The 276,962-nt window shown below is 34.6% G+C and overlaps 9 protein-coding genes and 1 long non-coding RNA gene across 20 annotated transcripts; 5 read left to right on the top strand and 5 right to left on the bottom strand.

The window, feature by feature from the left end:
- Nucleotides 1-344: 344 nt before the first annotated feature.
- On the bottom strand, nucleotides 345-109,746 carry LOC147079855 (intermembrane lipid transfer protein VPS13B-like). 2 transcript variants are annotated; one of them, XM_085945106.1, is made up of 18 exons: nucleotides 109,532-109,746; nucleotides 108,198-108,408; nucleotides 106,503-106,686; nucleotides 105,900-105,968; nucleotides 85,528-85,724; nucleotides 24,726-24,898; nucleotides 20,417-20,523; nucleotides 19,194-19,282; nucleotides 17,598-17,722; nucleotides 17,244-17,368; nucleotides 14,893-15,012; nucleotides 14,661-14,757; nucleotides 8,672-8,845; nucleotides 5,878-6,033; nucleotides 4,979-5,080; nucleotides 3,908-4,005; nucleotides 1,811-1,997; nucleotides 345-939 (listed from the first exon to the last, which is right to left on the bottom strand). In XM_085945106.1, the coding sequence occupies exons 5-18, from the start codon at nucleotides 85,577-85,579 to the stop codon at nucleotides 805-807; spliced, it is 1,740 nt and encodes a 579-aa protein (XP_085801232.1). In that variant the 5' UTR covers nucleotides 85,580-85,724; nucleotides 105,900-105,968; nucleotides 106,503-106,686; nucleotides 108,198-108,408; nucleotides 109,532-109,746; the 3' UTR covers nucleotides 345-804. The 2 variants fall into 2 exon arrangements, with proteins under 2 accessions (XP_085801232.1, XP_085801240.1); XM_085945114.1 differs by lacking the exons at nucleotides 24,726-24,898; nucleotides 85,528-85,724; nucleotides 105,900-105,968; ... (1 more) ...; nucleotides 108,198-108,408; nucleotides 109,532-109,746 and adding an exon at nucleotides 20,738-20,782.
- Nucleotides 102,874-107,236, top strand: LOC147079856 (uncharacterized). Its single transcript, XM_085945701.1, has 2 exons — nucleotides 102,874-104,484; nucleotides 107,141-107,236. The coding sequence occupies exons 1-2, from the start codon at nucleotides 102,874-102,876 to the stop codon at nucleotides 107,234-107,236; spliced, it is 1,707 nt and encodes a 568-aa protein (XP_085801827.1).
- Nucleotides 109,747-111,207: 1,461 nt separating the features above from the next.
- Nucleotides 111,208-111,927, bottom strand: LOC147079854 (uncharacterized). The gene has a single exon (XM_085945695.1). It carries the CDS (start codon nucleotides 111,925-111,927, stop codon nucleotides 111,208-111,210), a length of 720 nt encoding a protein of 239 aa, XP_085801821.1.
- A 7,329-nt stretch (nucleotides 111,928-119,256) lies between these two features.
- On the top strand, nucleotides 119,257-150,632 carry LOC147079853 (uncharacterized). Of its 4 annotated transcripts, XM_085945025.1 has the most exons (15): nucleotides 119,257-119,347; nucleotides 120,724-120,778; nucleotides 124,501-124,704; nucleotides 126,217-126,469; nucleotides 130,218-130,260; nucleotides 131,636-131,690; nucleotides 135,326-135,529; nucleotides 135,736-135,952; nucleotides 138,100-138,154; nucleotides 138,451-138,594; nucleotides 141,811-142,014; nucleotides 144,198-144,580; nucleotides 146,045-146,205; nucleotides 147,662-147,738; nucleotides 150,462-150,601. In XM_085945025.1, exons 2-10 carry the CDS (start codon nucleotides 120,776-120,778, stop codon nucleotides 138,455-138,457), a joined length of 1,041 nt encoding a protein of 346 aa, XP_085801151.1. In that variant the 5' UTR covers nucleotides 119,257-119,347; nucleotides 120,724-120,775; the 3' UTR covers nucleotides 138,458-138,594; nucleotides 141,811-142,014; nucleotides 144,198-144,580; nucleotides 146,045-146,205; nucleotides 147,662-147,738; nucleotides 150,462-150,601. The 4 variants fall into 4 exon arrangements, with proteins under 4 accessions (XP_085801151.1, XP_085801153.1, XP_085801152.1 ...); XM_085945027.1 differs by lacking the exon at nucleotides 130,218-130,260; XM_085945026.1 differs by lacking the exon at nucleotides 147,662-147,738 and having other exon boundaries at nucleotides 150,462-150,595.
- LOC147079852 (uncharacterized) lies at nucleotides 147,788-169,234 on the bottom strand. 2 transcript variants are annotated; one of them, XR_015070429.1, is made up of 7 exons: nucleotides 169,020-169,234; nucleotides 167,686-167,896; nucleotides 165,960-166,143; nucleotides 165,357-165,425; nucleotides 154,055-154,155; nucleotides 150,990-151,186; nucleotides 147,788-148,137 (listed from the first exon to the last, which is right to left on the bottom strand). XR_015070429.1 is itself a non-coding variant. In XM_085945053.1 (6 exons), the coding sequence occupies exons 1-6, from the start codon at nucleotides 169,048-169,050 to the stop codon at nucleotides 148,086-148,088; spliced, it is 744 nt and encodes a 247-aa protein (XP_085801179.1). In that variant the 5' UTR covers nucleotides 169,051-169,234; the 3' UTR covers nucleotides 147,788-148,085. The 2 variants fall into 2 exon arrangements, 1 of the variants encoding a protein (XP_085801179.1); XM_085945053.1 differs by lacking the exon at nucleotides 154,055-154,155.
- Nucleotides 169,235-169,755: 521 nt separating this feature from the next.
- LOC147079851 (uncharacterized) lies at nucleotides 169,756-202,877 on the top strand. The gene is made up of 19 exons (XM_085945688.1): nucleotides 169,756-169,769; nucleotides 169,958-170,085; nucleotides 172,387-172,441; nucleotides 173,817-173,907; nucleotides 176,941-177,027; nucleotides 177,234-177,450; nucleotides 178,686-178,728; nucleotides 180,105-180,159; nucleotides 183,881-183,967; nucleotides 184,174-184,438; nucleotides 185,780-185,822; nucleotides 187,199-187,253; nucleotides 190,971-191,174; nucleotides 192,687-192,939; nucleotides 196,688-196,730; nucleotides 198,106-198,160; nucleotides 201,793-201,996; nucleotides 202,203-202,419; nucleotides 202,864-202,877. The coding sequence occupies exons 1-19, from the start codon at nucleotides 169,756-169,758 to the stop codon at nucleotides 202,875-202,877; spliced, it is 2,130 nt and encodes a 709-aa protein (XP_085801814.1).
- On the top strand, nucleotides 198,106-212,770 carry LOC147079850 (uncharacterized). The gene is made up of 8 exons (XM_085945679.1): nucleotides 198,106-198,160; nucleotides 201,793-201,996; nucleotides 202,203-202,419; nucleotides 204,567-204,621; nucleotides 204,918-205,061; nucleotides 208,278-208,481; nucleotides 210,662-211,044; nucleotides 212,509-212,770. The coding sequence occupies exons 4-8, from the start codon at nucleotides 204,592-204,594 to the stop codon at nucleotides 212,768-212,770; spliced, it is 1,023 nt and encodes a 340-aa protein (XP_085801805.1). The 5' UTR covers nucleotides 198,106-198,160; nucleotides 201,793-201,996; nucleotides 202,203-202,419; nucleotides 204,567-204,591.
- Nucleotides 212,771-214,251: 1,481 nt separating this feature from the next.
- Nucleotides 214,252-237,796, bottom strand: LOC147079849 (uncharacterized). 2 transcript variants are annotated; one of them, XR_015070420.1, is made up of 7 exons: nucleotides 237,582-237,796; nucleotides 236,247-236,457; nucleotides 234,521-234,704; nucleotides 233,918-233,986; nucleotides 220,782-220,882; nucleotides 217,454-217,650; nucleotides 214,252-214,601 (listed from the first exon to the last, which is right to left on the bottom strand). XR_015070420.1 is itself a non-coding variant. In XM_085945022.1 (6 exons), the coding sequence occupies exons 1-6, from the start codon at nucleotides 237,610-237,612 to the stop codon at nucleotides 214,550-214,552; spliced, it is 744 nt and encodes a 247-aa protein (XP_085801148.1). In that variant the 5' UTR covers nucleotides 237,613-237,796; the 3' UTR covers nucleotides 214,252-214,549. The 2 variants fall into 2 exon arrangements, 1 of the variants encoding a protein (XP_085801148.1); XM_085945022.1 differs by lacking the exon at nucleotides 220,782-220,882.
- LOC147079848 (uncharacterized) lies at nucleotides 236,240-273,189 on the top strand. Of its 5 annotated transcripts, none has more exons than XM_085944985.1 (20): nucleotides 236,240-236,437; nucleotides 238,511-238,638; nucleotides 242,507-242,561; nucleotides 243,927-243,993; nucleotides 247,017-247,103; nucleotides 247,310-247,526; nucleotides 248,867-248,909; nucleotides 250,285-250,339; nucleotides 254,022-254,108; nucleotides 254,315-254,579; nucleotides 255,920-255,962; nucleotides 257,338-257,392; nucleotides 261,069-261,155; nucleotides 261,362-261,578; nucleotides 263,675-263,729; nucleotides 264,026-264,169; nucleotides 267,369-267,572; nucleotides 268,946-269,619; nucleotides 271,085-271,245; nucleotides 272,317-273,189. In XM_085944985.1, the coding sequence occupies exons 2-16, from the start codon at nucleotides 238,521-238,523 to the stop codon at nucleotides 264,030-264,032; spliced, it is 1,458 nt and encodes a 485-aa protein (XP_085801111.1). In that variant the 5' UTR covers nucleotides 236,240-236,437; nucleotides 238,511-238,520; the 3' UTR covers nucleotides 264,033-264,169; nucleotides 267,369-267,572; nucleotides 268,946-269,619; nucleotides 271,085-271,245; nucleotides 272,317-273,189. The 5 variants fall into 5 exon arrangements, with proteins under 5 accessions (XP_085801111.1, XP_085801118.1, XP_085801134.1 ...); XM_085944992.1 differs by lacking the exon at nucleotides 236,240-236,437 and adding an exon at nucleotides 237,257-237,479; XM_085944977.1 differs by lacking the exon at nucleotides 236,240-236,437 and adding an exon at nucleotides 238,242-238,419.
- Nucleotides 273,190-274,449: 1,260 nt separating this feature from the next.
- LOC147079847 (uncharacterized) lies at nucleotides 274,450-276,515 on the bottom strand. Its single transcript, XR_015070624.1, has 2 exons — nucleotides 276,401-276,515; nucleotides 274,450-274,799 (listed from the first exon to the last, which is right to left on the bottom strand). It is a non-coding gene; the product is annotated as an uncharacterized LOC147079847 (long non-coding RNA).
- Between the last annotated feature and the right edge of the window lie 447 nt (nucleotides 276,516-276,962).

The following is a 276,962-nucleotide window of genomic DNA, read 5'->3' as shown; positions in this document are numbered from 1 at the left end:
TAGACGGCAACATCATAAGAATGGCAGACAAGATGCATTTGAGATAGGTATATATATAGTCACAAATAAGGCCATCGTTGACATGCTAAATATTCAATAGACCATTAGAATGCTGTACCTAGCCAGGACTCTCCATATAGGCTGTAAGCAAGCTGCTTAATTATTCCTGTTGAATGTATTGTAATACTAGTCATATTCTTCGAAAAGCAAGCATGGAATTAGATTTCTAAATGAGGCCACATAATAATATAGGTTTGCTAACATAGCTCAAATACTTACCATTTGTTGTATCGCTTAAGCTAAGGTTTATAGGCATAAAAACAAACAAAAAAACAAATATTTTTACAAGATATTTATTCATACAAAAAACATTAATTTATTATACCGGCTTTTGTACATTTTTGCTTAATATACGATAAACTGGTTGAGTATGAACAGTAGTTGCTGGCATTATTTTGTCACTTTGTCCCATAAAGGCAAATTCATGCATCAGCTTCTCGGCCAGCAATCTTTGTCCCTGTGACATCGATCGTAGTTTCATGGCCATCATTTTGCCAAAAACATCAAATTCATCTTCAGTCTTGCTTAGTTTGTCGGTGATTAATTCTAACACTTTGTTGGCGCTATCATTCGATTTTTTTCGTTTGAACGATGGGGGTTCTGGTGCTCTATTGAGATTCGACCTTGGAGTAGTCGACAACGTGGATGTTGAAGGCGAATATTCTATCTGTAAATAAAATGTTGATTATTTTTTGTTGCAGTTCCCTGATACGCACGAAGAAATGGAGACGATTGCAGAAGAATTTAATAGTAAATGGCAATTTCCAAATTGCCTGGGCGCAGTTGATGGGAAACACATTGCAATCGTGCCACCTGTTCATTGTGTAGAGTGATGAAGATTTGGCCACGAGACTCCTGACATGTCACTACAATAGGAATCTGAAAACAAAGAAAATAAATTGTGTTCAGATGACAATAATAGCCTGTTAAATTCAATTCAAGAAAGCCCAGTGTTTGTTCGCAAAACGTGTACAAAATAAATCAAAAATGTGTCATTAATTGAGTCAGCATTCATGGTAATATTCTATTGAACAAATTGATTATATATAATTCTAAAAATTGGTTTATTGGTTAATAGCAATTTCAGTTGTCACACCATTATCAAGACTGCATCGATAAACGTTTTATCTCTGCTTTAGTACGTTACTATAGAAAGAAAGAGGATATCGAGGGAACACAGAATTAATAGAAACTGAAATATGTAACAGGTGTGGAGTAACAGGCAACCGATCTCGAGTGTGGAAGAATAAGAGATAAACTTAAACTTGTGTCAAGAATACATCATTTTACACTTGTTCTTTATTCTGACAACTGCTCTCGGTTTATGCACTAACGCTCACTCTAAATTGGTAAGGTTGTATCTAAGGTTGCAACACACACTATTGCACGTTTATAATGTGTGTTTCATTTTCGTAAGACCCTGCTTCAAAATGTAGTTTATTGGGGTATAGCTTATCTATATCTATTTATTAATCTGTTCTGTGAGGATATCCCTTCTTGTTCACTCGAGTAATTATTTCAGAAATAGTACCTTAATAATAGGTAAGTATTTTTGTAAACTGTTTTGACATAATTAATTTAACTTTAAAGGTTATTAAATTTGAATATGCGAGTAACTTAACCCTTTCCCTTCCCAAGTAGTTTCTGGTATTTATTTTAGCCCTCATGAAAAGAAAGGTTGCTCATCACTAGTGTAAAGGATAAAAAGATAATTTTAAAATCGTCAATGTTACAGAAAATAATTGCTTACAGTTGTTGATCCACACTTAATCGCCCGGGAAATCCTTGGCAGGATATTGTCGACTCTCAGCGGACAGCAGAATGTACGATCTTCAGTAGTTAAGGCTAATTGAATAAAAAGTGCCCAAGTTCCATCTCTGTCCATATCGGTAGCTCCCAAACTTTTGTAGAATGATGTAATTGGTCTTCCCAAGTTACTGTAAAAATTATCAATGATCACAAACTGATTCGCATTAAAAATGAAAACAATATGCCAAATAGGTATAAAACAGGTAGGCTAGTCTTGATAATGGTGTTATGTACAGTACGAGCAGATTTCGAGAAGGCATTTGATAGTCCACATTGTGATTTAAGGTGCCCTCTGACCTCTTCGGAATCACGTCAGGGTCAAGCAAGGCCATGTACTTTAGTCCTTTCTTTTTATATCTTGATGGACTTCATAATGCATAAGACGATTCACCCCGAAAGTGGGATGACTACATCTATCTCGGACAACAAACTGTCAATTGATGGCGGTAAGTATGACAAGATTGCTTACAGAACCAAACTGGCATAGAGTGCATTTGGGCACCTGAATAGTATCTTCAAAAGTGCCTTCAAAGTGTGTCTTAAGGGTAAAATGTTCAACCAATGTGTGCTATCAATACTCACGTATGCATGTAAAACATGGACTCTTAATATAAAAGAAATCCAAAAATCACAAGTGACGCAACATGCCATGGAAAAGTGCATGTTGGGCATAACACAGAAAGATCAGAAAATAAACAACAAATGGATGAGAAAGCAGACATTAGTAAAGGGGCCCGTAAACGAGCCACTTTTTACGGCAATTGTGTCGCCGTTAATAGTTCCCCAAAACATGACAAGAGTAGTCTACGTTCCCGAAACTTTACATCTATTGCCCATGCTCTCTGGCAATATGGTTGGTCGATATATGTAATATCGAATGTAATCGAAAATATGGCAATAATTGCTAGATAAATCTATTTCATTCTCGCTCTGCTCCATATGGGTCTCTGTTTGACCACACCCCGAGCAAAAATAAAAACATTAGTGACAACTGATACAACAATACATTGTTATAATTTTTCGCCGTGTCGTTATTAATATTATTATGGTGTTATTTTATTACTAATCGTCAATTCACACTACGTACAATGAATAAATGAACAAACCACAGGGTATTGAAGCTTATTAACGAGATTTATTTACGTCTTGAACTATGGAACGTGGAAGCCAAACTATATAATAATCAAAATATGAAAAGGCCAATTATCAAAGCTGCACAAACGTCTGGATCTGGAACAATATGAGCAATCGAAGAGTTGAACACCCTGAATAAATACATTTAACTCTGTGTATGAATCTCCAGTTGGCAAAAATCGAAGAGTGACTGGCAGTATAATAGTAACCAGTGTTGCTTTCTTCATAACTGTATCTACTTTCTTTTTCTTCGCACTAATTGTATTTAACAAATACCTCCTAAAAGTCAATTTTTGTCATTCTTGTAAAGATTTTAAATAAATAATTATCAATAACTAAATTCTGGTTTATATTACTTATTGTTTCACGTTTGTTTAAGTAGGACCCGATCCAAATCCTTATTTTATTTTTGATTTGTTAATGTGATTATTTAGGCGAGATATGGTGCAGAAACTTCATTGCTGGCCATTGTTGTCACGTGTACGCACAAAATACATCAGCCTCACTTGTCCGACACTGATGGTGGGTCATACATTGCCCAGCAACTGGGCAATAGTTACACCATTTTTTTGGCAATTGTACTGGCAATATAGAATTTTTGATGCTCGTTTACGGGCCCTTTTAGCGATGCAATGTAGGATGCGAGTGGATAACTGCTGGACAAAAATGTCATCATACAATGGTACCCAAGGTGCACTGAAAGTCCACAGGTACGCCCTAAAACCCGACTGAGTGAACAACCTCATAAAGTTCATTGGATGTACAGGCAGCGAAGAACTAAGAACCGAGAAGATTGGAGGGAGCTAGAGGAGGCCTTCATCTAACAGTAGATCAATCCTGGCTGATAATAAGAATGATGATGATGATTACTGTAGTAAAATTCAGTTATTAAAAAAAGTTATACCCTTTGTCTTTGTTTGAAATTTCGATCCTTTGTTTTAGTCCATCTTCAGACATCCTAAAAACTTCGGTAGAATTCAATGGTATGGCAAGAGGTAAAACCTGAAATTCAAAATAACAAGGTTTGCGTAATGTATTTTAATAATATTTTTAATATAGATACCTACTCTCTCTACCTCTGTAGTGGTGGAGAAAGGGCGTCTGGCGCCCTGCCCTCTCTTGCTTGGTGTGGTGTAATGAAATGGATGATGGCGTTTGATGGTGTATGGATACTTAGGGGATAAAGAAGAACATCGTATTGTTATATGCAGAATGACGTGATATTTATTGCAAGATAATAATATATTTTACATTATGAATGTACGTTATATGATTACGAAGATTTACGGCCGAGTTCCAAGCAGCCGCGAAAAACTGTTATTGGTTTGGAATACGGGCGAATTCCAGACAAGCGTTGGTGATTTTTAAGGTTCTGTTGGTCTTCTGTAAGTGGCACAAATCTAAAATTAGACACTGAGCGTCTCGCTGCATCAGCGGCAAAAAATGCATTTGTGGCGTGAGACAAAATTTTAATATTTCTTAACATAGAAAAATACACTTATAATTAACTATTTTTATTATTCAATGGAATAATTCACAAGATTTAAGAATGTACCATTCTAATTATTGAACGTACATAATTTTGAAAACACTTTTGAGAAATTATATTATAATCAATATATCCAGCACCTACATGTCTCGAGTTTCGCGCCCTATACAAAATACAAAAGCCAATCGCCAATAGTAACTTAATTTGGATAGCGTTTCAGAGAGTATTAAGAGCCGTTTGTTAAAATTTGCCGCAATGAATTATGACGCCTATAGCATAATAGTCTATGTGCATGGGAGCGAAACCCGAGAGATGCAGGTTTGATGAATAGATGAATTATGTATGTTCAATATATTTATAGATTGAAAATTGCTATGTATCGCAATCAACGATGGTCATATTTCTATGAGTCGACCCGATAATGGTCAATACTGTCAGTACATATTGAATTTCCTTGAAGTTCTAAATAGATAATATAATTCTCACCAGTAAATCCAAGTCTGTTTGATTGATGCAAATGTATTTGCTCGAGAGGCGTAGAATATTGATATTTTCTTTCATATTGTAGGAAATGCTTAACATGGAAACCTGTGGACATAAAAAATACAGTGAATTTACAACAATATGATCTGGTTAACACTCATCAAATCATAATGATACTCAGCTGGACGTATCATGCATAAATGGATTGATCAACATATTATACAAAAACAAAGTCTTTCATGCGAAATAAATAACGAAATTTAAACACCCAAAATATACATTTTCTTTTATAAAACTGTAGAATCAATTACTAATAGGTCGATTTCACATATATAATGGCAGGTTGGAAAATTTTTATCTCTGAAAAAACAATTTATAGTCCATCCCAATTTATTATTGCCGTCAATAATTAATTCTCTGTTCACCCAAATGAATTTTTCACCTGATACGTATCACATGATACGTATCATACGGTGTCCAATTTTATTAGATTCAATATGAACATTAATTCAATTTTCATAGCTGATTTTGGCAAAATTCATGAATTCAAGAATGAAAACCAAACGTAACCTAACGAATAATCCGGTATATCTGCCATTTTCAAAATTTGTTTGCTGTTGGCTTCCTGTAAAATGTAAACCGAAAAGAACCGTGTTTTGTTTAGACATAAATTTTATGTCAGTACTATACGACCCAAAGAGGTTGGACGGTCTTTAATATACGGCCATATATTTCCGATACAACATTTCACGGTGAAGTGTGATACAGCGAACTGCATACGTACAAGTTTCCGGACACACTATTCCCCACTACTATCATGCTTATTTTGTTCTTTAGAGATCATGGAATGTGACTTGATTATGGGTTGTATTATTTTCAAACAGAATACGTAAAATGCTTACACTGTTTCTACAATTGACTGGAATTGTTGTACATTTATTGATCTGAACGTGACCTTCGGGTATTGATTCGTAATGCCCTAGTTCGTCGCTGGTAATTGACAACGGACCAGACAAGAAATAATCTGTTCCCGAGTGGATTCCAAAAAAGAATGGTTCCTGAAGAAAAAAAATATTTAATATTATATACAGAGAACACAAAAATAATGGAAAGTGGGTTACATTTTGAGTGAGGTTTGTATTAACGGATTTTGTTTTTTTTTTTACGAGAAATGTATGTCAGCCACTAGCTCAACCTATTAGGTCCATACTATGACTCATACACAAATTGTAAAACAAAATGTGTACTTGCCAGACCCAGGATTCGAACCTGGGACCCACGACGCTATAGGCCGACGTTTAAGCCGGGCGGCCATCAACTTGAACACATGTTAAAGAATATTGACTGTAGAAAGGAAAAAGGATGAAACCCTCAGTTTTTTCAAAATAGGTTTAATTGTTTAATAATATTGTACACAACGTACTACTCGTTGTATCCAAAGGATGTAAGCTGCAAATGCTTATTTATTATCTAAATTTAGCTGGCAATTTCAAAGAAAGAAGAAGGAAGTGAAGTGGGAAAAACGACGTTTTTCTATTTTTTCCATTTTTATTCATTTCCATTAACCATTTTTCTTTAAGGGGCCGCTGAAGAGCTCGACATTCAAATATAATTCAGTATGAAAAGGACCTCGGCGTCGTAACTACGTTAATTTAAATCGATCTTTTCGCAAAAATCACTAATCATCGGAGATTTTATTTCAAGAAACATTATTATTATTACTGATATTGTCTGCCGCGCGGAGCATTATTATTAAGCCGATCAGAAAACAGGGCTGTCAAAATAATATTAAGCATTAATATTTTTAAAATGTTAATTTCATCATAGTTTTTAATCAAACCTGTGCAAGTACGTACTGATAACTTGGGTGGATTTTGTAGCAAACATACTATTGATATATATACGGGTATATTAGTATTATAACCCAATTCAAATTGAACATAGGTTGATACTCAAATACTATTATAGTATGTTTATGATTTCAAGAAAATAATACGATGGTATAATTAATCCATATCAATTATTTGAAAACATTACATTCGCACTTTGCAAAGATAACATCAAAATGTGTATATACTTATCTAAATGACGAATGACATGCATGAGTGAGCACGGCTGAAAGCTTGGAAATGTGTTTTTTTCTATTTCAAAATCTTTTAATTGTGTATTATTTTATAATAAATTCAATGCCAACTTCATATAACTAATAAAAAATACTGTTTGTTTCTACGAATAAAAAAAGACAGGAAGGAAGATGTGTACAAATCACGACAATGCGTGATACACAAACATAAAATACACAAAATTACAAACACATTCGAAGTTTGCCGCACACGTACAGACCACGTGATATTTGTTTACGCAAAATCGTCGCTTTTCAAAATGGCGAATTTGATTGCCAGATTTTACTGTGATGAATCAGTATGTTCCTTCTTGTCTTTTTTTATTCGTAGGTTTGTTTACTATGTACACCGAGAAATTTCCATTTATAAAATCGGAAACGAATTTTAAAGAAGAGTTTTGGAATAGGTATAATGCAACCAAAACTGGAAAAAATTCTATCATGGGTGTTGACTTCCTGAATTAGTTAACCCCAGGTCCATGCCACTACGTGAACCACAGTGGATATTAAGCCATTTCCACACTGGCAACAAGTTGCTGGCAACCTCATTAAATTTTACGATACTTTACGATAATCATCATAATTATCGTAAAATCTAACGAGGTTGCCAGCAACTTAACTTGTTGCCAGTGTGGACCCGGCATTAGATGCACAAAACTTAAATAATACATATTATAAATAAAAATTTAAAATTATAATTATTTATGATTTACGTCTTCGACAGCCCTGATGAAATAAATGTGAAATATGAGTCTGATCAGTCATAGAGCAAATTTATTGACACAAACAACTTTCACACGACCTTTTTATATTAACTAGTAGACCAGATATTATGGACCACATGTTAAAAAATCATATTTTCAATTCTCAAGGCCAATTCTGTAGAACGTCCTCTTAATTAACTCAATAATTAATATCAGATTGAGGATATAAAAACCAAATTATTAATTATGATGTACTTCACGGTTATGTCTATTTTATATTTTAACTTTGACAGAAAACCATAACAAAAATGTTTTTGTGCCTCCTGTATAATTTGATTTCTGTGAATTATGTCCTTTTCCATTTTTACAGTCGAATGTTATGTTCAATAGTTACGTTTGTGTCATAATATGCATTAAAGTTTTTTGACTATTATCTAGTATGGCTTGGATTAGGCAGGGTATAATTGAATTTTAAAAACTAATAACACTATCTACACATTGTTGTCTTAGTTCAATGAAAACAAATACGTATGAAAGTGTTTGTGAACCATGTACAATCCTAAGAAGATCATATTATATGGGCCTCCACAGAGTGGAGCCTGACAAAGTTTAGTGTGCACTATTTATGTCGGATCTTAACAGCCTACCTCCATTGATAAGTAGGTTGTTTGACCCATGAAAAACACAAAAATTGATAGTAATGACGTAGTGCCCACTTTAAGAATCGCTAGTTCAAATAATTAAACAAAAGTAGTTGATAACATCGCTTGTAAAGATTTGTAATGTACAGGTCTTAATAAACGTACAATTTTTCCTTAGCGTAATAAACGTGCTTGTTGAGTGAACACGGAAGTTTGTGTCCATATTTACCTTCTCCATTGTAGATGGCGGAGTCATGACAGTTTGATGCTGCAAGATACTCAGTCGTTGCCCACTCGGCCCGTGCAGACTGATAGGTGATCCTACACAATTACCCAGAATGGCCCAAGGAGCCATGTCAACTGTTATTGTGGCAACCGAGGTAACAGGGTGTAGGTACCGAATCTGAAAAGTAACGCAACAAATAATAATTACATTTAATCACACTACGTTCGGTACAACTGTGAGAAATATCAATCATGTAAAAAGGGTTACATGAAATTTGTACGTATGCAGTTCTTCGTGGGACACTTATTCGTGTGCCGCAGTACGTGAAACATGAGTTCGTGCAACATTTAATAAAATGACGAGTTCTTCGTTGAACATTTCACCGTGGAATACATTTCACCGTGGAATACGTATTCTACAACATGTGGCGCTAGTTTGCTCTTCCAATTAGATTCAATACGAATTTTATGAGATGTCTTTATTGGTTTCAAATAATTTAATGTTGAAACTACATAAATAATATACCTATACGATGTGATTGTATTTATAATCTACTTACCTACCTATTTTTTAATGTGTGTTCCTTGTATTACGATGGTTTTATTACGTATTTTTAAGTGTTTTATTTAGACATTAATATTGTAAGTTACCGAAATAGCAATATTTTGTTAAATATTATAAATAAATAATATTATATTTATAATTTCCTGTGTAATATTAGTATTAGCTAGTATTAGTATATTAGTAAGTAATATTGCACTTTAATGGTATAAATTATCAACAGCTATTGGTGGTAATTGGTAAAATATTATATTAGGAGATTATCTTTATTATTGGAATATTATGGTTTCAAATGTTTTATTCAGATTCTCTTATTGTATTAATATGTATATTTATATTTGTATATAAAACCAGATCAATTGTTTCTTATACCTACACACAAATTTTGCGTGTGGACAATGGACTAGTTGATTTTAAACCTTTAGTAAGTAGGCATTATTGAAAATACAAAGATGGCAATACCTACCAACTTTAACTTTTACTATAGATAAATGCTGTTATTTAATTCATTTAGGATATTAATGATTTTTATAGATAAGTACGTCGTAGCGTAAAGACCCAATGGGTTGGGCGAATGGCTAACAAGTGACAACATTCTTTGTAAAAAGTTTATTTATTAATATAATTTCCATTCAATGGAGCCCAATGTATTGCGCTTTGGAGCAAAAATGTTAATTATTTAGCTGGCTCCAGTACAAGCGATTGTTTAATACCGTTCAGACTTGTTAATTGATAATTTTACAATAATGATGCACTATAGATTTTTTTGTTGTTTTTAATACAAGTAAATAATTTGGACAAGACTAAAAAATAAAGCAATTTTTGAAAAATTTTAAGAACTTCTCAAAACTTAACTTAGCAATATTCGAAGACACTAAACGGGCTTAGTATTTCTTGCGTTGCTGGCTTCAAATTCTTGGTCGATGGTGACTGGCTTTCGCATATCTTATTACTCAGTTTTGTGGTATGACATATAGATATTTAAAATGCATTATTATGCAACTGTAAAAAAAATAACTTATAACGTAAGTGTATTAAACAATACATATTATTATTTATAAATCATGTATGTGTGAATACTTAGTAAACAGAATACAGTAAATTCCTAGCTAAATAATTAACATGTTTGTAGTTTTAATTTCGGTTAACCTACAATATTCATGTCAAAATATAACACTTAGAAGTACGTAATAAAACCATCGTAATACATACAAGGGACACACAGCAGACAATTAATTGGTAGGTAAGTATATTATAAATACAATTATATCATATAGGTACCTATATTATTTATATGTAGTTTTGTATTGTAGTATTCAAAATGAATTAAATAACACCATTTATCTATATAGGTAGGTATATTTATTTATAAACCCTAACTCCGGATATTAGGTATATTACAAAGGCCAAATGTTTCTTTGTGCACACAATAATAATAGAAGAAACCTACACAATAAACTGACATAATTTCTATACAAAATCATTACCATCTGGATACGTCTTTTGTATTTTTTATGAAATGCAGTCTCCAAAATACCACCACCAAAATACAACGGATTTGTAATTGATTTATTTCGAAACACTACATTTTAGTTATTGATTTTTTAATTATATTTAGGACATGTTGGTAGGTACTGCGTACTTTATATATAAAGATCAATATTATCCTAAATGAATTAAATAATAACTGCATTTATCTACACTTACCTATACCTCGGTAAAAACATTTATTTTTAAAATTAAAGTAGGTATTGCTATCTTTGTATTTTCAATAATACCTACTTACAATAAGTTTTAATTCAATTAGTCCACTGTCCGCACGCAAAATTATGTGTAGGAGAACATTTGATTTCTTTTTTTATACTTATACCTAGGAGAACATTTTTCATATAATATCTATATTTTTTATTCAAAAACATTTGAAACCATTGTGTGTTAATACAGCGGGTACCCAATGGGTTGGGCGAATGGCTAACAAGTGACAACCATTCTTCGCAAAAAGTTTATTTATTAATATAATTTCCATTCAGTGGAGCCCAATGTGTTTCGCTGTGGAGCAAAAATGTTAATTATTTAGCTAGGTACCTACAGTATTCTGTTTACTAAATATTCACACATACATAATTTATAAATAATAATATGTATTGCTTAATACACTTACGTTATAGGTTATTTTTTTTACAGTTGCATAATAGTGCATTTTAAATATCTATATGTCATACCACAGAACTGAGTAATAAGATATGCGAAAGCCAGTCACCATCGACCAAGAATTTGAAGCCAGCAACGCAAGAAATACTAAGCCCGTTTAGTGTCTTCGAATATTGCCAATATTGAATGCGCGTTTCGTTTATGTTAGAAACTTTAATGCATATTATGATACATAATGTAAATATTGAAAATAACATATTCTTTATCACATGGTTGTTGACTATACTACTACTACTACTATGACTTTTAGATATACCTACCTAATATAATGTTTTCCTAATTCCCACCAATAAATAGCTGGCACTACATAGTATTACTAATAAAAATCATCAATTATCTATACTTATTATATATTACACAAAGAATTATAAATCTGGATCTATGTTAAAGAAGTGCCTATGTCAAAATTGTCTAATATGTACTAAGTTAAGTGTTGAAAAGTTCTTAAAAATTTTCAAAAATTGCTTTATTTTTTAGTCTTGTCCAAATTATTTACTTGTATTAAAAACAACAAAAAAATCTATAGTGCATCATTATTGTAAAATTATCAATTAACAAGTCTGAACGGTATTAAACAATCGCTTGTACTGGAGCCAGCTAAATAATTAACATTTTTGCTCCAAAGCGCAATACATTGGGCTCCATTGAATGGAAATTATATTAATAAATAAACTTTTTACAAAGAATGTTGTCACTTGTTAGCCATTCGCCCAACCCATTGGGTCTTTACGCTACGACGTACTTATCTATAAAAATCATTAATATCCTAAATGAATTAAATAACAGCATTTATCTATAGTAAAAGTTAAAGTAGGTAGGTATTGCCATCTTTGTATTTTCAATAATGCCTACTTACTAAAGGTTTAAAATCAACTAGTCCATTGTCCACACGCAAAATTTGTGTGTAGGTATAAGAAACAATTGATCTGGTTTTATATACAAATATAAATATACATATTAATACAATAAGAGAATCTGAATAAAACATTTGAAACCATAATATTCCAATAATAAAGATAATCTCCTAATATAATATTTTACCAATTACCACCAATAGCTGTTGATAATTTATACCATTAAAGTGCAATATTACTTACTAATATACTAATACTAGCTAATACTAATATTACACAGGAAATTATAAATATAATATTATTTATTTATAATATTTAACAAAATATTGCTATTTCGGTAACTTACAATATTAATGTCTAAATAAAACACTTAAAAATATGTAATAAAACCATCGTAATACAAGGAACACACATTAAAAAATAGGTAGGTAAGTAGATTATAAATACAATCACATCGTATAGGTATATTATTTATGTAGTTTCAACATTAAATTATTTGTAACCAATAAAGACATCTCATAAAATTCGTATTGAATCTAATTGGAAGAGCAAACTAGCGCCACATGTTGTAGAATACGTATTCCACGGTGAAATGTATTCCACGGTGAAATGTTCAACGAAGAACTCGTCATTTGATTAAATGTTGCACGAACTCATGTTTCACGTACTGCGGCACACGAATAAGTGTTCTACGTTGAACTGTTTACGTACAAATTTCCGGATACGTGTAAAAAGACTGTACCAAAAAGTGAGAAGTAGAAAAACTCGAAGGGCATATATATCAATGTACAGTTCACTCTCAGTAATCCGTCGCTCTTTTATCCAAAAACTACCATAATCCGCTATTATTTTCACTAGTTGAAAGCACAAAATCAAGCTCTATAATTCGCCGGTATTCGTATATCAAATTCAGTAGTCCGCGATGTAATAGGTAGACGCCGCAGATGAGAGGGGCTTATTTTGGAAACTTCTCCCTCCTAAAACGTAAGTTCATCGCGAAGAAAGTAATGCACCAGGGAGGAAAGTGCTTAAGGACCAATTATGCCGTACTCCAATGCAACCGGGACACACAAGCTGAAGCTTTTGGTCATAGGGAAACCTAGGAATCTTAGACCATTCAAGAATATGTGTCTCATTGAACAACTGGTTGTGTCAAGTGATTTACTTAGTTAGTAGTTACAAAAAAAAACTTAGTTTATAAATATGTATAATTTAATACATACTTGATTTCGATGATAAATAAAACAGTAAGTTGCTAGTACAAATTTCTCAATAAAAATTATTTTTGCAAAATACCCGTTTTAATTTCTACCATATTTTGTATGTATGCACTATAATCCGCCGCTTTCACTAATTGGACACTGGTTTTTGTGATGGTGGATTACTGAGAGAGTACTGTATTCATTATTTTTAAATTTGTCTAAAGAATTTATTTAATTTAAATAATTACTTTAATACCGTGTAATCATCAATATGTTTTAACATAATTTACAATAATTGCTTTATTTATTTGTACATATAATAATAATAAATATCTCTATAAAACTGCAAGGTGTTCAGATGGATAAAATAAATAAGTTAATTTAATCATGTAATTAAGTAGGTATACAGTAGAACCTTGTTAATACGAATTCCACGGCAGCGAAAATTGAAAAAAAAATCGAATTAAGAAATTTGAAATGTATGGGGGGGAAACATTAAAATTTAAAAAAAAAATATTTTTTTTTTACTTTCATTAATTTTGTTTCGATCATAGATGTACCTACCAATTAGCTAGAATTATGGAAAAATATGTAATATTTTTTATTTTTCCAATTTGTCAGCATTGGTTCTCTAGTAAAACTATGTGAAAATCCAATAAACAATCAACAATTAAATACCTACGGCCCTGAAACATGTGAGTTATTGTTTATCTTTTGAGTGGAGTTTTGAGCAGTTGTGCTTCTGATGACATACCACTGTGTGTGAATGGGTCATAAAATGTCACGATTATTTTTATTACTTCATAAACTAAGTAATTTTTGATGTTTTAAGAAAAGGCTGTCACAATTTTCAATGACTGGCTCATGAAATGTACTTTATTACGATTTATTGAATATTTTTATATGCCAGGACTCTGAAATCATTTCGAATTACGAAATTCTAATTAGAGGTATGGTTTCATATGAAAATAATGTTCAAGGGACTTTTTTTTCGCGAAAATTTCGAATCAGTGTTCTTACTAACGAGGTTTTACTGTATTATGTCAATGATAAAAATATCGGACGGGTATTTTTGACATGTTAACGATATGGGGGTGGTCTCTATGAACATTGAAGGTAGAGCCGCAAGTGTATATCGCTTTAGGAAAGAAAGATACCACTCACCGTTGTTTCAGTGGCCAATTGGTGATGACTCGGGACCCACTGAATGTCGTCATCACTGGATATGTAAGGCCAATCATTTGCTCCACCAGTCAGTTTGCTACTTACAGAAGAAATAAAATTATAATATCATTTTATTTTAGTGCCCAGTAACAATTATTGTTACTATTTTCGATATTGTCAATTGACTCTTCTAATAACATAATTATTGTTAAAATAAATCTAATCAAAATACCTCATGGCCATGTCTTTTAAGATTGATTCGATACTGCAATTTTCTTTTTCAGGAGTTGCTGTTAGATTAACGAGGCCACAGTGCAGTGGCATTTCTTCCTCTTGGATCCTTTCAGCATTCCTGCAAACGGGGAGATAATATTTGTGCTTACAAATATGAACAGGGAAGTGCCACCACAAAGTATAATATATAAAGATGATGCTGTTTATATGTCAGCTGTGATCCTAAAACCTAGAGTCAGACTGAATATTTTCATTACTGTGGAAACTGAGAGGAGATATCATATCAATAAATCTAAATTTTTGCCATCCTAATAGCTATCACCCCTTGATTAATCGGTGGGTTGATTAATGCAGATACCTCCCGACCATGTCCGATCCTAATAGGATCATATGGGCCTCCACGGAGTGGATTTTTGTATTAACAGAATTACGAGAAATGGATGTCAGCCACTTGCTCTACCTATTAGGTCCATACTCTGACTCATACACAAATTGAAAACAAAATATGTGTATTTGTCAGACCCAGGATTCGAACCTGGGACCCATGACACTATAGGCCGACGCTTAAGTCGCGCGGCCATCATGGGCACAGATACTGTATATCCAATTTTTACAAAATTGAGTTACGAGGGGAGTTCCATAAGTTCACGGAATGGTGGTGAAAGCAACAAGTATTGGGGTTAAAATTTTATTGTTAGGTAATCCTTAGTAGGTATACTTGTTTAGGTATCAAGTTGATTGTTCTATTAAATCGCTTCCAATATTCAAAAGAACAAATGCAAGTCAATGATAATTTAAAAAATGTCAATTATAGAGCTCTGTCCAGTAATTAAATTCCTCACAAAACAAGAAAAAAGTGAGGAAACCATCAAAAATGAAATGAAATTGGTTTATGGCACTCTTTGTTGTGGTAAAACTATGATTTACAAATGGTCACGTATATTTAAAAAAGGTAGAGGGTTATTAAAAGATGATGACTGTTGTGAAAGGCCAAGTGACGTCACTACACGTAAAATGGTATTAAAAATCGAAGATACCCTTATGGAAAATGGTCAGCTAAAACTAATCAAAATTGCGGAAAGGTTCAATCTATCCAAAACAACAATTTTCGCAATTATCCACAAAAACCATGGGGTGTCAAAGATAAGCGCAAGATGGATGCCACGAATGGTTATGCCGCATCAAAAAAGTTACTATGTGAAATGTTCTACACAGTTTTTACACTTTATAACCCTGAGTTAAAACAGGATTCCATACAGTGGCATAAAAATGGTGGTTCAGCCCCGAAGAAGTTTTAGATCGTACCATCGGCTGGGAAGGTGATGGCAACAGTATTTTGGGATGCACAAGGAATCCTAAAAATAGATTATAAACAGAAAGGCACCAACATCACGGGACAGTACAACGCTATTATTCGAAGTCGCTTAATAGAATCTATTAAAGTAAAAAGGAGGGGTAAAAAAACAAAAGGCGTGACCTTACTTCATGACAACGCATCTATTCAAAAGGCTCAAATTGCAATGGCTGCTATGAAAAAATGTGACTTCCAGGAATTGCCTCATCCACCTTAAAGTCCTGATCTGGCACTTAGTAATTATTACTTTTTTCGAAATTTGAAGAAAGACTTACGTGGAAAACATTTTGATGATGATGAGTCCCTACAGGTAGCCGTAGACGAGCATTTTGAAGGCAAACTGGAAAATTATTTTTATGAAGGTTTAGAAAAATTAATCGATAGATTTAAGAAATGCATTCATGTCCGAAGAGATTATATTGAAAAATAAAAATATAAAACATACATATTATAATTTTTTCTTTCTGTCCCATTCAGCGAACTTATGTAACCCACCTCGTACTATACACAAAACACCCATCTAAATATTGAATGTTCAAATGGGATATTTGAGAAGATATTCCCTTATTCAAATATATAATATGCCTATTTTATCTTGATATGAATCTTCAAAGTTGATTCTTTAAAAACATATAAAAACTGAATATACAACATCTGTGCACTGAATTTTTATCTCAATGAGCCTTTGGCAAATAAATTTCAAAGCATATCATAGGTTAGCCTGCCACAAGTTAATCTGCAATGCAAAATGATCAACAACTAATTTAATCGTTAGTCATTCTTAGAAACCCCGTTTTCAGCTTCACTTTTGTACATAAAGCTCTGCATAGAAAAAGGTATTTCTTCGAATGAAAATCTTTCATTTTTCATGTGCGACTTTATGTAACAGAGAAACCATGTACCGTTTCTTTAAAACCATCACCAGTAATAGGACTCCAGTTGCATAACTTTGGCAAAATAGAATTTGCGGTAGATGTGACATAAGAATTACTTACGCATTGGCAAAGGTAAGTTTGTGATGACTCTTTGAAGTTCCAGGGCAGTCCAAGACTTGAGAAGATCCCTTTCCCGGCACAAAATACTGCGTGACACAATCAAACTCCGTAGTCTGAACTTCTATCTGAAATGTAATACACAACTCAGTCATGCATATAAAGATTAAAGCAAATAGAACTAATATTTATTTGTCAAAGTCCATTGGAAAAAAAAGTACCTGCCATTCTGTTTTTGGCTATAGACATGCTCCTGGTGAAAATAAGATTGGGAGCCCCTGTCAATGCTATAATAAGTAAATAACCAATACTTTGTCATAGTAAAAGATGGGAAAATATTAAAATGTTTTATCTTACTTGAGTATTAACTGGCAGGTGAGACCTGATATGGTATAATGGACTGATGATGATGAGGGTCCTTCCATATTTATTATCCAATACTACACGGCACCAAACAGAGACAAATTTTGTGTCGGTGGGAACTGTTGGAAGATATAAAATAAAGTTCTACACACTGAATAATATTTTGAACTTCCAAAATAAAGAAAGAAAAATATGACAGATGTATGATAGCATTATAAGAGACTGTATTTGTTATCTAATTTAAAGACCTGTCAACAACGTAAGCAGTCAAATTCAATCCAGCAGGTAGAAATCGATATTACGTATGTCAAGCTTCAGGTAGTAGAATTTATTGAATTGAAATATGTAGAAGTCAAATATTTCTTAAATTATTAATCACAGAAATAAGTATCATATCGACGGCTTAATCTGTAAACCAGCCAACTGCACTTTTAACCAAAATGAGATTTTGATTATTTTTGACATTTTGATATAAAGCATGTTTTCTATGCTCACACAAAATTTCAAACTCGTAAGCCTATAAATAGATGCGTTATCGTTCTTCACACAAAACAGCCCACTACATTTACCAAATTTCGAATATCGTAAATGAACTCCATTCTTTATATAATTTTTTTTTATATTTATAAAAGGGAAGCTAAAATAGTGTATTAATTTATAGTGCAGCTTATTTGTATTTTTGAAATTATTAAATTCTGCTCGATAGTTTTTTCTGCTTCCTGAACAATTTGCCCAAATGGAGTTAGCCGGTTTGTAGATTAAGCAGTCGATATGTATTCTTATTGCCCCAAAAATGAATGTACTTGAATGTGCCAGGAATAAGGAATAATTGTTGACTTTTCGCCTACATCATTGGATCCATGTATTGGATTAAACACAAACTGATAACACGAGAATTGCCAGACGCGGACTTCGAAACCACACCCACGTCTTCAGAAACAGACACTTTGACGTTATTTCACTGCATAATATAACAATCACACCAATGATATCGCCAAGTAACATTACCGTATTTCACACGTCAACATTTTAATTAAATTTCAATTAAGTTAACTATAATGAATAAATTTTTGTAACAGAAAGAAATAAAATGGAGTCATAGCAGAAAATGGGTGCTACTTTGTACAAAATTAGTTAAGTCTTGCATCTTCTTCCGTCATACAAAAATTCAGATGTACAAGACGATGATCCGATAACTACTGACCTACAGTCAATATTTTTGGTGTTGGCGCTCGATATATTCGAGAGGAAGATGCTATGCAGGATATACGGGGCCTATAGTAGGAGAAGAATAGTGTGTTAGGCATAACCTGAAGATCCACAACCTCTTCCAAGAAGAATCTCCACATTCGTAAAACTTAGCGGGCAATGTAGCAAGAATGGACAGTGCTCAATTGCCGACAGGAATTCTGAGGGTCAATTGGCAGGGCTAGACTCCGATGGTTTCAAGAAAGATACTAGACACCTGGGGGATACTGGCCCAGATTAGGGAAGATGGAGGAAGTTCTTGGGGGAGGCTAGGGGTCGCCCTGGGTTATTGGGCCAGTTATGATGATGATAGAATAAAGAAAAATATTTTTTGTTTATTACCTTTAACCATCCATGCCAACTGAGCTGATTTACATTCCTTTATCGGGATACGACCAGACCATCCAGTGTTCGATTTGTTTATGCAAATTCTGAACATATAAAAAATATGAATTAAATATTGAATGTATGTACACGCATTATATTTGCACTGGGGGTTGCAATCCCACTCGATTTCTAGATCGCAATTTCAGAATTAGTTTATATAAAGAAAAAAATTTTCTAAACAAAATTAATATAACAGAAATTGCGTAGAAAAAGATTAAAGTTATAATTCAATATGTCCATATTTCAAAATATGTTCTACTAGCCGCAGATTTTTAATGACATACATTGACTGTAGAGATAACTTCTTACTAAAATCGCTGTAATATCGATAATCTGTGGTTTAGTATTTCATAATTATTCAAACAGATATAATTGTGTGTTTAATTTTTTAGATTATGCAAATCAATCGACAGTGTTTTTTTTGAGTTGAATTTGAGTTTAAAGTTGGCCGAGATAACTCGCGAAATTTGTATGTGCGACTTGTCAATGACGGCCTCATAGAGTGAGAAAACTCGCTGAAGGCATAGAACCGGTTCAGCTACGAACTCTCAGCTGAGACTTATTTAGCTGTACATTTATATAATATTAATGATCATAAAAACAGCAAAAAAATACATATTATGTATTCATAATAGGTAGGTACATAATAATATTGGATACACAGAAACGCTTTGATATTTGGTTGAGCTATAAATATCTCAAGAATAAGTGGTAATATTGTCAAGTTAGCTATAGGTACTTTAAGAGACAGTTCCAATTAATCTCTTTTTAAAACTTTATATCAATGGTTCCCATTGGGTTATGAGTTATCTGGTGATTGCATTATGTAGAGAAGGAATAATTGATGTGTCAGATACAGTATTATTCTCAAAAAACAGTTACTTAGCTGTAGTATTGAGGAGACAAACTATAATCATAAGAGAAGTATTTTTTAAATGAACACAACTTCAAAATTAATATAATAATAGGCATGGGGTGAGCCATAATCTGGTCAAGCAGAGATCACCATTACTCTGACCATGCAGGCTATCTCTGACAATGATTATTGTTTTATGGGGCAGAATTGTTAGCTACCTACCCAACCTAACTTCTATGTCAGAATTTAGAGTCGGTGTCAGTGTCGGATGAAATGTTTGCTAACTGGTAACAGGGATATTTAAGTAATTAAAGGAATTTACCTGAACATCATATCTGGTAGTACATCAACAAACAGTGAAGGTGATCTCATATCTTTTTCAATGTGATATCTTTTCCCAAAATCGTTGGAATCCCTGTTTTCCAAAATCTGTCAATGGACATTAAAAATAACATTTAAAAATAAATACAATGCGGCCATACACAGTTTGGTACATAATTCCAGTATAGCCTATATCTAAGAGTAATACTTTGCATATTGACATTTGGTCATGTAAATATGACATGTTACCGCCAAATTATTATTGTATGATTTCCGCAAACAATAATAATAATAAATATCTCTATGAATGAAGGTTACCTACCAAATTTTACAACACAGTGAGTGACAGCGTTACCAACTGTACTATAATAATAGTATTTGTACTATAATTTTGGTCCGCGTACTATGTACGATATAAAACAGATATAGTACGCCCAAAATACTATAATTTTGAATATCGGAAAAAATATGTAAAAAGTACTAAAATTTCGATATTTCCGTTCGACAAATTGGTGCAAAGTACTATAATTTCGCAATATAAGAAGATTTGAAGAACTTGGAAAAAAAATTCATGAAAAACGTAAAAAAATCCCTTGACTTAGTTTAAAATGAAATTTATTGAATTCTTCGGGAAGCATTTTTGGTCGGAAGAGGTACCTAAATAAAAAGGGGTCTCGAAGTTTCTCAAATTCTCCGTTATTTTTTTTCTGAGAAACAAAAAACATAGTAAGTATACATTTTCAACAGATGACAACGTGTACTATATTTTTTCCCCAAATACTATAATTTTGGAGGCTCTGTACTATAATTCCACTTTGAAAAGATGGCAACACTGGTGAGTGACAAAGTAGCAACACATTGATTAAAGCTGGAGTTGAGAAACGCAAGTGACAGCTGTCAGAATAGTTTGGTGTATTATGTACAGATTTTGGGATAGTTTTATTAAAAATTGTTTGAATTTCGATTGATATTCAGGGTAATTTTATCTCATACACGAATGAATAAAATACGAGGGGAGTTCCATAAGTTCGCGGAATGGTGGTGAAAATAGCAAGTTTTTAGGTTAAAATTATTTTTATATTAGGTAATCCTTTTTAGGTATACTCAAGTAAAAAAAGGCAATTTCTAGTTGATTGTTCTATTTAATCGCTTCCAATTTTCAAAAGAACAAACCGAGGGCATACTGACAGAAAGCATTAACTCATTAAAACAAGTTCTGAGATAATGGCAAAAGCGAATTCGAAGCGTTCTCCCACGTAGACTTTTTTATGATTTAAAAACATTTTTTCTACATTGTAAAGATTAACCTTTATGGCAAACACAATATACAACATGTTACAAGTCCTGTATTTTGTATACGCAGAACGCATTAGGTCATTATCATGCTTTCTATCAGAATAAAAAAATAACAATATGATTTAATAATGTTTCTATTTTCTCACCATTATATCCTATGCCTTTGTGCGTTTTACCAGGAGATAGAGTTGTAAAATTGTATATATATTTTCGCATTTAAAACAGAAAAACAGCAAAAACTGAAATAATGCGTTCTGTCAGTATATCCTCGAAATGCAAGTCTATTATAATTTAAAAAATGTCAAATATTGAGCTCCGTGTAGTTATTAAATTCCTCACAAAACAGGGAAAAAGTGTGGAAATCATCCAAAATGAAATAAAATTGGTTTATGGCACTCTTTGTTGTGGTAAAACAATGATTTACAAATGGTCACGTTTATTTAAACAAAGTAGAGAGTCATTAGTAGATTCTGACCGTTGTGGAAGGCCAAAAGACGTCACTACACGCAAAATGATAAGATACCCTTATGGAAAATGGTCTGCTAAAACTAATCGAAATCGCAAAAAGGTTCAATTTATCCAAAACAAAAATTTCCAAAATTATACACGAAAATCTTGGGATGTCAAAGGTAAGCGCAAGATGGGTGCCGCGAATGCTTATCTACATCAAAAAAGTTACTAAAGTTTTTAAAGCTGTTTGGCGTCAATCAAGAAGAACTAATCAACAGATTTGTTACGGGACATGAAACGTGAGTTCATCATTATGACCCTGAGTTAAAAGGAGTCCATGCAGTGGCATAAAAAGGGTGGTTCAGCCTCCAAGAAGTTCAAGGTCGTACCATCGGCTGGGAAGGTGATGGCAACAGTGTTTCGGGATTCACAAGGAATCCTAATAATAGATTATAATCAAAAATGCACGAACATCAAAGGACAGTACTACTTTATTGTTTTAAGTCGCTTAAAAGAATCTATTAATGTAAAAAGGAGGGGTAAAAACGTGTTCTTAATTCATTACAACGCACCTGTTCACAAGGCTCAAATCTAGCACCTAGTGATTATTACCTGTTTTCTAATTTGAACAAAGACTTACGTGGAAAACATTTTGATGGCGATGTAGTCCCTACAGGTAGCCGTAAACGAGCATTTTTAAGGTAAATCGGAAAATTATTTTTATGAAGGTTTAGAAAAATTAATCGATAGATTTAAGAAGTGGATTCATGTCCGAGGAGACTATATTAAAAAAGAAAAATATAAAACATATATACATTCTTTCCTTTCTGTCCCATTCCGCAAACTTATTGAACTCCCCTCATACATACATAATTAAAAACACTAATTGGAAAAAATCATTGCAAAAAATCCGACATGCAGTGGGACTCAAATTCGCCATCCACTGGATTCGTGCTAATGTGCTATACCAATTATTGAGCATGTGCATCCGATTTAAATATTACTAAATTAACCAGTAGTTTTTATATCTTAGAGAGAATCAAATTAAAATGATATTTATTTGTACGCAGTTAAATTATTTTTACACAATTAAACAAAATAATACGATAATGTCACAAAATCTTAACTTTAATAAAACCTACTTACCTACCTATCAATATTATCATATAGTTATTAGTAATAAAGAATCATTTTAAAATGAGACCTCATTATGCATAGATACACCTACCTAATGTTAAAAACAAGTACCTAGGTATGCAGAGTTTACAAGAAATTGCGTAGGTCCTTTGATGTCGATTTACTCAACTTGGCCAGTGATAGTTCCACACTATCTTACAGGATCTGAATTGCCATAGGTACTTACTGGTTATATACCTACATACATACATACCAAGATATTAACCGATTAAGACTTGTAGGTATTCAACAAAAAAGTAAAGTAAATCTATAAATTACATAGATACTTACCTATAAATAAGTAACAATTTAAATAAGCATAGGTACCTTCCTAAATGCGTAGGTATTGATTGGTGTTACTTTGGGAGAGTGTCAAATTATGCGCAATTACATAATAAGTGGGTACCTAGGTATATCTACGTAATGTTGCATGCTATACCTAGGTATATTCAGAAATCATAAAACTTATAAATATCTACTTATGCCAATAATAAATTATCACAGGTTTGGGCAATCGCTGTATGATATATTGTTCTATATTCTATAAGCACATGGCTGTTCAATTATGTATTAACCATTTAGGTAGATTGGTACATAAATACATAAGTAAGTAATATTTACTAATTCATTTAGTAGCTGATTTTACTAAATAATCATAATAATAAACTGTGTTGCATCGGTGCGCACAACTTCCGTCCCACGCCAAACGCGTTACATCGGCGCGCGCAACGTTGTGACATGCCAAAAATACTCTGATCTGTTTTCCCAAACGCACCAAAAGAAGTATAACTTCAAAAAAATAGTTTATAAATGAAAATGAAAATCTGTGTTTTGACAGATGCTACATAAATTTTGTGTTTCTCAAGTCTGCCACTAATTGAAGGTGTCCCTATTAAAAGGATCAATATAATTTATATTGGTATCAAAAGTGATTTGATTGTATTTAAAGGGCCTATATAACAGTATACACAGCGTGGGAATTTAATTTTCATAATATCACCACACTTCTATCAAAATTCGTTCGAAAAGATTGGCTAACATGGAAGAGGGGTCTAAATGTAATGTACAATTTGATACTTTTACTTTTCTTTATTTTTTATTGTCTGGTCTATTACGTGTTATCTTAAAATATCATTTTTAAAATAAGAAAATTCTTATCTTAATATACACATAAAAAAATGTTGTATTTATTTCGCTAAGTGATTTTAATCTCTCCTGAACATTTTTGTTTTGGCATATAGACCCTTTTTATAGGGACGGGATGCCTTCAATTAAAGATAATGCTAGATGTTAGTGAGGTTAATATAATGGTGACATCTTTGCATCTGGTCCTTAGCAACAAAAATTAACATTTATATGCACATACATGTCTTATTTCATGCACATACCTTCAAATCCAGTGCCTGTGACAGTGAATTCATGATGATCAATCTCCCCATTAATGTAACACTTAATTGAACTGGACTAATAGTCTCCACTAAAACTACCAACGTCACTTTATTATCACTCTCATTACTTCTCAGTTCAATTGTGTTGAGACCAACTTCATCCATCTTGAAATCTAAAAAAGATATATGTATTTATATTATATTAAAGCCTATTTACATAATGTAAAGCAGCATTTATTTTCAGTAAAATTCTATTGATGTAAACGCTTTTTGTCGAGCGAGCGAGCATTCTTTTGGATTCTACAGAGATTCGCTGCATTTAGCTAGCATGCACTAAGAATGCTCGTTAGTTTGATCTAAACGCATGCTAGAGCGAGAGTACAGTTGTGTTGAGCATTATTTCGTGTTCCGTCGCACTCCCTGGTGGACCGATTTCATCAAAGTGTTCTTCGCTCGCTGCCAAACATACATATACGATTACTAAATATTACATCACTTTTGCGTATTGCTACATGTTGCATGGAAATAAAAATTGACCAGCCAAAAACGCGACTAAGTCGTGCACTCGCGAACAAACAAATGTGATAGTTTAAACCAAACGAACAAAATCACAGAAAGAGAGCCAGAGCATTTACTCTATTCTAGCTCTTTTTATTTAAACTTGTTTTGTGGATTTTGTTTACTAGGCGTTTACATCAGGCGAGCAGGAACAAAATGCTCTAGCTCCCGCTCTATGTTCTTGTTCGTTTGGTCTAAATAAACCTTAAGAGAATTAAGCAAGAACCTAATCTATGCAGAGAAGAGAAAGACTCAGAAATCTTTACACAAAAAACTATTTGAGACAAGCCGACCATAGACCGTTTATTACAAAATTTTGGGTTAATCCAAATACATGAATTTGTTATCCATTACTGTACATATTTATGGTTGCAAAATTATTAACTTCCTTCCAATAAACACTATTTATCAATGGGTAACGTAATGATGTGATGTAATAATGTAAGCCGGAAAAGTTCTTCACATACCTAATGATCAGCATTGACATAATTGAAGATGTTCTCATTTGGTCAGTTATGGATTTGCATCGCCAGATGACAACTACCATTACCAACTCAACAAGTAAAAATAAAAAATTCGATGGAAAGTGGGTAACTTCAACCGAATTTGACATTCATTAGGTACTTTCAGTCCAGAAGTCATGTCTGTAATATGTAATTAGCTTCATTTATAATATTAATGTTTCACGGCATGTTTCGAGCAGTTCTAATACATCGAAATATGTCATTCAAAAGTGTGCATAATCAAGAATATACTCAATTCAATCAGTTTTATTCGACATAACAACTCACACAAGTAACACCCAACATACTATTGCTTTTAGATCACATTCAGAAGAACAAAATTCAAACTGCTATAACTAGAATTGTTGCCACAATTAAAGAGATAAATCTCGAAATATCGACATCACTAATCAGCGGATATTCCGTCACTAGAAGGTATAGTAACTTCCATGATGCGTGCCAATTTTAGTGCTCTCCAAGAATAAAGATGTGTTTCTCTGGAACCAATGTTAATATTTTCAGACGTCGTCGATGCGAAGAGTGGAGGAAGGCTGTTAAGTTCCGATATAAATATTGCACACTGGACATTTTCAGTTATACGTATATGTTTTCATTGAACTAAGACTACAGATTGCAGATTGTGCTGGTTAGTTTTTATAAATCAATTAAACCCTGACTAAACTAAACCATAATAGTTTAAGTATGCTATGGGCGATCTGACAAAAATGGTGCACACTTTTTCATTCAACTTATTTGTTTTAGTCGAAAAATACATATTACAAATGATGTTGGTTAGTTTTTTTTAATTCACAAAGCCCTGCCTAAACTAAACCATAATCGATAAAAAATATTCATCTATCTATAAAATATCTAAAAAAAAAATACACATTATTATACAATTACATATTTTTTGACTTTTATCTTTTATGACTTGGTTTCCGCATACGTGGGCCGAAATGTGGATTTTATGGTATTTTCAGAGCATAATCCTGGACGCTGTTTAAACGTTGCAGATAATCTATTTATATAATTTTGAAGCTTTATTATCCTTAATTTTTATATTAAACATTTGATGACTGCATACAGTATTTTTATTAAGTACATTAAATAGTATTCTTTTATAGTTTAAATCTCTCGATCTAATGTTTTAGAATACAGTCATATTTCAGTACATCCATGTGCAGTGGTGTTAAGATTTTTTAGGTTTATTAATTTTTAAACGCATTTATAAAACCATTAGGAAAATTAATGTTAACGTTATATAGTGAAATATTTACGATAAACAATATATTTTATAGTCTCTGTGATCCAAAATTTGACAAGAATTAGGCATTTTATTCTTCAAAAATCGGCACGATTAACAAATTTAAAGATGATTCTAAAGATACTGATTACAAGCAATGACTTTGACCATTCAAATGTGATAAACATCCTACGAATAATGATTGTTTTATAATAATTATTGAAAAAAATGTTTTTTTCGGTTAGGTACATGTTCAAACACGCGCGTTAACATGATCTTACTCCCTACTTAATTTATCGCTTGTCAATTTATGGCTACGGCCGTATGTTGTAGCTTAACCACTGGGAAATGTCGATAGAAATGGCTTATTTAAAAAAAATACTACGTATTCTTAAGTCAATAATTATTATATTAAAATATGTGAATCCTAGCTCTTTATACTGAGACTGAGGCGCAGTAGGCTCTTTGTGCATTAGGAGAATAGCTTAGCTTGATGACGAGTGCCCGACAGATAAATGGAGTATTTCTTAGTGGCCGTGAAAGCCAAGTTATTTAATTTGTAATACTTTTGTGTCAGTCAAATATAATATGTTTGTTAAAGTTGAAGAATGGCAATAGTAGAGTGTGATAGATCACTGTCAGTTTTGATACTGGATAGTATATCACAGCCTACTTGAAGTTGAACATGCCAGATACAGTGTATAGTGTATTCCTTTCTGTGCCTCAAACATTACTCATTGATAAGACCATAAAGATCATATAAAATAGATAAAATGTTACAATTGTTATTGATTCAATTAATCAGATAACGAAGTGTATGCTTGTTTTTAAAAATAATCTTTATTTATTCAGTTTATTTAAACAAAAATGCGAATATGTGCAAGCACCTACGTTTAAATTTATAATTGCCAACCGTAATTTATCAAAATATGCCAGGAGGGGGAAAAGAAAATATGCTAAATGACAGAAAAATACTAGATTTTCTCAAAATTAACAAAATGTCTAGAACTTACTAGTTCAAAAAAACACATAGAATAATAAACAACTACATAATTTAAAAATACTTCTGAGAAATATTATAACCAATAGAAATAGAGTATTGTAAGAACCATAAGTTAAAATTCGTCGCAATTAGATAAGACACCTATAGAACAGTGGTCAGTGCACGTAGGCGCGATTCCCGAGAGTGCTGGGTGTCGTATTTTTTTCAAAAAGGTTATATATTTCTCAGATGTATTTTCAAATTATGAATGTTTAATGAAAAGAATGTTACATTCTTTTAAACCTTGTGAATTATTCGTTGAATAAAAAAAATAGTTTAAAAAATATAAAAAACAATTTTTCACGAGAATATTTTTTTAATTAAAAACTGATTAACGAAATAAAAGTTCCGAAATTTGGTCATGATTTACGATAATATATTGTATCAAATCTATTTTATCGGTAAAAATAGACAGTGCAAAATGCTTCCATGTTTATTTTCAAGCAAACCTATTGTGTGCGGAGTCGAAAACGTTAATTTTAACGCCATACGATAGGTGTGAATCTTGCGAGCTAGATGGCTGTTCAATAAAGTCTATATCTGGCAAGAAAAACGCTAATTTGGCATCGCTGATTGATCCTGACGCAGTCAAAAAAAGTCACAATAGACGCTCGGCAAAACTGACGGAATGTGATAACTGATATATATTTATATATATATAAGTATATATACTTATATTATCACTGATATGAATGTTGTTGGTAATTTTCGGCTTATTAGTAAGTGGAGATTGTTTAGTTGGTAATGCACATTGATCGGAATCTGATGGATGCAGGTTCGAGTCTTTTAATGGCATACATTTGGAATTAAGTAAGATGTGTAAACTGTGTTACTCAATGACATTTGACAGCAGTCATGGGCGGTCGGGCTAAAAAAAATATCACGTCTGACAGTAAAGTTAACTTCCCGGGATAATTAAGTGACTGAATACGACATATCATATGTATCACTTTTTTATTGCTTTAAGAGTTAAGTAAGTTAGAATACGCTACAGGTTTTTTTCCCCTGTTATTGCATTGCTTTGGATAGCACCAGAGCTCGACATGGAATGAAGAATTTGATTTGACGGAACCGAACTCTATGCGATTTATCTACTGGAACCGAACCTTTAAAATACCTTTTAATTGGGTAGTAACAATGATAATTATTATATAAACAGCGATATGCATGTATAGAATATCAAAAACTGTAAATAAATACAAAAAATAGCTTGTGTGGCAATACGTTTAAATTAAATAAATAATGCTAGTATCCAAACAGCCAAATGTATAGATCCACCACACTCCCTCGAGAAACTTTTGAATTAACAATTCAGAGACAATCTTTTTACAAGTCTGGCCATTCAGTTTGGCGCTATAACTTGGTGGTTGGTGGTTCTATTTTGTAAAATGTCAATATCAAAATGCATATATATATTTGATTCAAAATAAATAATTTAATAAGATTTTTGTATTTTATAATATATAATTTGGCGTTAAAGTGAATGACCGAGTTTGTACCACGATTGGCTCTGGTAAATCATATATAGATTAAGAAGTAAATAATACGTAGGTACCTATACAATAAATTTATATTAGATTCGCAAAAGTATAGCATAATCTATTATTGAAATGCAGTCAAATTTAGATCTGTGATTTTATTTTCTAATGTCTTTTTCTTTATAAACCAAATATTACCATCGCCATATGATTATAATAGTCAAAAACATCTAACTATAACCGGATCTAGTATAACGGGTAAAAGTAATACAAACTATCCATTAGTCGCGAAATGATCCGTAATTCCCCGGACTATATGCAAACTGTATTTAAGTGTTTAAAGGACAAAAATAGTTTATTAAGATTTTTTTCTTTTTGTGTGCAAGCATAGAATTTTTAAATGATGTTTTCGTAATTTTGTTAAATACCATAAATGAGTTTAAAAGCAAAAACGCCACTGTCCATAAAAATACGAAGATGACATACTTAGATACATGTACAAAGTAATCATAAAATATTCTTGTCTACATGTAGGTACCTACAACCGACAGATTAAATACAACATCCCGAGATAATATTCAAAAATGAATTTACAAAATTGGGTTTACATGCAAAGTCACCACTGTGCATAGTAATTATGTAATGACATGAAAATTTGATTTTCCATGAAATAACAAGGACAGTGGTATTTTACAACGTTTTTATTAGCTCGTATTCTTGTTTGTCCGGTGGTTGTTTGTCCAGTACAAATCTTGCAATGGATTTTTGACTAACTTCCCGACTAGAGCTCGACATTTGAAACTTTTAGAATATATCAGAACACGATGCCAATGCATTCTTTTAATACTTTTAACCATCTTTAATAACGCTTTCGCTGCTGAATAGATAATGAGATTTTAATTGCACCCTTTAAAATGCACGTTAATTACATCGATCGGCCGCCTGGTCATTACGCATCGTGGGCGTCTTCCGCGTCCAAAGTATTAAGCATAATTGAATTCATTTTAAGTTAATTCTGTTTTGTATGGAAAGTAAAAGACTATTATTGGTTGCAAAGGGGGTGGTCCTAGCAACTAAATTATTAATACATACGTGCGTTACTATTGAAATCAAAATGACATTTCAGTATTCTATATTTGTTTGTTTTTTATTTACTTCATATCAAGTACAAGTTTGAGCATATTGAGCATAATAATTCAACAGAAAATTTTAAAACGTTGTATATAAACAGTTCTTTTTATCTTGTAATTATTTGCTTTTATAAAACTCAATTATAATTAACATCGCGAACATATTGTATAGTACAGGATTAACGTCCTGCCTCTGTGCTGGATGTAATGCCGGGGCCACACCGGCAACAAGTCGCGCGACAACTCGTTAAATTTTACGATAATTATCATAATTGCTTAAGAAATTTTACAATAATTATCATGCTTATCGTAAAATTTAACGAGTTGTCGCGCGACTTGTTTTCGGTGTGGCCGCACTTTAATACGTCTGACGGAAGAATTTTCGCGGAGGAATACTTTTAGCGTTAGTAGTCCCGGCATATCGTACTAATTTATGTAATAGCTATCGAATTTATAAGCGAATAAAAAAAATAATATTTATAAACATATGATATAGTACGTGGCCGACCCTCCCTTACAATGCAGCTGTGATACAAAAGCGATATACGCGCTGTAAATCTGGCATGGCGGAAGGCGCAAGAGTTGGCGATGGACCGAGGGAAAAAGGCGGGAACTTATGATTTCCTTATGCCTCAACGCTGGGGGTTCACAGGGTGAAAGAAGAAGAAATATGTAGGTATTAACAAACGATTAACGTCGTTATTTCTTCAATATCTATGTTGAAATGGCATACAAAAAAACATACGGCATGTAAATAGATGAAAATTCTAAAAACATATTTACTTAACTGTTCACGAAAATATCTAATAACATTAAAAAGATTTTTATTTTTGTTTTCAATGGACGTTTGTTGTGTTAAAACTGTGCGATTACTTGAGTATTGATATTTCAAAAGGGCTTATTTACATTTTTAACCTTGAAGCAGATTTTGATTTCAAAACCTTTATAATGTTGAAAAGCATATTTTTTTCTGCGTCACAAAAAGGTCTTAAACAAAACGACATTAAGTCCAACACTCATTTGTGAAAACGTCACGAATTCGCAACAAAATGCGTTATTATTTACGTAGTGGTATAATGACATCATATTTTTAATTTGTTCAAAAATGTAGTGCTGTGGCATATACTTGCAAATATTTATAGTTATTTTTTATAGTTTTGACCAAACGGACATATTTTTCAGATGTCTTTTAAATATAAAAATAAATCCAACGCCATTAATTTAGAAATAAGATTTTTTTAGAGATTATTAAAAATGTTATATAAACATTTCGGAAATCTACTGATTTGCGTTTTACAAAAATCTTTTTTCCCCCTTATATGAAGCTCTCAGTCGCTAAATGTTGTGAAATTGAATATAATCTCTGTGTTGCATTTATTATTAACAAATACATTTCAATTTGTACGCCAAGTTTATGAGTAAAACATGTATATTTTACTATTATACTACTTTTATAACTACTTTACTATTATATAGTTTACTACTATTAGAATTCACCGCATCACAGTTCATCGTAAGCTATCTTATCGGAAAAAGATGACAGTATAGCACTGAGATAAAAAATAGCGCGTAAATAATACTGATTTGTATCAAATTTCTGTAATAATAACGTTGCCTTGATATACGAGCACCTACCTACCAGAATTTTGTATAAATATTCAAAAATTTCTTATAACTTACAAACTCCTTTTTATGTATTTTCCTCGTATTCCGGTGTTTTTTTGTTACATATTTTTGATCTCAATTCTATACGGTCAAATATTTCCGATACAGTAGATCTCGATTGATTTGTTGTTACGGCCAACTGCATATGTACAAATTTCCGGACACGGACTTTATGACTGGCTGATTTCGTTCTGACCAAAAGGGTAAGATCTTGTTTGCGCATTGAGTTTCTCGGTTTATATTTAGCAAAAAATGCTCGTCGTATCCGGTATTATTTATACACCGGCGTATTTCCAAACACAATTCTAATTGGGCGGAAATTATGATTTGCAATCTCGGGAATTCATTTCTCACGCATCACTTCTGAAAACGACATCAGCCTAGAAGTTAGAAGAAGAACTGTACTGGTAAACAAATCTTATTACGTTTTACAGATACACTTCATATCAAGACTTCTCTCAACTACAACTAATATTAAGTGCACACCAAAGATGTTGTAAAAACCTTCTACACAGATGGAGCCTAAATGTATGAAATTGAAGATATGACAGCAGTGACAATCTTTGAAACAGCGGCGATTTTCTTTGATGCTATCGATTCATCATAAGATTTAAAAATGAGCCTCTAAACAGTTCAAGCCAGTCACACAATTATTAAATCACAAATTGAGTATAAAATTTTACTCAAATATATAAATATATCGTGTAACAAAATCCCTGCAAGAAACGGTGTCCGGAAACTTGTACGTATGCAATTCGCCGTATCACACTTCACCGCGAAATGTTGTATCGGAAATATAATCTGGTCGTAGATTAAAGACCGTCGTATAGTACTGAGATAAAATGCATGTCTAAATAAAACACAGTTCTGTCGGTTTACACTTTACAGGAAGCCAGCAAGCAGCAAACAAATTTTGAAAACAGCCGATATGATTTTTTTCTAGGTTAGGTTTTCACTCTCGAATTAATGAATTTTGCCAAGTTAGCTATAAAAATTGAATTAATGTTCCCATTGAATCTAATAAAATTGGAGACCGGGAGTATAAATAGTACGGTCATCTCTTTCCGATAAGAAAGCTCACGGCGAACTGTGCCACGGTGAAATGTTTTACGCACAATTTACATGTAACCGCAACTAACATCAAAAGGACCTATGTACAGCACAAACAGATACGTACTTGTAGGGGAAGGGTGTACAAAATGGCATGGGGTTTTGTTTATTGAGAAAAAGAATATCAAAACATGTAATTTGACTGTAAAGCAGTGCTCCGCAACCTTTTCCTACCCACGGCACACCAAAGGTCTTCCCACCACACGTAAAACAGTTAATACACCAAAACATGGACCCCACATCCTGATATTTTTGGCGAGACCCCCTACCTATCGCTTAGGTTAAAGACAGCGTGATACTCTAAAATAGCGTTTTTCAAATAGTGTTCGAGGTATAATTAATGGTATTGATTTTATGTTTACCGATTTTTCGTATGGTTATATTATATTAATATAATTATAGTTACTTGTCGGGTTAGGAATAATTATTTGTCGAGTATTTGACACAATAATAATAATTGTATCCTACAATCAGGTGTTTTAAAATATCAACATTAACGTAGTAAAATAGCGCCGCAGGCGACTTTTTTTGACTCTACAATGGTAACTTAACTGCGATAGCCTTGTCTGAAATCCGAGGATATTTTTTATTAACCGAAATCCAGAAAACAGCCAATGGAATATCGGCGAAGTTCAGTTTCAGCGTCCCGTCATTTATCAATTCAACAAATTCTTCTCGAATTTATAGGAAATAGAATAGAATTTTCGGCATTGGTTGCAAAAGGGTTTCGTCTCCAGTCGCATTGATTGTATGAAAGTACTGATGAAATTTATTTTCCAGCAAAGTTAAATGTTTTAGAGACGGATCCAAAATTGATTGCTTGTTTGCAATGGTGGTCTGGTAGTTCCTATGGACCATTTGTAGAGATCCTTGTCTTAACTTCTTCTGCCGAAGTTCGAGTTTATTTTTTAATTCTTTTAATTTATCAGAGAACGTCAAGATATTTTCATTCTGACCTTGCATTGTTTTATTAAGTTCATGCAGGTGCTCAAATATATTACTAGCCATGTACGCAAATTTGGCTATTGCATCGCGGCACACCTAGCATCGTCTCACGGAACACTAGTGTGCCACGGCACACCGGTTGCGGAGCACTGCTGTAAAGTAACACGATTTTTTAAAAATATATATAGGCATATTTATATTAACAAAATGTTACATAAGTGATAGCAAAAAAAAAGAAATAAAAATAAATAGCTAAAAACCATATTACCCCTCAGGAGGGGTAACACCAGGGTCTACAAAATGGCATACAACATAAATATTTATCAAAAATAGAAAATCATAATTTCAAATAAAAATGACATGTTTTACGAAGAACAAACTTCGCCGAAAAATATTTTTACTTTTATATCTAAACCAGCACAATCAGCATGAGCCCATTTTCCACATTTCATGCATCTTAGCCAAGTACAGGCACAATTATCATCTATTCTGACAGTAGAATGTCTTTAGTATTCGAATCGATCACCAATCTTTTTGTGACACTTTGCGGCACTGCTTTGAAAGAAAGATATTGAGAAAGGGTTATGGAACGTACTCAACCATTCAAAAGCCTTATATTCAATTTACCAGACGGGATAAGGAAGGTCGGGAGAAATAGTTTGCAGTGGTTGGACTGTGTAGAAAGAGACACACGATCCCTGAGGCTAAGGCGTTTAAGGGAACTTGCTGCAGACGGAGGGAGTGGAGACGTTTGCTGGAGGTGGGTTAGACCCGCATTGGGTTGTAATGGCAATGGTGAATGAATTCCGTCCAATTTCATTGTAAGAAATATTCGGGATTCAAAATATTAGAATCGTGGGATTTTGACTTTTGTTTTTTGTATGAAAATATAATGGTTAATTGAATGTATATTATTAAACCCCAATATTATAATGTCAAGAGCACCAATGGGTCTATTCTATATACAAGGCAGCTATCGACAGATAAATTGATAAATATTATCAATATATCATATTTATGTATTGATGTAATATAATTGTTACAATAAGTAAACCGTCAAAACTGTGTATCTCGCTCAAAAAGTCGCACAACCAGTAGAGGGGCTGTTAAAACATAGCACTTTTTGACAGTTAAATATAATAAACTGCCATCGATAGTCGCCTCGTGTATAGAATAGCTACGCAGAAACAAATACTGGGTCTGAAAAATACACATTATTTTTCAATGTGTGTTAGAAGTCATAATTCATAATAATATGGACTTAATAAGTTGAGCAAGTGGGTAATATCCGTTTCTCATAAAAAAATCTGTTAATACAACCTTCACAACCTGAAAATATTCTGAAATATCATACCTACGTACTACGATAATAATGATTATCCTTCCAAATTTAAAGGTATTACAGGATCGTAAAAAATATGCATAGTTATGAATTAAAATCATCAATCAAGAAAGAATTACTAAATTTAATGTGAAATTTCTAGAATATTTCTTGTTAGTAAGTATGTTTATCATTAATATTATATGTCGGTGGCAGACCACAACTTTTTGTTGATGTTTCGTAAGGTAATTTAGGCTCGTCTAATCCGGAGATGGAAAAAAATACTAATTCCGTAATCCCCGAAATCGATGCAATGCCTAGTGGGGATATACATAATAATATGTCGTTTTCGCTTCAACAAAAAATTGCCTTTTCTTGAGCATATCTTTGGCTGGCGAAAAGATCCCTAAACGTCCGCCGACGCAAATGTACGATTTGTGCCCTCCGGTAAACTAAGCAACTAAGCTTCTTGCATATTATGGTATGTCACATACAGATGTTTGGTGGATTAAATTCAAAATAGATTTAATTTCTTATTACCATTTCCGCGATGGTAATCATATTGATGTGAATGATTTATTTTTTAGTGCTAACAGTATTTTACTTAAGTATTATTATATTCAAGTCATTTATAATATGAGTGAGATTATAGCTTTTATAATCTATGCAATCATATTCGATTGTGAAGAACAGACTATCGCTGGAGATATTAACATACATAATAGGCAACCGAGAGCTCACTTGAAAGATGAAATAATTAAGATTAGCTGAAGTATTTGACAAAAAAGTCTGAGGACCCGATAATAGTGGAGACAATTGGGTGAGGTCTTTGTCCAGCAGTGGATCCGGAGTAAGGTTACCAGATGAAATTAAAAATAATAGTTGATACGTAAAAAACCTATCAGTAGATCGCCATAATGTATGAAATGAATATTAACCAAAATTGGAAAAATAGCTTTTAAATCATACAATTTGTTATAATCTTTTATAGGAAGATTTTTTAGGAAACCATGTAAAAAGTGACTATTTCTCAAATATAAAATATCAGTAGTCATGGCTAGACAAAAAACCCTATATAATATAATGTCGGTCAATTAAAAAAAATAAAAAGATTTATATACATAAATATTGAGAAGACAAAAATATATAAGATTTCTTTGTAACATTCATATTATTATTATACCATGAATTTTATTTCGCAAGAATATTGCATAACATAGCGAAAAAAACTTCAGAATATACACAATTTCATTTTGCTATAAAAGAAAGTCTGCAATATACCGTGATTACTTATTTAGTAAAATGTTTTGGCAAAAAAACAACTTTGAAAATAATATGCAATGATAATATGAACCAATCGAAAGGAACGCTGGGGGAGAAATAATAAAGGAAAAAATACGACGGAACAAGAAAATAACCAGAGGAAAATAGAAAAACACAAAGGAAAGAACGTTACACAGACCAATAAAGAGACAGAATCTATGAGACGTCATCAATCATTGGTGTAAAATATTTGACAAAAGAATTTTATTAATGACCGTGTCACACCGGTTATTAATGAAACCAGAAAGTCTAATAATGATAATTTACTTACACGTTACCGCGTTTAGATTTTTGTAACAATACTAATTAAACAACCTTTTCTTTCTTTCTAAGTTTCGGGCTTTCTCATCTCTTGGGAATGAGATCAAAACGTCGAGTAACGAAAGATAAGGAAGAATGCATGGCAACAGACAACTACAAAAGTCTCAAGCCTTTATAGACAAACATACATCTATACATTATAGTTTACAAACAAATACCCGTTTTTTTTTAAATTCCGCTGACGATAGAACATAATATATGTGAATGCACTGACAAACAAAAGCGATCATCTTTGCGTGATTTTTTCTACTCTTCCGTCGGACGTTGCATAGATTTCCTGTAATGCTATTTTGATTAATGCGCGTAAAACTGCACAAATACAATTTAATTGAGGTGTGCAAACGCATTGAGTTTCGCACAACATATGTTTGTACACACATTTGTATGCGTGAAGGTGCGTATCAATCTGTAGGCTTTAATTAACCTAATACTAATTTATGTGACAATGTAAACCATATAAACCGTTTTGAAGAGTTTAGCTTATCAAAACCAATGGTACACCTGGCATTCTCGATAATGTGGTTAACACACAAACTTTAAGTAAAATAGAAAGGTAACGAATGAAGGTAATTCAATTAATTTATTTTAAGATATTGGGCTCGCTAAACCAAAATGGTCTAAATGAAAATTTGTAACTTTACAGGAGAGCAAATTGAAAAAGCACCATTTTGTTTAACTTCACTATATTTTTTTCACTACTTTCCCCTACCAAAAATAGTTGTAACTTCATCACGAATATGTCTCGCTGACGAAATATTGGGAAACTTTATAAGACACTTTAAATAAGATCCCCACAAATCATCAATTTTTGTCAAAATGTACTTTACCCCCTAACTCGATTTTAAGTCATTTGGACGTATGTCATCTGGAATTTTTTAAATACGTAGCATTAACATATTATTATAAAACAGTGAGCAGTTTACAGTAATCTATTTTAGAAAATTATAAAAAACGTCCGATTAGATTCATCTCACCTAAGTGGAAAATGTATATATTTAAGGAAATTTGGCTGAACACTATTGTCCTTACAATTGGCAGGTTACTTGTTGTACACCTTGGGATAGCAGACAATATATTATGGAGTACACTTGATGTCGCCACATGAGCATGGAAAACGTGATGATGAAGAGATAAGTAAGTATTCATACATTCTTACAATATCAGACAGAAATTAGAGGAACACTATTTGGTTTTGAAGCTATAAGTCATTGTGTCATTTTGGCGAAAATAAGGTATTGTTCAGAATCTCATATTTCGTGCGTCAGCAAGGGTTATTCAGTGACGAAGACGACAGTTATATTTGGTAGATTAGTAGCTAGTGAAAATTATATCATGAAACCAATAAAATACAATCACAAATTGCTGTCCTGTAAAGATGCAGATTGTGACTTACGTCCTTTTAGATTATAATACTCGATTTTACACTGTTCGGTTACCATGGTTACGAGGAAGATCGCGTCAACGAATAATAAGTTGATGAGATGAGAGGTCCCAAGGATAATGAAGGGAGGTCGAACCTTTTGATCTGGTTCTTGATCCAGTCGACGCAGCCGTAGGCGTGGCCGGTCGGGGCCTGCGCGAGCGCCCTGGGTGGCGGTATGTGAATGATCGTGTACATGACGATGCATTGGTAATCCATAATTCGGACATGTCGCGGCGGCTCAGCGGGTCGGAGTGCGGCGGCCCGCCACCAAAGGTCGACTGACAGGCGGCCCGTCCATGCACGGTGGTCTTCTTGCTGCGTCGGCTCTTGGCAGCCGACTGGCGAGCGGCTTCTTCCGCGGCGCTCGAATCGAATTTGAAAAACGCGCCGATATTAAATTCTCTCCACGCGGACGTCCGCTCTTTCGCGCGTCCGACGGAATTTTGGCACACAAATAATATTCGACTAACTATCTTCGTGCTACGGCCTTCCCGCTGGCTGGTGTTTACACCGATTAATCAAAACGCGAACGCGCGCGGGAAGGGCTTCATGCGGTTTCTTTTAGACAAAAAATCTCCTACGGACGGACGGTCTTTTTTATATAGTTTTTAAATTAACACACTCATCGTCAGATGGACGCGGTGTTTATGGGGCACGTCGATATCATTCAGCTTTATCAACACTGATGTTTTTATTTTATTTTAAGAGCAAGCGATGCCTCTCTCTCAAAACATTTGTGAATAAAATAAAATCACAGTTCCAGAGGCAGTCAGTCGGTGAACTAATTCAGATTTTTAATTTTACTAGAATATTCTTACAATACTTTGTTAAAAAAATAACGTCAAACGGAATAGTTTAAGGGTTCTAGTTAAAATATACAAGCTCTAGGTTTTAAAGTCAGTACAAGTATTAGGCTTTTATTGTCTGGCATCGAATTTTGCGCCGTAAACGCGTGCATTTAAATACAAGTACAGGTCGGTTTGTGCGTGTTTATCAGTTTATCACTATTGTCCGTCTGATTGCGGGAGACGACGACGATCCCTCATTAAAATTACTATATTAATCTAAAATCACAAAGTTACTTTGTATATTAAAAAAAGAAAGAAGGGTATTCTCGATTGATGATTACATGGCGAATAAACAATTATTATTCTGTATGACGGGATTAGATAACGTCAACAACATCGCGTTTGTGCGTATATCGATCTCGTAAAAAAGCGTTGCAAAGAGATTGGGCCGGTGAGAGAATGCATTTTTGATTTGCTTGCGTTTGGGGCTCCGATTCAAACGGTATGACAAGCGGTGTGATTTAGGTAGATGGACGCGAATAGTTTAGTCCGGCTGGGGATAAGAGAGTGCGACAGGAGAGGCGCTACGCTAGGCTACTGACTGGCGGAGGGTGCGGCGCAGAGCTGCCACGCTCCGCCCGCCACCCCGCTCCGGTAGGATGCTGCGCGCGCCCCGCGCTGTGGACCACCGCGTATTGCTGTTTGCTCGATCTTCACCTTACATAATGATCAGCGGCGCATCTAGGTTATTGCCTACAGCCTGGCCTGGGGCGGCGAGTGTATTCTGCTCCAACAGCTGATTTTAATGAAAATATTATGAACCGCCACACAAAGGACCGAAAAGGCACGTTCGCGGTAGACAAGCTTTTTAATTTCGCGACTATCATAATATAAACTTTGAAAACATTACACTTATGACGTGTTAAATTATACTGTAAAAATAAAGATATGAATTTTAATATATAAAATGCGAAATCTCTTTCACCACAAGTGATAATCCATTTTTTAAATTATCACGAATTACTTTGTGTAGAGTTATAATTATTATTGCTAATACTCTATGGTAGAGGTAAAAATGAATTATATGTGGTGAATACCAAGACGTGATAATCCATTTTTAAAATTATCACGAATTACCACCAAGTTAAACACTGGATCTTTTGAAAAGATGAATTTTTATAGCGCAATTCGATATTATAAATAAAAGCTTAGTAATAAACAGAAACAAATAAGAAATCAACCCTTTTGAGGTATTACAATAATTATATTTACTGATTGATTTGATTGGTTTACAGTTTGGGCATGAATTTTTATGGTGCTGAATACTAATTCGAAATGCCTCGTAATATTTTGTAATTAGAAGCCCACTATATAGCAAGTTGGCGGCCAAAACAACATATTTTCTTTTCAGATTAGAATAGATAATATATTTAAAAATGTTTAAGGTGACGCATCAGTGAAACGCCAAATAATTTTCAACTGTACGCGCGACGAACTTTTGTACTCGCTTCGCATTCATTGAGAGAACGTCTAGTCGGACACACGTCACTTTGCTGCGTGATGGCGTCGGGCCAATTAATTCTAAAATCGTGTAAAGATGACTAAAAACGTTACCCATTTACTTTAAAAAGAAAACATGTCAATGAATATATTATTATTGTTACTAATAGAATAATAAACAGAACATAAAATGGACGTATGTTGGATTTATATGAGAAATAATATTTCGTTTGACAGGCGTCATTTTCACCCGCGACCCGCAATCCGCACATCGCCTAGCAACGATCTTTTTAGACCGTGCCTCAACTAATGCATGGCCTTAATACAAGACGTACATAATAAATAAATAATATATATATATGTATGCTGTGTCTATGTATGATAGCATAATAATTAACTCTTACATTTATCGATAAATTACCGATAAACCGGTATTTAGGTACTTCGAATTTTTATCGATTTACTGGTATCTTTTCATGTTCTAGTCTAAACGTATGTATTTGAATTCTAATTCCATCAAGTAGGTACCCTCGATCGATAGTGTTAATAATTATTATTAATCGTATGTTTTTGAGATACGCGGGTTCGTATCTCATGTCGGCCAAATCGACATGTTGTTTTTTCAATATACTGTGTGGATGCAGAGCATGTACCTAATTGGCTGAGATGATATGTTATTCCGATCTTCCGGCCATTTTTTTAAAGAAAGACTAAGACAATGTGAACTGTGAAATTTAAAAAATTTCCTTCAGAATCAGAAATCGAGGGCATTTTTAAGGCGATACTTCAGTGAAACGGCAAATAATTTTCAACTATAGGCGCGACGAAATTTTGGACTCGCTGGCACTCGGAGACCGAACGTCGAGGTGTGGATACGTAAATTTGTTTCGTGATGGCGACGGTGGTATTAATTCTAAATCGTGTAAAGATGACTAAAAACGTTACCCATTTACTTTAAAAAGAAAACATGTCAATGAATATATTATTGTTACTAATAGAACAATAAACAGAACATTAAATGGACGCATGTTGGATTTATATGACAAATTATATTTCTTTCGGTATGCGTCATTTGCACCCGCGACCCGAAATCCACGCATCGCCTAGCCACTATCTTTTTAGACCATGCCTCAACTGAGGTATAGCCTTAACCGAGAAATCAAAAAATCCCTTTGTTAGCTTAGCCTAGCGATTTCTTAAAAATCTCATTGATGATTTCTCGAGAAATGAGAATTCTCGATCACAACCTCTACTCTCTAGTCACAATATTCATGGACTATAATATCATTACATTACTGTCCGCAGAAAAAACAGCAATAATAAATACAACATAATGTTCAATGAGTGATCCTACCTTATCGTATTGCAAGTGGCTTTGTATGTGTCATTTATATTAGGCACAATAATTCGTCGCTGCACGCGAAATACCTCCAATGTGGCAAAGCCATGTTTAGGAGATAGAGACAAAAAACAGTGTTGAAAAATCTAGAACATTATTAATTAAATAAATAAAAATGCAGTTTAGTGGAGTAATATTATTTACACTATTTTGGATAATAAATATATAGAATTTGTACATAAGTTTCGCAGAAAATGCTACGTGGGTATTTTAAAATTTTAGGTTTATTTTGCAGTCTGCATAATATTATATATTTTGCCACAATTAAACACCGCAAGCGCGTGCACAATTTGTCCGATGTGCACAATCGAGTTGTTTAGTTATGTTTATCATAAAGTTTAGCAGGAATACATTACATTAGAGATTTATAACTTTCAACCAAAATGACAGCACATTGGATGTTTTTTGTCAACGATAATGAAAAAATCAAGGAATTCGTTGACACCAAAAACTCATTTTCGCAAAATTGGAAAATTGGAGATATTTCGCGTGCAGCGACGATATATCGGATGCTTAGGATGATGGTTAAAATATGTAAATTGTACGTGAAACATTTCACCGTGGCACAGTTCGCCGTGAGCGATCTTATCGGAGAGAGATGACCGTATACACGGTCTCCGATTTTATTAAATTCAATATGAACATGATGTTGGCAAAATTCATGAATTCAAGAATGAAAACCTAACCTAACCTAACAAATAATCCAGTATATCGGCTATTTTCAAATGTTTGCTGCTGGCTTCCTGTAAAATGTAAACCAACAAGAAGCGTGTTTTATATAGACATGAATTTTATGTCTGTACTATACGACCCAAAGAGGTTGGACGGTCTTTAATATACGGCCATACATTTCACTGTGAAGTGTGATACAGCGAACTGAATACGTACAAGTTTCCGGACACGTAGGATGATAGGGTGTTTTAGTCAAACAGTTTGGACTGGCTAGAAAGAGGTAGGTGAATTAGAAGATCCTATGAACTGTTTTAGGCATTCCAATCTCGGGATCCCGAGCTATTTTCGATACCTATGAATCCCGGGATTGATAAACACAATCCCGAAACTTTCGATATTGATTTTTTTTATCAATTTTTATGGAAAATAAAAACGAAAATATAACAGAAAAAACACTTTTAATAACAAATATCTGCATTAGAAATAAACTGAGTTTGAATGAAGTTTGATTTATAATCATGTGTAAGTTGCCGATTGATTTTATTTTTTCACATAATTAATAAAAATGAGAAAGATTGGAAAAAACAATGCTTAGCACTATTAACAAAAGTAATTCCACCATGATCTCATACGTTTTATGGCAGTTTCATATTTGGCTGACTAATTAGATCTATGAAGCGGAAAGGCCATAAGTAGGTACACCATGATATCTACTATTTTAAATCTCGCTAACCCATTCATAAGTTTTTATTATCAGAAACAGCAATCTCATATTAAATTCGCATTATTATTTATATTACAATATTATTTACTCCATTAAACTTATGTATTTCCAAGATTGAACGTATACAATATTAACAATAAATATCTTAAACAGTATAAATTATACTAGATTTATTTTTGACCGATTTTATCAATGTTATTTGTAAATATATTTTTTTTATATTAACAATGGAAAAAAATGCCAAACCCGGGATCAGAATTTTGGCTCGGGATTGGATTCCCTAAACTGTTTGTATCAAAAGCACTTAGTGATTCGTTGACAATTTTAGTATCGTTGAATTAGTAGTAAACAATAAATAGATCCAAAAAAAATTGAAGCTGATGATGTGGTCGAATGAGCGAAACTTGGATCACACACCATGTTGCACGGAACACCAGCTCACAAAAGATGGAGAGTTCTTAACGTTATTTATATTATCTATGCTTTTATTATGTATAACAAATCGTCAAAGCCTAATAATAGATCATTATTCTTTAGGAACAATAAAAATACTACACTCAAGAGGTGTAAATCGTCAATTCTTAGAAAAATGGTCATATATTGAAAATAATTAATGGAGTTAACTAATGTGATATTAGTCTAAAGTGGGTACCTACCATGTAAGGATATTATTAAAGATATTACGATTTATTATAATTATTAATTATGCTATAGAGTGTATTGTTATTGTTATTAATAAGATGGGGCTTTTACTAATTAGGTTTTTTATTGACACATGAACTATTCATAATTTGTTTGTTGTATTTTTTGTGACCGTTGACTTGATAGGTAGGTAATGGAATTTTTACTACTTTATTGTATTGATTTATTATATAAGCTAGAGTTAAGAGCGTTCGTTGTCAGTATGTGTTTACCTTTGGTGGGTGTACATGGCGCCTGAAGATGCCGAAAGGCGAAACCCGGGTCGTAAAAAACGACTTAAATGTAATACTTAATACATAACTTAAATCCATTGGAATTAAAATTCAAATTCCATCAAGTACCTTCAGTCGATAGTATTAATATTTGTAATTTACTCTAAATAATGATAGCTATTCAGATTCATCACATAGGTATATCGAGGGTAACAGTGTAAAGTTTGCTATAAATAATTTGCAATACGAAATGACTTGCATCTAATTTAATAATCAGTCTTAGTAACAGATTTACACAATCACTTGGATGATAATATGTTTTTGTTTGGTTTTAATATACTAAATATCTTAAAAATATGAGCATATATTTTTCATTCTCTAGTCTAGTCTATTAGAAAATTAATTAGATTTTAAAGTTCGATTTACTCAAAAGACTCAAAACGACAAAACTATGACTGAGTACTTTCTTAGCTTATATAAGACCACTACATTGGGATAGGTACTTAGTTGTAACTGATGGTCCATTAGGCGGCGGTGTCAAACCTTTTTTTGTTTTTACTTACCACCTTTGAATACCAATAATACCTAATTAGTGGGATGGGTGAGCCTGTGCTCAACACGTTTCTTAAACCTTGGCCAAACTTGACAGTTTCTGCATTTGCCGTCCTATGTTGACTTTCAGCGTTATTTTGTTTTTATTATTGCTATTGGAAGATGCTAGCGCAACCAGAATGCACTGACCAATAACATCAAGATTATTCATCTTACAAATAATATCCAACGAGTTCCATTCGACGTAACGTATATCGTGTCCGGAAATTTGTACGTATGTTGTTCGCCGTATCACACTTCACCGTGAAATATTGTATCGGAAATAATATATGGTCGTATATTAAAGACCGTCCAACCTCGGGTAGTACAGTACTGGCATAATTCATGTCTAAATCAAACACGGTTCTAGTCGCTTACAGGTAGTCAGCAACAAACAATTTTTGAATATAGCCTATATACTAGATTATTTTTTGTTAGGTTAAGTTTGGCTAGGTAAGGTTCATTCTTGAAGGAACATTATTGTCTGCAATGCTCCACGAACAACGCGTAAATAAAGAAAGCTCACGGCGAACTGTGCTACGGTGGATGTACCTAATACGTATAATTTACATTAGAGGAAGATCGTATGCTGCATTTAAATGTTGCTATTATCCAAAACATAAAAGCATATTATCATTATAATATATTATGATCATAGCCGTGCATCAGTGCATTGAATTTATATGGAAAGGTATTAATACAATTTTCGAATATCTTGGGGCACCCGTGGGAATTATCCGTGGTTGACACACTTCGCATCAAAACCTCTCTAGGGGTATCGTGGGGGACGTTATATTGAGAATTATTTGAATAATTTGAAACATGCGACCAATTTTAAATTTGAATTGAATGGAGTCTTAATAATATATATTGTTGAATAACTACTAACCTACCGAGAAAATATACTTACTTAAGCCGTAACTTTATAAATAAACAAGTTTTAAGGTGACATTTTGAAGAATCTAACATTCTAACCATAACCCCTTAAATAACATAGGCTTATGGACAATACTCACTGGTGCACCAGTAAAAATATAATATACATATACCTAAACACTTATTGCCGTGAAAAGCGTTGTTAGAAAATTTCAATAGCATGTGTTGATGACCCGAAACTCATTTTCGCCATAACATTCCTTAGGTCCTTTTAGCGTAGTAATCTTGATAATTATTATCTCATTTTCCGATTATAATGTCGTACAATTATTAATTATCCACCACTAAGCAATATTGATGACAAGCGACCGTTGAATTGGGGGTGCGGCATTGACTACAGACGATAATAATATATCAGTGGCGGGACAAAGCGAGCATTAGTTTCTCATGTCACGATCATTGAAGCGTACCATGACATGACGTGACGCTCAGCCGAAACTTTCGACGACAAACACCGACGCCTTCAGCAGAATTCTCAGTGATGTAATTACCGAGCATTGATAATAGCTGACATATTGTTCAGGAGCCAAGAGTGTATTTTCCGTCAGTTTCCGCGTACATGCCAACGGAATTATGCCGCAGTGTCAAGCACTAATAGATGAAGCGATCTTTTGTTGAGCTTGAACCCCCATTCACTTACTAATACTTATTAACGACTGCCTTACATATAAACTATTATGACGGGATTTTGTAGACATGAACGCGAGTTTGCAATATAGGTGAAGTTAATTTTTCAACCACATCAATATAATAAAAAAAAAATCTGTGACATCGTCAGATTTACCAATACACATGGCTCCCACACGGGGGGGGGGGGGGGGGGGGGGGCTGACAGGGTTCTAGCTTTGGGGTCCGACGTGTTGGGTCGACCAGATGAGTGAGATAAACACACATCACAAATTTGCTCGAATACGAAAAAAAATCGCGTGCGGCTTTGCGGGATTTCGGTTAAAGGATATTAATATTTTTAAATATATGATTAAGCGAAACAATTTTTGATTGTTTTGTGTTGATACTTGACAATTTCATAATTCATGTAGATATTATATTAAAATACCGCTAAAAAACACTCTGAATACCCTTAATGTTACCTCGAACACTATTTGGAAAACGCTACTGTTGAGCGTCACTGCATTTAACCTTAGCGGTAGGTAGGGGGGCAAAGATCCTGGCCTGGGGGCCCGCATCCGTATGTGAGGGCCATGCCAATACCCTAGGGGTGGCAGGTTATATTATGAAAGTATGGTGAAGCAGGCTGGTATGGTGAGGCGGGCTGTTAATCAAGTTGCGGCAAAATTTCCACGTTTGTTGGCTTGCTTCATTCAGTTGTATGAGAAAGCCGATTTCTTGCCCCTATTTTTATTTAATACCTTTATGCCATTACCATACGCTTGCGATTTGTGTGGATCAGAATGAAAACGAAGTCCGGAAACAACACTACTGCGGCTTGGTGGCGTACAGAAAAAGCTGAAAGCGCTGGACGTCATCAATTGGAAAAGAAGGGCATAATTGAAGGAGTTGAGGTCCACCTCGAAGAGTAGTGTAATTTAATTATACGAACAGACTCTACGACTAATGACGCTTGTCGTGAATTGTCAGTCATAAATGGCAACTATCCGAAATAATTTAACTACCGATGCGATTGTCCCGACAATTATTTTTATTGGTTCATAGCACAGGTTGTGGTAAAATATAATATAAGTAAAATAAAAAAAATCTATTGGCTAGCTCGGTGACTACACTGAAAACCATTGGAGATTGTATTAGGACAAAATAATAAGTTGCTGATTTTTGTTTTGTTAAATAACGAGTAAAGTCAGGCGACTATTATTATAAACGCAAACGCTAAACGCGTCCAGAAACTGAACCTTATAGCGCCTGTACACGTGCATGGATTTATTGGCAGCAATAGTGTGTATTTTAAACTATCGTGACAATAACTGTTTACACGTAAAATACGTGCTGACTGTCTCTCCAATCTCATTCTTCAAAAGTAAGCGAGACGCGATGTTGTTATTTTAAGGTACTATTTGACAGGCCGTAAAAATTGGTTAACCTCAAAATTGAGTCTCTCCGCAGTGTAGTTCGTTTTTTTCCGGCAGGTTCGCCACTTTCTATCCACTGCGCAGGACAATTCAGATGCTTCTGAACTTTTTTGATTCAAGCATGCAATCTTGCAACAGCAGGATAATACACGTACATTTTCTTGTTATGGCTGCGATAATACGTACTGTCAGCAGTAAATCAATGCACGTGTAAACGGGGTATTTACGCCTTTGTGCCGATCTGTTACCCAATCGCCTAGTCGGTTGAGGCAAAATAGAAACATTTTCTATTTCGATTACGGAAAATTTCAAAATGGCATTTTCCGATCGGGTCAGAGGGTCGGTGTGCTCGTGTAATTGAAGAATTGGAAAAAAATTACTGTTTTGCGGATCGAATAGGTTCAAAAATTCGGCGAACGATGTGCAAGCATGAGATTTGGTGGCGGATCAAATCCGGCGACGAAAACACCGCTGATGCCGCGTATAAAAATAATGAATTGTTGAGGTATTCAGTGACGTAACACACGCGGCTACCTAGACCTCGAAATCGAGACACAGAAAAATCACAATAGTATACTTGCTAACACAATGGCTGGCGAGTCGCCAAGTTCCCGCAGGGTATATTATTCTACGGGCCACAATAGAAATAATAATTATCAACAGCTAAATGAATTTTGTAGTGGAGGAGGAGTTGCATAAAAGCGCCTGTACATGTGCATGGAATTACTGTCCGCAATAGTGCTTATTTTAAACTATCATGACAATAACTGTTCACACGTAAAAGTGCTGACTGTCTCTCCAATCTCATTTTTCAAGAGTAAGCGATGCGCGATGTTGTCATTTTATACTACTATCTGACAGGTCGTATTGAAAATCGGTTAAGCTCAAATTGATTAGTTTGTTTTTTTACCGGCATGTTCGCCCTTATCGCTCTACTGCGCTGGCGCAGATAGAAAATAATCTCACTTGCGCGTTGAATTCGGAACCTTCCAAACTTGTTTGATTTATGCACGCAATCTTAAAATTAAATAAAGAATCTCAAGCCTCTTAACCAGTATCTTGAGATTTTTAGCTATGATGTCCTTCCAGCGCAACGCTTACCGCGAATCTTTACCCTTCTATAACAAATCTCAGGAATCATTACTGCTCGGGATGTGGCGAAAGCTAATTTCTAGTTTTAATTTTTATATTATTTCTTTCCCATTTTTCATTCTCGACATTAAAGTGGTTCCATGTAAATTGTACGTAAAACATTTCACCGTGGCACAGTTCGCCGTGAGCTTTCTATCGGAAAGAGATGACCGTATACTATACGGTCTCCAATTTTATTTGATTCAGGCACGCCGACAAAACCACCGGACATTGCCCCACAGACATTTACAGCCCGGACAAATCCGCCTAGACAAAAACGCCCGCAAAAATACAAAAATATATAAAACGAGTGCTTTTTGGTTTTTCAAATTGTGTATCGATAAAAATTTACGTACTTATGATAAACAGTGTAATTTGAGATGTAATCCTTAAATTAGAGTAGTAGAGTAATATGTAACTTAAAATGATCAGCTTTAACACTTAGTTAATGTCTTTGTATGACAGTATTTCTAATTTAGAATATTTGAGAAGGTTTGCACACAATATTGAAATTTAATTTTAAATAATTTATATTTTTATTCGTATTTTTTTTTATGTGTGTATTTAAAATATAATATGTACTTATTAAGTAAAAATAAAAATTGTCTCATTTCTAAATTATTTTGGCGGCAATGTTTGGGCGGTAATGTCCGGGAGGTTTTGTCGTGACCCCAGAGATTATCATTGTTCATTGATAAAGAAAGCGCTTGTACAGGGTTGGGGGATATAACCAGAAAAGTGCGAAGTCTACGATAGTCAGTCGCGCCGGCTATCCGACTACTTTCCGAACCCTGCAATGAGTTGTATCCGTGCATTGCACGCTACTGTGCGGACGTCCTATAGTCAGGGAATGCAATTCATTTGATGCGGTTACCTACGGTAGCTGTGGTTTGTACGCAACGTAAAATCTACGCGGTTTGCCAATTCGACTACTAAAATCCGACGTCGAGGGTCGGGTTTAATTGAATCAAATCCTCCGGTGTAATGTGGTCAACACGGGGTCCAAGAACAAAGGTGAGTAGAGAGAGAGAGAGAGAAGTTGATTAATTCCCCGACGATAAATTATTAATGGGAGTAGAGTTTCTGTGAGTCATGAATCTCGCGGAGCGTTTCGGCAAAGTAATTTTAATACAGATTCTCATACTATATCCACGGAAGTGCCAATATCTCCCAACTTCAGGGCAGACAAGGGCACTTGGCAAGAACAAAGTTGGCCGAGTGGAATTTAATTAATTTCCATTACGATCAATTAGATAAGTACCTATATTAATGGTAGTTTAATAAAGGTCTGTGAACTGATAACTATGTACCTATTTACGTGTATTTTTAGCGTATTTTAGATATACACTATAAATTGATTGTGAAACGCCAATGTTTACTTTATTTTATACATAACAAAAGACACATTGATTAATTTCTCAGTCAAATTTTAATAACAAATAACACATCGACTAGTATCCAATAATAATAATAGGCCGAGTAAATGAAACACCTGTGTTTTTTCAACTAGGTACCTACCTAAAATCTATGCTTCCACAGTATTTTTTAAACATTCATTATTTTATAAAACTAAAACAGAAACAATTATGTATGTTGGTACCTAGTCGTTTTTATATACTTAGTAGTATACACATATACCTACATACACGACACTGTCTATAACTCTATAATATAGATAGGTACTGAAATACATTATATCGTTATCTATTTTAGTATTGAAAACTGCCTGATGGATGGAGGTTAATAATAATTCAATCATAGCAAACGAACAGACAAAATGAATAGAATACACACGTTGATAGTGAATGATCAATGTGATACCTATAAAGGAGTTAATAAAACATATAACACCAAAAATCAATAAGAAAAATATATAAATACTTATGATAATAATATGTCGTATTCAGGCTAGTGGCGAAGGATGGAGATAGGCTTTTAGGATTCTAAATAATTAGTTTGCAAATATTAATATTTTATAGATAGACGAACATTTTTTGACCATTATCAATTTTAAGCTTGCTTACGCAGGGTTTAATTGAATTTTAAAAACCTAACCAACACTATCTACACACTGTAGTCTTAGAGCGGAATGCAGAAACATTTGTCATAACTAAAATTTCCTTAGCAGAAAACACTATGCAGAAACATTGTCCTTAGTTAAGATCATTTCTATTGAAAATAATACCATATTTAAAAATTCTCGTTAGGTAAAATAGGTAAATTATTTTATAATTGTTAAACGATGACAAAAATATGACAACTTTATTTTATAAATGCAATAACTATAAATACATATTAATATTTAATTATAATACTCTTATGTTTCCGTTATAAGTCATTATACGTGATTCCACACGCACCACAAAGATATTTTTTTAACATGGTAACACTAGCCACAAGTGTCATTCTTCACCTGGCATTTTGTATTTCTGCGGGTTGGCGTATAAAAGTAAAATAATATTCTGCAAGTACATGCCAAACGAATTAACACTATCAATATCCATATTGAGATACATTGTTAAATGAATTTGAATGTATGGACTGTGTTATAGACATGCGAATTTATTTTGACAGCAGCTGTCAGTGGTAAATGGTAATACAGAAGGGGGCGTGTTCATAACAAAAGTAGTCGATGGTTAAGGATTCCATAACTCTATACTCAGGATTGTCTATAGTTAAGTCAAGCTTTTCGGCGACTTATCCTTAGGAACGAAATCTTAGATTGTGCATACTGCTCTTAGTTCAATGAAAACAAATACGTTTGACTGACAAAGTTTAGAATGTACTATTTTTGTCGGATTGCCTACATAAACCTAAACTATTATGATTTGGGTTATGCGGGGTTTAATTGAATTAACTAACCTAACCTAACCTAACTAAACTAAACCAATTAACATTTCTTACGGATGGAATAAATAACCAATCCACGGTATTCATGCTAATAACTTTTGCTATATGTGTATTTCATTTAGAAAATTCTCGCATTTATATTAGTTTAATGACTCCCGGCAAAAGACAAATAATCACTTCTGCTTCCAAATCTCCGCTACTGATATACCTACAATGGCTCTAATATTATTTTATAAACAAATTACGTATACTATTATTAAACCTTCGAAATCTCTGGAAAACAAGTTAGCACCGAGAGAGTTCGGATATAGGTTAAGGGCGTGAGGTTTAGATCCACTTTACAGCGAGTAAGTGGTTAGTTATATGGGCACTTGCGCCATTCATTACGTATATTGAAGTTACGTCAATCAAGCGTAATTGCTAACTTACTTAACTAAATTGTATGGTGCCGATTATAAGGCGTTATCATCCCTGCGCATCGGGGGTTGCCAAAAAGCCGGAGTGAGATTTTCACTCCATGTAATATGGTAATTAGATTAATTTATGAATATTTATTCGGCGATGTCGTGAAAAAATACTGACATTTGGTTTTGGAAAGGTAATTTTCTAGTATCGAAGTGGACATCTGTCAGTTAAAGTTCCTCCTGTCAGCGATGCTGTCGAAGCTTATGTTGTTCTACAGGAAGTAGCATTTTAAGTAAAAATAGGTTTTCAAAATATTAACCTAAAAGTGGGGCCACACCGGCAACAAGTCGCGCGACAACTCGTTAAATTTTACGATAATTATCATGCTTATCGTAAAATTTAACGAGTTGTCGCGCGACTTGTTTTCGGTGTGGCCCCACTTTTATAACCAAACACAAAGGGACCAAGGCACGCAAATGTGTGGCTGTCATCGGATTACTGTAACATAGATCTCTATTGTAATATTACTAATATCATTTAATATTATTTCATAATAATTTCAACATATTATTTCATTGTGCGCCGGTCAATAGATAGCAGATCAGAATGGATTGGATATCTCACTCGATTATAAATTTCCGTTAAAGACACATCGCACCGAATTACCGTTATATTTATTATATTGCATCGATTGTACCCTTGTAGTTATTTGAAACAGTCACAGAACAGATAGTAAATAGAATACCGATAGACTATATTCAATACGCCGCATATTGATGCAGGGTTTTGAATGTGTGAGTGTCCTACGAAAATGAAGCACGCATTATGCACGTGCAATACTGAATACACCAACATTAATGAGCGTAAATGCATAAACCGAGAGCAGTTTTCAGTATTCGACGTAAAACGTAGTCTTCACACGTGTGGAAGTTTAACCCGGATTCTTTCTTACTAGAGTCGGTTACCTGCTATCGCCTTACCCGTTATGTATTTCAGTTCCCATTATATCTGAGTTCCCTGGAAACAGTAAATAAATTCTCGCCTCCTCTATCATCACGAACAAGTACTACCGTCTTTCATTTGCAATACCTCTATCTTTTGCCGAACTAGAATACTACATATTATGAAGATCTTGAAATAAAGTAATTGGAAGGGCAAATAACTTTGTAGGTACTTAATAAAAGTAATTATATTGCACAGGGTTTATTAATAGTATTCTTAAGGGGGGCATGCTCAGCGTAGGTCAAAATGGAGTATTGTCAAATTTGGGATCATAGAGATTATCAATATAATTTTTTATCGTACTTAAATATTTCACTATAATAATGTCGACATAAATTATACTAATGGTTTTATAAATGCGTTTAAAAATTAATAAATATAAAAAATCTTAATACCACTGCACGGTTATGTCCTGAAATATGACTATATTCTAAAACATTAGAGCGAGAGGTTTAAAAGAATACTATTTTATGTAATAAAAATACTTTATGCAGTCATCAAATGTTTAAGACAAATATAAAGGATAATAAGGCTTCAAAATTATATAAATAGATTATCTACAACGTTTAAGGAATGTCCAGGATCATGCTTTTAAAATACAATAAAAGCTCCATTTTGACCTACGCTAAGCATGTCCGCCGTTAAGTTTACGAATAAGTATTAATAATTATTATTTTTATTCAATGCCTATTGATTATGATACAAGAATCATTTAAAATTATCTACCTATAATAAGTAAAGTCTAAGATAGATTTTAAATGCAAATCAATCGTAAATACGTGTTCGTCACAGTTCCATTTCTTGCCGCATTGCAACAGCGTGGACACACAATAATATGTACAAGGTTGTGGGATTTTTATTTTATTCTGGTTTTATCAAAAATTCTCGACCACATAGGTATTACGTTAAGTAATGGGATTTTGGGATTTGCTTCCACATCTGAAATTATATTTTTTCGTGAACTACAGAATTTAAAGAAAACTCGCTATATAAAGTACACGAAAATTATGATTTGAATCCCGAAGTAGATATTTTTTTTAAATAATTATTAGTGAATGACATACCTAGGTATATTTTCACATCTATTTTCATATTCGGTTATTTTAATTAATTAGTTAAAGTATTGTAGAAATTACAATTAAGATTATCTAAAATAAATCTTAACATTGTATAGGTTTACCCAGCTAAATAATTCTAAAACATGTCACTAAATAATTATGAAGTTTTTGATCCTGCGGCCTCGGAGGATATTTTATGCTGTCACATCTATATGAAATGTAAGGTGAAGAATCCTAGATTTACTTTAAATCTCTTCTCTAAAAACTTACTAAATTCTGATAAATAGTCATAACATCGCATACTTTTCTTATAATTTTGTTCCATACATACGGGGGAAATATTTTATAGTTACAATGCGATCGAGATTTCTAGAGAAAAATGTTTCCCAAGCATCGAGAAATTAATGTTGAAAAATTTCGAAATTCTCATTTTTCGAGAATTTATCAATGAGAATCTCAAGAAATTACCATTTTGTTAACAAGAAAAGTTAATTCGGCGGGTATAAAATATTATTTTGGACACGAAAATATAATGAATATAAAATAGTATCTACCTAATAATAATTTGAATAATGACATTTCTTAAAAATTCTAATCTCGAGAAATAATAACCTTTTAACATAGATACCTCTACATTTAAAAATCGCGCTTACGCGATACTACCCAATAAGTATATTTTTATGTTTTAACATTTTAGTCGGTCAAAATTATATATTTATTATCTAGATGAATACCGAAAAAAGCAATTTCGAGAACGGGGTCGAGATTAGAAATACTAATCACGAAATTGCAATTCCCAGTGCCAATCAACTTTTCATTGTATAACTTCTCAAGTATATGTATGCCCAGTGCATTATTTATTACATCAGCTGTGAACGTATTTTGCGAATGGAAATCAAATTATTGTCAGTCAAAGCATATTATGATGCCGAAAGGTTGAGAAGTCTCTCGAAGTAGAGAATTGTTTTCTAATAAAATAGCTAGAAACGTAGAGAATGAACTGAAGACAAAAATGCAGAAACAATTTTAGTACAATTTCTAGTACGTACTTTATTTAGTTTGGTTTGTACTTGCGAAAATGTACATAAATAATGCGCATGATACATTGTATGTAATTGAATCCAGCCTGATTCTATTCTACTAAGATGCCAGTGAATCATAATCTAACTTCTAACGATATAATGTGATTTGGTTCCTCACTTTACGATGAGCATTTAAATCTGTTAAGAAAGATACGATACAATTTATTCTAACGATGTATTTTGATGAGACGTTGTGCAGAGTTGGTGTTTATAATTATTACATTGACACGATGAAAATTAAAAATTTACAGTTTTTTATGAATGAGGGTTTCGATAATCTATTTATACTCTTTTCGGGCTGAAGCTTCGTAAAGTAATTAATTAAAAACATCGACGCACTTGAAACTAAAAAAAACTCAACAAAACAGGCGCATCGGAGAATTGGGACTCACTCGACCACTATAGATTACTCTTCAATAGACCGACTGAGGAAAAGGATATAATATACTGCGGTTATTGACTATGTAGAATGAGACACACATCTTTTGTAGTTAGGTCAGCTAGGGGAATGAGAGGGAGCTTGCGGCGGTAAAATGAGTTTCTTGGAGGCGGCCAAGACCCTCGTTGATGTGATGTAATCTATTCGTCGATCCAGCGGTTTTTATCTCGCAGTATTTATGACTGGAAATTCTAATGACAAGTAACTATAATAAATCAAAATATAGGCCGATTCTTGAGATACGTTTTCACTATGAACTTTTTTATAGTGATTTTTGGATGGCAATCTATATAGGTACACGATCAATCAACTTCAACGTCAACTCTGATATATCATATTGGCATGAACCCCATAATGGGGAGGTTGGCTATAGCTTGGGGGGCCCGGCTTGTCAGGTACTGACACCGGCTAACTGTTATGAACAGACGACAAAAGCGACTTTATAAAATATAGACTTTGGTTTTGTCCATCGAATTATTTGTTTATTAGGCACATTGCATTATTCTCTCTTAATTACATAATATATAATATTATTTGGAAATCATTTTACGGACAGAAAACTTTTAAAATACTTTGTAGGTAGATGTGCACTATATATTATCATTATCACTGCAACAAAAAAAATCTTTGAATATGGATCGCGTGATTTCTATGGGGGTTGTCAGCCACTCTTAAATCATGATACAGATTGGATTATGCAGTTCGCCAGCCATATCACAGTTAACCAAGAGATGTTGCATTGAAAACCGATGGCCGTATAGCATTGAGATCAAATTGGAGTATAAATAAAACACTTAAAAATAGCTAGATAAATAAATTATAAATACAATCATATCGTATATATTTATATAAAATTCTAAATGATTCAAAAGTAGGTCAGTAAGTAGGTGCTCATAAGTATCAAGACGTATCTAAAAGTTCTTATTGAATCTAATAATAATAATAATAATCATCTTCCTTCTTTACTAAAATAGTGGACCTTTTTTGGATAATTTCCATTAGAAACTTCAATGGAAAGAAGTCGAGAACTTTTTGAGCTCTCTTCGCATTTGTTTCGTCTGATATGGTTTCCCCTTAATCCTCTATTGGCTTCCATCTTTGCATCGCGGATTACATTTTCATTAATTAGCTGTATAGAGATGTTTATTGAGAAAAACATTATTTTCTAGGATGATCCTTAAAATGTTGTAGTTCTGAATGTTCCGTTATTTAGATAAATAAATAAATATTGTTGATCATCATTGTCTCCAAAATATTTGCTAGAACCATTTATTGTAAAAAAAATGTTGACCCTGGACTTAACTTAGATATACCTATAATCCCGTTCTGATAATTAAAATAAATAACAAATTAATAAATTATCAATACACAAGTGATATAATAGTATCATGGCTGCGGACATCTTATCGGCGATCGGTGGAACTACAAGGTTTTCCCTAGAATTCTCAAAAAATAATCGGGAAATCATCAATGATGTTGGAAAGTGCTTCAGTGAGTATTAAAAGCAATTAGTTAAAATTGGTCGCAATTAAGTATGACTCCTTTAGCATAGTGGTCTATGTGCGTGGGCGCGATACCCGAGAGATGCAGGTTCGATTCCTTATTCTTATTTTAAAAAAAAAAGATTTTTTTCTATGGGTTATAATTAGTCTTATGATTCCTAGGTATTTAAATATTTGTTTTAGAGCGGCCCGGCCCCACAACAAAATATCAAAAATATCTGTTTCAGACAATTTTGAAACAATGAAGCCCTATCCGTTAGCGCCTATTTTTAAATATTTTTGGATAATTACTTACTTACATATTTTTAAATATTCTAGGCTTAAGCACATATTTTCACATAAACACAAAATTTCAATTTCAAAACCCGCCATCACGAATTTAAATTTTCAAACTAAAAGAACAATGCTTGTCACTACTAGGGATTCCAGTCCCGGGATCCCGAGCTATTTTCGATACCTATGAATCCCGGGATTGATAAACATAATCCCGAAACTTTCGGGATTGATTTTTTTATCATTTTTTATGGAAAATAAAATAAAAACGAAAATATAACAGAAAAAATACTTTTAATAACAAATAGCTACATTAGAAATAAACTGAGTTTGAATGAAGTTTGATTTATACCCATGTGTAAGTTGCAGATTCATTTTATTTTTTCACATAAATTAATAAAAATGAGAAAGATTGGAAAAAACAATACTTCGCACTATTAACAAAGTAATTCCACCATGGTCTCATACGTTTTACGGCAGTTTCGTATTTGGCTGACTAATTAGATTTATGAAGCGGAAAGGCCATAAGTACACCATGATTTGCTTTACTATTTTAAATCTCGCTAACCCATTCATTAAGTCTTCACTATCAGAAACAGCAATCTCATATTAAATTCACATTATTATTTATATAACAATATTATTTACACCATTAAACTTATGTATTTCCAAGATTGAACGTATACAATATTAACAATAAATGTCTTAAATAGTACAAATTATACTAGATTTATTTTTGACCGATTTTATCAATGTTATTTGTAAATTTAAAAATTTTATATGAACAATTGAAAAAAATGCCAATCCCGGGATTGTCAAATTGTAATCCCGAAATCCCGGGATCAGAATTTTGGCTCGGGATTGGATTCCCTAGTCACTACCCCCTCAACCCGTGATAACTAGATGGGGAACTTCTATTAGTGCAGTAAATTACTAAACCTACTGTGAATTTGGAAAAATTACAAGAAATTATAGAGATGCTTGATGAGGAAGATTCCAACTCTATTTCAATATCAGAAGAAATAATGGGAAACCGTTCATAAAAAATGAATTGGCATTCATCACTTCAAATTATGGTCATGTAGTAAACACAATTGAAGTGTTAGAATCATCTACAAAGTCACTAGTGGAGCAAATTAAACAATACTGATGCTCATAATAAGAAATGATCCTGGACTAGGGATTCCACTCCCGGGATCCAGAACTATTTTCGATACCTATGAATCCCGGGATTGGTAGGTAGGTAGGATTGATAGGTGCGACGAGATTTTGGACTCGCTGGCAATCGGAGAGCAAACATCGAGTTGTTAACACGTAAATTTGTTTCGTGATGGCGACGGGGGTATTAATTCTTAAATCGTGTAAAGATGACTAAAAAACGTTACCCATTTACTTGAAAAAGAAAACATGTCAATGAATATATTATTATTGTTGCTAATAGAACAATAAACAGAACATTAAATGGACGCATGTTGGATTTATGACAAATTATATTTCGTTCGGCACGCGTCATTTGCACAATTCGCGCATCGCCTAGCCACGATCTTTTTAGACCATGCCTCAACTGAGGTATAGCCTTAAGAGATTTTTTTGTACTGGAACCGAATCTTTAAAATTACAAGGTAAAAAGAACTTTTTATATACGTTTTTAAATTTTCTGTTGAATCATATAAACATGACTTCCTAGCTTAAACGATCAAAAATATTTGTACTTGATAGAAATAATACTGAAATGTCATTTAGATTTCCATAGTACCTAACGCACGTATATATTAATAATTTAGTTGCTAGTACCATCCGCTTAGCAACCAATAATGGTGTCGAAATAACTTTTCATACAAAACAGAATTAACTGAAAATGAATTCAATTCTACTTAAAGATGACTAAAAGTATTTAAAAATGCATTGGCATCGTGTTCTGATATATTCTAAAAAGGTTTAAATGTCTAGCTAGTCGGGAAGTTAGTTAAAAATTGATTGCAAGATTTGTACCGGACAAAGAACCACTGGACAAATAAGAATACAAGCTAAGAAAAACGTTGTAAAAACTATTTGGTTTTAATAGCCCTGGTTTGAATATACTAGATTGCTCTGGCAGGATAAATACAGTCATTCGTCCGAGAAATGTTTTTTTTTACGCACGAGAGTATACGTATAAGAGGCGACAAATTCGCCCGACGACGGCGAAAAATATTAGCCGCTTAATGCCCTAACCGCTGCCGTAATAACTCGGCCACACTCTATTCGTGGCGTCCCCCGGGGTATTAATAATTTTTTGTACGAAAATATCCCCAAAGTATGCCAATATAATGTATTATACTTACACACATTAATTTAGATTAGAGTTATATTATATCATTACGCTATTTTGTTGCGCGACGTATTAGATTAGTTACGCACCCTGCGGGAATCTAATTAATTAGTTTCATTTCAGATTAGCACCGACCCAACTATTCAATTCAGCGAAATAGGCCAAATTAGTAGAAACAAAAATTTGCTTTCAATTAGTAGGGGAGCGGAGTCCATTATCAGATAGCATTTGTAAATGACAGAAAATGTAACATGTTTCATGTTAATACTATCGACCGAGGGTACTTTTGGTTTCGCCTTTCGGCATCTTCATGCACCATGTGCATTCACCAAAAGGTAAATACACGCTGACAACCAATACAGTTAATTCTAATTTATAATAAATTAATACAATAAAGTTGGTAAAAACTTAATCACCCACCACCTATGAAGTCAAGGATCACAATCATGGCCCCCATAAGGGGTGGGCTGACAGGGCTCTAGCCTGGGGGCCCAGCCAAGTGAGATAAACACACATCACAAAATTGCACTTATAGCAAGAAAATGTCGCCTGCAGTGGTGTTTCTTTTCAAGCATATTAACATTTAATAACATTTGTTTCATTATTGTCGATATTCAACAACTAGTCCATAATTGTGCATAACAACATAAAAATGGTTGTGTTAAAAATGCAAAAAATCGTTAAAAATACCCTTAATTTTACCTCGAACACTATTTGGAATATGCAACTGTAGATCGTCACACTGCCTTTAACTTTAGCGATAGGTATGGGGGCCCGCTTCGGGATGTGGGGGCCATGATTACAATACAAATATAACCAACAAAGTATGAATAAAAAAACTCCTATCACTAATAATACAATCAATGGGCGTATACATCGTCAAACCCTAATAATCAATAAATACTACATTCAAGAGGTGTAAAATCGTCAATACTGGGAATTTAATGGAGTTTACTAATGAGATAATATATCAATAATACATACCTTTCAGTCTTTTAAAACTTACATTAGTTAAACAAATATTCTTGGCACTATATATAGATATATATAGTGAGTGATAGAGGTGACTGCACATAGTGCCTGAAGATATCGAAAGGCAAAACCCGCGTCGCAAAATAACGACTTAAATGGAATAGTAAAAAACTTAAATCCATTAAAATTTAAATTCAAATTCCATTAAGTACCCTCGGTCGATAGTATTAATACTTTGTTTTGACCATTTACTTTACATGATACGCACAAAGTAATGTTTTGTTTATTTTATTCCGTTATAACTCAAAAAACTACTGTTCTCTTAGACTATAGATACATTACTGTTCTAATAATGATGTAACTAGTACCTACAGCTTATACGAGGGAATATGTTTATTTTGTATAACTGTTTTATTCCTAAAGTAATATTGTAAACGTTTAAAGTAAATCAAATAACGCGTCTGGAAAAGTAAAGTGTTGTTTTTTTCCACGTAGGTTTCAAGCCAGAGAATGGATCCAATACATAATGTCGAGGAAGTGACTAAATAAAGATATAACATAGTACCTATGTACAAGTTGGATCTTTCTGAAGGTTTCCTATCAAAAATGCTGAAGGAAAATTCAGTTTGTCAGAAATGCAAAGTTGCCAAGCAAATCAATAGTTCTGACGTTTCAGTTTTGTCTGAAAAATAATGATAGGGCCGAACTCACATTTTCATATGCCGATTTATTAGCACTTTTTAAAATGGAAGATAATCAAACGATATTCGAGTTACACGTATGTACCTTTTTGTTATTTGCTTTTGTTTATAAGATCGCCCACGATGGCCGAGCGACTAACGTCGAATTATGGGTCTGGCAAATACACATATTCTTTTTCAATTTGTGTTTGAGTCAGAGTATGGACCTAATAGGTTGAGCAAGTGGCTAACATCCATTTGTCGTAAAAAAAATCTGTTAATACAAACCTCCACTCTGTGGAGGCCCATATGATCTAATTAGGATCGGACATGGTTTACAAACAATTTTATTTTTAAACATAATAATATGTAGGAATATTGAGTTGAACGTCATGTTTTATTTGAAAAGAAAACACATTATGTGTAGTTAAGTAATTCACACGCTTCTTTGCACAATTTAATGATTAATGAAAGTACGTAGACACAAAAAAAAAATACGTGATATTTACAAATAATGAATAATTTTTTTCATAACACAAAATGAACTTTATTACCTACAGCGGAATGCAGAAACATTTGTCATAACTAAAATTTCCTTATCACAAAACACCATGCAGAAACATGTCCTTAGTTAAGATCAAGTTGTCTATCGTTCACCTCGTCTTAAAAGCTTCGTTCGTTTTTCTATTGAAAATAATACCATATTTAAAAATTCTCTTTCCTACAGTTTAGGTAAATTATTTTGTAATTGTTAAATGATGACAAAAATATGACAACTGCACTTTATAAATGCAATAACTATAAATGCATAATTTAAATTTAATTATAATACTCTTATGTGTCCGTTATCAGAAGGTTATCAGTCATTATACGTGATTTCACAGGCACCGGAAGATATTTTTTTTAACATGGTAACACTAGCGTCAAGTGTTATTCTGTCTGGCATCTTGTATTTCTGCGGATTGGGGTATAAAAAGTAAAATATTATTCTGCATGTACATGCCAAACAAATTAACACTATCAATATCCATATTGAGATAAATTGTTAAATGAATTTGAGTGCATGGACTGTTTTATAAACACGCGAATTTATTTTGACAGACGCTGTCAGTGGTAAATGGTAATACAGAAGGGGGCGTGTTCATAACAAAAGTAGTATATGGTTAAGGATTCCTTAACTCTATAGTCATTATAGTATATAGTTAAGTCATCCTTTTCGGCAACTTATCCTTAAGATCGAAATATTGGATTCTGCATTCCGCTCTAAGTATATATTTTTCCGATGTTTAATTCTATGAGGATATTACTATGAGCATCCACATGGTGGACGTTGTATTAGTAGATTTTTGTTTATACGAGAAATTGATGTAAGCCACTTGCTCAACCCATTAGGTCGTTACTCTGGGTACAAATAGACATTGAAAAACAATATGTAATTATGTACCCATTAAGTATATTATAGGAATCCGGGACCCACGACATTATAGGTGACGTTACCGGTCAGCCATCGTGGGTTTTAAAAGGATATTATTTAAAATGTTTCGATTGGACTTGTATAACTTTGAGAAGTCATGGGCGCTTTCTGTCAGAGTTCTGCCCTGTTTGAAAATTCGCGAGATTTACATGTAGCTAACATACTCATAAATTTAGTAGTATTCGTTCCGTTCCCTTTATTTTAATATATTTATGCACCATCTCTATAGAAGAAGGCTTTCTTCGACATTTTTAATAACGGTTGTGTGAGCGTTAGAAGTTATACTTCTTTGGCGTAACAAAATAAAAACAAAGCTTGTGATAACCGACTAACTCTTAATTATCTTGTTAAATTACACACTCAAGAAAGAGGGCCGCTTATTGGAGGGGCCGTTGGTTTATTTCTATACACTTTAATTTATATTACTAAATTAGATATATATTTATTTCACGTTGTTTTTATTTTTAAAATAACAACTGTCACTCTGACGTTTAATCGTTTGTTAACGTAAGGAATTGCAAATGTCCGACAATAATAAATTCGTTGCCTAGGCAACGGAACAATTCTACTATCAAACTTGCGTTTGTATACAGCTGACTGATTCGCAGCTAACTTCATACTGTCGCGCACTTTCGTAACGGTGCGCACCTCTCAATTTCACTCTCTACCAAATGCCCCAAAAGAAGTATAACTTCAAAAAATCCTATTATTATTAACGTGATTGATGTAACCACAAATCGTTTTAATGGGATCGCGCCAACAAGTACATTTGTATGGTTTTAGTCCGAGATTTGATGGGCGAGTCAAGTTGCTGATTTTTATGATGTTGCCAACTCTAGTATGTACAAACTTCAAGGTATCATTTTATATAACCAAGTATTATGATTAACAATTTTAAAGAATAAATTTAATTAAATTGGATAATTATTGATTATCATTTATAATGCAAAACTAGAGGTTGCAAAATGTACACAAGAATTATGCCAACCAATATAAGTTACATAAATAGAAACATTAATGTAGGTTGGCGTTTGTTTTTATTTTTTGTTGTATTTCTGGATAGAGAACATTACGTCTGCCATTGGCGTAGGCCGACTATTGATAAATAATCTGTAAGTAGAAATTTCTAAATCATATTGGCCTTGGAATGATTTACAAAAATATCTTTCCAAATACCGGCATTTATTCGAGTTGGCAACACTAAGGTGTATTGTAATTTGGATTAATAACAAAAAGAATTAGATGTACCTACGTGGAAACGATATGGCGCGTCCCGACCAAAATTGAAACATACACATTCATAAAATTTATGATTTATCGATTTTTATTCAAGTGAAACTTTTATCGCGCGGCAGAATGAATCCCGCTGATGTGTAACGCAAACACTGCCCCCCGAATAACGTAGGATATTATTTCCGCGAAATACGCAAGAGTAATGCAATATACCTACTTTCTGTACTGTACGTGTATGACGCGTTCGTACGCCAGAAAAGCTACATATTTTAATAGTGTTGACTTGACCAGGGAACTCAGAGAAATAGTGGGAATGCGTGTGGAGAAGCAAGCAACCGATCTCGAGTGCGGAAGAAACGGGATAAACTTAAACACGTGTCAGGAATACGTCATTATTATGTCGGATACTGACAACTGTTCTCGGTTCCTGCAATGACGTTTATTTAATATTGGTGTATTGAAGGTTGCAACACACACTATTGCACGTCTGTAATGCTTGGTTCATTTTCGTAAGACACTCACACATTCAAAACCACGAGTAAAAAAGTATTGTATTGGGATACCTATAGCCTATCAGAATTCTATTCATTGATCTGTTCTGTAGTGTTGACTATTGAGTTTTGCATTGACTCGATTATAGCGAAAACAGCCGCACATCGATCTAAAGAGTATCGCGAAAGAAGACTTCTAAAAGAGAACAACAGCGTGTCTGACAATGGAGAGCAAACATGTTTCCTTTCTGTCTTGGGTGATCACTACAAAGACTCATTGTTTAGGTTACTTGTAAATTGTACGTAAAACATTTCACCGTAGCACAGTTCGCCGTGAGCTTTCTGTCGGAAAGAGATCGCCATATTATACTATTTTTTTTTTTTTTTTTTTTCGACCATGTCCGATCCTGATAGGATCATATGGGCCTCCACAGAGTGGAGGTTTGTATTGACAGAATTTGTTTTTTACGAGAAATGGATGTCAGCCACTTGCTCAACCTATTAGGTCCATACCCTGACACACACAAATTGAAAAACAATATGTGTACTTGCCAGACCCAGGATTCGAACCTGGGACCCACGGCTTTATAGTCCGACGCTTATGCCGCGCGGCCACCGTGGGCGTTATACTATACGGTCTCCAATTTTATTAGATTCAATATGAACATTAATTCAATTTTCATATCTGATTATGGCAAAATTCACGAATTCAAGAAAGAAAACCTAACCGAACAAATAATCCAATATATCAGCTATTTAAAAAAAGTTTACTGCTGGCTTCCTGTAAAGTGTAATTATTATTTTGTTTACAAATAAATAATTAAAGTACCGACGCATTTTATGTATTATTAGAAGTCCGATGTCCTAATTTATTTTAAGTAATATGATAATACTCGTATTATGTATGGTACGATTAAGGACGATGATAAAAAAATATAAAGAATGAATGTGTATAAGTGACTCACCAGACAATTTCAATTTCTGAAAATAGCTGGATAGGAGACCACTGGTGTAAGCTGACAAGAGCCGTATTTTATTTAGACATGAATTTGATGTCAGTACCATACGACCCAAAGAGGTTGGACTGTCTTTAATATATTACGACCATATATTTCCGATATAACATTTCACGGTGAAGACGTGTAATACGGCGCACTGCATACGTAGCTACAAGTTTCCGGACACGCATTGTTTGTGGGATCCTATATCCTGCGCGATCGACAGTTTGCCAACCACTGGTATAGATAAACTGCATTACGTAATACAAGCTGATTAATCTACCACTGCAGATGTTTTCTAGGTTTTATTTGGGATACGCCACGCGAGAAATATTTTGCGATTATTCCGGAAAGCAAAGAGAATTAACCCAAAGTAAACAGTCGTAAATTTCAATTAACGGGCTGAGAAAACCAGCACCTTTTGAATAATAATTGAGATCTACTTCGGATCCAGACGATGCGTTGATTATATCCGAAGAGACGAACATTGAGTGAGATTTATCGGATATTGGCACAAGTAGGGATTGCAATACCGAATGAAAATGTCAATACCGGTATTTCTTAAACATTAAAAACACAGAAATAGGTGTTTATTAATAAATATAGCTATTGAAATCTTTTAAAATATTATTTTATAGCAAAAACCTACATACCTACATTTATTATGTTGACATTAAAAATATGTATTGATCATAATTATTGTAAAACTAGGGATTTTTTTTACAAATAATTTGAATATATTGATAATTTTAACTAAAGCCCTCAAAAGTTCATCAAGTACAAAATGTAACTCCGGCTGCAGGAAAAGCTTCTTAAATTCAACGCTTGTACCGTCAGTCATCAATAATTATTGTAGAATAATTGAATATTTTTGTCACGATATTTTATATTTCGAAATAATATTATGATAATTCATCGCGACAATTACTTATATAAATATATTTGATGAAATTTGTTTTATTATTTGTTCACCTCTGTTGGATTTACTCAATATATTATTTGCATTTTACCAGCACATAACTTATAATTCACTTTGAAAAACATAAACGAGTGTGCTATCTTAATACCGAAAATTCCGGTATTATGGATTTTTAAAACCGGTATTTCGGTATTGATAAATATTGGAATACCGGTTTTGAAATACCGGTATTGCAATCCCTAGACACAAGGGTCTAACAAAGTCAACGAACGGGTCGTTTTATTAGTGCAACAGATATCACTATCGAAACTTCAAATTCTGGCCTTGCGTGTTAAAACTCGAGAATCCGGTGGCAATTGTATTTTGCAGTACAGACGATTGCTAATTAGGGATTCCAATTCAGGGCATAGTCTTTAGCAGCGGCGAAGGGTGGGGGTGGGCTGTTAAGATCCGACATAAATAGGGCACGCTAAACTTTGTCAGTCATACTTATTTATTGTCAATGAACTTAATAATACAATTTTCAGATGTTGCTAGTTAGTTTTTAAAAATCAATTAAGCCCCGCCTAATCAAACCATAACAGTTTAATTATGCTAGAGGCGATCCAACAAAAATAGTGCACACTTTTTTTAAATTCATTAAGTCCTGCCTATGCCAAACCATAATCAATAAAAATATTCTTATAACTATAAAATAACTAAAATTATGTATGGTTTAATGGCATAATACTCGTATATAGATATTTTATAGATATATGAATATTTTTTTAAACAATTATCTACTATGGCTTGGAATAGACAGTTTAATTGAATTTTAAAAACTGACACTATCTACACATCGTAGTCTTAGTTCAATAAAACCAAATACGTTTGACTGACAAAGTTTAATGTGCACTATTTATGTCGGGTCTTAACAGCCTTCCTCCACCCTTCGCCACTGGGCATACACAAACTCGTCTAGAATGCAACGCGACGAATTTGTCGATGTGATTTTGTTGTCATTCACAAAACGCATTAACTTCCGTAAATAAAGACGGCGACATTTTTTGTATAAAAAACATCTGCTTCGTGCATGTAACAATTTCTCTTGATATACAGGTAGAATAGCAAAATGTTGCATCGCCGCAAGTGCAGAAGCTATTTTTTCATTCGTTGAAACTAGCAGCATGACATGGAGAGAGTTTCAACATTGCCTGCGATTTTAATTACTGACCTATATGACTATAAGACGATTTTATATGTGCGACCGGGCTTATAGCTTGCGCCCACTACCGGCCAGCCGCTGCAACACGGATGAGTGGGCTAATCACCAAACGCTTTCGACGAACAATTATTAAACCTTACGCCCGTGCGACCCACATCTTAATACTTTCGCACTGATACCCACATCATCCGCTTTCTCTCTCTTTATACCCAAACAACACAAACATGAACCCCAAACCAACGACCCTGCATCGCTTTGATCTTACTATGTGGACTATAAAATAGACGCCTCAATAATTAACATTGGTTATTATTATTATTATTATTAATATTGGAAGGTATGGTTGATCTTTTATGTTAAAAGAAAATGAATACTCGACAAATTGATTTTTTTTGATGATTTTTGCAAGTATTATTTTATGGGTTATTTACTCGTATTATAAATTCCAACGTCGATAAAGATATAATACAGAGCTCACACGGGATTTGAGTGTGTTTAATTTGTTAATGATATGATAAATATAGATTATAATATTATGCTAACAATTTATTATGTTTAAAGAAATATATGATGCTGTGAAAATAGGCAGCTGAATAAACATGTATGTATCATTAAGATACATACTATCACCGGCCTTCCGCGTGTGAAGCAGAGATAGCAGGCCGTGATAACGTCAAGTTCAAAGCGGGGGTGGGGGACAGAAACGCACGGGGTATTTTGACAAGGCTGGTTTATTGGTCGTTACATGTTATTGTCATGGCGGTCGGTTGGTAATTGGCGGGCTGCAACGTGGTGTCGCGGCTGGGCTGCTGATTGATGCTTGGCATCCGAGGCGAGTCAGTGCTTGCGGCGTGGCGATCTGCCGATGTCAGATGTGGTCTTTTTGGCGGGCTGTCCGGAATGCTGGCTTGGCTTCGCGTCCGAGGCGAGCGAAGGCGAGAAGAGATTTTGCGGTCGATGCTGTTGGTTCGGCGGTTGATGTAAGAGAGAGGCGAGTCAGTGCTTGCGGCGTGGCGATCTGCCGATGTCAGATGTGGTCTTTTTGGCGGGCTGTCCGGAATGCTGGCTTGGCTTCGCGTCCGAGGCGAGCGAAGGCGAGAAGAGATTTTGCGGTCGATGCTGTTGGTTCAGCGGTTGATGTAAGAGACTCTCAGGCAAGAGAGAGCTTTCGCGCCCATCCAGATCCAACTGCCAGATTCGCGGCGTCCTGTTTTATCCGTCGGTCGGGAAGCTCCCTGTTTTACCGACGGATTGACTAGTGGCGGCGCGAGCGGCCGTTTTTGATAGACCGCGTCTGTTTTGGCGGGATTTTGACGAATTTGAATTTCAAGGAGACGGGTTCCGCTCGGCCGAGGGTTGCGATCACCGCGAAGAGTGGACGTAGGCTGTGGTATTTTGGGAAATATGATGGTTCGGTCCGCCCTTTGAGGTAGTCTCCTGTGGGAGATTTCCATCTGGTATCAAACGACCTCTCCGGGAAACGACCGAACCGTCGTCTTTTCCATCAGCCTACCGTCGCTTGTCCTTGGGGGCCGGTTCACCTCTGTGCGGCTTTGACGCGTCCGATGGTCTTGGCGTGCTTGAGGCTCTTTCGTGTCAAAACTGCTGAGGTTTCCACTTCCACATGGTGGTTCCCTCGAATCGACCAGCTCATCGCATCCTTGGGCCGTCGAAGAGTGAGGTGGGACCTGTTGCGCCTGCTAGTCGCCGCCATTGTGTGACTAGAGACCAGGGCACCAATCTCAGCTTCCTCGTGAGGTTTTCGCGGAGGTGTCAGACATGTCAGTCAGGGACACTCCGTGATAGCGCCGGTTCCAAGAATAGACGTCTGGTGATGGGGTCTGGTGTTGGAAGTGGGACTTTTGAGTTCTTGAGCGTCGTCTTCTCGCACGTCCAAGGCGTCGAAGCGGTTTGGCCATAGGTGTCGTAGTTTTAAGGCGGGCGTGACATCCTCGCTGGCGTCGGATGTTTGTCGATTAATGCTGGGGGTCTTGCTGTGTCCCTGGAATCTTGGCTTCCGCTTCAGTCTTCTTGGTCCCTCAGGTTGCAGATCCGATGTAGCCTTGGGCCGTCGGCGATTGAGGCGGTGTCTGATGTATCTGCTGGTCACCGCAGGTTGGGCAACCAGAGACCAGGCGACCAACCTCGGTCTGCCGTAAGGTATATCACGAAGGTGCCGGGCGTCGCGCCGGGGCACTCCGTGATAACGCCGGTGCCAAATGGTAAGCGGCTGGTTATGGGGTTTGGTACTGAAGCTTGACCTTGGGTCTTTGCGAGGAGTGTCGTCTTCCAGTGCGTTAAGACTCGCTAGGCTTGATAAGGCTAGTGGTTATGCTAGGCGAGACATCCGCGCTGGTGGCAGATGTTTCGCCTGGGTTTGAGGTACGAGCGCCGTTGGCTGGCACCTCGCTGTGCTGGGTGACGTCGGTCACGAAGAGCGTCGGCGTCGGTAGCCGGGGCATCTCCGTGTAGCGTCGCGACGCCGTTGGCCATGACATCTTACGTATTCCTCCGTGGGCCAGGGTCGACGGATGATACCGCTGGTCGGAGGAACATAACGATGCTGATGTCACGTCTTGCGATGGAGCCGATGTCCATGCTGATTTGCTATCCAGGCTGTTGCTTCTGTCAGGCGCCACTGGTGTGCTGAATTCCAGGTTTCGGGAGCACGCGGTTTTTTGCGCGGCCCCCCAGCAGTGTCTGGCTAGGCTTTCTACATCGAATGAACTCGCGGGAGTACGTTCCGCGCGATCTCGTGCGTCATTTCCGCTGCGAGAAACGCATCGCCGCGTGTCTCGATGTCGCGATTGCACGCGCGAAACAAGGTCAATTTGACATTGTGACTACCGGCCGTGTGTTTCTCCCCCGGTAGAGTGAGTACTCGCAAATGTCACTGTTTGAGGAAGTTCACAGTTGTACTCACTCTGCTGGCGTATCTCAGGGTCGATGCTGGCTCCGGTGGACACAATCCTGCCCACAAGCCCCACGCTATGGGCGTCAACTTATCACCGGCCTTCCGCGTGTGAAGCAGAGATAGCAGGCCGTGATAACGTCAAGTTCAAAGCGGGGGTGGGGGACAGAAACGCACGGGGTATTTTGACAAGGCTGGTTTATTGGTCGTTACATGTTATTGTCATGGCGGTCGGTTGGTAATTGGCGGGCTGCAACGTGGTGTCGCGGCTGGGCTGCTGATTGATGCTTGGCATCCGAGGCGAGTCAGTGCTTGCGGCGTGGCGATCTGCCGATGTCAGATGTGGTCTTTTTGGCGGGCTGTCCGGAATGCTGGCTTGGCTTCGCGTCCGAGGCGAGCGAAGGCGAGAAGAGATTTTGCGGTCGATGCTGTTGGTTCGGCGGTTGATGTAAGAGAGAGGCGAGTCAGTGCTTGCGGCGTGGCGATCTGCCGATGTCAGATGTGGTCTTTTTGGCGGGCTGTCCGGAATGCTGGCTTGGCTTCGCGTCCGAGGCGAGCGAAGGCGAGAAGAGATTTTGCGGTCGATGCTGTTGGTTCAGCGGTTGATGTAAGAGACTCTCAGGCAAGAGAGAGCTTTCGCGCCCATCCAGATCCAACTGCCAGATTCGCGGCGTCCTGTTTTATCCGTCGGTCGGGAAGCTCCCTGTTTTACCGACGGATTGACTAGTGGCGGCGCGAGCGGCCGTTTTTGATAGACCGCGTCTGTTTTGGCGGGATTTTGACGAATTTGAATTTCAAGGAGACGGGTTCCGCTCGGCCGAGGGTTGCGATCACCGCGAAGAGTGGACGTAGGCTGTGGTATTTTGGGAAATATGATGGTTCGGTCCGCCCTTTGAGGTAGTCTCCTGTGGGAGATTTCCATCTGGTATCAATACTATACCGCAATGTTATCCTTATCACGTACGCTCGTAAATGCAATGTTTTTTTTTACCGTGTCCGGAAACACCTTGTAGGTACGTATGCAGTTCGCCATATCACACTTCACCGTGAAATGTTGTATCAGAAATATATAGCCGTATTATAGTATATATGTTACGCCGAATGTGCGAAATTGACTATTACATGAAATGGGCAAAATTATGCCTAATTCATGTAATAGTCAAGTCCGTTGCCTTATTCATGAATTAAATAAATTATCTGACGAGTGCGTGAATTCGCCAGGGTATGGAATTCTTAAAACTGTCAACATGACAGTAGAAAAAGTAAATTTAATACGGATGGTTTTATTAGTTATAATTGGACATAATATAATATTATTATTATTAGGTTAGGTTTTGTAATTCTGAATTCAACTGAATGTCCATTTTGAGGTTAGCTAACAAGTGTCAACAAACTATCACAAACAAACAATCGACCATTGCACGACTGATACCCAAGCACGAATCAAATCGCGAAAATACCGTTTAATAAAATTCTTCCGTTATCATATTATAGTTCTAGATTTTTTTTGGGCATAGTAAATGGATATGAACGTCATTGTAGTTATTGACTGGTATATTTTTATATAATCAATGACATTTGACACATTTGGTTAGTTTGATTAGTTGCAAAAAACACCACCGGAGCGCGACCATCTATTTTGACCAGTGCATGAGCATTTGACACATTTGGTTTAGTTGAAAAAAAACACCACCGTACCGCTATCTAATTTGCCCAATGCATGAACTAGGCAGAAAAATTACTGCTGAATTCACGCACTCGGCAGATATATTGCCTAATTCATGAATAAGGCAAAAGGCTTGCATTTTTCATGATTTAGGCAAAATTTTGCCCATTTCATGTAATAGTCGATTTCACACATTCGGCGTAACATATTATATAGTATTGCTGGATTATTTTGTTAAGTTAGGTTTTCTTTCTTGAATTCATGAATTTTGCCAAAATCAAATTGATGTTCATATTGAAACTAATAAAATTGGAGACCGTATAGTATACGGTCATCTCTTTCCGATAAGAAAGCTCACGGCGAAATGTGCCAGGGTGAAATGTTTTTTAAGATATTTGAAACGTTAATTATAATCTATGAATATACCTACGGCACATTGTTTATTTTCGATGCCCCGGTCATAATAATATTATACAAGTTACGTATAAAAATAAACACATAAAGAACGATGTTTATTTTTGCGCAAATGGAAAGATTTCTATAAACAAACAGCAAAGAAATAAAACGAATAGAATTTTCTTTAATAAGAAAACATTGACATGGTAAAAAAAAAACTAACAATTCCGCCATGGACGTAACTAATCCACTGTACGAAATTGTATAATGTAATATAGTAAGAAACTATTACTACTATACTATACTACCCGAAGTAGTTTGTGTAGACGTAGACTGTCGTAGAGTGTAGACAGTAGAATGTACTGTTTAGCAATAGCAATGTTCCCTCTGATTTAATGTTGCACATTATATGCGAAAAATTCAGAATGCGCAGTGTCAGAAAATCTTTTGCGACATAATTATTAAATACTTATGTACATTTGAAAAATGCCAGAAATGCGATGGCATAGACAGTTACTAGATACACGAAAACTTCCCAGAAGCTGTTATTCATATCTACAAATAGGGCTTTCTACTGTATTATAGATACACTACACGAATATTATTTTCTTGTAAGTATACATATTTTATTTTATTTTCAAAAACTCACGTACTTAGGATTTTATCAATCTAATTTTTCATTCTAAGGAAAATGGGGTATATTTGCTAGATTTTTTGAACATCCTGGCATTTGGCTTTATAATTATGATTCTTGACAAAAATACATGTTTTTGTCAACTTAAAAACTATAATTTAAAAATAAAGCTTATTTTGTAATCTTAATATGTATATAAAAATAACGAAATCTAGGAAAACAAGTACAAGTCTAGTCGGACGGGCATCCACTAGACAAAAACAACACAAAACTTTACCACAAATCGCAGGCTAGGTGTTTGTTTATGTATTTTGTAATGTAAATGGAAAATAGACGATGGACTTACAAGGAATGAAATACGCTTCTCGAGTCGCCTCCATTACCTATATCTTCACGGAGGCTGCGATATACTATCGACGCGTTGGACCAAGATCCGCTATTAGTCAGGCCGTGATAAGAAAGTGTAAACTTCGATGGTAGTGCTAATTATTGCTCATAGCTCGAATGAAATACGGTAAACTGTTTGTAGAAAATGATGATTGTTACATATTTAAATAAATGGTAGATAGTAATTTGAATGAAATATGAAATGGAAAATATCAATTTATTGCAAACAGGTTATCGTATTGCAATTCGCGGTTCAGTGTCACGGTCAATATAATCGACCTTGGCATTGGATATGCCTGACCTATATTAATTATGTCCTAACGAATATATATATATAAATATATAATATTTTTAAGACCGGTATGAGAAATCGGTGCCATGCGATATTAATAACCAACACAGTCTAGGACTAAAGGTTTATTCTTAAAATATTCAATTTTATTAGGGAGTCTTTAGAAAGAAAATACTAGGTATATATTAAGAAGTGTAGAGTTAATTTGACAAATAATGATAAATTTATCAAAGGAATTGTAGGAAAAAAATGAGATTGGGAATCCAGTTAAAGCTTGTTCGGTTAGTGGTGGGCGAATTATATGTTATAGATCACTTAATAATATACCCAACTAACAATTAGTTAGCTGGTATTAATTATCGTCTTTGATCTTTAAATACAAGGCACGTCGTTGACAACATTTTCGAAATGCGGCAACACCAGAATGTTGGCACGAACTGTGTATATTTCGTAGCGGCACCGATGACGTCTTTTAAAATTGCCTACATTTGAACTGCCCTCGTAATGATATAATTCTCCGAACGACAGCCTCGAAATATATTGTATATTATTTTTCAAATAAAATATACGATTTTATTCCATTGTAAATGTCAGCGGACTTCAAATGCCATCGATAAGTGATAGCCAATTTATGGGCAAGACCGGACAATATACACACGCCAAGGGCCTCTTGCCAAACCCTACTCAGAAAGCAAAGCAATTTTCGCGCTTTCATCGATGTGGATTTCGGCACTCGGGATTTTGGGCATTCGGTATTGCATCAATTCAAGGTTTCGACCCAATACCGGATTAAGGCTCTACCGGTACACTTCTAGTGACTTTAACCCTTAACTGTGGGTTTGTTTGAATGTCTAATTAATACCATAGAAATAGGTAAAGCCAGTCTTCAGAGATCAAGGCTTTGCAGCCAGCTTTGACTTATTACATGCTGACGGTCAGGCCTTAAAATGCAATACATATTATAAAACCTATGTTATCAAATATTACTAATATGGAATGTGTTTCATTTACCTAACAAAGCAACAACCTTTATATTATGAAATGCTTATTATAGTACAACGTATAGGTACATACAAATTATAATAAGTATGTATATCTGAAGAAAAAACACTATAGTTCATGGAATATTTTTCGTATTGCATTCTTCAAAATTATAATATTTTTGGGATATTTGGCGTAAAATTATATTATAAAGTATAGCTTACTATTTATTACACATTCGTCGTGAAATGAAAATTATAATATTGAACCATAATAATAACACATGTTTATGGTTATCCCATATTTCTCCGCACTCGAAAATTATACCTTCTTACAGCCACACGCAAAAGATAACCCACGTTCCTTATTTTTATGTTCCCTTTTTACCACGTGATTTGTCGGCAAAATTGTATCTACGGAAACCAAACATTGTTGTATAATGTTTGAGGCTTTCACGGTTGTTTTTTATCGTAGTAGATTTTTGGGTTTCCACCATATCATCTCTTGATAATGGCGTCTGCAACGAGCCCGAAACGTCAAGTAAAGAAGGAAGAAGGACACACGGTGGAAACCCAAAAATCTACTATGATACAAACATTGTTGCATGATCTTTCTTTCTGCAAAAATCTTATTAAAGAGCCCCCAACCGTGGCTTGGTGACAACTGGAGCAGAGTTCTTATAGATAGACTATTTGGAACATTGCCAAGTTTGGAGAATTATGAGGTTTTACTTTTAATGCGGCACAAGTTACTCAAGTATTTCTTAAACATATGGAAAAGAATATATAATTACCGGGTAATAAACTCATATTAACTGTCCAACTATGCGACTGTTGCGAGAATTGGATGTGAAAAGGATGGTGTAATACAGTATTTAAGTTCTAATTGGAGATGACAATTACTGACAGATCCTTCCAATATCCGTATCTAATATTCATAATCCTACGAAATACCACAAGTATTTTATTAACAGCAAACTAATTAAACGTGTGATCAAATATAAATATTTAGGAACATTGGTCAGAACATGAGAAATGAGACCAGTCTCAGTAAATAAAGACAGTAAAAAAAAATAAGATAGCGAGGAGTGCCTTTCACAAAATGAGATGTCTCCTTAGCAATCGAGACCTTAACCTAGGTCTGAGACTGCATATGGTTCATCGTAATGTTCTCTCAATCCTGTTCTATGGTATGTAGGTATGAACACTAAACCAAGGATGTCACGTTCAGTTAACGCTTTCGAGGTGTGGCTGTGTAGATGCATCCTACGTTGACCAATTTTGACATTATTAATCGAATGGGAAACAACTGAGAAGTTCTGCGAGGTATCAAAATCAGAAAATTACAGTTGGTACGAGTTCAGCTCCACGGAATTGGTCTAAGTAGCAGAAGATAAAGAAAAGATCGTCCTGATTCCTGAAGAGTATTCATAAAAGTGAAAAATATACTAACTTGCAGAAATCATTTAATTACGTGGATATATTAACTAAGCCGGCTCTCACATCAAAATTCGTACGTGTCGAATACGTTGATGTGACGTCATCGTTATTCAAAAAACACACGTTGTCAAATGGAGCTCCACAGATTGGTCGAATACGACTGTTTAGTTTGAAAAAAACATCTGCTGTTGCAATCGACAAGTTGCATGTTTCTCGAGCTCCGAGTCGAAAACGCCAGGTCACATACAAACACCTACGAATTGGTCATTTCTATACCGGCTCGCCGATCGCCGCATTCAAATATTTCGAAGGCTACACGCTGGGTAGATGTACGCGGTCTTCACAAGCATCACAGGATTGCCGTTCTCGGAAGGTTTGATTTATGGCTGTACGCACACTAGGCGAGTTTAGATGTTACGCAATTAGTGCAACAAATAATGCAAACGAGTTAAAAGTGACATCTATACAATTTCAATAGATTCTATGAATTGATACAAACATATGGCAGAAAAATAAAAATAATATCCACAATTCCTTAGTAAAATATTACAATTGCCACAGCAATCGAATGCAAAGAGTGTTGCTAGAAAGACAAAGAAAGACAAATAGGTTATAATTTCGTGTGTACCTATGCCCCATGGTCTTAGCGATACGAATAGTTCACCTTTTCCATACTATTAAGTACTAATTCTGTGTGCGAAAGGAAGAGGGCGATGAGTCTGAAATTTGGTAAAATGAGTTGAGAATGCAAAACTAACCTTAATGCATATATGCGTAAAGCAGAAAAGGGACCAGTCGAATTAACGCCGCTATGTAAGTAAATTTTGTATATTAACAATATGCGATGATTTATTTTTCGTAATATTTCGAAAGCATAAATGCGTTGAATGTAATCATCTCGCAGGGAAACTTTAGTTTTTGTCACACGCCGAAAGGAAGACAGCGTTGAGTCGCGACAACGCCGTATTGCTTTCGACCATTGGCTCTGTTCACATCAGTTCGAGTTAAACGTCATCGAGTCATCGCTATTTGCTGTTCCCGCCTTTAGGCTGACAAACGTTAAAGTTGGTTATTGTTCTATCTACAGTTCATTTTTGATAGTAATAATATACTTATTACTATGTCTCGTGAAAGAATCGAATTAATCATGAGGCGTGCGAAGGAAATGTCTCAAAATAATACAGGTAAGTAAACGTCATAACATAACCTCGATATTATTGCAATCATTAAAGTGATGATAATTCTTTAAACCAACAATTTCAACGAATATTTCAATTTACTCAACAGTGCTGCACATATTATCATTAGCATTATTTTATAGTTTCAAATTACATTATCATCTTCCATTAGTACAGTCATAATGAATTGATTTTTAAAGTGATAGTATTACAAGGAAGGTTATTTTAGGTACCTATATTTATCTTTGTTTACTATTGATTATGTTTGTGTTATTGCAGTTACTAAATTGGCTACTAATTATGATATACTGAATGCTTCTCGGACCAGTAGTCTTACTGAAGAACAGTTGAAAGTAGCCCAAGAAATAGAAGCTACGATGCTATTTTCTGATATTGTTTTAAATTACAATATTATATTCCATTAGTAGTAAATGACATGCAATGGGTGAAAGGAATTGATTTTTTAAGTACCTGTGTAATAGTATTTCGAGGAAGAATGCTCTATACCTATATCTTTATTTACATTGATTGTAAATTGCAGGTACAGAATTGGGTACTAATTATGATATTATAATGAATGCTTCTCGGAGAGAAGATCAGTGGAAAATAGCCCAAGAAATAGAAGCCATGATGCCATTTTCTGATTCAAAAGATAATAATGAAGGTAAATTTAATGGTATTAAACAACTATGCTATTTTAGAGAAATATCAAGACTACTCGTTCAATTGTTTAAGTTGCGGAGATTTGTATTCACTATCAATAGATAAATGATTTCTTAGTACATCGACCAAAACACAAGCACTTCTACTTAATGAAAGTTCGAGAGACCGAGAGACTAGTACAATCTAGTTAAAAATTGTACGAAAAAATAAATTAATTTTGTAGTTAAAGTAATGTACAACGACATGTTTTTAGATTTTGCCTGTCTCTTGAAGGGTCCATCCAGCAGGTGAAGTGGTTTCAATTTTTTTTTAAAAGTGCCGAGGCTAATAACATCCTCTTTAAAAATAGCCTGGATGATTTGCAACAATTCCAATCAATATCTTTTAGTCGCCAAGGAAGGCATGTTATCCTTGAACCTCCTAAATGTTACAGTGGTCCAGTGCAAATTAATAAGGAGAAGAAAAAAGATCTCAGTATTCTACATATTAGACTCATGAGTTTTGCTTGTCAATCCCAGATAAATGTACCATATATAAATCCGGATAATTTTCATGAAAGCCTTGACAAGTAGTAGGTATTATGTCTAACTGTGTCAAATACGTAACTATAATTTACAATATAAAGTAAAAAATAATATAAAATCATATGTCCTATTTATTATTTCTAACTGCTGTCAAATATGTAATGCCGCAAAAGAGTGCGACACTTCGTACCCTTGTGGCACAGCCTCAAGAGTTCCGTCGTCGTGGCCGGTCCTCCCTCACCCTGCAGCGGTGCTAGAAAAGCGATCTAGCGCTGCAGGTCTGGAATGGCGGGAGGCGCAAGAGTTGGCGATGGATCGAGGGAAGTGGCGCGATCTTGTGCTTGCCTTATTCCCCAATGCTGGGTCGTGACAGGTTGAAAGAAGAAGAAGAAGATTTACTATGTAAATGTATTAAAATAAAATGATATGTCCTTTGGTTTTATTTTTAACTATCTATCAAATTTATACATATTGTTTCAAATATAAATGTATTAAAATAAAACTATTTTTTTATTAAATAATAACTTTAATCCAGCTACGTATATTCTATGAAAGTTCTAAACTATTACATCATACACCTGCAATAATAAATGCCAGATTATATTATTGACATTATAATAATCCATATGCTCCGTCTGGAGGGGAAAAATAATTTAAATTGTCACTAAATGATAAAAAAATAATAAAATCACACCTTTTGTACCTACATGTCAAAAGAGATAAGTTGTCAATTTATATTCTTTGTTAAAAAATACGAAAGGAAGAAAGGGATATGTCAAAAAAATATAGTAAAATCCATAACTATTGAAAATCTGATAAATTTATGCCATAGTATATCAATTTTAATAGACAAGTGCAAAAAAAAATTTCCAAAAAAAATTAATATTTTCGGTTTAATTACAATTTTAAGAATATTCTCAAAGACGCAAATTTTGTTTTGCCTCTCCTGAAAAGTACCGATTTTCGACTCATCGCCCTCTTCCTTTCGCACACAGAATTCTGTTAATGTATACATAGAAAATATATTAAAACAGTATATAAGTCTCCCAGTAAGTATCAGGATCAATGTTCCCTGTGAGGTGTGAGCATGTGCACGCGCTCACCTGCGAAAATGTGTCCGCACACATGTTTTCATCCTCCGCATAGTTTTACCAGATTTTAGTTCTTCTCGAACGCATGAAATCATCACAATATGCACAATTCTTCGACTCATTTCTCGGAAGGCGAAGGTCTTTATTTTTGTTATTTACTTAAAAATTCATCAATGTTAGTGTTATTATTATATAAAATCACTGAAATTATGAAATACCTTAAAAATAACAGTTTTAATGAAAAATTTCATGTATGTGTTTGTGGGGGGGAGGGGTGTAAATTTATCGCATTGGGTGACAGCCCGTCACTGACGGGTGATACCAACCCTAATACGCTACTGGTCGGATCTGTTGTTGACCCGCACACACAATAGAAAAATTAGAGGGAACGTTGGTCACGACACATGGTATAAATAAAGTAAAAAAAAGCAACGAATCTAGTAAAAATTTGAACGACGCAATGCAATAAGAATGTTAACTAGTGTAACAATAATTGGGCAAAAATTATTCACCAGTAGATTCATGGAACATATTATTGACCTGATGGATTCAACATGACGTGATGAATAAAAGATTCCTCATTTGCCTCTATCTAATTCTATTACGAACATTTATTCTTAAAATATTAATTAGAGTTGGTTAAAATGGAAAACAATCGGCTGCCAGGTAATTAGTAGCACTAGTAGGGGTAAACATCCGCACGCGCACCATCGACCAACCGAATGATTGTTTTGTTTTTACTGTACCTACCCTTTTGTAATTTATTAACAATGTGAAAAAAATCTTGAAAAACTTAAAAGAAAACTACATAATAATATTGTTGAGATAACCACGGCACATTGAGAATCTCTGGTCTATGATGGCAATGAAAGTCATAAAAATAAGATGGACACAGTAAAAATATAAATTTAGTAATAGGGCCAAGAAAATACGAAAATTCTTTAAGAAGTTTAGAGGTATATTATTATGTTAATCACTTTTATCAATGCCAGGCATAATATTCCCTATTACAACATTTATGAGTAAATACTAAATATAACAGAGTGGACTGGATACTGCACGTAATAATGATTAAATCTATATCGACACTATTATTATTATCATTGATTTTAAATTTATTATTATCATTGATTTAAAAAATTTTATACCCCACGATGGCTGCGCAGCTTAAGCACCGGCCTATATTGTCGTGGTCCTTAGGTTCGAATCCTGGGTCTGACAAGTACACATATTGTTTTTCAATTTATGTATGAGACAGAGTATGGACCTAATAGGTTGAGCAAGTGGTTGACATCGATGTCTCGTAAGAAACAAAATCTGTTAACACAAACCTCCACCCTGTGGAGGCCCATAATATGATATTAGGATAGAAAAAAAAAAATACATTAACGCAGCGTTTTCTAACTTGCTGGTCACGACTCCTTCAGAAGGAAGACATAGTCAAACATTAAAACTAGAAGCACTACTTTTTGATATACTTGTAAAAATTTCAAGATCGACAATAAGGATAAAAAAAATATTTATTAAATAATTTTGTCTTTCTATCCAGTGAAGCAATATAAAGTTTGGGATCATTCTATGGTTGTATACATAATTTACAATGATGATACTTGAAAGATAACAACTGCGCGGCATTCACCATCGTAGTGTTACGGATGTCTTACCCATTGGAGACAATCGGCGCCCATGTGTTGCCGATGCTGACTAAGTGATCGGCATTACTAACTCAGTGTTCTTCTTGTCATCTGGCGTATGGCGTTAAATCTAGTGTTTATTGACACCGCAGAAAGCTTCAAAATAATCATAAAAAAGCCAGAATATTATACAAAATTAGCTTGAAAATTAACATGCTGGCCCGTTTGTACCTTCTATCCTACCGATAAAATAAATGTTAGATACAACATCTAATTGATAACTAAACTTCGTACTTGTATTAATTTTCAGCCACATGACTTATTTATTAGTTGCGAAATAATAAATTCTTATCTGTATCCTCAAACGAGGAACGATCAATGGTATGAGACGCAAAGGAAGACACAATATAACTTGGTTTAAGAATCTTTGTGATTGGTACAAGTGCAACTCCACTGAACTGTTTCGGGTAGAAGGAGAATATCTCCCTGATGATGGCCAGCCTCCAATAGGAAATGTCATAAGAGAAGGACATAATTTATGTGATTTGAACCAGCAGCAGGTGGGATTCGATTGTGCGGCTCATAGTTGATTTCCCAAACAGACAATTCAGGTATGAAGGACAGTATGAGTCTTATGAAATAATATTTTATACAATTGACAGGTTGACAATAAAAATGGTGTACTAGCACTTATTGACAAATATTTCGCACATGTTTTTTGATATACAGTACACTCTCAATAATCCGCCGTTATTTTTACTAGTTGAAAGCGCAAAATCAAGCTCTATAATTCGCCGGTATTCGATTGTCAAATTCAATAGTCCGCCTCGTACAGGTATACAACGCAGATGAGACGGGTTTATTTTGGAAACTTCTCCTTCGTAAAAAGTATGTTCATCGCGAAGAAAGTAATGTACCAGGAAGGAAAGTGCCCAAGGACCGCATCACAATTATGCCGTGCTCCAATGCAACCGGGACACACAAAATGAAGCTTTTGGTCATATGGAAAGCCAGGAATCTAATTCAAGAATATCTACCTCACTGAACAACTGGTTGTGTCAAGTGATTAACTATATTTTGTTAATAAATAAACCTGTAATTTTAAGGCACAAATTTAATAAAAAAAACTATTTTCACGAAATACCCGTTTTAATTTTTACCATATTTTGTATGTATGCACTATAATCCGCTGCTTTCACTAATTGGACACTTGGCTGGTTTTTGAGGTGACGGATTACTGAGAGAGTACTGTATTGTCAGTTGAAAGTTTACAAACCAACACAATGAATCGTTTCGAATGCATAAAAATCGTATAATAATACTACGATAATAACAAATCTTTGATGGTTGGTTGTACTGCGAAAATTAAGGTCATCATTCGATAGAAATCATTGCCCAACTGAAGACTGTATTCAGAAGCTGATTAAAAATTTTGAAGAAACCGGTAGTGTTTCGGATCACCTGTTCATCGAGCCCATTCATGCGAAAGAGCTAGAAATGTCAATTCCAAGAAGATCAGTGACTTGGCCCCTCATACGGCCCTTTATGACGAATTTTGCAGAAAGACTTTCACCTACACACATGTAAGATCCAACTCACGCAATAACTAAAGCCAAAAAACCATGAGCAGCATCACAGATTCGCCGATTGAGTCTTGAAAGAGCAGGTTTTCAAGTAAATTCAGTGATGAAGCAAATTTTCATCTTAATAGGTATATTAATAAGCAAAACTGCCATATTTGGGTGCAAAAACACCCATAACAGCCGATTCAACTGAGGCTGTTACATTCTTCCAACAGTTACTGTTTTTGGTCTGAGACGTGGCGTTAATGACGTTCGCTACAGGCAAATGATTATTGACTTTTTGTGATCGAAATTAGAAGATTTCGATTTGGAAAACATGTGGTTTCAACAGAATAGGGCTACATCCAGCTCAGGAAATACTGGTTTTATTGCGAGAAAAGTTCGATGGCCGTTTAATTTCAAGACAGCAATTTCAATTGCCCATCAAGATCATGCGACTTGACACCGTTGGATTTCTTTTTGTGGGCTTATGCGAAAGGAAGTGTCTATACGAACAATCTACAAACTCTTGAAAGGCTTAACGATAGAGCCTGAAATGTGTGAAAGTCATGAAAAATTGCCGAAGGCGGATCGTGAGCTGCAAGGGCGCTATGTTGTAACTCGGGAGATTCAAAGTCAGTCGCAAATGATTTCGATTGTGACGTATTGATTTTTGCTTTGTTGTAACTATATCTTTACCGGAATGAGTCAAATTTGTGTCGACACTATTGACCGGGTGAACTAGTATCGTTAATATCCCATACAACAAATAAGTGTGTGGGTATGCGCATTGGGTCATAGACTAATTAATTGATTCATGATAGAGTGCCTCGCGTCGATCGTTTTGAACTGTCAATAGTGAAAAGCTACGAAAAGATATAATTATTGGACTCCCGAGAATAATTATTAATATATTATTTAATATTTTGCGAATGTATTGGTAATTTCCGGTTAAACAAAGAGCTTGTGAGATATCTTTCGCAAATTCTCACACGATATATTGTTATTTTGGCACACGACTTGTTTATTTTGATATTTAGATTTGTAAAATGTATGAATATTTTCCGACGGAAAATATAGTGATTGTTGAACCTTTAATTGTCAAATTTATAAGATACATACGCACATATCGTCGAGTTCTTGCCACCCTTCCTCCTTTTTAGATTCATCATGTTTTTGATAAGGTATCTATATTAAAGCTTATGTTTTCTTCTGTTCCAGAAATGTCAAAAGACATAAATCGCTGTATAACACGGAAATTGTGAGATAAACAGAATTAAAATACCTAACTATGTTATTCACAATGTTACTACATACTCTGTTATGTTGGGTTCAATTATATTAATGAATTATAATGGTTTGTAATGAATAAATACATTTAAAAGGATGTTATTGAAGAGCATTTTGTTTATTTTGCTTTATAGTGTAATAATATTTATGTGGTTTCGCATTTATGTGAGGTTATTTTGTACGTAACCATATCATCATATTATACTAAATCAATCGAATATATACGTATTATACATATACATAATTAACAAACATATTGATTTCGTTTGACGTTTCTATTTTTTTGTACCAAAGACATCGATTATCTCGGCTTCGTTTGTTTTATTTGGCAATTTTGGCAGTGTTGCCAACTCATGTTACACCTCGGGCCTCGATAGTTAGGAAATCGATCTGCAGGGAGGTAATTTGAATGATATTGTTTCATATTGCGTAATTGCAAATACCATATTCATACCAGATCTTGGGTAACATATTAAATGTAAAATAAATATGTACTTACCTATCGAATATTCTAGCTTCCTTGAGAACGTTTCCGAGATTGATATAGGCATCCAGAAAATTAGGGTCCAGTGCAACAGCTTTTTCAAAGTGATGTATCGCCAGCCATATTTCGATTTGTGAGTTAAAAACGCAACCCAAGTTACTCCAGGCTACGGCAAAATCCGGTCTTGTCTCTATTGCCTTTAGATAACATGCCTAAATAACAAAAGAAAAATATAAAGCATATGCCATAATGGTAATGAAAAATGTTGAAACATAAATACAGTATATAACTACGCATATTCTACATAAAAAAAATAATGCATATGTGAGTATAGGATAATACTTAATGGATGGAATTAATAATATGCCAGTTTTAAATAGATATTATGTAAATGGTGAAAAGAGTTCAGTACATAGTTTGATTTGACCATCTGCTAGCATTACATAATATAATGAAATTTTGTCATATCCAGCATGCCTCCATTTAATGTTATATTACTAATAATAATAATATATTCATTGACATGTTTTCTTTTTTAAGTACATACTTAAGTTTTTTAGTCATCTTTACATGATTTAAGAATGTTTTCGACTGTCCGCCTCGATTGGCGACTAGTGAGAAATTTCATCACACCTACTGTTGAAAATTATTTGCCGTTTCACTGAAGTATGCTCTTAATGAATTTGAAAGAGCATTTAATTATTTATATCACAAATTATTGGTTCCTAGTTATTTTGATTGTCACAGTATTTAAAAAACAAATATTTGAGATTGAATGTAATTGTAATTATGCTATTGTTTAGTGAACTACTCTCCGACAACAAGATCTCGTCGATTACAGGAAGTCGCTGTAGTCTCATATAGAAAACTTCTCCGACTCCTTTTCTTCTTCGCATTAAACCAAAAGTTTACTAATAATTCTAACATCTCTCCTGATCGTTTTAGAGATATTTTTGTTATAAAAAGCATCAATTTTGGGGCGTGCCTCATTTGAAAACAGAAAAGCAAACAATTGCACAGGATGGGCTTTGTTAGTTCACAGTTTTACCACATGGACAAAAAGTTCCTGTTTGAAAATACACTAATAAGTGATAACAGTATAATATATCTGTCAACATGTAGCTTTTATATTACAGTAAAAACAAAGGATTTAATATGATTATCGAATATGAAATAATAATTTAATATAATGTGTATTATTTAAAATAGATTTTTAATAAGATGACGAGATAAATAACATTAAAATAATTAGACTGAGCTTGCAGCATGAACTTTCCAATTAATTGAACTGGCTTTAGACCCACATTATAATGGTTAAGATTTTTTTGTTAATTTTACGATATGAGTTATTTATGTTGCAGTTGTTTCAGGCTTATAAACCCATCTTTGGGACACTTTTTTTAATTTTTTTAATATCTAAGAGTAGGGCTTCCAATTAACCAGAGGGAAAATACTACCCGGTTAGTGGTTATTCTGCGAATAACTAACCGGGTAACCGGTTATAACCGTCGTATTTACATATCTACTTGCTGAATCTACTAAATCCATGTCCATGCCCTGGATCGAAACACATGAAAAAGATCATGTGACACATTATCACTCGCTCATGCGGCTACATAATATAAATAATTATAATATAATATTTTGACATTTGTTTTTGATAGCATTTGGTGGCTAAAACTTATAAATGGGTGGAACCAGTGGCGATGTGCCCCTGAGAGCGCTGGAGCGGTGAACACCCACCCACTCAATTTATGCGAAAAAAATATTTTTTTTAAATAAGTATTTCATTTATATTTGATTTATTAAAAGTGTTCTGATCTATTACCGTGGTCATTAGTTCATATACAAAAACAAATTCTAATATGTGTTTCTAACCGGCTATTTTAAAGACTTGTTCATGGGAGCGATATACCATTTCGCTCGTCTGTCGGAAAGCGCCCAGAAATCTTATATGGATTAATGCTTTTGCAATGAGAAAGAGTTGCATGCAAAACCAATATGTACATATTTTTTCTTCCTGAAACGTGTCTTCGCGAGCGACGGTTTGAGTTGCTCACGCCCGAATACCTACTTCGAATAACGTCGGGGATCTTCGGTTTTAAAACCATACAGCCCGTATCACACAACAATTATTGTTTGACAATTTTTATTCAATATTAATATAAAAATAAATTCTTTTCACAGTACGTATATTAAATTTCCGCACATGTTGACAACATTTCTCAAATTTAAGCGAAATACAATTTAAAAATAAACTTCATGTTTTTTTCAGTTTGACAACTAAATTCACAATGTTTATCAATTATAATATCTCTCCAAACTAGCTCTGTGGGGATTTAACCTTTTCCACTCGAGATTTTTTTTATAGGTACATACCACCCACTCGAGACTTTTTTCCGTACAAAGCATAATTTCAATATAAAACATTTAATTGATGACAAAAATGTAAAAAAGAAAATTTTTTTTTTATTCTGTAAAATAGATTTATAATGAATATACTGTACTTATTTTTAGTTTATTTATAATTCTTCATTGTGTGGTATTTCACAAAGCAATCTCCAATATGTAATCCTGGCTTATCACAGAATCGTAATGAAATAGCGGTATGTAGAGAAGTGGCTATGTAAATCGTCCAAACATATAGTTATGAGTCATGACTGTAAATATGATACAAATGAATTGCCTTCAAATACACTTGTAATATAAGCGGCTGTCTCGTAAATTTCCTAAATTAGTTTCGGGCTCATAACAACTCAATCCCAGTGCGGTACACATTATCAAAAGATTTCTCAAAAAATAATAAATCGATACGTAATAATTTTCATTTGACTCATTAGAGTATTTCACATTATGTAGGTTCCGAATCGGCATAATATACTAGTAAGTATTGTCATCAAAAACAGTCTATTCAAATATAAAACTGTAAACTATACGAGACGCCCCTGCGCAAGCGAGAACCAATAAAAAATATAAACACACTTCAAAATCATGCGTGACAAACACTTCACTCTAGTCTGGGAACGTTCAATAAATAAAATTTATGTGACAAAAAACATTGCTTGCAAAGCGACGACCTACGAATAAAAAGAGAAGATTCCGATAAAAATACTATGTTGAAATTACGCACGCAGTATTCTTTTGCCGACTTCTTTCTCAGATAAATGTAATAACCTATTATTATTCATTCTAACTTGATTGAAATCGCATTATAAAAAATTCTGAAAATATTACAAAAAATGATTTTATAAGCGTGCCGCCGCTACGGCGGCACTCGAGTAATACGGGAAACTTGTAATGCCGCCGATATGGCGGCACTCGAGTGTTAAGGGTTAATATGCGTGGTAGGGTGGAAATCGTAAAATATCACGTTATCACAGTTATAAAAGTGGAACTGATTTGTAAAAGAATCGCTAACTGGGTAGTATTTTCACCATAGTTAATAGAATGGCTCTAGCCTCTGTGATCATTCTACATGATTAATTTTTTGGAGGTTTCTTATTCAATCACCATTATATTGATAATCATTGATCTATATATTATGTATTAAATTTAAATAAAATTAATAAAAATTCTCGAATGGTTATTGAAAAGTTTTCATATACTATATTATGTTAATCCAGTGAAAATGGGTTTATAATAAAATGAGTAGGTATAGCAAATACTTTGTATATTAAAATAATTAATAAATATAATAAAAAATCTGCATATTGATTGATTAAAATGTATTGAAAAATAAAACATATTATTTTGTTGAGCATATTATCAATATCACATCGACCAAGTAATATACTCTAATATCACAACATTTACGCTTTAAAATAATTTACGCCTTATAGCCTAGAGAAAATAAAATGCTTACAGGTTACGATCATTGGACACTAAAAAACAAACAGTACCTGTAAACTTCCAAAAAAGAAAAATTTGTAATGCCCCATCTGTAAGAATTACTAACACAGTCAAAACAATCAAAAAACATGTTGAAATACAAGATGACTGCAAAAATCCTTCCTGAAAATAAAAAAATAATATTGAAATCTACGCCAAAAGCAGAACAGACAATTAAGAGTAAACTTGGATATCGGGTGAAAGAATACACTCAAAATAAATTTGGGTACGAGCACTTGCTAGAACAAAGCCACGGAGTCCAGCGTACTCTTCATTGTTTGTATAAATGTAATTGTTAAAGCTTACGCATAAATTGATGGTAACTGACCGCATCCATAGAAAAAAATCTTGAACTAAAACAGTGTGAAAATCATTAAATCTTGTTGTCGTATATGAAAGCCCGGAGCCCATAGCGTTTTGTTGGGGGGACAGGGAAGCAGTCTACTATACCTTTCCAACAGCAGAATGCTCGATTGGGCCCGTCCGTTGTCCAAACGATTGTATCAAAACGCAGGTAATTCCAAGATGGAGACTCTCCAAACACCTAATCTCTGATATTATAAAAATACAATGAAATTAGAAATATTCGTTCAATTATGTGTGATATAATATGAGTAATTTATAAAACAATGTGTTTAAATTGATTGAAATTAATATGACTACCAATTGAAACGTGTTTAAAACACATATGATAGTGATTGTCAGCCGGGTCTGCGAAAATTCACACAACCTAACGACAAATGTACAACTTGAATGATAATAAACTAAAAAACGGTTCAACATAACCTATTTTTAAATGACACATTTTGAAAAGCCATTCTTGGAGCAACAAGGAATGAACGAATCCAGTTGTCAATAATGAACGTTGCTACCAACCATGCATTAAAGATTTTGTTTCTGTCAAACCGTTTAAAATGTGCACAGTATCGTTATAATTATAGCAGAGTATTGAGCTATTGCTGTACTATTTATTATTATGTACATTTATTGCTTTGCCAAAATGTTTTAGAAAAATAAGACGTATGTTACAACAACTCGTTTATCAAAATTATTAAGAAGAAAATTTACCGGTAGTGACACCTACAAAAGAAATTGGGTCTAACGAATAGTTTATAATATTATGCTTTCATCATAATGAGTTTCTGACAAGTTGCATTGCTACAATATGTAGAAATGAAAAAAAAAAATGATCATAAAGTTTAACATAATACAAGTCACAGTACAAATAAAGTTAATTATGTACGTGTATGAATCTATAGGTAGGTAGATAGGTGATGCAGATGAAAGACAGTCGTGGTTGTTCGTGATGATGGAGAAGCGAGAGTTTATTTACTGTTACATCAGTACAGGGGTAAAATCGGTACAATATAATAAATACAATGACAATAGGGTGCGATGTGTTTTTCCCGGGAAGAGAATATTTAGGAAATAACTATTACAGATACTGCAGAAATTATAAATACATTGAGCTATTTACTGAGTTTGCCACTACGGGAAATGAATATTAAGAAATTCGTAATTGCGGTCAGTTATTTAATATTGCCGATCAATATGCTGACACGGCACGAGTTGTTTATCCCCATATACATATATTATAATCAAACAAGCTATCCATCACAAGTTATAATATAGTCACTCTTAGGGCTTTACACTATGCTATTTATAAGTATGCCGAAATTTTTCATATATTACAGTATAATGAATGATATGGAACTCATAAACCTACCTATCGCTCAATGATATTAACCGTTCAAATGGTGACTACCCATAGTCATTTAACTCCAGATTTATAATTGATAAAATCTGTGTATAAAGAATAATTATTATTCTAGTGGAATGCTATAATTAAATGAACAACAGTAATGAAAGAGGCCAAATCTGCAAACCTTGAAGTGAGATGTGGTTCTAATTCTAATAATGTGGAAAATAGTGACAAGGTAATCTTCGGATTGATTTACAAAGCGATTTATGATCTTGTCATGAATAAATGCAATAGATTAATAATTATATCATATTTACTTTTGGAATGCTGATCTGTTTTTCATCCGAAGAATTTGTTTGAAGAATCACACAATGACAGTCATTAATTAAGTTTTACGTAATATGAAAACGTAAGAATAATCATAAGAATGATAAAAATCTATGTATGGTTTTTATTATGGAATGTCGAAGAAAAGGTGATTATAATTTATAATATAAACATATCCATGGTAATTTGTTTATAGAAATAAAGTATATTTTGAAAGAAATAGAAATGAATAGAATTAGTGTTGATTTATTTAAAAATAAAGGATATGAACACAATTAATAAAAGAGTGATGTACGAAAGTGGATTAAACGAAAATAATATGAAAACAATAATATAAATTAATATCAAAAAATTGTAACAAGAAAATATCTATCGAAAATTTCAGAAAGTAGATTGGCATTGTTTTCAAATAATCATGTAACTCTCGCAATGTTATTTCCAGTGACCGAGCAAGAGAATTTGGTTTCATTCCGTTTAATCAATGCTTGTAATATTAAAAAATTATGTAAATAAATGCCCTTTACTGGCAGTGAAACTAATTTGGGAAAATTACACAATGCCTAAGTACAACAATAAAGTTCAACTTAACAATAACACAGAAGCCATTTTTTTAAAACAAATCAAAATTTTTAGTCTTGTCTCTCCTGTTCATTAAAAAAAAAAAAAATGATGAGACGTTCCTTCTCCTCGCAGTGTCTTGTGGATTATGAGGCGTTGGGGTATTTAGTGGTGAGGAGGCATAAAAAAACAGGAAAGATTTTTTAAATTCGATACGGAAATGATAAAACTTATAAAACAAGAATCTCTAGAGTCAATCATCAAAACTTTCAGTTCATATCCTGTAACATGTTAAGGTAAAGGATGGCCGAGTGGCTTAACCGCCCTACCTCTTAGTTATTTTCCAAGAAATGGGTAAAAAAAAGTCACCTTTTTTTGCCTTTGTAATACGAAAACAATATTAGTCCTCATCCATATCTGACAATATTTTGTTGAAATAGATGCATTTACAATAGATTAGATTAGATTCATTTTATCAGGGGTTGCAAACTAGTGGTGTAGCAGTAAAAATATTTTGAAAATATTATTTTATTTGTGTAAAAATTATACATAAAAGGGATTACAGAAATATATCAAGCATATATTTTATTTTTCCTTAGTGTGTTACATCAGGGGTTGGAAACTTGTAGTGTAGTAATAAAAATATTTTGAAAATAATATATTACTTTTGTAAAAATTATACGTATAAGGGTTTATAGAAATATATATATAGAGAAAAGAACCTCACCTGGGTTAGGAAGCAGACAGGAGTACGCGATATCTAGATGTTTCCAAACAGTTGAAATGGAGATGGGCGGGGCACATTGCTCGCCGAAAGGACGGGCGCTGGACAAATGCCGTCATCCAGTGGTACCCAAAGGGCACGAAATGGCCATAGGATCGCCCTAAAAGCCGCTGGATTGACGAACTGATAAAATTCGGTGGAAATACGTGGCAGCGATTTTTTTTTTGGGTTTATTTCTTATTTTGGTGGGTGGTTCTTTGCTTTGGGTGGGATTTTATTTCAGTATTTCATGTTTGATTGATAACGACACAGGACCGAGAGAGTTGGAAGAAGCTTGGGGAGGCCTTCATGATGCAGTGGATTGACCCGGCTGATGATACAGTATAGAATATTTAAAAAAATTTTCTTAGTGTGATATATCTTGAAGCATGGGATACACAGGCCCACATTACAGTCGGGGCAATAATATCTCGTTTCTCTCCTCACTTTTTTCCCTTTATCATCCGTTTTGGAACAGCAAACAACACAGCGTTTCGTTGCATTTGCTTTACTTTGCGTTGGCGGGATTGTATCAATAAAATGTCTCTCAGTAAGACGTAATGGGTTTGGAGTTGTGGATGGTCTTCCTCCTTTCGCTGAAAATTCTGGCGAGTGATATTTTTCTAAGTATTGATGAATTACTTTCACCCTAAATTTCGAATTACTTCCCTTTCCCCCGTTCTTTTTATATAAAACAAATGCGTTCCACAAAGCTTGTTCGAGCAAATGGAAAAACATTTTTTTGTAATATTTCTTACCCTGTTTCCGCGTAACAGGGCAGATTGCCAAATGTTGATCAACGCGGTCAACGCCTCCCATAGTAAAATTGTAGTCATTTGCCACAGTAGGACGTTGTTTACCCTGGCCTACATCTATCATGGTGCAACTATGGATAGTGGAAAGGAAAAATACATCCTTTTTGTCCCTCCATCTCATCACCATCAACTTTCCTTTTCTGTAGGCTTTAGTATACCCTCTAGTTACCTTCTTTGGAAATGAAATATTTTTTGGTACACCTTTACGCCTAAATCTTAGAGTCCCGTATGTGTCAGTTTTATTTGAAGTGAGTATCTCGGCTAATTCCGGCGATGTATAAAAATTGTCCGTGGTAAGACAGTAGCCCTTGTTCAGCAATGGTTTCATTAGGCTCATAACTACTTGGGATGTAACAGGGAGGTTTCGATATTGTTGATCAAAGAGAGTATTTTTTCCAGTGTAGATTATTGTGGACCATATGTATCCAGACGACGATTCGCACAGCATATATGTTTTTATACCAAATCTGGATCTTTTGAGGGGTATGTATTGTATCCACCCTAGTTTCCCCTTGTACAGCATAAGGCTCTCGTCAATTGCTACATTTTTTTCTGGTATGTAACCTTCCTGGAATTTTGTTTGAAGATATTGATAGACAGGCCAAATTTTATTTAGTTTGGGATTGGGGTGTGAAGATTCATCATATTCGGAATTATTACTAAAGTGAAGAAACTTTTTTATCAGTATAAATCTCCTATATGACAGTGTTCGAGCAAAAAATGGCGTAAGAAATACAGGATTTTTAGACCAATACATTTTTTCTTCTGGTTTCTTTACTATGCTTTGGACTAAAATTATGACAAAAAAGATTCTCATTTCATTTTCTGTAGTCGGATGCCATAAACTTATGAGGCTGCTGGATGAATGTGGTGTTGTACTGATAAATTGCTCAGCAAATATGTTAGTTTGCTCCACGATCAACTTCAAAAGATTTTCATCAAAGAAGAAATTGAAGAATTCGAATTCCTCCTTATAGTTGTTCATAAATTCGGGAACGCCAGATTTTTCCGTAAATTGAAACGGCTGCTGCGAAATGTCGTTTTCCGGATTTATGTCAACCCACTCCTGAGAACTTGTAGGAATGTCTTCTTCGACATCGCTTACATCATCTTGCGAAGACGAAGAGTTGTCATCTATTGTGGTATCACTCCCGGAGGTGCTAATATTCTCATATTCACTCTCACTAGACATGTTTTACTGACTAAAAAAGTTCACTGGTAAAATAAATGGGTTCAAAGTCACCAATAAAAAATAAATATCAATATACACACACAAAAAGTAAGTCAGTATAGTATTCACATAAAAATAAATGTCATTATTCATACAAAAAACAAATAAAACTGTACAGGAAACAAAAAACGCGCTTCAAAATAATTACGCACTAAAACGCATGTACCGCGCCCCTGACTCGTAGTACTAAGTTGAATGAACCTTACGAAATGTCTCCAAACGACCGCGCGCGTCGACTAACCTTGAAGAATTAACTGAGTATGTGAATTGTATGTATGTATAAACCCATAAGCGTATCATGTTCGTTTTGTAGACATCGAGATGTATTTTTTTCTAAAGCGCGAACGTGATACGGATTAGCGCGCCAGGGCTACGTCACAGAGCGCGTATCGCGTACGTTCAAAGAGGTCGGGCGGTTAAGCATCGGCTTATAACATCGTGGGTCATACAAAACAGAATTAACTGAAAATGAATTGCGATGAAACTTTTGTCGGTTGTTGTGCGCACACCTCCAAAGGTTTCTAAATTAGTACAACCAACTTCTTCTTCTATTTGTATGCATTCCTATACCATTAATCCGATTGCAATGTAACTTTGGTGAGTCGTGCGCACGCCCTTAGAGGTATAAATATTTTAAAGAACATCAATTTTTATAAAAATATAAATGTGTAGATATAACTTGAAATCATTTTTATTTATATTTTTTAATGATATTTTTAAAATAAGTACCTATATATAAAAAATATTAAAACTATGAATTAGTCAGAAATCTTTTTATTTTATTATTATTAAAGAATATAATATTTGGATGTTTGTATGTACCGTCCTGGTGTCGGTTTTTCTTTAGACAAATTCACACATGTAGTCGGATTTCAACAAAATTTGGAGGGTGGACGGAGGCTGACGAGCCGGTGTGCGTTATCATTGTCTCGAATTTCAGATTTAACCCGTTGCACCCCGGGGACAGTTTTACGGTTTTTGCGGAAAAAGGCCGCCGCGTACAGGTCCTTGAAATGCGGCAGTTAATGCTGCAAACCCCATTTTCATAGAAAATGTCGCTAGAATGTGTATATTTAAAAAATATTGGCGTTTATTTCAGCTCGATCGGGGGTCAAATGGCAAAGTTAGATGCAAATAATTGTGTTATTAGAATCGCTAATCGGTAGGGAGACAATTGAGACAGCGCGGCGCGGGCAACGAATGCTGCCAAATTTTCTAATGAATCCAATTCAAAAAGACTCAGCGAGACTCACCCTATGTGCAATTTTCAGCTCTGACAGATTGTATATAGACAATCTGATGATTTGGCGTAAACATTTCTATCGCGATTCCGTATTTTTTAAATTCAATCCTTTGCAGTATACAAATTAAATTTAGAATTTTTAATTTTCAAATATTAAGCCATTCCACTCCTCCAGCCCGATTCAGTAACTAACGACTCGTGTGGGACATCATAGTTATTCGCCAACGTGACATATGTTATCGAAATATGGTATGTTGTAACTTTATCACTACCTGAATTAGTCATAATCCGCGTCGACATTATTGCCCATACCAAAGGGCACTCGTGACTAGAGTCGCCCATACGCCTTGAGTCGGTGGGCATGCGCGTTGATGCCTCGCGCCGATAACATAGTTATGTTTTGAGCTGTCAAAAATGAAAGGCTAGGCTGCGAAAAGATACTATTTTATTATTGGGCTCGCGAGAATAATTACATATTATTATTTTATATTTCGCCAAAGCATTGCTATATATTTGTATCATTCACCCAATTATTGTAAAAGATGTCAATCCCAGAAATAGTTACTTTTGCTGCACTTTTAGGATCACATAATCATCTGCGAAACAGATTTTTTAATTTCCGGTTAAACCAAGAGCTTGTGAGATATCTTTCACAAACTCTGACGCAATATAGGTATAGTATTGTATATTTTGTCGTAAGTTTAATGTTCCTACCTACAAGCGTGAAGAGTTTCCAATGCGAAAATATAAATATGGTTGTACAGCTTAAAATTAATCAAAGACGTAGAAGATGACAATTTGACCCATCATGACGTTTATAATATTATATCCATGGAGAATTAAAAAGTCGTAGGTAGGTATAATGTTGAGACGGATATAACCTTACCTGATTTCAATTAAGATCACTTAACTGAAACTTCTCCTTTCTTTTGCTCGACGAACGATGTAAATTCGTGTACCTATTTCCTGATTTACATGTGTATTTTGATATTTCGTTTCATATGTGACAGTGACCTTGAAAATCAAAACGTCAAAATGAATGAGTATCGCTCACGGAAAGAACACGGAAATTACGCTATACCAATTAACAATAAAGATGCCAAATTATATTATTCGCGATGTTACTAGTTATCTTGAGTTCAATTATGTTAATATTTTATAATGAATAAATACCTACATAAAAATATATGTTATTGAAGGCACTGTGTTTATTTTATATTTATACGATATTGTATGGTTTCGCATTTATGGGAGGTTATTTTCTACGTAAATAACTATATCATATTATACTAAATTAATTGAATATTTAGGTATTATACACAAACATACCCAACAAATATAATAATTTCGTTTGACATTTCATCTCGTACCATAGACATAAATTTTCTCGGTGTTGCCAACTGGTTACTCGCGAGTTAAAAGAGTCCTTAGCGAGTGGCTACCAGAATAGGTATTATGGTATACGACATGAAATGGGCGATAATAACTTGTCATGTCGCACAATTCTCGCACACACGAGTCGATAGTTACAAAATCGGGCTGCTGGGCAGCGGCGGGTGATACTGCTAGTTATTGTATAAATGCAACATGCGTAGCACAACTCTGCATAGCATCGCACTTTTTTTACCTGAGGAAGCATTTCTTAAAATCAATATGATATTGATTATATTTTAGCATAATGTCACGTTTAAGTGTTTCACTATGATTCCACAAACATGATAATCTACCCTCAATATCTGCCAATAGCAGTCTTGTGTATAGAATAGATGCGCAGGGCCAGTATATGTAATGTATGTCATTTTCTATGGCCGGTTTTGTAGGGCGCTTGTGGCATATATCCGGTCAAGAAGAAATGAAATCGGCAAACCAGTCCACAATATCAGCATAATTACCTATATAATAATAAAATGTCAATACTTAATGTAATAGTGTGTATGTAGATGTGTTATTTTTGTCAATTTGGTATACAAACTATCCCGGATTGGTAACAATATTGTGTTCTCATATTTCATTTTTAAAATCTGAAATTATGAATGAAAATTTATTGACTATGCAGTGTTTTTCTCTAATAATTGGTAGGAATAGTGAAAATTGTTTTTTAGGAATGGGAGATTAAAAAGACTGGTTTAACTGTACCATAATGAAAGTATGTACAGTTGTTTCCTATGCTCAAATTTAAGAATAGCACACAAGAATATTATTTTCTGAGATGGTCGGACACTCAGGTGGTAAAATTTCCGAAACGTGCATTCCTAAATTAATGTTTAGACAGGTGCAGGAAACAACTGTAAAAATATCAATGAATGGACAATAACAAATTATTACAAGACAGCAAAACCTGAAAATCAAACATAAAATTAATCAAAGATAAATCTATGACATTACGCATGAGCATTTTACATATCACATACTGATGACTATAGGGCCATATTTGTCAATTATTCATTTTTCGTTTTTTTACACAATAATATGAAATTTTTAAATGCCTTTTGATAGCCAAATAACCAAACCTCTATGGTTAAAAAAATAGTTGGGCCTATATCTAGAGAATATACAATTATAAGTATTGCAACATCTATTTACAGTTATAAGGTCGGGCCACATCTGCAACTAGCATGACTAGTTGAGATTGAACCAAATTTAAAGAAATGCCTGTATGATAAACGTTTTCAAAAAATTATAAAGATTTATTAAGTCACATTTTAACATCAAATGGCGGTTTCTACAAATTTGCAGTTGGGGCCCTATAGTTGTCAATATGCCATATGTATGTGTCTATTTTTACAGATTTCCTTTTTGTATTTGTGAAAAAAAGAGAAAAATATCATTTCCTTTCGAAACAGCACAGCACTGGGCATATTACACTTATTCAAAATCATGTAAAGTATAGAAATTAATTATGAAAAATGAGTTTTATTTAGAAATGCTGACGTCATTCTACAACAATAAACATAATATGTATGTGTATGACATAAATAATTATAAATGTCAGGATTGAATTGAATTCTCTTCTACTCCATACTGACTTAAACTATTTGGTGTATTTTCAATGTATTGTAACTTTTGGAAGTTAATATTATTAAGTTTCTATATGTACCTACTTGCTCTACATTCACTATAAAAAAATATATTATATTCACTAAAACGCCCATTCTCAACAGCTGTGTCGTTGAAGGTTGCTAGGTGTGTCATATGGAACGTGTTTGACCGTATTATTTTGCTCGAAATTTTTAGAATTGGTTTGATTTTGTATTTGGTTTTTTTACACTGAGTATACACTGTGACAAACCAAAAACAAAAATACAATATTGTTTGATACTCTAAGCCATGGGTGGCTAACCGCGGCCAATGGGCAGCATCCTGCCCGTTGGATGTCAACTTGTGGCCCGTGGAGCAGTGAGAAAATAAAAATAATATCAAATGCTGCCGCTAGATGTGCTAATTTCGCAAACTAAGATTCGATATTGGCTCACTCGAATTTGAATTCGCATGCAAACAGGCACATACTCCCAAATGGAATATTGTGAAATATGTTGCGATGAACAGTTAAAGGAGAAATTCCATCAGGTTGGTTTGGAAGAGTTTTACATACATGCTCTAATAATGACCTCGCTATTTGGAAACACTCTGAACTGCTTTTTAGTCGGATGAAGCATATCAAATCCCGAGTGAGAACATGAATCACTGATGTGCATTTGGATAACTGTTTGCGTGTAGGAACAACCTCATCCGATATCGATATTGATGCACTTAGTTCTGCCGCACAAAATCAAACTTCTCACTAACATTTATTATTTTTATATTATTTTGTTTATTTTTTATTATTTAAAAAAAAATCTAATAAATATGTTTGATTCTCATCTTTGTTTTATTTTATTTAATAAGTATATTTTATAATATAAATATTTATTTTTTGTTTTGTGTAATAAAAAAATCAGTTGTGCGGCCCGGTAGAAAATCTAATTTTTAGAATCTGGCCCGGCTGCTGAAAAGGTTGGCCACCCATGCTCTAAGCCATGGTTTCTTAACCGGTGGTCCGCGAAAATTTTTGGTGGGCTGCAAAAATTTTCTGCAGTTCAAAAATAGTTTCCTGGAAACCGAACATTTGAAGTGGGGTTGTAATATATTTCGACAATTGTTGTTTCAAAAATAGTGTAAATATAAATATTTATTATTTTATTCCAATGTTGATGGTCCGCAAAACATTTTTTGATTTTTTTGTGGTCCGCGGATGTAAAAAGGTTAAAAAACATTGCTCTAAGCCAGTGTTTCGCAACCGGTGTGCCGCGGAGCATTGTTAAAAAAAACACAAATAATTTTGTATATTATACAATACTTACTTAATAGCCAAATTTGCGTACATGGCTGGTAATACATCTGAGCACCTGCATGAACTTAATAAAACAATGCAAGGTCAGAATGAACAAATTGACGTGATCTGATAAATTAGAAGGAGCTAAGACAAGGATCTCTACCAGACCACCAATGAAAACAAGCAATTAATTTTGGATCCATCTCAAAAACATTTAAATTTGCTTCAAAAGAAATTTCATCATTACTTTCATACAATCAATATGACTGGATTCGAAACCATTTTGCAACCAATGCCGAAAATTCTATAAAAGCGCTTATGCTATTTTCTGGATATCGGTTAATGAAGAATATCCTCCTATTTCTGACAAACTAAGTAAGTAAGGCTAAAGACTTTTACGTTTATTGAAACAAGCTCAGGTATCATAATAATTAGTCATTTTATTGATATACAAATACATGGGAAAATGTACATTTGGTTCTTCGTCATGCGTTATGTATATATAATTTTTTATCAAATAAGTAGGTAGGAATGCAATTTTGGTACTCTGGGGGCTCTAGCCTGGAGGCCCAAGCTCAGGGGGGCGACGTGGCAGGTCAAGCAAATAAGTGAGATAAACACAAATTACAAATTTGCTCTAAGAGCAAAAAAAAGTTTGTTTTACTTTGCTGGCATTAATATTTTAATACATACGATTGTGGGATACAATTTATTATTTTTGTATCAATACTTGACAAATAATTAGGTGTTGTTAAGCCGACAACTAACCATTATTCACGCGGATGTATTAATAAATACAAAAAATCGCTAAACATAGAATCAATACGATTGATTTTACCTCGAACACCATTTGAAAAACGCTATTTTAAAGTATCACACTGTGTTTAACTTTAGCGATAGGTAGGAGTATAAATTGTTTAACCTGTGGTGTGCTGCGGAATTCTGGGAAGACCTTTAGTGTGCCGTGGATGAGAAAAGGTTGTGGAGCACTGCTCTAAGCGACTTAAGCTTAAGCAATTCTTAACCTTATGTCACCGGAATCGGTGACTTAGTAGAAGTGAGACAAACATGTAATGTGTACATTATTAGAATGCCTTAGTTAAGGTTAATTTAAAATCAATATCTCTGCATTTCACTCAAGTTATATTATGGTAACAAACTGATACTGCATTAATAATTATGTAGTGGGTAATCTCATGCAGAGTGGTACAAAGAGGTGGGGACAAGGATAGGATGGCACATCATTAGCCAATTAGAAGACACCATTGTCATTTTATAGGTTATTTTTGAAATCCAAGATGTTCTTGAAGATGAGCCGCAATGATGGGTGTCATTTTTTTATAGGTCACTATTGGAAAAGGGTTGAGAATCCCTGCCTTCCTGTATATCTTAGTTACTAAGATATACAGGAAGGCAGGTATACCTAAATGGTTTTTCAAAAGATTGCCTATGCAAACTACACTAACAATCTATGTTATCTGTCTAATAACTAAACTAAGGTTGAAATTGAACTGAAGTATAGAATGCTACCTGTAATTTATGGAAATTATTTTTGTATTATTTTAATTAAACGTTGGCAGTCAAAGTGTGTGGTTACATAAAGACAATTATTATTATCAATGTACGTACATACAAAAATAAAACTGCCTTACTAGGTTTCATATTAAAAAATGATTTACTATACTTAGTAAAAGAAATGATAATAGTTCTCTTCTCGCATTATAACATTCACATCTGATAATGAATCGTTTTAATTAATGTTTTGATCATAAAATGGATTCAATAGAAGAATAATACAAATGAATTACGATTTTAAAATGTGCGCCAATAGCAAATTACGCCAAAACACTATTAATATAATCAACAGAATCAAAAATCATGCTTCAATAACTCTGTGTATGACTATCCATTACATGAAATAGATTCAAAAAACTCAATTACATACCATATACACAAAAAATAAATGTTTCTATTTAATTTTTGTTCAAAATAAACAGTTACAGATTTCTTCACACTAAATTCAATGGAGCTCAAATTTTGATTCCGTTTACATACATAAAAGCGTACCAAACGAGTCACGAATTATTAAAATTATGAGTAATAAAAGTGTAATGAAGTTTTAAACATAATATTTTGAAGATCAAAATATTTCTTTTAATCTTCGTCACTAATTTGATAGCTGTAAACAAAGCCCAATGCTACCTCACTTTCTGAAATTACGACAGAAGAAAATTCTTTAAATATATACTTAAATAAAAATAGTAAGGGTAAAAGCATTGAAACATTTTATATAGTAATAAAAATAATAATTGGGGGGGTCTGTCGGGGGAGTCTGTAACCCCTAGAGAGCGCGTCTCCAGGTGGCGGATAGGAGAATGCCCTAATCAAGGGTAGGAGAAAAATAAAATATCTCCCGCGGACCAACAGACCTGGCCCTCCAGGTTGGGGGTTGGGCAGAGGGTTAACCACTCTCTCCCGTGAAATCACCAAAGGTTACTAATACTACACAATACCTCGGACATATGGCAACCGCTTATAGACGACCCGGACCGAAAAATGGACTACGGATAGGATTTTGGAACGTACTTAGTCTATACCGAGCTGGCGCAGCTCAAAACCTAGTGGAAGAACTGTCAAAATATAAGGTCCAAATTACCGCCATCCAGGAAACCCGTTGGCCGGATAGCGGAGAACTTATAGTCGGACAGCATGTTATCTACTATAGCGGAAACACAGAAGGGAAACATGTTTTCGGAACAGGTTTTGTGGTCGCCAGAGAAGTAGCAGATGCTATACTTTCTTTTGAACCCGTAAACGAGCGCATATGTGTGCTCAGAATCAAAGGAAGATGGTTTAATATATCACTTGTGAATGTACATGCCCCGACAGAGACTTCAGAAGAGGCCGAAAAGGATAATTTCTATGATCTCCTTGAAGCGACTTTTGACAGGCTACCGGGACATGATATCAAATGTGTGCTAGGAGACTTCAATGCGAAAATAGGGAAGGAAGCTGTATTCAGACCATTTATTGGAAAAGAGAGCCTACATGATCATTCTAACGAAAATGGTAAAAAAGTGGCTCTCTTCTGCAGCGCCAAAAACTTAATCGCCCGAAGTACCACTTTTCCTCGTAAAAATATACATAAAGTGACTTGGAATTCAAGGGACAGGAAGACTTTTAACCAGATTGACCATTTTCTAATTGATAGACGACACCATAAAGCTATTGAAAACATTCGAAGCTACAGAGGCGCTGACTGTGATACGGACCACAACTTATCGATAGCAACCTTTAGGGAAAAACTTAAAAAGACAGCGCACGCAAATGCGAAGACGAGAGTGAAGTACCATATAGAAAAGCTGACAACTCCAAACGGAAGAGATAGCTACAGAAAAGAGTTACAAAACCAAATCGGAATACTCACCGAAGGAGAAGCCTGGAGTATCGATGAGAGGTGGAAGAGACTAAAAGAAGGAATGGTAAAAGCTGCTGAAGTCTCGATAGGACTGGCACCCAAGAAAGTAAAGTGCCCTTGGTACGACGACACTTGCCGACAAATGGTGGAGGAGAGAAGAGCAGAAAGAGCGCTCTATCTGCAAAATACGCAGAGCGAAGAAGCACAAAAACGATATAGCGAGACGTGCAAAAATGTCCGAAAGCATCTGAGAAAGTGCAAACGAAGCTTCATCAAAAGTAATTTTGAGCAGATGGAAGAAGAAGCAAAACGAAATAAAACTCGATCATTCTTCTCGAAAGTGAGCTTTGAAAAAAGAGGCTTTCAACCTAGCACGCTACAAATCAAAGATCAACAGGGTCAGATAGTGGCAAACAAAGAGCAAGTGCTAAACATATGGAAGTCCCATTTTGAAAACTTACTTCAACGCTCTGTACCAGATGAACCTTTGGAATCGCCAGAAATCGCGACAGCAGAACCTCTTATACCGCCACCAAATAAGGCAGAGTTGATGGGAGCACTGAGTTATTTAAAGAATAACAAATCGGCAGGAAACGATAATATTCCATCGGAGCTTCTCAAGCATGGAGGAGAAACCTTTCTTAGTGCCATGCTTGAGCTACTGCAACAAATATGGGAGGAAGAAAAGATCCCTGAAGAATGGAAAGAATCACTGGTCTGTCCTATCTTCAAGAAAGGGGACAAACTCAACTGTGCAAACTACCGTGGCATCTCTCTTCTTCCTACTGCATACAAAGTTCTGTCGAACATTATTCTCGAAAGAATTCTACCATATGCCGAAAACATTCTTGGTGACTACCAATGCGGCTTTAGACGAAACCGCAGTACTACCGATCAAATCTTTACACTGCGCCAAATCTTTGAAAAGAAATGGGAATACGCCCAAGATGTACACTGTCTCTTTGTAGATTTTAAAACCGCATATGACTCTATTGATAGAGAAGCTCTCTGGAATATATTGAAAGAATTTGAAATACCGTCAAAACTTATAAATATAATAAAAGTATGCATGGACGGATCCAGAAGTAGAATTCATATGCAAGGTAGTATATCAGAATCTTTTGAGGTGACAGCAGGACTAAAACAAGGCGACTCCTTATCACCCATGCTGTTCAACTTAGCTTTAGAGAAAGCCGTTAGAGAAGCTCTGAAAGCAGAAGGTGGAGTTACCCTGAATGGGTCCCATAAAATATTGGGCTACGCAGATGATTTGGTGGTGCTCGGAGAATCTGAAGAAGAAGTCAGAGATATTTTCACTCCTCTGGAGGACACAGCGAAAAGGTTGAACCTACGAGTAAATGTGGGAAAGACCAGGTATTTGAAAATGACAAGAGGCATTGAACCCTCTGGAAACATTGGAATAAGAAACTCCTCGTTCGAGAGAACCTCTCTCTTCAAGTACTTGGGCTCCAACATTACCTCTAAAAATGAAATGTCCCTAGAGCTCTCTGACCGACTGAGAAGTGGAAATGCAGCGTACTTCGCGCTGAGTCGTCTGTTCAGGTCCAAAATGCTGTCCATCAAAACGAAATTCCGGGTGTATAACGTGGTCATCAAGCCAATCGTCATGTATGGATGTGAAACGTGGGGTTTAACAGAAAAACAAGAAAAGGCGCTCCAAGTGTTTGAAAACAGAATCCTCCGGAGAATACTTGGACCCGTCAATGAGAACCACCGGTGGCGCATCCGCACAAACGCTGAGCTCTTCGACCGATACCAACCTAGAATCACTAATATTCTGAGGTCAAGAAGGCTCAGATGGGCGGGCCACGTTGTACGATCTGAAAGATCTAGAACTCTCTATAGGATTTACAAAGGCACACCAGCTGGCACTCGACCTCTTGGCCGCCCTCGACGGAGATGGGCGGACAACATTCAAAGGGATGCGGAAAGGCTGGGGATAGTCAACTGGGAAGAGAGAGCGCTGGACAGAGATGCCTGGAGAAACGTTGTGCAGTCGGCCATGGACCTGAACGGCCCCTAGCGCCAGTTTAATAATAATATATAATTGGGGAATGAAACAAATCTGTTTCATACATAAAATAAATACAACATATTATTGACATGTACCTTGGCTTCATCTAGTCTTCCCAGAGCTTTCAGTAAGTTCCCTAGGTCGCTACGCACACAGTACAGTTCCTGAAAATAAAATAATATTATCAGTAACGTTTTTAACGTCACACTTAAAAATCAGATAATGTGAAGATAAGATATATATTTATCGTTGATTTTTTACCCATGCACGTTGAAGAAAACCTTGAGAAGCACCCCTGCGCATCTATTTTATACACAAGACTGCTTTCGGCCATTATCGAGGGTAGATTATCATATTATGTTGTATTGAGGTATTATAGTTGTTACAATAAGTTAGCCGTTAAACAGTCAAAACTGCTCGTTCACTCAAAAATTTAGCACAGCCAAGAGAGATGTTAAAACAGCACTTATTGTAAAAATTATAATACTTCAATACAAAATATGAAAAACTACCCTCGATAACGGCCGATAGCAGTCTTGTGTATAGATGCGCTGGTCGAATATACGAACAGTGAAAAGTTTGGAAGGCATTCATTATGTTGCATAGATAAATAGCACTTAGACGCCAAAATGCAACTTGGTTCAAGCATCAGCTGGATTCACTATTACGGATTTGTAAATACCAAATTGAACACTTACAGGGTTATATTGCAATGCGGTGATGTACGCTTGGACAGCTTGTTCCATGTCACCAGCGGCTACCAGGGCTGCAGCAAGGTTAATGTAGCCGTCGATAAAGTCAGGCTTTAACCGTACGGCATGTCGGTAGTTTTCCAAGGCTTCTTGTAACTGACCGCGTTCTTTGAAAACATTTCCTAGATTGCTGAAACCACAAACAAAAATTAAATCTTATAGGAGAGCATCTGCATTGGAAAGATAAATATAGTTGCTTAATCTCTAAAAGTTGTATGTCGAACTGGACTAGACATCGTCTTGCTTACGTGTACGTCCATGTCTAGTTGGACTTGACATATGAAAATGATGAATGTCTATCTATTACCTCTGGAACCTCTTCCAATGGTTAACTCCGTTTAGACATTTTTGTGGGTTACGCCACTTCTGCTCTGACCGCCTCAATTATACTTATTAATTATAGAAAACTTATCCCCTAAAAATGTCAAAAAGGAGTGGATGTGATATTTCAAATACGATCATTAAGAAATCCTGCGATAAATTTAAATTGGAATGGCTCTCTGAAATCATCGAAACAGAAATGCGATCTTCAATGCATTCGCAAAAAGTAAGAATTGGTGATATATTTGTTTATTCGGAAACAGATGATTGTGTCAAACACATCATACGCTCTGCAGCAAATATGCAAGGAGAATTCACGTTTGGAAAGAAGTGTATTGAATGGAGGTTGTATCTTTTAAAAAGGAATTTGAGTCAAAAAGCACACTGGGATCCTGTTAAGAAATTGAAAAATTTGAAGACTTGGACTTTTGAAAGTAATAACTGTAAACACGTAGTTAAAAACCCCATTCGTCAGGGTGAAAAGAAACACATTTTTTATAAATGTTTATTTTGCATAAGTGTTTATATTGAACAAAAACAACCCAACATACAAATATATAGAAAAAAACGTTCTGCAAGTTTAGTAGGTATTTAATATATTTTATTAACGAATGATTTTTTCTCTATTTCCTATTTTTTATGTATTTCAAAAATTATCGTTAGTGTTATTATTATATAAAATCACTGAAATTAATAATTACCTTAAAAATATGTTTTAATGAAAAATTTACCGCACCGGGTGACACCAACCCTGGTTATACCACTTGCTCAGATGCGTTGATGATCCACACACACAATATAAAAATTAGACGGAATGTTGTATACAACATATTAGTCCGAATATAACATGACTATATTTGAGATGACAGTTGAAAGGTGAATATTAACTTTGGAAATGTTTTCTGATGCTTGCAAATTGTTAATTTTTTTCAAGTTTATATCATAACTTCTTCAAATGGCTTTATTTATCGGAACTTTGTTTTATCCCTTTTTTCTACATGTTATTATTCAGTAGCAGAATATAAGACAAGGAAGTGTCAATATATAAGAAGAGAAAATTGGTTGACATTGGTAGAGGGTGGACAGAGGAACAGCAGCTGGAATCATTTCATTATCAATTAGTTCCAGAAAAGGTTCCCTTAGACTTAAAATAGCTGTCCTGAAATAATAAATAGTAATGGAGGCAATATTTTCTCAGCAGTTTTTTGATAAGAATTGGAAATATGGCAGTTATATTCTCACATTCAATATTTCTAGATATCTCACATAGAGTTATCAACCAGTGTTCTAAGCATAATTATTTTTAATTCTAGGCAATACCTATATGCTTCAGCAAGGAGAGGATTTTGTTTGATGGCAAGCGTCGAAAAGTGTGCAGATTTGTCTAGGCGGCGGCATTGGAAATGTATTGAGGACAGTAAAAGTAGCACTCCTGTATTTGCATTCTCCTGCCTCCAAAGCTGCATACAATGATGTTCAGCACTGTCATAATCACCGGATTGATATTCTCGGTGAGCCAACTCCAATAAGCCTGTAAAAAAGGATTATAACATTTCATGTTTATCAATCATAACTGTGACACATATGCATGAATGCATCAAGCATAAAACAAACCCAGTAACTAACCAGTTCTATAAACTGTTGTGTGCAAGATATTCTTATTTAATGAATATATCTACTACATGACCCCCACAAATGGGGGGGGGGGGGACTGAAAGGGCTCAAGCCTGGGGACCCGGCCATAGGCGGCTAGGTATGGCGGGTTGACCAGATATGTGAGATAAACACACATCACAAAATTGCACTTAATAGTAAAAAAATCGTAAAAATAACGAGCTAATCAAAGTACAAAAATAATATTAAAATAGATTAAACATAATACATATTTAGTTTTTCAGAAAATTTTCGGTTACAGTGCCACAGATGACCGCATGACCATTTATAATTATTTTTTGGAGGAAACAGTTTATCCCATGCAGACAATAATTATATTAAATATTATAACTTTTTCTGTCAGCGAAGATGCTTTTCGATCCAATAATTGTTAATTTAAAGCTTGACATTTTCATACATTTTGATGTATCATTATCACACACTAAGGTTAGATTATGTTTGATTAAGTTGGGTTAGATTAGGTTAGGTTGGGTTTGGTCTAAAAAGAAAGTTATAAAAAATGATGCGGTCATCTGCAGCACCATTACCAAATTTTCAATAAAGCAAGTAAACCTGAATAAATTCGCTGTACGTTACTCGTTGAAACTGTGCATGTATAAATACCTATACTTTAAATTGCATACATATTGTTATTTACTAATGATTTACCCTTTAGCATTCATTTAATATTTGAATTATAAAATTTAAGTCGATAGTGGCATGTGGTCAAAACTCACCGAATTTTGAGTTCTACTGACGAACATCAATTGATTTGAGGGATGGATGCATTTTGCAAGCATTCATTAACCCAAATTAATAATCCAGCAGGCAGCCGGATAGAATGGGACACCATCGACATCGTAAAATACACAAAACATTGCCTAATGTTTCAATAAACAGTAAGTTTCGCTATGATGAATACAGCTTTTACGAATGATGGGCACTGATAGTGATAACATGCTCTACAATACCTCGATTTAAAAATAATCGTATGTACTTACTCATACATGACAGCTGAGTTATTTCTGCCATATTTTGTATTCACATTAAAAATCAAGTCATTAAAGATATTTTCCCGTCATTTTCCAATACATAAAACAAAATAAAGTTATTACAACAAACGAGACTAAAAATAGTTTCTTTTATTGCATTTCTTGTATGGAAAAAGCTTTTTGATTTACACTTCAACAGTTTACACGACTCACGCGATGTCATTGAAAATACATGCCCATAGACGAATGCATAGACTAATATTAGACCAGTGTTGTAATATTTCCAAAGTGGAACTATAGTACCGAGCCTTCAAAATTATAGTATTTCGGAATAATATATAGAGCACGCGTTGAATGACCAATACTTTTCTACATTTTCAAATATATTTAACATCATTGAATAACATTATATTATTTTGAAAGCCCGATTAATATCTATTACACCGTAATTAATTCCTGTTTATGTATACCTTATGTTCACGTAACCACAAAACATAAACATATTAATCTTTCGAACAGCCAAATACAATTAAGTTGTAAGAATATCCGGCGGACATCGAACATTTTTACGAACATCGGACCTCTTCTTGTTGTTGTTTTTAAAATTGGTGGCGGGTGGATGCTTTGTGCAGGCAGTTATCGCGAAAATTAATGCAATCACTTACGTTCTTTTAAAATAGGAGTTATATTCATGAAACTAGCAAAAGCTCTCTTATTTTACGAACAAAATGTTCCACCACCACAGATGTCTGAAGAAAGGTGGGCCATTTTATTTATGTTGGGTTGCTAACTGGCCTAGTAACTTTGCAAGAGTGCCTTCCAGTCAAATTAAAAACGCGTCCCTTCCAGAAATATGGTGAGAAGAACTGAAATAAACGTATTTAATATCTGGAGAAAATGTTTGTTTGTGAAAATACACGAGTTTTAACGTATTTGACTTGTTTTAGTGACGATCTTATGGAAGTCATCAGCACGGAATCTGGGTTTATCTCCGAACGTTATTCACTTCGATTAAGCTCTCAACTATTATCGGGTCTACTAAGGTTATACAAAGTTCAACTCAATCTATTGGCGGGTAAGTGATTTATGACACAATTATTCAAATCTCATCGACGATTGAAACTTTTTGATTAAAATTAGCGCCCCTTATGATTAGCGCCATCTATTGGCATCACTAGAAGTTTTGACTATGTGAGCCCCGGAACCCGAAAACTATTAATAATTATAAAAACGAAATTGTGACAAAAATAAATAAAAGTCTATGCAATTAAGCGACATAAATAATTTATGTGGAAATCATAATGTAATAATAATATTACACCATGCTAATTATTTGTCAGCACTTCATATATTGTGTAGCTTGAAGATTACATTATAAATTTTCATCGCTTGCTGTTATTCTGCGCAGTCAAAAAACCCCAACGATCGACGGGATATTGATGTGGAATCTGAAACAATAATTTTAAAATGTAATGTTAATTAATTAAATCACAATGATGGTCGCCATTTACACTTTTGTAAGAATACATAAGTATAGACATTTTATATGTAATTTACTGAAGCGTTAACTTCTTTATATATTTATGTTTGCGTTGGTAGATTTTGCAAATTTTCAAGGGACTTTCAAGTGTATATCATCATCATCATCAGCCAGGGTCAATCCGCTGTCCAGTCGATGATCCCAGTTACGCACGATGTAAGCTCCTTCCTGACGCAACAATTGATTCTACAAGGTTCATATTGAACTTACGAAGATCTTCTCGTATGTTTTTACGTAGAGTTTTGCACAGCGTGGAGTATTCGAGATCATTTGCAACTTGTTGCTCGCTTTTCGTACTCCTACGCAGCTTCATAAGATCCAACGTTTCCTTTGAAAGTTTGCTTACTCGTTCAACCACAGCAGCAACTGTCTCTTCCGAAGATTCTATAATGATTTTTGTTATTGCCTCGGTGTTTTGTAGGGAGATGGGGTCATTTTCAGCCTGGAAAGCCGCTAGCCTGTTCTCCAGCTCTTGTTGGAATTCGACTCTGCTTCTCAAGCCTCTGCGGACTCTGGGCTTCTGCATCAGTTTAGATCTCTCACGTTTGATGTTAAATCGTACTTTACACCTTACCATTCGGTGGTCGCTGCCAGTATTAAATCTGTTAATGACTGTGCAGTCTAGAAAAATATCCTTCTTGTCGGTGAGGATGTAGTCGATTTTGCTGGTTCGTTTTGCTGGGCTTCGCCATGTCCATTTTCGAGAAGGGTTCTTTTTGAAGAATGAGTCCATGATGTAGAGATTGTGGTTTTCCGCAAACTCCACTAACATGTCTCCTCGGCCATCCCTGGTGCCATGTCCGAAGTGCCCGACCGCTACATCATCCTGGTGTTGAGATCCGATTCGTGCATTAAAGTCCCCCATGATGATAGTGAAGTGACATTTCTGTTCATTTTTCAACGTACTGATTTCTTCATATACCTCATCCACTTCTTCATCAGGTGAGTTTTGAGTGGGCGCATAAACTTGCAAAAGCAGAATCTGGTATCTTTTGCTGAGCTGAAGTGTTAAACTTGCTACTCTATCTGTGTATATGTACAAGTGTATATAAACATAATATAATAAAATTAGACTACCCATTAATTTATTTTATTATCAGCTGTACGAATTGTAAAACCTTTTTATCAGTACGGTTTAAAAATACCGAATATCAATATTATTCTGACACTATAAGATAATATTATACTATATTTTATTTTATTTACATCAATGTCAGTCCACTCGAATAATATTGCACGATTGTTTTTGTTTTGAAAATAACATGTAGAATTGACATGAAATTTGAAAATAATGACATGACATCAGTGACAAATAGTCTCGCAGCTCGAGTGTTGATTGGCTGGGCCATGAGTGAGCTCTGATTGGTCATTGAACTGGCCTTGTACTGTACTGTCATCGGTGTCATCTATTATCATGACTGAGTATTTCTGATGTATTAAGTGGTCACGATCGCTGTATGGAAGATACATCCCATAGCTTCCACTCTTACACTGCAGCATACAATACATTCACATTTTTGATTTTAATCATTGAAAAGAATCTGGGAAAAATGTGATGAAAGAAGAAACGGGAATTCACGCGTGTTGTTACATAATAATATTGTTGTACGACCGACACAAGGTTATGAGCTCTACTAACAAATGTGAAAATTCATTCTTCATTATTGATAACATGTTTTTGAATATCAAGTGAGCCGTAAAGTAACATTATATATTCTATACCCATTCTATACCTTTTATATGCCATAATACACACACACGCAGGCATGCATGCGATGCTTACGCATAACCATGCTAGTACTAATTGGATTACTAATGTATGATTTTTTTTTTCAGCTGACGTATCTGAGTTTGACTCGATGAAAGGGGTGAACGCAATCAAACAAAAAAAGTAATTATTTTCGTAGTCCTAAATAATATATAACTAATAACACAAAAATTTATAGAAATGAAAAGAATAACAATACACACATAGACAGTGATTTTAATATTTTTTTCTTTCATATTCGGCTAAGCTTCAGAATAAACTGAAGGATGTTTTCTTATTTCTCAAAGTGCGGAGCTAATCGCTCAGTTCACCATGACTGCACGTTGATTTGGTCAATGTAATTTGTTGACATTCACAAAACATGATATATGACTTAATGTTGAGATGCAACGCTGTTGTTTGGAAAAATCATTTGTTCTCAGCATGTGAGTCGCTATACTATCAAAAAGTTCAAAAAGTCACTGTGGCCACATACAGTATCCAGAGGGATTTAAATCATAATTAAAGGACATTTCAGGTTAAGAAACATCATTCCAATAATTAAAACACTGTCTAATTGAAAAATATACTCTATATTTCTAATATTATTATTAAGTGCCATTGTTTCGTTGAGTTTGACGTTTCGATACTGTGGATTAAGTCTCGTTTGTGTGCTTCGTTGACATTTCTGAGTTGGGACAATAGCGTCGAGTCGAATGTGAATGTGCATTGCACCGTATTGGACTGTAAATAAAAGGAGCCTGATACGTTATTTCTGTTTGACATTTGAAATTATTTAGTAAACGCTTGAATCACGCAGTTATAAACGGTCTTGCTTATCTATCTACACCACAGAACGGATAATATATAGAATAACGATGGGCAATATTCAAAACGCCACATGGTGAAGCAGGCTTTCGAATGTGTGAGTTTCCTACGAAAATTAAGCACGCATTATGCACGTGCAATAGTGTGTGTAATACACCAAAATTAAATGAGCATAAATGCATAAACCCAGAGCAGTTTTAGTATTTGACGTAAAACGTGTTTTTAACACGTGTGTAAGTTTAACCCGGATTCTTCCTTACTCGAGTCGGTTAACTGCTATCGCCTTACCCGTTGTGTATTTCAGTTCCCATTATTTCTGAGTTCCCTGATCTACACTTATCGTGACGGATTGTCTCTTTACAAACTCTGCAAATTGGCAAATAAATTTCACAGTACAAAGTGTGAAATTCTCCTCAAATGAGCTCGCAATGCAGTCACCTGCAGCTAATTAAGAGGTCCTTTTTTTGCTTCAACTTCATACATTTAAGCTTTATTAAGCGTTTTAGAAGGTTTTCAACATCAAACAGAGGGAATAATAAATCAATTCACACTAGCGTAATCTCATGTATGTTTTTTTTAAACACCTACCTAATTATTTAGTGCCTATGGAGTTTTCACCACTGGTAGTTATACCTTTATTGATATTGAAAAGAAACGTACCTAGACTACAACAATGTGTAAAATGTTTCAGGACCACTAAGAAACAACGTCTCGAAGTACCGTCCGTTGAAGCGGAAATACCGTCGTCTGTTGAAGATGACATTCTAACCGACGACCAGATGGTAAGAGTAAAAATTTAATATATTTTTTTAGCATAGGTATTCAATTTGCGTTGTCGAGTAGTGATCAATAAAATATCTAGAAATAAGTAGGCTATAATACATTTCATTGATTAACCCATGTATTTTTTTTAATATCAGAAAAATAAAGATTTCAAAGCCATATTTTTAGTTTGAGCATAAATTAGCCAATTTTGGATGATTTTTTCTCGCAAAATAATATATTATACTGCTCAATAAAAATAAGTTTTTATTATAATACAACATTCATTTAATACTATAAATAATAATACTCATTAATGAATTAGTGACGCTATATTACCAAAACACGTTGTACGTTTCATGTGTGTTATCCTATTTTCAGACGTTTAAGAAATATAATTATTTTGCAAAATTAACAAAAAAAGACAATCTGATGGATTGACCGATATAGTTGGTGAGCTCGTGTATTTTTTTTACAAAATTTCGTTTCTCTCGGAACATTATTTGACTCCCATAATATTTAGTACCTACATATTGTTCAATAAGCCACACAATACATAAGTCACAGGGTTGCCGCATATTTTATAAGTTGCTTTAAATCAAAAATAATATTATTAGATTTTTGTGCACGTTAATCTAAAAGATAATTCATACTAAACTGTATTCTTTGAGGGTGGCTTTGTATTATTCATGGGCAAATCATGAGCGGTACATTTTTTAAGATGACGGCTTTCGGATACATAAAATGGAATCACAGCTGACAAGATTTTATATGAATAATTGTGTATGGCCTGAACCCGTTGATCCTAGACGAACACGGTCGATGGATATAAGAAAGGCTCAATATAATATATCAAATGCTATCAATAGATAAGCAAATAAAATTATAAAAAAAAAACAATTTATAATAGTTATTCTATTACATTACATACCGTTAAGCCAATACACTAATTAAGGAATCAATTATTAATATTCTATACATTAATGTTCCAAAATCGACAAACTAAAACTGAAGTAGGGAGTAAGAACATGTTAACGCGCGTGTTTGAACATGTACCTAACCGTGTTTGGTATCACAGAGATTATCAATATAATTTTTTATCGTAAATATTTCACTATAATAATGTCGATATAAATAAATATAAATATATATAATATCGATATAAAAAAATTAATAAACGTAAAAAATTTTAACACCACTCACTGCACAGTTATGTACTGAAATATGAAATATTCTAAAACATTAGAGCGAGAGGTTTAAAAGAATACTATTTTATGTAATAAAAATACTTTATGCAGTCATCAAATATTTAAAATAAATATAAAGGATAATAAGGCTTCAAAATTATATAAATAGATTATCTACAACATTTAAGGAATGTCCAGGATCATGCTTTGAAAATAGAATAAAAGCTCAATTTTGACCCACGCTGAGCACGTCCGCCCTTAAGGGAGGGCTGAAGAGCTCGGTATTCAAATATAATTTAGTATAAGATGGACCTCGGCGTCGTATGCACGTTAATTTAAATCGATCTTTTGGCAAAAATCACTAATCATCGGAGATTTTATTTAAAAAAAACATTATTATTATTATTGTCGACCTACTACATTATAATTATTGTCGACAATCTTACATTATTATTTGATTAACACCTGCACGTGTCCGCTGATCAGAAAACAGGGCTGTCAAAATAATTGAATAATAAATAATTGAATTTCTTACTAAAAAAATAATTTAAAATTGAAGTTATATGTAAGTAAGTATACAATATATCAATAAAAATTGTTCACAAAAAATGTACTCGTGTTTCCCTAACAATTATGATTTTTTTGTTGCATAAAAACGGGATGGTTATATTGAAAATACACAGTTTGAACATGACACAAACAAAGTGGTAAGGTCACTGACATGGTATTTGTGAAAGAAATAATGCTGAATAATAAAGTCTTATTAAAATATTGAAATTACGTACTTAAATACATACATAACTGATTAATTAAACAATATAATTTGATGAAAATTTTTTATTAATTGAACTGGCATTTACGTGGTAGATATTAATTATAATGGTTTTAAAACAAAATTTTCTGTTAATCCTATGATAATTGAGTTATTTATATTGAAAGCTGTTACGGGCCAAGAACCCATATTCAGAAAGACACTAAGATCACTTTAGTTAGTAATCTCAGTGTCGTTCTGATAACAGGTTTATGGCCCAAAACAGCGGTCAACATAAATAACTCTATTATTGAAGAGAAAAAAATGTTTACAAACATTTTTAACTACATATGTGGAATTTTGAAAATTGAAAGTAGTACCTATTTATACATTACCAACATTTAATTATTTAGCATTAATAAAAATAAGCGTCTAATTATGGTATGTATACATTATTGATTGATTAGAAAGCAATGATCTATAATCCTACATTTTAACTATTTCAAAGATAAAAGTAGGTATGTATCTAGGTAGATTAACATTATCGATGAATTAAAAAACAAATATTGACTAATTAAGAACATAACATGTGCCAACCCTTGAAAAGCCAAGGTAGGCTAGCTGTTTAGCACATGCATGTGTCATTTTTTGTTTCTGACTGAATTTTTTATGCTGCTATTATTATCACTGTCCTGGCGGTTACGTCGTCGCAATTGAAATTGGGATATTAATCCAACAGCCTTAACGTAGCCTATTTTTAAATTTAAATTAAACATTGAGGAATCCACGAGCACTTTTCATTTTATTTTCATCGAAGCAATTTTGCATGATGACATTATAATAAAATTACTCACCAGTAATGATTTATTGTTAGGTGTATGTTTACTATCCTGCCCAATAGCAACCCAAAAAAATGTTTGCCTGCAGGGCTGATACATTTACATTTATAGACTAAAAATAGTAAGGGGTATGTCACTCATTGTCTACTGCTGCCAAGTAGGGGTTCCTCGAGATTCTAGAAAATGTTCCAAGGGTTCTGCCAAACAAAAAAAGTTGTCTTCATCATTTATGTTTGTCGTGTTGAATATTTAACTGATTTTTTTTTCTTATTTTCAGGCGACGTTGTTGATGAGTGACATGGAGACCGCCAGCAACATCACCCTGACGGACTCCCCACCCCCAATGCCTGTCATCATTACTAATGTAAGCTCTTCACAGCACTCTAAACACAATACTAACCATTAAATTTAATGGTACCTAATGAAATAACTGCCTGAACCTAATATTGTGACAGATGCAGAAGATGCGAATTTGCTATGAATAAATCCACAATGCAAATGCAAAGTTGTGGCTAATTTAAACATTAATCTTAGTAGTCGTTCACTATTCCATATATTCTTTTGCCGTAGTATGGATTCGGCGATGAGAACGACCCACCGTTTGCATTTAACGCTACAGTGGAGGAGATGCGAGGCGATCCCCGCTCCATGATGGAGGGCAGCACTTTCAACACCACGTTGCTTAATAGGCCCACCGACCACCTGCTGGAAATCATCACCGACCACCCCATCGATGACATGCTGGAAACCACCACCGAGAGGACTCGCAGTGCAATCGCAGGCGCAGGTATGCCCTCTGTCATGCTCAGTCTCTCGTATCCTAGCGTTCCATTGATCCTTTCCACTTTGCACACTGGATATGAATTATTGTAGGTCAGTAAGTGGACGTTAATTGTAAATATAGGCGATCATAATTGATTTTTGCATTTACGTGAAATGGATGTTAGCCACGTCGAAAAACAACATGCTGGGCTTCGCCATGTCCATTTTCGAGAAGGGTTCTTTTTGAAGAATGAGTTCATGATGTAGAGATTGTGGTTTTCCGCAAACTCCACTAACATGTCTCCTCGGCCATCCCTGATGCCATGTCCGAAGTGCCCGACCGCTACATCATCCTGGTGTTGAGATCCGATTCGTGCATTAAAGTCCCCCATGATGATAGTGAAGTGACATTTCCATTTATTTTTCAACGTACTGATTTCTTCATATACCTCATCCACTTCTTCATCAGGTGAGTTTTGAGTGTGCGCATAAACTTGCAAAAGCAGAATCTGGTATCTTTTGCTGAGCTGAAGTGTTAAACTAATTGCTACTCTATCTGTGTATATGTACAAGTGTATATAAACATAATATAATAAAAGTAGACTGCCCATTAATTTATTTTATTATCAGCTGTACGAATTGTAAAACCTTTTTATCAGTACGGTTTAAAAATACCGAATATCAATATTATTCTGACACTATAAGATAATATTATACTATATTTTATTTTATTTACATCAATGTCAGTCCACTCGAATAATATTGCACGATTGTTTTTGTTTTGAAAATAACATGTAGAATTGACATGAAATTTGAAAATAATGACATGACATCAGTGACAAATAGTCTCGCAGCTCGAGTGTTGATTGGCTGGGCCATGAGTGAGCTCTGATTGGTCATTGAACTGGCCTTGTACTGTACTGTCATCGGTGTCATCTATTATCATGACTGAGTATTTCTGATGTATTAAGTGGTCACGATCGCTGTATGGAAGATACATCCCCTAGCTTCCACCCTTACACTGCAGCATACAACACATTCACATTTTTGATTTTAATCGTTGAAAAGAATCTGGGAAAAATGTGATGAAAGAAGAAACGGGAATTCACGCGTGTTGTTACATAATAATATTGTTGTACGACCGACACAAGGTTATGAGCTCTACTAACAAATGTGAAAAGTCATTCTTCATTATTGATAACATGTTTTTGAATATCAAGTGAGCCGTAAAGTAACATTATATATTCTATACCCATTCTATACCTTTTATATGCCATAATACACACACACGCAGGCATGCATGCGATGCTTACGCATAACCATGCTAGTACTAATTGGATTACTAATGTATGATTTTTTTTTTCAGCTGACGTATCTCAGTTTGACTCAGTGACAATTAAGCCAAAAAAGTAATTATTTTCGTAGTCCTTTAATAATATATAACTAATAACACAAAAATTTATAGAAATGAAAAGAATAACAATACACACTTAGACAGTGATTTTAATATTTTTTTCTTTCATATTCGGCTTAACTTCAGAATAAACTGAAGGATGTTTTCTTATTTCTCAAAGTGCGGAGCTAATCGCTCAGTTCACCATGACTGCACGTTGATTTGGTCAATGTAATTTGTTGACATTCACAAAACATGATATATGACTTAATGTTGAGATGCAACGCTGTTGTTTGGAAAAATCATTTGTTCTCAGCATGTAAGTCGCTATACTATCAAAAAGTTCAAAAAGTCACTGTGGCCACATACAGTATCCATAGGGATTTAAATCATAATTAAATGACATTTCAGGTTAAGAAATATCCTTCCAATAATTAAAACACTGTCTAATTGAAAAATATACTCTATATTTCTAATATTATTATTAAGTGCCATTGTTTCGTTGAGTTTGACGTTTCGATACTGTGGATTAAGTCTCGTTTGTGTGCTTCGTTGACATTTCTGAGTTGGGACAATAGCGTCGAGTCGAATGTGAATGTGCATTGCACCGTATTGGACTGTAAATAAAAGGAGCCTGATACGTTATTTCTGTTTGACATTTGAAATTATTTAGTAAACGCTTGAATAACGCAGTTATAAACGGTCTTGCTTATCTATCTACACCACAGAACGGATAATAAATAGAATACCGATGGGCAATATTCAATACGCCGCATGGTGAAGCAGGCTTTCGAATGTGTGAGTATCCTACGAAAATTAAGCACACATTATGCACGTGCAATAGTGTGTGTAATACACCAACATTAAATGAGCGTAAATGCATAAACCGAGAGCAGTTTTTAGTATTCGACGTAAAACGTGTTCTTAACACGTGTGTAAGTTTAACCCGGATTCTTCCTTACTCGAGTCGGTTAACTGCTATCGCCTTACCCGTTGTGTATTTCAGTTCCCATTATTTCTGAGTTCCCTGATCTACACTTATCGTGACGGATTGTCTCTTTACAAGCTCTGCAAATTGGCAAATAAATTTCACAGTACAAGTGTGAAATTCTCTTCAAATGAGCTCGCAATGCAGTCACCTGCAGCTAATTAAGTGGTCCTTTTTTTGCTTCAACTTCATACATTTAAGCTTTATTAAGCGTTTTAGAAGGTTTTCAACATCAAACAGAGGGAATAATAAATCAATTCACACTAGCGTAATCTCATGTATGTTTTTTTTAAACACCTACCTAATTATTTAGTGCCTATGGAGTTTTCACCACTGGTAGTTATACCTTTATTGATATTGAAAAGAAACGTACCTAGACTACAACAATGTGTAAAATGTTTCAGGACCACTAAGAAACAACGTCTCGAAGTACCGTCCGTTGAAGCAGACGAACAGATGGTAAGACTAAAAATTTAATATATTTTTTTAGCATAGGTATTCAATTTGCGTTGTCGAATAGTGATCAATAAAATATCTAGATATAAGTAGGTTGATACCTACTTCAGGTCTCACAGTGGATTGTTCTTCATTTTAACTTTTGATATAATTTTGATGAAGAACACAAGACGGAAAGTATAGAGATATTCAAACAGAAGTTATCAACACACACACCCGGTAAACATCAAATCGCCGGCGATTCTATCAGCTCGATGGATGGCAGAGAGTCTCCTGCAGATTTGGATTTCTCTGCAGTTAGATATGCAACCTAGCTAGATTTAATCCCAACTTATGCATGCTATACACACAGTGGGTATGTTTGCAGCGTACGCAGTTGGGTTAGGTTTCTGGTAAACAAGTTGAATGAATCAACTTCAAAGTTAAATTCATGATTCTATAAATGAGACCTTGTTTTTATTAATGATTCATTATCCAATTTTACTCATTATTTAGTCTTTACAATGGTAATAAATAATAATTCGAAATGGTTTTAGTAAGACATTTTTTTTATTATATACATTGCTTGAAGAAACATTCATTTTAATGCGGATCCAACCGTACTACCTACATGGATTGTAAAGTTCATAGCAGATAAATGGTGCAGAAGCCTAAGTAAATTTTCGATTTCAGACAGGATGTTGGCGGTTACAATAGCCTTAGGTTAGTTTTGCTGTGAAGCCAATTTGATAATAGAGTAAAATAAGGTTTAGGGCCATTGGACCCGTTCTTTCCTGTCTTCTCGGAAATGTGGAAATACCAAGCATGGTTAAAACGAATTGATAGACAATTATTAACTCTTTATTTATTTGAAATCTGATAAGTAGTATTCTAATGCAACTATTAGTGTCGTTTAAATTTTACGAATCGCGTTTACTTTCAAAAATAAATGACAAATAGTCGGTCCTGTTTTTGAAATTGGCCAAAATGACTCTCACGCCACAATGGCTGTAGAACTTAATAATAGTTTTGGAGGTATAGATTGTATGGTAGAATAACATTTCATTGATTAACCCACGTATTTTTTTTAATATCAGAAAAATAAAGATTTTAAAGCCATATTTTTAGTTTGATTAGCCAATTTTGGATGATTTTTTCTCGCAAAATAATATATTATACTGCTCAATAAAAATAAGTTTTTATTATAATACAACATTCATTTAATACTATAAATAATAATACTCATTAATGAATTAGTGACGCTATATTACCAAAACACGTAGTACGTTTCATGTATGTTATCCTATTTTCAGACGTTTGAGAAATATAATTATTTTGCATAATTAACAAAAAAGACAATCTGATGGATTGACCGATATAGTTGGTGAGCTCGTGTATTTTTTTACAAAATTTCGTTTCTCTCGGAACATTATTTGACTCGCATAATATTATTTAGTAACTAGATATTGTTCAACAAGCCACACAATACATAAGTCACAGGGTTGCCGCATATTTTATAAGTTGCTTTAAATCAAAAATAATATTATTTGATTTTTGTGCACGTTAATCTAAAAGATAATTCATACTGAACTGTATTCTTTGAGGGTGGCTTTGTATTATTCATGGGCAAATCATGAGCGGTACATTTTTAAAGATGACGGCTTTGGGATACATAAAATGGAATCACAGCTGACAAGATTTTATATGAATAATTGTGTATGGCCTGAACCCGTTGATCCTAGACGAACACGGTGGATGGATATAAGAAATGCTCAATATAATATATCAGATGCTATCAATAGAAAAGCAAATAGAATTATAAAAAAAAACAATTTATACTTAATAGTTATTCCAATACATTACATACCGTTAGGCCAATACACTAATTAAGGAATCAATTATTAATATTCTATACATTAATGTTCCAAAATCGACAAACTAAAACTGAAGTAGGGAGTAAGAACATGTTAACGCGCGTGTTTGAACATGTACGTAACCGTGTTTGGTATCACAGAGATTATCAATATAATTTTGTATCGTAAATATTTCACTATAATAATGTCGATATAAATTATACTGATGGTTTTATAAATGCGTTTAAAAATTAATAAACGTAAAAAATTTTAACACCACTCACTGCACAGTTATGTACTGAAATATGAAATATTCTAAAACATTAGAGCGAGAGGTTTATAAGAATACTATTTTATGTAATAAAAATACTTTATGCAGTCATCAAATGTTTAAAATAAATATAAAGGATAATAAGGCTTCAAAATTATATAAATAGATTGTCTACAACATTTAAGGAATGTCCAGGATCATGCTTTGAAAATAGAATAAAAGCTCCATTTTGACCCACGCTGAGCACGTCCGCCCTTAAGCAAAAATCAATAAGTAATTGAATTTCTTACTAAAAAATAATTTAAAATTGAAGTTATTTGTAAGTAAGTATATAATATATCAATAAAAATTGTTCACAAAAAATGTACTCGTGTTTCCCTAACAATTATGATTTTTTTTGTTGCATAAAAACGGGATGGTTATATTGAAAATACACAGTTTGAACATGACACAAACAAAGTGGTAAGGTCACTGACATGGTATTTGTGAAAGAAATAATGCTGAATAATAAAGTCTTATTAAAATATTGAAATTACGTACTTAAATACATACATAACTGATTAATTAAACAATATTATTTGATGAAAATTTTTTATTAATTGAACTGGCATTTACGTGGTAGATTTTAATTATAATGGTTTTAAAACAAAATTTTCTGTTAATCCTATGATAATTGAGTTATTTATATTGAAAGCTGTTACGGGCCAAGAACCCATATTCAGAAAGACACTAAGATCACTTTAGTTAGTAATCTCAGTGTCGTTCTGATAACAGGTTTATGGCCCAAAACAGCGGTCAACATAAATAACTCTATTATTGAAGAGAAAAAAATGTTTACAAACATTTTTAACTACATATGTGGAATTTTGCAAATTGAAAGTAGTACCTATTTAAACATTACCAACATTTAATTATTTACCATTAAAAAATATAAGCGTCTAATTAAGGTATATATACATTACTGATTGATTAGAAAGCAATGATCTATAATCCTACATTTTAACTATTTCAAAGATAAAAGTAGGTATGTATCTAGGTAGATTAACATTATCGATGAATTAAAAAACAAATATTGATTAATTAAGAACATAACATGTGCCAACCCTTGAAAAGCCAAGGTAGGTTAGCTGTTTAGCACATGCATGTGTCATTTTTTGTTTCTGACTGAATTTTTTATGCTGCTATTATTATCACTGTCCTGGCGGTTACGTCGTCGTAATTGAAATTGGGATATGAATCCAACAGCCTTTACGTAGCCTTTTTTTAAATTTAAAGTTAACATTGAGGAATCCACGAGCACTTTTCATTTTATTTTCGTCGAAGCAATTTTGCATGATGACATTATAATAAAATTACTCACCAGTAATGATTTATTGTTAGGTGTATGTTTACTATCCTGCCCAATAGCATCCCAAAAAAATGTTTGCCTGCAGGGCTGATACATTTACATTTATAGACTAAAAATAGTAAGGGGTATGTCACTCATTGTCTACTGCTGCCAAGTAGGGGTTCCTCGAGATTCTAGAAAATGTTCCAAGGGTTCTGCCAAACAAAAAAAGTTGTCTTCATCATTTATGTTTGTTGTGTTGAATATTTAACTGATTTTTTTTTCTTATTTTCAGGCGACGTTGTTGATGAGTGACATGGAGACCGCCAGCAACATCACCCTGACGGACTCCCCACCCCCAATGCCTGTCATCATTACCCTGACGGACTCCCCACCCCCAATGCCTGTCATCATCACCCTGACGGACTCCCCACCCCCAATGCCTGTCATCATCACCCTGACGGACTCCCCACCCCCAATGCCTGAAATCATTACTGATGTAAGCTCTTCACAGCACTCTAAACACAATACTAACCATTAAATTTAATGGTACGAGGGTGGGTCAATAATTCCTTAGAAAAAAGCATTAAAACAGTTTTTATTTTTGTATTTTTTTTTATTTCTCAACATAATCTTCTTGGAGCTCAATACACTTGGTAAGACGTTTCTCAATTTTTTTTAAACCGTCAGAAAAATTTGTTTTCGGAAGGTCCTCAAAATAAGCATTTGTCCGATCGATGACTTCTTCATTTGAAAAAAAACGTTGTCCACTTAGCCATTTTTTTAAGTTTGGGAAAAGGAAAAAGTCACTGGGGGGGCTAAATCTGGCGAATACGGTGGGTGGTCGACCAATTCGAACTTCAATTCTTCAATTTTAGCTATTGATCGTAAACATGTGTGAACACGGGCATTGTCCTGATGAAAGAGGATTTTTTTCCTGTTTAAATGAGGCCGTTTTTCTTCAATTTTGTTTTTTAGCTGGTCCAATAAAGATGCATAATAATCCCCTGTTATTGTTTTTCCTTTTTCCAAATAGTCAACGAAAATAATTTCACGTGCATCCCAAAATACAGTAGCCATAACCTTACCAGCTGATTTTACGGTTTTCGCCTTCTTTGGTCATGGTTTGCCTTCGCAATCCACTGCTTTGACTGTTCTTTCGTCTCGGGAGTATAGTGGTGTATCCATGTTTCATCTACAGTCACAAAGCGACGAAAAAATTCATCCGGATTGCGTTGCATGAGCGACAACAGGGCTTTAGAGGCCACCACCCTATTGCGTTTATTGTCGACTGTGAGCAAACGCGGCACCCATCTTGCAGAAATATTTTTCATGCCCAATTTGTCATGTAAAATAGAAATGACGCTACCTTTTGAGATCCCTGTAACCTCAATTATCTCACTCAACTTTAATCTTCGGTCACTTAACACCATATCGTGGATTTTATTGATCATTTCTGGTGTAGTCACCTCTACAGGACGTCCTGAGCGTGGTTCATCCTTTGTTGATGTACGACCACGTTTAAATTCATTTAACCAGTTATAAATAGTTGCAAGTGAAGGAGCAGATATGCCGTGAACTAAATCCAACTAATTTTTTATTTCCTTTGCTGTTAACCCTTTTATATTAAAATGTTTAATAACAGCTCTAAACTCAATTTTCTCCATTTTCCATTTTTCCATTTTCCACAAGCAAATTTTTTTTTTAAATGTACGAGAAACACACAACAACCCGACCAATCTGATTGAAACTTCGCAGCATACTGAATCGGTAGTGCCGCTGCATGAAAACAAACCGCTTACAGTACTAGTCGCGCCACCTGTCGGCTTTTCTAAGGACTTATTGACCCACCCTCGTACCTAATGAAATAACTGCCTGAACCTAATATTGTGACAGATGCAGAAGATGCGAATTTGCTATGAATAAATCCACAATGCAAATGCAAAGTTGTGGCTAATTTAAACATTAATCTTAGTAGTCGTTCACTATTCCATATATTCTTTTGCTGTAGTATGGATTCGGCGATGAGAACGACCCACCGTTTGCATTGAACGCTACAGTGGAGGAGATGCGAGACGATCCCCGCTCCCTGATGGAGGGCAGCACTTTCAACATCACGTTGCTTGATAGCCCCACCGAACACCTCATCGATGACATGCTTAATAGGCCCACCGACCACCTGCTGGAAATCATCACCGACCACCCCATCGATGACATGCTGGAAACCACCACCGAGAGGACTCGCAGTGCAATCGCAGGCGCAGGTATGCCCTCTGTCATGCTCAGTCTCTCGTATCCTAGCGTTCCATTGATCCTTTCCACTTTGCACACTGGATATGAATTATTGTAGGTCAGTAAGTGGACGTTAATTGTAAATATAGGCGATCATAATTGATTTTTGCATTTACGTGAAATGGATGTTAGCCACGTCGAAAAACAACATGCTGGGCTTCGCCATGTCCATTTTCGAGAAGGGTTCTTTTTGAAGAATGAGTTCATGATGTAGAGATTGTGGTTTTCCGCAAACTCCACTAACATGTCTCCTCGGCCATCCCTGATGCCATGTCCGAAGTGCCCGACCGCTACATCATCCTGGTGTTGAGATCCGATTCGTGCATTAAAGTCGCCCATGATGATAGTGAAGTGACATTTCCATTTATTTTTCAACGTACTGATTTCTTCATATACCTCATCTACTTCTTCATCAGGTGAGTTTTGAGTGTGCGCATAAACTTGCAAAAGCAGAATCTGGTATCTTTTGCTGAGCTGAAGTGTTAAACTAATTGCTACTCTATCTGTGTATATGTACAAGTGTATATAAACATAATATAATAAAAGTAGACTGCCCATTAATTTATTTTATTATCAGCTGTACGAATTGTAAAACCTTTTTATCAGTACGGTTTAAAAATACCGAATATCAATATTATTCTGACACTATAAGATAATATTATACTATATTTTATTTTATTTACATCAATGTCAGTCCACTCGAATAATATTGCACGATTGTTTTTGTTTTGAAAATAACATGTAGAATTGACATGAAATTTGAAAATAATGACATGAAATCAGTGACAAATAGTCTCGCAGCTCGAGTGTTGATTGGCTGGGCCATGAGTGAGCTCTGATTGGTCATTGAACTGGCCTTGTACTGTACTGTCATCGGTGTCATCTATTATCATGACTGAGTATTTCTGATGTATTAAGTGGTCACGATCGCTGTATGGAAGATACATCCCCTAGCTTCCACTCTTACACTGCAGCATACAACACATTCACATTTTTGATTTTAATCGTTGAAAAGAATCTGGGAAAAATGTGATGAAAGAAGAAACGGGAATTCACACGTGTTGTTACATAATAATATTGTTGTACGACCGACACAAGGTTATGAGCTCTACTAACAAATGTGAAAAGTCATTCTTCATTATTGATAACATGTTTTTGAATAACAAGTGAGCCGTAAAGTAACATTATATCGACCCTTAATCGGCAGAACAACGTAAGCGACAATTCATAAATTTTACAGGAGAAGGTTTTTTTTAAATTATTTCCGTAATTAGTTCCAAAAATGAATTCTGTTAATGTGGTTAATAATAATTGGTTACTGCCTATACGGAAATTATAAAACAATTGCATTAGTGCTTTTAGTTTTCGAGATAGTGGCGGTAACGCTGTTTTGCTTATGTCTATGACACGATATTTTTTCCAGGCATGTCGCTTACGCTATTTGGCGTAGTCGTTTTTATTTATAAATTTCATGCTAATTATCATCACAGGGCATTACTAATTAAGTATTAAAATAAATAACATAATCACCCATTTATTTTACGAAAGGGGACGTTGTTAAATAAATTTAAAATATTTTGACTTTTTAAATTATTATTTTTGCTTGTAGATACTTATTCACATATAGGTAAAATAAAAATAAATGATTGGTATTTTTAAGGTTTCGCTTATATTATTAATATTATCAGGTATTGTTATTTTTCAAAATGAAATAGGTACGTATCTACTCGTACATAATTAAATATGGGGACCTACTAATTATGATAAAATAAAATTGTAATGAACTATTCAGTTTTACAAAAAAATTATTGTCCCACATTTTTTAAGCAGTAATCGCTGTATTATCCTCATTCACATCTTCCTGATCGGATTCCGGTAAAGTATCTTCCACTGATAATCCATGTGGCAGTTTCATAAACTCATCCGTCATCTCTGAGAGATATTACATTTAACACAGAGACTTTTATACTGTTACTCGTTATACTGGATTTCCGATATTGGTGATTTAGCACTATACAGCAAGGGTGGCTGCGCTTAAAGCATCACAGCACTTGATCGGGATCTGATGACATTTTCTAGGTCTAACAGTTTAGTCCTACTGTCACCAGAGTAGGTACAATATTTGGTAAGTTTTTTAAATTATGCCTTTCATAATTCACCAAATTTAATCTTGAACTTTGAAGGAATGCAAGTAGCAGCGAAAGATTTCCAGTCACGGAATTCTGCATATGACATGATGACCTAGCGTTGGAAATGATGGTGGGTCATTTTGATAGTGCCCAAACTACTATATAAATGACTCAATTGTCGCATGAATGGAATCGACCGGCATCGTAGTACGACCAGTGGGTCTATTCTATACTTATCGACCGCTAAAGTGATAGATATTATCAAACTTAGGGTAGGTTTATATAAAAGTGTTAGTACTTATTGCAACAATTATAATCAACGTATTGTAATTGTTACAATAAGTGCTAATTCTATAATACAAACCTACTCTAAGTTTGATAATATTTATCACTTTATCACTTTAGCGGTCGATAAATACAGAATAGACCCACTGGTAATAGAAAATGTATTTCTATCAATTCTATGAAAGTTGAATTTTTCATAAAATAAGATAGCATACCCAGTGTTGCCCGGTTCTTATTCTGACCAATCACAGTATAATAATTCCTTGATTTTTTCCCGCTTTGTCAGTCCTGTCCAAAGATTTGTGCATGATTACCGAGATCTCATTACTGCCACGTTTACCATCAGTTTCACTCCATAAAAAGCAGTATCCATTATTTGTTCCACTTTCGTAGATACTTTCATTATAGTATGCGTATTTCGACTAGGGAGTGTTTAGCACCTTCTCGAGGTCAAAACTTGCGCACAAAATGTCATTGTGATTTTTACTTTTGGCCAGATCATTAAAGAACATCTCCTTGCATTTATCCTTTACGGTAAGGGGACATTTGTAAGTATCCGTTTCAATTAGCCGAAGTCTCTCGTCACCAGACATATTTGTTACTTTCTCGCAAAAAGAACACTATTATCTTTTTTGGTAGATGAAAACCCAAGTTGAACTTACTGTCTATTAAATACGTTTCTGAAAACATTCCGAATCACGACATTAGTGGATTCATTCAAAGAATCCAAATTTTCAGTATACATTTTTAACATTTCAAAAATCTATAGGAAGATACTATTCTTCGTAGATTATTCCGACAGTAGTGAGATGTAACGGCGGGTAATTATTGTTTAATAAACTCTATTACCAGGTTTATTTTATCTCAGCCAGTTTTACTGGACGGCGCGAGCTTTGCTCCCAAATCGGTTTTCGCACAACTCACTACCAGACGGACCACCGAATAAACCGTACCGTAGCTTACACTATCAAATAACGTCGGTTACGTTGTTTTGCTCTACTTTATAATGCGATACAAGTTCAAACGCTAAAAGGCACAGACCCAAAAAAAATATCACGCGATTGAGATCGGGCTCTAATATTTTTGTCACTTATGCGCTAGGTGATATTGAACAGTTCTCCATTTAAAACGCAATTTACCAAAAAGTGTCGCTTACGTTGTTCTGCCGATTAAGGGTCGATATATTCTATACCCATTCTATACCTTTTATATGCCATAATACACACACACGCAGGCATGCATGCGATGCTTACGCATAACCATGCTAGTACTAATTGGATTACTAATGTATGATTTTTTTTTTCAGCTGACGTATCTCAGTTTGACTCAGTGACAATTAAGCCAAAAAAGTAATTATTTTCGTAGTCCTAAATAATATATAACTAATAACACAAAAATTTATAGAAATGAAAAGAATAACAATACACACTTAGACAGTGATTTTAATATTTTTTTCTTTCATATTCGGCTTAACTTCAGAATAAACTGAAGGATGTTTTCTTATTTCTCAAAGTGCGGAGCTAATCGCTCAGTTCACCATGACTGCACGTTGATTTGGTCAATGTATTTTGTTGACATTCACAAAACATGATATATGACTTAATGTTGAGATGCAACGCTGTTGTTTGGAAAAATCATTTGTTCTCAGCATGTAAGTCGCTATACTATCAAAAAGTTCAAAAAGTCACTGTGGCCACATACAGTATCCATAGGGATTTAAATCATAATTAAATGACATTTCAGGTTAAGAAATATCCTTCCAATAATTAAAACACTGTCTAATTGAAAAATATACTCTATATTTCTAATATTATTATTAAGTGCCATTGTTTCGTTGAGTTTGACGTTTCGATACTGTGGATTAAGTCTCGTTTGTGTGCTTCGTTGACATTTCTGAGTTGGGACAATAGCGTCGAGTCGAATGTGAATGTGCATTGCACCGTATTGGACTGTAAATAAAAGGAGCCTGATACGTTATTTCTGTTTGACATTTGAAATTATTTAGTAAACGCTTGAATAACGCAGTTATAAACGGTCTTGCTTATCTATCTACACCACAGAACGGATAATAAATAGAATACCGATGGGCAATATTCAATACGCCGCATGGTGAAGCAGGCTTTCGAATGTGTGAGTATCCTACGAAAATTAAGCACACATTATGCACGTGCAATAGTGTGTGTAATACACCAACATTAAATGAGCGTAAATGCATAAACCGAGAGCAGTTTTTAGTATTCGACGTAAAACGTGTTCTTAACACGTGTGTAAGTTTAACCCGGATTCTTCCTTACTCGAGTCGGTTAACTGCTATCGCCTTACCCGTTGTGTATTTCAGTTCCCATTATTTCTGAGTTCCCTGATCTACACTTATCGTGACGGATTGTCTCTTTACAAGCTCTGCAAATTGGCAAATAAATTTCACAGTACAAGTGTGAAATTCTCTTCAAATGAGCTCGCAATGCAGTCACCTGCAGCTAATTAAGTGGTCCTTTTTTTGCTTCAACTTCATACATTTAAGCTTTATTAAGCGTTTTAGAAGGTTTTCAACATCAAACAGAGGGAATAATAAATCAATTCACACTAGCGTAATCTCATGTATGTTTTTTTTAAACACCTACCTAATTATTTAGTGCCTATGGAGTTTTCACCACTGGTAGTTATACCTTTATTGATATTGAAAAGAAACGTACCTAGACTACAACAATGTGTAAAATGTTTCAGGACCACTAAGAAACAACGTCTCGAAGTACCGTCCGTTGAAGCAGACGAACAGATGGTAAGACTAAAAATTTAATATATTTTTTTAGCATAGGTATTCAATTTGCGTTGTCGAATAGTGATCAATAAAATATCTAGATATAAGTAGGTTGATACCTACTTCAGGTCTCACAGTGGATTGTTCTTCATTTTAACTTTTGATATAATTTTGATGAAGAACACAAGACGGAAAGTATAGAGATATTCAAACAGAAGTTATCAACACACACACCCGGTAAACATCAAATCGCCGGCGATTCTATCAGCTCGATGGATGGCAGAGAGTCTCCTGCAGATTTGGATTTCTCTGCAGTTAGATATGCAACCTAGCTAGATTTAATCCCAACTTATGCATGCTATACACACAGTGGGTATGTTTGCAGCGTACGCAGTTGGGTTAGGTTTCTGGTAAACAAGTTGAATGAATCAACTTCAAAGTTAAATTCATGATTCTATAAATGAGACCTTGTTTTTATTAATGATTCATTATCCAATTTTACTCATTATTTAGTCTTTACAATGGTAATAAATAATAATTCGAAATGGTTTTAGTAAGACATTTTTTTTATTATATACATTGCTTGAAGAAACATTCATTTTAATGCGGATCCAACCGTACTACCTACATGGATTGTAAAGTTCATAGCAGATAAATGGTGCAGAAGCCTAAGTAAATTTTCGATTTCAGACAGGATGTTGGCGGTTACAATAGCCTTAGGTTAGTTTTGCTGTGAAGCCAATTTGATAATAGAGTAAAATAAGGTTTAGGGCCATTGGACCCGTTCTTTCCTGTCTTCTCGGAAATGTGGAAATACCAAGCATGGTTAAAACGAATTGATAGACAATTATTAACTCTTTATTTATTTGAAATCTGATAAGTAGTATTCTAATGCAACTATTAGTGTCGTTTAAATTTTACGAATCGCGTTTACTTTCAAAAATAAATGACAAATAGTCGGTCCTGTTTTTGAAATTGGCCAAAATGACTCTCACCCCACAATGGCTGTAGAACTTAATAATAGTTTTGGAGGTATAGATTGTATGGTAGAATAACATTTCATTGATTAACCCACGTATTTTTTTTAATATCAGAAAAATAAAGATTTTAAAGCCATATTTTTAGTTTGATTAGCCAATTTTGGATGATTTTTTCTCGCAAAATAATATATTATACTGCTCAATAAAAATAAGTTTTTATTATAATACAACATTCATTTAATACTATAAATAATAATACTCATTAATGAATTAGTGACGCTATATTACCAAAACACGTAGTACGTTTCATGTATGTTATCCTATTTTCAGACGTATTTTTTTACAAAATTTCGTTTCTCTCGGAACATTATTTGACTCCCATAATATTTAGTACCTACATATTGTTCAATAAGCCACACAATACATAAGTCACAGGGTTGCCGCATATTTTATAAGTTGCTTTAAATCAAAAATAATATTATTAGATTTTTGTGCACGTTAATCTAAAAGATAATTCATACTGAACTGTATTCTTTGAGGGTGGCTTTGTATTATTCATGGGCAAATCATGAGCGGTACATTTTTAAAGATGACGGCTTTCGGATACATAAAATGGAATCACAGCTGACAAGATTTTATATGAATAATTGTGTATGGCCTGAACCCGTTGATCCTAGACGAACACGGTGGATGGATATAAGAAATGCTCAATATAATATATCAGATGCTATCAATAGAAAAGCAAATAGAATTATAAAAAAAAACAATTTATAATAGTTATTCTAATACATTACATACCGTTAGGCCAGTACACTAATTAAGGAATCAATTATTAATATTCTATACATTAATGTTCCAAAATCGACAAACTAAAACTGAAGTAGGGAGTAAGAACATGTTAACGCGCGTGTTTGAACATGTACGTAACCGTGTTTGGTATCACAGAGATTATCAATATAATTTTGTATCGTAAATATTTCACTATAATAATGTCGATATAAATTATACTGATGGTTTTATAAATGCGTTTAAAAATTAATAAACGTAAAAAATTTTAACACCACTCACTGCAAGTTATGTACTGAAATATGAAATATTCTAAAACATTAGAGCGAGAGGTTTATAAGAATACTATTTTATGTAATAAAAATACTTTATGCAGTCATCAAATGTTTAAAATAAATATAAAGGATAATAAGGCTTCAAAATTGTATAAATAGATTGTCTACAACATTTAAGGAATGTCCAGGATCATGCTTTGAAAATAGAATAAAAGCTCCATTTTGACCCACGCTGAGCACGTCCGCCCTTAAGCAAAAATCAATAAGTAATTGAATTTCTTACTAAAAAATAATTTAAAATTGAAGTTATTTGTAAGTAAGTATATAATATATCAATAAAAATTGTTCACAAAAAATGTACTCGTGTTTCCCTAACAATTATGATTTTTTTTGTTGCATAAAAACGGGATGGTTATATTGAAAATACACAGTTTGAACATGACACAAACAAAGTGGTAAGGTCACTGACATGGTATTTGTGAAAGAAATAATGCTGAATAATAAAGTCTTATTAAAATATTGAAATTACGTACTTAAATACATACATAACTGATTAATTAAACAATATTATTTGATGAAAATTTTTTATTAATTGAACTGGCATTTACGTGGTAGATTTTAATTATAATGGTTTTAAAACAAAATTTTCTGTTAATCCTATGATAATTGAGTTATTTATATTGAAAGCTGTTACGGGCCAAGAACCCATATTCAGAAAGACACTAAGATCACTTTAGTTAGTAATCTCAGTGTCGTTCTGATAACAGGTTTATGGCCCAAAACAGCGGTCAACATAAATAACTCTATTATTGAAGAGAAAAAAATGTTTACAAACATTTTTAACTACATATGTGGAATTTTGCAAATTGAAAGTAGTACCTATTTAAACATTACCAACATTTAATTATTTACCATTAAAAAATATAAGCGTCTAATTAAGGTATATATACATTACTGATTGATTAGAAAGCAATGATCTATAATCCTACATTTTAACTATTTCAAAGATAAAAGTAGGTATGTATCTAGGTAGATTAACATTATCGATGAATTAAAAAACAAGTATTGATTAATTAAGAACATAACATGTGCCAACCCTTGAAAAGCCAAGGTAGGCTAGCTGTTTAGCACATGCATGTGTCATTTTTTGTTTCTGACTGAATTTTTTATGCTGCTATTATTATCACTGTCCTGGCAGTTACGTCGTCGTAATTGAAATTGGGATATGAATCCAACAGCCTTTACGTAGCCTTTTTTTAAATTTAAAGTTAACATTGAGGAATCCACGAGCACTTTTCATTTTATTTTCGTCAAAGCAATTTTGCATGATGACGTTATAATAAAATTACTCACCAGTAATGATTTATTGTTAGGTGTATGTTTACTATCCGGCCCAATAGCATCCCAAAAAAATGTTTGCCTGCAGCGCTGATACATTTACATTTATAGACTAAAAATAGTAAGGGGTATGTCACTCATTGTCTACTGCTGCCAAGTAGGGGTTCCTCGAGATTCTAGAAAATGTTCCAAGGGTTCTGCCAAACAAAAAAAGTTGTCTTCATCATTTATGTTTGTCGTCTTGAATATTTAACTGATTTTTTTTTCTTATTTTCAGACGACGTTGATGATGAGTGACATGGAGACCGCCAGCATCATCACCCTGACGGACTCCCCACCCCCAATGCCTGTCATCATTACCCTGACGGACTCCCCACCCCCAATGACTGTCATCATGACCCTGACGGACTCCCCACCCCCAATGCCTGTCATCATCACCCTGACGGACTCCCCACCCCCAATGCCTGAAATCATTACTGATGTAAGCTCTTCACAGCACTCTAAACACAATACTAACCATTAAATTTAATGGTACCTAATGAAATAACTGCCTGAACCTAATATTGTGACAGATGCAGAAGATGCGAATTTGCTATGAATAAATCCACAATGCAAATGCAAAGTTGTGGCTAATTTAAACATTAATCTTAGTAGTCGTTCACTATTCCATATATTCTTTTGCCGTAGTATGGATTCGGCGATGAGAACGACCCACCGTTTGCATTGAACGCTACAGTGGAGGAGATGCGAGACGATCCCCGCTCCCTGATGGAGGGCAGCACTTTCAACACCACGTTGCTTAATAGGCCCACCGACCACCTGCTGGAAATCATCACCGACCACCCCATCGATGACATGCTGGAAACCACCACCGAGAGGACTCGCAGTGCAATCGCAGGCGCAGGTATGCCCTCTGTCATGCTCAGTCTCTCGTATCCTAGCGTTCCATTGATCCTTTCCACTTTGCACACTGGATATGAATTATTGTAGGTCAGTAAGTGGACGTTAATTGTAAATATAGGCGATCATAATTGATTTTTGCATTTACGTGAAATGGATGTTAGCCACGTCGAAAAACAACATGTAAATTTGCCAGAAGCCCGGTGTGTAACCGCTTTGCCATCATGGGGCCCTCACAAGGTTTTGAAACAAGATTTTTGTTAATTCTATAATACTTGAATTCTTTATGCTAAGCAAACTTTTTTGGGTTATAAACCATTCATATACCTATAATTAAAAATATAATAAAATCTTATCAGAAGGGTAGGGGGTATTTTTTTGATTTTATCACATACCAAGATACCTATTTTGTATCGATAAATAAAATAATTTTTCTTTTCATGTTCAGCATACTATCGTTAATTTTATTTATTACATAATATTGTGTTTTATTTTCATTCATCGCTCATTCATTCTCAGTAGGTATTCTGTAAAATTGTTTTTTGTGTTAAAAAATTGGTGCGTCTACTTATGTAGTAGTAGAGTAGTAGTAGTAGAGAGTAGACTTATGTGTTAGAAGTTATACTTCTTTGTTGTAACAAAACAAAAAAACGTAAGTAGAAAATACGATAAAAAATATTTAATAAAATGAATAAAGTTTTGATTAAAAAGCATACATATAGGTTTTTTTAATTTTTAAAGTAACAACTATCACTCTGACGCTTAATCCTCTGTTTACGTAAGGAATTGCAATTGTGCGTGCGCAGCTCTCAATTTCACTCTCTACCAGGCGTGCCAAAAGATATATAACTTCAAAAATGACATTGATTTGATAAATAATTGCATTGCCAGTGCCATATTAACCTGTGTATCTTTTGAATTTCCTTATTCTAGATGTGTCGATGATGAACCTTCCGGAAATCCAAAATATTCCTGATCTTCAAACGTTAGTCCAAGTATTCCTGCTCCTATTATTTTTTTTCCTATAACTTTGTTTTTTTCATGAAATACCTGTTTAAACCATTTCTAGTAAGTCCAAATTCAAGAGGTAGAAGCAATAATTCAAAAATCTATTACCTTACTACTGTACCTACTCTCCCGCATAAATCTCCAAACATTCAAATTTAACACTACACGCTAGTTGCGAAACGATCCGTAAAACACCGGTGACCGAAACATACAGTATAATAATATGGTTTCATAGATCTACTTATTATTTTTGTGATGGGACAAATTAGAATGCTTTTTTGTTGAGTGCAAGCATAAGTCATGTCGTTATAACTTTATTAGGTATCACAAACATGTGGCAAAAATTATGCAGCATCTTTCTTCGACATTTGATAACACTTGACATTACCTGATATATTATTTTGTTTGCCATTTCACAGAAATATTGTATCCATATATTATCTAAAACAGCGTTTAACACTGGTGTAAACAGGTACGGTAATCAGGGGTCAATCTAAATTCTGGCTCATCATATCTTGCGTATTGCGTATCTCCTTGTCAATGAAGTCTCAGCATTTTGCGCGAATTCTATCATGCGTACATTGTTCGCGATAACTGAAAACTGCGTATTGTGCATTGCGCTCTAATTAAATCCAACAAAGTAGAGTAACCTCTACGTACCGTTGCAATTGAACACAGTGACAAGATTTGTGTGTAATACGCACTCCGTATCATTGTATTAGTAAAAGTCAGTATTCAAAATAATTCAAAAAAATCTATTCCATATTGCGAGGTTACGTGAAGGGTATTCTATCAATTTACTGTTTTTCGGAAAATCACAAAAAATGCTAAATTTCTCTTCATTATGAAATTAATATCAACTATTTATTGTTAATTTAATAATTCGGACAGATAGATAGCTTTGCGTTAAATCTTTGGTATTTTATATTTAATTTGGCATAATTCAAATCCCATTTAAAATTTTTTGACTTCTCTCCCTTTTCCTTTCGCAGATAAAATTGATATCCTACCCTAAAAATAGCTATGTATGGCTTGTAGTTCATGAATCGTACCAACTTTAGCGCCAATTCTATTATAATATAGCTAAGAGCGATCAAGCTCACAGGTATTATAGAACAAAAAAAAATTATTCTTTGTCATTAGTTTCAGCAATGTTGAAATCACTCCAATGGCAACACGTCATGAGCCAGTTGGTCAGGTAACTATTATCATTTTCTTTATATTTTTAATGCTGCATGACCACTTAACCATTTTTCACAAAATTTGAAGATCGCCAACAAGCAACAGCAAATAGATATATTTTTTTGCTCAATATGCAGCGCAACTACATATTTCAAATGAATATATTATAATAAGAGATTGTTCTGCAGGCGATTTTATTACTGTACAAATTTAAGTCAAAAGTATAAGAGAATGTGATTTTATCAATTCAATTCAACAGAGGACGATTGTAAAGGTATATTTTTCAATTGAATTTTAATAATCTGTTTTCAGGACATGATTTTGGAACCTGTGGAAGTTGTCGTCCGCCGGGCCGTGAAGCGGAAACGGAGTGGTCTGATTTTGGACCGACAGACAAAACTATCTTCGGATGAAATGGAGAAGCGTCTTCGGACTAGTCACCACAGAACAAGATGCGTGAGTCACTATCGGCATGACTATCAATCCGGCGCTGGGCGAGGGCCTCTCCGGGCTGATTCCATTCTAGATGATCTTTTCGCCCTCATATTTTATTATGTACACCTCCTCATTGTAACCACTTTCTTCAACATCCCTCAAGAATCGCCAACATACACGTCATCGCGGTCGTTTCTGGAACCGTTGCAATACTGCCACCATGCAAAAAGTTCATGTAATCAGCGGCGGCTGGTCTAACACCATACAAGTGCACTGCACTGCTTGCATTGCTATGAAACATCGTAAATCATATTTTTTCTTCATAGGTTCCGATATGCCCATATTGCCAATAGGCGATAATACAGCCACTATGCACAGTATACATCATCCTCACTGAAATTATAAATTATAAAACAACTTCTTCTTCTTCTTTGGCCATATCCGCCCCTTAGCTGGAGCATACGGACACCACGCGGCGCCTCCAAGAATCCCTGTCGCTCGCCAGTCTTCTTGCTTCGTTCCAGGTCAAACCAGCATCCCGTAGCTCCGCTGTATACACTCTGTAGATTGTATTTTGTGGCCTTCCAGGTCGCCGAAATCCGGTCGGCTTGAAGAACAGGCAAGCCAGGTTAAAGTTCTCTTCTGGCATCCGCAGCACGTGGCCGAGCCAGGTCCAACATCGCCTCTTCACTTTCAGCGTGATGAGAGGCTGCTTGGTGCGTTATCTTATCTCCTCGTTGCTCCTAAAGTCATACCACAGTATTCGCCGCAAACATCTGTTTTCGAAGCTCAGTATACGGTTGCTCTGAGTCTTCGTAAGGTGCCATGATTCGCTACCGTAAAGCAGCACCGTCAGAATGCAAGCGTCGAATAGGCGGCATTTGGTTTTGACCGAGTACAATCGTGGGTCCCAGACATTTTGCATCGAGTTGAGTGTTGCTCCAGCCATTCCCATCCAGGTAGCGAGCTCTTCCTGCAAAATGCCATCTCCCGTGATGTGTACCTGGGGAGGTACTTGAAGCTGTCGACGCTCTCGATGTTTTGTCCATCGCTAATCAGAGGCAAATCTGCATCAGGACAGGTGCTATTGCACAAGACGTTGGTTTTCTTTGCGTTGATTTTCAAACCAACGCGAGAGGAGTTGTTATGCAACCTGTCGATTGTCTCTTGAATGCCCTCGATTGAGTTGTCCAATGGGACAGCATCATCGGCGTATTCCAGGTCGCATAGCTTCACCGTGGGGGTAACAGGTATGCCTCGGTCGGGTGGTATTGACTTCCGTAGTATGAAGTCAAAGAGAATGATAAAGAGAAACGGTGCAAGGACACAACCCTGTCTGACTCCGGTCGTGACCCCGAACCATTCCGTGACAGTATCTCCAATTCTGACACAGCATTCGCTATTCTCGTGGAGGCTTTTGATTACGGCTTGGGAGGGATCCCGTATGCTCCCAGTATCATCCAGAGAGAGGGGCGGTGCGGACTGTTGAAAACCTTCTCATAATCCACAAAGCAGCAAGCCATCAGACTGTTCAGCTCATGGCTCTGCTGGAGACGACATCGTAGGTTGTGGATTTGGTCTGCACAAGCTCGACCAGTTAGAAACCCGGCTTGGTTTTTCCTGAGGACGTGCATTATTGGGCCCCTTATTCTCATCAAAATGATGTTTGCCAAAATCTTTCCCGGAACACTGAGTAGCGTAATGCCTCGGCAATTGTCGCAGCTTAGATGGTCACCTTTTTTAAGAAGTGTGATGATTTTACCGTTCACCCAGTCCCTTGGGCAACGCTCTTCTTCCCACACCTTTGTCATCAGATGAAACATAGGGTGCAGGATTGCGCTCAAGCCATACTTGAGGAATTCAGGATGAATCCCGTCTCCCCCCGGTGCCTTTCCGTTCTTGAGCCTTTTCACAGCCGATTTTATCTCGGTGTGCGTGGGCGGGCAATCGGAAATGTCGGTCGCTCGGGGAATGTCCAAAAGTAAAGCTTCCGCAGATATGTCAATGGGGTTCCAAAGGGGGTGAGCGGTTCAGCACTCCGCAGAAATGATTCTTCCAAATCTTCTTGACGCATTCTGTGTCAGACTCTATTGCTCCACTGGAACCACGAATGGCTCTGGGAGTCGGTGGTCGCCGCAGACTTCACGGGTGATTCGGAAGAGTTTCCTGGTGTCATTTCTGCTTGCTGCCTCCTCTGCCCCTTCAATTTGCCGGTTCATAAAATTGCGCTTGTCCAACCGCACGGATCGTTTGACTACCCTGTAAAACGACTTAAGCCGTGCTAATTGTTTTCGCCATGCGTAAGTTCCAGAATATCATGCGCAGACCGGGTAAAATGACATCACATTGGTCTGAGTAGAGAGCAATTACAGATTTGAATTATGGTTTGTTATTATAGACGCTGCAGCTTACTGTTCACGGGCAAATTATGTTTAGTATCATATTTTGCAATCTTAAATGTAAAATGCCTGTAAAACTAAAAACAATAAAATTCATTATTTTCTAAATTTAAAATCGGTAAGAATTACAATGTCGGTAATATATTTTGAATTATATGAACCTAATTTAAATCAGTGAATATAAAAATAATTTTGCTACGTACCGCATTTCTGGAAAATTAATATTTCATTATTCTGTGTGTTGACTAAACGCGAACTGATGTCGGTTATTTATAATATAAAATTATTAATTCATGAATTCTAGTGATAAGCTTATAAATCTTAATACTATTTCACAAAGTACAGTTTCATAATAATCATTATTCATACAGTGTAAAAATTGCTAAAGATACCTAATGTACTTATATAGAATAAGATGGCTTCCGTTAAAAGTAAGAGGTATTTATCTACTATAAGAGATACAATCGTTTCATAAAACTAATCCAATAAAGATTTAAGTAACTCGCATCATGTGTCATTAAAAATAAAAAATATACAGATATTTTCCCAAACGTCAATAACGTTTTGTCAAATCAAAAACAACGCGGAATAGATTTAATTTTCCAATAAGGTAAGTTTCCAGTTCACCCTCAAAAATTACAATCCAAAAAATCACCGGCCACCACTGGGCGTAGTACTGTAATCGCATACAACGCCATGACATTGATGTCCACCGTATCTTACCATTTTTTAATTAAAACTACACCTCTTCTTATCAACTAGAGCTGATCAACTGAGGTATAACCGCATTATACTTTATTTCTATACTATGTGGTAACGTTGCAATTTTTCCCTCCAGTTGACTTCCCGTCAGGATCTCACCGTTCTGCCCATTCGTCTGACCAGTCAGCTGCTGCTCACCAGCCCGACGACGGCGACGAGAGTCATGAAGAAGAACGTCCATCCGATATACTCCCAACGCCAATCCACCTTGTTCAAGAAGAGCCTCGTCAAGCGGTCGGACACTGACACGACAAATGACATATTCCCAGTTGAAAGAGAGGTTTGACTTCTTTTATTTCAATTAGCCATGCGTGTACGACAAGCCTGGGCAAAGTTTTTCGATGAAGGGCCTCATTAGAAATGGAAAATGAAGGGCGGGCCGCAAGTAAAATAACATTTTTATTCATACATAGGAACGATAAAGGAGGTCACGGTAGGTTGGTTGACTCAAATGACAAATACAGAATGATGTTACGAGGAAAAAAAGTAAATACCCTGTCATTTTATCTTCCACTATAAATTAAGTACAGACAAGGTTATTATTTAAATGGCTACTACGAACAGCTGGTAGAGACAAATGCTTTCTCGTATTACTGATTTGAAATTTTGCTTGCAAAGGAATGTAATGTCGTACAAAAATGACAAATTAAATAATTGAATAATTAATGCGTTTCTCAGAAATTACAAATCAAATCGGACAGAGATGTTACGTTGATACCGCCTAAACCATGGCATCCTCAGAGGATCCAAGGCCATGAGGCCTGAATCATCATTGGGCTGATTCATGCAAACATGAACAGATCGACTGCGAGGCAAATTTCTAGCCCGTAAGCAAATAGTAATAATTATTAATATCATTTTTTTAATATTATTACCTACATTATTTCATCCAATTTTGACCAATATTGGAAGCAAAGTTCCCAGCCATACAATGTACCTAGCACCTAGAATATCTGATTTGAGATTACTTTAAAAAAATATGTATTTGTACCTAGTTCAAATATTTCAAAATATGTAGCTAACAAGCAAAGAAATGCAGAAGGTAGTAATAATTCCAAGAAATTCACAGCCCCTTTCCAAAGCATGTACCTAGAAAAGGTCTGAAATATGAGACCTGAGGTACCTACTTACAAGCCAGGTACATATGCCAGAGGCTGTTTTTGTCATTTTTCAGAGATAGAATAATAAAATTGTGAATTGTTTACTACTACTCTGCCCTACCAGCCCCTATTAGGGTCATTCGGGTTTTGGTCTCTGCGGACGTCGGCTGTGGCGCCGCGCTCCCGGCGTCACCGCCATTTTAAATTTAATTTTTTTTTTTAAATAATTTTTGTTAAATATTTTGTACGCTGTACTTTATTGTATTTATATTCCGAACAATAAACGCCCTGTTTTCGCCTGTACTTCCGCGTTGTCAATCAACATAAACATGTTCCCGAAAGAAGAAGCAGACGATATCATTCATCATCAGGGGGGTCCAGCGCAAATACCTACCCCCCCCCCCTTTCGGAGGTGACAACGTTAAGAATGATTTGTGTGCGATTGTCGCACTTGAGTTCATAATCTGATGTCAATCACTTCAAGTAAAGGCCTATGCAATTAATATGTTATCCGGAAAACGGGCTACTTGGCACACATTGTCGTTTCGACTATGTTGCAAAATGCTAATATTTAAAATGCAAATCTAATAATATTGTTATCGGTAAATTGCTTTAGGGTTTTGACCTCTTGCTCAATCAGTAGACTGCAATGCTTGATGCCTGTTTACAATATTATCGAAATGCTTAAACATACTTTGGTTTCTACAATGTATTGTACTTGAATAGATTAACAACTTTGACGATATCATGGTGAGCGCCCACACATACATTATTTGTTATCATGAAAAAGGAATTTCAACATTAAAAAATGAATGATTCTCTAATAGCCAACAAATTAATGAGAAAAACGAAACGTTTTTTTCAACAGTTTTTTGGCCGTAGTTTGTCCAGGCCTGGTATACGATGAGCATCCCCCCCCACTGGTTATAGTAGGATTATTTATCACAATTAAAACCACAAAACCTTCCTTCAAAACAATCCTAAATTTGGATGATGCCGGCAGTATAATTGCGTCATCTTAGAAGTGGAAACTAAGCAATATACGTATTATATTATCTTGAATCACAGTTTGTAAAAAATGTGTGGCAATGTCACGTGGCATGATTTTCTGCAGTAGTTTTAATGCATGCTGGCTGATATTCTGACATTAATAGGATTTTTTTTCAACTTTTCATTAAAAAAATTGTTTAGTTTTTCACTGGTCAACTTACTGATTTTTATGAACAACTGATATACATACTCGTAAGTTCTTCAAAAAGGAAAGTGGCTAATAGGTGTCTGTTCATGTTAATAATATTTGGAATATACACATTTTAGCAAAGACCTCTTAATGATAACATAATAATCAATCCTAATATTTCAGTCTGCTAGAGCACGAGGGACCCCGGCGTCCACAGTGAACCGGTCTGAACAGCCCACCCCTCCTCAGGTGGTGAAGAAAAAGACTGGCTCTTCTACGGCCAATCGCAGCGATAACAGGACCCCGGCGTCCACAGTGAACCCGTTTGAACAGCCCAACCTTCCTCTGGGGCTCGAGTGGTCCTACCAATGCCCCACGGACATTCCGTCACCCACCACTGTCGTGCAGATACACGAAAACACCCTACTGCGAGACGGTGGTGGCCTGCTGGTGAAGGAAGAGCGATTGACCCTAACTGGCTCATCAACGGCCAATGGCAGCATTGACAGGACTCCGGTGTCTCTCGGTGGCAACGTCGTGATAAACCAAAGAAAAATCACGTTGGAGTAAGTTCAATTTGTCATTATTACACTATACACTAGCAGATTGTTGTGTGTGAGGAACCCCAAAGAACAATTCGAGTGCTTAAAGTCAGACAACGTTATCTACAAAAAAGTGTTTTTTTTTTTTTTTTTGAGATAACGATATTTTACATTTACGGCTACATGATAGTCAAACAACGTTATGTCAATCTTTTCTAATTTCTTATTAAATCGTCAGTAAAGTTTAACGCTAATTACATAAGTTATCCTTGTTTTCATATTTTTTTAAAACTATCCCTATAAATTTTAACATCATCATAAGCAAGATAAATGTACAATACACAATGAATTATAAAATATTAACATTAGGTTTTAAATAAACATTTCCCTTGTTAAGTTACAAGAATCTAAAATAACGATTTTTGGCTCTCCTGTAAAGTTGCACTTTTGTAGATAGTGTTGTTTGACACTAAGCCCTCGAATTGAAGCTATTGGTTTCAAATATTCAGCTCCGTTCGTCAGATAAATTCGTTTATATTTATCGTCATTTTTTATATTCTACGACTGACTTTAAACATGGACGTCAAGGACATTTTATTTCACATTCAAAACTACATAGCTCGATCAGACAAGACAGTCCAGTGTACAGTTAGTTTTATTTTATAAGGAAACAAAACCTCAAACATACATAATTTTGAAAAACGCTTCTGAGAAAATATATTATAACCAATAGAAAAAAATCTTTTTTGAAAAAAGTAAGCTACCCCGGCAGGGAATCAAACTCTGCATCTCTTGGGTTTACGCCCCGTCCGCACATTACCCTCTATGCTACAAGGCGACGAACTAATTGCGACATATTTTAACTATTGGCCTTTTTTTTAAATACCTGCTCATCAGCATTCTTCTCTTAGGATTTTTTCTATTGGTTATAATATATTTTCTCAGAAGTGTTTTTCAAAATTATGTATGTTCAATAATTAGAATAGTACATTCTTAAATCTTGTGAATTACTCGTTGAATAAAAGAAATAGTTAATTAAAAACATCAAACGTTTGCATTGACACATTCGTCTGGTATTGTAATCACATTTAACTATTGGTAACAGTATATATTTATGTACAGTAGACTCCCGATTATCCGAGCTAATGGTGGGGAGAGGCGGCACGGATAAACAAAAATATGGGTAATCCCAACTAAGTATGGTATTACATAATACCTAATACATTTTTAATGCAGACAAATATTTTAACATGTTTAATACTCATTATGTATTAAGAAAATCTGCGATTTTGGTTTGTTTGCAGCGCATATTTTAATGATTTTCTAATGAGCTATTATATCGTTGTTCGTGCACGGATAATTGGGAGTGTACTAACATTTGATAAATCTTGTTTTATTTATTAGACGTTTGCTACTGTATAAATTGTCTGAAACCCTGCGATTTTACATATTATTTCACTAAAATGTCCTTAAATTTGTATCATTCAGAGAGTTGTGGAGTCCGGCCAAGATCTTGATGATGGTTATGAGAGCCAAGGAGGACGGCGTTCATCCGCTCAGATTGGAAGATATCGTCGAGAGAGAATTCAACCCGGCCTACGGTCTGTCCAAGAAACAAGTCGCCACCAGGCTCTTTTTCGTCATCCTGCGTAAGTATGATTTTATTGCAAGTCGGTTACCGAGATTCTTGACAGGAGCGTATGGATTATGGGTTTTTGCATATTTTAAGCAAAAACAGATATTATGCTGAACTCATATCCAAAAAAAGCATTTTGTCAGTTAGATACCGGTAATTTTTAGCTCCCTTCCAAATCAGTAAAAACAAATATACTTGTGACGTGTTTTTGACTTAAATTTTAGTATTTTTTTTCCAATTTTGGTGTCACTGAATTCAATGTGTGTCTTATAATCTATGACGTCAATTACTATCAACACAGAAATAAACAATCTATATTATGATGGTTTCGTTTAAGCAAGGTTTAATTTTATTGTAAAAACTGACCAATTTGCAGACGGTCAATTTGTATTCCTCAGGTCAATGAAAACAAATAAGTATGTTTGACAAAGTTTAGTGTGCACTATTTATGTCAGATCTTAACAGCCTACCTCCACCCTTTGCACCGGGTGGAGATTTGTTAAAGTGGGCGCAGCTTATATGAATAATCACCACAATTCTTTCTAACTTGTTGCACTGATTCCCCTGATTCATTGTAGATTTCATCTTTTGTCAATTCGAGGGCTTAGTGTCAAACAACACTATCTACAAAAGTGCAACTTTACAGGAGAGCCAAAAATCGTTATTTTAGATTCTTGTAACTCAACAAGGGATATGTTTATTTAAAACATAATGTTAATATTTTATAATTTATTGTGTATTGTACATTTATCTTGCTTATGATGATGTTAAAATTTATAGGGATAGTTTTAAAAAAATATGAAAGCAAGGGTAACTTATGTAGTTAGCGTTAAACTTTACTGACGATTTAATAAGAAATTAGAAAAGATTGACATAACGTTGTTTGACTATCATGTAGCCATAAATGTAAAATAACGTTATCTCAAAAAAAAAAAAAAAACTTTTTTGTAGATAACGTTGTCTGACTTTAAGCACTCGAATTCAACTCAATTAGGCAAAATCTAACAAGAAATACCTCCCTCCGTATTCTATGTGAAATATTTGAAAATCTAAAGATTTACAGAAACCAATTATTAAATTAAAAGTGATATAAACATAAAATATGTTGACACACCCAACTTATTGCATATATGGGTTAATTAGCTAGTAAACATACCTATGCATATTCGGCACATGTGTGATTTCCCACTAATATTGAATGGTGGACTTATCAGTTTTCGTTATTGGCGTTATTTAGTGTTAGCCCATGTCGATAACACCGCACATCCATTTGTAAAATTATAACCTCAACCATATAATTATCATATTATTTAATTATGTACTTATGTTGTATAGTTTAGCTTTAGGAATGGTGATAACACTGATAACCAATTCACTATTCAAATCGATCATCTGTATGTCTACAACAAACCGAGAACTTGAATTATATATTACGAGTGTTCTGATAAAAAATATTATTTCTTTTGCAGACCTGAAGAAGTTTAAATTTTTAAAAATATTGAAATATGGGCTAAAAATCGGACACATAGGCTACGGTGATGATTAGGTATGGACAAGATGATTACTAATAAAATTTTAATAATACCTATTAAAAATTGTATTTAATTTTATTTTATTTGTAAGTATATCTTTTATTTAACTTGTATTATCGCAAGCAATATGCTTATTATTAGCTTTACAAATATTGCTCGTAAATATTAACCACAGTACAAAAATAACAAGTTAGTTTAATAATGGAAAATAATGATAGACAGATACAGCCGTCTAGATGACTCTGTCGCACGGCTTGTCTCGCACGCTGTGTGAGACGGGCATCAGAGATGTGTACATATCAGACAGGCGGGCGGTTAGGAATGGTCGCTTTGGCCACTCATGTCTCATTTAGCTTCTTTATCAAATTTTCCACTTTAGAGTCGTCAGAATTTGATTATCAGAATTGTCATATCTGGAAAAAGAAGACACAAAAGTTGTATATTCATTAGCCTGAGGAGGTGAGGTACCTAACCTTTAGTCCATTTTTATATCATTATTTAGATGAACAATCACAAAAAAACGTGTATACAAAATAATATAATGTCTGGTCAAAGATGGCAGGTAGAAGCAAAAACTTTATAAAGTATTAAATAACATTTATTTGAAAATAAATTTTATTGAAATCGCAACAGAATAACCATATTATTGTTATTTTACGAATAAGTTTTAATTCCACTGTCAGTGAGTGAAGGTTACATAATATTATTATACGCGGCTTGAGCGTTGGACTATCACGCCGTGGGTCTCGGGTTCGAATCCTGGGTCTGGCAAGTACACATATTGTTTTTCAATTTGTGTGTGAGTCAGGGTATGGACCTAATAGGTTGAGCAAGTGGCTGACATCCATTTCTCGTAAAAAACAAAATTTGTCAATACAAACCTCTACTCTGTGGAGGCCCATATGATCCTATTAGGATCGGACATGGTCGGAAAAAAAAAAAAAAAAATTATTGTGGAATTAGGTGCGTATTTTTCTTGCTGGCAACGCCGTTCTGTCTAAATTTTAGTGTTGCACCACATTACGTGTCGTCGCTGCAGTTGATTTTTTATCAAAAATATTTTACCCCAAAATGAGTAAAAAACAATGAATGTATCAATTGAGCAGTGATTGTGAAGAAGACTGGGTACTATTGAAACTAAGGACAAATGTGTTTGCTTAATATACAACGGTGTTGTGACAGTGATGAAATGTATCTGAGAGAGTACTGTATTGTCAGTTGAAAGTTTACAAACCAACACAATGAATCGTTTCGAATGCATAAAAATCGTATAATAATACTACGATAATAACAAATCTTTGATGGTTGTACTGCGAAAATTAAGGTCATCATTCGATAGAAATCATTGCCCAACTGAAGACTGTATTCAGAAGCTGATTAAAAATTTTGAAGAAACCGGTAGTGTTTCGGATCACCTGTTCATCGAGCCCATTCATGCGAAAGAGCTAGAAATGTCAATTCCAAGAAGATCAGTGACTTGGCCCCTCATACGGCCCTTTATGACGAATTTTGCAGAAAGACTTTCACCTACACACATGTAAGATCCAACTCACGCAATAACTAAAGCCAAAAAACCATGAGCAGCATCACAGATTCGCCGATTGAGTCTTGAAAGAGCAGGTTTTCAAGTAAATTCAGTGATGAAGCAAATTTTCATCTTAATAGGTATATTAATAAGCAAAACTGCCATATTTGGGTGCAAAAACACCCATAACAGCCGATTCAACTGAGGCTGTTACATTCTTCCAACAGTTACTGTTTTTGGTCTGAGACGTGGCGTTAATGACGTTCGCTACAGGCAAATGATTATTGACTTTTTGTGATCGAAATTAGAAGATTTCGATTTGGAAAACATGTGGTTTCAACAGAATAGGGCTACATCCAGCTCAGGAAATACTGGTTTTATTGCGAGAAAAGTTCGATGGCCGTTTAATTTCAAGACAGCAATTTCAATTGCCCATCAAGATCATGCGACTTGACACCGTTGGATTTCTTTTTGTGGGCTTATGCGAAAGGAAGTGTCTATACGAACAATCTACAAACTCTTGAAAGGCTTAACGATAGAGCCTGAAATGTGTGAAAGTCATGAAAAATTGCCGAAGGCGGATCGTGAGCTGCAAGGGCGCTATGTTGTAACTCGGGAGATTCAAAGTCAGTCGCAAATGATTTCGATTGTGACGTATTGGTTTTTGCTTTGTTGTAACTATATCTTTACCGGAATGAGTCAAATTTGTGTCGACACTATTGACCGGGTGAACTAGTATCGTTAACATCCCATACAACAAATAAGTGTGTGGGTATGCGCATTGGGTCATAGACTAATTAATTGATTCATGATAGAGTGCCTCGCGTCGATCGTTTTGAACTGTCAATAGTGAAAAGCTACGAAAAGATATAATTATTGGACTCCCGAGAATAATTATTAATATATTATTTAATATTTTGCGAATGTATTGGTAATTTCCGGTTAAACAAAGAGCTTGTGAGATATCTTTCGCAAATTCTCACACGATATATTGTTATTTTGGCACACGACTTGTTTATTTTGATATTTAGATTTGTAAAATGTATGAATATTTTCCGACGGAAAATATAGTGATTGTTGAACCTTTAATTGTCAAATTTATAAGATACATACGCACATATCGTCGAGTTCTTGCCACCCTTCCTCCTTTTTAGATTCATCATGTTTTTGATAAGGTATCTATATTAAAGCTTATGTTTTCTTCTGTTCCAGAAATGTCAAAAGACATAAATCGCTGTATAACACGGAAATTGTGAGATAAACAGAATTAAAATACCTAACTATGTTATTCACAATGTTACTACATACATTTGTAATGAATAAATACATTTAAAAGGATGTTATTGAAGAGCATTTTGTTTATTTTGCTTTATAGTGTAATAATATTTATGTGGTTTCGCATTTATGTGAGGTTATTTTGTACGTAACCATATCATCATATTATACTAAATCAATCGAATATATACGTATTATACATATACATAATTAACAAACATATTGATTTCGTTTGACGTTTCTATTTTTTTGTACCAAAGACATCGATTATCTCGGCTTCGTTTGTTTTATTTGGCAATTTTGGCAGTGTTGCCAACTCATGTTACACCTCGGGCCTCGATAGTTAGGAAATCGATCTGCAGGGAGGTAATTTGAATGATATTGTTTCATATTGCGTAATTGCAAATACCATATTCATACCAGATCTTGGGTAACATATTAAATGTAAAATAAATATGTACTTACCTATCGAATATTCTAGCTTCCTTGAGAACGTTTCCGAGATTGATATAGGCATCCAGAAAATTAGGGTCCAGTGCAACAGCTTTTTCAAAGTGATGTATCGCCAGCCATATTTCGATTTGTGAGTTAAAAACGCAACCCAAGTTACTCCAGGCTACGGCAAAATCCGGTCTTGTCTCTATTGCCTTTAGATAACATGCCTAAATAACAAAAGAAAAATATAAAGCATATGCCATAATGGTAATGAAAAATGTTGAAACATAAATACAGTATATAACTACGCATATTCTACATAAAAAAAATAATGCATATGTGAGTATAGGATAATACTTAATGGATGGAATTAATAATATGCCAGTTTTAAATAGATATGTAAATGGTGAAAAGAGTACAGTACATAGTTTGATTTGACCATCTGCTAGCATTACATAATATAATGAAATTTTGTCATATCCAGCATGCCTCCATTTAATGTTATATTACTAATAATAATAATATATTCATTGACATGTTTTCTTTTTTAAGTACATACTTAAGTTTTTTAGTCATCTTTACATGATTTAAGAATGTTTTCGACTGTCCGCCTCGATTGGCGACTAGTGAGAAATTTCATCACACCTACTGTTGAAAATTATTTGCCGTTTCACTGAAGTATGCTCTTAATGAATTTGAAAGAGCATTTAATTATTTATATCACAAATTATTGGTTCCTAGTTATTTTGATTGTCACAGTATTTAAAAAACAAATATTTGAGATTGAATGTAATTGTAATTATGCTATTGTTTAGTGAACTACTCTCCGACAACAAGAACTCGTCGATTACAGGAAGTCGCTGTAGTCTCATATAGAAAACTTCTCCGACTCCTTTTCTTCTTCGCATTAAACCAAAAGTTTACTAATAATTCTAACATCTCTCCTGATCGTTTTAGAGATATTTTTGTTATAAAAAGCATCAATTTTGGGGCGTGCCTCATTTGAAAACAGAAAAGCAAACAATTGCACAGGATGGGCTTTGTTAGTTCACAGTTTTACCACATGGACAAAAAGTTCCTGTTTGAAAATACACTAATAAGTGATAACAGTATAATATATCTGTCAACATGTAGCTTTTATATTACAGTAAAAACAAAGGATTTAATATGATTATCGAATATGAAATAATAATTTAATATAATGTGTATTATTTAAAATAGATTTTTAATAAGATGACGAGATAAATAACATTAAAATAATTAGACTGAGCTTGCAGCATGAACTTTCCAATTAATTGAACTGGCTTTAGACCCACATTATAATGGTTAAGATTTTTTTGTTAATTTTACGATATGAGTTATTTATGTTGCAGTTGTTTCAGGCTTATAAACCCATCTTTGGGACACTTTTTTTAATTTTTTTAATATCTAAGAGTAGGGCTTCCAATTAACCAGAGGGAAAATACTACCCGGTTAGTGGTTATTCTGCGAATAACTAACCGGGTAACCGGTTATAACCGTCGTATTTACATATCTACTTGCTGAATCTACTAAATCCATGTCCATGCCCTGGATCGAAACACATGAAAAAGATCATGTGACACATTATCACTCGCTCATGCGGCTACATAATATAAATAATTATAATATAATATTTTGACATTTGTTTTTGATAGCATTTGGTGGCTAAAACTTATAAATGGGTGGAACCAGTGGCGATGTGCCCCTGAGAGCGCTGGAGCGGTGAACACCCACCCACTCAATTTATGCGAAAAAAATATTTTTTTTAAATAAGTATTTCATTTATATTTGATTTATTAAAAGTGTTCTGATCTATTACCGTGGTCATTAGTTCATATACAAAAACAAATTCTAATATGTGTTTTTAACCGGCTATTTTAAAGACTTGTTCATGGGAGCGATATACCATTTCGCTCGTCTGTCGGAAAGCGCCCAGAAATCTTATATGGATTAATGCTTTTGCAATGAGAAAGAGTTGCATGCAAAACCAATATGTACATATTTTTTCTTCCTGAAACGTGTCTTCGCGAGCGACGGTTTGAGTTGCTCACGCCCGAATACCTACTTCGAATAACGTCGGGGATCTTCGGTTTTAAAACCATACAGCCCGTATCACACAACAATTATTGTTTGACAATTTTTATTCAATATTAATATAAAAATAAATTCTTTTCACAGTACGTATATTAAATTTCCGCACATGTTGACAACATTTCTCAAATTTAAGCGAAATACAATTTAAAAATAAACTTCATGTTTTTTTCAGTTTGACAACTAAATTCACAATTTTAATAAAATTAATAAAAATTCTCGAATGGTTATTGAAAAGTTTTCATATACTATATTATGTTAATCCAGTGAAAATGGGTTTATAATAAAATGAGTAGGTATAGCAAATACTTTGTATATTAAAATAATTAATAAATATAATAAAAAATCTGCATATTGATTGATTAAAATGTATTGAAAAATAAAACATATTATTTTGTTGAGCATATTATCAATATCACATCGACCAAGTAATATACTCTAATATCACAACATTTACGCTTTAAAATAATTTACGCCTTATAGCCTAGAGAAAATAAAATGCTTACAGGTTACGATCATTGGACACTAAAAAACAAACAGTACCTGTAAACTTCCAAAAAAGAAAAATTTGTAATGCCCCATCTGTAAGAATTACTAACACAGTCAAAACAATCAAAAAACATGTTGAAATACAAGATGACTGCAAAAATCCTTCCTGAAAATAAAAAAAATAATATTGAAATCTACGCCAAAAGCAGAACAGACAATTAAGAGTAAACTTGGATATCGGGTGAAAGAATACACTCAAAATAAATTTGGGTACGAGCACTTGCTAGAACAAAGCCACGGAGTCCAGCGTACTCTTCATTGTTTGTATAAATGTAATTGTTAAAGCTTACGCATAAATTGATGGTAACTGACCGCATCCATAGAAAAAAATCTTGAACTAAAACAGTGTGAAAATCATTAAATCTTGTTGTCGTATATGAAAGCCCGGAGCCCATAGCGTTTTGTTGGGGGGACAGGGAAGCAGTCTACTATACCTTTCCAACAGCAGAATGCTCGATTGGGCCCGTCCGTTGTCCAAACGATTGTATCAAAACGCAGGTAATTCCAAGATGGAGACTCTCCAAACACCTAATCTCTGATATTATAAAAATACAATGAAATTAGAAATATTCGTTCAATTATGTGTGATATAATATGAGTAATTTATAAAACAATGTGTTTAAATTGATTGATATTAATATGACTACCAATTGAAACGTGTTTAAAACACATATGATAGTGATTGTCAGCCGGGTCTGCGAAAATTCACACAACCTAACGACAAATGTACAACTTGAATGATAATAAACTAAAAAACGGTTCAACATAACCTATTTTTAAATGACACATTTTGAAAAGCCATTCTTGGAGCAACAAGGAATGAACGAATCCAGTTGTCAATAATGAACGTTGCTACCAACCATGCATTAAAGATTTTGTTTCTGTCAAACCGTTTAAAATGTGCACAGTATCGTTATAATTATAGCAGAGTATTGAGCTATTGCTGTACTATTTATTATTATGTACATTTATTGCTTTGCCAAAATGTTTTAGAAAAATAAGACGTATGTTACAACAACTCGTTTATCAAAATTATTAAGAAGAAAATTTACCGGTAGTGACACCTACAAAAGAAATTGGGTCTAACGAATAGTTTATAATATTATGCTTTCATCATAATGAGTTTCTGACAAGTTGCATTGCTACAATATGTAGAAATGAAAAAAAAAAATGATCATAAAGTTTAACATAATACAAGTCACAGTACAAATAAAGTTAATTATGTACGTGTAGGAATCTATAGGTAGGTAGATAGGTGATGCAGATGAAAGACAGTCGTGGTTGTTCGTGATGATGGAGAAGCGAGAGTTTATTTACTGTTACATCAGTACAGGGGTAAAATCGGTACAATATAATAAATACAATGACAATAGGGTGCGATGTGTTTTTCCCGGGAAGAGAATATTTAGGAAATAACTATTACAGATACTGCAGAAATTATAAATACATTGAGCTATTTACTGAGTTTGCCACTACGGGAAATGAATATTAAGAAATTCGTAATTGCGGTCAGTTATTTAATATTGCCGATCAATATGCTGACACGGCACGAGTTGTTTATCCCCATATACATATATTATAATCAAACAAGCTATCTATCACAAGTTATAATATAGTCACTCTTAGGGCTTTACACTATGCTATTTATAAGTATGCCGAAATTTTTCATATATTACAGTATAATGAATGATATGGAACTCATAAACCTACCTATCGCTCAATGATATTAACCGTTCAAATGGTGACTACCCATAGTCATTTAACTCCAGATTTATAATTGATAAAATCTGTGTATAAAGAATAATTATTATTCTAGTGGAATGCTATAATTAAATGAACAACAGTAATGAAAGAGGCCAAATCTGCAAACCTTGAAGTGAGATGTGGTTCTTGTAAAATAGTGACAAGGTAATCTTCGGATTGATTTACAAAGCGATTTATGATCTTGTCATGAATAAATGCAATAGATTAATAATTATATCATATTTACTTTTGGAATGCTGATCTGTTTTTCATCCGAAGAATTTGTTTGAAGAATCACACAATGACAGTCATTAATTAAGTTTTACGTAATATGAAAACGTAAGAATAATCATAAGAATGATAAAAATCTATGTATGGTTTTTATTATGGAATGTCGAAGAAAAGGTGATTATAATTTATAATATAAACATATCCATGGTAATTTGTTTATAGAAATAAAGTATATTTTGAAAGAAATAGAAATGAATAGAATTAGTGTTGATTTATTTAAAAATAAAGGATATGAACACAATTAATAAAAGAGTGATGTACGAAAGTGGATTAAACGAAAATAATATGAAAACAATAATATAAATTAATATCAAAAAATTGTAACAAGAAAATATCTATCGAAAATTTCAGAAAGTAGATTGGCATTGTTTTCAAATAATCATGTAACTCTCGCAATGTTATTTCCAGTGACCGAGCAAGAGAATTTGGTTTCATTCCGTTTAATCAATGCTTGTAATATTAAAAAATTATGTAAATAAATGCCCTTTACTGGCAGTGAAACTAATTTGCGAAAATTACACAATGCCTAAGTACAACAATAAAGTTCAACTTAACAATAACACAGAAGCCATTTTTTTAAAACAAATCAAAATTTTTAGTCTTGTCTCTCCTCCTGTTCATTAAAAAAAAAAAAAATGATGAGACGTTCCTTCTCCTCGCAGTGTCTTGTGGATTATGAGGCGTTGGGGTATTTAGTGGTGAGGAGGCATAAAAAAACAGGAAAGATTTTTTAAATTCGATACGGAAATGATAAAACTTATAAAACAAGAATCTCTAGAGTCAATCATCAAAACTTTCAGTTCATATCCTGTAACATGTTAAGGTAAAGGATGGCCGAGTGGCTTAAGCATCGGCTTATAACATCGTGGGTCATACAAAACAGAATTAACTGAAAATGAATTGCGATGAAACTTTTGTCGGTTGTTGTGCGCACACCTCCAAAGGTTTCTAAATTAGTACAACCAACTTCTTCTTCTATTTGTATGCATTCCTATACCATTAATCCGATTGCAATGTAACTTTGGTGAGTCGTGCGCACGCCCTTAGAGGTATAAATATTTTAAAGAACATCAATTTTTATAAAAATATAAATGTGTAGATATAACTTGAAATCATTTTTATTTATATTTTTTAATGATATTTTTAAAATAAGTACCTATATATAAAAAATATTAAAACTATGAATTAGTCAGAAATCTTTTTATTTTATTATTATTAAAGAATATAATATTTGGATGTTTGTATGTACCGTCCTGGTGTCGGTTTTTCTTTAGACAAATTCACACATGTAGTCGGATTTCAACAAAATTTGGAGGGTGGACGGAGGCTGACGAGCCGGTGTGCGTTATCATTGTCTCGAATTTCAGATTTAACCCGTTGCACCCCGGGGACAGTTTTACGGTTTTTGCGGAAAAAGGCCGCCGCGTACAGGTCCTTGAAACGCGGCAGTTAATGCTGCAAACCCCATTTTCATAGAAAATGTCGCTAGAATGTGTATATTTAAAAAATATTGGCGTTTATTTCAGCTCGATCGGGGGTCAAATGGCAAAGTTAGATGCAAATAATTGTGTTATTAGAATCGCTAATCGGTAGGGAGACAATTGAGACAGCGCGGCGCGGGCAACGAATGCTGCCAAATTTTCTAATGAATCCAATTCAAAAAGACTCAGCGAGACTCACCCTATGTGCAATTTTCAGCTCTGACAGATTGTATATAGACAATCTGATGATTTGGCGTAAACATTTCTATCGCGATTCCGTATTTTTTAAATTCAATCCTTTGCAGTATACAAATTAAATTTAGAATTTTTAATTTTCAAATATTAAGCCATTCCACTCCTGCAGCCCGATTCAGTAACTAACGACTCGTGTGGGACATCATAGTTATTCGCCAACGTGACATATGTTATCGAAATATGGTATGTTGTAACTTTATCACTACCTGAATTAGTCATAATCCGCGTCGACATTATTGCCCATACCAAAGGGCACTCGTGACTAGAGTCGCCCATACGCCTTGAGTCGGTGGGCATGCGCGTTGATGCCTCGCGCCGATAACATAGTTATGTTTTGAGCTGTCAAAAATGAAAGGCTAGGCTGCGAAAAGATACTATTTTATTATTGGGCTCGCGAGAATAATTACATATTATTATTTTATATTTCGCCAAAGCATTGCTATATATTTGTATCATTCACCCAATTATTGTAAAAGATGTCAATCCCAGAAATAGTTACTTTTGCTGCACTTTTAGGATCACATAATCATCTGCGAAACAGATTTTTTAATTTCCGGTTAAACCAAGAGCTTGTGAGATATCTTTCACAAACTCTGACGCAATATAGGTATAGTATTGTATATTTTGTCGTAAGTTTAATGTTCCTACCTACAAGCGTGAAGAGTTTCCAATGCGAAAATATAAATATGGTTGTACAGCTTAAAATTAATCAAAGACGTAGAAGATGACAATTTGACCCATCATGACGTTTATAATATTATATCCATGGAGAATTAAAAAGTCGTAGGTAGGTATAATGTTGAGACGGATATAACCTTACCTGATTTCAATTAAGATCACTTAACTGAAACTTCTCCTTTCTTTTGCTCGACGAACGATGTAAATTCGTGTACCTATTTCCTGATTTACATGTGTATTTTGATATTTCGTTTCATATGTGACAGTGACCTTGAAAATCAAAACGTCAAAATGAATGAGTATCGCTCACGGAAAGAACACGGAAATTACGCTATACCAATTAACAATAAAGATGCCAAATTATATTATTCGCGATGTTACTAGTTATCTTGAGTTCAATTATGTTAATATTTTATAATGAATAAATACCTACATAAAAATATATGTTATTGAAGGCACTGTGTTTATTTTATATTTATACGATATTGTATGGTTTCGCATTTATGGGAGGTTATTTTCTACGTAAATAACTATATCATATTATACTAAATTAATTGAATATTTAGGTATTATACACAAACATACCCAACAAATATAATAATTTCGTTTGACATTTCATCTCGTACCATAGACATAAATTTTCTCGGTGTTGCCAACTGGTTACTCGCGAGTTAAAAGAGTCCTTAGCGAGTGGCTACCAGAATAGGTATTATGGTATACGACATGAAATGGGCGATAATAACTTGTCATGTCGCACAATTCTCGCACACACGAGTCGATAGTTACAAAATCGGGCTGCTGGGCAGCGGCGGGTGATACTGCTAGTTATTGTATAAATGCAACATGCGTAGCACAACTCTGCATAGCATCGCACTTTTTTTACCTGAGGAAGCATTTCTTAAAATCAATATGATATTGATTATATTTTAGCATAATGTCACGTTTAAGTGTTTCACTATGATTCCACAAACATGATAATCTACCCTCAATATCTGCCAATAGCAGTCTTGTGTATAGAATAGATGCGCAGGGCCAGTATATGTAATGTATGTCATTTTCTATGGCCGGTTTTGTAGGGCGCTTGTGGCATATATCCGGTCAAGAAGAAATGAAATCGGCAAACCAGTCCACAATATCAGCATAATTACCTATATAATAATAAAATGTCAATACTTAATGTAATAGTGTGTATGTAGATGTGTTATTTTTGTCAATTTGGTATACAAACTATCCCGGATTGGTAACAATATTGTGTTCTCATATTTCATTTTTAAAATCTGAAATTATGAATGAAAATTTATTGACTATGCAGTGTTTTTCTCTAATAATTGGTAGGAATAGTGAAAATTGTTTTTTAGGAATGGGAGATTAAAAAGACTGGTTTAACTGTACCATAATGAAAGTATGTACAGTTGTTTCCTATGCTCAAATTTAAGAATAGCACACAAGAATATTATTTTCTGAGATGGTCGGACACTCAGGTGGTAAAATTTCCGAAACGTGCATTCCTAAATTAATGTTTAGACAGGTGCAGGAAACAACTGTAAAAATATCAATGAATGGACAATAACAAATTATTACAAGACAGCAAAACCTGAAAATCAAACATAAAATTAATCAAAGATAAATCTATGACATTACGCATGAGCATTTTACATATCACATACTGATGACTATAGGGCCATATTTGTCAATTATTCATTTTTCGTTTTTTTACACAATAATATGAAATTTTTAAATGCCTTTTGATAGCCAAATAACCAAACCTCTATGGTTAAAAAAATAGTTGGGCCTATATCTAGAGAATATACAATTATAAGTATTGCAACATCTATTTACAGTTATAAGGTCGGGCCACATCTGCAACTAGCATGACTAGTTGAGATTGAACCAAATTTAAAGAAATGCCTGTATGATAAACGTTTTCAAAAAATTATAAAGATTTATTAAGTCACATTTTAACATCAAATGGCGGTTTCTACAAATTTGCAGTTGGGGCCCTATAGTTGTCAATATGCCATATGTATGTGTCTATTTTTACAGATTTCCTTTTTGTATTTGTGAAAAAAAGAGAAAAATATCATTTCCTTTCGAAACAGCACAGCACTGGGCATATTACACTTATTCAAAATCATGTAAAGTATAGAAATTAATTATGAAAAATGAGTTTTATTTAGAAATGCTGACGTCATTCTACAACAATAAACATAATATGTATGTGTATGACATAAATAATTATAAATGTCAGGATTGAATTGAATTCTCTTCTACTCCATACTGACTTAAACTATTTGGTGTATTTTCAATGTATTGTAACTTTTGGAAGTTAATATTATTAAGTTTCTATATGTACCTACTTGCTCTACATTCACTATAAAAAAATATATTATATTCACTAAAACGCCCATTCTCAACAGCTGTGTCGTTGAAGGTTGCTAGGTGTGTCATATGGAACGTGTTTGACCGTATTATTTTGCTCGAAATTTTTAGAATTGGTTTGATTTTGTATTTGGTTTTTTTACACTGAGTATACACTGTGACAAACCAAAAACAAAAATACAATATTGTTTGATACTCTAAGCCATGGGTGGCTAACCGCGGCCAATGGGCAGCATCCTGCCCGTTGGATGTCAACTTGTGGCCCGTGGAGCAGTGAGAAAATAAAAATAATATCAAATGCTGCCGCTAGATGTGCTAATTTCGCAAACTAAGATTCGATATTGGCTCACTCGAATTTGAATTCGCATGCAAACAGGCACATACTCCCAAATGGAATATTGTGAAATATGTTGCGATGAACAGTTAAAGGAGAAATTCCATCAGGTTGGTTTGGAAGAGTTTTACATACATGCTCTAATAATGACCTCGCTATTTGGAAACACTCTGAACTGCTTTTTAGTCGGATGAAGCATATCAAATCCCGAGTGAGAACATGAATCACTGATGTGCATTTGGATAACTGTTTGCGTGTAGGAACAACCTCATCCGATATCGATATTGATGCACTTAGTTCTGCCGCACAAAATCAAACTTCTCACTAACATTTATTATTTTTATATTATTTTGTTTATTTTTTATTATTTAAAAAAAAATCTAATAAATATGTTTGATTCTCATCTTTGTTTTATTTTATTTAATAAGTATATTTTATAATATAAATATTTATTTTTTGTTTTGTGTAATAAAAAAATCAGTTGTGCGGCCCGGTAGAAAATCTAATTTTTAGAATCTGGCCCGGCTGCTGAAAAGGTTGGCCACCCATGCTCTAAGCCATGGTTTCTTAACCGGTGGTCCGCGAAAATTTTTGGTGGGCTGCAAAAATTTTCTGCAGTTCAAAAATAGTTTCCTGGAAACCGAACATTTGAAGTGGGGTTGTAATATATTTCGACAATTGTTGTTTCAAAAATAGTGTAAATATAAATATTTATTATTTTATTCCAATGTTGATGGTCCGCAAAACATTTTTTGATTTTTTTGTGGTCCGCGGATGTAAAAAGGTTAAAAAACATTGCTCTAAGCCAGTGTTTCGCAACCGGTGTGCCGCGGAGCATTGTTAAAAAAAACACAAATAATTTTGTATATTATACAATACTTACTTAATAGCCAAATTTGCGTACATGGCTGGTAATACATCTGAGCACCTGCATGAACTTAATAAAACAATGCAAGGTCAGAATGAACAAATTGACGTGATCTGATAAATTAGAAGGAGCTAAGACAAGGATCTCTACCAGACCACCAATGAAAACAAGCAATTAATTTTGGATCCATCTCAAAAACATTTAAATTTGCTTCAAAAGAAATTTCATCATTACTTTCATACAATCAATATGACTGGATTCGAAACCATTTTGCAACCAATGCCGAAAATTCTATAAAAGCGCTTATGCTATTTTCTGGATATCGGTTAATGAAGAATATCCTCCTATTTCTGACAAACTAAGTAAGTAAGGCTAAAGACTTTTACGTTTATTGAAACAAGCTCAGGTATCATAATAATTAGTCATTTTATTGATATACAAATACATGGGAAAATGTACATTTGGTTCTTCGTCATGCGTTATGTATATATAATTTTTTATCAAATAAGTAGGTAGGAATGCAATTTTGGTACTCTGGGGGCTCTAGCCTGGAGGCCCAAGCTCAGGGGGGCGACGTGGCAGGTCAAGCAAATAAGTGAGATAAACACAAATTACAAATTTGCTCTAAGAGCAAAAAAAAGTTTGTTTTACTTTGCTGGCATTAATATTTTAATACATACGATTGTGGGATACAATTTATTATTTTTGTATCAATACTTGACAAATAATTAGGTGTTGTTAAGCCGACAACTAACCATTATTCACGCGGATGTATTAATAAATACAAAAAATCCATCAATCAAAGTCCAAATTACCGCCATCCAGGAAACCCGTTGGCCGGATAGCGGAGAACTTATAGTCGGACAGCATGTTATCTACTATAGCGGAAACACAGAAGGGAAACATGTTTTCGGAACAGGTTTTGTGGTCGCCAGAGAAGTAGCAGATGCTATACTTTCTTTTGAACCCGTAAACGAGCGCATATGTGTGCTCAGAATCAAAGGAAGATGGTTTAATATATCACTTGTGAATGTACATGCCCCGACAGAGACTTCAGAAGAGGCCGAAAAGGATAATTTCTATGATCTCCTTGAAGCGACTTTTGACAGGCTACCGGGACATGATATCAAATGTGTGCTAGGAGACTTCAATGCGAAAATAGGGAAGGAAGCTGTATTCAGACCATTTATTGGAAAAGAGAGCCTACATGATCATTCTAACGAAAATGGTAAAAAAGTGGCTCTCTTCTGCAGCGCCAAAAACTTAATCGCCCGAAGTACCACTTTTCCTCGTAAAAATATACATAAAGTGACTTGGAATTCAAGGGACAGGAAGACTTTTAACCAGATTGACCATTTTCTAATTGATAGACGACACCATAAAGCTATTGAAAACATTCGAAGCTACAGAGGCGCTGACTGTGATACGGACCACAACTTATCGATAGCAACCTTTAGGGAAAAACTTAAAAAGACAGCGCACGCAAATGCGAAGACGAGAGTGAAGTACCATATAGAAAAGCTGACAACTCCAAACGGAAGAGATAGCTACAGAAAAGAGTTACAAAACCAAATCGGAATACTCACCGAAGGAGAAGCCTGGAGTATCGATGAGAGGTGGAAGAGACTAAAAGAAGGAATGGTAAAAGCTGCTGAAGTCTCGATAGGACTGGCACCCAAGAAAGTAAAGTGCCCTTGGTACGACGACACTTGCCGACAAATGGTGGAGGAGAGAAGAGCAGAAAGAGCGCTCTATCTGCAAAATACGCAGAGCGAAGAAGCACAAAAACGATATAGCGAGACGTGCAAAAATGTCCGAAAGCATCTGAGAAAGTGCAAACGAAGCTTCATCAAAAGTAATTTTGAGCAGATGGAAGAAGAAGCAAAACGAAATAAAACTCGATCATTCTTCTCGAAAGTGAGCTTTGAAAAAAGAGGCTTTCAACCTAGCACGCTACAAATCAAAGATCAACAGGGTCAGATAGTGGCAAACAAAGAGCAAGTGCTAAACATATGGAAGTCCCATTTTGAAAACTTACTTCAACGCTCTGTACCAGATGAACCTTTGGAATCGCCAGAAATCGCGACAGCAGAACCTCTTATACCGCCACCAAATAAGGCAGAGTTGATGGGAGCACTGAGTTATTTAAAGAATAACAAATCGGCAGGAAACGATAATATTCCATCGGAGCTTCTCAAGCATGGAGGAGAAACCTTTCTTAGTGCCATGCTTGAGCTACTGCAACAAATATGGGAGGAAGAAAAGATCCCTGAAGAATGGAAAGAATCACTGGTCTGTCCTATCTTCAAGAAAGGGGACAAACTCAACTGTGCAAACTACCGTGGCATCTCTCTTCTTCCTACTGCATACAAAGTTCTGTCGAACATTATTCTCGAAAGAATTCTACCATATGCCGAAAACATTCTTGGTGACTACCAATGCGGCTTTAGACGAAACCGCAGTACTACCGATCAAATCTTTACACTGCGCCAAATCTTTGAAAAGAAATGGGAATACGCCCAAGATGTACACTGTCTCTTTGTAGATTTTAAAACCGCATATGACTCTATTGATAGAGAAGCTCTCTGGAATATATTGAAAGAATTTGAAATACCGTCAAAACTTATAAATATAATAAAAGTATGCATGGACGGATCCAGAAGTAGAATTCATATGCAAGGTAGTATATCAGAATCTTTTGAGGTGACAGCAGGACTAAAACAAGGCGACTCCTTATCACCCATGCTGTTCAACTTAGCTTTAGAGAAAGCCGTTAGAGAAGCTCTGAAAGCAGAAGGTGGAGTTACCCTGAATGGGTCCCATAAAATATTGGGCTACGCAGATGATTTGGTGGTGCTCGGAGAATCTGAAGAAGAAGTCAGAGATATTTTCACTCCTCTGGAGGACACAGCGAAAAGGTTGAACCTACGAGTAAATGTGGGAAAGACCAGGTATTTGAAAATGACAAGAGGCATTGAACCCTCTGGAAACATTGGAATAAGAAACTCCTCGTTCGAGAGAACCTCTCTCTTCAAGTACTTGGGCTCCAACATTACCTCTAAAAATGAAATGTCCCTAGAGCTCTCTGACCGACTGAGAAGTGGAAATGCAGCGTACTTCGCGCTGAGTCGTCTGTTCAGGTCCAAAATGCTGTCCATCAAAACGAAATTCCGGGTGTATAACGTGGTCATCAAGCCAATCGTCATGTATGGATGTGAAACGTGGGGTTTAACAGAAAAACAAGAAAAGGCGCTCCAAGTGTTTGAAAACAGAATCCTCCGGAGAATACTTGGACCCGTCAATGAGAACCACCGGTGGCGCATCCGCACAAACGCTGAGCTCTTCGACCGATACCAACCTAGAATCACTAATATTCTGAGGTCAAGAAGGCTCAGATGGGCGGGCCACGTTGTACGATCTGAAAGATCTAGAACTCTCTATAGGATTTACAAAGGCACACCAGCTGGCACTCGACCTCTTGGCCGCCCTCGACGGAGATGGGCGGACAACATTCAAAGGGATGCGGAAAGGCTGGGGATAGTCAACTGGGAAGAGAGAGCGCTGGACAGAGATGCCTGGAGAAACGTTGTGCAGTCGGCCATGGACCTGAACGGCCCCTAGCGCCAGTTTAATAATAATATATAATTGGGGAATGAAACAAATCTGTTTCATACATAAAATAAATACAACATATTATTGACATGTACCTTGGCTTCATCTAGTCTTCCCAGAGCTTTCAGTAAGTTCCCTAGGTCGCTACGCACACAGTACAGTTCCTGAAAATAAAATAATATTATCAGTAACGTTTTTAACGTCACACTTAAAAATCAGATAATGTGAAGATAAGATATATATTTATCGTTGATTTTTTACCCATGCACGTTGAAGAAAACCTTGAGAAGCACCCCTGCGCATCTATTTTATACACAAGACTGCTTTCGGCCATTATCGAGGGTAGATTATCATATTATGTTGTATTGAGGTATTATAGTTGTTACAATAAGTTAGCCGTTAAACAGTCAAAACTGCTCGTTCACTCAAAAATTTAGCACAGCCAAGAGAGATGTTAAAACAGCACTTATTGTAAAAATTATAATACTTCAATACAAAATATGAAAAACTACCCTCGATAACGGCCGATAGCAGTCTTGTGTATAGATGCGCTGGTCGAATATACGAACAGTGAAAAGTTTGGAAGGCATTCATTATGTTGCATAGATAAATAGCACTTAGACGCCAAAATGCAACTTGGTTCAAGCATCAGCTGGATTCACTATTACGGATTTGTAAATACCAAATTGAACACTTACAGGGTTATATTGCAATGCGGTGATGTACGCTTGGACAGCTTGTTCCATGTCACCAGCGGCTACCAGGGCTGCAGCAAGGTTAATGTAGCCGTCGATAAAGTCAGGCTTTAACCGTACGGCATGTCGGTAGTTTTCCAAGGCTTCTTGTAACTGACCGCGTTCTTTGAAAACATTTCCTAGATTGCTGAAACCACAAACAAAAATTAAATCTTATAGGAGAGCATCTGCATTGGAAAGATAAATATAGTTGCTTAATCTCTAAAAGTTGTATGTCGAACTGGACTAGACATCGTCTTGCTTACGTGTACGTCCATGTCTAGTTGGACTTGACATATGAAAATGATGAATGTCTATCTATTACCTCTGGAACCTCTTCCAATGGTTAACTCCGTTTAGACATTTTTGTGGGTTACGCCACTTCTGCTCTGACCGCCTCAATTATACTTATTAATTATAGAAAACTTATCCCCTAAAAATGTCAAAAAGGAGTGGATGTGATATTTCAAATACGATCATTAAGAAATCCTGCGATAAATTTAAATTGGAATGGCTCTCTGAAATCATCGAAACAGAAATGCGATCTTCAATGCATTCGCAAAAAGTAAGAATTGGTGATATATTTGTTTATTCGGAAACAGATGATTGTGTCAAACACATCATACGCTCTGCAGCAAATATGCAAGGAGAATTCACGTTTGGAAAGAAGTGTATTGAATGGAGGTTGTATCTTTTAAAAAGGAATTTGAGTCAAAAAGCACACTGGGATCCTGTTAAGAAATTGAAAAATTTGAAGACTTGGACTTTTGAAAGTAATAACTGTAAACACGTAGTTAAAAATTAATAAGAAAAATATTTGTTGCAACAAACACCCCATTCGTCAGGGTGAAAAGAAACACATTTTTTATAAATGTTTATTTTGCATAAGTGTTTATATTGAACAAAAACAACCCAACATACAAATATATAGAAAAAAACGTTCTGCAAGTTTAGTAGGTATTTAATATATTTTATTAACGAATGATTTTTTCTCTATTTCCTATTTTTTATGTATTTCAAAAATTATCGTTAGTGTTATTATTATATAAAATCACTGAAATTAATAATTACCTTAAAAATATGTTTTAATGAAAAATTTACCGCACCGGGTGACACCAACCCTGGTTATACCACTTGCTCAGATGCGTTGATGATCCACACACACAATATAAAAATTAGACGGAATGTTGTATACAACATATTAGTCCGAATATAACATGACTATATTTGAGATGACAGTTGAAAGGTGAATATTAACTTTGGAAATGTTTTCTGATGCTTGCAAATTGTTAATTTTTTTCAAGTTTATATCATAACTTCTTCAAATGGCTTTATTTATCGGAACTTTGTTTTATCCCTTTTTTCTACATGTTATTATTCAGTAGCAGAATATAAGACAAGGAAGTGTCAATATATAAGAAGAGAAAATTGGTTGACATTGGTAGAGGGTGGACAGAGGAACAGCAGCTGGAATCATTTCATTATCAATTAGTTCCAGAAAAGGTTCCCTTAGACTTAAAATAGCTGTCCTGAAATAATAAATAGTAATGGAGGCAATATTTTCTCAGCAGTTTTTTGATAAGAATTGGAAATATGGCAGTTATATTCTCACATTCAATATTTCTAGATATCTCACATAGAGTTATCAACCAGTGTTCTAAGCATAATTATTTTTAATTCTAGGCAATACCTATATGCTTCAGCAAGGAGAGGATTTTGTTTGATGGCAAGCGTCGAAAAGTGTGCAGATTTGTCTAGGCGGCGGCATTGGAAATGTATTGAGGACAGTAAAAGTAGCACTCCTGTATTTGCATTCTCCTGCCTCCAAAGCTGCATACAATGATGTTCAGCACTGTCATAATCACCGGATTGATATTCTCGGTGAGCCAACTCCAATAAGCCTGTAAAAAAGGATTATAACATTTCATGTTTATCAATCATAACTGTGACACATATGCATGAATGCATCAAGCATAAAACAAACCCAGTAACTAACCAGTTCTATAAACTGTTGTGTGCAAGATATTCTTATTTAATGAATATATCTACTACATGACCCCCACAAATGGGGGGGGGGGGGACTGAAAGGGCTCAAGCCTGGGGACCCGGCCATAGGCGGCTAGGTATGGCGGGTTGACCAGATATGTGAGATAAACACACATCACAAAATTGCACTTAATAGTAAAAAAATCGTAAAAATAACGAGCTAATCAAAGTACAAAAATAATATTAAAATAGATTAAACATAATACATATTTAGTTTTTCAGAAAATTTTCGGTTACAGTGCCACAGATGACCGCATGACCATTTATAATTATTTTTTGGAGGAAACAGTTTATCCCATGCAGACAATAATTATATTAAATATTATAACTTTTTCTGTCAGCGAAGATGCTTTTCGATCCAATAATTGTTAATTTAAAGCTTGACATTTTCATACATTTTGATGTATCATTATCACACACTAAGGTTAGATTATGTTTGATTAAGTTGGGTTAGATTAGGTTAGGTTGGGTTTGGTCTAAAAAGAAAGTTATAAAAAATGATGCGGTCATCTGCAGCACCATTACCAAATTTTCAATAAAGCAAGTAAACCTGAATAAATTCGCTGTACGTTACTCGTTGAAACTGTGCATGTATAAATACCTATACTTTAAATTGCATACATATTGTTATTTACTAATGATTTACCCTTTAGCATTCATTTAATATTTGAATTATAAAATTTAAGTCGATAGTGGCATGTGGTCAAAACTCACCGAATTTTGAGTTCTACTGACGAACATCAATTGATTTGAGGGATGGATGCATTTTGCAAGCATTCATTAACCCAAATTAATAATCCAGCAGGCAGCCGGATAGAATGGGACACCATCGACATCGTAAAATACACAAAACATTGCCTAATGTTTCAATAAACAGTAAGTTTCGCTATGATGAATACAGCTTTTACGAATGATGGGCACTGATAGTGATAACATGCTCTACAATACCTCGATTTAAAAATAATCGTATGTACTTACTCATACATGACAGCTGAGTTATTTCTGCCATATTTTGTATTCACATTAAAAATCAAGTCATTAAAGATATTTTCCCGTCATTTTCCAATACATAAAACAAAATAAAGTTATTACAACAAACGAGACTAAAAATAGTTTCTTTTATTGCATTTCTTGTATGGAAAAAGCTTTTTGATTTACACTTCAACAGTTTACACGACTCACGCGATGTCATTGAAAATACATGCCCATAGACGAATGCATAGACTAATATTAGACCAGTGTTGTAATATTTCCAAAGTGGAACTATAGTACCGAGCCTTCAAAATTATAGTATTTCGGAATAATATATAGAGCACGCGTTGAATGACCAATACTTTTCTACATTTTCAAATATATTTAACATCATTGAATAACATTATATTATTTTGAAAGCCCGATTAATATCTATTACACCGTAATTAATTCCTGTTTATGTATACCTTATGTTCACGTAACCACAAAACATAAACATATTAATCTTTCGAACAGCCAAATACAATTAAGTTGTAAGAATATCCGGCGGACATCGAACATTTTTACGAACATCGGACCTCTTCTTGTTGTTGTTTTTAAAATTGGTGGCGGGTGGATGCTTTGTGCAGGCAGTTATCGCGAAAATTAATGCAATCACTTACGTTCTTTTAAAATAGGAGTTATATTCATGAAACTAGCAAAAGCTCTCTTATTTTACGAACAAAATGTTCCACCACCACAGATGTCTGAAGAAAGGTGGGCCATTTTATTTATGTTGGGTTGCTAACTGGCCTAGTAACTTTGCAAGAGTGCCTTCCAGTCAAATTAAAAACGCGTCCCTTCCAGAAATATGGTGAGAAGAACTGAAATAAACGTATTTAATATCTGGAGAAAATGTTTGTTTGTGAAAATACACGAGTTTTAACGTATTTGACTTGTTTTAGTGACGATCTTATGGAAGTCATCAGCACGGAATCTGGGTTTATCTCCGAACGTTATTCACTTCGATTAAGCTCTCAACTATTATCGGGTCTACTAAGGTTATACAAAGTTCAACTCAATCTATTGGCGGGTAAGTGATTTATGACACAATTATTCAAATCTCATCGACGATTGAAACTTTTTGATTAAAATTAGCGCCCCTTATGATTAGCGCCATCTATTGGCATCACTAGAAGTTTTGACTATGTGAGCCCCGGAACCCGAAAACTATTAATAATTATAAAAACGAAATTGTGACAAAAATAAATAAAAGTCTATGCAATTAAGCGACATAAATAATTTATGTGGAAATCATAATGTAATAATAATATTACACCATGCTAATTATTTGTCAGCACTTCATATATTGTGTAGCTTGAAGATTACATTATAAATTTTCATCGCTTGCTGTTATTCTGCGCAGTCAAAAAACCCCAACGATCGACGGGATATTGATGTGGAATCTGAAACAATAATTTTAAAATGTAATGTTAATTAATTAAATCACAATGATGGTCGCCATTTACACTTTTGTAAGAATACATAAGTATAGACATTTTATATGTAATTTACTGAAGCGTTAACTTCTTTATATATTTATGTTTGCGTTGGTAGATTTTGCAAATTTTCAAGGGACTTTCAAGTGTATATCATCATCATCATCAGCCAGGGTCAATCCGCTGTCCAGTCGATGATCCCAGTTACGCACGATGTAAGCTCCTTCCTGACGCAACAATTGATTCTACAAGGTTCATATTGAACTTACGAAGATCTTCTCGTATGTTTTTACGTAGAGTTTTGCACAGCGTGGAGTATTCGAGATCATTTGCAACTTGTTGCTCGCTTTTCGTACTCCTACGCAGCTTCATAAGATCCAACGTTTCCTTTGAAAGTTTGCTTACTCGTTCAACCACAGCAGCAACTGTCTCTTCCGAAGATTCTATAATGATTTTTGTTATTGCCTCGGTGTTTTGTAGGGAGATGGGGTCATTTTCAGCCTGGAAAGCCGCTAGCCTGTTCTCCAGCTCTTGTTGGAATTCGACTCTGCTTCTCAAGCCTCTGCGGACTCTGGGCTTCTGCATCAGTTTAGATCTCTCACGTTTGATGTTAAATCGTACTTTACACCTTACCATTCGGTGGTCGCTGCCAGTATTAAATCTGTTAATGACTGTGCAGTCTAGAAAAATATCCTTCTTGTCGGTGAGGATGTAGTCGATTTTGCTGGTTCGTTTTGCTGGGCTTCGCCATGTCCATTTTCGAGAAGGGTTCTTTTTGAAGAATGAGTCCATGATGTAGAGATTGTGGTTTTCCGCAAACTCCACTAACATGTCTCCTCGGCCATCCCTGGTGCCATGTCCGAAGTGCCCGACCGCTACATCATCCTGGTGTTGAGATCCGATTCGTGCATTAAAGTCCCCCATGATGATAGTGAAGTGACATTTCTGTTCATTTTTCAACGTACTGATTTCTTCATATACCTCATCCACTTCTTCATCAGGTGAGTTTTGAGTGGGCGCATAAACTTGCAAAAGCAGAATCTGGTATCTTTTGCTGAGCTGAAGTGTTAAACTTGCTACTCTATCTGTGTATATGTACAAGTGTATATAAACATAATATAATAAAATTAGACTACCCATTAATTTATTTTATTATCAGCTGTACGAATTGTAAAACCTTTTTATCAGTACGGTTTAAAAATACCGAATATCAATATTATTCTGACACTATAAGATAATATTATACTATATTTTATTTTATTTACATCAATGTCAGTCCACTCGAATAATATTGCACGATTGTTTTTGTTTTGAAAATAACATGTAGAATTGACATGAAATTTGAAAATAATGACATGACATCAGTGACAAATAGTCTCGCAGCTCGAGTGTTGATTGGCTGGGCCATGAGTGAGCTCTGATTGGTCATTGAACTGGCCTTGTACTGTACTGTCATCGGTGTCATCTATTATCATGACTGAGTATTTCTGATGTATTAAGTGGTCACGATCGCTGTATGGAAGATACATCCCATAGCTTCCACTCTTACACTGCAGCATACAATACATTCACATTTTTGATTTTAATCATTGAAAAGAATCTGGGAAAAATGTGATGAAAGAAGAAACGGGAATTCACGCGTGTTGTTACATAATAATATTGTTGTACGACCGACACAAGGTTATGAGCTCTACTAACAAATGTGAAAATTCATTCTTCATTATTGATAACATGTTTTTGAATATCAAGTGAGCCGTAAAGTAACATTATATATTCTATACCCATTCTATACCTTTTATATGCCATAATACACACACACGCAGGCATGCATGCGATGCTTACGCATAACCATGCTAGTACTAATTGGATTACTAATGTATGATTTTTTTTTTCAGCTGACGTATCTGAGTTTGACTCGATGAAAGGGGTGAACGCAATCAAACAAAAAAAGTAATTATTTTCGTAGTCCTAAATAATATATAACTAATAACACAAAAATTTATAGAAATGAAAAGAATAACAATACACACATAGACAGTGATTTTAATATTTTTTTCTTTCATATTCGGCTAAGCTTCAGAATAAACTGAAGGATGTTTTCTTATTTCTCAAAGTGCGGAGCTAATCGCTCAGTTCACCATGACTGCACGTTGATTTGGTCAATGTAATTTGTTGACATTCACAAAACATGATATATGACTTAATGTTGAGATGCAACGCTGTTGTTTGGAAAAATCATTTGTTCTCAGCATGTGAGTCGCTATACTATCAAAAAGTTCAAAAAGTCACTGTGGCCACATACAGTATCCAGAGGGATTTAAATCATAATTAAATGACATTTCAGGTTAAGAAACATCATTCCAATAATTAAAACACTGTCTAATTGAAAAATATACTCTATATTTCTAATATTATTATTAAGTGCCATTGTTTCGTTGAGTTTGACGTTTCGATACTGTGGATTAAGTCTCGTTTGTGTGCTTCGTTGACATTTCTGAGTTGGGACAATAGCGTCGAGTCGAATGTGAATGTGCATTGCACCGTATTGGACTGTAAATAAAAGGAGCCTGATACGTTATTTCTGTTTGACATTTGAAATTATTTAGTAAACGCTTGAATCACGCAGTTATAAACGGTCTTGCTTATCTATCTACACCACAGAACGGATAATATATAGAATAACGATGGGCAATATTCAAAACGCCACATGGTGAAGCAGGCTTTCGAATGTGTGAGTTTCCTACGAAAATTAAGCACGCATTATGCACGTGCAATAGTGTGTGTAATACACCAAAATTAAATGAGCATAAATGCATAAACCGAGAGCAGTTTTAGTATTCGACGTAAAACGTGTTTTTAACACGTGTGTAAGTTTAACCCGGATTCTTCCTTACTCGAGTCGGTTAACTGCTATCGCCTTACCCGTTGTGTATTTCAGTTCCCATTATTTCTGAGTTCCCTGATCTACACTTATCGTGACGGATTGTCTCTTTACAAACTCTGCAAATTGGCAAATAAATTTCACAGTACAAAGTGTGAAATTCTCCTCAAATGAGCTCGCAATGCAGTCACCTGCAGCTAATTAAGAGGTCCTTTTTTTGCTTCAACTTCATACATTTAAGCTTTATTAAGCGTTTTAGAAGGTTTTCAACATCAAACAGAGGGAATAATAAATCAATTCACACTAGCGTAATCTCATGTATGTTTTTTTTAAACACCTACCTAATTATTTAGTGCCTATGGAGTTTTCACCACTGGTAGTTATACCTTTATTGATATTGAAAAGAAACGTACCTAGACTACAACAATGTGTAAAATGTTTCAGGACCACTAAGAAACAACGTCTCGAAGTACCGTCCGTTGAAGCGGAAATACCGTCGTCTGTTGAAGATGACATTCTAACCGACGACCAGATGGTAAGAGTAAAAATTTAATATATTTTTTTAGCATAGGTATTCAATTTGCGTTGTCGAGTAGTGATCAATAAAATATCTAGAAATAAGTAGGCTATAATACATTTCATTGATTAACCCATGTATTTTTTTTAATATCAGAAAAATAAAGATTTCAAAGCCATATTTTTAGTTTGAGCATAAATTAGCCAATTTTGGATGATTTTTTCTCGCAAAATAATATATTATACTGCTCAATAAAAATAAGTTTTTATTATAATACAACATTCATTTAATACTATAAATAATAATACTCATTAATGAATTAGTGACGCTATATTACCAAAACACGTTGTACGTTTCATGTGTGTTATCCTATTTTCAGACGTTTAAGAAATATAATTATTTTGCAAAATTAACAAAAAAAGACAATCTGATGGATTGACCGATATAGTTGGTGAGCTCGTGTATTTTTTTTACAAAATTTCGTTTCTCTCGGAACATTATTTGACTCCCATAATATTTAGTACCTACATATTGTTCAATAAGCCACACAATACATAAGTCACAGGGTTGCCGCATATTTTATAAGTTGCTTTAAATCAAAAATAATATTATTAGATTTTTGTGCACGTTAATCTAAAAGATAATTCATACTAAACTGTATTCTTTGAGGGTGGCTTTGTATTATTCATGGGCAAATCATGAGCGGTACATTTTTTAAGATGACGGCTTTCGGATACATAAAATGGAATCACAGCTGACAAGATTTTATATGAATAATTGTGTATGGCCTGAACCCGTTGATCCTAGACGAACACGGTCGATGGATATAAGAAAGGCTCAATATAATATATCAAATGCTATCAATAGATAAGCAAATAAAATTATAAAAAAAAACAATTTATAATAGTTATTCTATTACATTACATACCGTTAAGCCAATACACTAATTAAGGAATCAATTATTAATATTCTATACATTAATGTTCCAAAATCGACAAACTAAAACTGAAGTAGGGAGTAAGAACATGTTAACGCGCGTGTTTGAACATGTACCTAACCGTGTTTGGTATCACAGAGATTATCAATATAATTTTTTATCGTAAATATTTCACTATAATAATGTCGATATAAATAAATATAAATATATATAATATCGATATAAAAAAATTAATAAGCGTAAAAAATTTTAACACCACTCACTGCACAGTTATGTACTGAAATATGAAATATTCTAAAACATTAGAGCGAGAGGTTTAAAAGAATACTATTTTATGTAATAAAAATACTTTATGCAGTCATCAAATATTTAAAATAAATATAAAGGATAATAAGGCTTCAAAATTATATAAATAGATTATCTACAACATTTAAGGAATGTCCAGGATCATGCTTTGAAAATAGAATAAAAGCTCAATTTTGACCCACGCTGAGCACGTCCGCCCTTAAGGGAGGGCTGAAGAGCTCGGTATTCAAATATAATTTAGTATAAGATGGACCTCGGCGTCGTATGCACGTTAATTTAAATCGATCTTTTGGCAAAAATCACTAATCATCGGAGATTTTATTTAAAAAAAACATTATTATTATTATTGTCGACCTACTACATTATAATTATTGTCGACAATCTTACATTATTATTTGATTAACACCTGCACGTGTCCGCTGATCAGAAAACAGGGCTGTCAAAATAATTGAATAATAAATAATTGAATTTCTTACTAAAAAAATAATTTAAAATTGAAGTTATATGTAAGTAAGTATACAATATATCAATAAAAATTGTTCACAAAAAATGTACTCGTGTTTCCCTAACAATTATGATTTTTTTGTTGCATAAAAACGGGATGGTTATATTGAAAATACACAGTTTGAACATGACACAAACAAAGTGGTAAGGTCACTGACATGGTATTTGTGAAAGAAATAATGCTGAATAATAAAGTCTTATTAAAATATTGAAATTACGTACTTAAATACATACATAACTGATTAATTAAACAATATAATTTGATGAAAATTTTTTATTAATTGAACTGGCATTTACGTGGTAGATATTAATTATAATGGTTTTAAAACAAAATTTTCTGTTAATCCTATGATAATTGAGTTATTTATATTGAAAGCTGTTACGGGCCAAGAACCCATATTCAGAAAGACACTAAGATCACTTTAGTTAGTAATCTCAGTGTCGTTCTGATAACAGGTTTATGGCCCAAAACAGCGGTCAACATAAATAACTCTATTATTGAAGAGAAAAAAATGTTTACAAACATTTTTAACTACATATGTGGAATTTTGAAAATTGAAAGTAGTACCTATTTATACATTACCAACATTTAATTATTTAGCATTAATAAAAATAAGCGTCTAATTATGGTATGTATACATTATTGATTGATTAGAAAGCAATGATCTATAATCCTACATTTTAACTATTTCAAAGATAAAAGTAGGTATGTATCTAGGTAGATTAACATTATCGATGAATTAAAAAACAAATATTGACTAATTAAGAACATAACATGTGCCAACCCTTGAAAAGCCAAGGTAGGCTAGCTGTTTAGCACATGCATGTGTCATTTTTTGTTTCTGACTGAATTTTTTATGCTGCTATTATTATCACTGTCCTGGCGGTTACGTCGTCGCAATTGAAATTGGGATATTAATCCAACAGCCTTAACGTAGCCTATTTTTAAATTTAAATTAAACATTGAGGAATCCACGAGCACTTTTCATTTTATTTTCATCGAAGCAATTTTGCATGATGACATTATAATAAAATTACTCACCAGTAATGATTTATTGTTAGGTGTATGTTTACTATCCTGCCCAATAGCAACCCAAAAAAATGTTTGCCTGCAGGGCTGATACATTTACATTTATAGACTAAAAATAGTAAGGGGTATGTCACTCATTGTCTACTGCTGCCAAGTAGGGGTTCCTCGAGATTCTAGAAAATGTTCCAAGGGTTCTGCCAAACAAAAAAAGTTGTCTTCATCATTTATGTTTGTCGTGTTGAATATTTAACTGATTTTTTTTTCTTATTTTCAGGCGACGTTGTTGATGAGTGACATGGAGACCGCCAGCAACATCACCCTGACGGACTCCCCACCCCCAATGCCTGTCATCATTACTAATGTAAGCTCTTCACAGCACTCTAAACACAATACTAACCATTAAATTTAATGGTACCTAATGAAATAACTGCCTGAACCTAATATTGTGACAGATGCAGAAGATGCGAATTTGCTATGAATAAATCCACAATGCAAATGCAAAGTTGTGGCTAATTTAAACATTAATCTTAGTAGTCGTTCACTATTCCATATATTCTTTTGCCGTAGTATGGATTCGGCGATGAGAACGACCCACCGTTTGCATTTAACGCTACAGTGGAGGAGATGCGAGGCGATCCCCGCTCCATGATGGAGGGCAGCACTTTCAACACCACGTTGCTTAATAGGCCCACCGACCACCTGCTGGAAATCATCACCGACCACCCCATCGATGACATGCTGGAAACCACCACCGAGAGGACTCGCAGTGCAATCGCAGGCGCAGGTATGCCCTCTGTCATGCTCAGTCTCTCGTATCCTAGCGTTCCATTGATCCTTTCCACTTTGCACACTGGATATGAATTATTGTAGGTCAGTAAGTGGACGTTAATTGTAAATATAGGCGATCATAATTGATTTTTGCATTTACGTGAAATGGATGTTAGCCACGTCGAAAAACAACATGCTGGGCTTCGCCATGTCCATTTTCGAGAAGGGTTACATCATCCTGGTGTTGAGATCCGATTCGTGCATTAAAGTCGCCCATGATGATAGTGAAGTGACATTTCCATTTATTTTTCAACGTACTGATTTCTTCATATACCTCATCTACTTCTTCATCAGGTGAGTTTTGAGTGTGCGCATAAACTTGCAAAAGCAGAATCTGGTATCTTTTGCTCAGCTGAAGTGTTAAACTAATTGCTACTCTATCTGTGTATATGTACAAGTGTATATAAACATAATATAATAAAAGTAGACTGCCCATTAATTTATTTTATTATCAGCTGTACGAATTGTAAAACCTTTTTATCAGTACGGTTTAAAAATACCGAATATCAATATTATTCTGACACTATAAGATAATATTATACTATATTTTATTTTATTTACATCAATGTCAGTCCACTCGAATAATATTGCACGATTGTTTTTGTTTTGAAAATAACATGTAGAATTGACATGAAATTTGAAAATAATGACATGACATCAGTGACAAATAGTCTCGCAGCTCGAGTGTTGATTGGCTGGGCCATGAGTGAGCTCTGATTGGTCATTGAACTGGCCTTGTACTGTACTGTCATCGGTGTCATCTATTATCATGACTGAGTATTTCTGATGTATTAAGTGGTCACGATCGCTGTATGGAAGATACATCCCCTAGCTTCCACCCTTACACTGCAGCATACAACACATTCACATTTTTGATTTTAATCGTTGAAAAGAATCTGGGAAAAATGTGATGAAAGAAGAAACGGGAATTCACGCGTGTTGTTACATAATAATATTGTTGTACGACCGACACAAGGTTATGAGCTCTACTAACAAATGTGAAAAGTCATTCTTCATTATTGATAACATGTTTTTGAATATCAAGTGAGCCGTAAAGTAACATTATATATTCTATACCCATTCTATACCTTTTATATGCCATAATACACACACACGCAGGCATGCATGCGATGCTTACGCATAACCATGCTAGTACTAATTGGATTACTAATGTATGATTTTTTTTTTCAGCTGACGTATCTCAGTTTGACTCAGTGACAATTAAGCCAAAAAAGTAATTATTTTCGTAGTCCTTTAATAATATATAACTAATAACACAAAAATTTATAGAAATGAAAAGAATAACAATACACACTTAGACAGTGATTTTAATATTTTTTTCTTTCATATTCGGCTTAACTTCAGAATAAACTGAAGGATGTTTTCTTATTTCTCAAAGTGCGGAGCTAATCGCTCAGTTCACCATGACTGCACGTTGATTTGGTCAATGTAATTTGTTGACATTCACAAAACATGATATATGACTTAATGTTGAGATGCAACGCTGTTGTTTGGAAAAATCATTTGTTCTCAGCATGTAAGTCGCTATACTATCAAAAAGTTCAAAAAGTCACTGTGGCCACATACAGTATCCATAGGGATTTAAATCATAATTAAATGACATTTCAGGTTAAGAAATATCCTTCCAATAATTAAAACACTGTCTAATTGAAAAATATACTCTATATTTCTAATATTATTATTAAGTGCCATTGTTTCGTTGAGTTTGACGTTTCGATACTGTGGATTAAGTCTCGTTTGTGTGCTTCGTTGACATTTCTGAGTTGGGACAATAGCGTCGAGTCGAATGTGAATGTGCATTGCACCGTATTGGACTGTAAATAAAAGGAGCCTGATACGTTATTTCTGTTTGACATTTGAAATTATTTAGTAAACGCTTGAATAACGCAGTTATAAACGGTCTTGCTTATCTATCTACACCACAGAACGGATAATAAATAGAATACCGATGGGCAATATTCAATACGCCGCATGGTGAAGCAGGCTTTCGAATGTGTGAGTATCCTACGAAAATTAAGCACACATTATGCACGTGCAATAGTGTGTGTAATACACCAACATTAAATGAGCGTAAATGCATAAACCGAGAGCAGTTTTTAGTATTCGACGTAAAACGTGTTCTTAACACGTGTGTAAGTTTAACCCGGATTCTTCCTTACTCGAGTCGGTTAACTGCTATCGCCTTACCCGTTGTGTATTTCAGTTCCCATTATTTCTGAGTTCCCTGATCTACACTTATCGTGACGGATTGTCTCTTTACAAGCTCTGCAAATTGGCAAATAAATTTCACAGTACAAGTGTGAAATTCTCTTCAAATGAGCTCGCAATGCAGTCACCTGCAGCTAATTAAGTGGTCCTTTTTTTGCTTCAACTTCATACATTTAAGCTTTATTAAGCGTTTTAGAAGGTTTTCAACATCAAACAGAGGGAATAATAAATCAATTCACACTAGCGTAATCTCATGTATGTTTTTTTTAAACACCTACCTAATTATTTAGTGCCTATGGAGTTTTCACCACTGGTAGTTATACCTTTATTGATATTGAAAAGAAACGTACCTAGACTACAACAATGTGTAAAATGTTTCAGGACCACTAAGAAACAACGTCTCGAAGTACCGTCCGTTGAAGCAGACGAACAGATGGTAAGACTAAAAATTTAATATATTTTTTTAGCATAGGTATTCAATTTGCGTTGTCGAATAGTGATCAATAAAATATCTAGATATAAGTAGGTTGATACCTACTTCAGGTCTCACAGTGGATTGTTCTTCATTTTAACTTTTGATATAATTTTGATGAAGAACACAAGACGGAAAGTATAGAGATATTCAAACAGAAGTTATCAACACACACACCCGGTAAACATCAAATCGCCGGCGATTCTATCAGCTCGATGGATGGCAGAGAGTCTCCTGCAGATTTGGATTTCTCTGCAGTTAGATATGCAACCTAGCTAGATTTAATCCCAACTTATGCATGCTATACACACAGTGGGTATGTTTGCAGCGTACGCAGTTGGGTTAGGTTTCTGGTAAACAAGTTGAATGAATCAACTTCAAAGTTAAATTCATGATTCTATAAATGAGACCTTGTTTTTATTAATGATTCATTATCCAATTTTACTCATTATTTAGTCTTTACAATGGTAATAAATAATAATTCGAAATGGTTTTAGTAAGACATTTTTTTTATTATATACATTGCTTGAAGAAACATTCATTTTAATGCGGATCCAACCGTACTACCTACATGGATTGTAAAGTTCATAGCAGATAAATGGTGCAGAAGCCTAAGTAAATTTTCGATTTCAGACAGGATGTTGGCGGTTACAATAGCCTTAGGTTAGTTTTGCTGTGAAGCCAATTTGATAATAGAGTAAAATAAGGTTTAGGGCCATTGGACCCGTTCTTTCCTGTCTTCTCGGAAATGTGGAAATACCAAGCATGGTTAAAACGAATTGATAGACAATTATTAACTCTTTATTTATTTGAAATCTGATAAGTAGTATTCTAATGCAACTATTAGTGTCGTTTAAATTTTACGAATCGCGTTTACTTTCAAAAATAAATGACAAATAGTCGGTCCTGTTTTTGAAATTGGCCAAAATGACTCTCACGCCACAATGGCTGTAGAACTTAATAATAGTTTTGGAGGTATAGATTGTATGGTAGAATAACATTTCATTGATTAACCCACGTATTTTTTTTAATATCAGAAAAATAAAGATTTTAAAGCCATATTTTTAGTTTGATTAGCCAATTTTGGATGATTTTTTCTCGCAAAATAATATATTATACTGCTCAATAAAAATAAGTTTTTATTATAATACAACATTCATTTAATACTATAAATAATAATACTCATTAATGAATTAGTGACGCTATATTACCAAAACACGTAGTACGTTTCATGTATGTTATCCTATTTTCAGACGTTTGAGAAATATAATTATTTTGCATAATTAACAAAAAAGACAATCTGATGGATTGACCGATATAGTTGGTGAGCTCGTGTATTTTTTTACAAAATTTCGTTTCTCTCGGAACATTATTTGACTCGCATAATATTATTTAGTAACTAGATATTGTTCAACAAGCCACACAATACATAAGTCACAGGGTTGCCGCATATTTTATAAGTTGCTTTAAATCAAAAATAATATTATTTGATTTTTGTGCACGTTAATCTAAAAGATAATTCATACTGAACTGTATTCTTTGAGGGTGGCTTTGTATTATTCATGGGCAAATCATGAGCGGTACATTTTTAAAGATGACGGCTTTCGGATACATAAAATGGAATCACAGCTGACAAGATTTTATATGAATAATTGTGTATGGCCTGAACCCGTTGATCCTAGACGAACACGGTGGATGGATATAAGAAATGCTCAATATAATATATCAGATGCTATCAATAGAAAAGCAAATAGAATTATAAAAAAAAACAATTTATAATAGTTATTCCAATACATTACATACCGTTAGGCCAATACACTAATTAAGGAATCAATTATTAATATTCTATACATTAATGTTCCAAAATCGACAAACTAAAACTGAAGTAGGGAGTAAGAACATGTTAACGCGCGTGTTTGAACATGTACGTAACCGTGTTTGGTATCACAGAGATTATCAATATAATTTTGTATCGTAAATATTTCACTATAATAATGTCGATATAAATTATACTGATGGTTTTATAAATGCGTTTAAAAATTAATAAACGTAAAAAATTTTAACACCACTCACTGCACAGTTATGTACTGAAATATGAAATATTCTAAAACATTAGAGCGAGAGGTTTATAAGAATACTATTTTATGTAATAAAAATACTTTATGCAGTCATCAAATGTTTAAAATAAATATAAAGGATAATAAGGCTTCAAAATTATATAAATAGATTGTCTACAACATTTAAGGAATGTCCAGGATCATGCTTTGAAAATAGAATAAAAGCTCCATTTTGACCCACGCTGAGCACGTCCGCCCTTAAGCAAAAATCAATAAGTAATTGAATTTATTACTAAAAAATAATTTAAAATTGAAGTTATTTGTAAGTAAGTATATAATATATCAATAAAAATTGTTCACAAAAAATGTACTCGTGTTTCCCTAACAATTATGATTTTTTTGTTGCATAAAAACGGGATGGTTATATTGAAAATACACAGTTTGAACATGACACAAACAAAGTGGTAAGGTCACTGACATGGTATTTGTGAAAGAAATAATGCTGAATAATAAAGTCTTATTAAAATATTGAAATTACGTACTTAAATACATACATAACTGATTAATTAAACAATATAATTTGATGAAAATTTTTTATTAATTGAACTGGCATTTACGTGGTAGATATTAATTATAATGGTTTTAAAACAAAATTTTCTGTTAATCCTATGATAATTGAGTTATTTATATTGAAAGCTGTTACGGGCCAAGAACCCATATTCAGAAAGACACTAAGATCACTTTAGTTAGTAATCTCAGTGTCGTTCTGATAACAGGTTTATGGCCCAAAACAGCGGTCAACATAAATAACTCTATTATTGAAGAGAAAAAAATGTTTACAAACATTTTTAACTACATATGTGGAATTTTGCAAATTGAAAGTAGTACCTATTTAAACATTACCAACATTTAATTATTTACCATTAAAAAATATAAGCGTCTAATTAAGGTATATATATATACATTATTGATTGATTAGAAAGCAATGATCTATAATCCTACATTTTAAGTATTTCAAAGATAAAAGTAGGTATGTATCTAGGTAGATTAACATTATCGATGAATTAAAAAACAAATATTGATTAATTAAGAACATAACATGTGCCAACCCTTGAAAAGCCAAGGTAGGTTAGCTGTTTAGCACATGCATGTGTCATTTTTTGTTTCTGACTGAATTTTTTATGCTGCTATTATTATCACTGTCGTGGCAGTTACGTCGTCGTAATTGAAATTGGGATATGAATCCAACAGCCTTTACGTAGCCTTTTTTTAAATTTAAAGTTAAGATTGAGGAATCCACGAGCACTTTCCATTTTATTTTTGTCAAAGCAATTTTGCATGATGACGTTATAATAAAATTACTCACCAGTAATGATTTATTGTTAGGTGTATGTTTACTATCCGGCCCAATAGCATCCCAAAAAAATGTTTGCCTGCAGCGCTGATACATTTACATTTATAGACTAAAAATAGTAAGGGGTATGTCACTCATTGTCTACTGCTGCCAAGTAGGGGTTCCTCGAGATTCTAGAAAATGTTCCAAGGGTTCTGCCAAACAAAAAAAGTTGTCTTCATCATTTATGTTTGTCGTGTTGAATATTTAACTGATTTTTTTTTCTTATTTTCAGGCGACGTTGTTGATGAGTGACATGGAGACCGCCAGCAACATCACCCTGACGGACTCCCCACCCCCAATGCCTGTCATCATTACTGATGTAAGCTCTTCACAGCACTCTAAACACAATACTAACCATTAAATTTAATGGTACCTAATGAAATAACTGCCTGAACCTAATATTGTGACAGATGCAGAAGATGCGAATTTGCTATGAATAAATCCACAATGCAAATGCAAAGTTGTGGCTAATTTAAACATTAATCTTAGAAGTCGTTCACTATTCCATATATTCTTTTGCCGTAGTATGGATTCGGCGATGAGAACGACCCACCGTTTGCATTGAACGCTACAGTGGAGGAGATGCGAGACGATCCCCGCTCCCTGATGGAGGGCAGCACTTTCAACATCACGTTGCTTGATAGCCCCACCAACCACCTCATCGATGACATGCTTAATAGGCCCACCGACCACCTCATCGATGACATGCTGGAAATCATCACCGACCACCCCATCGATGACATGCTGGAAACCACCACCGAGAGGACTCGCAGTGCAATCGCAGGCGCAGGTATGCCCTCTGTCATGCTCAGTCTCTCGTATCCTAGCGTTCCATTGATCCTTTCCACTTTGCACACTGGATATGAATTATTGTAGGTCAGTAAGTGGACGTTAATTGTAAATATAGGCGATCATAATTGATTTTTGCATTTACGTGAAATGGATGTTAGCCACGTCGAAAAACAACATGCTGGGCTTCGCCATGTCCATTTTCGAGAAGGGTTCTTTTTGAAGAATGAGTTCATGATGTAGAGATTGTGGTTTTCCGCAAACTCCACTAACATGTCTCCTCGGCCATCCCTGATGCCATGTCCGAAGTGCCCGACCGCTACATCATCCTGGTGTTGAGATCCGATTCGTGCATTAAAGTCCCCCATGATGATAGTGAAGTGACATTTCCATTTATTTTTCAACGTACTGATTTCTTCATATACCTCATCCACTTCTTCATCAGGTGAGTTTTGAGTGTGCGCATAAACTTGCAAAAGCAGAATCTGGTATCTTTTGCTGAGCTGAAGTGTTAAACTAATTGCTACTCTATCTGTGTATATGTACAAGTGTATATAAACATAATATAATAAAAGTAGACTGCCCATTAATTTATTTTATTATCAGCTGTACGAATTGTAAAACCTTTTTATCAGTACGGTTTAAAAATACCGAATATCAATATTATTCTGACACTATAAGATAATATTATACTATATTTTATTTTATTTACATCAATGTCAGTCCACTCGAATAATATTGCACGATTGTTTTTGTTTTGAAAATAACATGTAGAATTGACATGAAATTTGAAAATAATGACATGACATCAGTGACAAATAGTCTCGCAGCTCGAGTGTTGATTGGCTGGGCCATGAGTGAGCTCTGATTGGTCATTGAACTGGCCTTGTACTGTACTGTCATCGGTGTCATCTATTATCATGACTGAGTATTTCTGATGTATTAAGTGGTCACGATCGCTGTATGGAAGATACATCCCCTAGCTTCCACTCTTACACTGCAGCATACAACACATTCACATTTTTGATTTTAATCGTTGAAAAGAATCTGGGAAAAATGTGATGAAAGAAGAAACGGGAATTCACGCGTGTTGTTACATAATAATATTGTTGTACGACCGACACAAGGTTATGAGCTCTACTAACAAATGTGAAAAGTCATTCTTCATTATTGATAACATGTTTTTGAATATCAAGTGAGCCGTAAAGTAACATTATATATTCTATACCCATTCTATACCTTTTATATGCCATAATACACACACACGCAGGCATGCATGCGATGCTTACGCATAACCATGCTAGTACTAATTGGATTACTAATGTATGATTTTTTTTTTCAGCTGACGTATCTCAGTTTGACTCAGTGACAATTAAGCCAAAAAAGTAATTATTTTCGTAGTCCTTTAATAATATATAACTAATAACACAAAAATTTATAGAAATGAAAAGAATAACAATACACACTTAGACAGTGATTTTAATATTTTTTTCTTTCATATTCGGCTTAACTTCAGAATAAACTGAAGGATGTTTTCTTATTTCTCAAAGTGCGGAGCTAATCGCTCAGTTCACCATGACTGCACGTTGATTTGGTCAATGTAATTTGTTGACATTCATAAAACATGATATATGACTTAATGTTGAGATGCAACGCTGTTGTTTGGAAAAATCATTTGTTCTCAGCATGTAAGTCGCTATACTATCAAAAAGTTCAAAAAGTCACTGTGGCCACATACAGTATCCATAGGGATTTAAATCATAATTAAATGACATTTCAGGTTAAGAAATATCCTTCCAATAATTAAAACACTGTCTAATTGAAAAATATACTCTATATTTCTAATATTATTATTAAGTGCCATTGTTTCGTTGAGTTTGACGTTTCGATACTGTGGATTAAGTCTCGTTTGTGTGCTTCGTTGACATTTCTGAGTTGGGACAATAGCGTCGAGTCGAATGTGAATGTGCATTGCACCGTATTGGACTGTAAATAAAAGGAGCCTGATACGTTATTTCTGTTTGACATTTGAAATTATTTAGTAAACGCTTGAATAACGCAGTTATAAACGGTCTTGCTTATCTATCTACACCACAGAACGGATAATAAATAGAATACCGATGGGCAATATTCAATACGCCGCATAGTGAAGCAGGCTTTCGAATGTGTGAGTATCCTACGAAAATTAAGCACACATTATGCACGTGCAATAGTGTGTGTAATACACCAACATTAAATGAGCGTAAATGCATAAACCGAGAGCAGTTTTTAGTATTCGACGTAAAACGTGTTCTTAACACGTGTGTAAGTTTAACCCGGATTCTTCCTTACTCGAGTCGGTTAACTGCTATCGCCTTACCCGTTGTGTATTTCAGTTCCCATCATTTCTGAGTTCCCTGATCTACACTTATCGTGACGGATTGTCTCTTTACAAGCTCTGCAAATTGGCAAATAAATTTCACAGTACAAGTGTGAAATTCTCTTCAAATGAGCTCGCAATGCAGTCACCTGCAGCTAATTAAGTGGTCCTTTTTTTGCTTCAACTTCATACATTTAAGCTTTATTAAGCGTTTTAGAAGGTTTTCAACATCAAACAGAGGGAATAATAAATCAATTCACACTAGCGTAATCTCATGTATGTTTTTTTTAAACACCTACCTAATTATTTAGTGCCTATGGAGTTTTCACCACTGGTAGTTATACCTTTATTGATATTGAAAAGAAACGTACCTAGACTACAACAATGTGTAAAATGTTTCAGGACCACTAAGAAACAACGTCTCGAAGTACCGTCCGTTGAAGCAGACGAACAGATGGTAAGACTAAAAATTTAATATATTTTTTTAGCATAGGTATTCAATTTGCGTTGTCGAGTAGTGATCAATAAAATATCTAGATATAAGTAGGTTGATACCTACTTCAGGTCTCACAGTGGATTGTTCTTCATTTTAACTTTTGATATAATTTTGATGAAGAACACAAGACGGAAAGTATAGAGATATTCAAACAGAAGTTATCAACACACACACCCGGTAAACATCAAATCGCCGGCGATTCTATCAGCTCGATGGATGGCAGAGAGTCTCCTGCAGATTTGGATTTCTCTGCAGTTAGATATGCAACCTAGCTAGATTTAATCCCAACTTATGCATGCTATACACACAGTGGGTATGTTTGCAGCGTACGCAGTTGGGTTAGGTTTCTGGTAAACAAGTTGAATGAATCAACTTCAAAGTTAAATTCATGATTCTATAAATGAGACCTTGTTTTTATTAATGATTCATTATCCAATTTTACTCATTATTTAGTCTTTACAATGGTAATAAATAATAATTCGAAATGGTTTTAGTAAGACATTTTTTTTATTATATACATTGCTTGAAGAAACATTCATTTTAATGCGGATCCAACCGTACTACCTACATGGATTGTAAAGTTCATAGCAGATAAATGGTGCAGAAGCCTAAGTAAATTTTCGATTTCAGACAGGATGTTGGCGGTTACAATAGCCTTAGGTTAGTTTTGCTGTGAAGCCAATTTGATAATAGAGTAAAATAAGGTTTAGGGCCATTGGACCCGTTCTTTCCTGTCTTCTCGGAAATGTGGAAATACCAAGCATGGTTAAAACGAATTGATAGACAATTATTAACTCTTTATTTATTTGAAATCTGATAAGTAGTATTCTAATGCAACTATTAGTGTCGTTTAAATTTTACGAATCGCGTTTACTTTCAAAAATAAATGACAAATAGTCGGTCCTGTTTTTGAAATTGGCCAAAATGACTCTCACGCCACAATGGCTGTAGAACTTAATAATAGTTTTGGAGGTATAGATTGTATGGTAGAATAACATTTCATTGATTAACCCACGTATTTTTTTTAATATCAGAAAAATAAAGATTTTAAAGCCATATTTTTAGTTTGATTAGCCAATTTTGGATGATTTTTTCTCGCAAAATAATATATTATACTGCTCAATAAAAATAAGTTTTTATTATAATACAACATTCATTTAATACTATAAATAATAATACTCATTAATGAATTAGTGACGCTATATTACCAAAACACGTAGTACGTTTCATGTATGTTATCCTATTTTCAGACGTTTGAGAAATATAATTATTTTGCATAATTAACAAAAAAGACAATCTGATGGATTGACCGATATAGTTGGTGAGCTCGTGTATTTTTTTACAAAATTTCGTTTCTCTCGGAACATTATTTGACTCGCATAATATTATTTAGTAACTAGATATTGTTCAACAAGCCACACAATACATAAGTCACAGGGTTGCCGCATATTTTATAAGTTGCTTTAAATCAAAAATAATATTATTTGATTTTTGTGCACGTTAATCTAAAAGATAATTCATACTGAACTGTATTCTTTGAGGGTGGCTTTGTATTATTCATGGGCAAATCATGAGCGGTACATTTTTAAAGATGACGGCTTTCGGATACATAAAATGGAATCACAGCTGACAAGATTTTATATGAATAATTGTGTATGGCCTGAACCCGTTGATCCTAGACGAACACGGTGGATGGATATAAGAAATGCTCAATATAATATATCAGATGCTATCAATAGAAAAGCAAATAGAATTATAAAAAAAAACAATTTATAATAGTTATTCCAATACATTACATACCGTTAGGCCAATACACTAATTAAGGAATCAATTATTAATATTCTATACATTAATGTTCCAAAATCGACAAACTAAAACTGAAGTAGGGAGTAAGAACATGTTAACGCGCGTGTTTGAACATGTACGTAACCGTGTTTGGTATCACAGAGATTATCAATATAATTTTGTATCGTAAATATTTCACTATAATAATGTCGATATAAATTATACTGATGGTTTTATAAATGCGTTTAAAAATTAATAAACGTAAAAAATTTTAACACCACTCACTGCACAGTTATGTACTGAAATATGAAATATTCTAAAACATTAGAGCGAGAGGTTTATAAGAATACTATTTTATGTAATAAAAATACTTTATGCAGTCATCAAATGTTTAAAATAAATATAAAGGATAATAAGGCTTCAAAATTATATAAATAGATTGTCTACAACATTTAAGGAATGTCCAGGATCATGCTTTGAAAATAGAATAAAAGCTCCATTTTGACCCACGCTGAGCACGTCCGCCCTTAAGCAAAAATCAATAAGTAATTGAATTTCTTACTAAAAAATAATTTAAAATTGAAGTTATTTGTAAGTAAGTATATAATATATCAATAAAAATTGTTCACAAAAAATGTACTCGTGTTTCCCTAACAATTATGATTTTTTTGTTGCATAAAAACGGGATGGTTATATTGAAAATACACAGTTTGAACATGACACAAACAAAGTGGTAAGGTCACTGACATGGTATTTGTGAAAGAAATAATGCTGAATAATAAAGTCTTATTAAAATATTGAAATTACGTACTTAAATACATACATAACTGATTAATTAAACAATATTATTTGATGAAAATTTTTTATTAATTGAACTGGCATTTACGTGGTAGATTTTAATTATAATGGTTTTAAAACAAAATTTTCTGTTAATCCTATGATAATTGAGTTATTTATATTGAAAGCTGTTACGGGCCAAGAACCCATATTCAGAAAGACACTAAGATCACTTTAGTTAGTAATCTCAGTGTCGTTCTGATAACAGGTTTATGGCCCAAAACAGCGGTCAACATAAATAACTCTATTATTGAAGAGAAAAAAATGTTTACAAACATTTTTAACTACATATGTGGAATTTTGCAAATTGAAAGTAGTACCTATTTAAACATTACCAACATTTAATTATTTACCATTAAAAAATATAAGCGTCTAATTAAGGTATATATACATTACTGATTGATTAGAAAGCAATGATCTATAATCCTACATTTTAACTATTTCAAAGATAAAAGTAGGTATGTATCTAGGTAGATTAACATTATCGATGAATTAAAAAACAAATATTGATTAATTAAGAACATAACATGTGCCAACCCTTGAAAAGCCAAGGTAGGTTAGCTGTTTAGCACATGCATGTGTCATTTTTTGTTTCTGACTGAATTTTTTATGCTGCTATTATTATCACTGTCCTGGCGGTTACGTCGTCGTAATTGAAATTGGGATATGAATCCAACAGCCTTTACGTAGCCTTTTTTTAAATTTAAAGTTAACATTGAGGAATCCACGAGCACTTTTCATTTTATTTTCGTCGAAGCAATTTTGCATGATGACATTATAATAAAATTACTCACCAGTAATGATTTATTGTTAGGTGTATGTTTACTATCCTGCCCAATAGCATCCCAAAAAAATGTTTGCCTGCAGGGCTGATACATTTACATTTATAGACTAAAAATAGTAAGGGGTATGTCACTCATTGTCTACTGCTGCCAAGTAGGGGTTCCTCGAGATTCTAGAAAATGTTCCAAGGGTTCTGCCAAACAAAAAAAGTTGTCTTCATCATTTATGTTTGTCGTGTTGAATATTTAACTGATTTTTTTTTCTTATTTTCAGGCGACGTTGTTGATGAGTGACATGGAGACCGCCAGCAACATCACCCTGACGGACTCCCCACCCCCAATGCCTGTCATCATTACCCTGACGGACTCCCCACCCCCAATGCCTGTCATCATCACCCTGACGGACTCCCCACCCCCAATGCCTGTCATCATCACCCTGACGGACTCCCCACCCCCAATGCCTGAAATCATTACTGATGTAAGCTCTTCACAGCACTCTAAACACAATACTAACCATTAAATTTAATGGTACGAGGGTGGGTCAATAATTCCTTAGAAAAAAGCATTAAAACAGTTTTTATTTTTGTATTTTTTTTTATTTCTCAACATAATCTTCTTGGAGCTCAATACACTTGGTAAGACGTTTCTCAATTTTTTTTAAACCGTCAGAAAAATTTGTTTTCGGAAGGTCCTCAAAATAAGCATTTGTCCGATCGATGACTTCTTCATTTGAAAAAAAACGTTGTCCACTTAGCCATTTTTTTAAGTTTGGGAAAAGGAAAAAGTCACTGGGGGGGCTAAATCTGGCGAATACGGTGGGTGGTCGACCAATTCGAACTTCAATTCTTCAATTTTAGCTATTGATCGTAAACATGTGTGAACACGGGCATTGTCCTGATGAAAGAGGATTTTTTTCCTGTTTAAATGAGGCCGTTTTTCTTCAATTTTGTTTTTTAGCTGGTCCAATAAAGATGCATAATAATCCCCTGTTATTGTTTTTCCTTTTTCCAAATAGTCAACGAAAATAATTTCACGTGCATCCCAAAATACAGTAGCCATAACCTTACCAGCTGATTTTACGGTTTTCGCCTTCTTTGGTCATGGTTTGCCTTCGCAATCCACTGCTTTGACTGTTCTTTCGTCTCGGGAGTATAGTGGTGTATCCATGTTTCATCTACAGTCACAAAGCGACGAAAAAATTCATCCGGATTGCGTTGCATGAGCGACAACAGGGCTTTAGAGGCCACCACCCTATTGCGTTTATTGTCGACTGTGAGCAAACGCGGCACCCATCTTGCAGAAATATTTTTCATGCCCAATTTGTCATGTAAAATAGAAATGACGCTACCTTTTGAGATCCCTGTAACCTCAATTATCTCACTCAACTTTAATCTTCGGTCACTTAACACCATATCGTGGATTTTATTGATCATTTCTGGTGTAGTCACCTCTACAGGACGTCCTGAGCGTGGTTCATCCTTTGTTGATGTACGACCACGTTTAAATTCATTTAACCAGTTATAAATAGTTGCAAGTGAAGGAGCAGATATGCCGTGAACTAAATCCAACTAATTTTTTATTTCCTTTGCTGTTAACCCTTTTATATTAAAATGTTTAATAACAGCTCTAAACTCAATTTTCTCCATTTTCCATTTTTCCATTTTCCACAAGCAAATTTTTTTTTTAAATGTACGAGAAACACACAACAACCCGACCAATCTGATTGAAACTTCGCAGCATACTGAATCGGTAGTGCCGCTGCATGAAAACAAACCGCTTACAGTACTAGTCGCGCCACCTGTCGGCTTTTCTAAGGACTTATTGACCCACCCTCGTACCTAATGAAATAACTGCCTGAACCTAATATTGTGACAGATGCAGAAGATGCGAATTTGCTATGAATAAATCCACAATGCAAATGCAAAGTTGTGGCTAATTTAAACATTAATCTTAGTAGTCGTTCACTATTCCATATATTCTTTTGCTGTAGTATGGATTCGGCGATGAGAACGACCCACCGTTTGCATTGAACGCTACAGTGGAGGAGATGCGAGACGATCCCCGCTCCCTGATGGAGGGCAGCACTTTCAACATCACGTTGCTTGATAGCCCCACCGAACACCTCATCGATGACATGCTTAATAGGCCCACCGACCACCTGCTGGAAATCATCACCGACCACCCCATCGATGACATGCTGGAAACCACCACCGAGAGGACTCGCAGTGCAATCGCAGGCGCAGGTATGCCCTCTGTCATGCTCAGTCTCTCGTATCCTAGCGTTCCATTGATCCTTTCCACTTTGCACACTGGATATGAATTATTGTAGGTCAGTAAGTGGACGTTAATTGTAAATATAGGCGATCATAATTGATTTTTGCATTTACGTGAAATGGATGTTAGCCACGTCGAAAAACAACATGCTGGGCTTCGCCATGTCCATTTTCGAGAAGGGTTCTTTTTGAAGAATGAGTTCATGATGTAGAGATTGTGGTTTTCCGCAAACTCCACTAACATGTCTCCTCGGCCATCCCTGATGCCATGTCCGAAGTGCCCGACCGCTACATCATCCTGGTGTTGAGATCCGATTCGTGCATTAAAGTCGCCCATGATGATAGTGAAGTGACATTTCCATTTATTTTTCAACGTACTGATTTCTTCATATACCTCATCTACTTCTTCATCAGGTGAGTTTTGAGTGTGCGCATAAACTTGCAAAAGCAGAATCTGGTATCTTTTGCTGAGCTGAAGTGTTAAACTAATTGCTACTCTATCTGTGTATATGTACAAGTGTATATAAACATAATATAATAAAAGTAGACTGCCCATTAATTTATTTTATTATCAGCAGTACGAATTGTAAAACCTTTTTATCAGTACGGTTTAAAAATACCGAATATCAATATTATTCTGACACTATAAGATAATATTATACTATATTTTATTTTATTTACATCAATGTCAGTCCACTCGAATAATATTGCACGATTGTTTTTGTTTTGAAAATAACATGTAGAATTGACATGAAATTTGAAAATAATGACATGAAATCAGTGACAAATAGTCTCGCAGCTCGAGTGTTGATTGGCTGGGCCATGAGTGAGCTCTGATTGGTCATTGAACTGGCCTTGTACTGTACTGTCATCGGTGTCATCTATTATCATGACTGAGTATTTCTGATGTATTAAGTGGTCACGATCGCTGTATGGAAGATACATCCCCTAGCTTCCACTCTTACACTGCAGCATACAACACATTCACATTTTTGATTTTAATCGTTGAAAAGAATCTGGGAAAAATGTGATGAAAGAAGAAACGGGAATTCACACGTGTTGTTACATAATAATATTGTTGTACGACCGACACAAGGTTATGAGCTCTACTAACAAATGTGAAAAGTCATTCTTCATTATTGATAACATGTTTTTGAATAACAAGTGAGCCGTAAAGTAACATTATATCGACCCTTAATCGGCAGAACAACGTAAGCGACAATTCATAAATTTTACAGGAGAAGGTTTTTTTTAAATTATTTCCGTAATTAGTTCCAAAAATGAATTCTGTTAATGTGGTTAATAATAATTGGTTACTGCCTATACGGAAATTATAAAACAATTGCATTAGTGCTTTTAGTTTTCGAGATAGTGGCGGTAACGCTGTTTTGCTTATGTCTATGACACGATATTTTTTCCAGGCATGTCGCTTACGCTATTTGGCGTAGTCGTTTTTATTTATAAATTTCATGCTAATTATCATCACAGGGCATTACTAATTAAGTATTAAAATAAATAACATAATCACCCATTTATTTTACGAAAGGGGACGTTGTTAAATAAATTTAAAATATTTTGACTTTTTAAATTAATATTTTTGCTTGTAGATACTTATTCACATATAGGTAAAATAAAAATAAATGATTGGTATTTTTAAGGTTTCGCTTATATTATTAATATTATCAGGTATTGTTATTTTTCAAAATGAAATAGGTACGTATCTACTCGTACATAATTAAATATGGGGACCTACTAATTATGATAAAATAAAATTGTAATGAACTATTCAGTTTTACAAAAAAATTATTGTCCCACATTTTTTAAGCAGTAATCGCTGTATTATCCTCATTCACATCTTCCTGATCGGATTCCGGTAAAGTATCTTCCACTGATAATCCATGTGGCAGTTTCATAAACTCATCCGTCATCTCTGAGAGATATTACATTTAACACAGAGACTTTTATACTGTTACTCGTTATACTGGATTTCCGATATTGGTGATTTAGCACTATACAGCAAGGGTGGCTGCGCTTAAAGCATCACAGCACTTGATCGGGATCTGATGACATTTTCTAGGTCTAACAGTTTAGTCCTACTGTCACCAGAGTAGGTACAATATTTGGTAAGTTTTTTAAATTATGCCTTTCATAATTCACCAAATTTAATCTTGAACTTTGAAGGAATGCAAGTAGCAGCGAAAGATTTCCAGTCACGGAATTCTGCATATGACATGATGACCTAGCGTTGGAAATGATGGTGGGTCATTTTGATAGTGCCCAAACTACTATATAAATGACTCAATTGTCGCATGAATGGAATCGACCGGCATCGTAGTACGACCAGTGGGTCTATTCTATACTTATCGACCGCTAAAGTGATAGATATTATCAAACTTAGGGTAGGTTTATATAAAAGTGTTAGTACTTATTGCAACAATTATAATCAACGTATTGTAATTGTTACAATAAGTGCTAATTCTATAATACAAACCTACTCTAAGTTTGATAATATTTATCACTTTATCACTTTAGCGGTCGATAAATACAGAATAGACCCACTGGTAATAGAAAATGTATTTCTATCAATTCTATGAAAGTTGAATTTTTCATAAAATAAGATAGCATACCCAGTGTTGCCCGGTTCTTATTCTGACCAATCACAGTATAATAATTCCTTGATTTTTTCCCGCTTTGTCAGTCCTGTCCAAAGATTTGTGCATGATTACCGAGATCTCATTACTGCCACGTTTACCATCAGTTTCACTCCATAAAAAGCAGTATCCATTATTTGTTCCACTTTCGTAGATACTTTCATTATAGTATGCGTATTTCGACTAGGGAGTGTTTAGCACCTTCTCGAGGTCAAAACTTGCGCACAAAATGTCATTGTGATTTTTACTTTTGGCCAGATCATTAAAGAACATCTCCTTGCATTTATCCTTTACGGTAAGGGGACATTTGTAAGTATCCGTTTCAATTAGCCGAAGTCTCTCGTCACCAGACATATTTGTTACTTTCTCGCAAAAAGAACACTATTATCTTTTTTGGTAGATGAAAACCCAAGTTGAACTTACTGTCTATTAAATACGTTTCTGAAAACATTCCGAATCACGACATTAGTGGATTCATTCAAAGAATCCAAATTTTCAGTATACATTTTTAACATTTCAAAAATCTATAGGAAGATACTATTCTTCGTAGATTATTCCGACAGTAGTGAGATGTAACGGCGGGTAATTATTGTTTAATAAACTCTATTACCAGGTTTATTTTATCTCAGCCAGTTTTACTGGACGGCGCGAGCTTTGCTCCCAAATCGGTTTTCGCACAACTCACTACCAGACGGACCACCGAATAAACCGTACCGTAGCTTACACTATCAAATAACGTCGGTTACGTTGTTTTGCTCTACTTTATAATGCGATACAAGTTCAAACGCTAAAAGGCACAGACCCAAAAAAAATATCACGCGATTGAGATCGGGCTCTAATATTTTTGTCACTTATGCGCTAGGTGATATTGAACAGTTCTCCATTTAAAACGCAATTTACCAAAAAGTGTCGCTTACGTTGTTCTGCCGATTAAGGGTCGATATATTCTATACCCATTCTATACCTTTTATATGCCATAATACACACACACGCAGGCATGCATGCGATGCTTACGCATAACCATGCTAGTACTAATTGGATTACTAATGTATGATTTTTTTTTTCAGCTGACGTATCTCAGTTTGACTCAGTGACAATTAAGCCAAAAAAGTAATTATTTTCGTAGTCCTAAATAATATATAACTAATAACACAAAAATTTATAGAAATGAAAAGAATAACAATACACACTTAGACAGTGATTTTAATATTTTTTTCTTTCATATTCGGCTTAACTTCAGAATAAACTGAAGGATGTTTTCTTATTTCTCAAAGTGCGGAGCTAATCGCTCAGTTCACCATGACTGCACGTTGATTTGGTCAATGTAATTTGTTGACATTCACAAAACATGATATATGACTTAATGTTGAGATGCAACGCTGTTGTTTGGAAAAATCATTTGTTCTCAGCATGTAAGTCGCTATACTATCAAAAAGTTCAAAAAGTCACTGTGGCCACATACAGTATCCATAGGGATTTAAATCATAATTAAATGACATTTCAGGTTAAGAAATATCCTTCCAATAATTAAAACACTGTCTAATTGAAAAATATACTCTATATTTCTAATATTATTATTAAGTGCCATTGTTTCGTTGAGTTTGACGTTTCGATACTGTGGATTAAGTCTCGTTTGTGTGCTTCGTTGACATTTCTGAGTTGGGACAATAGCGTCGAGTCGAATGTGAATGTGCATTGCACCGTATTGGACTGTAAATAAAAGGAGCCTGATACGTTATTTCTGTTTGACATTTGAAATTATTTAGTAAACGCTTGAATAACGCAGTTATAAACGGTCTTGCTTATCTATCTACACCACAGAACGGATAATAAATAGAATACCGATGGGCAATATTCAATACGCCGCATGGTGAAGCAGGCTTTCGAATGTGTGAGTATCCTACGAAAATTAAGCACACATTATGCACGTGCAATAGTGTGTGTAATACACCAACATTAAATGAGCGTAAATGCATAAACCGAGAGCAGTTTTTAGTATTCGACGTAAAACGTGTTCTTAACACGTGTGTAAGTTTAACCCGGATTCTTCCTTACTCGAGTCGGTTAACTGCTATCGCCTTACCCGTTGTGTATTTCAGTTCCCATTATTTCTGAGTTCCCTGATCTACACTTATCGTGACGGATTGTCTCTTTACAAGCTCTGCAAATTGGCAAATAAATTTCACAGTACAAGTGTGAAATTCTCTTCAAATGAGCTCGCAATGCAGTCACCTGCAGCTAATTAAGTGGTCCTTTTTTTGCTTCAACTTCATACATTTAAGCTTTATTAAGCGTTTTAGAAGGTTTTCAACATCAAACAGAGGGAATAATAAATCAATTCACACTAGCGTAATCTCATGTATGTTTTTTTTAAACACCTACCTAATTATTTAGTGCCTATGGAGTTTTCACCACTGGTAGTTATACCTTTATTGATATTGAAAAGAAACGTACCTAGACTACAACAATGTGTAAAATGTTTCAGGACCACTAAGAAACAACGTCTCGAAGTACCGTCCGTTGAAGCAGACGAACAGATGGTAAGACTAAAAATTTAATATATTTTTTTAGCATAGGTATTCAATTTGCGTTGTCGAGTAGTGATCAATAAAATATCTAGATATAAGTAGGTTGATACCTACTTCAGGTCTCACAGTGGATTGTTCTTCATTTTAACTTTTGATATAATTTTGATGAAGAACACAAGACGGAAAGTATAGAGATATTCAAACAGAAGTTATCAACACACACACCCGGTAAACATCAAATCGCCGGCGATTCTATCAGCTCGATGGATGGCAGAGAGTCTCCTGCAGATTTGGATTTCTCTGCAGTTAGATATGCAACCTAGCTAGATTTAATCCCAACTTATGCATGCTATACACACAGTGGGTATGTTTGCAGCGTACGCAGTTGGGTTAGGTTTCTGGTAAACAAGTTGAATGAATCAACTTCAAAGTTAAATTCATGATTCTATAAATGAGACCTTGTTTTTATTAATGATTCATTATCCAATTTTACTCATTATTTAGTCTTTACAATGGTAATAAATAATAATTCGAAATGGTTTTAGTAAGACATTTTTTTTATTATATACATTGCTTGAAGAAACATTCATTTTAATGCGGATCCAACCGTACTACCTACATGGATTGTAAAGTTCATAGCAGATAAATGGTGCAGAAGCCTAAGTAAATTTTCGATTTCAGACAGGATGTTGGCGGTTACAATAGCCTTAGGTTAGTTTTGCTGTGAAGCCAATTTGATAATAGAGTAAAATAAGGTTTAGGGCCATTGGACCCGTTCTTTCCTGTCTTCTCGGAAATGTGGAAATACCAAGCATGGTTAAAACGAATTGATAGACAATTAACTCTTTATTTATTTGAAATCTGATAAGTAGTATTCTAATGCAACTATTAGTGTCGTTTAAATTTTACGAATCGCGTTTACTTTCAAAAATAAATGACAAATAGTCGGTCCTGTTTTTGAAATTGGCCAAAATGACTCTCACGCCACAATGGCTGTAGAACTTAATAATAGTTTTGGAGGTATAGATTGTATGGTAGAATAACATTTCATTGATTAACCCACGTATTTTTTTTAATATCAGAAAAATAAAGATTTTAAAGCCATATTTTTAGTTTGATTAGCCAATTTTGGATGATTTTTTCTCGCAAAATAATATATTATACTGCTCAATAAAAATAAGTTTTTATTATAATACAACATTCATTTAATACTATAAATAATAATACTCATTAATGAATTAGTGACGCTATATTACCAAAACACGTAGTACGTTTCATGTATGTTATCCTATTTTCAGACGTATTTTTTTACAAAATTTCGTTTCTCTCGGAACATTATTTGACTCCCATAATATTTAGTACCTACATATTGTTCAATAAGCCACACAATACATAAGTCACAGGGTTGCCGCATATTTTATAAGTTGCTTTAAATCAAAAATAATATTATTAGATTTTTGTGCACGTTAATCTAAAAGATAATTCATACTGAACTGTATTCTTTGAGGGTGGCTTTGTATTATTCATGGGCAAATCATGAGCGGTACATTTTTAAAGATGACGGCTTTCGGATACATAAAATGGAATCACAGCTGACAAGATTTTATATGAATAATTGTGTATGGCCTGAACCCGTTGATCCTAGACGAACACGGTGGATGGATATAAGAAATGCTCAATATAATATATCAGATGCTATCAATAGAAAAGCAAATAGAATTATAAAAAAAAACAATTTATAATAGTTATTCTAATACATTACATACCGTTAGGCCAGTACACTAATTAAGGAATCAATTATTAATATTCTATACATTAATGTTCCAAAATCGACAAACTAAAACTGAAGTAGGGAGTAAGAACATGTTAACGCGCGTGTTTGAACATGTACGTAACCGTGTTTGGTATCACAGAGATTATCAATATAATTTTGTATCGTAAATATTTCACTATAATAATGTCGATATAAATTATACTGATGGTTTTATAAATGCGTTTAAAAATTAATAAACGTAAAAAATTTTAACACCACTCACTGCAAGTTATGTACTGAAATATGAAATATTCTAAAACATTAGAGCGAGAGGTTTATAAGAATACTATTTTATGTAATAAAAATACTTTATGCAGTCATCAAATGTTTAAAATAAATATAAAGGATAATAAGGCTTCAAAATTGTATAAATAGATTGTCTACAACATTTAAGGAATGTCCAGGATCATGCTTTGAAAATAGAATAAAAGCTCCATTTTGACCCACGCTGAGCACGTCCGCCCTTAAGCAAAAATCAATAAGTAATTGAATTTCTTACTAAAAAATAATTTAAAATTGAAGTTATTTGTAAGTAAGTATATAATATATCAATAAAAATTGTTCACAAAAAATGTACTCGTGTTTCCCTAACAATTATGATTTTTTTTGTTGCATAAAAACGGGATGGTTATATTGAAAATACACAGTTTGAACATGACACAAACAAAGTGGTAAGGTCACTGACATGGTATTTGTGAAAGAAATAATGCTGAATAATAAAGTCTTATTAAAATATTGAAATTACGTACTTAAATACATACATAACTGATTAATTAAACAATATTATTTGATGAAAATTTTTTATTAATTGAACTGGCATTTACGTGGTAGATTTTAATTATAATGGTTTTAAAACAAAATTTTCTGTTAATCCTATGATAATTGAGTTATTTATATTGAAAGCTGTTACGGGCCAAGAACCCATATTCAGAAAGACACTAAGATCACTTTAGTTAGTAATCTCAGTGTCGTTCTGATAACAGGTTTATGGCCCAAAACAGCGGTCAACATAAATAACTCTATTATTGAAGAGAAAAAAATGTTTACAAACATTTTTAACTACATATGTGGAATTTTGCAAATTGAAAGTAGTACCTATTTAAACATTACCAACATTTAATTATTTACCATTAAAAAATATAAGCGTCTAATTAAGGTATATATACATTACTGATTGATTAGAAAGCAATGATCTATAATCCTACATTTTAACTATTTCAAAGATAAAAGTAGGTATGTATCTAGGTAGATTAACATTATCGATGAATTAAAAAACAAGTATTGATTAATTAAGAACATAACATGTGCCAACCCTTGAAAAGCCAAGGTAGGCTAGCTGTTTAGCACATGCATGTGTCATTTTTTGTTTCTGACTGAATTTTTTATGCTGCTATTATTATCACTGTCCTGGCAGTTACGTCGTCGTAATTGAAATTGGGATATGAATCCAACAGCCTTTACGTAGCCTTTTTTTAAATTTAAAGTTAACATTGAGGAATCCACGAGCACTTTTCATTTTATTTTCGTCAAAGCAATTTTGCATGATGACGTTATAATAAAATTACTCACCAGTAATGATTTATTGTTAGGTGTATGTTTACTATCCGGCCCAATAGCATCCCAAAAAAATGTTTGCCTGCAGCGCTGATACATTTACATTTATAGACTAAAAATAGTAAGGGGTATGTCACTCATTGTCTACTGCTGCCAAGTAGGGGTTCCTCGAGATTCTAGAAAATGTTCCAAGGGTTCTGCCAAACAAAAAAAGTTGTCTTCATCATTTATGTTTGTCGTCTTGAATATTTAACTGATTTTTTTTTCTTATTTTCAGACGACGTTGATGATGAGTGACATGGAGACCGCCAGCATCATCACCCTGACGGACTCCCCACCCCCAATGCCTGTCATCATTACCCTGACGGACTCCCCACCCCCAATGACTGTCATCATGACCCTGACGGACTCCCCACCCCCAATGCCTGTCATCATCACCCTGACGGACTCCCCACCCCCAATGCCTGAAATCATTACTGATGTAAGCTCTTCACAGCACTCTAAACACAATACTAACCATTAAATTTAATGGTACCTAATGAAATAACTGCCTGAACCTAATATTGTGACAGATGCAGAAGATGCGAATTTGCTATGAATAAATCCACAATGCAAATGCAAAGTTGTGGCTAATTTAAACATTAATCTTAGTAGTCGTTCACTATTCCATATATTCTTTTGCCGTAGTATGGATTCGGCGATGAGAACGACCCACCGTTTGCATTGAACGCTACAGTGGAGGAGATGCGAGACGATCCCCGCTCCCTGATGGAGGGCAGCACTTTCAACACCACGTTGCTTAATAGGCCCACCGACCACCTGCTGGAAATCATCACCGACCACCCCATCGATGACATGCTGGAAACCACCACCGAGAGGACTCGCAGTGCAATCGCAGGCGCAGGTATGCCCTCTGTCATGCTCAGTCTCTCGTATCCTAGCGTTCCATTGATCCTTTCCACTTTGCACACTGGATATGAATTATTGTAGGTCAGTAAGTGGACGTTAATTGTAAATATAGGCGATCATAATTGATTTTTGCATTTACGTGAAATGGATGTTAGCCACGTCGAAAAACAACATGTAAATTTGCCAGAAGCCCGGTGTGTAACCGCTTTGCCATCATGGGGCCCTCACAAGGTTTTGAAACAAGATTTTTGTTAATTCTATAATACTTGAATTCTTTATGCTAAGCAAACTTTTTTGGGTTATAAACCATTCATATACCTATAATTAAAAATATAATAAAATCTTATCAGAAGGGTAGGGGGTATTTTTTTGATTTTATCACATACCAAGATACCTATTTTGTATCGATAAATAAAATAATTTTTCTTTTCATGTTCAGCATACTATCGTTAATTTTATTTATTACATAATATTGTGTTTTATTTTCATTCATCGCTCATTCATTCTCAGTAGGTATTCTGTAAAATTGTTTTTTGTGTTAAAAAATTGGTGCGTCTACTTATGTAGTAGTAGAGTAGTAGTAGTAGAGAGTAGACTTATGTGTTAGAAGTTATACTTCTTTGTTGTAACAAAACAAAAAAACGTAAGTAGAAAATACGATAAAAAATATTTAATAAAATGAATAAAGTTTTGATTAAAAAGCATACATATAGGTTTTTTTAATTTTTAAAGTAACAACTATCACTCTGACGCTTAATCCTCTGTTTACGTAAGGAATTGCAATTGTGCGTGCGCAGCTCTCAATTTCACTCTCTACCAGGCGTGCCAAAAGATATATAACTTCAAAAATGACATTGATTTGATAAATAATTGCATTGCCAGTGCCATATTAACCTGTGTATCTTTTGAATTTCCTTATTCTAGATGTGTCGATGATGAACCTTCCGGAAATCCAAAATATTCCTGATCTTCAAACGTTAGTCCAAGTATTCCTGCTCCTATTATTTTTTTTCCTATAACTTTGTTTTTTTCATGAAATACCTGTTTAAACCATTTCTAGTAAGTCCAAATTCAAGAGGTAGAAGCAATAATTCAAAAATCTATTACCTTACTACTGTACCTACTCTCCCGCATAAATCTCCAAACATTCAAATTTAACACTACACGCTAGTTGCGAAACGATCCGTAAAACACCGGTGACCGAAACATACAGTATAATAATATGGTTTCATAGATCTACTTATTATTTTTGTGATGGGACAAATTAGAATGCTTTTTTGTTGAGTGCAAGCATAAGTCATGTCGTTATAACTTTACTAGGTATCACAAACATGTGGCAAAAATTATGCAGCATCTTTCTTCGACATTTGATAACACTTGACATTACCTGATATATTATTTTGTTTGCCATTTCACAGAAATATTGTATCCATATATTATCTAAAACAGCGTTTAACACTGGTGTAAACAGGTACGGTAATCAGGGGTCAATCTAAATTCTGGCTCATCATATCTTGCGTATTGCGTATCTCCTTGTCAATGAAGTCTCAGCATTTTGCGCGAATTCTATCATGCGTACATTGTTCGCGATAACTGAAAACTGCGTATTGTGCATTGCGCTCTAATTAAATCCAACAAAGTAGAGTAACCTCTACGTACCGTTGCAATTGAACACAGTGACAAGATTTGTGTGTAATACGCACTCCGTATCATTGTATTAGTAAAAGTCAGTATTCAAAATAATTCAAAAAAATCTATTCCATATTGCGAGGTTACGTGAAGGGTATTCTATCAATTTACTGTTTTTCGGAAAATCACAAAAAATGCTAAATTTCTCTTCATTATGAAATTAATATCAACTATTTATTGTTAATTTAATAATTCGGACAGATAGATAGCTTTGCGTTAAATCTTTGGTATTTTATATTTAATTTGGCATAATTCAAATCCCATTTAAAATTTTTTGACTTCTCTCCCTTTTCCTTTCGCAGATAAAATTGATATCCTACCCTAAAAATAGCTATGTATGGCTTGTAGTTCATGAATCGTACCAACTTTAGCGCCAATTCTATTATAATATAGCTAAGAGCGATCAAGCTCACAGGTATTATAGAACAAAAAAAAATTATTCTTTGTCATTAGTTTCAGCAATGTTGAAATCACTCCAATGGCAACACGTCATGAGCCAGTTGGTCAGGTAACTATTATCATTTTCTTTATATTTTTAATGCTGCATGACCACTTAACCATTTTTCACAAAATTTGAAGATCGCCAACAAGCAACAGCAAATAGATATATTTTTTTGCTCAATATGCAGCGCAACTACATATTTCAAATGAATATATTATAATAAGAGATTGTTCTGCAGGCGATTTTATTACTGTACAAATTTAAGTCAAAAGTATAAGAGAATGTGATTTTATCAATTCAATTCAACAGAGGACGATTGTAAAGGTATATTTTTCAATTGAATTTTAATAATCTGTTTTCAGGACATGATTTTGGAACCTGTGGAAGTTGTCGTCCGCCGGGCCGTGAAGCGGAAACGGAGTGGTCTGATTTTGGACCGACAGACAAAACTATCTTCGGATGAAATGGAGAAGCGTCTTCGGACTAGTCACCACAGAACAAGATGCGTGAGTCACTATCGGCATGACTATCAATCCGGCGCTGGGCGAGGGCCTCTCCGGGCTGATTCCATTCTAGATGATCTTTTCGCCCTCATATTTTATTATGTACACCTCCTCATTGTAACCACTTTCTTCAACATCCCTCAAGAATCGCCAACATACACGTCATCGCGGTCGTTTCTGGAACCGTTGCAATACTGCCACCATGCAAAAAGTTCATGTAATCAGCGGCGGCTGGTCTAACACCATACAAGTGCACTGCACTGCTTGCATTGCTATGAAACATCGTAAATCATATTTTTTCTTCATAGGTTCCGATATGCCCATATTGCCAATAGGCGATAATACAGCCACTATGCACAGTATACATCATCCTCACTGAAATTATAAATTATAAAACAACTTCTTCTTCTTCTTTGGCCATATCCGCCCCTTAGCTGGAGCATACGGACACCACGCGGCGCCTCCAAGAATCCCTGTCGCTCGCCAGTCTTCTTGCTTCGTTCCAGGTCAAACCAGCATCCCGTAGCTCCGCTGTATACACTCTGTAGATTGTATTTTGTGGCCTTCCAGGTCGCCGAAATCCGGTCGGCTTGAAGAACAGGCAAGCCAGGTTAAAGTTCTCTTCTGGCATCCGCAGCACGTGGCCGAGCCAGGTCCAACATCGCCTCTTCACTTTCAGCGTGATGAGAGGCTGCTTGGTGCGTTATCTTATCTCCTCGTTGCTCCTAAAGTCATACCACAGTATTCGCCGCAAACATCTGTTTTCGAAGCTCAGTATACGGTTGCTCTGAGTCTTCGTAAGGTGCCATGATTCGCTACCGTAAAGCAGCACCGTCAGAATGCAAGCGTCGAATAGGCGGCATTTGGTTTTGACCGAGTACAATCGTGGGTCCCAGACATTTTGCATCGAGTTGAGTGTTGCTCCAGCCATTCCCATCCAGGTAGCGAGCTCTTCCTGCAAAATGCCATCTCCCGTGATGTGTACCTGGGGAGGTACTTGAAGCTGTCGACGCTCTCGATGTTTTGTCCATCGCTAATCAGAGGCAAATCTGCATCAGGACAGGTGCTATTGCACAAGACGTTGGTTTTCTTTGCGTTGATTTTCAAACCAACGCGAGAGGAGTTGTTATGCAACCTGTCGATTGTCTCTTGAATGCCCTCGATTGAGTTGTCCAATGGGACAGCATCATCGGCGTATTCCAGGTCGCATAGCTTCACCGTGGGGGTAACAGGTATGCCTCGGTCGGGTGGTATTGACTTCCGTAGTATCAAGTCAAAGAGAATGATAAAGAGAAACGGTGCAAGGACACAACCCTGTCTGACTCCGGTCGTGACCCCGAACCATTCCGTGACAGTATCTCCAATTCTGACACAGCATTCGCTATTCTCGTGGAGGCTTTTGATTACGGCTTGGGAGGGATCCCGTATGCTCCCAGTATCATCCAGAGAGAGGGGCGGTGCGGACTGTTGAAAACCTTCTCATAATCCACAAAGCAGCAAGCCATCAGACTGTTCAGCTCATGGCTCTGCTGGAGACGACATCGTAGGTTGTGGATTTGGTCTGCACAAGCTCGACCAGTTAGAAACCCGGCTTGGTTTTTCCTGAGGACGTGCATTATTGGGCCCCTTATTCTCATCAAAATGATGTTTGCCAAAATCTTTCCCGGAACACTGAGTAGCGTAATGCCTCGGCAATTGTCGCAGCTTAGATGGTCACCTTTTTTAAGAAGTGTGATGATTTTACCGTTCACCCAGTCCCTTGGGCAACGCTCTTCTTCCCACACCTTTGTCATCAGATGAAACATAGGGTGCAGGATTGCGCTCAAGCCATACTTGAGGAATTCAGGATGAATCCCGTCTCCCCCCGGTGCCTTTCCGTTCTTGAGCCTTTTCACAGCCGATTTTATCTCGGTGTGCGTGGGCGGGCAATCGGAAATGTCGGTCGCTCGGGGAATGTCCAAAAGTAAAGCTTCCGCAGATATGTCAATGGGGTTCCAAAGGGGGTGAGCGGTTCAGCACTCCGCAGAAATGATTCTTCCAAATCTTCTTGACGCATTCTGTGTCAGACTCTATTGCTCCACTGGAACCACGAATGGCTCTGGGAGTCGGTGGTCGCCGCAGACTTCACGGGTGATTCGGAAGAGTTTCCTGGTGTCATTTCTGCTTGCTGCCTCCTCTGCCCCTTCAATTTGCCGGTTCATAAAATTGCGCTTGTCCAACCGCACGGATCGTTTGACTACCCTGTAAAACGACTTAAGCCGTGCTAATTGTTTTCGCCATGCGTAAGTTCCAGAATATCATGCGCAGACCGGGTAAAATGACATCACATTGGTCTGAGTAGAGAGCAATTACAGATTTGAATTATGGTTTGTTATTATAGACGCTGCAGCTTACTGTTCACGGGCAAATTATGTTTAGTATCATATTTTGCAATCTTAAATGTAAAATGCCTGTAAAACTAAAAACAATAAAATTCATTATTTTCTAAATTTAAAATCGGTAAGAATTACAATGTCGGTAATATATTTTGAATTATATGAACCTAATTTAAATCAGTGAATATAAAAATAATTTTGCTACGTACCGCATTTCTGGAAAATTAATATTTCATTATTCTGTGTGTTGACTAAACGCGAACTGATGTCGGTTATTTATAATATAAAATTATTAATTCATGAATTCTAGTGATAAGCTTATAAATCTTAATACTATTTCACAAAGTACAGTTTCATAATAATCATTATTCATACAGTGTAAAAATTGCTAAAGATACCTAATGTACTTATATAGAATAAGATGGCTTCCGTTAAAAGTAAGAGGTATTTATCTACTATAAGAGATACAATCGTTTCATAAAACTAATCCAATAAAGATTTAAGTAACTCGCATCATGTGTCATTAAAAATAAAAAATATACAGATATTTTCCCAAACGTCAATAACGTTTTGTCAAATCAAAAACAACGCGGAATAGATTTAATTTTCCAATAAGGTAAGTTTCCAGTTCACCCTCAAAAATTACAATCCAAAAAATCACCGGCCACCACTGGGCGTAGTACTGTAATCGCATACAACGCCATGACATTGATGTCCACCGTATCTTACCATTTTTTAATTAAAACTACACCTCTTCTTATCAACTAGAGCTGATCAACTGAGGTATAACCGCATTATACTTTATTTCTATACTATGTGGTAACGTTGCAATTTTTCCCTCCAGTTGACTTCCCGTCAGGATCTCACCGTTCTGCCCATTCGTCTGACCAGTCAGCTGCTGCTCACCAGCCCGACGACGGCGACGAGAGTCATGAAGAAGAACGTCCATCCGATATACTCCCAACGCCAATCCACCTTGTTCAAGAAGAGCCTCGTCAAGCGGTCGGACACTGACACGACAAATGACATATTCCCAGTTGAAAGAGAGGTTTGACTTCTTTTATTTCAATTAGCCATGCGTGTACGACAAGCCTGGGCAAAGTTTTTCGATGAAGGGCCTCATTAGAAATGGAAAATGAAGGGCGGGCCGCAAGTAAAATAACATTTTTATTCATACATAGGAACGATAAAGGAGGTCACGGTAGGTTGGTTGACTCAAATGACAAATACAGAATGATGTTACGAGGAAAAAAAGTAAATACCCTGTCATTTTATCTTCCACTATAAATTAAGTACAGACAAGGTTATTATTTAAATGGCTACTACGAACAGCTGGTAGAGACAAATGCTTTCTCGTATTACTGATTTGAAATTTTGCTTGCAAAGGAATGTAATGTCGTACAAAAATGACAAATTAAATAATTGAATAATTAATGCGTTTCTCAGAAATTACAAATCAAATCGGACAGAGATGTTACGTTGATACCGCCTAAACCATGGCATCCTCAGAGGATCCAAGGCCATGAGGCCTGAATCATCATTGGGCTGATTCATGCAAACATGAACAGATCGACTGCGAGGCAAATTTCTAGCCCGTAAGCAAATAGTAATAATTATTAATATCATTTTTTTAATATTATTACCTACATTATTTCATCCAATTTTGACCAATATTGGAAGCAAAGTTCCCAGCCATACAATGTACCTAGCACCTAGAATATCTGATTTGAGATTACTTTAAAAAAATATGTATTTGTACCTAGTTCAAATATTTCAAAATATGTAGCTAACAAGCAAAGAAATGCAGAAGGTAGTAATAATTCCAAGAAATTCACAGCCCCTTTCCAAAGCATGTACCTAGAAAAGGTCTGAAATATGAGACCTGAGGTACCTACTTACAAGCCAGGTACATATGCCAGAGGCTGTTTTTGTCATTTTTCAGAGATAGAATAATAAAATTGTGAATTGTTTACTACTACTCTGCCCTACCAGCCCCTATTAGGGTCATTCGGGTTTTGGTCTCTGCGGACGTCGGCTGTGGCGCCGCGCTCCCGGCGTCACCGCCATTTTAAATTTAATTTTTTTTTTTAAATAATTTTTGTTAAATATTTTGTACGCTGTACTTTATTGTATTTATATTCCGAACAATAAACGCCCTGTTTTTGCCTGTACTTCCGCGTTGTCAATCAACATAAACATGTTCCCGAAAGAAGAAGCAGACGATATCATTCATCATCAGGGGGGTCCAGCGCAAATACCTACCCCCCCCCCCTTTCGGAGGTGACAACGTTAAGAATGATTTGTGTGCGATTGTCGCACTTGAGTTCATAATCTGATGTCAATCACTTCAAGTAAAGGCCTATGCAATTAATATGTTATCCGGAAAACGGGCTACTTGGCACACATTGTCGTTTCGACTATGTTGCAAAATGCTAATATTTAAAATGCAAATCTAATAATATTGTTATCGGTAAATTGCTTTAGGGTTTTGACCTCTTGCTCAATCAGTAGACTGCAATGCTTGATGCCTGTTTACAATATTATCGAAATGCTTAAACATACTTTGGTTTCTACAATGTATTGTACTTGAATAGATTAACAACTTTGACGATATCATGGTGAGCGCCCACACATACATTATTTGTTATCATGAAAAAGGAATTTCAACATTAAAAAATGAATGATTCTCTAATAGCCAACAAATTAATGAGAAAAACGAAACGTTTTTTTCAACAGTTTTTTGGCCGTAGTTTGTCCAGGCCTGGTATACGATGAGCATCCCCCCCCACTGGTTATAGTAGGATTATTTATCACAATTAAAACCACAAAACCTTCCTTCAAAACAATCCTAAATTTGGATGATGCCGGCAGTATAATTGCGTCATCTTAGAAGTGGAAACTAAGCAATATACGTATTATATTATCTTGAATCACAGTTTGTAAAAAATGTGTGGCAATGTCACGTGGCATGATTTTCTGCAGTAGTTTTAATGCATGCTGGCTGATATTATGACATTAATAGGATTTTTTTTCAACTTTTCATTAAAAAAATTGTTTAGTTTTTCACTGGTCAACTTACTGATTTTTATGAACTGATATACATACTCGTAAGTTCTTCAAAAAGGAAAGTGGCTAATAGGTGTCTGTTCATGTTAATAATATTTGGAATATACACATTTTAGCAAAGACCTCTTAATGATAACATAATAATCAATCCTAATATTTCAGTCTGCTAGAGCACGAGGGACCCCGGCGTCCACAGTGAACCGGTCTGAACAGCCCACCCCTCCTCAGGTGGTGAAGAAAAAGACTGGCTCTTCTACGGCCAATCGCAGCGATAACAGGACCCCGGCGTCCACAGTGAACCCGTTTGAACAGCCCAACCTTCCTCTGGGGCTCGAGTGGTCTTACCAATGCCCCACGGACATTCCGTCACCCACCACTGTCGTGCAGATACACGAAAACACCCTACTGCGAGACGGTGGTGGCCTGCTGTTGAAGGAAGAGCGATTGACCCTAACTGGCTCATCAACGGCCAATGGCAGCATTGACAGGACTCCGGTGTCTCTCGGTGGCAACGTCGTGATAAACCAAAGAAAAATCACGTTGGAGTAAGTTCAATTTGTCATTATTACACTATACACTAGCAGATTGTTGTGTGTGAGGAACCCCAAAGAACAATTCGAGTGCTTAAAGTCAGACAACGTTATCTACAAAAAAGTGTTTTTTTTTTTTTTTTTGAGATAACGATATTTTACATTTACGGCTACATGATAGTCAAACAACGTTATGTCAATCTTTTCTAATTTCTTATTAAATCGTCAGTAAAGTTTAATGCTAATTACATAAGTTATCCTTGTTTTCATATTTTTTTAAAACTATCCCTATAAATTTTAACATCATCATAAGCAAGATAAATGTACAATACACAATGAATTATAAAATATTAACATTAGGTTTTAAATAAACATTTCCCTTGTTAAGTTACAAGAATCTAAAATAACGATTTTTGGCTCTCCTGTAAAGTTGCACTTTTGTAGATAGTGTTGTTTGACACTAAGCCCTCGAATTGAAGCTATTGGTTTCAAATATTCAGCTCCGTTCGTCAGATAAATTCGTTTATATTTATCGTCATTTTTTATATTCTACGACTGACTTTAAACATGGACGTCAAGGACATTTTATTTCACATTCAAAACTACATAGCTCGATCAGACAAGACAGTCCAGTGTACAGTTAGTTTTATTTTATAAGGAAACAAAACCTCAAACATACATAATTTTGAAAAACGCTTCTGAGAAAATATATTATAACCAATAGAAAAAAATCTTTTTTGAAAAAAGTAAGCTACCCCGGCAGGGAATCAAACTCTGCATCTCTTGGGTTTACGCCCCGTCCGCACATTACCCTCTATGCTACAAGGCGACGAACTAATTGCGACATATTTTAACTATTGGCCTTTTTTTTAAATACCTGCTCATCAGCATTCTTCTCTTAGGATTTTTTCTATTGGTTATAATATATTTTCTCAGAAGTGTTTTTCAAAATTATGTATGTTCAATAATTAGAATAGTACATTCTTAAATCTTGTGAATTACTCGTTGAATAAAAGAAATAGTTAATTAAAAACATCAAACGTTTGCATTGACACATTCGTCTGGTATTGTAATCACATTTAACTATTGGTAACAGTATATATTTATGTACAGTAGACTCCCGATTATCCGAGCTAATGGTGGGGAGAGGCGGCACGGATAAACAAAAATATGGGTAATCCCAACTAAGTATGGTATTACATAATACCTAATACATTTTTAATGCAGACAAATATTTTAACATGTTTAATACTCATTATGTATTAAGAAAATCTGCGATTTTGGTTTGTTTGCAGCGCATATTTTAATGATTTTCTAATGAGCTATTATATCGTTGTTCGTGCACGGATAATTGGGAGTGTACTAACATTTGATAAATCTTGTTTTATTTATTAGACGTTTGCTACTGTATAAATTGTCTGAAACCCTGCGATTTTACATATTATTTCACTAAAATGTCCTTAAATTTGTATCATTCAGAGAGTTGTGGAGTCCGGCCAAGATCTTGATGATGGTTATGAGAGCCAAGGAGGACGGCGTTCATCCGCTCAGATTGGAAGATATCGTCGAGAGAGAATTCAACCCGGCCTACGGTCTGTCCAAGAAACAAGTCGCCACCAGGCTCTTTTTCGTCATCCTGCGTAAGTATGATTTTATTGCAAGTCGGTTACCGAGATTCTTGACAGGAGCGTATGGATTATGGGTTTTTGCATATTTTAAGCAAAAACAGATATTATGCTGAACTCATATCCAAAAAAAGCATTTTGTCAGTTAGATACCGGTAATTTTTAGCTCCCTTCCAAATCAGTAAAAACAAATATACTTGTGACGTGTTTTTGACTTAAATTTTAGTATTTTTTTTCCAATTTTGGTGTCACTGAATTCAATGTGTGTCTTATAATCTATGACGTCAATTACTATCAACACAGAAATAAACAATCTATATTATGATGGTTTCGTTTAAGCAAGGTTTAATTTTATTGTAAAAACTGACCAATTTGCAGACGGTCAATTTGTATTCCTCAGGTCAATGAAAACAAATAAGTATGTTTGACAAAGTTTAGTGTGCACTATTTATGTCAGATCTTAACAGCCTACCTCCACCCTTTGCACCGGGTGGAGATTTGTTAAAGTGGGCGCAGCTTATATGAATAATCACCACAATTCTTTCTAACTTGTTGCACTGATTCCCCTGATTCATTGTAGATTTCATCTTTTGTCAATTCGAGGGCTTAGTGTCAAACAACACTATCTACAAAAGTGCAACTTTACAGGAGAGCCAAAAATCGTTATTTTAGATTCTTGTAACTCAACAAGGGATATGTTTATTTAAAACATAATGTTAATATTTTATAATTTATTGTGTATTGTACATTTATCTTGCTTATGATGATGTTAAAATTTATAGGGATAGTTTTAAAAAAATATGAAAGCAAGGGTAACTTATGTAGTTAGCGTTAAACTTTACTGACGATTTAATAAGAAATTAGAAAAGATTGACATAACGTTGTTTGACTATCATGTAGCCATAAATGTAAAATAACGTTATCTCAAAAAAAAAAAAAAAACTTTTTTGTAGATAACGTTGTCTGACTTTAAGCACTCGAATTCAACTCAATTAGGCAAAATCTAACAAGAAATACCTCCCTCCGTATTCTATGTGAAATATTTGAAAATCTAAAGATTTACAGAAACCAATTATTAAATTAAAAGTGATATAAACATAAAATATGTTGACACACCCAACTTATTGCATATATGGGTTAATTAGCTAGTAAACATACCTATGCATATTCGGCACATGTGTGATTTCCCACTAATATTGAATGGTGGACTTATCAGTTTTCGTTATTGGCGTTATTTAGTGTTAGCCCATGTCGATAACACCGCACATCCATTTGTAAAATTATAACCTCAACCATATAATTATCATATTATTTAATTATGTACTTATGTTGTATAGTTTAGCTTTAGGAATGGTGATAACACTGATAACCAATTCACTATTCAAATCGATCATCTGTATGTCTACAACAAACCGAGAACTTGAATTATATATTACGAGTGTTCTGATAAAAAATATTATTTCTTTTGCAGACCTGAAGAAGTTTAAATTTTTAAAAATATTGAAATATGGGCTAAAAATCGGACACATAGGCTACGGTGATGATTAGGTATGGACAAGATGATTACTAATAAAATTTTAATAATACCTATTAAAAATTGTATTTAATTTTATTTTATTTGTAAGTATATCTTTTATTTAACTTGTATTATCGCAAGCAATATGCTTATTATTAGCTTTACAAATATTGCTCGTAAATATTAACCACAGTACAAAAATAACAAGTTAGTTTAATAATGGAAAATAATGATAGACAGATACAGCCGTCTAGATGACTCTGTCGCACGGCTTGTCTCGCACGCTGTGTGAGACGGGCATCAGAGATGTGTACATATCAGACAGGCGGGCGGTTAGGAATGGTCGCTTTGGCCACTCATGTCTCATTTAGCTTCTTTATCAAATTTTCCACTTTAGAGTCGTCAGAATTTGATTATCAGAATTGTCATATCTGGAAAAAGAAGACACAAAAGTTGTATATTCATTAGCCTGAGGAGGTGAGGTACCTAACCTTTAGTCCATTTTTATATCATTATTTAGATGAACAATCACAAAAAAACGTGTATACAAAATAATATAATGTCTGGTCAAAGATGGCAGGTAGAAGCAAAAACTTTATAAAATATTAAATAACATTTATTTGAAAATAAATTTTATTGAAATCGCAACAGAATAACCATATTATTGTTATTTTACGAATAAGTTTTAATTCCACTGTCAGTGAGTGAAGGTTACATAATATTATTATACGCGGCTTGAGCGTTGGACTATCACGCCGTGGGTCTCGGGTTCGAATCCTGGGTCTGGCAAGTACACATATTGTTTTTCAATTTGTGTGTGAGTCAGGGTATGGACCTAATAGGTTGAGCAAGTGGCTGACATCCATTTCTCGTAAAAAACAAAATTTGTCAATACAAACCTCTACTCTGTGGAGGCCCATATGATCCTATTAGGATCGGACATGGTCGGAAAAAAAAAAAAAAAAATTATTGTGGAATTAGGTGCGTATTTTTCTTGCTGGCAACGCCGTTCTGTCTAAATTTTAGTGTTGCACCACATTACGTGTCGTCGCTGCAGTTGATTTTTTATCAAAAATATTTTACCCCAAAATGAGTAAAAAACAATGAATGTATCAATTGAGCAGTGATTGTGAAGAAGACTGGGTACTATTGAAACTAAGGACAAATGTGTTTGCTTAATATACAACGGTGTTGTGACAGTGATGAAATGTATCTGAGAGAGTACTGTATTGTCAGTTGAAAGTTTACAAACCAACACAATGAATCGTTTCGAATGCATAAAAATCGTATAATAATACTACGATAATAACAAATCTTTGATGGTTGTACTGCGAAAATTAAGGTCATCATTCGATAGAAATCATTGCCCAACTGAAGACTGTATTCAGAAGCTGATTAAAAATTTTGAAGAAACCGGTAGTGTTTCGGATCACCTGTTCATCGAGCCCATTCATGCGAAAGAGCTAGAAATGTCAATTCCAAGAAGATCAGTGACTTGGCCCCTCATACGGCCCTTTATGACGAATTTTGCAGAAAGACTTTCACCTACACACATGTAAGATCCAACTCACGCAATAACTAAAGCCAAAAAACCATGAGCAGCATCACAGATTCGCCGATTGAGTCTTGAAAGAGCAGGTTTTCAAGTAAATTCAGTGATGAAGCAAATTTTCATCTTAATAGGTATATTAATAAGCAAAACTGCCATATTTGGGTGCAAAAACACCCATAACAGCCGATTCAACTGAGGCTGTTACATTCTTCCAACAGTTACTGTTTTTGGTCTGAGACGTGGCGTTAATGACGTTCGCTACAGGCAAATGATTATTGACTTTTTGTGATCGAAATTAGAAGATTTCGATTTGGAAAACATGTGGTTTCAACAGAATAGGGCTACATCCAGCTCAGGAAATACTGGTTTTATTGCGAGAAAAGTTCGATGGCCGTTTAATTTCAAGACAGCAATTTCAATTGCCCATCAAGATCATGCGACTTGACACCGTTGGATTTCTTTTTGTGGGCTTATGCGAAAGGAAGTGTCTATACGAACAATCTACAAACTCTTGAAAGGCTTAACGATAGAGCCTGAAATGTGTGAAAGTCATGAAAAATTGCCGAAGGCGGATCGTGAGCTGCAAGGGCGCTATGTTGTAACTCGGGAGATTCAAAGTCAGTCGCAAATGATTTCGATTGTGACGTATTGATTTTTGCTTTGTTGTAACTATATCTTTACCGGAATGAGTCAAATTTGTGTCGACACTATTGACCGGGTGAACTAGTATCGTTAACATCCCATACAACAAATAAGTGTGTGGGTATGCGCATTGGGTCATAGACTAATTAATTGATTCATGATAGAGTGCCTCGCGTCGATCGTTTTGAACTGTCAATAGTGAAAAGCTACGAAAAGATATAATTATTGGACTCCCGAGAATAATTATTAATATATTATTTAATATTTTGCGAATGTATTGGTAATTTCCGGTTAAACAAAGAGCTTGTGAGATATCTTTCGCAAATTCTCACACGATATATTGTTATTTTGGCACACGACTTGTTTATTTTGATATTTAGATTTGTAAAATGTATGAATATTTTCCGACGGAAAATATAGTGATTGTTGAACCTTTAATTGTCAAATTTATAAGATACATACGCACATATCGTCGAGTTCTTGCCACCCTTCCTCCTTTTTAGATTCATCATGTTTTTGATAAGGTATCTATATTAAAGCTTATGTTTTCTTCTGTTCCAGAAATGTCAAAAGACATAAATCGCTGTATAACACGGAAATTGTGAGATAAACAGAATTAAAATACCTAACTATGTTATTCACAATGTTACTACATACATTTGTAATGAATAAATACATTTAAAAGGATGTTATTGAAGAGCATTTTGTTTATTTTGCTTTATAGTGTAATAATATTTATGTGGTTTCGCATTTATGTGAGGTTATTTTGTACGTAACCATATCATCATATTATACTAAATCAATCGAATATATACGTATTATACATATACATAATTAACAAACATATTGATTTCGTTTGACGTTTCTATTTTTTTGTACCAAAGACATCGATTATCTCGGCTTCGTTTGTTTTATTTGGCAATTTTGGCAGTGTTGCCAACTCATGTTACACCTCGGGCCTCGATAGTTAGGAAATCGATCTGCAGGGAGGTAATTTGAATGATATTGTTTCATATTGCGTAATTGCAAATACCATATTCATACCAGATCTTGGGTAACATATTAAATGTAAAATAAATATGTACTTACCTATCGAATATTCTAGCTTCCTTGAGAACGTTTCCGAGATTGATATAGGCATCCAGAAAATTAGGGTCCAGTGCAACAGCTTTTTCAAAGTGATGTATCGCCAGCCATATTTCGATTTGTGAGTTAAAAACGCAACCCAAGTTACTCCAGGCTACGGCAAAATCCGGTCTTGTCTCTATTGCCTTTAGATAACATGCCTAAATAACAAAAGAAAAATATAAAGCATATGCCATAATGGTAATGAAAAATGTTGAAACATAAATACAGTATATAACTACGCATATTCTACATAAAAAAAATAATGCATATGTGAGTATAGGATAATACTTAATGGATGGAATTAATAATATGCCAGTTTTAAATAGATATGTAAATGGTGAAAAGAGTACAGTACATAGTTTGATTTGACCATCTGCTAGCATTACATAATATAATGAAATTTTGTCATATCCAGCATGCCTCCATTTAATGTTATATTACTAATAATAATAATATATTCATTGACATGTTTTCTTTTTTAAGTACATACTTAAGTTTTTTAGTCATCTTTACATGATTTAAGAATGTTTTCGACTGTCCGCCTCGATTGGCGACTAGTGAGAAATTTCATCACACCTACTGTTGAAAATTATTTGCCGTTTCACTGAAGTATGCTCTTAATGAATTTGAAAGAGCATTTAATTATTTATATCACAAATTATTGGTTCCTAGTTATTTTGATTGTCACAGTATTTAAAAAACAAATATTTGAGATTGAATGTAATTGTAATTATGCTATTGTTTAGTGAACTACTCTCCGACAACAAGAACTCGTCGATTACAGGAAGTCGCTGTAGTCTCATATAGAAAACTTCTCCGACTCCTTTTCTTCTTCGCATTAAACCAAAAGTTTACTAATAATTCTAACATCTCTCCTGATCGTTTTAGAGATATTTTTGTTATAAAAAGCATCAATTTTGGGGCGTGCCTCATTTGAAAACAGAAAAGCAAACAATTGCACAGGATGGGCTTTGTTAGTTCACAGTTTTACCACATGGACAAAAAGTTCCTGTTTGAAAATACACTAATAAGTGATAACAGTATAATATATCTGTCAACATGTAGCTTTTATATTACAGTAAAAACAAAGGATTTAATATGATTATCGAATATGAAATAATAATTTAATATAATGTGTATTATTTAAAATAGATTTTTAATAAGATGACGAGATAAATAACATTAAAATAATTAGACTGAGCTTGCAGCATGAACTTTCCAATTAATTGAACTGGCTTTAGACCCACATTATAATGGTTAAGATTTTTTTGTTAATTTTACGATATGAGTTATTTATGTTGCAGTTGTTTCAGGCTTATAAACCCATCTTTGGGACACTTTTTTTAATTTTTTTAATATCTAAGAGTAGGGCTTCCAATTAACCAGAGGGAAAATACTACCCGGTTAGTGGTTATTCTGCGAATAACTAACCGGGTAACCGGTTATAACCGTCGTATTTACATATCTACTTGCTGAATCTACTAAATCCATGTCCATGCCCTGGATCGAAACACATGAAAAAGATCATGTGACACATTATCACTCGCTCATGCGGCTACATAATATAAATAATTATAATATAATATTTTGACATTTGTTTTTGATAGCATTTGGTGGCTAAAACTTATAAATGGGTGGAACCAGTGGCGATGTGCCCCTGAGAGCGCTGGAGCGGTGAACACCCACCCACTCAATTTATGCGAAAAAAATATTTTTTTTAAATAAGTATTTCATTTATATTTGATTTATTAAAAGTGTTCTGATCTATTACCGTGGTCATTAGTTCATATACAAAAACAAATTCTAATATGTGTTTTTAACCGGCTATTTTAAAGACTTGTTCATGGGAGCGATATACCATTTCGCTCGTCTGTCGGAAAGCGCCCAGAAATCTTATATGGATTAATGCTTTTGCAATGAGAAAGAGTTGCATGCAAAACCAATATGTACATATTTTTTCTTCCTGAAACGTGTCTTCGCGAGCGACGGTTTGAGTTGCTCACGCCCGAATACCTACTTCGAATAACGTCGGGGATCTTCGGTTTTAAAACCATACAGCCCGTATCACACAACAATTATTGTTTGACAATTTTTATTCAATATTAATATAAAAATAAATTCTTTTCACAGTACGTATATTAAATTTCCGCACATGTTGACAACATTTCTCAAATTTAAGCGAAATACAATTTAAAAATAAACTTCATGTTTTTTTCAGTTTGACAACTAAATTCACAATGTTTATCAATTATAATATCTCTCCAAACTAGCTCTGTGGGGATTTAATATGCGTGGTAGGGTGGAAATCGTAAAATATCACGTTATCACAGTTATAAAAGTGGAACTGATTTGTAAAAGAATCGCTAACTGGGTAGTATTTTCACCATAGTTAATAGAATGGCTCTAGCCTCTGTGATCATTCTACATGATTAATTTTTTGGAGGTTTCTTATTCAATCACCATTATATTGATAATCATTGATCTATATATTATGTATTAAATTTAAATAAAATTAATAAAAATTCTCGAATGGTTATTGAAAAGTTTTCATATACTATATTATGTTAATCCAGTGAAAATGGGTTTATAATAAAATGAGTAGGTATAGCAAATACTTTGTATATTAAAATAATTAATAAATATAATAAAAAATCTGCATATTGATTGATTAAAATGTATTGAAAAATAAAACATATTATTTTGTTGAGCATATTATCAATATCACATCGACCAAGTAATATACTCTAATATCACAACATTTACGCTTTAAAATAATTTACGCCTTATAGCCTAGAGAAAATAAAATGCTTACAGGTTACGATCATTGGACACTAAAAAACAAACAGTACCTGTAAACTTCCAAAAAAGAAAAATTTGTAATGCCCCATCTGTAAGAATTACTAACACAGTCAAAACAATCAAAAAACATGTTGAAATACAAGATGACTGCAAAAATCCTTCCTGAAAATAAAAAAAATAATATTGAAATCTACGCCAAAAGCAGAACAGACAATTAAGAGTAAACTTGGATATCGGGTGAAAGAATACACTCAAAATAAATTTGGGTACGAGCACTTGCTAGAACAAAGCCACGGAGTCCAGCGTACTCTTCATTGTTTGTATAAATGTAATTGTTAAAGCTTACGCATAAATTGATGGTAACTGACCGCATCCATAGAAAAAAATCTTGAACTAAAACAGTGTGAAAATCATTAAATCTTGTTGTCGTATATGAAAGCCCGGAGCCCATAGCGTTTTGTTGGGGGGACAGGGAAGCAGTCTACTATACCTTTCCAACAGCAGAATGCTCGATTGGGCCCGTCCGTTGTCCAAACGATTGTATCAAAACGCAGGTAATTCCAAGATGGAGACTCTCCAAACACCTAATCTCTGATATTATAAAAATACAATGAAATTAGAAATATTCGTTCAATTATGTGTGATATAATATGAGTAATTTATAAAACAATGTGTTTAAATTGATTGATATTAATATGACTACCAATTGAAACGTGTTTAAAACACATATGATAGTGATTGTCAGCCGGGTCTGCGAAAATTCACACAACCTAACGACAAATGTACAACTTGAATGATAATAAACTAAAAAACGGTTCAACATAACCTATTTTTAAATGACACATTTTGAAAAGCCATTCTTGGAGCAACAAGGAATGAACGAATCCAGTTGTCAATAATGAACGTTGCTACCAACCATGCATTAAAGATTTTGTTTCTGTCAAACCGTTTAAAATGTGCACAGTATCGTTATAATTATAGCAGAGTATTGAGCTATTGCTGTACTATTTATTATTATGTACATTTATTGCTTTGCCAAAATGTTTTAGAAAAATAAGACGTATGTTACAACAACTCGTTTATCAAAATTATTAAGAAGAAAATTTACCGGTAGTGACACCTACAAAAGAAATTGGGTCTAACGAATAGTTTATAATATTATGCTTTCATCATAATGAGTTTCTGACAAGTTGCATTGCTACAATATGTAGAAATGAAAAAAAAAAATGATCATAAAGTTTAACATAATACAAGTCACAGTACAAATAAAGTTAATTATGTACGTGTAGGAATCTATAGGTAGGTAGATAGGTGATGCAGATGAAAGACAGTCGTGGTTGTTCGTGATGATGGAGAAGCGAGAGTTTATTTACTGTTACATCAGTACAGGGGTAAAATCGGTACAATATAATAAATACAATGACAATAGGGTGCGATGTGTTTTTCCCGGGAAGAGAATATTTAGGAAATAACTATTACAGATACTGCAGAAATTATAAATACATTGAGCTATTTACTGAGTTTGCCACTACGGGAAATGAATATTAAGAAATTCGTAATTGCGGTCAGTTATTTAATATTGCCGATCAATATGCTGACACGGCACGAGTTGTTTATCCCCATATACATATATTATAATCAAACAAGCTATCTATCACAAGTTATAATATAGTCACTCTTAGGGCTTTACACTATGCTATTTATAAGTATGCCGAAATTTTTCATATATTACAGTATAATGAATGATATGGAACTCATAAACCTACCTATCGCTCAATGATATTAACCGTTCAAATGGTGACTACCCATAGTCATTTAACTCCAGATTTATAATTGATAAAATCTGTGTATAAAGAATAATTATTATTCTAGTGGAATGCTATAATTAAATGAACAACAGTAATGAAAGAGGCCAAATCTGCAAACCTTGAAGTGAGATGTGGTTCTAATTCTAATAATGTGGAAAATAGTGACAAGGTAATCTTCGGATTGATTTACAAAGCGATTTATGATCTTGTCATGAATAAATGCAATAGATTAATAATTATATCATATTTACTTTTGGAATGCTGATCTGTTTTTCATCCGAAGAATTTGTTTGAAGAATCACACAATGACAGTCAAGTTTTACGTAATATGAAAACGTAAGAATAATCATAAGAATGATAAAAATCTATGTATGGTTTTTATTATGGAATGTCGAAGAAAAGGTGATTATAATTTATAATATAAACATATCCATGGTAATTTGTTTATAGAAATAAAGTATATTTTGAAAGAAATAGAAATGAATAGAATTAGTGTTGATTTATTTAAAAATAAAGGATTTGAACACAATTAATAAAAGAGTGATGTACGAAAGTGGATTAAACGAAAATAATATGAAAACAATAATATAAATTAATATCAAAAAATTGTAACAAGAAAATATCTATCGAAAATTTCAGAAAGTAGATTGGCATTGTTTTCAAATAATCATGTAACTCTCGCAATGTTATTTCCAGTGACCGAGCAAGAGAATTTGGTTTCATTCCGTTTAATCAATGCTTGTAATATTAAAAAATTATGTAAATAAATGCCCTTTACTGGCAGTGAAACTAATTTGCGAAAATTACACAATGCCTAAGTACAACAATAAAGTTCAACTTAACAATAACACAGAAGCCATTTTTTTAAAACAAATCAAAATTTTTAGTCTTGTCTCTCCTCCTGTTCATTAAAAAAAAAAAAAATGATGAGACGTTCCTTCTCCTCGCAGTGTCTTGTGGATTATGAGGCGTTGGGGTATTTAGTGGTGAGGAGGCATAAAAAAACAGGAAAGATTTTTTAAATTCGATACGGAAATGAAAAAACTTATAAAACAAGAATCTCTAGAGTCAATCATCAAAACTTTCAGTTCATATCCTGTAACATGTTAAGGTAAAGGATGGCCGAGTGGCTTAAGCATCGGCTTATAACATTGTGGGTCATACAAAACAGAATTAACTGAAAATGAATTGCGATGAAACTTTTGTCGGTTGTTGTGCGCACACCTCCAAAGGTTTCTAAATTAGTACAACCAACTTCTTCTTCTATTTGTATGCATTCCTATACCATTAATCCGATTGCAATGTAACTTTGGTGAGTCGTGCGCACGCCCTTAGAGGTATAAATATTTTAAAGAACATCAATTTTTATAAAAATATAAATGTGTAGATATAACTTGAAATCATTTTTATTTATATTTTTTAATGATATTTTTAAAATAAGTACCTATATATAAAAAATATTAAAACTATGAATTAGTCAGAAATCTTTTTATTTTATTATTATTAAAGAATATAATATTTGGATGTTTGTATGTACCGTCCTGGTGTCGGTTTTTCTTTAGACAAATTCACACATGTAGTCGGATTTCAACAAAATTTGGAGGGTGGACGGAGGCTGACGAGCCGGTGTGCGTTATCATTGTCTCGAATTTCAGATTTAACCCGTTGCACCCCGGGGACAGTTTTACGGTTTTTGCGGAAAAAGGCCGCCGCGTACAGGTCCTTGAAACGCGGCAGTTAATGCTGCAAACCCCATTTTCATAGAAAATGTCGCTAGAATGTGTATATTTAAAAAATATTGGCGTTTATTTCAGCTCGATCGGGGGTCAAATGGCAAAGTTAGATGCAAATAATTGTGTTATTAGAATCGCTAATCGGTAGGGAGACAATTGAGACAGCGCGGGGCGGGCAACGAATGCTGCCAAATTTTCTAATGAATCCAATTCAAAAAGACTCAGCGAGACTCACCCTATGTGCAATTTTCAGCTCTGACAGATTGTATATAGACAATCTGATGATTTGGCGTAAACATTTCTATCGCGATTCCGTATTTTTTAAATTCAATCCTTTGCAGTATACAAATTAAATTTAGAATTTTTAATTTTCAAATATTAAGCCATTCCACTCCTGCAGCCCGATTCAGTAACTAACGACTCGTGTGGGACATCATAGTTATTCGCCAACGTGACATATGTTATCGAAATATGGTATGTTGTAACTTTATCACTACCTGAATTAGTCATAATCCGCGTCGACATTATTGCCCATACCAAAGGGCACTCGTGACTAGAGTCGCCCATACGCCTTGAGTCGGTGGGCATGCGCGTTGATGCCTCGCGCCGATAACATAGTTATGTTTTGAGCTGTCAAAAATGAAAGGCTAGGCTGCGAAAAGATACTATTTTATTATTGGGCTCGCGAGAATAATTACATATTATTATTTTATATTTCGCCAAAGCATTGCTATATATTTGTATCATTCACCCAATTATTGTAAAAGATGTCAATCCCAGAAATAGTTACTTTTGCTGCACTTTTAGGATCACATAATCATCTGCGAAACAGATTTTTTAATTTCCGGTTAAACCAAGAGCTTGTGAGATATCTTTCACAAACTCTGACGCAATATAGGTATAGTATTGTATATTTTGTCGTAAGTTTAATGTTCCTACCTACAAGCGTGAAGAGTTTCCAATGCGAAAATATAAATATGGTTGTACAGCTTAAAATTAATCAAAGACGTAGAAGATGACAATTTGACCCATCATGACGTTTATAATATTATATCCATGGAGAATTAAAAAGTCGTAGGTAGGTATAATGTTGAGACGGATATAACCTTACCTGATTTCAATTAAGATCACTTAACTGAAACTTCTCCTTTCTTTTGCTCGACGAACGATGTAAATTCGTGTACCTATTTCCTGATTTACATGTGTATTTTGATATTTCGTTTCATATGTGACAGTGACCTTGAAAATCAAAACGTCAAAATGAATGAGTATCGCTCACGGAAAGAACACGGAAATTACGCTATACCAATTAACAATAAAGATGCCAAATTATATTATTCGCGATGTTACTAGTTATCTTGAGTTCAATTATGTTAATATTTTATAATGAATAAATACCTACATAAAAATATATGTTATTGAAGGCACTGTGTTTATTTTATATTTATACGATATTGTATGGTTTCGCATTTATGGGAGGTTATTTTCTACGTAAATAACTATATCATATTATACTAAATTAATTGAATATTTAGGTATTATACACAAACATACCCAACAAATATAATAATTTCGTTTGACATTTCATCTCGTACCATAGACATAAATTTTCTCGGTGTTGCCAACTGGTTACTCGCGAGTTAAAAGAGTCCTTAGCGAGTGGCTACCAGAATAGGTATTATGGTATACGACATGAAATGGGCGATAATAACTTGTCATGTCGCACAATTCTCGCACACACGAGTCGATAGTTACAAAATCGGGCTGCTGGGCAGCGGCGGGTGATACTGCTAGTTATTGTATAAATGCAACATGCGTAGCACAACTCTGCATAGCATCGCACTTTTTTTACCTGAGGAAGCATTTCTTAAAATCAATATGATATTGATTATATTTTAGCATAATGTCACGTTTAAGTGTTTCACTATGATTCCACAAACATGATAATCTACCCTCAATATCTGCCAATAGCAGTCTTGTGTATAGAATAGATGCGCAGGGCCAGTATATGTAATGTATGTCATTTTCTATGGCCGGTTTTGTAGGGCGCTTGTGGCATATATCCGGTCAAGAAGAAATGAAATCGGCAAACCAGTCCACAATATCAGCATAATTACCTATATAATAATAAAATGTCAATACTTAATGTAATAGTGTGTATGTAGATGTGTTATTTTTGTCAATTTGGTATACAAACTATCCCGGATTGGTAACAATATTGTGTTCTCATATTTCATTTTTAAAATCTGAAATTATGAATGAAAATTTATTGACTATGCAGTGTTTTTCTCTAATAATTGGTAGGAATAGTGAAAATTGTTTTTTAGGAATGGGAGATTAAAAAGACTGGTTTAACTGTACCATAATGAAAGTATGTACAGTTGTTTCCTATGCTCAAATTTAAGAATAGCACACAAGAATATTATTTTCTGAGATGGTCGGACACTCAGGTGGTAAAATTTCCGAAACGTGCATTCCTAAATTAATGTTTAGACAGGTGCAGGAAACAACTGTAAAAATATCAATGAATGGACAATAACAAATTATTACAAGACAGCAAAACCTGAAAATCAAACATAAAATTAATCAAAGATAAATCTATGACATTACGCATGAGCATTTTACATATCACATACTGATGACTATAGGGCCATATTTGTCAATTATTCATTTTTCGTTTTTTTACACAATAATATGAAATTTTTAAATGCCTTTTGATAGCCAAATAACCAAACCTCTATGGTTAAAAAAATAGTTGGGCCTATATCTAGAGAATATACAATTATAAGTATTGCAACATCTATTTACAGTTATAAGGTCGGGCCACATCTGCAACTAGCATGACTAGTTGAGATTGAACCAAATTTAAAGAAATGCCTGTATGATAAACGTTTTCAAAAAATTATAAAGATTTATTAAGTCACATTTTAACATCAAATGGCGGTTTCTACAAATTTGCAGTTGGGGCCCTATAGTTGTCAATATGCCATATGTATGTGTCTATTTTTACAGATTTCCTTTTTGTATTTGTGAAAAAAAGAGAAAAATATCATTTCCTTTCGAAACAGCACAGCACTGGGCATATTACACTTATTCAAAATCATGTAAAGTATAGAAATTAATTATGAAAAATGAGTTTTATTTAGAAATGCTGACGTCATTCTACAACAATAAACATAATATGTATGTGTATGACATAAATAATTATAAATGTCAGGATTGAATTGAATTCTCTTCTACTCCATACTGACTTAAACTATTTGGTGTATTTTCAATGTATTGTAACTTTTGGAAGTTAATATTATTAAGTTTCTATATGTACCTACTTGCTCTACATTCACTATAAAAAAATATATTATATTCACTAAAACGCCCATTCTCAACAGCTGTGTCGTTGAAGGTTGCTAGGTGTGTCATATGGAACGTGTTTGACCGTATTATTTTGCTCGAAATTTTTAGAATTGGTTTGATTTTGTATTTGGTTTTTTTACACTGAGTATACACTGTGACAAACCAAAAACAAAAATACAATATTGTTTGATACTCTAAGCCATGGGTGGCTAACCGCGGCCAATGGGCAGCATCCTGCCCGTTGGATGTCAACTTGTGGCCCGTGGAGCAGTGAGAAAATAAAAATAATATCAAATGCTGCCGCTAGATGTGCTAATTTCGCAAACTAAGATTCGATATTGGCTCACTCGAATTTGAATTCGCATGCAAACAGGCACATACTCCCAAATGGAATATTGTGAAATATGTTGCGATGAACAGTTAAAGGAGAAATTCCATCAGGTTGGTTTGGAAGAGTTTTACATACATGCTCTAATAATGACCTCGCTATTTGGAAACACTCTGAACTGCTTTTTAGTCGGATGAAGCATATCAAATCCCGAGTGAGAACATGAATCACTGATGTGCATTTGGATAACTGTTTGCGTGTAGGAACAACCTCATCCGATATCGATATTGATGCACTTAGTTCTGCCGCACAAAATCAAACTTCTCACTAACATTTATTATTTTTATATTATTTTGTTTATTTTTTATTATTTAAAAAAAAATCTAATAAATATGTTTGATTCTCATCTTTGTTTTATTTTATTTAATAAGTATATTTTATAATATAAATATTTATTTTTTGTTTTGTGTAATAAAAAAATCAGTTGTGCGGCCCGGTAGAAAATCTAATTTTTAGAATCTGGCCCGGCTGCTGAAAAGGTTGGCCACCCATGCTCTAAGCCATGGTTTCTTAACCGGTGGTCCGCGAAAATTTTTGGTGGGCTGCAAAAATTTTCTGCAGTTCAAAAATAGTTTCCTGGAAACCGAACATTTGAAGTGGGGTTGTAATATATTTCGACAATTGTTGTTTCAAAAATAGTGTAAATATAAATATTTATTATTTTATTCCAATGTTGATGGTCCGCAAAACATTTTTTGATTTTTTTGTGGTCCGCGGATGTAAAAAGGTTAAAAAACATTGCTCTAAGCCAGTGTTTCGCAACCGGTGTGCCGCGGAGCATTGTTAAAAAAAACACAAATAATTTTGTATATTATACAATACTTACTTAATAGCCAAATTTGCGTACATGGCTGGTAATACATCTGAGCACCTGCATGAACTTAATAAAACAATGCAAGGTCAGAATGAACAAATTGACGTGATCTGATAAATTAGAAGGAGCTAAGACAAGGATCTCTACCAGACCACCAATGAAAACAAGCAATTAATTTTGGATCCATCTCAAAAACATTTAAATTTGCTTCAAAAGAAATTTCATCATTACTTTCATACAATCAATATGACTGGATTCGAAACCATTTTGCAACCAATGCCGAAAATTCTATAAAAGCGCTTATGCTATTTTCTGGATATCGGTTAATGAAGAATATCCTCCTATTTCTGACAAACTAAGTAAGTAAGGCTAAAGACTTTTACGTTTATTGAAACAAGCTCAGGTATCATAATAATTAGTCATTTTATTGATATACAAATACATGGGAAAATGTACATTTGGTTCTTCGTCATGCGTTATGTATATATAATTTTTTATCAAATAAGTAGGTAGGAATGCAATTTTGGTACTCTGGGGGCTCTAGCCTGGAGGCCCAAGCTCAGGGGGGCGACGTGGCAGGTCAAGCAAATAAGTGAGATAAACACAAATTACAAATTTGCTCTAAGAGCAAAAAAAAGTTTGTTTTACTTTGCTGGCATTAATATTTTAATACATACGATTGTGGGATACAATTTATTATTTTTGTATCAATACTTGACAAATAATTAGGTGTTGTTAAGCCGACAACTAACCATTATTCACGCGGATGTATTAATAAATACAAAAAATCGCTAAACATAGAATCAATACGATTGATTTTACCTCGAACACCATTTGAAAAACGCTATTTTAAAGTATCACACTGTGTTTAACTTTAGCGATAGGTAGGAGTATAAATTGTTTAACCTGTGGTGTGCTGCGGAATTCTGGGAAGACCTTTAGTGTGCCGTGGATGAGAAAAGGTTGTGGAGCACTGCTCTAAGCGACTTAAGCTTAAGCAATTCTTAACCTTATGTCACCGGAATCGGTGACTTAGTAGAAGTGAGACAAACATGTAATGTGTACATTATTAGAATGCCTTAGTTAAGGTTAATTTAAAATCAATATCTCTGCATTTCACTCAAGTTATATTATGGTAACAAACTGATACTGCATTAATAATTATGTAGTGGGTAATCTCATGCAGAGTGGTACAAAGAGGTGGGGACAAGGATAGGATGGCACATCATTAGCCAATTAGAAGACACCATTGTCATTTTATAGGTTATTTTTGAAATCCAAGATGTTCTTGAAGATGAGCCGCAATGATGGGTGTCATTTTTTTATAGGTCACTATTGGAAAAGGGTTGAGAATCCCTGCCTTCCTGTATATCTTAGTTACTAAGATATACAGGAAGGCAGGTATACCTAAATGGTTTTTCAAAAGATTGCCTATGCAAACTACACTAACAATCTATGTTATCTGTCTAATAACTAAACTAAGGTTGAAATTGAACTGAAGTATAGAATGCTACCTGTAATTTATGGAAATTATTTTTGTATTATTTTAATTAAACGTTGGCAGTCAAAGTGTGTGGTTACATAAAGACAATTATTATTATCAATGTACGTACATACAAAAATAAAACTGCCTTACTAGGTTTCATATTAAAAAATGATTTACTATACTTAGTAAAAGAAATGATAATAGTTCTCTTCTCGCATTATAACATTCACATCTGATAATGAATCGTTTTAATTAATGTTTTGATCATAAAATGGATTCAATAGAAGAATAATACAAATGAATTACGATTTTAAAATGTGCGCCAATAGCAAATTACGCCAAAACACTATTAATATAATCAACAGAATCAAAAATCATGCTTCAATAACTCTGTGTATGACTATCCATTACATGAAATAGATTCAAAAAACTCAATTACATACCATATACACAAAAAATAAATGTTTCTATTTAATTTTTGTTCAAAATAAACAGTTACAGATTTCTTCACACTAAATTCAATGGAGCTCAAATTTTGATTCCGTTTACATACATAAAAGCGTACCAAACGAGTCACGAATTATTAAAATTATGAGTAATAAAAGTGTAATGAAGTTTTAAACATAATATTTTGAAGATCAAAATATTTCTTTTAATCTTCGTCACTAATTTGATAGCTGTAAACAAAGCCCAATGCTACCTCACTTTCTGAAATTACGACAGAAGAAAATTCTTTAAATATATACTTAAATAAAAATAGTAAGGGTAAAAGCATTGAAACATTTTATATAGTAATAAAAATAATAATTGGGGGGGTCTGTCGGGGGAGTCTGTAACCCCTAGAGAGCGCGTCTCCAGGTGGTGGATAGGAGAATGCCCTAATCAAGGGTAGGAGAAAAATAAAATATCTCCCGCGGACCAACAGACCTGGCCCTCCAGGTTGGGGGTTGGGCAGAGGGTTAACCACTCTCTCCCGTGAAATCACCAAAGGTTACTAATACTACACAATACCTCGGACATATGGCAACCGCTTATAGACGACCCGGACCGAAAAATGGACTACGGATAGGATTTTGGAACGTACTTAGTCTATACCGAGCTGGCGCAGCTCAAAACCTAGTGGAAGAACTGTCAAAATATAAGGTCCAAATTACCGCCATCCAGGAAACCCGTTGGCCGGATAGCGGAGAACTTATAGTCGGACAGCATGTTATCTACTATAGCGGAAACACAGAAGGGAAACATGTTTTCGGAACAGGTTTTGTGGTCGCCAGAGAAGTAGCAGATGCTATACTTTCTTTTGAACCCGTAAACGAGCGCATATGTGTGCTCAGAATCAAAGGAAGATGGTTTAATATATCACTTGTGAATGTACATGCCCCGACAGAGACTTCAGAAGAGGCCGAAAAGGATAATTTCTATGATCTCCTTGAAGCGACTTTTGACAGGCTACCGGGACATGATATCAAATGTGTGCTAGGAGACTTCAATGCGAAAATAGGGAAGGAAGCTGTATTCAGACCATTTATTGGAAAAGAGAGCCTACATGATCATTCTAACGAAAATGGTAAAAAAGTGGCTCTCTTCTGCAGCGCCAAAAACTTAATCGCCCGAAGTACCACTTTTCCTCGTAAAAATATACATAAAGTGACTTGGAATTCAAGGGACAGGAAGACTTTTAACCAGATTGACCATTTTCTAATTGATAGACGACACCATAAAGCTATTGAAAACATTCGAAGCTACAGAGGCGCTGACTGTGATACGGACCACAACTTATCGATAGCAACCTTTAGGGAAAAACTTAAAAAGACAGCGCACGCAAATGCGAAGACGAGAGTGAAGTACCATATAGAAAAGCTGACAACTCCAAACGGAAGAGATAGCTACAGAAAAGAGTTACAAAACCAAATCGGAATACTCACCGAAGGAAAAGCCTGGAGTATCGATGAGAGGTGGAAGAGACTAAAAGAAGGAATGGTAAAAGCTGCTGAAGTCTCGATAGGACTGGCACCCAAGAAAGTAAAGTGCCCTTGGTACGACGACACTTGCCGACAAATGGTGGAGGAGAGAAGAGCAGAAAGAGCGCTCTATCTGCAAAATACGCAGAGCGAAGAAGCACAAAAACGATATAGCGAGACGTGCAAAAATGTCCGAAAGCATCTGAGAAAGTGCAAACGAAGCTTCATCAAAAGTAATTTTGAGCAGATGGAAGAAGAAGCAAAACGAAATAAAACTCGATCATTCTTCTCGAAAGTGAGCTTTGAAAAAAGAGGCTTTCAACCTAGCACGCTACAAATCAAAGATCAACAGGGTCAGATAGTGGCAAACAAAGAGCAAGTGCTAAACATATGGAAGTCCCATTTTGAAAACTTACTTCAACGCTCTGTACCAGATGAACCTTTGGAATCGCCAGAAATCGCGACAGCAGAACCTCTTATACCGCCACCAAATAAGGCAGAGTTGATGGGAGCACTGAGTTATTTAAAGAATAACAAATCGGCAGGAAACGATAATATTCCATCGGAGCTTCTCAAGCATGGAGGAGAAACCTTTCTTAGTGCCATGCTTGAGCTACTGCAACAAATATGGGAGGAAGAAAAGATCCCTGAAGAATGGAAAGAATCACTGGTCTGTCCTATCTTCAAGAAAGGGGACAAACTCAACTGTGCAAACTACCGTGGCATCTCTCTTCTTCCTACTGCATACAAAGTTCTGTCGAACATTATTCTCGAAAGAATTCTACCATATGCCGAAAACATTCTTGGTGACTACCAATGCGGCTTTAGACGAAACCGCAGTACTACCGATCAAATCTTTACACTGCGCCAAATCTTTGAAAAGAAATGGGAATACGCCCAAGATGTACACTGTCTCTTTGTAGATTTTAAAACCGCATATGACTCTATTGATAGAGAAGCTCTCTGGAATATATTGAAAGAATTTGAAATACCGTCAAAACTTATAAATATAATAAAAGTATGCATGGACGGATCCAGAAGTAGAATTCATATGCAAGGTAGTATATCAGAATCTTTTGAGGTGACAGCAGGACTAAAACAAGGCGACTCCTTATCACCCATGCTGTTCAACTTAGCTTTAGAGAAAGCCGTTAGAGAAGCTCTGAAAGCAGAAGGTGGAGTTACCCTGAATGGGTCCCATAAAATATTGGGCTACGCAGATGATTTGGTGGTGCTCGGAGAATCTGAAGAAGAAGTCAGAGATATTTTCACTCCTCTGGAGGACACAGCGAAAAGGTTGAACCTACGAGTAAATGTGGGAAAGACCAGGTATTTGAAAATGACAAGAGGCATTGAACCCTCTGGAAACATTGGAATAAGAAACTCCTCGTTCGAGAGAACCTCTCTCTTCAAGTACTTGGGCTCCAACATTACCTCTAAAAATGAAATGTCCCTAGAGCTCTCTGACCGACTGAGAAGTGGAAATGCAGCGTACTTCGCGCTGAGTCGTCTGTTCAGGTCCAAAATGCTGTCCATCAAAACGAAATTCCGGGTGTATAACGTGGTCATCAAGCCAATCGTCATGTATGGATGTGAAACGTGGGGTTTAACAGAAAAACAAGAAAAGGCGCTCCAAGTGTTTGAAAACAGAATCCTCCGGAGAATACTTGGACCCGTCAATGAGAACCACCGGTGGCGCATCCGCACAAACGCTGAGCTCTTCGACCGATACCAACCTAGAATCACTAATATTCTGAGGTCAAGAAGGCTCAGATGGGCGGGCCACGTTGTACGATCTGAAAGATCTAGAACTCTCTATAGGATTTACAAAGGCACACCAGCTGGCACTCGACCTCTTGGCCGCCCTCGACGGAGATGGGCGGACAACATTCAAAGGGATGCGGAAAGGCTGGGGATAGTCAACTGGGAAGAGAGAGCGCTGGACAGAGATGCCTGGAGAAACGTTGTGCAGTCGGCCATGGACCTGAACGGCCCCTAGCGCCAGTTTAATAATAATATATAATTGGGGAATGAAACAAATCTGTTTCATACATAAAATAAATACAACATATTATTGACATGTACCTTGGCTTCATCTAGTCTTCCCAGAGCTTTCAGTAAGTTCCCTAGGTCGCTACGCACACAGTACAGTTCCTGAAAATAAAATAATATTATCAGTAACGTTTTTAACGTCACACTTAAAAATCAGATAATGTGAAGATAAGATATATATTTATCGTTGATTTTTTACCCATGCACGTTGAAGAAAACCTTGAGAAGCACCCCTGCGCATCTATTTTATACACAAGACTGCTTTCGGCCATTATCGAGGGTAGATTATCATATTATGTTGTATTGAGGTATTATAGTTGTTACAATAAGTTAGCCGTTAAACAGTCAAAACTGCTCGTTCACTCAAAAATTTAGCACAGCCAAGAGAGATGTTAAAACAGCACTTATTGTAAAAATTATAATACTTCAATACAAAATATGAAAAACTACCCTCGATAACGGCCGATAGCAGTCTTGTGTATAGATGCGCTGGTCGAATATACGAACAGTGAAAAGTTTGGAAGGCATTCATTATGTTGCATAGATAAATAGCACTTAGACGCCAAAATGCAACTTGGTTCAAGCATCAGCTGGATTCACTATTACGGATTTGTAAATACCAAATTGAACACTTACAGGGTTATATTGCAATGCGGTGATGTACGCTTGGACAGCTTGTTCCATGTCACCAGCGGCTACCAGGGCTGCAGCAAGGTTAATGTAGCCGTCGATAAAGTCAGGCTTTAACCGTACGGCATGTCGGTAGTTTTCCAAGGCTTCTTGTAACTGACCGCGTTCTTTGAAAACATTTCCTAGATTGCTGAAACCACAAACAAAAATTAAATCTTATAGGAGAGCATCTGCATTGGAAAGATAAATATAGTTGCTTAATCTCTAAAAGTTGTATGTCGAACTGGACTAGACATCGTCTTGCTTACGTGTACGTCCATGTCTAGTTGGACTTGACATATGAAAATGATGAATGTCTATCTATTACCTCTGGAACCTCTTCCAATGGTTAACTCCGTTTAGACATTTTTGTGGGTTACGCCACTTCTGCTCTGACCGCCTCAATTATACTTATTAATTATAGAAAACTTATCCCCTAAAAATGTCAAAAAGGAGTGGATGTGATATTTCAAATACGATCATTAAGAAATCCTGCGATAAATTTAAATTGGAATGGCTCTCTGAAATCATCGAAACAGAAATGCGATCTTCAATGCATTCGCAAAAAGTAAGAATTGGTGATATATTTGTTTATTCGGAAACAGATGATTGTGTCAAACACATCATACGCTCTGCAGCAAATATGCAAGGAGAATTCACGTTTGGAAAGAAGTGTATTGAATGGAGGTTGTATCTTTTAAAAAGGAATTTGAGTCAAAAAGCACACTGGGATCCTGTTAAGAAATTGAAAAATTTGAAGACTTGGACTTTTGAAAGTAATAACTGTAAACACGTAGTTAAAAATTAATAAGAAAAATATTTGTTGCAACAAACACCCCATTCGTCAGGGTGAAAAGAAACACATTTTTTATAAATGTTTATTTTGCATAAGTGTTTATATTGAACAAAAACAACCCAACATACAAATATATAGAAAAAAACGTTCTGCAAGTTTAGTAGGTATTTAATATATTTTATTAACGAATGATTTTTTCTCTATTTCCTATTTTTTATGTATTTCAAAAATTATCGTTAGTGTTATTATTATATAAAATCACTGAAATTAATAATTACCTTAAAAATATGTTTTAATGAAAAATTTACCGCACCGGGTGACACCAACCCTGGTTATACCACTTGCTCAGATGCGTTGATGATCCACACACACAATATAAAAATTAGACGGAATGTTGTATACAACATATTAGTCCGAATATAACATGACTATATTTGAGATGACAGTTGAAAGGTGAATATTAACTTTGGAAATGTTTTCTGATGCTTGCAAATTGTTAATTTTTTTCAAGTTTATATCATAACTTCTTCAAATGGCTTTATTTATCGGAACTTTATTTTATCCCTTTTTTCTACATGTTATTATTCAGTAGCAGAATATAAGACAAGGAAGTGTCAATATATAAGAAGAGAAAATTGGTTGACATTGGTAGAGGGTGGACAGAGGAACAGCAGCTGGAATCATTTCATTATCAATTAGTTCCAGAAAAGGTTCCCTTAGACTTAAAATAGCTGTCCTGAAATAATAAATAGTAATGGAGGCAATATTTTCTCAGCAGTTTTTTGATAAGAATTGGAAATATGGCAGTTATATTCTCACATTCAATATTTCTAGATATCTCACATAGAGTTATCAACCAGTGTTCTAAGCATAATTATTTTTAATTCTAGGCAATACCTATATGCTTCAGCAAGGAGAGGATTTTGTTTGATGGCAAGCGTCGAAAAGTGTGCAGATTTGTCTAGGCGGCGGCATTGGAAATGTATTGAGGACAGTAAAAGTAGCACTCCTGTATTTGCATTCTCCTGCCTCCAAAGCTGCATACAATGATGTTCAGCACTGTCATAATCACCGGATTGATATTCTCGGTGAGCCAACTCCAATAAGCCTGTAAAAAAGGATTATAACATTTCATGTTTATCAATCATAACTGTGACACATATGCATGAATGCATCAAGCATAAAACAAACCCAGTAACTAACCAGTTCTATAAACTGTTGTGTGCAAGATATTCTTATTTAATGAATATATCTACTACATGACCCCCACAAATGGGGGGGGGGGGGGACTGAAAGGGCTCAAGCCTGGGGACCCGGCCATAGGCGGCTAGGTATGGCGGGTTGACCAGATATGTGAGATAAACACACATCACAAAATTGCACTTAATAGTAAAAAAATCGTAAAAATAACGAGCTAATCAAAGTACAAAAATAATATTAAAATAGATTAAACATAATACATATTTAGTTTTTCAGAAAATTTTCGGTTACAGTGCCACAGATGACCGCATGACCATTTATAATTATTTTTTGGAGGAAACAGTTTATCCCATGCAGACAATAATTATATTAAATATTATAACTTTTTCTGTCAGCGAAGATGCTTTTCGATCCAATAATTGTTAATTTAAAGCTTGACATTTTCATACATTTTGATGTATCATTATCACACACTAAGGTTAGATTATGTTTGATTAAGTTGGGTTAGATTAGGTTAGGTTGGGTTTGGTCTAAAAAGAAAGTTATAAAAAATGATGCGGTCATCTGCAGCACCATTACCAAATTTTCAATAAAGCAAGTAAACCTGAATAAATTCGCTGTACGTTACTCGTTGAAACTGTGCATGTATAAATACCTATACTTTAAATTGCATACATATTGTTATTTACTAATGATTTACCCTTTAGCATTCATTTAATATTTGAATTATAAAATTTAAGTCGATAGTGGCATGTGGTCAAAACTCACCGAATTTTGAGTTCTACTGACGAACATCAATTGATTTGAGGGATGGATGCATTTTGCAAGCATTCATTAACCCAAATTAATAATCCAGCAGGAAGCCGGATAGAATGGGACACCATCGACATCGTAAAATACACAAAACATTGCCTAATGTTTCAATAAACAGTAAGTTTCGCTATGATGAATACAGCTTTTACGAATGATGGGCACTGATAGTGATAACATGCTCTACAATACCTCGATTTAAAAATAATCGTATGTACTTACTCATACATGACAGCTGAGTTATTTCTGCCATATTTTGTATTCACATTAAAAATCAAGTCATTAAAGATATTTTCCCGTCATTTTCCAATACATAAAACAAAATAAAGTTATTACAACAAACGAGACTAAAAATAGTTTCTTTTATTGCATTTCTTGTATGGAAAAAGCTTTTTGATTTACACTTCAACAGTTTACACGACTCACGCGATGTCATTGAAAATACATGCCCATAGACGAATGCATAGACTAATATTAGACCAGTGTTGTAATATTTCCAAAGTGGAACTATAGTACCGAGCCTTCAAAATTATAGTATTTCGGAATAATATATAGAGCACGCGTTGAATGACCAATACTTTTCTACATTTTCAAATATATTTAACATCATTGAATAACATTATATTATTTTGAAAGCCCGATTAATATCTATTACACCGTAATTAATTCCTGTTTATGTATACCTTATGTTCACGTAACCACAAAACATAAACATATTAATCTTTCGAACAGCCAAATACAATTAAGTTGTAAGAATATCCGGCGGACATCGAACATTTTTACACCTCTTCTTGTTGTTGTTTTTAAAATTGGTGGCGGGTGGATGCTTTGTGCAGGCAGTTATCGCGAAAATTAATGCAATCACTTACGTTCTTTTAAAATAGGAGTTATATTCATGAAACTAGCAAAAGCTCTCTTATTTTACGAACAAAATGTTCCACCACCACAGATGTCTGAAGAAAGGTGGGCCATTTTATTTATGTTGGGTTGCTAACTGGCCTAGTAACTTTGCAAGAGTGCCTTCCAGTCAAATTAAAAACGCGTCCCTTCCAGAAATATGGTGAGAAGAACTGAAATAAACGTATTTAATATCTGGAGAAAATGTTTGTTTGTGAAAATACACGAGTTTTAACGTATTTGACTTGTTTTAGTGACGATCTTATGGAAGTCATCAGCACGGAATCTGGGTTTATCTCCGAACGTTATTCACTTCGATTAAGCTCTCAACTATTATCGGGTCTACTAAGGTTATACAAAGTTCAACTCAATCTATTGGCGGGTAAGTGATTTATGACACAATTATTCAAATCTCATCGACGATTGAAACTTTTTGATTAAAATTAGCGCCCCTTATGATTAGCGCCATCTATTGGCATCACTAGAAGTTTTGACTATGTGAGCCCCGGAACCCGAAAACTATTAATAATTATAAAAACGAAATTGTGACAAAAATAAATAAAAGTCTATGCAATTAAGCGACATAAATAATTTATGTGGAAATCATAATGTAATAATAATATTACACCATGCTAATTATTTGTCAGCACTTCATATATTGTGTAGCTTGAAGATTACATTATAAATTTTCATCGCTTGCTGTTATTCTGCGCAGTCAAAAAACCCCAACGATCGACAGGATATTGATGTGGAATCTGAAACAATAATTTTAAAATGTAATGTTAATTAATTAAATCACAATGATGGTCGCCATTTACACTTTTGTAAGAATACATAAGTATAGACATTTTATATGTAATTTACTGAAGCGTTAACTTCTTTATATATTTATGTTTGCGTTGGTAGATTTTGCAAATTTTCAAGGGACTTTCAAGTGTATATCATCATCATCATCAGCCGGGGTCAATCCGCTGCTGGATTGACCTTAAAAGCTTTCTCCAACTCTCTCGGTCCTGTGTCGTATTTCATGCCACGTATTTCCGCCAAACTTTACCAGTTCATCAATCCAGCGGCTTTTAGGGCGACCCTGTGGCCGTTTCGTACCCCTTGGGTACCATTGGATGACCGCATTTGTCCAGCGGCCGTCCTTTCGGTGAGCAACGTGCCCCGCCCATCTCCATTTCAGCTGTTTGGCAACGTCTATTACATCGCGTACCCTTGTCTGCTTCCTAACCCATTCGTTTTTCTTACGGTCCTTTCGCGTGATGCCCAACATGCACCTCTCCATGCCTCGCTGTGTGACTCTTAGCCTTTGGACATCTCTCGTGTTGAGGGTCCACGTCTCACAGCCATACGTGAGCACGGGTAGCACACATCGGTTGAACACCCTACCCTTAAGACATAATGGTAGGTCACTCTTGAAGATACTATTCAGACGTCCGAAAGCACTCCATCTCAGCTTTGTTCTTCGAGCAATTTCATCGTGCATGCTTCCATCTATGGACACCTGCTGTCCGAGATAGACGTAGGTGCTGACTTGCTCGAGTTGGGTGCCAGAAATACAGATAATTGCAGGGCCCGAAAAACAGTTCCTCATCACTTTTGTCTTTGAGACATTTATCTTTAGACCGACCGTTTGACTGACATCCGCGAGTTCTTGCATTCTACCTTGGAGGTCTTTAGGGTCTTGTGAGAGTATAACAATATCATCTGCAAAGCGCAGGTGACTGAGGTGCACTCCATTAATTGGAACACCTTTTTCCTCCCAATCAAGTTTCCTAAATAAGTCCTCAAGAGTAGCGGTGAATAGTTTGGGTGAAATGGTATGACCTTGCCGGACAACTTTGTTAATGGGCAAATTTACACGACCGTTTGTGGAGTTTCACGCATGCTGTGGCATCACTGTATATACTGTTCAATATGTTGATGTAGCGTTTGGAAATTCCTTGGTTGCTAAGGGCGTCTATAATTGAGAATTTTTTGATGGTTTCAAAAGCCTTTTCATAGTCTATAAAACCAACATATAATGGCAGTTTGTATTCCTGGTAGCGCTCTATGACTTCCCTGACAACTTGTATGTGATCCATAGTACTGTAACCTCTTCTGAATCCGGCTTGCTCTCTTGGTTGGTTCTCGTCTAGAACTGTTTCGAGACGGTTTGAGAGTATTTTGGTGAAAACCTTATACAGAATTGGCAGTAGACTAATTGGTCGATAGTTTTTCAGATCTTCAGTGTCTCCTTTCTTATGGAGAATAATAATGGAGGCATTTTTCCATGACTCTGAAATGTTCTCTTCGTGCAGACAAGACGTGAACAGACGTGCGAGCACTTCGCTCACCGTCCTCCCGGCCCGTTTGAGAACATCGATAGTCAGCCCATCTTCTCCCGGGGCTTTTCCACTCTTCATGCACATTATAGCATATTCCACCTCTGTGGTAGTAACCTCGGGAAGAGGATCTCCATATTCTCTGTTCACCGGAAGATCTGAATTGATGTCAGTGTCATCTTTGTATAGAGCTCTGTAAAACTCTACAACAGTGTCCAGTCGATGATCCCAGTTACGCACGATGTAAGCTCCTTCCTGACGCAACAATTGATTCTACAAGGTTCATATTGAACTTACGAAGATCTTCTCGTATGTTTTTACGTAGAGTTTTGCACAGCGTGGAGTATTCGAGATCATTTGCAACTTGTTGCTCGCTTTTCGTACTCCTACGCAGCTTCATAAGATCCAACGTTTCCTTTGAAAGTTTGCTTACTCGTTCAACCACAGCAGCAACTGTCTCTTCCAAAGATTCTATAATGATTTTTGTTATTGCCTCGGTGTTTTGTAGGGAGATGGGGTCATTTTCAGCCTGGAAAGCCGCTAGCCTGTTCTCCAGCTCTTGTTGGAATTCGACTCTGCTTCTCAAGCCTCTGCGGACTCTGGGCTTCTGCATCAGTTTAGATCTCTCACGTTTGATGTTAAATCGTACTTTACACCTTACCATTCGGTGGTCGCTGCCAGTATTAAATCTGTTAATGACTGTGCAGTCTAGAAAAATATCCTTCTTGTCGGTGAGGATGTAGTCGATTTCGCTGGTTCGTTTTGCTGGGCTTCGCCATGTCCATTTTCGAGAAGGGTTCTTTTTGAAGAATGAGTCCATGATGTAGAGATTGTGGTTTTCCGCAAACTCCACTAACATGTCTCCTCGGCCATCCCTGGTGCCATGTCCGAAGTGCCCGACCGCTACATCATCCTGGTGTTGAGATCCGATTCGTGCATTAAAGTCCCCCATGATGATAGTGAAGTGACATTTCTGTTCATTTTTCAACGTACTGATTTCTTCATATACCTCATCCACTTCTTCATCAGGTGAGTTTTGAGTGGGCGCATAAACTTGCAAAAGCAGAATCTGGTATCTTTTGCTGAGCTGAAGTGTTAAACTTGCTACTCTATCTGTGTATATGTACAAGTGTATATAAACATAATATAATAAAATTAGACTACCCATTAATTTATTTTATTATCAGCTGTACGAATTGTAAAACCTTTTTATCAGTACGGTTTAAAAATACCGAATATCAATATTATTCTGACACTATAAGATAATATTATACTATATTTTATTTTATTTACATCAATGTCAGTCCACTCGAATAATATTGCACGATTGTTTTTGTTTTGAAAATAACATGTAGAATTGACATGAAATTTGAAAATAATGACATGACATCAGTGACAAATAGTCTCGCAGCTCGAGTGTTGATTGGCTGGGCCATGAGTGAGCTCTGATTGGTCATTGAACTGGCCTTGTACTGTACTGTCATCGGTGTCATCTATTATCATGACTGAGTATTTCTGATGTATTAAGTGGTCACGATCGCTGTATGGAAGATACATCCCCTAGCTTCCACTCTTACACTGCAGCATACAACACATTCACATTTTTGATTTTAATCGTTGAAAAGAATCTGGGAAAAATGTGATGAAAGAAGAAACGGGAATTCACGCGTGTTGTTACATAATAATATTGTTGTACGACCGACACAAGGTTATGAGCTCTACTAACAAATGTGAAAATTCATTCTTCATTATTGATAACATGTTTTTGAATATCAAGTGAGCCGTAAAGTAACATTATATATTCTATACCCATTCTATACCTTTTATATGCCATAATACACACACACGCAGGCATGCAGGCGATGCTTACGCATAACCATGCTAGTACTAATTGGATTACTAATGTATGATTTTTTTTTTCAGCTGACGTATCTGAGTTTGACTCGATGAAAGGCGTGAACGCAATCAAACCAAAAAAGTAATTATTTTCGTAGTCCTAAATAATATATAACTAATAACACAAAAATTTATAGAAATGAAAAGAATAACAATACACACATAGACAGTGATTTTAATATTTTTTTCTTTCATATTCGGCTAAACTTCAGAATAAACTGAAGAATGTTTTCTTATTTCTCAAAGTGCGGAGCTAATCGCTCAGTTCACCATGACTGCACGTTGATTTGGTCAATGTAATTTGTTGATATTCACAAAACATGATATATGACTTAATGTTGAGATGCAACGCTGTTGTTTGGAAAAATCATTTGTTCTCAGCATGTAAGTCGCTATACTATCAAAAAGTTCAAAAAGTCACTGTGGCCACATACAGTATCCAGAGGGATTTAAATCATAATTAAATGACATTTCAGGTTAAGAAACATCATTCCAATAATTAAAACACTGTCTAATTGAAAAATATACTCTATATTTCTAATATTATTATTAAGTGCCATTGTTTCGTTGAGTTTGACGTTTCGATACTGTGGATTAAGTCTCGTTTGTGTGCTTCGTTGACATTTCTGAGTTGGGACAATAGCGTCGAGTCGAATGTGAATGTGCATTGCACCGTATTGGACTGTAAATAAAAGGAGCCTGATACGTTATTTCTGTTTGACATTTGAAATTATTTAGTAAACGCTTGAATCACGCAGTTATAAACGGTCTTGCTTATCTATCTACACCACAGAACGGATAATATATAGAATAACGATGGGCAATATTCAATACGCCGCATGGTGAAGCAGGCTTTCGAATGTGTGAGTTTCCTACGAAAATTAAGCACGCATTATGCACGTGCAATAGTGTGTGTAATACACCAAAATTAAATGAGCATAAATGCATAAACCGAGAGCAGTTTTAGTATTCGACGTCAAACATGTTCTTAACACGTGTGTAAGTTTAACCCGGATTCTTCCTTACTCGAGTCGGTTACCTGCTATCGCCTTACCCGTTGTGTATTTCAGTTCCCATTATTTCTGAGTTCCCTGATCTACACTTATCGTGACGGATTGTCTCTTTACAAGCTCTGCAAATTGGCAAATAAATTTCACAGTACAAGTGTGAAATTCTCTTCAAATGAGCTCGCAATGCAGTCACCTGCAGCAAATTAAGTGGTCCTTTTTTTGCTTCAACTTCATACATTTAAGCTTTATTAAGCGTTTTAGAAGGTTTTCAACATCAAACAGAGGGAATAATAAATCAATTCACACTAGCGTAATCTCATGTATGTTTTTTTTAAACACCTACCTAATTATTTAGTGCCTATGGAGTTTTACCTTATACCTTTATTGATATTGAAAAGAAACGTACCTAGACTACAACAATGTGTAAAATGTTTCAGGACCACCAAGAAACAAACGGAAATACCGTCGTCTGTTGAAGATGAAATTCTAACCGACGAACAGATGGTAAGAGTAAAAATTTAATATATTTTTTTAGCATAGGTATTCAATTTGCGTTGTCGAGTAGTGATCAATAAAATATCTAGAAATAAGTAGGCTATAATACATTTCATTGATTAACCTATGTATTTTTTTTAATATCAGAAAAATAAAGATTTTAAAGCCATATTTTTAGTTTGAGCATAAATTAGCCAATTTTGGATGATTTTTTCTCACAAAATAATATATTATACTGCTCAATAAAAATAAGTTTTTATTATAATACAACATTCATTTAATACTATAAATAATAATACTCATTAATGAATTAGTGACGCTATATTACCAAAACACGTAGTACGTTTCATGTGTGTTATCCTATTTTCAGACGTTTAAGAAATATAATTATTTTGCAAAATTAACAAAAAAAGACAATCTGATGGATTGACCGATATAGTTGGTGAGCTTGTGTATTTTTTTACAAAATTTCGTTTCTCTCGGAACATTATTTGACTCCCATAATATTTAGTACCTACATATTGTTCAATAAGCCACACAATACATAAGTCACAGGGTTGCCGCATATTTTATAAGTTGCTTTAAATCAAAAATAATATTATTGGATTTTTGTGCACGTTAATCTAAAAGATAATTCATACTAAACTGTATTCTTTGAGGGTGGCTTTGTATTATTCATGGGCAAATCATGAGCGGTACATTTTTTAAGATGACGGCTTTCGGATACATAAAATGGAATCACAGCTGACAAGATTTTATATGAATAATTGTGTATGGCCTGAACCCGTTGATCCTAGACGAACACGGTCGATGGATATAAGAAAGGCTCAATATAATATATCAAATGCTATCACTAGAAAAGCAAATAAAATTTAAAAAAAAAACAATTTATAATAGTTATTCTAATACATTACATACCGTTAAGCCAATACACTAATTAAGGAATCAATTATTAATATTCTATACATTAATGTTCCAAAATCGACAAACTAAAACTGAAGTAGGGAGTAAGAACATGTTAACGCGCGTGTTTGAACATGTACCTAACCGTGTTTGGTATCACAGAGATTATCAATATAATTTTTTATCGTAAATATTTCACTATAATAATGTCGATATAAATTATACTGATGGTTTTATAAATCCGTTTAAAAATTAATAAACGTAAAAAATTTTAACACCACTCACTGCACAGTTATGTACTGAAATATGAAATATTCTAAAACATTAGAGCGAGAGGTTTAAAAGAATACTATTTTATGTAATAAAAATACTTTATGCAGTCATCAAATGTTTAAAATAAATATAAAGGATAATAAGGCTTCAAAATTATATAAATAGATTATCTACAACATTTAAGGAATGTCCAGGATCATGCTTTGAAAATAGAATAAAAGCTCAATTTTGACCCACGCTGAGCACGTCCGCCCTTAAGGGAGGGCTGAAGAGCTCGGTATTCAAATATAATTTAGTATAAAATGGACCTCGGCGTCGTATGCACGTTAATTTAAATCGATCTTTTGGCAAAAATCACTAATCATCGGAGATTTTATTTAAAAAAAACATTATTATTATTATTGTCGACCTTCTACATTATAATTATTGTCGACAATCTTACATTATTATTTGATTAACACCTGCACGTGTCCGCTGATCAGAAAACAGGGCTGTCAAAATAATTGAATAATAAATAATTGAATTTCTTACTAAAAAAATAATTTAAAATTGAAGTTATTTGTAAGTAAGTATACAATATATCAATAAAAATTGTTCACAAAAAATGTACTCGTGTTTCCCTAACAATTATGATTTTTTTGTTGCATAAAAACGGGATGGTTATATTGAAAATACACAGTTTGAACATGACACAAACAAAGTGGTAAGGTCACTGACATGGTATTTGTGAAAGAAATAATGCTGAATAATAAAGTCTTATTAAAATATTGAAATTATGTACTTAAATACATACATAACTGATTAATTAAACAATATAATTTGATGAAAATTTTTTATTAATTGAACTGGCATTTACGTGGTAGATATTAATTATAATGGTTTTAAAACAAAATTTTCTGTTAATCCTATGATAATTGAGTTATTTATATTGAAAGCTGTTACGGGCCAAGAACCCATATTCAGAAAGACACTAAGATCACTTTAGTTAGTAATCTCAGTGTCGTTCTGATAACAGATTTATGGCCCAAAACAGCGGTCAACATAAATAACTCTATTATTGAAGAGAAAAAAATGTTTACAAACATTTTTAACTACATATGTGGAATTTTGAAAATTGAAAGTAGTACCTATTTATACATTACCAACATTTAATTATTTAGCATTAAAAAAAATAAGCGTCTAATTATGGTATGTATACATTATTGATTGATTAGAAAGCAATGATCTATAATCCTACATTTTAACTATTTCAAAGATAAAAGTAGGTATGTATCTAGGTAGATTAACATTATCGATGAATTAAAAAACAAATATTGACTAATTAAGAACATAACATGTGCCAACCCTTGAAAAGCCAAGGTAGGCTAGCTGTTTAGCACATGCATGTGTCATTTTTTGTTTCTGACTGAATTTTTTATGCTGCTATTATTATCACTGTCCTGGCGGTTACGTCGTCGCAATTGAAATTGGGATATGAATCCAACAGCCTTAACGTAGCCTATTTTTAAATTTAAAGTAAACATTGAGGAATCCACGAGCACTTTTCATTTTATTAAGCAATTTTGCATGATGACATTATAATAAAATTACTCACCAGTAATGATTTATTGTGAGGTGTATGTTTACTATCCTGCCCAATAGCATCCCAAAAAAATATTTGCCTGCAGGGCTGATACATTTACATTTATAGACTAAAAATAGTAAGGGTTATGTCACTCATTGTCTACTGCTGCCAAGTAGGGGTTCCTCGAGATTCTAGAAAATGTTCCAAGGGTTCTGCCAAACAAAAAAAGTTGTCTTCATCATTTATGTTTGTCGTGTTGAATATTTAACTGATTTTTTTTTCTTATTTTCAGGCGACGTTGTTGATGAGTGACATGGAGACCGCCAGCAACATCACCCTGACGGACTCCCCACCCCCAATGCCTGTCATCATTACTGATGTAAGCTCTTCACAGCACTCTAAACACAATACTAACCATTAAATTTAATGGTACCTAATGAAATAACTGCCTGAACCTAATATTGTGACAGATGCAGAAGATGCGAATTTGCTATGAATAAATCCACAATGCAAATGCAAAGTTGTGGCTAATTTAAACATTAATCTTAGTAGTCGTTCACTATTCCATATATTCTTTTGCCGTAGTATGGATTCGGCGATGAGAACGACCCACCGTTTGCATTTAACGCTACAGTGGAGGAGATGCGACACGATCCCCGCTCCCTGATGGAGGGCAGCATTTTCAACACCACGTTGCTTAATAGGCCCACCGACCACCTGCTGGAAATCATCACCGACCACCCCATCGATGACATGCTGGAAACCACCACCGAGAGGACTCGCAGTGCAATCGCAGGCGCAGGTATGCCCTCTGTCATGCTCAGTCTCTCGTATCCTAGCGTTCCATTGATCCTTTCCACTTTGCACACTGGATATGAATTATTGTAGGTCAGTAAGTGGACGTTAATTGTAAATATAGGCGATCATAATTGATTTTTGCATTTACGTGAAATGGATGTTAGCCACGTCGAAAAACAACATGCTGGGCTTCGCCATGTCCATTTTCGAGAAGGGTTCTTTTTGAAGAATGAGTTCATGATGTAGAGATTGTGGTTTTCCGCAAACTCCACTAGCATGTCTCCTCGGCCATCCCTGATGCCATGTCCGAAGTGCCCGACCGCTACATCATCTTGGTGTTGAGATCCGATTCGTGCATTAATGTTTCCCATGATGATAGTGAAGTGACATTTCCATTTATTTTTCAACGTACTGATTTCTTCATATACCTCATCCACTTCTTCATCAGGTGAGTTTTGAGTGTGCGCATAAACTTGCAAAAGCAGAATCTGGTATCTTTTGCTGAGCTGAAGTGTTAAACTAATTGCTACTCTATCTGTGTATATGTACAAGTGTATATAAACATATTATAATAAAAGTAGACTGCCCATTAATTTATTTTATTATCAGCTGTACGAATTGTAAAACCTTTTTATCAGTACGGTTTAAAAATACCGAATATCAATATTATTCTGACACTATAAGATAATATTATACTATATTTTATTTTATTTACATCAATGTCAGTCCACTCGAATAATATTGCACGATTGTTTTTGTTTTGAAAATAACATGTAGAATTGACATGAAATTTGAAAATAATGACATGAAATCAGTGACAAATAGTCTCGCAGCTCGAGTGTTGATTGGCTGGGCCATGAGTGAGCTCTGATTGGTCATTGAACTGGCCTTGTACTGTACTGTCATCGGTGTCATCTATTATCATGACTGAGTATTTCTGATGTATTAAGTGGTCACGATCGCTGTATGGAAGATACATCCCCTAGCTTCCACTCTTACACTGCAGCATACAACACATTCACATTTTTGATTTTAATCGTTGAAAAGAATCTGGGAAAAATGTGATGAAAGAAGAAACGGGAATTCACGCGTGTTGTTACATAATAATATTGTTGTACGACCGACACAAGGTTATGAGCTCTACTAACAAATGTGAAAAGTCATTCTTCATTATTGATAACATGTTTTTGAATATCAAGTGAGCCGTAAAGTAACATTATATATTCTATACCCATTCTATACCTTTTATATGCCATAATACACACACACGCAGGCATGCATGCGATGCTTACGCATAACCATGCTAGTACTAATTGGATTACTAATGTATGATTTTTTTTTCAGCTGACGTATCTCAGTTTGACTCAGTGACAATTAAGCCAAAAAAGTAATTATTTTCGTGGTCCTAAATAATATATAACTAATAACACAAAAATTTATAGAAATGAAAAGAATAACAATACACACTTAGACAGTGATTTAAATATTTTTTTCTTTCATATTCGGCTTAACTTCAGAATAAACTGAAGGATGTTTTCTTATTTCTCAAAGTGCGGAGCTAATCGCTCAGTTCACCATGACTGCACGTTGATTTGGTCAATGTAATTTGTTGACATTCACAAAACATGATATATGACTTAATGTTGAGATGCAACGCTGTTGTTTGGAAAAATCATTTGTTCTCAGCATGTAAGTCGCTATACTATCAAAAAGTTCAAAAAGTCACTGTGGCCACATACAGTATCCATAGGGATTTAAATCATAATTAAATGACATTTCAGGTTAAGAAATATCCTTCCAATAATTAAAACACTGTCTAATTGAAAAATATACTCTATATTTCTAATATTATTATTAAGTGCCATTATTTCGTTGAGTTTGACGTTTCGATACTGTGGATTAAGTCTCGTTTGTGTGCTTCGTTGACATTTCTGAGTTGGGACAATAGCGTCGAGTCGAATGTGAATGTGCATTGCACCGTATTGGACTGTAAATAAAAGGAGCCTGATACGTTATTTCTGTTTGACATTTGAAATTATTTAGTAAACGCTTGAATAACGCAGTTATAAACGGTCTTGCTTATCTATCTACACCACAGAACGGATAATAAATAGAATACCGATGGGCAATATTCAATACGCCGCATGGTGAAGCAGGCTTTCGAATGTGTGAGTATCCTACGAAAATTAAGCACACATTATGCACGTGCAATAGTGTGTGTAATACACCAACATTAAATGAGCGTAAATGCATAAACCGAGAGCAGTTTTTAGTATTCGACGTAAAACGTGTTCTTAACACGTGTGTAAGTTTAACCCGGATTCTTCCTTACTCGAGTCGGTTAACTGCTATCGCCTTACCCGTTGTGTATTTCAGTTCCCATTATTTCTGAGTTCCCTGATCTACACTTATCGTGACGGATTGTCTCTTTACAAGCTCTGCAAATTGGCAAATAAATTTCACAGTACAAGTGTGAAATTCTCTTCAAATGAGCTCGCAATGCAGTCACCTGCAGCTAATTAAGTGGTCCTTTTTTTGCTTCAACTTCATACATTTAAGCTTTATTAAGCGTTTTAGAAGGTTTTCAACATCAAACAGAGGGAATAATAAATCAATTCACACTAGCGTAATCTCATGTATGTTTTTTTTAAACACCTACCTAATTATTTAGTGCCTATGGAGTTTTCACCACTGGTAGTTATACCTTTATTGATATTGAAAAGAAACGTACCTAGACTACAACAATGTGTAAAATGTTTCAGGACCACTAAGAAACAACGTCTCGAAGTACCGTCCGTTGAAGCAGACGAACAGATGGTAAGACTAAAAATTTAATATATTTTTTTAGCATAGGTATTCAATTTGCGTTGTCGAATAGTGATCAATAAAATATCTAGATATAAGTAGGTTGATACCTACTTCAGGTCTCACAGTGGATTGTTCTTCATTTTAACTTTTGATATAATTTTGATGAAGAACACAAGACGGAAAGTATAGAGATATTCAAACAGAAGTTATCAACACACACACCCGGTAAACATCAAATCGCCGGCGATTCTATCAGCTCGATGGATGGCAGAGAGTCTCCTGCAGATTTGGATTTCTCTGCAGTTAGATATGCAACCTAGCTAGATTTAATCCCAACTTATGCATGCTATACACACAGTGGGTATGTTTGCAGCGTACGCAGTTGGGTTAGGTTTCTGGTAAACAAGTTGAATGAATCAACTTCAAAGTTAAATTCATGATTCTATAAATGAGACCTTGTTTTTATTAATGATTCATTATCCAATTTTACTCATTATTTAGTCTTTACAATGGTAATAAATAATAATTCGAAATGGTTTTAGTAAGACATTTTTTTTATTATATACATTGCTTGAAGAAACATTCATTTTAATGCGGATCCAACCGTACTACCTACATGGATTGTAAAGTTCATAGCAGATAAATGGTGCAGAAGCCTAAGTAAATTTTCGATTTCAGACAGGATGTTGGCGGTTACAATAGCCTTAGGTTAGTTTTGCTGTGAAGCCAATTTGATAATAGAGTAAAATAAGGTTTAGGGCCATTGGACCCGTTCTTTCCTGTCTTCTCGGAAATGTGGAAATACCAAGCATGGTTAAAACGAATTGATAGACAATTAACTCTTTATTTATTTGAAATCTGATAAGTAGTATTCTAATGCAACTATTAGTGTCGTTTAAATTTTACGAATCGCGTTTACTTTCAAAAATAAATGACAAATAGTCGGTCCTGTTTTTGAAATTGGCCAAAATGACTCTCACGCCACAATGGCTGTAGAACTTAATAATAGTTTTGGAGGTATAGATTGTATGGTAGAATAACATTTCATTGATTAACCCACGTATTTTTTTTAATATCAGAAAAATAAAGATTTTAAAGCCATATTTTTAGTTTGATTAGCCAATTTTGGATGATTTTTTCTCGCAAAATAATATATTATACTGCTCAATAAAAATAAGTTTTTATTATAATACAACATTCATTTAATACTATAAATAATAATACTCATTAATGAATTAGTGACGCTATATTACCAAAACACGTAGTACGTTTCATGTATGTTATCCTATTTTCAGACGTTTGAGAAATATAATTATTTTGCATAATTAACAAAAAAGACAATCTGATGGATTGACCGATATAGTTGGTGAGCTCGTGTATTTTTTTACAAAATTTCGTTTCTCTCGGAACATTATTTGACTCGCATAATATTATTTAGTAACTAGATATTGCCGCATATTTTATAAGTTGCTTTAAATCAAAAATAATATTATTTGATTTTTGTGCACGTTAATCTAAAAGATAATTCATACTGAACTGTATTCTTTGAGGGTGGCTTTGTATTATTCATGGGCAAATCATGAGCGGTACATTTTTAAAGATGACGGCTTTCGGATACATAAAATGGAATCACAGCTGACAAGATTTTATATGAATAATTGTGTATGGCCTGAACCCGTTGATCCTAGACGAACACGGTGGATGGATATAAGAAATGCTCAATATAATATATCAGATGCTATCAATAGAAAAGCAAATAGAATTATAAAAAAAAACAATTTATACTTAATAGTTATTCCAATACATTACATACCGTTAGGCCAATACACTAATTAAGGAATCAATTATTAATATTCTATACATTAATGTTCCAAAATCGACAAACTAAAACTGAAGTAGGGAGTAAGAACATGTTAACGCGCGTGTTTGAACATGTACGTAACCGTGTTTGGTATCACAGAGATTATCAATATAATTTTGTATCGTAAATATTTCACTATAATAATGTCGATATAAATTATACTGATGGTTTTATAAATGCGTTTAAAAATTAATAAACGTAAAAAATTTTAACACCACTCACTGCACAGTTATGTACTGAAATATGAAATATTCTAAAACATTAGAGCGAGAGGTTTATAAGAATACTATTTTATGTAATAAAAATACTTTATGCAGTCATCAAATGTTTAAAATAAATATAAAGGATAATAAGGCTTCAAAATTATATAAATAGATTGTCTACAACATTTAAGGAATGTCCAGGATCATGCTTTGAAAATAGAATAAAAGCTCCATTTTGACCCACGCTGAGCACGTCCGCCCTTAAGCAAAAATCAATAAGTAATTGAATTTATTACTAAAAAATAATTTAAAATTGAAGTTATTTGTAAGTAAGTATATAATATATCAATAAAAATTGTTCACAAAAAATGTACTCGTGTTTCCCTAACAATTATGATTTTTTTGTTGCATAAAAACGGGATGGTTATATTGAAAATACACAGTTTGAACATGACACAAACAAAGTGGTAAGGTCACTGACATGGTATTTGTGAAAGAAATAATGCTGAATAATAAAGTCTTATTAAAATATTGAAATTACGTACTTAAATACATACATAACTGATTAATTAAACAATATTATTTGATGAAAATTTTTTATTAATTGAACTGGCATTTACGTGGTAGATTTTAATTATAATGGTTTTAAAACAAAATTTTCTGTTAATCCTATGATAATTGAGTTATTTATATTGAAAGCTGTTACGGGCCAAGAACCCATATTCAGAAAGACACTAAGATCACTTTAGTTAGTAATCTCAGTGTCGTTCTGATAACAGGTTTATGGCCCAAAACAGCGGTCAACATAAATAACTCTATTATTGAAGAGAAAAAAATGTTTACAAACATTTTTAACTACATATGTGGAATTTTGCAAATTGAAAGTAGTACCTATTTAAACATTACCAACATTTAATTATTTACCATTAAAAAATATAAGCGTCTAATTAAGGTATATATACATTACTGATTGATTAGAAAGCAATGATCTATAATCCTACATTTTAACTATTTCAAAGATAAAAGTAGGTATGTATCTAGGTAGATTAACATTATCGATGAATTAAAAAACAAATATTGATTAATTAAGAACATAACATGTGCCAACCCTTGAAAAGCCAAGGTTGGTTAGCTGTTTAGCACATGCATGTGTCATTTTTTGTTTCTGACTGAATTTTTTATGCTGCTATTATTATCACTGTCCTGGCGGTTACGTCGTCGTAATTGAAATTGGGATATGAATCCAACAGCCTTTACGTAGCCTTTTTTTAAATTTAAAGTTAACATTGAGGAATCCACGAGCACTTTTCATTTTATTTTCGTCGAAGCAATTTTGCATGATGACATTATAATAAAATTACTCACCAGTAATGATTTATTGTTAGGTGTATGTTTACTATCCTGCCCAATAGCATCCCAAAAAAATGTTTGCCTGCAGGGCTGATACATTTACATTTATAGACTAAAAATAGTAAGGGGTATGTCACTCATTGTCTACTGCTGCCAAGTAGGGGTTCCTCGAGATTCTAGAAAATGTTCCAAGGGTTCTGCCAAACAAAAAAAGTTGTCTTCATCATTTATGTTTGTCGTGTTGAATATTTAACTGATTTTTTTTTCTTATTTTCAGGCGACGTTGTTGATGAGTGACATGGAGACCGCCAGCAACATCACCCTGACGGACTCCCCACCCCCAATGCCTGTCATCATTACTGATGTAAGCTCTTCACAGCACTCTAAACACAATACTAACCATTAAATTTAATGGTACCTAATGAAATAACTGCCTGAACCTAATATTGTGACAGATGCAGAAGATGCGAATTTGCTATGAATAAATCCACAATGCAAATGCAAAGTTGTGGCTAATTTAAACATTAATCTTAGAAGTCGTTCACTATTCCATATATTCTTTTGCCGTAGTATGGATTCGGCGATGAGAACGACCCACCGTTTGCATTGAACGCTACAGTGGAGGAGATGCGAGACGATCCCCGCTCCCTGATGGAGGGCAGCACTTTCAACATCACGTTGCTTGATAGCCCCACCGACCACCTCATCGATGACATGCTTAATAGGCCCACCGACCACCTCATCGATGACATGCTGGAAATCATCACCGACCACCCCATCGATGACATGCTGGAAACCACCACCGAGAGGACTCGCAGTGCAATCGCAGGCGCAGGTATGCCCTCTGTCATGCTCAGTCTCTCGTATCCTAGCGTTCCATTGATCCTTTCCACTTTGCACACTGGATATGAATTATTGTAGGTCAGTAAGTGGACGTTAATTGTAAATATAGGCGATCATAATTGATTTTTGCATTTACGTGAAATGGATGTTAGCCACGTCGAAAAACAACATGCTGGGCTTCGCCATGTCCATTTTCGAGAAGGGTTCTTTTTGAAGAATGAGTTCATGATGTAGAGATTGTGGTTTTCCGCAAACTCCACTAACATGTCTCCTCGGCCATCCCTGATGCCATGTCCGAAGTGCCCGACCGCTACATCATCCTGGTGTTGAGATCCGATTCGTGCATTAAAGTCCCCCATGATGATAGTGAAGTGACATTTCCATTTATTTTTCAACGTACTGATTTCTTCATATACCTCATCCACTTCTTCATCAGGTGAGTTTTGAGTGTGCGCATAAACTTGCAAAAGCAGAATCTGGTATCTTTTGCTGAGCTGAAGTGTTAAACTAATTGCTACTCTATCTGTGTATATGTACAAGTGTATATAAACATATTATAATAAAAGTAGACTGCCCATTAATTTATTTTATTATCAGCTGTACGAATTGTAAAACCTTTTTATCAGTACGGTTTAAAAATACCGAATATCAATATTATTCTGACACTATAAGATAATATTATACTATATTTTATTTTATTTACATCAATGTCAGTCCACTCGAATAATATTGCACGATTGTTTTTGTTTTGAAAATAACATGTAGAATTGACATGAAATTTGAAAATAATGACATGAAATCAGTGACAAATAGTCTCGCAGCTCGAGTGTTGATTGGCTGGGCCATGAGTGAGCTCTGATTGGTCATTGAACTGGCCTTGTACTGTACTGTCATCGGTGTCATCTATTATCATGACTGAGTATTTCTGATGTATTAAGTGGTCACGATCGCTGTATGGAAGATACATCCCCTAGCTTCCACTCTTACACTGCAGCATACAACACATTCACATTTTTGATTTTAATCGTTGAAAAGAATCTGGGAAAAATGTGATGAAAGAAGAAACGGGAATTCACGCGTGTTGTTACATAATAATATTGTTGTACGACCGACACAAGGTTATGAGCTCTACTAACAAATGTGAAAAGTCATTCTTCATTATTGATAACATGTTTTTGAATATCAAGTGAGCCGTAAAGTAACATTATATATTCTATACCCATTCTATACCTTTTATATGCCATAATACACACACACGCAGGCATGCATGCGATGCTTACGCATAACCATGCTAGTACTAATTGGATTACTAATGTATGATTTTTTTTTCAGCTGACGTATCTCAGTTTGACTCAGTGACAATTAAGCCAAAAAAGTAATTATTTTCGTAGTCCTAAATAATATATAACTAATAACACAAAAATTTATAGAAATGAAAAGAATAACAATACACACTTAGACAGTGATTTAAATATTTTTTTCTTTCATATTCGGCTTAACTTCAGAATAAACTGAAGGATGTTTTCTTATTTCTCAAAGTGCGGAGCTAATCGCTCAGTTCACCATGACTGCACGTTGATTTGGTCAATGTAATTTGTTGACATTCACAAAACATGATATATGACTTAATGTTGAGATGCAACGCTGTTGTTTGGAAAAATCATTTGTTCTCAGCATGTAAGTCGCTATACTATCAAAAAGTTCAAAAAGTCACTGTGGCCACATACAGTATCCATAGGGATTTAAATCATAATTAAATGACATTTCAGGTTAAGAAATATCCTTCCAATAATTAAAACACTGTCTAATTGAAAAATATACTCTATATTTCTAATATTATTATTAAGTGCCATTGTTTCGTTGAGTTTGACGTTTCGATACTGTGGATTAAGTCTCGTTTGTGTGCTTCGTTGACATTTCTGAGTTGGGACAATAGCGTCGAGTCGAATGTGAATGTGCATTGCACCGTATTGGACTGTAAATAAAAGGAGCCTGATACGTTATTTCTGTTTGACATTTGAAATTATTTAGTAAACGCTTGAATAACGCAGTTATAAACGGTCTTGCTTATCTATCTACACCACAGAACGGATAATAAATAGAATACCGATGGGCAATATTCAATACGCCGCATGGTGAAGCAGGCTTTCGAATGTGTGAGTATCCTACGAAAATTAAGCACACATTATGCACGTGCAATAGTGTGTGTAATACACCAACATTAAATGAGCGTAAATGCATAAACCGAGAGCAGTTTTTAGTATTCGACGTAAAACGTGTTCTTAACACGTGTGTAAGTTTAACCCGGATTCTTCCTTACTCGAGTCGGTTAACTGCTATCGCCTTACCCGTTGTGTATTTCAGTTCCCATTATTTCTGAGTTTCCTGATCTACACTTATCGTGACGGATTGTCTCTTTACAAGCTCTGCAAATTGGCAAATAAATTTCACAGTACAAGTGTGAAATTCTCTTCAAATGAGCTCGCAATGCAGTCACCTGCAGCTAATTAAGTGGTCCTTTTTTTGCTTCAACTTCATACATTTAAGCTTTATTAAGCGTTTTAGAAGGTTTTCAACATCAAACAGAGGGAATAATAAATCAATTCACACTAGCGTAATCTCATGTATGTTTTTTTTAAACACCTACCTAATTATTTAGTGCCTATGGAGTTTTCACCACTGGTAGTTATACCTTTATTGATATTGAAAAGAAACGTACCTAGACTACAACAATGTGTAAAATGTTTCAGGACCACTAAGAAACAACGTCTCGAAGTACCGTCCGTTGAAGCAGACGAACAGATGGTAAGACTAAAAATTTAATATATTTTTTTAGCATAGGTATTCAATTTGCGTTGTCGAGTAGTGATCAATAAAATATCTAGATATAAGTAGGTTGATACCTACTTCAGGTCTCACAGTGGATTGTTCTTCATTTTAACTTTTGATATAATTTTGATGAAGAACACAAGACGGAAAGTATAGAGATATTCAAACAGAAGTTATCAACACACACACCCGGTAAACATCAAATCGCCGGCGATTCTATCAGCTCGATGGATGGCAGAGAGTCTCCTGCAGATTTGGATTTCTCTGCAGTTAGATATGCAACCTAGCTAGATTTAATCCCAACTTATGCATGCTATACACACAGTGGGTATGTTTGCAGCGTACGCAGTTGGGTTAGGTTTCTGGTAAACAAGTTGAATGAATCAACTTCAAAGTTAAATTCATGATTCTATAAATGAGACCTTGTTTTTATTAATGATTCATTATCCAATTTTACTCATTATTTAGTCTTTACAATGGTAATAAATAATAATTCGAAATGGTTTTAGTAAGACATTTTTTTTATTATATACATTGCTTGAAGAAACATTCATTTTAATGCGGATCCAACCGTACTACCTACATGGATTGTAAAGTTCATAGCAGATAAATGGTGCAGAAGCCTAAGTAAATTTTCGATTTCAGACAGGATGTTGGCGGTTACAATAGCCTTAGGTTAGTTTTGCTGTGAAGCCAATTTGATAATAGAGTAAAATAAGGTTTAGGGCCATTGGACCCGTTCTTTCCTGTCTTCTCGGAAATGTGGAAATACCAAGCATGGTTAAAACGAATTGATAGACAATTATTAACTCTTTATTTATTTGAAATCTGATAAGTAGTATTCTAATGCAACTATTAGTGTCGTTTAAATTTTACGAATCGCGTTTACTTTCAAAAATAAATGACAAATAGTCGGTCCTGTTTTTGAAATTGGCCAAAATGACTCTCACGCCACAATGGCTGTAGAACTTAATAATAGTTTTGGAGGTATAGATTGTATGGTAGAATAACATTTCATTGATTAACCCACGTATTTTTTTTAATATCAGAAAAATAAAGATTTTAAAGCCATATTTTTAGTTTGATTAGCCAATTTTGGATGATTTTTTCTCGCAAAATAATATATTATACTGCTCAATAAAAATAAGTTTTTATTATAATACAACATTCATTTAATACTATAAATAATAATACTCATTAATGAATTAGTGACGCTATATTACCAAAACACGTAGTACGTTTCATGTATGTTATCCTATTTTCAGACGTTTGAGAAATATAATTATTTTGCATAATTAACAAAAAAGACAATCTGATGGATTGACCGATATAGTTGGTGAGCTCGTGTATTTTTTTACAAAATTTCGTTTCTCTCGGAACATTATTTGACTCGCATAATATTATTTAGTAACTAGATATTGCCGCATATTTTATAAGTTGCTTTAAATCAAAAATAATATTATTTGATTTTTGTGCACGTTAATCTAAAAGATAATTCATACTGAACTGTATTCTTTGAGGGTGGCTTTGTATTATTCATGGGCAAATCATGAGCGGTACATTTTTAAAGATGACGGCTTTCGGATACATAAAATGGAATCACAGCTGACAAGATTTTATATGAATAATTGTGTATGGCCTGAACCCGTTGATCCTAGACGAACACGGTGGATGGATATAAGAAATGCTCAATATAATATATCAGATGCTATCAATAGAAAAGCAAATAGAATTATAAAAAAAAACAATTTATACTTAATAGTTATTCCAATACATTACATACCGTTAGGCCAATACACTAATTAAGGAATCAATTATTAATATTCTATACATTAATGTTCCAAAATCGACAAACTAAAACTGAAGTAGGGAGTAAGAACATGTTAACGCGCGTGTTTGAACATGTACGTAACCGTGTTTGGTATCACAGAGATTATCAATATAATTTTGTATCGTAAATATTTCACTATAATAATGTCGATATAAATTATACTGATGGTTTTATAAATGCGTTTAAAAATTAATAAACGTAAAAAATTTTAACACCACTCACTGCACAGTTATGTACTGAAATATGAAATATTCTAAAACATTAGAGCGAGAGGTTTATAAGAATACTATTTTATGTAATAAAAATACTTTATGCAGTCATCAAATGTTTAAAATAAATATAAAGGATAATAAGGCTTCAAAATATATAAATAGATTGTCTACAACATTTAAGGAATGTCCAGGATCATGCTTTGAAAATAGAATAAAAGCTCCATTTTGACCCACGCTGAGCACGTCCGCCCTTAAGCAAAAATCAATAAGTAATTGAATTTCTTACTAAAAAATAATTTAAAATGAAGTTATTTGTAAGTAAGTATATAATATATCAATAAAAATTGTTCACAAAAAATGTACTCGTGTTTCCCTAACAATTATGATTTTTTTTGTTGCATAAAAACGGGATGGTTATATTGAAAATACACAGTTTGAACATGACACAATAAAGTGGTAAGGTCACTGACATGGTATTTGTGAAAGAAATAATGCTGAATAATAAAGTCTTATTAAAATATTGAAATTACGTACTTAAATACATACATAACTGATTAATTAAACAATATTATTTGATGAAAATTTTTTATTAATTGAACTGGCATTTACGTGGTAGATATTAATTATAATGGTTTTAAAACAAAATTTTCTGTTAATCCTATGATAATTGAGTTATTTATATTGAAAGCTGTTACGGGCCAAGAACCCATATTCAGAAAGACACTAAGATCACTTTAGTTAGTAATCTCAGTGTCGTTCTGATAACAGGTTTATGGCCCAAAACAGCGGTCAACATAAATAACTCTATTATTGAAGAGAAAAAAATGTTTACAAACATTTTTAACTACATATGTGGAATTTTGCAAATTGAAAGTAGTACCTATTTAAACATTACCAACATTTAATTATTTACCATTAAAAAATATAAGCGTCTAATTAAGGTATATATACATTATTGATTGATTAGAAAGCAATGATCTATAATCCTACATTTTAACTATTTCAAAGATAAAAGTAGGTATGTATCTAGGTAGATTAACATTATCGATGAATTAAAAAACAAATATTGATTAATTAAGAACATAACATGTGCCAACCCTTGAAAAGCCAAGGTAGGCTAGCTGTTTAGCACATGCATGTGTCATTTTTTGTTTCTGACTGAATTTTTTATGCTGCTATTATTATCACTGTCCTGGCGGTTACGTCGTCGCAATTGAAATTGGGATATGAATCCAACAGCCTTAACGTAGCCTATTTTTAAATTTAAAGTAAACATTGAGGAATCCACGAGCACTTTTCATTTTATTAAGCAATTTTGCATGATGACATTATAATAAAATTACTCACCAGTAATGATTTATTGTGAGGTGTATGTTTACTATCCTGCCCAATAGCATCCCAAAAAAATATTTGCCTGCAGGGCTGATACATTTACATTTATAGACTAAAAATAGTAAGGGGTATGTCACTCATTGTCTACTGCTGCCAAGTAGGGGTTCCTCGAGATTCTAGAAAATGTTCCAAGGGTTCTGCCAAACAAAAAAAGTTGTCTTCATCATTTATGTTTGTCGTGTTGAATATTTAACTGATTTTTTTTTCTTATTTTCAGGCGACGTTGTTGATGAGTGACATGGAGACCGCCAGCAACATCACCCTGACGGACTCCCCACCCCCAATGCCTGTCATCATTACTGATGTAAGCTCTTCACAGCACTCTAAACACAATACTAACCATTAAATTTAATGGTACCTAATGAAATAACTGCCTGAACCTAATATTGTGACAGATGCAGAAGATGCGAATTTTCTATGAATAAATCCACAATGCAAATGCAAAGTTGTGGCTAATTTAAACATTAATCTTAGTAGTCGTTCACTATTCCATATATTCTTTTGCCGTAGTATGGATTCGACGATGAGAACGACCCACCGTTTGCATTGAACGCTACAGTGGAGGAGATGCGAGACGATCCCCGCTCCCTGATGGAGGGCAGCACTTTCAACACCACGTTGCTTAATAGGCCCACCGACCACCTGCTGGAAATCATCACCGACCACCCCATCGATGACATGCTGGAAACCACCACCGAGAGGACTCGCAGTGCAATCGCAGGCGCAGGTATGCCCTCTGTCATGCTCAGTCTCTCGTATCCTAGCGTTCCATTGATCCTTTCCACTTTGCACACTGGATATGAATTATTGTAGGTCAGTAAGTGGACGTTAATTGTAAATATAGGCGATCATAATTGATTTTTGCATTTACGTGAAATGGATGTTAGCCACGTCGAAAAACAACATGTAAATTTGCCAGAAGCCCGGTGTGTAACCGCTTTGCCATCATGGGGCCCTCACAAGGTTTTGAAACAAGATTTTTGTTAATTCTATAATACTTGAATTCTTTATGCTAAACAAACTTTTTTGGGTTATAAACCATTCATATACCTATAATTAAAAATATAATAAAATCTTATCAGAAGGGTAGGGGGTATTTTTTTGATTTTATCACATACCAAGATACCTATTTTGTATCGATAAATAAAATAATTTTTCTTTTCATGTTCAGCATACTATCGTTAATTTTATTTATTACATAATATTGTGTTTTATTTTCATTCATCGCTCATTCATTCTCAGTAGGTATTCTGTAAAATTGTTTTTTGTGTTAAAAAATTGGTGCGTCTACTTATGTAGTAGTAGAGTAGTAGTAGTAGAGAGTAGACTTATGTGTTAGAAGTTATACTTCTTTGTTGTAACAAAACAAAAAAACGTAAGTAGAAAATACGATAAAAAATATTTAATAAAATGAATAAAGTTTTGATTAAAAAGCATACATAGGTTTTTTTAATTTTTAAAGTAACAACTATCACTCTGACGCTTAATCCTCTGTTTACGTAAGGAATTGCAATTGTGCGTGCGCAGCTCTCAATTTCACTCTCTACCAGGCGTGCCAAAAGATATATAACTTCAAAAATGACATTGATTTGATAAATAATTGCATTGCCAGTGCCATATTAACCTGTGTATCTTTTGAATTTCCTTATTCTAGATGTGTCGATGATGAACCTTCCGGAAATCCAAAATATTCCTGATCTTCAAACGTTAGTCCAAGTATTCCTGCTCCTATTATTTTTTTTCCTATAACTTTGTTTTTTTCATGAAATACCTGTTTAAACCATTTCTAGTAAGTCCAAATTCAAGAGGTAGAAGCAATAATTCAAAAATCTATTACCTTACTACTGTACCTACTCTCCCGCATAAATCTCCAAACATTCAAATTTAACACTACACGCTAGTTGCGAAACGATCCGTAAAACACCGGTGACCGAAACATACAGTATAATAATATGGTTTCATAGATCTACTTATTATTTTTGTGATGGGACAAATTAGAATGCTTTTTTGTTGAGTGCAAGCATAAGTCATGTCGTTATAACTTTACTAGGTATCACAAACATGTGGCAAAAATTATGCAGCATCTTTCTTCGACATTTGATAACACTTGACATTACCTGATATATTATTTTGTTTGCCATTTCACAGAAATATTGTATCCATATATTATCTAAAACAGCGTTTAACACTGGTGTAAACAGGTACGGTAATCAGGGGTCAATCTAAATTCTGGCTCATCATATCTTGCGTATTGCGTATCTCCTTGTCAATGAAGTCTCAGCATTTTGCGCGAATTCTATCATGCGTACATTGTTCGCGATAACTGAAAACTGCGTATTGTGCATTGCGCTCTAATTAAATCCAACAAAGTAGAGTAACCTCTACGTACCGTTGCAATTGAACACAGTGACAAGATTTGTGTGTAATACGCACTCCGTATCCATATTGCGAGGTTACGTGAAGGGTATTCTATCAATTTACTGTTTTTCGGAAAATCACAAAAAATGCTAAATTTCTCTTCATTATGAAATTAATATCAACTATTTATTGTTAATTTAATAATTCGGACAGATAGATAGCTTTGCGTTAAATCTTTGGTATTTTATATTTAATTTGGCATAATTCAAATCCCATTTAAAATTTTTTGACTTCTCTCCCTTTTCCTTTCGCAGATAAAATTGATATCCTACCCTAAAAATAGCTATGTATGGCTTGTAGTTCATGAATCGTACCAACTTTAGCGCCAATTCTATTATAATATAGCTAAGAGCGATCAAGCTCACAGGTATTATAGAACAAAAAAAAATTATTCTTTGTCATTAGTTTCAGCAATGTTGAAATCACTCCAATGGCAACACGTCATGAGCCAGTTGGTCAGGTAACTATTATCATTTTCTTTATATTTTTAATGCTGCATGACCACTTAACCATTTTTCACAAAATTTGAAGATCGCCAACAAGCAACAGCAAATAGATATATTTTTTTGCTCAATATGCAGCGCAACTACATATTTCAAATGAATATATTATAATAAGAGATTGTTCTGCAGGCGATTTTATTACTGTACAAATTTAAGTCAAAAGTATAAGAGAATGTGATTTTATCAATTCAATTCAACAGAGGACGATTGTAAAGGTATATTTTTCAATTGAATTTTAATAATCTGTTTTCAGGACATGATTTTGGAACCTGTGGAAGTTGTCGTCCGCCGGGCCGTGAAGCGGAAACGGAGTGGTCTGATTTTGGACCGACAGACAAAACTATCTTCGGATGAAATGGAGAAGCGTCTTCGGACTAGTCACCACAGAACAAGATGCGTGAGTCACTATCGGCATGACTATCAATCCGGCGCTGGGCGAGGGCCTCTCCGGGCTGATTCCATTCTAGATGATCTTTTCGCCCTCATATTTTATTATGTACACCTCCTCATTGTAACCACTTTCTTCAACATCCCTCAAGAATCGCCAACATACACGTCATCGCGGTCGTTTCTGGAACCGTTGCAATACTGCCACCATGCAAAAAGTTCATGTAATCAGCGGCGGCTGGTCTAACACCATACAAGTGCACTGCACTGCTTGCATTGCTATGAAACATCGTAAATCATATTTTTTCTTCATAGGTTCCGATATGCCCATATTGCCAATAGGCGATAATACAGCCACTATGCACAGTATACATCATCCTCACTGAAATTATAAATTATAAAACAACTTCTTCTTCTTCTTTGGCCATATCCGCCCCTTAGCTGGAGCATACGGACACCACGCGGCGCCTCCAAGAATCCCTGTCGCTCGCCAGTCTTCTTGCTTCGTTCCAGGTCAAACCAGCATCCCGTAGCTCCGCTGTATACACTCTGTAGATTGTATTTTGTGGCCTTCCAGGTCGCCGAAATCCGGTCGGCTTGAAGAACAGGCAAGCCAGGTTAAAGTTCTCTTCTGGCATCCGCAGCACGTGGCCGAGCCAGGTCCAACGTCGCCTCTTCACTTTCAGCGTGATGAGAGGCTGCTTGGTGCGTTATCTTATCTCCTCGTTGCTCCTAAAGTCATACCACAGTATTCGCCGCAAACATCTGTTTTCGAAGCTCAGTATACGGTTGCTCTGAGTCTTCGTAAGGTGCCATGATTCGCTACCGTAAAGCAGCACCGTCAGAATGCAAGCGTCGAATAGGCGGCATTTGGTTTTGACCGAGTACAATCGTGGGTCCCAGACATTTTGCATCGAGTTGAGTGTTGCTCCAGCCATTCCCATCCAGGTAGCGAGCTCTTCCTGCAAAATGCCATCTCCCGTGATGTGTACCTGGGGAGGTACTTGAAGCTGTCGACGCTCTCGATGTTTTGTCCATCGCTAATCAGAGGCAAATCTGCATCAGGACAGGTGCTATTGCACAAGACGTTGGTTTTCTTTGCGTTGATTTTCAAACCAACGCGAGAGGAGTTGTTATGCAACCTGTCGATTGTCTCTTGAATGCCCTCGATTGAGTTGTCCAATGGGACAGCATCATCGGCGTATTCCAGGTCGCATAGCTTCACCGTGGGGGTAACAGGTATGCCTCGGTCGGGTGGTATTGACTTCCGTAGTATGAAGTCAAAGAGAATGATAAAGAGAAACGGTGCAAGGACACAACCCTGTCTGACTCCGGTCGTGACCCCGAACCATTCCGTGACAGTATCTCCAATTCTGACACAACATTCTCTATTCTCGTGGAGGCTTTTGATTACGGCTTGGGAGGGATCCCGTATGCTCCCAGTATCATCCAGAGAGAGGGGCGGTGCGGACTGTTGAAAACCTTCTCATAATCCACAAAGCAGCAAGCCATCAGACTGTTCAGCTCATGGCTCTGCTGGAGACGACATCGTAGGTTGTGGATTTGGTCTGCACAAGCTCGACCAGGTAGAAACCCGGCTTGGTTTTTCCTGAGGACGTGCATTATTGGGCCCCTTATTCTCATCAAAATGATGTTTGCCAAAATCTTTCCCGGAACACTGAGTAGCGTAATGCCTCGGCAATTGTCGCAGCTTAGATGGTCACCTTTTTTAAGAAGTGTGATGATTTTACCGTTCACCCAGTCCCTTGGGCAACGCTCTTCTTACCACACCTTTGTCATCAGATGAAACATAGGGTGCAGGATTGCGCTCAAGCCATACTTGAGGAATTCAGGATGAATCCCGTCTCCCCCCGGTGCCTTTCCGTTCTTGAGCCTTTTCACAGCCGATTTTATCTCGGTGTGCGTGGGCGGGCAATCGGAAATGTCGGTCGCTCGGGGAATGTCCAAAAGTAAAGCTTCCGCAGATATGTCAATGGGGTTCCAAAGGGGGTGAGCGGTTCAGCACTCCGCAGAAATGATTCTTCCAAATTTCTGTGTCAGACTCTATTGCTCCACTGGAACCACGAATGGCTCTGGGAGTCGGTGGTCGCCGCAGACTTCACGGGTGATTCGGAAGAGTTTCCTGGTGTCATTTCTGCTTGCTGCCTCCTCTGCCCCTTCAATTTGCCGGTTCATAAAATTGCGCTTGTCCAACCGCACGGATCGTTTGACTACCCTGTAAAACGACTTAAGCCGTGCTAATTGTTTTCGCCATGCGTAAGTTCCAGAATATCATGCGCAGACCGGGTAAAATGACATCACATTGGTCTGAGTAGAGAGCAATTACAGATTTGAATTATGGTTTGTTATTATAGACGCTGCAGCTTACTGTTCACGGGCAAATTATGTTTAGTATCATATTTTGCAATCTTGTATGTAAAATGCCTGTAAAACTAAAAACAATAAAATTCATTATTTTCTAAATTTAAAATCGGTAAGAATTACAATGTCGGTAATATATTTTGAATTATATGAACCTAATTTAAATCAGTGAATATAAAAATAATTTTGCTACGTACCGCATTTCTGGAAAATTAATATTTCATTATTCTGTGTGTTGACTAAACGCGAACTGATGTCGGTTATTTATAATATAAAATTATTAATTCATGAATTCTAGTGATAAGCTTATAAATCTTAATACTATTTCACAAAGTACAGTTTCATAATAATCATTATTCATACAGTGTAAAAATTGCTAAAGATACCTAATGTACTTATATAGAATAAGATGGCTTCCGTTAAAAGTAAGAGGTATTTATCTACTATAAGAGATACAATCGTTTCATAAAACTAATCCAATAAAGATTTAAGTAACTCGCATCATGTGTCATTAAAAATAAAAAATATACAGATATTTTCCCAAACGTCAATAACGTTTTGTCAAATCAAAAACAACGCGGAATAGATTTAATTTTCCAATAAGTTTCCAGTTCACCCTCAAAAATTACAATCCAAAAAATCACCGGCCACCACTGGGCGTAGTACTGTAATCGCATACAACGCCATGACATTGATGTCCACCGTATCTTACCATTTTTTAATTAAAACTACACCTCTTCTTATCAACTAGAGCTGATCAACTGAGGTATAACCGCATTATACTTTATTTCTATACTATGTGGTAACGTTGCAATTTTTCCCTCCAGTTGACTTCCCGTCAGGATCTCACCGTTCTGCCCATTCGTCTGACCAGTCAGCTGCTGCTCACCAGCCCGACGACGGCGACGAGAGTCATGAAGAAGAACGTCCATCCGATATACTCCCAACGCCAATCCACCTTGTTCAAGAAGAGCCTCGTCAAGCGGTCGGACACTGACACGACAAATGACATATTCCCAGTTGAAAGAGAGGTTTGACTTCTTTTATTTCAATTAGCCATGCGTGTACGACAAGCCTGGGCAAAGTTTTTCGATGAAGGGCCTCATTAGAAATGGAAAATGAAGGGCGGGCCGCAAGTAAAATAACATTTTTATTCATACATAGGAACGATAAAGGAGGTCACGGTAGGTTGGTTGACTCAAATGACAAATACAGAATGATGTTACGAGGAAAAAAAGTAAATACCCTTTCATTTTATCTTCCACTATAAATTAAGTACAGACAAGGTTATTATTTAAATGGCTACTACGAACAGCTGGTAGAGACAAATGCTTTCTCGTATTACTGATTTGAAATTTTGCTTGCAAAGGAATGTAATGTCGTACAAAAATGACAAATTAAATAATTGAATAATTAATGCGTTTCTCAGAAATTACAAATCAAATCGGACAGAGATGTTACGTTAAGAATGATTTGTGTGCGATTGTCGCACTTGAGTTCATAATTTGATGTCAATCACTTCAAGCAAAGGCCTATGCAATTAATATGTTATCCGGAAAACAGGCTACTTGGCACACATTGTCGTTTCGACTATGTTGCAAAATGCTAATATTTAAAATGCGAATCTAACAATATTGTTATCGGTAAATTGCTTTAGGGTTTTGACCTCTTGCTCAATCAGTAGACTGCAATGCTTGATGCCTGTTTACAATATTATCGAAATGCTTAAACATACTATGGTTTCTACAATGTATTGTACTTGAATAGATTAACAACTTTGACGATATCATGGTGAGCGCCCACACATACATTATTTGTTATCATGAAAAAGGAATTTCAACATTAAAAAATGAATGATTCTCTAATAGCCAACAAATTAATGAGAAAAACGAAACGTTTTTTTCAACAGTTTTTTGGCCGTAGTTTGTCCAGGCCTGGTATACGATGAGCATCCCCCCCCACTGGTTATAGTAGGATTATTTATCACGATTAAAACCACAAAACCTTCCTTCAAAACAATCCTAAATTTGGATGATGCCGGCAGTATAATTGCGTCGTCTTAGAAGTGGAAACTAAGCAATATACGTATTATATTATCTTGGATCACAGTTTGTAAAAAATGTGTGGCAATGTCACGTGGCATGATTTTCTGCAGTAGTTTTAATGCATGCTGGCTGATATTCTGACATTAATAGGATTTTTTTTCAACTTTTCATTAAAAAAATGGTTTAGTTTTTCACTGGTCAACTTACTGATTTTTATGAACAACTGATATACATACTCGTAAGTTCTTCAAAAAGGAAAGTGGCTAATAGGTGTCTGTTCATGTTAATAATATTTGGAATATACACATTTTAGCAAAGACCTCTTAATGATAACATAATAATCAATCCTAATATTTCAGTCTGCTAGAGCACGAGGGAAAAGCCTCAGGACCCCGGCGTCCACAGTGAACCGGTCTGAACAGCCCACCCCTCCTCTGGCGCTCGAGCGGTCCGCCCGACGCCCCACGGACAACATTCCGTCACCTGAAAACCCCCTACTGCGAGACCGTGGTGGCCAGGTGGTGAAGAAAAAGACTGGCTCTTCTACAGCCAATCGCAGCGATAACAGGACCCCGGCGTCCACAGTGAACCCGTTTGAACAGCCCAACCTTCCTCTGGGGTTTGAGTGGTCCTACCAATGCCCCACGGACATTCTGTCACCCACCACTGTCGTGGAGACAGATGAAAACACCCTACTGCGAGACGGTGGTGGCCAGGTGGTGAAGAAAAAGACTGGCTCTTCTACGGCCAATCGCAGCGATAACAGGACCCCGGCGTCCACAGTGAACCCGTTTGAACAGCCCAACCTTCCTCTGGGGCTCGAGTGGTCCTACCAATGCCCCACGGACATTCCGTCACCCACCACTGTCGTGCAGATACACGAAAACACCCTACTGCGAGACGGTGGTGGCCTGCTGGTGAAGGAAGAGCGATTGACCCTAACTGGCTCATCAACGGCCAATGGCAGCATTGACAGGACTCCGGTGTCTCTCGGTGGCAACGTCGTGATAAACCAAAGAAAAATCACGTTGGAGTAAGTTCAATTTGTCATTATTACACTATACACTAGCAGATTGTTGTGTGTGAGGAACCCCAAAGAACAATTCGAGTGCTTAAAGTCAGACAACGTTATCTACAAAAAAGTGTTTTTTTTTTTTTTTTTGAGATAACGATATTTTACATTTACGGCTACATGATAGTCAAACAACGTTATGTCAATCTTTTCTAATTTCTTATTAAATCGTCAGTAAAGTTTAACGCTAATTACATAAGTTATCCTTGTTTTCATATTTTTTTAAAACTATCCCTATAAATTTTAACATCATCATAAGCAAGATAAATGTACAATACACAATGAATTATAAAATATTAACATTAGGTTTTAAATAAACATTTCCCTTGTTAAGTTACAAGAATCTAAAATAACGATTTTTGGCTCTCCTGTAAAGTTGCACTTTTGTAGATAGTGTTGTTTGACACTAAGCCCTCGAATTGAAGCTATTGGTTTCAAATATTCAGCTCCGTTCGTCAGATAAATTCGTTTATATTTATCGTCATTTTTTATATTCTACGACTGACTTTAAACATGGACGTCAAGGACATTTTATTTCACATTCAAAACTACATAGCTCGATCAGACAAGACAGTCCAGTGTACAGTTAGTTTTATTTTATAAGGAAACAAAACCTCAAACATACATAATTTTGAAAAACGCTTCTGAGAAAATATATTATAACCAATAGAAAAAAATCTTTTTTGAAAAAAGTAAGCTACCCCGGCAGGGAATCAAACTCTGCATCTCTTGGGTTTACGCCCCGTCCGCACATTACCCTCTATGCTACAAGGCGACGAACTAATTGCGACATATTTTAACTATTGGCCTTTTTTTTAAATACCTGCTCATCAGCATTCTTCTCTTAGGATTTTTTCTATTGGTTATAATATATTTTCTCAGAAGTGTTTTTCAAAATTATGTATGTTCAATAATTAGAATAGTACATTCTTAAATCTTGTGAATTACTCGTTGAATAAAAGAAATAGTTAATTAAAAACATCAAACGTTTGCATTGACACATTCGTCTGGTATTGTAATCACATTTAACTATTGATAACAGTATATATTTATGTACAGTAGACTCCCGATTATCCGAGCTAATGGTGGGGAGAGGCGGCACGGATAAACAAAAAATATGGGTAATCCGAACTAAGTATGGTATTACATAATACCTAATACATTTTTAATGCAGACAAATATTTTAACATGTTTAATACTCATTATGTATTAAGAAAATCTGCGATTTTGGTTTGTTTGCAGCGCATATTTTAATGATTTTCTAATGAGCTATTATATCGTTGTTCGTGCACGGATAATTGGGAGTGTACTAACATTTGATAAATCTTGTTTTATTTATTAGACGTTTGCTACTGTATAAATTGTCTGAAACCCTGCGATTTTACATATTATTTCACTAAAATGTCCTTAAATTTGTATCATTCAGAGAGTTGTGGAGTCCGGCCAAGATCTTGATGATGGTTATGAGAGCCAAGGAGGACGGCGTTCATCCGCTCAGATTGGAAGATATCGTCGAGAGAGAATTCAACCCGGCCTACGGTCTGTCCAAGAAACAAGTCGCCACCAGGCTCTTTTTCGTCATCCTGCGTAAGTATGATTTTATTGCAAGTCGGTTACCGAGATTCTTGACAGGAGCGTATGGATTATGGGTTTTTGCATATTTTAAGCAAAAACAGATATTATGCTAAACTCATATCCAAAAAAAGCATTTTGTCAGTTAGATACCGGTAATTTTTAGCTCCCTTCCAAATCAGTAAAAACAAATATACTTGTGACGTGTTTTTGACTTAAATTTTAGTATTTTTTTTCCAATTTTGGTGTCACTGAATTCAATGTGTGTCTTATAATCTATGACGTCAATTACTATCAACACAGAAATAAACAATCTATATTATGATGGTTTCGTTTAAGCAAGGTTTAATTTTATTGTAAAAACTGACCAATTTGCAGACGGTCAATTTGTATTCCTCAGGTCAATGAAAACAAATAAGTATGTTTGACAAAGTTTAGTGTGCACTATTTATGTCAGATCTTAACAGCCTACCTCCACCCTTTGCACCGGGTGGAGATTTGTTAAAGTGGGCGCAGCTTATATGAATAATCACCACAATTCTTTCTAACTTGTTGCACTGATTCACCTGATTCATTGTAGATTTCATCTTTTGTCAATTCAACTCAATTAGGCAAAATCTAACAAGAAATACCTCCCTCCGTATTCTATGTGAAATATTTGAAAATCTAAAGATTTACAGAAACCAATTATTAAATTAAAAGTGATATAAACATAAAATATGTTGACACACCCAACTTATTGCATATATGGGTTAATTAGCTAGTAAACATACCTATGCATATTCGGCACATGTGTGATTTCCCACTAATATTGAATGGTGGACTTATCAGTTTTCGTTATTGGCGTTATTTAGTGTTAGCCCATGTCGATAACACCGCACATCCATTTGTAAAATTGTAACCTCAACCATATAATTATCATATTATTTAATTATGTACTTATGTTGTATAGTTTAGCTTTAGGAATGGTGATAACACTGATAACCAATTCACTATTTAAATCGATCATCTGTATGTCTACAACAAACCGAGAACTTGAATTATATATTACGAGTGTTCTGATAAAAAATATTATTTCTTTTGCAGACCTGAAGAAGTTTAACTTTTTAAAAGTAATGAAAAAAGGGATAAAAATCGGACACATTGGCTACGGTGATGATTGGGTATGGGCAAGATGATGAAAATACCAAAAAAAAATTATTCAATATATCGTCACCGTTTTAGCAAAACCATCTATGTGTCACTTTTATCAAAAATGACTTTTAAATACCAAGTCATTCCTTATTTTTTTCTCTATAGGCCAGTAAAATGATCTATGTGTTGGGTAAACTCGCTCCGAAGTTATTTCAAAAAATAAAAAACAGCTATGTGTAAGGTTCAAAAACCACGGTTCACAAAAACAGCTATGTGTATATTATAGTAACATATAGATAGTATTTTGATATCGAGAGTGTAATGTTTTTTTACAGTTTGGCTACACATAGTTTGTTTCTATGTTATATGCTATGCATTATGGTCTTGCACGACGGTTTGAAAGATGCTTTCTCAAAAAGAGAGACGGGAAATATTCAATAATTTCTCGTCTCGACGTATAACGAATAACGTCTCGATGACAGTGGCCAATTGAAAGCAACAATGACAGGTAATAAGAATCTGACTGAAGATAAATAATTGGTAGTGCAACCAAAAATCAAAACGCAGAGATTTGTGGAAAAATGTTACATTATGGTTACTAATTCCATCAAATAATGCATGATGAATATAAAAAATGGTCTCTGGAAAATGGTCATAAAGCAGCAGAATATACTCCAGTATATTTACCACCAACAAATCAGTATCCACCAACCACGTAAAGATCAGTGTGCCATCACTGCCATCTGCTGTAGTTATAAAATGAAGAATGTTTCAGAAATGAAATACAATAGCCACATTATTAAAAAAAAAAGATGCTAGAAGACCAAAAATGAAATGAAGGAGAGTACCAGAAGTATTACTGGACGGTTAGTAATCACAATGGATCTCCAAAGTGTGCTGCTATGTCCAAAACACAGGCACAAATGTATTATAAACAAAAGCTGCAACTACACAATTTCACCATATACATTCTTCATAATGTATCTTCTAATGAATTTGTCTCATCTCATCGAAAGCAGGACAATACAATGAAATAATTCTAATATCGGATGGGTGTGGATATCAAAACCGAAATAAATTATTCGCTACTGCTCTAAGTTATATCTTTAGAGAGAAAAAACATCGAGATTCAACAGCTTTTTCTGGAAAAAGGCCACACCATGATAGAGGCCGATAGTGCACATGCCACCTAAGAAAAGTATTTTAAGCCTCCAATATATTCACCATCTGATTATATAGCACGTATGCGGCTAGCAAGACCAAAACAACCTTATAAAATTAATGTCATTGATTTTAAATTTTTAAGAATTATGGATAAGATTAAATCTGGATTAAGTTCAATCAGACCAGGAAAACGAATCGGAGATCCTGTTGTATATGATATTAAAATGTTACAGTATCTACCAGATGGAACAATCTTTTACAAACTCAACTTTATCAGTGCAACCGTTTGACTGCCTTTGTAATATATATAATGAATCATTGCCAATATCGCAGTCGAAATACATACATCTTCAGGAATTAAAAAGTGTAATAGAGAAAGATCACCACTATTTCTACGATAACCTAACATTTAAACCTGCTAATAGAAAGTAAACGAACTTATAAATATAATATCATCTCACTATTGCATTAATAATTAATAAAATGATATTGCAATTTATCACTAACGCACTATGTATATTTCAACTATTATTTATGTAGGTAACAGTTTTTCATGAATTTATTATTATTCACATTTTGATGAATAAATTAAACTATGTGTATTTACAAAACGGTCAAAACAACTTATGTGACATCACAAACTGTATTTTTATTATTTTTGTATTAAAAATAAAAGATTTTTGTAAACAAAATAATAATCTTAGACCATTTTCTGATTATAATAAAGCATTCTTCATAATTTTAATGTTTAAATGTAACATTAATTTTTTATTCAGTTTTATCCTTCTCCTGCACAATTTGAGAAAGTGCACATAGATGGTTTTGCTAAAACGGTGACGATATTCAAGTATCATATTTTCATAGTATAAACATATTATAACCATAAATTACTAATAAAATTTTAATAATACCAATTAAAAATTGTATTTAATTTTATTTTATTTGTAAGTATATCTTTTATTTAACTTGTATTATCGCAAGCAATATGCTTATTATTAGCTTTACAAATATTGCTCGTAAATATTAACCACAGTACAAAAATAACAAGTTAGTTTAATAATGGAAAATAATGATAGACAGATACAGCCGTCTAGATGACTCTGTCGCACGGCTTGTCTCGCACGCTGTGTGAGACGGGCATCAGAGATGTGTACATATCAGACAGGCGGGCGGTTAGGAATGGTCGCTTTGGCCACTCATGTCTCATTTAGCTTCTTTATCAAATTATCCACTTTAGAGTCGTCAGAATTTGATTATCAGAATTGTCATATCTGGAAAAAGAAGACACAAAAGTTGTATATTCATTAGCCTGAGGAGGTGAGGTACCTAACCTTTAGTCCATTTTTATATCATTATTTAGATGAACAATCACAAAAAAACGTGTATACAAAATAATATAATGTCTGGTCAAAGATGGCAGGTAGAAGCAAAAACTTTATAAAATATTAAATAACATTTATTTGAAAATAAATTTTATTGAAATCGCAACAGAATAACCATATTATTGTTATTTTACGAATAAGTTTTAATTCCACTGTCAGTGAGTGAAGGTTACATAATATTATTATACGCGGCTTGAGCGTTGGACTATCACGCCGTGGGACTCGGGTTCGAATCCTGGGTCTGGCAAGTACACATATTGTTTTTCAATTTGTGTGTGAGTCAGGGTATGGACCTAATAGGTTGAGCAAGTGGCTGACATCCATTTCTCGTAAAAAACAAAATTTGTCAATACAAACCTCTACTCTGTGGAGGCCCATATGATCCTATTAGGATCAGCATGGTCGGAAAAAAAAAAAAAAAAAATTATTGTGGAATTGTTTAGGTGCGTATTTTTCTTGCTGGCAACGCCGTTCTGTCTAAATTTTAGTGTTGCACCACATTACGTGTCGTCGCTGCAGTTGATTTTTTATCAAAAATATTTTACCCCAAAATGAGTAAAAAACAATGAATGTATCAATTGAGCAGTGATTGTGAAGAAGACTGGGTACTATTGAAACTAAGGACAAATGTGTTTGCTTAATATACAACGGTGTTGTGACAGTGATGAAAAGAGAAGAGAGTAACAAATTCCAAATTTTTTGGCGTTGATTATCTACCTAAATCAGAATTGAGAAAAAAAATTGATCAACTAGAATCAGAACTATCTACACACAGCAAACGTTTTTTAGTAACTGTTTAAATAAAAATGCTATGTACCATTACTTCCTTTAAAATTTCTCATTTGTTGGCACAAAACCATGTTTAGAGAGCGAATTTATTAAGAAAGCATTTCCACTGGTGCCGATACGCTGTTTGAAGAATTTATTAATAAGCGAGAAATTAGTTTGGCAATTCAAGATGACTGTGCAGTTATCTAATGAGGATCCAGAAAATGTCAACTGATTTACAAAGTCAGTTGAAAAATGCGAATGGTTCTCACTGCAACTAAACGAGTCGACAGATATAGCTGACACAGCGTAATAATTGGCAGTATGCATAAGGATGGTATTCAGTAATTTTAGTGTAAAAGAGAACTATTAAAGTTACTATAGATCTACCATCATAAATTGGCATTTCAGCGAGGGCGCTAGTATGACATTGAGAATATTACCATAACTAACAAAAAAATGGTAATTTATAATTTTTTATTGGTAGTAGATTTCTGTACAAATATTATGCAATCCATAATTCGAGAAACATTTGTAACAAATTTATCCTCGATAGACAATTTTAGTTTTAAATTCGACCGGCTGCCAACTTACGATGGTAGATCTATACCAATGCAAGAGGGAAAGGTATTTTTAAAAATTGCGTGACAGATTAATTAATATGCCTTTACAAAAGGTATCAGCAATAACTGATGGTGCTCCTGCAATGGTGGGCTACGTACTTTATGAATTATCATTGTATTATTCATCAAGAAGATATAATCCTCCATATCCATATCCATCAAGAAAATATTATCCTTTGAACATCTCATGAATGTTGTTCTGAAAATAATCAACAATATTCAAACAAATCCTTTATTATTTAAAGCCCTTTTAGAAAAAGACAATTCCTCACAAGCTAACCTTATTTTACACACAGATAGAAGATGGTTACGTAAGGGTAAAAGCTCTTAGTCGATTTATTGATCGTCTAGAAGAGATTAAAAAAAAATTCATTTGAAAAGTTCAAACATTCGAACAATTAGATAACCATCTGATTCATCATAGACTTGACGTTTTTGACTGATTTGTGAAAAATTAAACAATTTAAATCTCGAAGTTCAGGGAAAAAATAAAGATATAGCAAAAATGATTAGTTCCATAAAAGCCTTCAAAGCTAAAATACAGTTTTGGATAAATATTTTTTCGAAATATTCTCTTGTACATTTTCCAAGGATGAAAAAAGTAATTGTTGAAAAATTATTTATTACTCATCTTAGACGCTTTTAGTTAGAGCAATTTCAA

This window comes from Rhyacophila brunnea, unplaced genomic scaffold, assembly GCF_057557595.1.
Source record: "Rhyacophila brunnea isolate RB1 unplaced genomic scaffold, BYU_Rbru_1.0 scaffold_1, whole genome shotgun sequence".
In the NCBI taxonomy this organism is placed as follows: Eukaryota; Metazoa; Arthropoda; class Insecta; order Trichoptera; family Rhyacophilidae; genus Rhyacophila; species Rhyacophila brunnea.
Note: the sequence above shows the minus strand (reverse complement) of the source record. Positions and strands in the feature narration are given on the sequence as shown.

Bases quoted from the DNA above. Each gene is read 5' to 3' on its own strand.
- LOC147079855 (XM_085945106.1), bottom strand. From the start codon at position 85,579: ATGCCTATATCAATCTCGGAAACGTTCTCAAGGAAGCTAGAATATTCG. The intron at 17,723-19,193 runs GTAATAAACAAA...ATCTTCCAACAG, and splicing joins GTTGGCATGGATGGTTAAAG to TTCCCACCGACACAAAATTT. The intron at 15,013-17,243 runs GTAAGTAATTCT...CCCCGTTTGCAG, and splicing joins AAACTTACCTTTGCCAATGC to GAATGCTGAAAGGATCCAAG.
- LOC147079856 (XM_085945701.1), top strand. From the start codon at position 102,874: ATGGCAACCGCTTATAGACGACCCGGACCGAAAAATGGACTACGGATA. The intron at 104,485-107,140 runs GTCTGTCCTATC...ATTCGGAAACAG, and splicing joins AAGAATGGAAAGAATCACTG to ATGATTGTGTCAAACACATC.
- LOC147079854 (XM_085945695.1), bottom strand. From the start codon at position 111,927: ATGGGGGACTTTAATGCACGAATCGGATCTCAACACCAGGATGATGTA.
- LOC147079853 (XM_085945025.1), top strand. The intron at 131,691-135,325 runs GTAAGACTAAAA...TCTTATTTTCAG, and splicing joins TTGAAGCAGACGAACAGATG to ACGACGTTGATGATGAGTGA. The intron at 135,530-135,735 runs GTAAGCTCTTCA...CTTTTGCCGTAG, and splicing joins TGCCTGAAATCATTACTGAT to TATGGATTCGGCGATGAGAA.
- LOC147079852 (XM_085945053.1), bottom strand. From the start codon at position 169,050: ATGGCAGAAATAACTCAGCTGTCATGTATGA. The intron at 166,144-167,685 runs GTATTGCCTAGA...TTGTGGTTTCAG, and splicing joins CTCCTTGCTGAAGCATATAG to CAATCTAGGAAATGTTTTCA. The intron at 165,426-165,959 runs GTAAGTGTTCAA...TTTTATTTTCAG, and splicing joins CCGCATTGCAATATAACCCT to GAACTGTACTGTGTGCGTAG.
- LOC147079851 (XM_085945688.1), top strand. The intron at 185,823-187,198 runs GTAATTATTTTC...AAAATGTTTCAG, and splicing joins GTGACAATTAAGCCAAAAAA to GACCACTAAGAAACAACGTC. The intron at 201,997-202,202 runs GTAAGCTCTTCA...CTTTTGCCGTAG, and splicing joins TGCCTGAAATCATTACTGAT to TATGGATTCGGCGATGAGAA.
- LOC147079850 (XM_085945679.1), top strand. From the start codon at position 204,592: ATGGCAACACGTCATGAGCCAGTTGGTCAG. The intron at 204,622-204,917 runs GTAACTATTATC...ATCTGTTTTCAG, and splicing joins GTCATGAGCCAGTTGGTCAG to GACATGATTTTGGAACCTGT. The intron at 208,482-210,661 runs GTTTGACTTCTT...CTAATATTTCAG, and splicing joins TATTCCCAGTTGAAAGAGAG to TCTGCTAGAGCACGAGGGAC.
- LOC147079849 (XM_085945022.1), bottom strand. From the start codon at position 237,612: ATGGCAGAAATAACTCAGCTGTCATGTATGA. The intron at 233,987-234,520 runs GTAAGTGTTCAA...TTTTATTTTCAG, and splicing joins CCGCATTGCAATATAACCCT to GAACTGTACTGTGTGCGTAG. The intron at 217,651-233,917 runs GTACATGTCAAT...TTTGTTATTTAG, and splicing joins GAAGACTAGATGAAGCCAAG to GCATGTTATCTAAAGGCAAT.
- LOC147079848 (XM_085944977.1), top strand. From the start codon at position 238,292: ATGTTCCACCACCACAGATGTCTGAAGAAAGGTGGGCCATTTTATTTA. The intron at 247,527-248,866 runs GTATGCCCTCTG...TTTTTTTTTCAG, and splicing joins CAGTGCAATCGCAGGCGCAG to CTGACGTATCTCAGTTTGAC. The intron at 254,109-254,314 runs GTAAGCTCTTCA...CTTTTGCCGTAG, and splicing joins TGCCTGTCATCATTACTGAT to TATGGATTCGGCGATGAGAA.